Source organism: Chionomys nivalis, chromosome 2, assembly GCF_950005125.1.
Source record: "Chionomys nivalis chromosome 2, mChiNiv1.1, whole genome shotgun sequence".
Classification (NCBI taxonomy): Eukaryota; Metazoa; Chordata; class Mammalia; order Rodentia; family Cricetidae; genus Chionomys; species Chionomys nivalis.
In genome coordinates, this window is record NC_080087.1 from 69,768,049 (window position 1) to 70,052,644 (window position 284,596).

The window sequence follows — 284,596 nt, forward strand, 5'->3', positions numbered from 1 at the left end:
ATTGTTATTATAACAAGAGTAATGCTCATTGGACATTTTCTACAGAACACCAGAGGAGCCATTGAGTCTTAGATTTAAAAGGCAAAAACATGCATACTTTTAGTACAATAATCAAATTGATTATTTGAGTAAAAGTTGATGTGTCCAGGATGCAACTCAGTTGTAGTCATGGTGAATTCTGTTTCTGGAGAGCTGATGACTGAACAATTTCCAAGAATCTGCATCACTTCCAGGCTATGGTAAAAGGGGGGTTGTAAACCCGCTTATGTAGACATACACTTTTAATCCAAACATTAGTTTGGGGCACTCTCAAGTAGATCTTTGAATTCAAACCAAGCCTTCTCTATAAAATGCATTCCAAACTAGCCAGGGCTACAGAGAATTATGTCTGGAAAAAATAATAAACATGGGGTGAAGGCAATGAGCTCTGTTAATCAGTTTTGCGTGCTGTGGTCAGGTAGATAATTCAAGACTCTCACAACATCTTGTAAGTTTTATGCTGGCTCTGCCCCTTTGTCAGTTAAAGAAGCACCATGCTGTCTGTGCTCCTAAACCTTGTGTGTATTGGTGAATCCTGCTGGGAATGAAGGGTGTGGAATTACAGGGTGGGAATATTGTTCTGGAAGATTGGATCCATCGACAACAGAAACACTGGCTTCTATGGTGGATAATGATACATTAGTTCATTTTAACAAAGTGAACTCTGGGTCCTGGTCATGGTGGTGCACACCTTTAACTATGCCTGTCAGTCTCCAAACTCTCTGACCATCAGAGAAGGTGGAAATGGGCCTCTACAGTGGTGGTGGCACACACCTTTAATCCCAGCAATAGGGAGACAGAGGCAGGTGGATCTCTGTAAATTTGAGGTCAGCCTGGCCTACAGGAGCTATTTTTAGCACAACTAGGGTTATTACACAGAGAAATCCAGTCTCAAAAGAACCAAAAATTTTAAAATTAAAAAGAAAAAAAACGAAGTGACCTCTGATTCTACTGTACAGAGATTCTACAATGGGGATGGGGGATCAGATCACCAGGATATTGGAAGGGGGTAGATCTTCCATCTTGAGCTTTTCTTTCCAGGCTTCATCCTACTCCTGACTCCTTTGGCACAAGCAGGTAAGTACATCCTTAAAACCAATACGATAGTTAAGTTTCATTCTAAGAGGAAAGCCTGTATTATGGGGTTTTGGAGAGTAGTTTCTATGAGGGACTTCTTGGTAAGTCTTCTGAACTTTAAAGTTATAACCCTAGAAACCTGCATCTCACTTCTCTCTGAGATACTCCTGCACTCTGCCTTTGCTTGAGTTAGGCATAAGCATTAATCAAATAAACATTTTTTTGTTATTCAACATAGGGTTTCTCTGTGTGGCCCTGACTATCTTAGAAATCACTTTGTGTAGACCAGGCTGACCATGAACTCAGATATTTGCCTGCTTCTCTCACCCAAGTGCTATAATTGAAGGAGCAGGTCATAAAACATGGAGGATAATCAACATTTTAAATAAAAGATAATCGTCTCCTGTGCTATAATCTCCACCTGACCACCTCCACATATTTTGAGATTTTCACATTGTAATTTATGATGTTTGAATATGGTTGTCACTTGACAAATTACCAAAGATATTATTTTTGCCTTCAAACACCTATGCTAATGATAGAACTTGTGTACCACCTACACAACCTTTTATTTAGGCTTGTTTATAGTGAGCTATTTTTACATTCTCTACATGAAGATGTTTTATGTAACTCATTAGCAGCCTTTTCTTTCAATCTGAAGGACTCTACAATGTTTAGTGTGCTTATGGTGATTGACTCTTAATGCTACTATTTTTTAAAAAAAGTATTATTCATATTTCTGAATGACAGTGTTACTGAATTTTGGAGGCAGGCTTTTTCTTTGTTACACTCATTTCATTGATTCCATCATGCTGATTTCTTGTGGCTTATAGGTCTTTGTTCAGAACTTGGCCATTAGCTATATTGGAAGTCCCTTGAATATTCTTTGTTTCTTTTATCATTCTGATTTCAGGATTTCTTATAATAATAATATGTTCTGTGATCATGATTATGTGGGTTGAAATTCTTTTGTGTCAGTTGACCTTCTGGGACCTCATCATGTTTATTTTATTCCAAGTTTAATAGTGTTCTATATTTTCTTTACATTTTTTTGTTTATTTTATTACCTGTCATTTGTGTCTTTTCTTAATATTTTACTAAGTCTTTGATAATTTTATACAATGTATTTTAATTATATTCAATGTCCTGCCTAAACTCACGCTAGTTTCACTGTTTCCCCTACACACCCAAGAATAGCTCTATATTCCTTTACACTTGTTTATGTTTTTATGACTGATAACTTGGTATTTGGATGATATCAAAAACTCCTGTCATTCTTCTTCATTTTATTTTCATTCTGTTTCTGTATTTACTCATTATATTAGATTATATGCCTTATCTAAGCTCACTCCTTCTCCTACTCTATCAAGGATAATATGTAAACATTGCATTAACTTTATGAAATTTTGCATTTTTGAGATGCACCCATGTTCATATGCACCCATGTTTGGGTGTACATGTGTGTGTGTGCACACGCATGTGCATGCGTGTCCATGCACATGTAGTATACATGTACTATGGCACAAGTGTGGAGATAAAAGAACAACTTTCTGGAATCAGTCTTCTCCTTTCACCACATAAGTCCCAGCAATCGAAACCAGACAGTAAGGCAGCAAGAATCTTTACCTCCTTAGACATCAAGATGGTCCATGCATTTTTTCCAATTCAGTAGTTGTGTACTTTATGAAAGACGAATATTGCAAAAATTTTTTATATTATTCAACTATTATATTTTCAAAATTTATAAAATATTTTAGAACAAGGTTCTTTTTTAGTTAGGATATGTGTTTTTTATAAAAGATTTTTCTTCTTGGATTTAATTTCTTGGCAATTTCATGTAGGAAAACTATATTTTCATTATTTCTGCCCATTGACATATACCCAAAGAACCTGACACTCTATGCCATGAATTCTTTCTCACTCATGGTCTTTGCTATTCTACTCTCAATAATGAGAACAAGGAAACAGACTGAAAGTTTTTAAGATGATGAATGGATAACAAAAATATATCACATGTATACTCTGTAATACTCTTCAGTGGTAAGTAAAAATGAAACCATAAACTTTTCAGAAAAATACATGGAACTAGAAAGCATTATACTGAGTTGGGTAACCCAAACCTAGAAAAAATGTCAAATTTTCTCTCTCATTTTTGGTTCCTAGCTCCAAATCTTCATTCATGGTTTCTTCATTATTTTTATTGTTCTTTTGAGCTATATATTTTTCTCCACTTCCCTCTCTTCCTTCCCCCTCGCCTTCTACCTTCCCCCATGATACCTACATACCCATTTACTCAGGAAATCTTGTCTTTTTCTACTTCCAATGTAGATTAGATCCATTTATTCTCTCTTAGAATTCTTTTTGTTGTCTAGGTTCTCTGGGGTTATGAAATGTAGACTGATTTTTCTTTGCTTTATGTCTAAAAACCACTTATGAGTAATTACATATTGTATTTGTCTTTTTGGATCTGGGTTGCCTCACTCATGATGTTTTCTAGATCCATCTATTTGTTGCAAATTTCAAGATGTCATTATTTTTCTCCTCTGTGTAGTACTCCATTGTGTAAATATACCATATCTTCTTGATCCATTTTTTGGTCGAGGGGCATTTAGGTTTTTCCAAGTTCTGGCTATGACAAATAATGCTTCTATGAACACAATTGAGCTCATGACTTTGTGTTATGATTGAGTATTCTTTGGGTATTTACCTAAAAGTGGTATTTCTAGGTCTTGAGGTAGGCTTTTCCTTATTTTCTGAGAAATCACCATAGTGACATCCAAAGCACTGTACCAGTTTGCACTCCCACCAGCAATGGAGAAGTGTTCCCTTTACCACACATCCTCTCAATCATAAGCTGTCATCAGTGTTTTTTATATTGGCCGTTTTTACAGGTGTAAGATAGAATCTCACAGTTGTTTTGATATCCAGGAAATGCAGGACACCATAAAAAGACCAAACCTAAGAATAGAACAAGGAGAAGTCCAACTCAAAACACAGTAAATAAATTCAACAAAATCATAGAAGAAATCTTTTCCAACCTAAAGAAATATATATATATATATATATATATATATATATATATATATATATATATGAAGATATAAGAAGCTTACAGAATACCAAATAGGCTGGATCAAAAAAAGTCCCCTTACCATATAATAATCAAAACACTAAACATACAGAATAAAGAAAACATATTAAAAGCTAAAAAGGAATATTCACAGTTTCTTATAAATCTGTTATTTCATTAAAAATACTATCATGATATTCATGGGCTTCATAGGTCTTACTTTCCTCTGTGTTTGCTACCAGAGCCTCACTATGGTTCCCTGCCACATTTTACTGCTCTGATTTTCATACTTAAATTCTTACACACAGACACCTGCATATTAAAGAGAACCACTTTCTCTATCATATACTGAAGTTCCTGGTTGTAAATAGACTTTTACTATTTCATATAACCTGAGAATGGAGTTGAGAAAATTCATTGCAAACCTGTACCAAATGACCATGGTGTCGATTTTGTTTGTTTGACTAGCTTGCCTCCACTGTTTTGATATCAGATGCTGTTGGTAGCTTGGCTTTCTGTTTCAGTAATTTTATTAGCTGCACTCCACAATAAGGGAAAGTTTTTCACTGTGTTCCATCAATGCTTCTGCATGAACAGTATTGTAAGATATCCACACTGGCTAGAGTCTATATGGTCTTCACTGTAGTGTTTTGTTATTGCTACTTTCGTCATAAACATCCATCATGTGAATATATAACAATGACAAGATTCATGATCTGGCAATCATGAGACCAAATCAAGCAAACCAAATGCCAGAGCAATGATATAATCTCAATGTTTCATATACAAGGAGCCTTTAAATGGTGGAGAAAGTGTGTGTGTGTGTGTGTGTGTGTGTGTGTGTGTGTGTGTGTTTGCCTCTAATTTATCAGTTTTAGTGTAAAATCATGATCCTATATAACTTCTGTGAATGAAGTTCTGTACAAGAGTCATTCTTCCTGTTTTGTTGCTTGTTCCCAGTTCTGTGGTCTTATGGGCTGGCTCAACTGCACCGGTGACATCTGGAATATTTACAATGTAATTCTAATCTGAGTATTTGTAAAGTTCTAGAGACAGTGTAAGAGTGTTCCTCTTCTGATATCTTTGTGACCACATTGCCTATCTTTTATCTCACAAATGAATCTTTTCCTCTAGTCATCTGATATAATTTCTCTATATATTACAATTTTTATGACCAAATCTATTTTGTTGTTTAAGACTTACATAATTTCTCAGTTGACTTATCTTAGCATAGAAAGATATACTGTATATGTATGGTAGTTGGGGAACACCCATTAAATGAAAATGACACTATTGTGTTTGGTATTTTCCTTGGGAAGATACAACACTTAACAAATGTGCTCACCACATGAATGAAACCTAGGATAGATCACACAATGCTTGCATCAAAGTCCAAATAGTTGAATTTGACAGTTTACTGAGGTTACTAATAGCAGCATGGATGAGGAGTTATATGGAAAAGCAAGGAATGACTCAAAAGCATTACTTAAATCACACCTCAATATGGGTGATTATCATAAACACCAAAACCTGGAGCTCTCTACACAACTTTCAGGCAGTAAACATCTTGAATTTGGCAGACCCGGATAGCTCACTATTTCTATAGTAGACCCGGATAGCTCACTATTTCTATAGTAGACCTGGATAGCTCATTATTTCCATAGTAGACCTGGATAGCTCACTATTTCTATAGTAGGTAAAAAGTGCCACTGATGAATCTTGCAATTTTCTGCTTTCTGGTACATAGGGTGTTTGTTTAATTACTGAGTCCCCTGAGCCTTTCAACCTCACACATTCAAACGAGGATGTTTCAATTCAGAGAAATTTTTGTACAAAGGATCCCAATGAAGTAAAAATTGGAGGCTCAGTTCTCATAGATGAAGGGGGATCATTAATTTTTTTTTTACTTTGTGCACCTTTATACAGGAAGTCGTAATAAGCCTTCACTGTCTGCCTGGCCAAGCCAAGTTGTTCCTCAAGGACAGTATGTGGAACTTCGATGTGACTTTTATAATGAGTCTTACATATTCAGGCTACACAAAGAACATGGGGATCCTAACCAACAGGTCCATGAAAGAGTGTTCCAGAGAAAACTTGTCTTGGGTCCTGTGACAGCAGCATATGGAGGAACCTACACATGTTATGGTTTTAAAAGTCAATACCCAAATGAACTTACAGCACACAGTGACCCTCTGAAGATCATAATTTCAGGTCAGAGATGATGTTTGGAGTGTCTTTTCATAACCCCCAAATCTTCCAATCCTGAAATTTTCAGGAAGAGTGTTAGACAGAGGCTTGTATTTACAAAGGAATATTTAACAGAAGGAAATAGAAATGCTTTGGGTATAATATGAGTCATTAGGACATGCGTTTTCTAGGCCCAAAGTCTTCCTGAGTGTTAAAAGATTCAAGGAGAAATTGGGCTCGAAGATGGAACTCAGAACTTAACAAGTAGATATCAGGTTGGGAGACTATCCCGAACTATCCTGGGTCCATAGAACTACAAGGATGGATATTAAAAATGAAGTACAAATTCAATGCTGAACAAAACAAAAAAATATGGTGAAGACACAATATCACTAACTTTGACATGGAGGAAGATCCTAAGTGCCAAGGAGTACATGAGGTCTCTAGATGCTGAAGGCAAAAAGAAATAGATACTCTCTGCTGCTTTGGCCACTAACATATCCCTGAAAATACCTGGTTTATGCCGTTTTATCTTTTCGGAATTCTGATCTTCAGAACCTTTGTAATCTTTTTAAGAATCACATTTGTGGTGATTTTCTATGGTAGTAACTGGAAACTAATACAGCATCCTGTGTAAGGATGGATTAAGAAGCAGAGAGGAAATGTGCTGAGAAAAGAGTCAGGATGTTAATATATCAACATGTTGGGAGGAAGCAATGCTTGTGATTCTGGATCAGGAATGACTTACAGATGTTTGAACCATAGAGAGCACCAGAAGAATTTCCAGATTAAATACCCTGGATAATCATTCCTTTAGCCTGTCAAGGATTATGCTTTACTCACAGTAGCATCAAAAGGACACATGAAGCAGCCTAGTGTGAAGTTTGCCACATTTCCTTCACTCACCAATCATGGAAAAATACAATAGGGTCTGTGTAAGAAGGGTTCAAAATACACATTCTCACCACAAGTCAGTGGGAAAATACTGCATTGTTCCCAGAGCCAAATAAATGGAAAATGGACACAGAAAGACAGAGAAGTCTGTGTACAAAGGTGATATAAACACAGGCAAGGACACTGGGACACTGACAGGAAGGACAAGTTAAAGGGGAAAACCATAAGTTTCCTTTGATTCATAGATTTGGGTCAGGTTAAGACTCACAATCTCTTTATTTTTAGAAATCTACAGGAAGCCTTTCCTCTTGGCCCTACAAGCTCCTCAGGTAAAATTAGGAGAGAAGGTGACACTGCAGTGCCATTCAGAGATTATGTTTGACATATTCACTTTCATGTCACATAGAAAGGGAATAATCAAGGACTCTTACCAGCTGTCTGCAGAATATCATCTTGGAGGATCCCATGCCAACTTCTCAATAGGTCCTGTGACACCTGAACATGCTGGGATTTACACATGCTATGGTTCTTCCCATCAAACACCATATGAGTGGTCTGAATCCAGCGACCCTACTGACATAAAGATCACAGCTAAGAGGTTGTATCTGCTCATTATCTGTGAGACAGAACATATATTGTCTAAACTGGAAGTCTTGAGATGTCACAAGGGAGATGAGGTTGGAAACTTAGAGAAAAGAAGCCTTGGTGAGTATATTACTGACATAGACAATGAAGACAGAGACACAAGAGCAAACCATTGGTTATAACATAAAGCACAGATACAGGGAGGTCAAGGGAGTCATAAATAGAGATAAAGAGAAAGTGGCAAGTAGGCAAGCTTGATATGAATTAGATTCAATGACTTATTCCTTCTTATGTTCAAAGGCCTATATAGTTCAGAATTTTGTCTGCTCTCTACCTTGTAGAGACAAGAAGTTTACCAGAAGAGAGAAATGAATCATGTTTCTGACCTAAGTTTAAATTCTTAATGGATCTAGTGGTTAATGAGTCGTGAGGCCTAAGAACGGATGGCACCCATAGATTTTTCTTCTTAGTTGACACTTTTATACTTTTTGTATTTGTATTATACATCCCAGACTACACTTTTTGTATTTGACCCATTATATAACACAGAATAGCTTTGTAATGATATTTCATTTGTATTTTAATAAATAAATCTTGCCTGAAGATCAGAGAGTAAAACAGCAGCATTAGTCAGCCTTACAGACCAGGCAGTGGTGACACACATCTTTAATCCCAGTAGTCACATTAGTTTGCCATAGAAACAGGGCAGTAATGGTGCATGCCATTAATCCCAGCACTACAGAGGAATATAAAATGGGAGGAGACAGCTCTCACTCACAGTCTCATTCTGAGGATTGTTGGAGGCAGGATTGTCATTTTTGGACTGAGGAAGAGGTAAGAGCCAGTGACTGACTGTTCTTATCTGATCTTCAAATTGAACCCCAATATCTGTCTCTGGGTTTTTATTAAACATGCTCCAAGCTTAACCCTGGATAACTGAGTAAATCAGCAATCTCTGTCTGTTCATAACATCTCTAAACTGTTTTTAGTTCATATTGTAAAGTTATTCAACCATTCTTGGATGTCTAAAAAATACTACAGGGTGCCCGTACTGCTAACCTGATTCACATAAAGCAGAAAATATATATTTATATTTTCACAGAGTGAGTCATAAAAGGGAAACTGAGAGGAAGACTCAGAGACAGAGAGAGCTAAAGATTGCTGAGGAAATAGTAAGCATAGCATGTTTAGGAGGTGCAAACCTGCAAAAAAAAACAAAAAACAAAAAAACTTAAGCGTGCATAGAAATTTGAAAGTAGAGATGGATAAATAAAATCAGATATTAGATATTTCAAAACAAAGATAAGGAAGCAGATGAAAGATCACACGTGAACTGTACACATACTATAGACACAAGGGAGGGAAGATCATCATGGCTCCTGTTCAAAGCAAATGCATTCCTGGAATATTCTGTGGATTGTAAAGAGATTAATTAACACAGGTATGTAAAAAGAGATAAGATAGAAAATAGATAACTTAGAATGAAGTTAGAGTCTAAGTTTTTAAAATACATAGAATGGGAGAGTTAGAGGTCACTAAATTGGAAATGGACCATGAGAAGGGAAGGAGATTAAAAGAGGGATGGGGAAAGACGTAGAATACATATGCTATGAAAGAGTAAATGGGGAGGGAAAGGACCAAAAAGTTGGTATAGGGGAGGGGAGTGGAGAGAAAATGAACAAAGCAAATGTATGAAAATGTGAAAATGAAGTCCATTACTTTGTCTGCTATTTAAAACAAAATAATTAACTCTAAATATACCCATTGATTTAAAAAAATCCGGAATAAAAGAAAGCAAAATGAAGACCAACAATAAAAAGTAATAGGATTAGTGGAATTTGAAAGAAAATAAAAAATAAACATATAAATATATAGATTTATGTAAGAACAATTAAAAAGAATGTAAAATAGTGTAACTGTATTTAATTTCGGAAATTAAAAAAATTTAAAAACCTATGAAAGTACATTATATATGTATGAATATTTAATAACTAATTTAATTGAGATATGTTATTAATATATGTTAATAAAAACATACTTTCACCAATGCTACAGAGAAACCCTGTCTCGAAAAAAACAAAAAAATATAAAAACATACTTTACAAAACAAAGGGAATGAACCAATGTGGCTAGACACATAAACTGTCCAAAACAAAAATTGGTGGTAAATATTTATGTGCTGTGATGAGATCAGAGATTCATTATGATAATGTAGAAGAAAAGAGAAAGAGAGAGCAAAAGAAAGAAAGAGAAGCAGGGAGAAATGGAGACATACAGGGAAAGAGATAGAGAGATAACACAGACATGGAAGGAGAAAGAACACTGAAGAATGAATAAGCCCTAAATGCTGCTAAAAAAAAATTCCCCTCTGTCTCTTTTCTTCCAGGTTTATACAAGAAACTTTCTCTGTCAGCCTTGATGTGTCCTGTGGTGATGTCAGGAGAGAACATGACCTTGTCCTGCACTTCTGACCATCAGTTCTAAATGTTCCATTTGTCCAGGGAAGGGGTACCTCGGAGACATGGGCTTCCTGCAGTCCAGAGCCACAATGGGATATTCAAGGCCATCTTCCTTCTTGATCCTGTGATCAAGAAAGGGACCTATAGATGCTATGGCTCTTTCAGAAATTTCTCCCATGTGTGGTCATCCCCAAGTGACCCCTTGTACATTCCTGTCACGGGTAAGAGAATCTCATGTCGTGCGACTAATGAAATCCTAAAGCCATGTCTGAGAACCATCCTACTAATTGAGAAAAGGTATCTTATGCAGCTAAAAGAAAGGGTTGTTGACAGTCATTTTGTAATAAGATGCACACACACGTATAACAGACATGTGCATAATACATGTGTTGTGTGTTATACAAAGAAAAAGAGATTATCACTTAAGGGAATGTGAGGAAAAGCTTGGAGTAAGGTTACCTGGGATGGGTTGAAGACAGACAAGGAAAAAGGAAAGACAGATAATCATATCTCATTTAATAATATTTCTAAAAAGACATGGATTTTGAAAATGGATATCAGATTACAAAATAATATACAAAGAGCCACCCAAACAATCTTTTCCTGCTTGGGCAGTCATGCTGGGATATGTATATACCCAGGGAGAATAGATAAAGGTCAGGACAGAGTTATCGGGGATAAGGTTAAAATCAGTTTGGGCAGGTCAGAGATGGAGCAGCTCTGCTGAGCTCTCCCTCACATAGGTCTCTCCACAGTATTCCTATTGACTCATCACAACTTAAACCCAAGTCAACACCTTAAAGCAAATTGCATCTTATAATTCTAATGGCTCAGCCCTAAGAGATGGAGTGGGTGCTGGTTACTGTCCAAATTTAAAATACTGTCCACAAGGGAAAGACAGACAACCTCCTGATGACTTTCTCATTCTCCTGTCCCCTTCCCTAGTAAACTCATCAAGGAATTGCACTTTGTCCAGAGAACCAGACTCTAAAACTAGTGAGTAAATGATTCTGCTTCTGTATTATGGGAAGTTGGGGACCAAAAACTCTTGTGTCCATGTTTTTGCTAAGTTTCCTCCTGACTCAGTAGTCTTAACATCATCATCTTCTCTCTGATTCTTAAACTCTGCAACATCATAAGATTTTAGGAGCAGCATGGGAACTGTACCTGACATCTGCTACAAGTGGAAAGGAGAGCAGATTTCAGTCCTTGATAGGGACAATGAACTGCTCATTCTAGTTCAGTTCCTCCTAGAAAGAAGCTTAGCAAGCAGATTGATCTAATTTTGAAGAGAAGAATAATTTTAAAAAATTATTACCTGTGATGGAATAGACTTGGTTTGACTTTTGCCCTTTGGGGAAATTAGTAGTTTGATTCAAGAGTGTTATAGATGTAAAAGTTGCTAACCAGATTAAGTGAGCACTGGTATCAATTTCAGATTAAGATAATGAGCACATGACCTTTACCCAGTGTCCTGCAGTTTTCTCCCATGGGCAGAATGTCCGTGTATTCTTGCATGTGTGGACTTCTGCTGGTGCATGGACAACTTACTAGCAACAACACTGCTGTAACTGTCACTCCTTTGCCAACAGTTATCAATTACCTATAGCCACTTGACTAGGGGTGGGACTTCATGTCCACCTCCCCTTTCCATGCTGGGATTTTGTCTAGCTTCACCTTGCACTGCTCTTGGACATGTTAACTTGCCCTCTTGTGAAGTTCCCATATTAAGCTGCCCTCAGTGTACAAAAGACAGTTTTCTTATAGTTATTCAAAGCTTCTTTTTGCAATCTCTTCTTCCATCTTTTACAATGATGCTGAACATTTGGAGAATATGAGATGTAAACATCTCGTTTAGGGCCAAGTATTCTATAGTCTCTTATTCGCCACAATTTGCCCAGTTGTGGGTGTCTAAATTAATCACCATCTATCACAAATGTAGAATCCACTGCTGAGAGTTGAGAAACACGTTATGCACAACAGTAAGTCTTTAGGAGTCAGTTTAATACTATTTCCATTTAGCAGAATATTACTAGTAGGTTCTACGTTAAGACTGTCATAAAGAAACATTATAATTGATCCTCAATCAAGAAGTATTATGAAATCTATAAAAATGGGGATCCTAAGATTTACCTCTTATGGGGTTCATGTCTCCCTCCAGATAACCACGGGATCATGCATATGTTGATTGGGCTATCAGTGACCATGACCCTTGTCTTCTCTGTCATCCTCCTCTATTCTTGTTGTTCTACCAAAAGGAGTAAGTCTCAAAACAAAGCCAATGAGTGTCATCTGAGTAGTGTGAGAAAACAAAACAGGAGAAATACAGGTATGTCTTCTACATTTACAAAAGGATGCTTGGACCATTACAGGAAGTAAGAATGATATACAACATACTATGTCTCATGAAAACTTTGTGTGTGTGTGTGTGTGTGTGTGTATGTATTTAAATCGTATTCACACCAATTATCCTGACTTTCTACCACTCCAGCTGTTCTCATTCAAGAAGCCCACTCTGAACTCTGGTCTTTGTCACATACTTTTCTGTGTACACCAAATGCTGCTTGTCAAAGTCTTCTCTCACCAGAAGCCTCTATATATTTCTTTAATATTTCAGTGTGGATTTTTCCTCTATAAAGAATTATTTTCTAGATGTAATTGAGGCATAACATCTCCTCTTTCTCACACATTTCCATTAATATTCTGTTGAAATTTTAGCTTCTCTGAGTTGAAATACTTGGGAAGTAAACAAAATCACACAAGATGCAGAAAGACCCTGAGACAAACATAATTGACAAGGCCCCTCCCCCTTGTAATAGAACTAGCTGAGAAGAGACCCTCCAATGAACCAAGCTGCCAGTAGATAGCTCCAGGGATGCGGCTTTAATGAGTCATCACCCAAGCTGGCAGTCACTTTTGAGACACCTATGTTCTAATAATTATCCAGTCACACTTGTCCTGTAGTTAATCCTATTAAACTCATCAGTTCAGTAAAATAGACCTGAGTGTATTATTTACTTGATCTGTCATTAATGACCAATCTGAGAAGAATAGATGTTTGCACATCTCTTTCCAGAAAGAGGAAAATCTATGCACACATTCACATCAATGATCACAAACAAGTTTTCTGTTATTATGATAATACCTCTTATTCAAAAACTAAATGTGGTAAAGGGTCTATATGAATTATATATCTTTTTTTCCAATTTTTTTTTTGTTTTTTTGAGACAAGGGTTCTCTGTGTAACAGCCCTAGCTGTCCTGAAACTAGCTCTTGTAGACCAGGCTAGCCTCCAACTCACAGAGATCTGCCTGCTTCTGTCTCCCAAGTGCTGGGGTTAAAGTTGTGTGCAACCACTGCCCAGCTGGATTACATATTTTATAAAATCCATCAAGAGAGGCCAAGGCAGCATCCTGGAGGCAGAAACTGAAGCAGATGCAGTGAAGTTTTACCACACATTGAATTATTCCCTGTTCCTTACTCAGCCTGCTTTCTTACACAATTTAGGATGATCACAAGAGAAATGCTACCACTCACAGTGGTATAGGCCTTCCCACATCAGTCATGAATCAAGAAAATGCCCAATAGACTTGCCTATAGGATAACCATATTGATGCCTTTTCTCAAGTGAGACTCCCACTTGTTAAGTGGCTATAGTTTGCATCATGCTTGTCGAAATCTCAACTCTTACACTATCCCATATGTTATCTTTTGCATTTTCCTGCATTTACTATGAGATGCATCTTTGTTTCTATGTTTGTCTTTCTGTTTGTTTGCTGTTTTGAATCAGGACTTGATAGTTATGCTTCAGATTGTGATCTTCCTATCTCTGCCCCCCCAAGATTAAGATTACAGGGACTGTGAGCATCATGAAAATGGAATTTAATTTGAAGCCTCTTTAACACAAGTTCCCTTCCAAGAATACACAAGACAGATGCTCTTAGGTCCAAGTGACAAAAAAAAATCTTTAGCAGTAAAAAAAATCAAGTCTAACATTTTAGGGAAAATGGATGCAACTTGAAATGATCATTATATGGCACAAAATAAACCAGATTCAGAATAGAACTTAAATGCATGCATATGCTTATATGTGGAAAATAGATTTTAAATTGTGGTTTTACTTTTTAATTTTGTACTAAATTCTTAGGTTACCACACAAAGTGCTTGGTTTCATTAAGAATCTTAATATATATTTGTCATAGTGTGTGTCTATGTTTATGTGTGGGTGTGTGCATGTGTGTGGGAGAGAGAGAGACAGAGAGACAAAGAGACAGAGAGACAGAGAGAGAGAAAAAATACCACCATAAGAAAACAGGAAATCTTATTAGTATAAGATTTTTAAGTTTAAGGAACTTTCATACGAGAATGCCATGTATTTAGATCATATTCAGTGCTCACTCCTCTCCCACAAATAGCTCTCTTATGAAGTCTACATCAACATATTCCAGGGCTCAGGGAACATAATTAAATGGGATAGGGCAACAAATGTAAAAGCCACAGGTTATGAAGGAGTGATACAAAATGATGGTCTCTGAATGTGATAGAAAAATTACAAATATGAACCTACAGTAGCTGTGATTGTCTAGTGGGTCAATAATCATGAATATGCAACTGTGTCCATAGTGTGCTGATGACTAAATGTCCTTCAGGTATATTTTCAGGAATTGTGGATCTAGATAAAATGGTGAGACTTGTTTCTAAATATTTTAGGCAATGGCGTATGATTGATATTTCTGCTAGTTTAAACTTTAGTATTAAATGTCATCCTGCCACAATCTAGAATCACTTCAAAACAGAGTCTGAAGAAGATTTTGTCTAAATCAGAGAAAGTTGGCCTTTGGACATGTTTGGGGAAATTTTCCCTCTTTAGTTTAATTAATAATTAATTAACTACCCACTGTTTAGGAAATGACACCATTTCCTAAGTAGGATATTCTGAGCTGAATAAAGTAAGCTGAGAATATACACGCATATCTACATCTCTCCTTTCTAACTACGGAGTGAAGTGACCACCTGAATCAAGAGACTATTTCTGTAGCTTACCCAAAATAATGGAACTGTTAGTCAAATAAACATTTTCTTTATTTAAACAGAAATTAAAAAGTTAAAAGCAAGTGTGGTTGTGCATATCTATATTCCTGTTGTAATGGGAGCGGCAGGGCTGCGTCCCCGGCACCCGGCCGCCCACATGGCTAGCTTTATACCCGAAATAATTACACGGAAACTGTATTCTTTTAAACACTGCTTGGCCCATTAGTTCCAGCCTCTTATTGGCTAGCTCTTACATATTGATCTAACCCATTTCTAATATTCTGTGTAGCACCATGAGCTGGCTTACCAGGAAAGATCTTAACCTGCGTCTGTCTGGAATGGGAGAATCATGGCGACTCCTCACTCAGCTTCTTTCTCCCAGCATTCTCTTCTGTTTACTCCACCCACCTAAGGGTTGGCTATCAAATGGGCTAAGGCAGTTTTCTTTATTAGTTAACCAATGAAAGCAACAGATAAGATACAAGAACCACCTCCATCATATTCCTAACATTTGTCAAGATGGAGGAGAAGAAACTCAGTTTGAATCCAATCTTAGGCTCATAAGTGAGTTCTGGTTATATTGGGTTGCATAATAGAGGCTGCCAGGAAAAGATTAAAAAAAAATTCAGGTGAAAAAAAGAAATAAGAGTTTGAGCATCACTAGACATTGCATTGAAGAAAACCCTCCTTTCATGTCTGAAATATAAACCAAAGGATTCTTGGTCTTTTCTAAGAGTCCACTCAAGAGCAACTGAAAACTTTTCAAAAATGAACTGTTCCTTTTGCCTGTAGAGAAAAAAGATGTAGAAATCCTGTGGTCAGAAAATCAGAACTCAGATCTGGAGGGGGTACTTGGATCCCACAGCACAGCCTGCTTCAGGGCAGAGGAGATCTGCGAGCATGCTCCAGTGCTGATATGACCTAAGAGAGGGCAGACCAAGAAAAACTCCCAATTACATAGTTAGCCACAATAAAGACTGTACCAAGATGCCGAGACTCTGCTGACCTCATTTGAAGGAAGAGATGGGCAGGCACCAATGCAAGAATTTCTCCAACATTCTGAAAAACAACATGATAACACCAGAATCCAGTGAACATGCAACAGTAAGACTTTAATATCCTAACACAGAAGAAGTAGAAGAAATCAACATTAAATGTAACATTATAAAAATGATGGAGACCCTTAAACAGGAAGTGAAAAACTCCCTGAAAGAAATGGAAGAGAAGACAAACAAAAAGCTAGAAGAAATTAATAAATCCCTCAAAGATACCCAAGAAAACCAAGAAAAAGCAATCAAACAGGTAAAGGAAACAGTTCAAGACATGAAGACCAAAATGAGTGTAATAATGAAAAGACAAACAGAGGGATGGCTGGACATGGAAAATCTGGGTAAATGAAGAGGAACTACAGAGACAAGTATAAACAACAGAATACAAGAGATATAAAAAGAATCTCAGGCACTGAAAATACTATAGAGGAAATAAACTCATTGATCAAAGAAAACATCAAATCCAACAAATTCTTAACACAAAACATCCAGGAAATCTGGGACACCAAGAAAAGTCCAAACCTAAGAATAAAAGGGGTAGAAGAAGGAGAAAAATTACAGCTCAAAGGCCCAGAAAATATATCCAACAAAATTGTAGAAGAAAACTTTCCTAACATAAAGAAGGATATTCCTATGAAGGAACAAGAAGCATACAGAACACCAAATAGACTGGAAAAAAAAAAACATCCCCTCACCATATATTACTCAAAACACAAAACATACAGAATAAGGAAAGAATATTAAGAGCTACAAAAGAAAAACTTCAAGTAACATGTAAAGAGAAACCTATCAGAATTACACCTGACTTCTCTATGGAAACCATGAAAGCCAGAAGGTCTTGGATAGATGTGCTGCAGACACTAAGAGACCATGGATGCAAGCACAGACTACTATACCCAGCAAAGCTTTCTTTTACCATCGATGAAGAAAACAAGATATTCCATGACAAAAACAAATTTAAACAATATACATCCACAAACCCAGCCTTACAGAAAGTACTAGAAAGAAAACCTCAACCCAAGGAAGCCAACAACACCCACAATAGCAAAGACATCTGACAATCCTCCATCAACACAACGAAAGAAGGGAAACACACAAACACTACCACCAAAAAAATAAATAAATAACAGGAGTTAACAAACATTGGTCATTAAAATCTCTTAATATCAATGGACTCAAATCACCTATAAACATACACAGGTTAAGAGAATGGATATGAAAACCAGGATCCAACATTATGCTGTATACAGGAAACACACCTCAACCTCAAAAACAGACACTACCTCAGAGTAAAGGGTTCGGAAAAGGTTTTCCAATCAAATGAACCAAAGAAACAAGTGGACGTGGCTATACTAATATCTAACAAAATTGATTTCAAACTAAAATCAATCAGAAGAGATGGAGAAGGAAATTTTATACCCACATATGTAAAAGAAACATTACTAGAACTCAAAGCATAATCAAACCCGACACTCTAATAGTAGGAGATTTCAACACTCCTCTCTCACCAATGGAGAGGTCAACCAGACAGAAACTTAACAGAGAAATAAGAGTAACCACCTGTCTTATCCGATCACCATGGAGTAAAGCTAGAATTTAACAACAATTCTACCTCAGAAAGCCTACAAACTCATGGAAACTGAACAGTCAACTACTGAACCACCCCTGGGTCAAGGAAGAAATAAAGAAAAAAATTAACGTCTTCCTTGACTTCAACAAAAATGAAGACACAACATATCCAAACCTATGGGACACTATGAAAGCAGTGCTAAAAAAAAGTTCATAGCACTAAGTGTCCACATAAAGAAAATGGAGAAAGCACACATTAGAGACTTAACACCACAGCTGAAAGCTCTAGAAAAAAAAAGAAGCAGACTTATCCAGAAGGAGTAGAAGACTGGAAATAATCAAACTGAGGGCTGAAATCAACAAAATTGAAACACAGAAAACAATGCAAAGAAACAGTGAAACAAAGAGCTGGTTCTTTGAGAAAATCAACAAGATTGACAAACCCTTATCCAAACTAATCAAAAGGCGGAGAATGAACACTCAAATTAACAAGATCAGCAATGTAAAGGGAGATATAACAACAGACACTGAGGAAATTCATAGAAACATTTGGTCTTATTACAAAAGCCTGTATGGCACAAAATTGGAAATGTAAAAGAAATGGACATTTTTTAGATAAATACCATATACCAAAATTAAATCAAGACCAGGTGAACAATTTAAATAGACCTATCAGTCACAAGGAAATAGAAGCTGTCATCAAACCTCCCAACCAAAATTAGCCAAGGACAGATATTTTAGTGCAAAATTCTACCAGAACTTCCAAGAAAATCTAATACCTATACTCCTTAATGTGTTCCACATAATAGAAACAGAAGAGTCATTGCCAAACTCTTTTTATGAAGCTACAGTTACCCTGATACAAAAACCACACAAAGACTCAACCAAGAAAGAGAATTACAGACCAATCTCACTCATGAACATCAATGCAAAAATTCTCAATAAAATACTGGCAAACCGAATCCAAGAACACATCAAAAAATCATCCATTATGATCAAGTAGGCTTCATCCCAGAGATGCAGGGCTGGTTCAACATATATAAATCTATCAATGTAATCCATCATATAAATAAACTGAAAGAAAAAAACCATGTGATCATTTCATTGGGTGCTGAAAAAGCATTTGACAAAATTCAACACCCATGGAGCCGCCAGAGTCAGACATGCTGAATCTTTGCCTATAAGCCATTGCCATGTGGCAATATACAGATTACTAGAAATGGGTTAAATTAATATAATGTTAGCCAATAAGAAGCTAGGGCTAATGGGCTAACCAGTGATTTAATTGATACAATTTCCATGTGATTATTTCAGGTCTAAGCTAGCCAGGCATCCAGAAAGGACAAGCAGCCCCTACTTCAACACCCTACTAAGACCCTGGGCAATAGAGTATAGGGTGCCTGAACTGGCCTTGCCCTGTAGTAAGATTGATGAATATATTAAATATCACCATAGAACCTTCATCCAGAAACTTATGAAAATAGAGTCAGAGAATTGCATTAGAGCCCTTGACCAAGCTCTCAAAGTCCATTTGAAGAGTGGAAGAAGTGAGAATATGAGCAAAGAGGTCAAGACCATGGTGGGGACACCCACTGAAACAGTTTGCCTGAACTAATGAGAGATTATGAACTCCAGATAAACAGGAAAAGAAACAGCATAGGTTTGGACTAGTCCTCTGAACGTGGGTGACAGTTGTATGTTTGGAGCAGACTGCAGCCTGGTAGTGGCACCAGTAATTATCCCTACTACTTGTACTGACTTTGTTGAAGCCTATTCTGTTTGGATGGATAGCTTGCTCAGCCTAGACATAGTGGAGAGGACCTTGGACCTTCCACAAAGCAATGTGCCTTACCCCCTGTGAGGAGTGAATGGGGGTTTTGGTTGGGGAGTTTAGATGGAGGTAAGGGGAGGAGGAGAGGAACTCAGTACTGAGATTGGTATGTCAAATAAAAATAGATTGTTTTCTTTTTAAAATAAATAAATTAATTAATTTTAAAAACTAAAAGAAAAATAAAGATAAATAAATAAAAATACACATACACTTGGGTGAGAGAGAAAAAGGTGTATAGACAGTTATTTTTTTAAAAAGTAAAGTATTTAAAGAGGCAGTAAAAGTAATATAAAAGAGTACAGTCAGTCATAGATTAAAGGAGTAAAGAAAAATAATCCAAATAAAGATGGAAAGTACACAGTCTAAATTGCACATACTATTGTGTTTTCTTTGGACTTTATGACTTCAGAGAGACAATTGATTCTGGGGGCTGCTAAGTTAAACCTAACGTTGGGCACATTTATTGTATGAGACTGCTCGTTCATTTCTCAGCTGCCCAGACCTAAAAAAATGAGACAGAAACTATATTAATTACAACAGTTTGGTCAATAACTTATGCATATTTTTAGGTAACGCTTACATCTTAAATTAACTCATTTTTATTAATCTGTGACTCATCATGAGGCTGTGGCCTACCGGTAAGGTTCTGGTTTGTGGCTGGTATCCTTTGGCAGCTACTTGGCGGCTCTCTGACTCCACCTACTTTCTCTCTATATCTCTGTTTAGATTTCTCACCTGGCTTTACTCTGTTAAGCAATTGGATAAAAGCAGCTTCTTTATTATCTGATGGTAATAAAACATATTCACAGCATACAGAAGAAAATCCCACATTGTCCATTTTTGTGGATCAATAGGATAAAAAAAGGGAAATGGGCATTCTACCTACTGTCATCTATAGACTCAATGCAATCCCCATCAAAATTCCAACACAATTCTATACAGATCTTAAGAGGACAATTTTCAACTTTAAATGTCAACACACACACAAAATAACAGAATAGCTAAAACAATGCTGAACAATGGAAGAACTGCTGGAGGTCTAAACTTTCCTGCTTTCAAGGTACACAACGGAGCTACAGTGACAAGCACAGCATGGTACAAAGACAGACACGTTCATCAATGGACAAACATGCAGGCCCAAACATAAATGCAGGCAGCTATGTTTATTTGATCTTTCCTAAAGAAGCAAAAAACAGAACTGGAAAAAATAGCTTTATTAACAGTCTTTGTCAAAAAATATAGATATAGAAAAAGGCAAATACATCCATACTTATTACCTTCTATAAAGCTCAACTTCAAAATGGTCAAAGACCTGAATAAAAGCACAGATACACTGAACCAGACAGAAGAGGAATTGGGAAATGCATTTTGACACACTGATATAGGAGATGACTTTATAAACAGAACACAAATAATACACGTCCTAAGAACAATAACTAATAGACAGGATCCCATAAAACTGAGAACCTTCAGAAAGATGAAGGATGCCATCATTCAGACAAGGCAGCATCCTAAAGAATGGGAAATGTCATTTACCAACTTCACATCCAATAGAGGACTAAGATCCAAAATATATAAAGAACTCAATAAACTTGATAGGAAAAAACAAGTGACCCTATTTTAAGATGAGGCATAGATATAAATGAAGACTTCTCTAAAGAAATATCTCAAATAGCTGAAACCACTTAAAGAACTGTTCAAAACAGTTAACAATTAGAAATATGGAAATCAAAATTACTATAAAATTTTATCTTACAACTGTCAGAATGACTAAGATCAAGAAAAGTATCAGCTCATGCTGGTGTGGAAGTAAATCAAAGAACACACTCATTGGTTGGAGTGTAAATTCGAACAGCCACTGTGGAATTCAGAGTATTAGTTCTTCAGGAAGATGTGAATAAATATACATCAAGACACAGCTACATTACACATAGGCATATACCAAAGGACATTTCATCCTACCAAAGAGATCCTGTCTCAGATGTGTTCATTGCTGTTCTAGTCATCATACCTTGCATTAGAAAGCAGCATAGATGTTTCTCAACAGAACTAATAAAGAAAATATGATACATTTATACAATGAATTATTACTTGGCCTTTAAAATTGGGGGTATCACAAAATTCACAAGTAATTGGATAGAACTACAAAATAAATTTTCTGAATGAAATAACCCAGACACAGAAAGAAAATATGGCATGTCTTTGCTTATTGTTGATATTGGCTGTAAAAATACAATCCATGGATCAACAGGTTAATTATAGTCTAAGTGACTAGGGGTACAGACACATCTTGTTGGTAAAGGGAGAGAGAATAGATAGTTATCGATAAATGAGGGGCTAGAACAGGACTATCAAGTGGAGTGGAGATGGAATACAGAATAAGGGATGAAATTTGGGGAGAAACAGCTAAAATTAAGGGCCATATGAAGGGTAGTAAAACCCGATACAGTAAAAACTTGCTAAAATATGTACATATATGAAAATGATCTATATTGGATTATCTAAACATGGAGGAGACAGAGTTCTAACAGGAGAATTCTTGCTCTCAAAAGAAGGTTCCAGCACTGAGGATGCAGTACATCTAATTAAGATGTTGGTCAAAGGGTTCCCATGGGAACCCAAACAACTCCAAACATTGCCAACAATATAGATGCTCTTCACAAAATAATGACAAAGCCCTAGTGCTAAAGAAAATACAACTCATTGAACATGGAGGAGTCAATCTGGAGCCTACATAGAGCTTTCACTCCTATGTGCTAGCATCTTAGGCACAAAAAGGTACTCTGCACACTCCCTAAATATGCACCAGCCCAGCCTAAACACTACTAATACGTTAGTGTCATGACTACGAGTTATGCTAGGGCTTTTGCAACACAAGTTTGTGAAAGTAATCAACCAATTTGTGGTTTGACTTAAGGTCCATTACATAGGAGGGGGCACATGCCCAACACTGCTTGGGTGATGAAGAAGCAGAAACAAGATATCCCAGAAACCTAAGGATAAAAAATACTACTTTCTTTAAAAATAAAATTAGCAGTACAATGACTTTGAATGGCATCCTACTATGCTCAGATGAGTACCTGAATACCAAACCCTAAATAGAGGCCTGCACGTCCTATAGAGCTCAGTAAACACAGAGGAAGAGGAAGCAGAAAGGATGTAAGAGGCAGAGATGATGGAGGACACCAAGTTAGAAAGACCATCTTAGTCAGTGCTTTTCAACCTTCCTAATGCTGCAACATGTTCCTCATGTTGTGGTGGCCACAAACCATAAAATTATTTTTGTTGATACTTCATAACTGTAATTTGATTCTGTTATAAATTGTAATTTAAATATATTATATACAGGATACCTGACAATGCAACACAAGAAAAAAAGTCATTTGATCACAAAGGGGTACTGAGTCACAGGTTGAGAACCACTGCTTTTATTCAACATTATCAAATCTCATACGAACTCAGAGCCTGGAGAGAAGCCTGCACATGGTTTGCAAGTGTCCTGTGCATGTATGGCTTCTAACTTAGGATTTTCAGTGGGATTCCTGAGTATGCAAATAAGTGAGTCTCTGATTCTTGTGTCTTTTCTTAGGCTGTTTTCTTCCTGTTTCTTTGTCTTGTCCAAGTCTGATATGATAGTTTTTTCTATTAGTATATTTTATTTTATCATATTTTATTATTATCGCTTAGAATCCTGTTTATTTGCTAAGAATAGACAGAAAGGGAATGATCCAGATTGGTGGTGAGGTGTGGAGGAACGTGGAGGATTGGAGCAAAGAAACACCATAATCATGATATATTATATGAGAAAAATCTATTTTCAATAAAATGAAAAAGAAAAAGAAAAGAAAATATAAATGTTATTGTTACAAGGATATTCACTTACCTCCCTTTGGCATCTTAAAGCAATAATAAAGTTACTAGACTATTATCAATTGTATTCCATTTTATTTCTTTATTTATTACTAAGTGGGGGTAATTCTACAACACATGTGAAGGTCAGTGTGCCTTTATGTGGAGTCAGGACTTGTCCTACACCTGTAAGTGGATTCCTGGGATAGATCCCATATCATCTGACTTATATGGCAGGTTTTACAATCACCGAATCATCTCTCCAATAGATATGTAATTATTTTTAAAGGTAGTATGTTGATGCATTGGGCCATTTATCTTCAAGACACAATACTAGGGAGCTATTGCTGATACATCATCATTTTTGAAGATGGTTTGAAACCTTGTTTGGTGTCTTCATGACTAGCATGGCACAATAACTCTAGGGGTCCAATACTGGCGCATATACTTTAATAGTAGATAATAATTGTAAAATTTGACTTAAGGCCAACTCTAATACAAGGAAATATTGCCTGGTTCTGGAGATCTAAACAACTATCTGGGCTAGTGTGGTTATTGATCTTGAAGAAATCTATAGCTACAACTTTATTAAATAAGCATAATTTCTAATTGCAAACTAAATATTTATTCTTCTTCGTACAAATTAATATGCCCTTATACCTCAGACAAACACCATTACTTAAGCATAAACTGATAAAATACAGATAACAGGTTATTGTGTGATTCCCAGCCTTAACTGATATATCTATACCAGAATTCCTGCACCTAACGCTCAGGAAACATCTTGCAAGAGTGAGGGAAAAGATTGCAAGAAATTGAGGAACAGGAAGTTGGCTATGAGATTGACTCTCCTAGGAATGTAGTCATGTCAGTCCTAATAATATATATATATATTACATTATTAATCAGGTTAAATTTATATATTTATGAATATAAATATTTATGTGTCTGTGTTTGTACATTTTTTTTAAAAAATCATGTATGGGCAGCCTATCTACAGTGGTTCTGTTGAACTTGTCCATTCCCATATTGGATTTCATTGTCTAAGTTGATGAGAACAACTGACCAGATCTCTTCCTCAAGAGGGCACCATATCCCATTACAGATGGTTGTGAGTCACCATGTGGTTGTTGGGAATTGAACTGAGGACCTTTGGAAGAGTAGGCAGTGCTCTTAACTGCTGAACCATATATAGGTAACTTAAGATAAATATGTATTTGAGAAAATAAAATAGCTATGCATGAGTGATTGAGAAGAGTAATAGAAAAATAAATGATTTAATTATCATTTATTTGAAGAATGTATTAATAAAATTTTAACTTTAATAATATAGAAAAATATATGAGAAAAATTCCAACAATGTAATAAAACATAGTAGATAATAAATGCATTAAATGCATTCCACATTCACAGGTTTTGTGTGACCAATAGTCAGTCCCTTTTCAAATGTTCCCATTTCTTTGCAGTGTCTTGTAGCTTCTTGGCCTCTGACAGATTGTTCTATAAATACATTATAAGAATATTGATGTTTCTTATCTAGGTCTATTGTCATTTACTTAATGTGTCCTATTGAAATAAAGAACTAGTGCTGTGTAGTCAGGAAAGAGTCTTGCAAATTAGACATGACAAAAAAATGTAAAACTATTTGGGCAATTGTACATATTAAATATTCTCAGATATTTCTATGTCAAACATTCAGCAATGAAGAGAAACAACACATCATAATAAGTATATATCTGGAATAGTTGGTTAAAAAGGGTAAGTACATAGTGCTGGAGAGATCTTTCAGAAGTTGGGTGTATTCTGCACTTGCAGAGGACCCAATACCCACAGCAGGAAGTTCACAACTTCCTGTGACTCCAGCTCCAGGGGATCTGATCAGTGACCCCTTCTGGCCAAACGAGGCACAAGCAATCACATGCACCTATTTACACATAATTTAAAGTGAAATTTTTTAAAAAAAAAATATGAATGCCATTTCTTAAAACAAATTTCAGTTGAAAGAAAATTATATTTTCTTTGTTTCTTTGATTTTATAAAATAAGTGGAATATTTTTATTCTAAATAAATATACAACTAATAAGCAAAAAAATTGAATAATTGAAACCTGACAATGAAATTTTAACGGAGTAATCATTTTGATTGACACATTAGGATTGCTGTTATACCATGAATATTCATTGGACATGTTGCACAGAACACCAAACGAGGTACTAGTTTCAGATTTAAAAAGCAAAAACATGCAAACCTTTAGAAAGATAATCATAAAACATCATAAAAGGCGAAGCATGTATAAACCCTCAAACGAGGACACACACTTTTAACCAAAGCACTAGAAGGTAGACCTTTGAATTCAAAGTCAACCTGGCCCGCAAAGTGCGTTTCAAGACAGCCATGGCTACAGAGAAACCGTCTTGGGCGGATATGCTCTTGCTCAGCTTTCTGTGCTGTGGTCAGGTAGATGCATCGAGCCTCCTACAACATCCTGTAAATTTTATTCTGGCTTTGCCTCTTGTCAACTGAAGCAACACCATGCTGTCTCTGCACCTAAATCTTGTGTGTACTGGTAAGTCCTGCTGGGAATGAAGGGTGTAGAATAACAGGGTGGAAATATCGTCATGGGAGGCTGGATCTTTCCACAGAAGAAACACTGGCTTCCATGGTTGATATTGGTGCATGAGTTCATCATAATGAAGTGAACTCTGACTACTGTACAGAGATCCAACAGGGACCGGGGTATCAGATCGCTCAGCTGTTGGAAGAAGATAGATCATTCATCATGAGCTTTTCTTTCCAGGCTTCATCCTACTCCTGAGGACTTTGGCACAAGCAGGTGAGTCCAGCCTTAGCCTTGGGATACTACTACCTGTGCCAATAGAGAAGTTTCATTCTAACAGGAGAGTGGGCATCACGGTGTGTTGTCTGGTGGAATCTGTGAGTGATTCTTTGGTTAGTCTCCTGAACTGTGAAGTTAGGACCTTGAAAACACACCTCTCAGTCCTGTTCCAGATTGTATCAGACAATGCCCCTGGCTCAGTTAGGCATCAATTTTGATCAGACAAATATTTTTGGTTTTTTTTTTTAAGACAGGGTTTTTCTATGTAGCTCTTACTATCCTAAAACTCACTTTGAAGACCAGGCTGCCCACGAACTCATATATTCACCTGTCTCTGCCACCCAAGTGCTGGGATTAAAAGAGTGGATATAACTGGACAGTGGTGGCCACGTCTTTAATTCCAGCACTTGGGAGGCAAAGGCAGGCAGATCTCTGTGAGTTCGAGGCCAGCCTGGTCTACAAAAGCTAGTTCCAGGACAGGCTTGAAAGCTACAAACCCTGTCTTGAAAAATCAAAAAAAAAAAAATATATTAAAAGAGTGGGCCATAACACCTGAAGAATAATCAATACTTTTAAATAAAAAAGTCTTTTCCTTTCTACACTCTCACCTGACCATCACCACTTATTTTTGATATTATGATGCTATAATTTATTACTTTTTAAATATGTGTGTCACTTGACAAGCCATTGAAGTTATTTTTGTCTTCAAACAACTTTGCTACAGATAGAATTTGTGTATCACCAGCACACTGTTGACACATCTCATTTTTGCTTGCTTTACTGAGCTACTGTTACTTTCTCCACATGAGGGTGTCAGGTCACTCATTACCAGCCTTTCTTTCTGCTTGAAGATCTTCACAGCATTACCAGTGTTTATAATGATGAACTCTTGTATGATACTGTTTTTCTGAGAAAATCATTATCTTGATTTCTGAAGGACAGTGTTACTTATATTTATAGGTAGGGTTTTTCTTTTTCCACTGACTTCATTGAATACATGATTCTGAACTTTTGTGAATTGTAGGTCTTCCATTAGCTGTAATTTGAAGTTCCTTATATGTTCTTTGCTTCTCTTATTATTCTGATTTCAGGATCTCTTATGATAATAATATGTTCTGTGATCATGATCGTTTGGGTTGAATTTCTTTTTTACCATTTGACCTTCTTGGACCTGATCATGTTCATTTTACTCCAAGTTCAAGAGTTTTCTATTCTTTCTTCTCTACATTTTTTGTTTATTTTTATTAACTGTTTTTCTTTTCTTTTGTTAATTCTTTGATAATTTAATACAATAATTTAATTATATGCATCACCCTGTGTAAGATCATCCTAGTTTCAATCCACTAGACACCAAAGGAACCTCTGTGTTCCTTTACTCTTTCTTGAACTTCTGACTGATAATTTGGTATTGGGATTCATTCAAAAATATCCTGACATTTTTCTTTATAGAATTTTCTTTCATTTCTGCATTTGCCAATCAGATTATATAAAACCTGATCTAAGCACATTCATTCTCCTATTTTATCATATTTACTATTGAAATAATCTATTAACTTTGTAAATTTTTGCATTTATCTGAGTTTTACCCATGTGCACATAACTCACGTTTTTGTGTGTGCCTGTGTGTTTATGTTTGTGTGTGTGTGTGTCTGTGTGTGTGTGTTGGGTGTGCATTTGCTATGACACAACTGTGAAAGTGAAGGAAAACTTCTGGAATCAGTTTTCTCTTTTCACCGTGTGGGTCCCAGCAATGGAAACCAGAGAGTCAGGCATGGCAGCAACAGCTTTACCTCCTTAAACATCAAGCTAGTCTACAAGTTTGTCCAATTCAGTAGTTGTATGTTTTGCTTAAGAGAGATGTTGCCAAAATTTTTATGTTGTTCAATGATTTGCTTCCAAATTTTATAAAACATTTTAATCAGAGTTAATTTTTTATAGTTAGATATAATCTTTTTATTCTTTTTATTTTATAAAAGACTGTTCTCTTTAATTTAATCTCTTGAGACTTTCATACATGAGTAGTATATTTGCATCATTTCTACCCATTTGAATATATCCAAAGAACTTGATACCCTATGCCATGGATACCTCCCCAGTCATGTTTCTTGTTGTTCTATTCTCAAGAACTAAGACAAGGAAACTATCTAGATGTATTTCAAATGATGAACGGATAATAAAAATGTGTCACATACACACTCTGTAATACTAGTCAATGGTAAGTAATAACAAAACCATGAAATTTTTAGAAAAATAAATGATTTAGAAAATATTTTACTGAGTGAGATTACATAGACCATAAAAATGCCACATTTTCTCTCTTGTGTCATGTTCCTAGCTCCAAAACTTTATTCATGATATCTTATAATTCTGTAACTGCTTTAAAAATACTGCAGTGAATTATCTGTTGGGGGCTTTATAAATCTTCCTTTCCGCTGTATTTACTACCAGAGCCTCAGCATTGTTCTATGGCATGTTTCACTTCTCTGATTTTCATACACAAGTTTTTACACAAAGACACCTTCATATTAAAGAGAACCATTACCTCTGTCACATGCAGATGTTCTGTGGATGTTAATAGATCTTTACTATTAATTCTCACCTGAGAATAGATTTGGGTAAATTGAATGCAGCCCTGGACAGGATAGCATTGAGGTCAGTTTCCCATGTTTCACTAACTTGCTTCCTCAGTTTTCAGATCGGATGCTTTTGGTAGCTGGGCTTCCTGGTACAGTAAATTACTGGCCACTTATCACAATCAGGTACAGTTTTTCACTGGGGTACTTGAAAGCCTCTGCCTGAGCAGTGTTTCAAGATGTCCACACAGGTTGGAGTCTATATGGTCTACTGTCTCTTTTCTCAGAAACATCTCCCATGTGGATACAGAAGAATGACCAAGATTCATGGGCTGGCAATCATGAGTTCAAATAATTTTTATCAACAAGTGACTAAAGAGGCAGAAAAATGCTGTTCTCTCAATGTTCCACATGCAAGGAGCCTGAAATGGTTAAGAAACTATATGTCTGCATCTAACTTGTCACTCGGTGTAGAAACATGAGCCAATGTGACCTCTGTGAATGAAGCTCTGTACAAGAGTACTTAAGAGACAGAGTAGTACAAAGGATTCATTCCTCCTGTTTTGTTGTTAATTTCCTTAGTTCCGTGGTCCTAGGGGCTGACTTCCCTCACTGCTAAGATATTGAACATTCACAATGTATTTCTAATCCAGTATTGCTAAATTTCTAGAGTCTATGAAGGTGAGTCAAAAACATTCCTTTTTTATAACTTCTTGGCCATAATTCCAATCTGTCTTCTCACAAATGAATCTTTTCCTCAAATCCTCTGATATAATTTCCTCTTAAATTATATTTTTTCACAACCAAATCTACTTCATTATTTAATACTTACTCAAAATTCTCAATTAACATATCTTAGCATAGAAAGATATTCCATATGTACATGGTAGTTGGGTGACACACAAGACATGAAAATGACACTTTTTGTTTGAGACTTTCCTTGGGAAGATATAACACATGCAATTCTGGTAACCCCATAAAGGAAACCCAGGATAGACCAAACAATGATTGCATCAATGTCCAAATCTTTGACCTGTGCATCTATTGAGATTACTAATAGCAATATGGACATGGGTTTATTTGCTGAAACAAGGGATGACTCAAAAGCATTACTGAAAACACATCTCAGTATGGGTGATTTTCATGAAAGCCAAAACCATGGAGCTCCCTGCACAACTTGCTGGCAGCTGAATGGGTCTTGGATATCTCCTTTTAGAATTCAGCAGGAAAAGTAACTTAAAGTTTCTATCGAGCAGGAAGGGCCACTGGTGAATCTTGCAAGTTTCAGCTCTCCAATACGTTAATGTTTGTTTACCTCTTGCGTCCCCTGAGCCTTTAAAGCTCTAACATTGAAACAGAGATGTTTCAGTTCAGAGAAAAGAGTCAAACGATGGACCCTGAAGAGGTAAAATTTGGAGACACTGATCTCAGGAATGAAGGTGAATCACTAAATATTTTACTCTGTGTATCTTTCCACAGGAATTAATAACAAACCTTCACTGTCTGCCTGGCCAAGCCATGTTGTTCCTCAGGGACAGAATGTGACCCTCACTTGTGACACTCACAGTGTGTTTAACATAGTCAAGCTGTACAAAGAGCATGGGGATCCTAAACTTCAGGTTCATAATGGAATGTTCCAGAGGAGTCTTATCTTGGGGCCTGTGACCCCAGCATTTGGAGGAACCTACAGATGCTATAGTTATAAACATCAATACCATAATGAACTCTCATCACACAGTGAGCCTCTGAAGATCATAATTTCAGGTCAGAGATCATGTTTGCTGTGCCTTTTCATTCTGCCAAACCTCCCCACAGGAGAATTTTTAAAATGGGTTCTAGTCAGAATCTCAGCATTATAAAGGAATATGCTACACAGGCAATTGGAAAATATTGTGCTGTTACCAGGGTCAAATAAGTTGGAAATGGTCCATAGAAAGATGGAGGAGTCTGTGTACGAGTCAATATAAAAATTGAAAAGGACTCTGGGATACTGATTAAAAAAAATAGATTAAGGGGAAAATATCATAGGATTTCTGGGATACATAGACTGATAGCAGGTTCCTACTCACAATCTATTTATTCCTAGGAATCTACAGGAAACCTTTCCTCCTGGCCCTACCAACTCCTCTGGTAAAATTAGGAGAGAAGGCGACGTTGAAGTGCCACTCAGAGATTATGTTTGACATTTTCATTTTGACTTCACATAGAATGGGAATAAACAAGGACTCTTATCAGCTCTCTGCAGAATATCATTTTGGAGGATCCAATGCCAACTTCCCAATAGGACCTGTGACACCTGATCATGCTGGGACTTACACATGCTATGGTTCTTACAAGCATACACCATATGAGTGGTCTGAATCCAGTGACCCTGTTGACATAAAGATCATAGGTAAGAGGATGTTACCTGGTCATCACCCTCTCTGTGATAAGAACAGTTATTATATAGACAGCATGTCCTAGATGAGTATGAGAAGCTTAGAGAAAGGCAGACTTGGAGAGCATATTACTGACATAGACAATAAAAACAAAGATACAAGAACAAACCATTGGTTGTAACATAAAGCACAGATGCAGGGATGTCAAAGGAATTGTACCTAGAGATAAATAGAACAGAGCAACTTTGTGAGACTAATATGTGTCAGAGACAATGACATCCTTCTACTAATGCTCAAAGGCCTAGAAGTTTATAATTTTTTTGGTTTCTCCCTCTAAAAGACATCTGTCAGAAGACCTACACATATAAGTCTGATCTGTATTCTTGTGCAAAATGTGGTTGATTCTTCATGGGTCCTGAGGTCTTGGTACAGATGTCACCCATAGAATTTATGTCTAGTTTGACAGTTCTTCCATGCTTGTGTTTGAACAATTATTCATCAAAGAATAGCATAACCCTAGGTAATTGAGTAGACCACCAGTCGCTGTCTGTTCTCTACATTTCCAAAATGTGGTCAGCCCATGTTCCAAATTCATTCACACATTCTAAGATTGGTGAAAAAATCCTATAGTGGTTCCCCCTGAAATAGACATATGCAAATAATACAGAAACATGGAAATATGTTGTAGGGAGCAGGGTCCCTATGGTGTAGGATGTCATTTTGTATTTGTATTGCTTTCATTGGTTATTAAAGAAACTGCCTTGGCCTAGTTGATAGGGCAGAACTCAGGTAGTCGGGGAAGACAGAACAAAGTTCTGGGAAGAAGGGCAGAGTGGCAGATGCTATGAATCTCTGGCCTGAGACCGACGTAGGTTAGAATCTTGCCAGTAAGCCATAGTCATGTGGTGATACACAGATTTAATAGAAATGGGTTAATCAAGATGTGAGAGTTAGCCAATAAGAGGATAGAGCTAATGGGTCAGGCAGTAATTTAATTAATACAATTTCTGTGTGGTTATTTCGGGTGTAAACTAGCCAGGAGGGGTGAAAAGCAGGCCCTCTCTTCTTGTAACAGAAATATATACAAACAGGGAGACTGAGAGAAAGATTCACATACTGAGGAAATAGTAAGTATGGCATGTGTGGGAAGAGAAAATCTGCAAAAAGTTTTAAGCAGAAATAGGAAGCAGATGGTAGATTACACTTGAGCAGTAAACACACTATGAGAACCAAGGGAGAGAAGTTCATCATGGCCCCTGTTCAAGGAAACAAACACATTCATGGGATATTATGTCCTTTGAAAAGAGAGATCCATTAACACAGATATGGAGGGAAAGGCCAGATATAAAATTAATTACTTAGAATGAAGTCAGATTCTACATTTTAATATACATAGGATGAGGAAGTTATAAGTCATGAAATTGGGAACAAACCATGAGAAGGGGAAGGATATTAAGAAAGTGGAATGGAAAAGAGAAGAAATACATATGATATGGAAGGGGAAATGAGGGAGAAGGACCAGCAAAGGTTTATAAGGGAAGTCATTAGGAAGAAAATCTGCAAAATGAACTGTCTGAGAATGTCTTAATGAAGTTCATTGCTTTATATCTTAATTAAAGCAAAACAATAAGTATCTCTAATTAACCCAATGATTGACAAAACATTTGGAAAAACTGAAAGTATAAAGAAGAACAATGGGAAAAGGAATGGAATCAGTGGAAATTGATAGAGAAAAAAGAATGATAGCATAAATATGATCAAGATTACATATATAAACATATGTAACAATACTTAAAGAAAAAGAAGTGACAAAATGATGTAATTATACTTTAACTTCAAATTTTTAATGAAAACAAATGTAAAATGCATTATATAGTTGAATGTTTCATAATAAATCCAATTACAACATAAATTAAATATCTATTTATAAAAACAAACTTAAAAAGAAAGATGGTATGAGCTAATGAATATCAAGGCAGAAACTGTCAAAAAGTGAGAACTGAAATAAAATATATGGGTATAGGATTGAAGTCCGAGATCAGTAAGGTAATTCAAAAGAAAAGAAGGAGATGGGAAAGAAAGGGAGGTAGTGAAGGGAAAGATAAATGTGGGGTAGAGAGAGATCACAGAAATGGAAGCAGGGAGATAGAACACTGAGGAGTGACTGAACACTGGTAAGGAATTGCTCCTCTACTGTCTCTACCTCCTTCCTTCTAGGTTTATACAAGAAACCTTCCTTGTCTGCCCTGATGGGAACTGTGGTGACATCAGGAGAGAACATGACCTTGTCCTGCATCTCTGAACATCAGTTTGACATGTTCCATCTGTCCATGAAAGGGTTGCCTCTGGGATATGGGTTACCCACAGAGCAGAGGCACAGTGGGACATTTCAGGCCAACTTCCTTTCTGTTCCTTTGATCCAGGCAGAGACGTATAGATGCTATGGCTCTTTTAGGAACTCTTCCCATGTGTGGTCATCCCCAAGTGACCCATTGTACCTTTCTATCACAGGTATTATATGTGTCTCATGTCTTGTAACTAAGGAGATTCTAAAGAAGCAATGTCTGAGAACCATTTACTGATGATAGAGAGACTCAGTAACATGCACATATACATAATATGTGTGTATACAAAAAATATTAATGAAAGGCAAAAAGGCTATCAATGTAACGGGGTATATGGAAAAACCTGGAGGAAGGATACCTGAGATGTGCTGAAGAGATTAAAAGAATAAGAAAAGAGATACAATTATATTTCATTTAAGACGTTTTTTAAAAGACAGAGTTTAAGAATGAATATCAAATTACAAAATAATAGATAAGAAGCCTCTCAAACAATCCTTATCCTGATTGGTCAGCCACACTGGGATGTGTATGTATCCATAGAGAACAAGAAAAGGTCAGGACAGACTCATTATGGATAAGATTGCAATCAGTTTGGACAGATCACAGATGGAGCAGCCTCCTGATCTGTCCCTCACATAGCTCTCTCCATCACAATGTGAAATAAATACCTCAAAGCAAATCACATAATGGCATCCTATGATTCTAAAGGCTCAGCACAAGAGGTGGACAAGGTGCTGCTTACTCTCCAAATTTAAAGGACTTTGCATGTGGGGAAGTCACATAGTCTTTTGATGAACTTTTACCCTCTCCTCTCCTCTTCCCTAGTAAACTCATCAAGAAATTTCACTTCATACACTGAACCAGACTCCAAAACTAGTGAGTAATTTTTCCCCTTCTCTATTGTGGAAACTTGGGGACCAAATGCTCTTGGGCTCATATTTTGACTTGCCTTCTTCACATCTTAGTAGTCTTAACATCATGATTTCCTCTATCTTATTCTTAAACTCTACAACTCCAGAAGTTTTTAGGAGCAGCATGGGAACTGTACCTGAGATCTCCTACAAGTAAAAGGGAGAGCAGATTTAGCCCCCTTCCAGGAACAATGAAGTGCTCTTTCTAGCTCAGTTTTTCCTGGAGAGAAGATCATAGAGCCTGAAAAAGGAAGCAAGCAAGCAGAAAGGACAATTTTATAAAAACATTACCTGTGATCGACTACACTAGACTTTACTTTTGCCCTCTGGAAGAATTAGTAGTTTGGTTCAAGAGTGTTGTAGATGTAGAAGTTGCTAACCAGATTAAGTGAGCACTGGTATCAGATCTCAGCTTAAGATAATGAGCACATGACCTTTACCCAATGTCCTGCAGTTTTCTGACATGGGCAGAATGTCCGTGTATTCTTGGATGTGTGGACCTCTGCTGGTGCATGGACAACTTTCTAGCAACGACACTGTTATAACTGACGTTCCTTCTGCCAACAGTTACCAATTGCCCCTAGCCCCTTGACTAGGGGTGGGACTTCATGTCTACCTCCCTTCTCCATGTTGGGATTTTTGTCTAGCTTGATCTTGCACTGCTCTTTGGCATGTTATCTTGCCCTCTTGTGAAGTTCCCATATTAAGCTGCCCTCAGTGTATAGAAGACATTTTCCTTATAGTTATGCAGAGTATCTTTTTAAAATCTCTTCTTTCATCTCTTTCACAATGATGCTGAACATTTGGAGAAGGATATGAGACGCAAACATCTCATTTAGGATGAAGAATTCTAAGGTCTCTTATTCTCCACAGCTTGCCCAGTTGTGGGTATCTGTGTTAATCACCACCTCTCACAAATATAGAACCTGCTCCTGAGAGTTGAGAAATGCATTATGTATAACAGTAAGTCTTTAGAAGTCAGTTTAGTACTATTTCCATTGAGCAGAATATTTTTTTAATTTTTTTATTTATTTATGAAAGATTTCTGCCTCCTCCCCACCACCGCCTCCCATTTCCCTTCCCCTCCTCCAATCAAGTACCCCTCCCTCATCAGCCCGAAGAGCAGTCAGGGTTCCCTGCCCTGTGGGAAGTCCAAGGACCTCCCACCTCCTTCCAGGTCTAGTCAGGTGAGCATCCAAACTGCCTAGGCTCCCACAAAGCCTGTACGTGCAGTAGGATCAAAAACCAGTGCCATTGTTCTTGACTTCTCAGCAGTCCTCATTGTCCGCTATGTTCAGCGAGTCCAGTTTTATCCCATGCTTTTTTTTTTTTGACCCAGTCCAGCTGGCCTTGGTGAGTTCCCGAAAGATCATTCCCATTGTCTCAATATGTGGGTGCACCCCTCGCGGTCCTGAGTTCCTTGCTCGTGTTCTCTCTCCTTCTGCTCCTGATTTGGACCTTGGGATTTCAGTCCGGTGCTCCAATGTGGGTCTCTGTCTCTGTCTCCTTTCATTGCCTGATGAAGGTTAATATCCAGGAGGATGACTATATGTTTTTCTTTGGGTTCACCTTCTTATTTAACTTCTCTAGGATCACGAATTATAGGCTCAATGTCCTTTATTTATGGCTAGAAACCAATTATGAGTGAGTACATCCCATGTTCCACTTTTTGGGTCTGGCTTACCTCATTCAGGATAGTGTTTTCTATTTCTGCCTATTTCCATGCAAAATTCAAGAAGTCATTGTTTTTTACTGCTGAGTAGTACTCTAATATGTATATATTCCATACTTTCTTAATCCATTCTTCCATTGAAGGGCATCTAGGTTGTTTCCAGGTTCTGGCTATTACAAACAATGCTGCTATGAACATAGTTGAGCATATACTTTTGTTGTATGATAGGGCATCTCTTGGGTATATTCCAAAGAGTGGTATTGCTGGGTCCAGGGGTAGGCTGATCCCAAATTTCCTGAGAAACCTGAGCAGAACATTATTAGTAGGTTCTCCATCAAGATGCTTGTCCTAAAAAACTATTATATTAATTATCCTCCAATAAATGAATACTATGCAGTCTATATAAATGGGAATCCAAAGTTTTACCTCTTATTGGGTTTACATCTCCCTCTAGATAACCACAGTATCATGAATATTCTGATCGGGCTGTCAGTTATCATGATGTCTGTTTTCCTTGTCATCCTCCTGTATTCTTGTTGCTCGGCCAAAAAGAGTAAATCTCAGGAACAAGCCCGTGAGTGTCATCTGAGTAGTGTGAGAAACAAAGACTGGAGAAATACAGGTATGTGTTCCTCATTTACAAAAGGATACTTGGAATAATACAGGGAAACTGAGGCAGGGATTTCTAAACAGGAAAGAAAGTCTTGCACTTCACCTCAGTTCTCAGACACTAATTCCTCAATGCACTTTTACATCTTCACCTCCAAAGCATACACTAATATCTAGGAGAAGGTTTTACAAGAGCTAGAGGGAGGGAGAGATGGAAGGAGAGATGGAGGAAGGAAGGGAAAGAGGAACTGAAGGAGGGATGGAGGGAAGCAGGAAGGGAAGGAGAGAGAATATACTGAAAAAGAATTACTAGGGTACAGCATTGTGGGATGGGGCTATAAACATAGAGGGGCAAAACCTCTGATTCTAATTTGTGGCAGGTGAGCAACCTTATGTTTTACCCTATCTCTCACTAGTACTTTGTATTTGAAATGAGAGTGCAGAAGTACTTTATTATGTATGTTTGTTTACTTCTGTCCTCTAAAATTACAGCTGTCATGGACCAAGAGTGTGAATCGAGAACAACACTGAACAGACAGGTAGGTCCCCCTGAGACTGCCTCTTCCTACAGTCTAATATTCCTTCATTGTCTGCAAGATGATGTACATACATCACTTAATATCTACCTCTTTTTAGGACCCTGAAAGACAAGAAGTGCAGGAGGTGGCATACTTGGAATTTGATCAGTTGGTCTTCAAACAAAAATTACCCACTCCCATTTCCCAGATTCCAAAGGAATTTTCCACAGATCCCAGTGTGTACGTGAAAGTCAGGAAATGTTAAGCCGAGATGAAATATCTTCTTTACCTCATGAGTTCTCAAGGAAACATCTGATTTTAACCATTCTGATCAGTGTAAGATGGTATCTCCAAGTCGTTTTGATTTGCATTTCCCTAGTAGCTAGAGATGTTAAGCAATCTTTAAATGTCTTTCAGCCATTTCAGCTTTCTTCTGTTGACAATGTTTTAATTGGATTATTTAAGATTTTGATATCCAGTTTCTTCAGTTCTTCATATATTTTGGAGATCATTTCTCTGTCAGATGTGGGATTTATGAAGATCTTTTCCTATTCAGTAGGCTGCCATTTTGTACTGTTGTCTGTGTCCTATGCCTTACAGAAGCTTCTCAGTCTCAGAAGGTCCCATTTATCAATTGTTGTTCTCAGTGTCTATGTTACTGGTGCTATATTTAGGAAGTGGTCTCCTGTGCCAATGTGTTCAAGGCTACTTCTCACTTTCCTTTCTATGAGGTTCATTATAGCTGAATTTATGTTGCAGTCTTAGATCCATTTGTCCTTGAGTTATATGCATGGGGGTGGACATTTATCTACTTGCATTCTTCTATGCATCTACATCCAGTTATGCCAGAGGGCTTATTTCTCTTATGTGGGTGGGGAGATAATGTAAGAGGAGAAGGAGGAAGGAAGGGAAGGGGAACTGGGACTGATATGTAAAATAAGAAAAGATTGTTTCTAAAAAATTAAATAAAATAAAAAAGAAACATCTGAAGAAGTCTTCTGTGGAGACCACAGCTCTTTGACCAAACTAAATGGGGTAAAGGGTTCCTTTGGATTACATATCTTGCACAATCCTAAGCCACACTTCATTGAGGGAAGTCAAGTCAGGAACCTGGAGACAGAAACTGAAGCAGAACCGATGGAAGTTCACCAGATACTGAATTGTTCCCAATGCCTTGCTCAGCCTGCTTCTTATACGATCTGGAATGACCTCATGGGGAGAGGCACCACTCACAGCAGTCTAGGCCTCCCAACATGAATCAAGAAAATACCAAACAGACTTGCCTATAGGCTAATCATATGAATGCATTTCTCAGTTGAAAGTCCCACTTGTCTAGTGACTACAGCTTGTGTCACATTGGTCAAAACCACAACTATTACACTATCCCAAAGGTTCTCTTTTGCATTTTCCTGCATCTACTATGAGATACATCTTTGTCTGTCTGTTTCTTTGCTCTTTTGAAACAGGGACTTGCTAGATAGCCTCCAATTTTAGATCTTCCTGCCTCAACCTCACAAGAGATAATGTTACAGGGACTGTGAGCACCCTGAAGAAGGAATTTTATTTGAAGTATCTTTAATCCAAGTTCCCTTCCAAAAGTGTTCCAAGAATTCAGCAGAGAGAAGCTTTCAAGCCCAGGTGACAGAAATTTTTAATCCAGTTATGCTGTGGGACAACAGTCTTTTATCCTGTCACTTGCATTATTTTTAATAAAACACTGATTGGCCAGTAGTCAGACAGGAAGTAGAGATGGGGCAACAAGAACAGGAGAATTCTGGGAAGAGGAAAGCTCAGTCTAGAGTCATCACAGAGAGAGCCAGACACAGGGCAAACAAGATGAGAACACCTCACTGATGTAAGGTAGCAAGCCACATGGTTAACATAGACAAGAAAAATAGACCAATTTAAGATGTAAGAGCTAATAGGCTAACCAGTTTATAATTAATTTAGACCTCTTTGTGTTTCTTTGGAACTAAATAGCTGAGGGACCGGGTTGGACAGAAAGCTCTGTCAACACAGTTATAGCAAAAAATCGAATAGAACATCTGCAGGAAAATGGATGCAACTTAAAACCATTATGTGTAGCAAAATAAGCTGGATTCAGGAAGATAAATACATGTATACATTTATATGTGTAAACTAGATTTTAAATTAGGCTTTTACTTTTTAGTTTTGTAATAACTTTTAGATTGGCATACAACATATGGTATTTCAATATGACGTCTTTATACATATTTATCATACTGTGTGTATGTGTGTGAGAGAGAGAAAGAGAAAAAGAGAGAGAAACAGAGAGGGAGACAGAGAGAGAGAGAAACAGAGAGAGAGACAAAGACAGACAAAGAGAGAGAAGAGAGAAGGAGGGAGAGAGAGAAAGAACTAGAAAACGTGTCATGGGAATAAATTAAGAGTTCTTAACATAAGGTTTTTAATTTGAAGAAAGTTTCACATGTGTATGAAATGTGTTTTGATCATATTCAGTGCTCACTCCAATCCCGCAAGTGACTGTTTCATAAAGTGTAGGTCAAACTTTTCCAGGACTCAGGGAACATCACAAAATAGGGTGCAGTGAAATGAACATGAGAGTCAGAGGACAGGAAGGAACGCTGTGAAATGCAAGCCTCTGAATATAGCTATTACATACATGAACTCACAGCAGGTGTTATTACCAAGTTTATTAATAAATACAAATATACAGAAGTCTCCAATGGTGTGGTGACTAAAAGCCCTTCAGGTATATTCTCAACAGTGCTGTAGTAAGATAAAGTGTTGAGACTTCTTTCTAAATACGTAGGCAATTGTAAATGCTAGTGTTGTCTTGGTGTTAATGCTGTTGTGAGTTTTAGTTCTAAATGTCACCCTGACACAATCTAGAATCACTTCAAAATAGAATCTGAAAGAGAGTTTGTCTAAATCAGAGATAATTGGCCTATGGGCATGTCTGGGGAAATTTTTCCTGTTTAGTTTAATTGGTATGAGGAGACCTACCCACAAGTTAGGAAATGACACCATTTCCTAAGCAAGATATCCTGGACTGTTTAAGAGTGAAGTAAACTAGTTGAGCATAAGAATACATTCCTTTATCTCTGCTTTCTCACTATGTCTGTCTCAAGTGACTGTCTCTGTAACACTGTTAGTCAAATAAACCTTTTCTTCCAAAAAAAAAAAAAAGATCCGAAGAGGGACACACATGGAGGGTCCCAGGAAGGGGAAGTAGTTAAGATACTCTGAGTAAACTGGGATGGGATAGAAGAGAGGGGATGGGAGATAGGAGCATAAGGGATTGAGATGGCCAAGTTGGAGGAGGGATGGAGGGGGGGGCAGAGAAAGATATACCTTGATAGAGGGAGCCATTATGGGATTATGGAGAAATCAGATGCTATGGAAATTCCCAAGAATCCACAAGGATGAACCCAACGAAGACTCCTAGCAAAAGTGAAGAGGGTGCCTGAACTGATTCCCCTAGAAACAGATTAGTGACTACCCTAATTGTCATCATAAAACCTACATCCAGTAACTGATGGAAGCAGATACAATGGTTCACAGTTAGGCACTCGACTGAGCTCCTGGAGTTCAGTTAAAGAGAAAGGGGAAAAATCATATAAGCATGTGAGGGGAGTCAAGATCATGATGGGGAAAATCACAGAGACACCCTACTTAAGCAAATGGGAGCTCAAGGACTCTGAATTGACAGCTGGGGAACCTACAAGGGACCAAACTAGACCTTCTGCATGTGGGTGACAATTACATGATTTGATCTGTAAGGGGCCTGGCAATGGGATCAGGAATTAACCCAGGTACATGAATTGGCTTTTTGGAGCCCATTCCCTATGGTGGGATACCTTGCTCAACCTTGATACAAACCGGGGGGTGTGAGGTTGGTCCTATCTCAACTTTGTTAGATTTTGTTGACTCCCCAAGGGAGGCCTTACCCCTTTGAGGAGTGGATAGGGGTGGGAAGAGTTGGGGAACGGGAGAAGGAGAAGAAGAGGAAACTGGGGTTGGTATGTAAAATGAAAAAAAAATGGAAAGAAAAAAATTAGAAATAAAAATTATTAAAACAAGCATGGTGGTAGTTCACACCTGTTTCCAGCATTTGTCAAGCTGAAGAAGGAACTCAGTTTAAGTATAGTCTGGACCTCATAGTGAATTCTGGAATACACTGTGTTGCATAATAGAGACTGCCAGGAAAAAATAAAAAGAAATTTCCGACAAAAAAAAAAAAAGGAATTTGAACATCACTAGCCATTGCATTGAGGAAAACACTCCTTCATGTCTGAAATATAAAAAGAAGGATTGTCGGTCTCTTCTAAGAGTCCACCCAAGAGCAACTGAGAACTTTTCAAAAAGGAACTGTTCCTTTTGCCTATGGAGGAAAAGATGTAGAAATCCTGTGGTCAGGAACTCAGACGTCAAACATCCTGTGTGTCCTACTGTCTCACAAGTATCTGTTGTCTGTGAATGCACACAGACAGGACGATAATTGGGCTGAGGCCATATCAGCATCATGGCTCCACAGGACACCACCTATCTGTGTCTCGGTGAGTCCTGCACTGAAAGTGCGTTAGCAAGACAGACAGGGTTCCCACAAAAGCTAGCACCTCTCTTAACACGGAAGCTAGGTGACTTTACTGGCAGCCAAGAGTAGTCTAATCTCCCAGCATTCTGCTCAGGTGTTAGTAACTGGGTCTCTCTTAGAATCTGAGCTGTGGGACTTGCTTGCCTCTATTCAATTCATGACATACTGTCTGGATTTTATGACCATTGCTGGGTTTTGTGAGAGGAGAGGGAGAGGGACTGAAAATGTAAGGGTGACCCTCAAGACTGGTTATTTTGGGAAAAATACTCCTATGAATAAATAGACATACATTTGAAAACAAGAGCTAGATAGAAGAAATGATACACCACAGACAAAACTAGATGATCTACAGAAGAAAGGTGATAAATAAATGATTGAAACTGACTTGTAGATTGATTGATAGATTGCAGATAATAGACAAAAGATGATCAATTAATTAATATAGCAATACAGGTAGATAGAGACAGATGATTGACACATACATATATACTTACATACATAATAGACAGATAATAGATATAGAGATACCTGAAACTACTATAGATAATAAATAGGTGGTAGATAAATAAATAGACAAACAAACAATGCATACACACACACACACACTCACACACATAGATTTACTCCATAACTCATTACGCAGGGAGATCTGCACCAGAGGTTGGATACTGGAGGTTAAATTTTCACCAATGATTCTCTTCCAGCAGTCTTCCTGGGCCAGACAGTTTGGGCACAAAAAGGTAAGTGCTCCCTAAGTCTTCTCCTTCGCAACACTTGGGTACTATTCACAACTGCTGTGGAGTAGGATAATGAATGAAAAGATGGTCTTAAGATCAGGTAAATTCCCCCTCTGCTCTCATCCTAGTGTCTGCTGTTTACATCACTGTGATATCTCATTAAGGGGACCCCAGAGCCCTCTGAAGCTATAGCCTTGGAATCTGCTAGCAGCATGTCTAACAAAGACCTGTGTTTTACTGACTATTCATAAGAGGAAGTCATGAGTTGTCTTTCTGATTGTTGATTCCCTTTTTTCTCCAAGTTTATTTACTCACCTATTTAGAGGAAGTCAATCTATCCTAGCTCTACTGTACACTCATGTACTCTACCACAATGTTGAGCCCTAAGTAGTACTGAGGGAAGCATCAACATAAACTAACAGAAGCACTAATAGTGTTAAATTCTGCATACCTGTCCCTCTAGCTCCTGTTTTGACCTCCCAGTGCATGTGAACCCTCATCTATCATGTCTTCTCTCTTTAGTGTCCTTCCAAAGACTGGGTTATTTGTATGCTTATGATAATTTCTAGATATGTCCCGCTTATAGCTCCTCAGATATGTCTTAGGTGTGATGTTTATGCTCCCTCCCACCTTCCACTTCCTGGCTTGTATCTACTCCTCCGTAGTGTCTTCTCCTCTTCTCCTATGCTAACATTCATTCAGCTTATCTTTCACTTTCTGCATGTATCAAGTCTCAGTCTTTCCTGTAATGACTCCTTCCCTCTGCGGTGCTCCATCCCCCCATGCATACCTTCTTGGCAGCTCCTCCACTTCCCTTTCTGAACTTCCACACCAGTCACCTGATCTCCTTTCTGTAATAACACTGTTGATCACAGAGTCATACATGTGTACTTGGAATGTTAAACGGCACAAATTTACAGGGCACAATGTGATGTAACACACAATGGAATCAGGCCACATGTGCCAATCAAATCAGGTAAATTAATATTTCCATCTCAGTATATGGAAATACCACAACATGCATGTGAAGATCATAAGAAAACTTGGATATCTGTCCTTGCTTTTTACCCTGGTATTATATGTGTTTGGAGCCCTTCAAATTCCTCTCACCTGTTTATTCACAAAATATATGATAGATTATTGAAAATTATAGTTATCTAGTTGTGCTGTAAAGAAGAGCATTTATTGAACTATTATTAAACTTCTACCTGTCCCCACTCCCTCATACTTCCCAGCCTCTGGTGATCACTATTCTACATTCATGTCATATTTATTGTCATCATCAATTATTGTTTACTTAACCTTTTTTTTCTGCAGGACAGTGATGCCAGGTATATATCATTCTAAATGATTGATTTATTCACTGTTAGAATCAACTATAAAATCACTCAGCTGAGTAAAATTATTCAGCTGTTTTAACTATACAAAATCATGGATGTATTCATAAACCTCTTTGTGGGTCTAGGACAGTTAATGGGTTCTGGGGAAGGGATGTCATTTTCTTCAGTAGTGTAGTCTCTGCTAAATACCCACATACCATTAAATAACATCCCACGTATGTCCATGAAACTCTGGTGGCATTTGGTGGGTCAAAAGAACACATCAAAGTAAAAAGGGACTTCTGGACAAGAGTGGACTCAGCAACAGAGCAAGAACAAAAGGAAATGGTGGATGGCAAAAATGGCCAAAATTTATTGTATGCATATTTGAGAACAAAAGGGTGTTTTAAATAGCCTTTCTAAACATCCACATATGAAAGTGAACATACAGTACTTGTATTTTTGTTTTAGCTTGGCTTTGTGATACCAAAGGTCAAACCCAGAACTTTCTGTATGGTAGAACTTTCTGTATTGTGTTCACCAAATGAGCTGCTCCCACAGAACAGATGAAAGGAACCCGAGGGGTTTCAGTGCTTTTTGCCTATTCCGTATAATGAATAAAAGCTGAGAATGAAGTCTTCCAGATGCACAAATCACTTGATCAAGGCAAATCAACAGTAATTAGGAAAGCCAAGAAGATAAGTACCATATTCTGGCTCCCTCTGAGGTCCTGGATCAGCACCATGATCTGCCCATTTCCAGTTCCAGGAAACCATGAGTCTTTGTCTTCACTGCTGTTGCTTGAAGCAGTGTCTCTCACTAGCTTGGGGCTCACTGATTAGAGTAGCCTGGCTGGCCAGAAAGCCCAGAAATATGCTTGCCTCTAATCTGCTTGTCTCTGCCTCTGCACTGGGTTTGTGAGTGCACCTCACCACACCTGGCTGTTTGTGTGAGTTTTGGGGTGACAAAGTTAGATGCTCATTCTTAAAAGTCAAGGGGGCTGGAGAAATGGTTCAGTGATTAAAAGTACTGGCTGTTCTTCCAAAGTACCCAGGTTCAATTCCCAGCACCAACATGTCTGAAACTCCAAGATTTCACACCCTCACACAGACATACATGCAGGAAAAATGCCAATACACATAAAATAAAATAAATTTTTAAGAAGAAGCTTGAAAGTCAAACACTTTATCAACAGAGATTTATCTCCAGAGACCCACAATACTATTTTTAAATGAAATGGTCATAGGTCTTCTGTAGTTTAACTCATGTCCCCCAACACCAATGGAGTAAAATAACTTCTGCAAGCCATCTGAGCCTAGGCTGTTTCCTTTCAGAATTTCCCATTCCTACCATATCTGCTGCCACAAGTCCTGTGGTTCCCTGGAATGGGTCTGTGAGGATCCTCTGCCAGGGAATTCCTGAAGCTTTCCTGTACCAGTTGTCTCTGATGAAAAACTCCACACACACAGTTATAGAGAAGAAACTTGGATTTCAGAAAGAGGCCGAATTCATCATCAACCACATGAATACAACCACAGCAGGATGTTATCAGTGTCAGTACAGGAATAAGGACCACTGGTCAGAGTATAGCAAACCCCTGGAGTTGGTGGTGACAGGTAAGGAGGTACCTTGGGAGCCTGGTCTTCTGATAGTTATTTTGTCTTAATTTTAGCAGAGTTTGTTTTGTTTTTGTATTTGCTTTTTGTTAATTACATTTGTTAGTAGATAACTTCATACAATGTACACAATAATACTGACCACTCTCACCCCCACTTCTGCTCATTTCGGTTTGTGACCCACTGAGATTAGCCAGGGCCATTCCTATTACTAAGGGTTTGAAGGTATCTTATGTGGGCTCAGTAGTAGGTATACAACTAAAGACAATGATTCCACCTCTCCCAGAGTCTTTCAATAGCCAGTAATTCCATCACAAAGGGTAGGACCCCTTGATTACTCCCTCATCCCCAAATTTTCCTACTTCTTTGACTTATTATTGACAGGATTGCTCTTGTAGGTAATTACAACTGTATGTTAATAATTGTGGTGGTTCTTTCAAGTCTAGAGAGTGACATTTGGTAGGCCCTACCCTGTCTTCCAACTCTTAGATAATTCCTGTTCACCTTTGGGTAGTGTTGCCTAGGTCTTAGACAGAGATAGCACAAACATCTTGTTTATGTCTGGATCTACGACTATCTTTATTCTGTGCATCTTGGGCAGCTGTGAGTCTCTGCATTCAATGATGTTCCTCTTTTAGTTTTTATTTAAATTATTTTCACACAATGTATTTTAGCACATTCCTTTCTCTCCCCCAATTCTTCCCAGATCCTCCCCTCATCCCGTATTTTTAGAATAGCTTTAGGTTCATAGAAAAATTGAGTTGTTGAAGACTGAGAAGACCAAGAATGAATGAACAAATATTGGCTTATCTCTCTTAGTTGGTATCTAAAACATATTCAGAATTCTTTGGCTGGTATCTATGGTCCTTATCCAGGACCGCTTCCAAGATCTCACATTGCATTTGGGTCTCTATTGTTTTTGATAGTTTTGACAGTTTTGAAAAGTACAGGCAAGCATTTTCTGGGACTTCCCATTCTTAGAAATTGCCTGATACTTTTCTCATGACTACACTGGGTCATAGTTCATTACAAGAAAAACAGAGGTGACGAATGCTGTATTTTGAATGTTCTTACCAAAAAAAAAAAAAACCTGTGTGAGGTGATATATATGCTATTCGCTCTAACTAATCATTATACAATGTATACATGTGATAAATATCATGGTATACATGATAAATACACAAAACCTTTTTAGTTTAAAAACTAGGTCATGTCTGATGAGGCACACTAGTAATCCAATAATCCCAGAGGTAGAGGCAGGAGAAACAAAGGTTCTAGGTCATCCATTGCTTCATAATTAATTTGAGGTTAGTCCCAACTACATGGGAGTGTTTTGAAAGAAATGGGGTGGGGGAGGGCAAAGGGAGGAAAGGAAAGAGAAGAAGATGACAGGTGAGGAGAGAGGAGTGGACATGGGAGGGGAAGGAAAGGGAGGGGAGGGAAGGAGAAATTGGGTGTGTTGGTACACACCAGTGATCCCAGCTCTCAAGAAGTTGAGACAGGAGGGTCATGAGTTCAAGATCCTATCTCAAAACCTAAGTAAATTAAAAAACAATCTACCCACAAAACCACCTGGCCCTGCTCAGCCTTGGCAGGTGGAAGACAATTATGGGCCCTGGCCCTGCTCAGCCTGGGCAGATGGAAGACACCCATGGGCCCTGGCCCTGCTCAGCCTGAGCAGGTGGAAGACACCTACGGGCCCTGGCCCTGCTCAGCCTGGGAAGATGGAAGACCCCCACGGGCCCTGACCCTGCTCAGCCTGGGCAGGTGGAAGACACCCATGGACACTGGCCCTGCTCACCCCGTGCAGTTGGAAAACACCTACGGGCCCTGGCCCTGCTCAGCCTGGGAAGATGGAAGACCCCCACGGGCCCTGACCCTGCTCACCCCATGCAGGTGCAAGACACCCATGGGCCTTGGTCCTGCTCAGCCTGGGCAGGTGGAAGACACCCATGGGCCCTGGCCCTGGTCAGCCTGGGAAGATGGAAGACCCCCACGGGCCCTCCCAGCAGCTCAAGGCAATGTTATGGAGGAGAAATGGGAGAGAAAGAGGAGCAGACCAGTTCAAGTGCTGGGAGAGAGGCAGAGATGAAAAGCAAAGGCAGTGAGAAAGACGCTGATGTGGGTGGCCTGAACTGCCACCCAAACCCATGGTGATATTCGGCTGGGCTTCTACCAAGGGCCATGTCTGGGTCTGTGGCCCCACAGCAGCCAGGGTCTGTGTGTATATCCATGGCTCCTGTTACCACTGAAGACCATGTGGAAGCCCAGCATCTGGGTTGCTACCTGAGACCATGCTGGTGTCTGAGGACCATACTGATCTGAGTGGCCTGCACTGCCACCCAGAGTCATGGTGACACTCAAGCCCAAGATGCCGCAGAGAGCCATGGCTGGGTCTGTGACCTGCCTCTGCCAGGGTCTGTGTTGATGTCTGTGGCTCCTGTTACCATAAAAGGCTATACAGGTGCCAGGGATCTGTGCTGCCACTTTGGACCATGTTGGTGCCCAAGTGCCATGCTGTTGCCAGGGCCTTTACTGATGTGAGTGGCCTGCACTGTACCCCAGGACCAGGGTGACGACCAGGCCTGGACTCACAAAGATGATATCTGGGTTTATGGTCCTGCTGTAGTTGGGGTTTGTATTAATTTTTGTGGCCCATGTTACGACCTTGGAGAGGAGGGGGAAATGTAAACCATTCATGTGGAAATCCCAGGGCCACCATGAGCTGGCCTCACCCTTGCCTGTCTCTAGAAGATCTGACCCTGCCCCTCGCTGGCTGCTGCAGCATGAGAACAAGCCCCCACCCCACATGGGAGAGCTGGCTCTAGTAGCCCTGACCCTGGGAGATCTGGCCACATTCCTCACCATGGACACAGGAGAGCTGACCCTGATGGTGAGGATGCAGGAGAGCTAGCTCTGCTCCTCACCTGAGGGAGACTGTCCAGTGGAGGCCTGGACTGACCAGCTCAGCTACTATGCGAGTATCATATCCAGTGCTCTGTGTTGGCCCACCCCGTCTATGGAGCACATGAAGGAACTGGTCCTGTAGAACCATGGCTGCAGGATCTCCTTGACTCCAGCCAACAATAGGATGCCTGAGAGGAGTATCAGTGCAGGGCCAGTATTGTTGGTGTACTGCAAGCCAGAGGCCTTGAACCAGGCCAAGAACTGATTATAATGAACAATTGCTAGTAAAGCTATTTGGACAGAAGGGTCTGCAGCATGGCACACCACAGCTACCAGTGCCGCTAAGATGAATGAACAGGTGATGGAGAAGCAGGTAAGGCAGAGGAATGAAGTGTTTGGGGGTTTTCTTTGTTGTTTGTTCATTAATATTTTTATTTTTTGTTTTCTTTTGGGGGAGTTATAAGGGAGAAGATCAGATATGGGGGGACTGGGAAATAAGTGGGATTGAGATGCATGATGTGAATTTCCCAAAGAACCATTAAAAATTACTCTTTCTTTAAAAATTAATATGTCAATACATAACAAGTAGTATGGTGTTTGCCTCTTATATATGAGGCGCTGGATTCAAACCCCATAACAATAATAAATTTGTTTTTGTTCTTGTAGGGTTTGTGTGTGTGTGTGTGTGTGTGTGTGTGTGTGTTTAGTATTGCTTCTCTTTCCATGTCATATAGCCATACATTAATTTATGTATAGATGTAAAAGTCTATGATCCACAAATAAGAGAAAACATGTGATACTTTTTCTGAGTCTGACTTAATTTACCTAATATAATAATCCCTAGTCGTATCCATTTTCCTATCAGTGACATAATTTTATCTTCGTGGTTGGAAATAACCCCATTGTACATCACATGCCCCAGACAGACATAGAGTTGATTCCGTAACTTTTTGCTACTTGTGAGAACAAGTATCACTCCGTGTCCCATGCTACCCTTCACTTGTGATGTTCCTACCTCACTTCCCAAGTGCTGAGATTACACTCACAAACCATAATGCCTGGATGTAAATAATTTTTTTTGAGATTTGACTCTTTGCTGTTTTATTTTCTTTTTTATTATTATTATTATTTTTATTCTTTTTTAATTAAAATTTCCACCTGTCCCCGTTTCCCAATTCCCTCCCCCTCCTCCCAAATATTGCCCCACCCCCCACTTCCCTTTCTCTATCCCCACTCCTCTTCTCCTCCCCCCACTCCATTCCCCCTCCCTCTCGATACTGAAGAGCAGTACAAATTCCCTGCCCTGCAGGAAGACCAAGGTCCTCCCACTTCTATCTATGTCCAGGAAGGTGATCGTCCAAACAAGCTAAGCTCCCCCATAGCCAGTTCATGTATTAGGATCGAAACCTAGTTCTTAAACAACAAAAAGAGGACATCTTTTAGTCAACTTACTCAACTGAATATTTTCTCCTTAAAATATTTATTATTTATGTCTATGAGTGTTTTGTCTGAAAGTATGTCTGCACATCAGAAGAGGGTATCATATTCCATAGGACTACAGTTATAGATGGTTGTGAGCCACCATGTGCATTCTGGGAATTGAACTCAGGATCACTGAAGGAGCAACCAGTGCTCTTAACTACTGAGCCATCTCTCCACCACCATCAACTGATTGTTTTTTTCATTTTCTGTAAATGGATTTTTCCTTGCATGTTTGTCTGTGAACCATCTGAATACAGTACTTGTGGAGGTCAGAAGAGGGCATCAAATCCCCAAGAACTGGAGTTACAAACAGTTGTGTCTCTGGCTAGTGTTTTTAACTGCTGACCCTTGGCCCCAGCCCCCGAAAATAATTTTTTAAAGAGCAAAATTATGCTAACAGCTCACTGTCTTCTCTTTCAGGCTTATACAACAAACCTGTCCTCTCCACAGATCAAAACTGTGTGCTGATAGCAGGAGAAAGCATTTCCTTTCAGTGTAGTTCAGCACACGACCCATTCAACAGATTTTCACTGGTCAAGGAGGGAGATGCTTCTTTGTCACAGCATCAACATGAAGGGTATCAAGGCAAATTCACACTTGGTCCTGTGAACCCTAACTTCGCCGGGAACTACAGGTGCTATGGCTGGCACAACAGCAGTCCCTATGTGTGGTCAGCCCCTAGCAATGCCCTGGAGCTCATTGTCACAGGTAGAGGCATCACATCCCAGTTCTTTGTTCTCCACCAATGTGGTGTCTAGGCGGGAGTGGGAAGAGGTGCTCTGAGATCCATGAGCATGGCAGTAGACTCACTCTCCTGAGGCGCATGAAGAGAAAGGGGCTTCTCACTTACTCCACACTCATCTTTCATACATTTTCTGAAGTCTTCCAGCGTACCCTTCAGAAACCTATGATATATTTTTCAGGGTGTTTGGGGGGGTGCATGCACAGTGCTGGCAGGGGCCAGAAAGGGGGACAGATTCCCTGGAGCTGAATTTACAGATGATTCTGAGTCACCCATTGTGGATGCTAGAAGCTGAACTCAGGACCTCTGCAAGCGCAGAAAATGGTTTTAATCATCCCTTCAGCCTCCTAGTTTATCGATAAAGGAAAGGTCTGCATTCAGAATCACTTATGAGGGATTCGTGTTAAGACAGAAGATCCAAACACAGTCTAGTCTGGTGTATCTTTTTTCATTTGCAGAATTTTTCATTACAGAATTCACTTGGAGTGGTTGAATATAAAGACTGAATTGTAGGACTCATTTTTTATGTGGTTTGCATATACCATTGTGCTTGAAGGAAGGAAACCAGTTGCTGGTAGCTGAGGGGGCTGACCACAATCCGTATCTCATGCCCATCTTCTGAATAAAGTGTCATCACCCCAGTCATGCAATAAGCTCTGCAGTGTGGTAGCTATGCATCGCAGTGCTGCAAAGCTGGGTAGATCTTTCCGATTAGTGGCATGGAGACAACTGAATTTCCATGCAGAAGAATCAAAGTGCAATTAAACAAGAACACATTTCTGATGGATTAGAGGCCTAGCAGCAAAATATATCCTGTGGGAGACCACAGAAGAGAATTGTCTTGACCCTGACATAGAAGATGGTTTCTAAAACAAGATGCAGGACCTGCCTGCTCTACAGAAAAGGACTAATGAACTCAACCCAACCAAATCCTAAAATGCATGTTCATGATAATAATAAAAGGGAAAAATACATTTCATGTAATTGACTAGGTAATAGAATCATCTTGGTTTTCTGAGATAGAGTCTCACAAACTCATGCATGCTAGACAGTCTTTTAACAGAAAAATGATATTGAACATTTAATTTTTCTGAACATTGTAGGCTCACATGGTACATTACAGCTAATGGGGGAGGAAACAGGTTAACAAAGATAAAGATCGTCTAATACATAAAAGTAAAAATAAGCAATTCACTGAGCATCATTATCTATAAAATGTCACACAATAATTGGTGATGAGAAGTTGGAATGAAGTTGAGCAACAGATCACCTGCCTATCGTGCATACAGTAATTGGTTCCATCCTCATCACACAGGTCATTTTTAAGTAGAAATGAGTTTTAGCTAAATTTATCTTAAATTTTATATATATACATACATATATATATATATATATATATATATATATATATATATATCCAAGGCAGCAGTGGTTGAGTGTCTATTTTGCCACATTTGAGAGCAATATAAATTTTCATGTAGAGTGACAAAAGTATGAAGAAAAAATTTTAGAGCGCCTGACTCAGGGAGGTGTTGAAAAAACAGTTGAGTGGGCAATGAAACCACCAAGAGAGGTGAGAAAGACAAAGTACAAACTCCCCATAATTACTTCCTTTTCTAGGAACCACAGTTTCGCACCCTTGGCCTCCCTCTATCTTACATACCCTAGAAGTGTGGTGCCTGAGAATATATGAACTCATTAAAAAGGATTAGGATAGAATGGATCATGGCCAACAATTACCTATTTCTTTCCTTTATGTCTCTAGACTCCAAGAAGCAAGGTTACGTGGTGGAGAATTCAATCCGAATGAGTATGGCAGGGCTGGTGCTTGTGGTCCTCTTGGTGATACTAGCTGAAGACTGGAACAGCCACAGGATATCACACAAGGAAGACTGTCAGGAATTGACTACACCAAAATGGAGCAGACAGTGACTGTTGGTGGGGATGGGAGCTACAGGTCGGGAGGCTTCTTGCAAAAAGGAAAAGCAATTAGAGGCTCTGATCCATTTGCAGAATGCAAGGCATGGGTGTAAAGTATCCACCACCCACGTGTTTGAACACTGGCTCCCCAGCAGGTGGTACTGATTATGAGGATGTGTAAACTTTAAGATGTGCTATAAGTAGGTCACTGGGGCTACTATTTAAATGTTATACTCACTTCAGATTCCCACCTAGCTCTCTGCCACCATATACTCCTGTGGAGCTGCTCCTATTTTATGCTTTCCTGCCACAATAGAATACTCCCTCTGAAAACATGAGCCAGAATTAGCCTTGCTTTCCTTTCTTTCAAGACAAAAAAAAAAATTAACTAGTACACAGAGTTATCACACGGTGTGGTCCTAGGTGGATCTGATGCTATTTCTTCTCTCCTGGTTAGTATTCAGGTTAGTTATAAATACATTTTTCTTTTATTTGTGAGATTATAATATAACTACATCCCTTGGTTAGGTCTTTTTTTTTTTTTTGTCAGCTCAACACAACTGAGGGTCATGCGGGAAGAGGAGACCTCAACGGAGAAAATGTCTCAATCGGATTGCCCTGTAGGCAAGTCTGTGGAATATTTTCTTGATTAACATTTGTCATGAGAGGGTCCAGCTCACTGTGGGTGGTGCCATCTTGGACAGGTGGTTTCTGAGTTTTATAAAAAGCAAACTGAGAAAGACATAAACAGCAAGCCAGTGCGCTGTACTCTTCCATGACCTCCATTTCAGTTCCTGCCTCTGTGTTCCTGCCTTGAGTTCGTACATTGACTTCCCATGATGACAGACTGTAACCTGTAAGCCAAATAAATCTTTTCCTCCCAAAGTTGCTTTGGCCATGGTGCTTTACCACAGCTATAGAAAACAAACTAAGAACATTGATTATAATAATTTCCATCATTTTAAAACCTTTTTATGTTCCTCCTTTTTGTGGTACAAGGGATTTAACTGAAGTTCTCATGCATGCTAGATGAGTTTTCTACAATTGCCTTATATCCCAGCCCTCCTTTCATTTTAAGACAAGTTTTCATAGAGTTGTCCAGGCTGACTTTGAACTCACCTTGTAGCACAGACTGACCTCAAACTTGTGGTCCACTGTGAGAATGTTTTTTGAGAAATGCTATTTAAAGCTTGCCTTTACAAATTAAACTTCTATCCAACTCATAATCAAGTCAATAATGTCCTTTGAGATCCTTATAGCTATGTACTAATTCTTCTGACAAAATATAGACTCAGCCTGTTTTAAATTAGCTGAACTCTGAGATAACCTTGAAGTCAAACTTACTGTTCTTTGGACTTCTTATGTAAGTAACTTCTCCAAGCTCGGCTGAACGCACAGGCTCAATTGTACCACATTCCCCATTTCACCTCATGATACGTTCACACCCTGAATTGTGTGTGTGTGTGTGTGAGAGAGAGAGAGAGAGAGAGAGAGAGAGAGAGAGAGAGAGAGAGAGAGAGAGAGAGAGAGAGAGAGGGTGATGTGGTGAACAGATCTAAGACTATGTGCTGGCAGAGACAGCTGATCCGAGCTCACAGGAGCTCATGGATGCTAGACCAACAGTCAGGGAGCCTATATGAGACGGACCTATGTCCCCTGCATGTGTGTGACAATCATGTAGATTGGTCTCTTAGTAAGACTTCTAACAGTGAGAGAAGGACCTTTCCCTGGCACTTAGCTTGCTTTTGGTAGCTTTTGGTAACCTGTTCTCCAAGCTGGATTACCTGGCTTGATCCTGCCCCAACTTGCTTTGTGCAATCCCATGGAAGACCTGTCCCTTTCTGAATGGAGATGGAGGAGGGGTGGATGGGAGGGTGTAGATGGGAAAGGGGAAGGGACAGAACAGGAGGAGAGCAAGGAGAGAAAACTGATTAGTATGCAAAATAAATGAAAAAAAAGTTAGTTAAATAAAATAATTAAAAAGACTATGTGCTGGAATCATCGAGGGGTTGAAAGCAATGACGCACATGCAAAATACATTGGAAGCAACATTTGGGTATAGAATGATGATATATGATTATGGCTATGCATGCTGTTCTGAGTAAGTAGGGGCAGGAGCACAATTTTCTACCTCACAGACTCCTCTTTCCTTTTTGTAGCTGTATTTGCTGTGTCATTTGATACATAGAGAGCACGCCTTTATTCACACTACTTCTTAGGTTGGACCATTTGCTTTTATAGTAGACATGTTTTAGATTAGACAAATACTAGATTAGAACAGGAAAGGCCAAAACTCTTCTGAATATATCTGGTCCATGCCTGAGTAACCAAAACCAAGAGTCTTTCTTCTTCTATGCAGCATCGTCACAATCTTCCTGCCTCAGCCTCTTGAGTAGCTAGGATGACAGGTCTGCTCCAGCAGGCTCGGACCTCTTTTTCTGCTCAGATTTTCTTCTTTATCCTTTATGTTTCTTTTTTATATTCTCGTTTTTACTGTTCAAGAATTCCATGTGTGAATATATTTTGATGAAATCCACTCCCATCTCTTCCCCTTCTATTTCCTCCCTATCCACATCACCACTCCCTACCCTTACTTCATATACTCCATTTTAAAACTCACTGAGCCTAGTTAGTACTGCCAGTATGTGTATGGCTATAGGGCCGTATGCTGGAACATGGGCAGCCTCTCAATGACTGCACCCTAGGGGAAAAAAATGACCCCCTCTTCCAGCAGCTGTCAGTTACCAAAATAGTTCCTCAACTAGGGGTGGAACTTTGTGACCCCATTCCCCATCTACACTGGGATTTGGATTTTTTAAATGTGTATCCACCAATTATAAAAAAATAAAAAAAAAAGTAGGCTTGCTGTGATAGCAAGTCCCCTGCTTTGTCCTTAAGGTATTGGTTTTGTCTAAATGTAAATTAAATGAATAAACACAGGAGCAAATGAAGGTCACAATCCTATTTGGGAAATATGAAACCATATTAAATGACAACTTTATTTGGGGCACAGAGTTTACATTTACAACTTTAAAAGATGATACAATTTTGTCTTTTAACAGTACTAATATTTCTCACTATTGAACCAATAATTGTATATCTCAAAAAGTTCAAAGAAATAAACCAGACTCACAAACACTAGCAACATGCATTTTTTTTATTTATTTATTAAAGATTTCTGCCTTCTCCCTGCCACCACCTCCCATTTCCCTCCCCCTCCCCCAACAAGTTCCCCTCCCTCATCATCTCTAAGAGTAATCCGGGTTCCCTGCCCTGTGGGAAGTCCAAGGACCACCCACCTCCATCCAGGTCTAGTAAGGTGAGCATCCAAACTGCCTAGGCTCCCACAAAGCCAGTACGTGCTTATTGTATATGTAATTTGGGATGGAAGAAGGACATAAAAGTATAATGGGGATTATTAGAGATGTGGAAGGAGAAAATGGGAAAGGTGATAAAAAGTAATGGGGAGGATGGGTATCTGTAGAACCACAGAGTAGTGTGTGCATGTATGGAAATGTCAAACCAAAAGCAATTAATACATACCAATAAAACTGGAGAGCATCTCCAAGAAAGTAATTGAAAATTTATACCATTAAAGAAATCATGACACTGGAAAGATGGCTCAACTATTAAAAGCTAGACTCACAACCAAAAGCAAGAAATTCTGAGTTTGAGAAAATAGGATGTGAATTTCTGCTTGATGCTCCAGTGGTGATGAACTTTAATGTGGAACTGTTAGCCATAAATAAATAAATAAATAAATAAATAAATAAATAAATAAATAAATAAATTTCTCCCCTAGTATTCCTTTGCCAGAGTAACTTACCACAGCAATGAAAGGGACACTAGGCAGTGATTAAAAGACAAAACTCAAGAATCCACCAGATGATAAGAATATTGTCAAAAACATCAAATGTCTAGTTAATCTATAAAATCAAATTATAGCAGAAAATCTCCCAAGTCTAGAGAAAGACCTAGACATTCAAACACAAGTGTTCTCTTGAACTCAAAGTAGACATGATCAAAGTAGAACTCTGCATGATATAGTACAGTCAAGATATCAAAAATACAAAACAGGGCTGAAGAGATGGCTCAGTGGTTAAGAACACTGCTTCCTCTTCCAGAGGTCCTGAGTTCAATTCCCAGCAACCGCATGGTGGCTCACAACCATCTGTAATGGTGCCCTCTTCTGGCCTGCAGGCATACATGCAGACAGAATAATGAGAATACTGTATACATAATAAATAAATCTTAAAAAAAAATACAAAACAAAGAAAGAACATTTAAAGCCATAAGGGGAAGATATCAACTCACTTATAAAGGCACATAAATCAGAATAATGCCAGCTCTCCAAGCAACCCTAAAAGGTATAAAAATGCGGGATGATATATTTCAAGACTTGAAAGCAATTAACTCAACTAATGCTGCTATTTCCAGGAAAGTTGTGCTGTGAAGTTGGCAAGGAAGTAAGGACATTTAAAGATAAATAAAAACTAAGCCTGGTCATGACCACCAAAGAAGATAACAAAATTAATATAATGTACATAGGAGGAAGGTCTCCCGGTAAGTGCCTCCTCGATGGCAAGACTGTAAATAACCAGCTAGGTCCTCTAGGAACCTGGGGAATTTAGTACGTGGGTGGAAAGAGGTCCATCTGGCCAGCTAAAGGCTACCACATGAAGAGGGAACGACTTTGTCTGTTGTCCTCATCAACTCAAGCCATGACACGCAAGTTCAACAGAAACACCTGGGCTAATTCCCAGAATCTGACAGTGCCCTGGTACCTCCATATCCTAAGCGCAGGACAGATGATGCTTCTCTCTTAAAGCATAAAAATATAGCACAGTAGTAACAGTCATTATACATTGTATATTAAAGGAAAAGGAAGATATTCTGGAGTGACAAATATTCACTGTATGCATATCTGAAATTCTTAAAGTACTAATAAAATGTCACATCAAAAATGGATGTAGAAACATACAATAGGAGAACAGTAAATGCTTTGTAATGTGACTAATTATTTTTAGTTTGTTATAAGACAGCACAAATCAATCCCATTGTCTGTGTTATTGCTGTGTAATGCAAAATAATGCAGTTAAGTCAGAAAAAAAAGCTGAAAGCAGGGAGGGGAGCTGATAGAAATGGACAAGAAAGGCACTTCCTTATGCTGAAAAGAGTTACTACAACAGGGGCCTGGAATGTGAACACTAAACAGTGCTGGGAGAACCAGCTTGCTCAGGCTTGAGCTCGGTCACCTCAGGTGGGAAGCCACTGAACTGGCAAAACACATTGGACAGGAACACAAAAACTCATAGTAAATGGATGTAATATTAAAACTAAGATGGAGAGGAAAAACACACAGCAGGTGTAGCTTTAGTGATATCCAGTTTGACCCAAAAAAATGCATACTTGGGTACAGACCTATAAATGAACAAATTTTACCAGTCAGATTTCAGACAATGACACATACAGTCACTATCATATAGGTGTACCCGCACACAGTGGAAGCAGAAGAGGAAGACATCAACAGTTTCTACACAGATCTTCAACACAAGGTTATCAGGACATATAAGAATAAGAATGAAATACTAATCATTATGGGTGACTTCAGTGCAAGAGTGGGTTCCAGAGAAAGAACGGACTATTGCGTCATGAGAACATATAAATTGGGACAACGGAACGTTAGAGGGGACCAACTGCTTGACCTCTGCTATGCAAATGATTTGTCCATATCCAACACAAAATTCAAGCAGGTCAAACCATCAAGATTCTGGACATGGGAATCCCCTGACAAACGCACATACAGCCAAATTGACTACATTTGGTTTCCTGGTCATCAGGAAACTCATATCTAGTATCCAAAACAGCTGATCATTTCCTAGTGCTGACTTAGGGTCAGATCACCAACTTGTTATAGCCAACATTCAACTCAGGAGAGGCATGCCAGGCAAGACAGAGATAGACAGTAAGCTGTACGGAGAGAGTATAAAAGAACCACTGAGAAAAAAATGAGGGAAATCACTAAACAACCCTTTACAGATATAGAAAGCAAATGGGAGAAAATCAAAAGAGCTATATGGGAGGCTTCAAAGGAGACATTTGTTATGTGAAAAAGGCAACACCAGTAGAATGACTTTCTGCAAAGATGATCAATCTGGCAGAAGAAAGAAGGAAGCTAAAAAGCAAACAGAGAGGCAAACCACAGGCAGCAAAACACCACAACTATGCAGGAAGATCAAAAGAAGAGCAAAGAAGGATAGAGAGCTGTGTATACAAGGTCTATGCAAAGAGGTCGAAGAGGCTAGACTCTATAATAAAACACATCTTATTTACAAAGTTATCAGATGAGTAGCTGCCAGATATGCTCCTCAGACTTGGTGATTAAAGATCGGCAAGGTCATTTATTAACAGAACCAGGGAAAGTAAAGCAAAGATGGAGACAATACTTTGACATCCTATACAATGGCTCTAATGCTGCCAACATAGACTACAATGAGAAACACATCGGCAGCCACTCCAACACCAGAGATGATGAAAAATATTAAATATTGACAGGAGCAAGATAGAGGAAGCTATCAAGAGAGCGAAATTCAGGAAAGTCTCAGGAATGGATGGCATCACAGTGGAGGAGCTGGAGGCAGCTACAATAGACTCAAGAGCTAGGCTGAGGTGTTTCTCAGACTCTTCAGGGAGATATGGGAACATGAACCAATTCCTATGGAATGGAAGCACTCAGTCATAATTCCCACACACAAGAAGGACAAGCTGACTGCTCAAATTACAGAAGCATTAGTTTGTTGTGCCATAGCAGCAAGATCTTCTCCTCCATTATCCTGCAAAGGATCAAGGGCAGAACAGAGAAAATCCTAGCAGAGGCCCAGTGCGGATTTAGAACTAACAGGAGCACAATTGATCAGATCTTCACTTTGAGGCAACTGGCAGAAAAATACGAAGAACCTGGGAAAGACATATGCCTGTTACATTGACTTCAGGAAGGCATTTGATAGCATTTGGGGGAAAGGGCTTTGGGAAACAATGAGGTTCTACAGATAACCAGAGAAAAATCATAAGAACTCTAGAGAATGCCTATAAACATATTTTTGCATTGGTCAAATCTGTGGAGAACTAAGCAATCAGTTTAAGCCAATCATAGGAGTGTTGCAGAGATGTATCCTCTCACCACTCCTCTTTAATATATTCCTGGAATTAATAATAGCAACAACCCTGGAGGATGAGGAGATAGGCGTGCAGACAGTTGTGCAAATCAATAACTTGCATTCCACTGATGATACCGCACTACTTGCTGAAAGTCCAAATGAGCTACAGGCCACGGTAAATAGAGTGGTGGAAGTAAATGAAAAACCTTGGTATGAAAGTAAACATCAGGGCCGGGCAGTGGTGGCGCACGCCTTTAATCCCAGCACTCGGGAGGCAGAGGCAGGTGGATCTCTGGGAGTTCGAGGCCAGCCTGGTCTACAAGAGCTAGTTCCAGGACAGGAACCAAAAAGCTACGGAGAAACCCTGTCTCGAAAATCCAAAAAAAAAAAAAAAAGTAAACATCGAGAAGACTGAGATACAACACATGTGAAGGGCACACAGGATTTTAACATTGTAATAAAGAATCATAACCTCAGTCAACTTTGTCTATCTGGGAGGAAACCTCAATTCAAAGGAGGGACTTATTTCGGACATCAAGAGGGATGTGAGGGCTGCATTCCAGGCACTAGGAAAAGTTTAGTCAGCAACAAAAGACATAATGACAACAACAAAATTACAATTCTATGAGACACTAGTCTTGAGCTGCCTTCTTTACAACTCTGAAACCTCGATAGTGAAATGCTTCTCAAAACAGCAGTTGAATGTGTTTGAGATGGCATGTCTCAGGAGGATTCTAGGTATCACAAGAAGAGATAGGCTACACAATGATAACATTAAGACACATCTCCATCTACAGAAGGAAGTCAACTACTGGATACAGCAACGGCGCATGAGATACTTTGGCCATGTTATGAGAATAAATGATGGCAGATACCTGCTTGGAGGAGTGCACAGGATAAGGGAAAGAGGAAGCCCCCCCCAAAAAAAAAAACAACTCTGGATAGACAGCATAAAGGAAGACTGTGGAACCTTGGGTATGACAATAATACAAGCAGCTAGGACTGCCCAGGCTAGGAATAACTGTAGAACCACCGTAAATGAGCTGCCCGTGCATGCTTAAGCATTGCAAAGGCATGGATAATGATGACGACAACATAGGAGAAAGAAAGATGCTCTCAGTAACAAGGGTATGGGGAATAACAAATTTCATGAGAAGAAGAGATATACAAGAGAGGAAGGAATCCATGGTGTCCAACATAATAAACCAGAAAACCCAACAATAATGGAGGAGAAAGAAAGAGCAAAACATCTGACAACAGGCCAGTAAAATGCTTGTCTCATAAGTATGAAGACCTCAGTTCAATCCCCAAAAGCCACATAGATAATAGAGCCAGGCAGAAGCTGGGAAGATGGCTCAGCAATTAAGATCACCCACATGAGGAGGCTCACAATCACCTGTAATTCCAGCTCTAGGGAACCTTATTCCCTCTTCTGGCCTCTACCAGCACTACACTCATGTGCACATACCCACACACAAACACACAAAATTAAAAATGAAATCTTTAAAACATAAAAGCCAAGTGTAACAACACATGCTTATGATTGCTGTGCTAGGAAGGCAAGACATGTGGTACCTAGGACTTATATATCAGCTGACCTAATCTACTTTGCAAATTTCTGGCTCTGGAGGGTTGTTGTATACAAAAATATGTGGATTTGTGCACACACACACAGAAACCTAGTAAGGGTTGTAGAGATAGCTCAGTGATTAAAATGCTTACAACGCTAGAATGAAGACTTGAGTCCAGCTCCCTAACACCCACATAAAATATCAGATGGACATCAAAGCCCACTTGTAATTCCAGCCTGAGAATGCAGACAAGGGATCTCCAGAACACATTGTCTAGGGAGATTCATCATATTGGTGAGCTCTGAGTTTGATTGAGAGCCTCTGACTCAGTGAATAAAGTGGTAGAGAAATCAAAGTTGATCCAGGACATCAACTGCAGGCCTCCACATGCACACGTGCACACCGATGTGTCTATACATATGCAAACACACATACACTTACACATGCATGCCACACACATGCACCTGAAAATAAAATATAATAATAGCATTTTCCTTGAATAAAATAACAAATATTTTAATATTGCATTAGTGTTGCTTTCTGATTAAACCAATGATGAAATTCAAACACATGCATGTTACACACAGGAATACAAAGGTTAAAATCCCCATTTTAGGAAATACTCGGACTTTTTGCTCTGTAAATCTCCCCCATGACTTTCCCAGATAAATTTATAGGTTGACCCAGAAATGTATTTCAGACTGGGCAGATGACGGTCAAGGGAAACTTTTAGATTCAAAATGTGGTTAAACGTGTTGTGTGAACATCTCTGCCTTGAAGCCCAAGGTTAGTGGTGAGGGAAAAGCTGTGAATCTTTCTGTTTAAAAAATGTGTGAAAGTCCCATGATGAGTGGTGTTGGGGCTCACCCACCACATCCTGTGCATCGCCCTCAGCCACTGGACTCAGTCCACACACAGGTCAGCACTGGTCTTGCCAGTGGAATGCTGCGGATACTCACTGCCCTGCTCAGCCTGGGTGAGTCCTTCAGGAAAGGGGGATGGAACCAGAGCAGGAGTCGGGGAGACATTGTATCATTATTGTTGTTTTCTAGGGCTATGTCTGAGCCAGAGGATCAACACAGAGAAACGTAAGTGCTTCCTTGAGTGCCTCAGGATTGGTCTCATGCTTTCATTTCAAAGGTCCATCTGAGAGCATCCAGAGACAGGCGAGCATTCTGCCTCACTATGATGGCCACAATCTGGTGGCTGGGGGAAAGTGGGGAAGATAAGTAGTGGCTCATCTGGGACTCATGCCCCTGGTTCCTTTTCAGAGAGTCTCCCGAAACCTATCATCTGGGCCGAACCCAGTACCAGGGTCACAAATGGAAATGCTGTGACCATCTGGTGCAAGGGAGCTCAAGCTGCTACCCATTATCAACTGTACTTTGAAGGAAGCTTTTCAGCCTTGGAGAGACCTAAGCCAAGTACAGCAAAGAATAAAGTCAACTTCACCATTCCACAAATGACCTCACATACCGCAGGGAAATACACCTGCTGCTATCAGAGTGGGGAGCGTCAATCAAAGAGCAGCAAAGGCCTGAATCTAATAGTTACTGGTGAGTGCCTTGTTATTAGATGTAGAGTCAGCTTGATATGAATCATGGAGAGTGCCAGTGTTCATAAATACTGAAAACTCTTTTATTTCCCCTTGCCATTCTTTTTTATTAATTTTTTTATTTTTTAAAAAGAAAACAAACTATATTTTTTTCATTTTACTTGCCAATCCCAGTTCACACTCCCTCCCATCCTCCAATTCCCTCTACCTATCTGCCACCACACCCCCCCATCCACTCCTCAGAGAGGGTAAGGCACATTGTTTGGAGGAGGTCCAAGGCCCTCCCTACCATATTTAGGTTGGGCAAGGCATACATCCAAAGAAAATAGGTTCCAAAAAAACCGGTACAAGCAGTATGGATAAATAAATACTGGTGCCACTGCCAGTAGCCCCTCAGTCTGCCCCAGCCACGCAACTGTCAACCACAATCAAAGGGACTAGTTTGGTCCTATGCTGTTTCCTTCCCTGTATGGCTAGAGTTGGTGAGCTCCCATTAGCTCAGGCAAACTGTTTCAGTGGGCTCCTCCATCATGAGCTTGACCTCTTTGCTCATATTCTCACACTTCCCACTCTTCAACTGAACGTTGGAAGCTCAGTCCAATGCTCTGATGCAGGTCTCTGCCTCTGTAGCCATCAGTTGCTGGATAAAAGTTCTGTGGTGATATTTAAGATATTCATCAGTCTGACTACAGGGCAAGGCCAGTTCGGGCATCCACTCCCCTATTGCTTAGAGTCTTAGATGGGGTCATCCTTGAGGATTCCTGGTTATTTCTCTAGAGCCAGGTTTCTTGCTAGCCCCATAATGGTTCCCTCAATCAAGATACCTCTTTCCTTGCTCTTGTCTCTTTCCTTCCTCCATCTTGACTATCCCATTCCCTCAAGTTCTTCTCCTCCCTCCCCTTCTTCTGTCATCTTCCCCTTCCATCCTCCCTACTTCCCCCAACCCCATACTCCCAATTTTATCAGGTAATCTTTCCTGTTTCCCCTTCCCAGGCAAATCTATATATGTTTCTCTTAGGGTTCACTGTGTTAGTTACCTTCTCTAAGCTCAATAACCTTTACAGCTAGTATCCACTTATGAGTGAGAACATACCGTGTTCAACTTTCTGGGTCTGGGTTACCTCACGCATGATTTTTTTTTCTAGTTCCATCTATTTGCATGCAAATTTCAAGATGTCATTGTTTTATACTGCTGAGTAGTACTCTGACATGTAAATATGCCACATTTTCTTTATCCATTCTTTGGTTGAGTGGCATATAGGTTGTTTCCAGATTCTAGAGATTACAAATAATACTGCTCTGAACATATTTGAACAAGTGTCCTTGTAGTATGATTGAGCATCTTTTGGGTACATACTCACAAGTGCTATTGCTGGGTCTTGAGGTAGGCTGATTTCCAATTTTTTGAGAAACCGCCATACTGATTTCCAGAGTGATTGTACAAGTTTGCATTCCCACCAGCAATAGAGGAGTATTCCCCTTACTCCACATTCTCTCCAGCATAAGCTATCATTGATGTTTTTGATCTTAGCCATTCTCACTGGTGTAAGATTAAGGTGATATCTCAGAGTTGTTTTGATTTGCATTTCCATGATAGCTAAGGATGTTGAACATTTCCTTAAGTGTCTTTCAGCCATTTGAGATTCTTCTGCTGAGATTTCTCTGTTTAGTTCAGTACCCCACTTTTTAATTGAGTTATTTAGAATTTTGATGTCTAATTTCTTGAATTCTTTATATACTATCTAGACCAATCCTCTGTCTGATGTGGGGTTGGTGAAGATCTTTTCCCACTCAGTAGGCTGCCTTTTTGTCTTATTGACTGTGTCTTTTGTTTTACAAAAGCTTTTCAGTTTCAGGAGGTTCCATTTATTTATTGTTGCTCTCAGTGTCTGCACTACTGGGGTTATATATAGGAAGTGGTCTCCTGTGCCCATGCATTGAAGACTACTTCCCATTTCCTCTTCTATCAAGTTCAGTGTGGTCAGATTTATATTTAGGTCATTAATCCATTTGGACTTGAGTTTTGTGCATGGTGATAGATATGGATCTATTTTCATTCTTCTACAGGTTGACATCCAGTTATGCCAGCACCATTTGTTGAAGATGCTTTTAATTTTTCATTGTATAATTTTAGCTTCTTTGTCAAAAATCAGGTATTCATGGGTGTGTGGATTAATATCTGAGGTTTGATTTGATTCCACTGGTCATCCCCTCTTTTTTTATGCCAATACCAAGCTGTTTTCATTACTGTAGATCTATAATAGAATTTGATGTCAGGGATGGTGATGCCTTCAAAAGTTCCTTTATTGTACAGGATTGTTTAGGCTATCCTGGGTTTTTTGTTTTTCCATGCATTGAATCTATAGATTGCTTTTGGTAGGACTGCCATTTTTATTATGTTGACCTACCTATCCAAGAGCATAAGAGATCTTTCCCTTTTCTGGTATCTTCTTAAATTTCTCTTTTTAAAGACTTAAAGTTCTTGTCAACAGGTCTTTCACGCCTTTGGTTAGTATTACCCAAAGATATTTTATGTTATTTGTGACTATTGTGAAGGGTGATGTTCCTTTTTTTGTTTTTTCCCATTCAAAAATTTACACTTCCTCCCCTCCTCCCATTCCCCTCCCACTCTCCCACTCACCCTCCTACCTCCACTTCCCTCCTTGAGAGAGGGCAGGGAATCCTGCCCTCTGGGAAGTCCAAGCTACATCCAGGCCTAGGAAGCTTTGCATCCAAATAGACTAGGGTCCCAAAAAGCCAATACATGCAGTAGAAACAAGTCCCAGTGCCTTTATCAATGGCTTCTCTGTCAGGCCCATTGTCAGCCACATTCAGAGAGTCCGGTTTGATCACATATTTGTTCAGTACCAGTACAGCTGGATTTGGTGAGCTGCCATTAAAACAAGCACACTGTCTCAGTGGGTAGACAAACCCCTTGCAGTTCTGACTTCCTTGCTCATCTTCTCCCTCCTTCTGCCCTTCAATTGGACCTTGGGAGCTCAGTCCCTTGCACTGATGGGGGTCTCTGTCTCTATCTCCATCCAACGCCAACAAAGATTCTATGGTGATATTCAAGATAATCATCAGTGTGATAGTGGGGCAAGACCAGTTCAGGACCCTCTGCTCTGCTGCCCAAGGACCTAGGTAGGGACATCCTGGTGGATGCCTGGGATCCCCTCTAGAACCAAGTCTCTTGCCAACCCTAAGATGGCTCCCTTAATGTAGATATCTTCTTCCCTGCTCCTATAACTGCCCTACCTCCATCTCCACCCTCCCACTCCCCCAAGCTCTCTCCAATCTTTCCTTTCTCCCTTCTCTCTCCCCATCTCCCCTTTCCCCAGCCCAACCCCCACCCCTACACCCAGCCCCATGCTCCCAACATTTGCCCAGCAATCTTGTTTGCTTCAAATTTTCAGGAGGATCTATAGATGTTTTTCGTTGGGTTCATCTTGTTATTTGGCTTCTCTAGGCTTGCAAACTATAGGCTTAATGTCTTTTGTTTATGGCTAAAGTCCACTAATGAGTGAGTACCTAGCATATTCATGTTTTTGGGTCTGGGTTATCTCACTCAGGATAGTGTATTATATTACCATACATTTGCATGCAAAATTCAAGATGTCATTGTTTTTTACCGCTGAGTAGTACTCTAATGTATATATATTCCACACTTTCTTTATCCATTCTTCCACTGAGGTGCAACTAGGTTGATTCCAGGTTCTGGCTATTACAAATAATGCTGCTATTAACATAGTTAAACAAATGCTTTTGTAGTATGATTGGGCATCTCTTGGATATATTCCCAAGAGTGGTATTGCTGGATCCTGAGGTAGGTTGACTACCAATTTCCAAAGAAACCGCCACACTGATTTCCAAGGTGGTTGCACAAGTTTGTATTCCAACCAGCAATGGATGAGTGTTCCAATTACTCAACATCCTGTCTAGCATAGGCTATCATTGGTGTTTTTTATTTTAGCCATTCTTACAAGTGAGATGGTATCACAAAGTTGTATTGACCTGCATTTCCCTGATCGCTAAGGAGGTTGAACATGACCTTAAGTGTCTTTTGGCCATTTGAACTTCATCTGCTGAGAATTTTCTTTTCAGTTCAGTACCCTATTTTTTATTTTTTTTCTTTTTTCTTTTATATTTTTTATTTATTTCTTTTTTAATTAAAATTTCCACCTGCTCCCCGTTTCCCATTTCCCTCCCCTCCTCCCAAATATTGCCCCCTCCCCCCACTTCCCTCCCCCTATCCCCACTCCTTTTCTCCTCCCCCAACTCCATTCCCCCTCCCTCTCGATACTGAAGAGCAGTCCAAATTCCGTGCCCTGCGGGAAGACCAAGGTCCTTCTATCTACGTCCAGAAAGGTGAGCGTCCAAACAGGCTAAGCTCCCACAAAGCCAGTTCATGCATTAGGATCGAAACCTAGTGCCATTGTCCTTGGCTTCTCATCAGCCTTCATTGACCGCCATGCTCAGAGAGTCCGGGTTCATTAGAATTTTCATATCCAGTTTCTCAAGTTCTTTATATATTTTGGAGATCAGACTTTTGTCTGATGTGAGGTTGGTGAAGATCTTCTCCCATTCAGTAGGATGCCTTTTTGTCTTAATGACAATGTCCTTTGCTTTACAAAAGCTTCTCAGTTTCAGGAGATCCCATTTATTCACTGTTGTTCTTGTTTTCTGTGCTGCTGGGGGTATATGTAGGCGGTAGTTTCCTGTGCTCATGTGTTGCAGCCTACTTCCCACTTTCTCTTCTATCGGGTTCAGTGTGTTCAGACTGATATTGAGGTTTTTAATCCATTTGTATGTGAGTTTTGTGCATGGTGATATATATGGATATATTTTCATTCTTCTACAGGTTGACAGTCAGTTCTTCCAGCACCATTTCTTGAAGATGCTTTCTTTTTTCCATTGTGTACTTTCAGCTCCTTTGTCAAAAATCAGGTGTTCATAGGTGTTATAATATGAACGGTGGGGCTGCGTCCCACCGCTCAGCTACCGGCCACCCAACTAGCTTTACCCGAAATAATTACACGGAAACTGTATTCTTTTGAACACTGCCTGGCCCATTAGTTTCAGCCAGCCTCTTATTGGCTAGCTCTTACATATTGATCTAACCCATTTCTAATATTCTGTGTAGCACCACGAGGTGGTAGCTTACCAGGGAAATCTTAACCTGCGTCTGTGTCTGGTGGGAGAATCATGGCGACTCCCTGAATCGGCTTCTTTCTCCCAGCATTCTGTTCTGTTTACTCCACCCACCTAAGGGTTGGTCTATCAAATGGGCCTAGGCAGTTTCTTTATTAATTAACCAATGAAAGCAACAGATTAATACAAAACCCACCTCCATCACATAGGTTTGTGGGTTAATATCCAGGTCGTCAATTCGATTCCATTGGTCAACATCTCTGCTCTGCATCTCTGGGATGAAGCCACTTGATCGTAATGGATTATTTTTTTGATATGTTCTTGGATTCGGTTTGCCAGTATTTTATTGAGCATTTTCGCGTCAATGTTCATGAGTGAGATTGGACTGTATTTCTCTTTCTTGGTTGAGTCTTTGTGTGGTTTTGGTATCAGGGTAACTGTAGCTTCATAAAAAGAGTTTGGCAATGACTCTTCTGTTTCTATTATGTGAAACTCCTTAAGGAGTATAGGTATCAGCTCTTTTTGGAATTTCTGGTAAAATTCTGCATTAAAACCATCTGGTCCTGGGATTTTTTTGGTTGGGAGGTTTTTGATGAAAGCTTCTATTTCCTCACGACTTGTAGGTTTATTTAAATTGTTCACCTGGTCTTGATTTAATTTTAGTATATTGTATTTATCTAAAAACAAATCCCTTTTTTTTTACATTTTCCAACTTTGTGGAATATAGGCCTTTGTAGTAATGCCTAATGATTCTCTGAATCTCCTCAGTGTCTGTTGTTATGTCCACCTTTTCATTTCTGATCTTGTTATTTTGCATGTTCTCTCTCTGCCTTTTGATTAGTTTGGATCGGGGCTTGTCAATCTTGTTGATTTTCTCCAAGAACCAGCTCTTTGTTTCATTGATTCTTTAGACTGTTTTCTGTGTTTCTATAATGTTGATTTCAGCCCTCAGTTTGATTATTTCCAGTCTTCTACTCTTCCTGGGTGAGTCTGCTTCTTTTTTTTCTAGAGCTTTCAGGTGTGCTTTTAAGTTTCTAATGTGAGCTTCTCCGTTTTTTTAACGTGGGCACTTAGTGCTATGAACTTTCCTCTTAGCACTGTTTTCATAGTGTCCCACAGGTTTGGGTATGTAGTGTCTTTATGTTTGTTGAATTCAAGACTTTAATTTCTTTATTTTTTTTCCCTGACGCAGGGGTGGTTCGGCAGTTGACTGTTCAGTTTCCATGAGCTTGTAGGCTTTATGGGGGTAATTTTTGTTAAATTCTAACTTTATTCCATGGTGATTCAATAAGACACAGGTGGTTACTAATTTTTTTGCTTTGTTCCCGAGTATGTGATTAATTTTTAAGAAGATTCCATGAGATACTAAGAAGAAGGTATATTCTTTCCTATTTGGGTGGAATGTTCTGTAGATGTCTGTTAAGTCCATTTGATTTATTAACTCCATTAGTTCTCTTATTTCTCTGTTAGGTTTCTGTCTGATTGACCTGTCCACTGGTGAGAGAGGAGTGTTGAAGTCCCCTACTATTAGTGTATGGGGCTTGATGTGTGCTTTGAGTTCAAGCAATGTTTCTTTTACATAAGTGGGTGCTTTTATATTAGGGGCATACATATTCAGGGTTGAGACTTCATCCTTATGAATTGTTCCTGTTATAAGTATAAAGTGTCCATCTCCATCTCTTCTGATTGATTTTAGTATGAAGTCAATTTTCTTAGGTATTAGTACAGTCACACCTGCTTGTTTCCTGGGTCCGTTTGATTGAAAAACCTTTTCCCAACCCTTTACTCTGAGTAAATATCTGTCTTTATGGTTGTGGTGTGTTTCTTGTAAACATCAGAATGTTGGATCCTCCTTTCACATCCATTCTCTTAACCTGTGTCTTTTTATAGGTGAACTGAGACCATTTATATTAAGTGATATTAATGACCAGTGGTTGTTAACTCCAGTTATTATTTGGTGGTAGAGTTTGTGTGTTTCCCTTCTTTTGCTTGTGCTTGTGGAGGGTTGTTAGATGTCTAAGTTATTGTGGGTGTTGTTGGGTTCCTTGGGTTATGATTTTCTTTCTATTACTTTCTGTAAGGCTGGGTTTGTGGCTACATATTGTTTAAATTTGTTTTTATCCTGGAGTATCTTGTTTTCTCCATTGATGGTGAAAGAAAGCTTGGCTGAGTATAGTAGTCTGGGCTTACATCCATGTTCTCTTAGTTTCTGCAGCATATCTATTCAGGACCTTCTGGCTTTCATGGTTTCCATAGAGAAGTCAGGTGTCATTCTGATAGGTTTCCCTTTATATGTTACTTAACTTTTTTCCTTTGCAGCTCTTAATATTCTTTCTTTATTCTGTATGTTTTGTGTTTTGATTATTATATGGTGAGGGGATTTTTTTTTATCCAGTCTATTTGGTGTTTTGTATGCTTCTTGTACCTTCATAGGAATATCCTTCTTTAGGTTGGGAAAGTTTTCTTCTATAATTTTGTTGAATATATTTTCTGTGCCTTTGAGCTGTAATTCTTCTCCTTCTACCCCTAATATTCTTAAGTTTGGTCTTTTCATGGTATCCAAGATATCCTGGATGTTTTGTGTTAAGAATTTGTTGAATTTGCTGTTTTCTTTGATCAATGAGTTTATTTCCTCTATAGTATCTTCAGTGTCTGAGATTCTTTCTTCTATTTCTTGTATTCTGTTGGTTATACTTGTCTCTGTAGTCCCTGTTCGTTTACCCAGATTTTCCATATCCGGCCATTACTTGGTTTGTGTTTTCTTCATTACCTCCATTTCAGTTTTCAAGTCTTAAACTGTTTCCATTACCTGTTTGATTGCTTTTTGGTTGGTTTCCTACGGTATCTTTGAGGGATTTTTTTCATTTCTTCAAACTTTTTGTTATTCTTCTCATCCATTTCTTTAAGGTAGTTTTCACATCCTGTTGAAGGGACTCTATCACTTTCATAATGTTACGTTTAAGTCTATTTCTTGTACGTCTTCTGGATTAGGGTATTCAAGTCTTCCTGTTGTATGTTTGCTGAATTCTGGTGTTATCATGTTGCTTTTCAGATTGTTGGAGGAATTCTTGCATTGGCACTTGCCCATCTCTTCCTTCAAATGCCCTCCAGAAGAACGGGTCTTCTGGTACAGGATCTGGGCCACTTGCTGGCCAGGGATCTCGCAGACAAGAGTGCAGGTGCAGTGCACTTGCTGGGTGCAGCTCAGTGGGACAAAGAAACTCCTGTAGCAGTTGCCCTCACCACTTTGTCCCCATACCCTCAGCCCAGAAGCAGGCTGAGTTGGGGGATCCTATGACCCTGCAGATGGAAAGGGATGCTTGGGGGGCAAGCTGAGCTCCCTTTCTGGGGGGGTCTGGCCAGCTGCTGGTTGGGCACACTAAGGGTGATGTTTCTTTGATTTCTTTCTCGGCTTCTTTATCATTTGTATATAGGAGGATTACTGATTTTTTTTTTCAGTTGATCTTGTATCCTCCCACATTACTGAAGGTATTTATCAGCTGTAGGAATTCCCTAGGAGAGTTTTTGGGGTCTCTTATGTATACTAACATATCATCTGCAAATAACAAAAGTTTGATTTCTTCCTTTCTAAATTTAATCCCTATGACCTCCTTTTGATGTGTTATTGATCTAGTCAGAACTTCAAGAACCATGCTGAATAGATATGGAGAGAGTGCAGAGCCTTGTCTTGCTCCTGATTTTAGTGGAATAGCTTTGAGTTTCTCTCAATTTAATTTGAGGTTGATTGTTGGCTTGCTGTGTATTGCTTTCATTATGTTTAGATATGTTGATTGTTTCCCTGATCTCTCCAAGACCTTTATCATGAAGGGTGTTAGATTTTGTCAAGTGCTTTTTCAGCATCTAATGAGATGATCAAATGGTATTTATCTTTCAGTTTGTTTATATGATGGATTACACTGATAGATTTTCATATGTTGAGCCATCCCTACACCTCTGGAATGAAGCCGACTTCATCATGTTGGACAATATTTTGAGGTTTTCTTGGATTCGGTTTTCCAGTAGTTTATTGAGTATTTTTGCATCTATGTTTATGAGTGAGATTGGTCTAATTCTCTTTCTTGGTTGAGTCTTTGTGTGGTTTTAGTATCAGGGTAACTGTAGCCTCATAAAAAGAGTTTGGCATTGCTCCTTCTGTTTGTATTATGTGGAACAGTTTGAGGAGTATAGGTATTAGCTCTTCTTTGATATTCTGGTAGAATTCTGCACTGAAACCATTGGGCCTTGGGCTTTTTTTTGGGGGGGGAGTTTTTGATGATTGCTTCTATTTCCATGCAGGTTTAGGTCTATTTAAATTATCTACTTGGTCTTGATTTAATTTTGGAATGTGATACCTATCCAGAAAATTGTCCAATTTTTTTAACATTTTGCAATTTTGTGGAGTACAGGTTGATGTAGTATGACCTAATAGTTCTCTGAATTTCCTCAGTGTCTATTGGTATGTCCCCTTTTCATTTCTGATTTTGTTAATTTGGATGTTCTCTCTCTTTTGATTATTTTGATTAAGGGTTTGACTACCTTGTTGATTTTCTCAAAGATTCAACCCATTGTTTCATTGATTCTTTGTATTGTTTTCTTTGTTTCTATTTTATTGATTTCAGTCCCCAATTTGGTTATTTCCTATCTTCTACTCCTCCTGGGTGAGTTTGTTTTATTTGTTCTAGAGCGTTCAGATGTGCTGTTAAGTCACTAATGTGAGCTTTCTCCATTTTCTTTATGTGGGCACTTAGTGCTATGAACTTTCCTCTTAGCACTACTTTCATAGTGTCCCATAGGTTTGGGTATGTTGTGTCTTCATTTTTGTTAAATTCTAGGAAGTCTTTAATTTATTTCTTTATTTCTTCCTTGACCCAGAGGTGGTTCAATAGAGCACTGTTTAATTTCTGTGAGTTTGTGGGCTCTTGGAAGTTAGTGTTGCTGTTGAATTCTAATTTTAAGCCATGGTGATCCAAAAAGATACAAGGGGTTACTCCAGTTTTTTGTATCTGTGGAGGTTTACTTTGTTTCAAGTATGTGGTCAATTTTAAAGAAGGTTCTATGAGGTACTGAGAAGAATGAGTATTCTTTTGTGTTTGTGTGGAATGATTTGTAGATGTGTTAAATCCATTTAATTCATGATATCTGTTAGTTCTTTTATTTCTCTGTTAAGTTTCTGTCTGGTTGACCTGTCCATTGGGGAGAGTTGGCTTGAAAGGTGTTTAAGTCTCCTACTATTAGTATGTGTGGTTTGATGTTGATTTCAGCTTTAGTAATGTTTCTTTTACATATGTGAGTGGTCTTATCTTTGGGTCATAGATGTTCAGGATTGAGACTTCATCTTGATGGATTGTTCCTGTTATGACTATAAAGTATCCTTCTCCATCCCTTTTGGTTGATTTTAATTTGAAATCTATTTTGTTAGATGTTAGGATAGCTACATACGCTTGTTTCTTAAGTCCATTTGATTGGAAAATCTTTTCCCAACCCTTTACTCTGTCTAAGGTATTGTTTGTCTTTGAGGTTGAGGTGTGTTTCCTGTAAACAGCAGAAGGATGGATTCTGTTTTCATATCCATTCTATTAGCCTGTGTCTTTTTATAAGTGAATTGAGTCTATTGATATTAAGAGATATTAATACCAGTGATTATTAATTCCTGTTATTTTTCAGTGGTAGTAGTCATGTGTTTCCCTTCTTTGGGACTTTATGGTGGGGGATTATCTGTTGGCTGTGTTTTTGTAGGTGAAGTTAGCTTCCTTGGGTTGGGCTTTTCCTTCTAGTACTTTCTGTAGGTCTGGATTTGTGGATAGGTATTGTTTAAATCTGTTTTTGTCATGGAATATCTTGTTTTTCCCATAAATTGTGATTAAAAGCTATGCTGGGTATAGTAGTCTGGGCTTGCATCCATGGTCTATAATTTCTGCAACACGTCTGTCCAGGATCTTCTGGCTTTCATGGTTTCCATTGAGAAGCTGGGTATAATTCTGATAGGTCTACCTTTATATGTAATTGACTGTTTTTCTTTGCACATTTTAATATTCTTTCTTATTTTTCATGTTTTGCATTTTTATTTTTATATGGTGAGAAGCCTTTTTTTGATCCAGTCTATTTTGTGTTTTGTAAGTTTCTTGTACCTTCATAGGGATATCCTTCTTTAGGTTAGGAAAGTTTTCTTTTATGATTTCATTGAATATATTTTCTGTGCCTTTGAGATGGAGTTTTTCTCCTTCTACCCCTATTATTCTTAGCATAGGTCTTTTTATGGTGTCCCAGAGTTCCTGGATGTTTTGTGTTGAGAATTTACTCAATTTAATGTTTTCTTTTACTGATGAATCTATTTCCTCTATAGTATCTTCAACATCTGAGATTCTCTCTTCCATCTTTTGTATTCTGTTATTTATTTATGCTTGCCTCTATAGTTCCCATTCATTTACCCAGATTTTTTATGTCCAAAATTCCCTTGCTTTATGTTTTCTTTATTGACTCTATTTCATTCTTCAAGTCTTGAACAGTTTGCTTCACCTGTTTGAATTTTTCTTGGTTTTCTTGGGTTTCTTTGAGAGATTTATTAATTTCTTCCAATTTTTGTTTGTCTTTTCCTCCATTTCTTTAAAGGAGTTTTTTATTTCCTCTTTAAAGGTCTCAATGATCTTCATAAAGTTACGTTTAAAATCATTTTATTCTCTTTCTTGGTTAGGATGATCAAGTCTTCCTGTTGTATGATCACTGGGTTCTGGTATTACCATGCTGCTTTTTAGGTTGTTGGATGAATTCTTGCATTGGTGCCTGTCCATCTCTTCCTTCAATTGATGCTGGCAGTATCTTTGTGTCTTGGTCCAATCCTTGCAATGGCTGTCTGTGTCTTGGGAACTGCTCTTAGTCTTCTCTGTACTGTCACTCTCTGTGTCTCAGGGAGCCACTGAGGTCTCTCTCGGCCCTCTCTCTTGGCCTGCTCCCTTGATCTTCTCTCCTGGTTCACTCTCTTGGTCCACTCTATGTAGTCACAGCTTGTGCTTCAGAGCTTGTCTCTTGGTCCTCTCTCTTGATCATCTTTGTGTAGTTGCAACTTGTGTTTCAGCATTCCTCCAAGGTTGCGGGATGGGGCCGTTTTGGAAGGTATAGAGGCCAAGTGAGACTTGGAGCTTTCAGGGTCCAATGGATGGGATGGAGGAATTGGAACAGCCTACCTGAAGGAAACTCTCCTGCTGGCTGGCTAGAAAAGCAGAGGCAGGTGGGGGAGGGGCCCAGGTTTTGCCCCAGTATGGAGGGCCTTGAGAGTGAGATGTCCTTCCAGGTGGCTGGTCACTCACCTCTTGGTCCTCTGTGTGCAGTATCAGGCTGTGTTTCAGTGTTCCACTGAGCTTGCAGGGGGTGGGGGATAGGAAAGTTTGGGGACAGGGTGAGACTTATAGCTTGCAGGGTATAATAAATGGGATGGGAGTATTGGAGCAGCCTTCATGCAGGAAACTCTCCTGCTGGCTGACTAGAAAAGCTGAGGCAGGTGGGGGAGGAGCCCAGGTTTTGCCCCAGTATGGAGGGCCTACAGAGTGGGGTGTCCTGCCTAGTGGCTGGACACTCACCTCTTGGTCCTCTCTGTGTAGTAGCGGGCTGTGTTTCAGAGTCCCACTCACCGAAAACTCTTTATGCCTCACTCTGACACTGCTTATTTTGACTGGAAGTCAGGCGATGTGTCTAATCATAGCAACTTTCTGCAGGGTTAAACTTCGGGGTCAGCTTTCTCTCCTGGCATCAAAGGGATCTTAGGTCATGATATCTGAACAAGGTGTCTATAGTAGACCATTGTGTGCCAGGGTATGTATAAGAACTGATGGACAGGAGAATCAAAGCTGGGCAAGAAGAGGTTGGCACATAATGAAGTTTATCAGAAAATGTAGACATGCACATGGCTCTCAAATTTAACCTAGCTTGAAAAACACCTAGAGGCCTTTTAAAACACAGATAGCTCTCACATACATGCTCATGGGAGCATTGGTCACAACAGCCAAAAGGTGGCTAGTTAGATGGCTCATGAATAATAGAGCTTGTTGTTCAAGTATAAGAAGCTCAATTCAGTCGCCAAATCCATGTAAAATGTCAGGTATGTCTGCAACACCAGAACTAGGCAGGGAACAACACCTGATTGCTGGGGCTTGATAGCCACCAGCCTAGCTGTGGATTTAGTGAGACCCTGTCCTAAGGCAGTAAGATGAAGGATAGAGCAAGCACCCACCTCCGGCCTCCACACATGAGCTTACAGGTACACACACTTATATACACACAGGAGCATACACAACACATAGCACATACAATCACACAGAGAAAAAATAGATTAAATAAATAACTAAATATACCAATAGCTAAAAAGGAAACAATAACACCAGTGTCTCTTGGTGAATAAATGGATGAATGAAATGTGCTATATTCATACCGTAGAATATTTCTCTACCTTTCAAAGGAAGAAAATTCTGGAACACGTGGCTGAACCCCAAGGACATTACATAAATGGAGACAAGCCAGTCACAGGAGGACAAATACTGTCTGATTGCACTTAACCAAGTTACCTGGAATGATTGAATTCATAGAGACAAAAAAAATGTAGAAAGGTGATTGCCAGATCTTGGGAAGCCAGAAAGAGGGTTGTTTAAAATAGTTGAAAAGTTTCTGGTTTTGAGAAGAAAAAGTTCTTGAGGCAAAGGATACTAATAGCAGTGTCATATGCTTAATGGCTCTGAACAAGTGTGTGCAAGTTCATGGGTGCACAGGGAAGTGTGTGTGTGTGTATGTGTGTGTGTGTATACATGTGTACACCAGAGGATAGCCTCAGACATCATTTTCCAGGAACTGTTTACCTTAGATTTTAGACAGTCTCTTGTTGGAATCTGGGACTGACCAAGTACATATACTAGGCCAACTGACCAACAAATCTGCCAGTCTCTACCTGTCCATCAGTGGGATCACAGGCATGTACCACCATGCCTGGATTTCTATGTAGATACTAGAGATCAAACCCAGATCCAAGGATCAAACTCAGGTCTTTATCAGCTGAGTTACTCCCCCAGATCTCTCCCCTCAACCTCCAAAAAAGATTTCTTTAGGGCAGTATATAGCCCAGGAGGCCTCAACCCTACACACAGAACTAAAGGCAACTAAGGAATGCTGTCAGCAGGAAACGGTCTTATCCAGCAAAGAGCGCACCAATCGGTTAGCCCATACCCAATGTTCAACTCTGAAAACATACCAACAAACAAACAAGTAACCGTATACAGGCTAAACAGGTTGTACTCACATATTTAGGAAAATGTATAATCATATACACACATATATTTGTGTATACATATATGTATATGACAACAGTTAATGAAAAAGGGCTACCACAAATTTGAAGAGAGCAAGGAGGGGTATGCAGGAGGTTTTGGAGAGAGAATGGGGGAGAAGAGATGGTGTAATTATACTATAATCTTAAAAATTAACAATTTTTAAAGCATAAAAGGCTATCCTATCCCTGAGTTCTGGATAGGGGTAGAGCACCTTCAGGCTTCTGGTGTGGTAGTGGTTTGGATTCTGAGAGCCAAACTCAAAGCCATGGGGAAAGAGAGATGCAGAAACTAGGCCTTAGTCCCAAAGGATAATGGCTCTATCTGTGACGACCACAAGTTTAGGAAGCAGAATGAGCACGATTCCAAAGAGTGATACATGGTCATAGGGAAAGGAAAGCAGTGGATTGAGGAATTGGCATATGATAATATGCTGTATATACCATCCCTGCTTCCCCGCACAGGTCTGTATGACACGCCCAACCTCCGGGTTCATCCAGGACCTGAAGTAACCTTGGGAGAGAATGTGACCTTCTTCTGTCATCTGGAGACTGGGACAAGCAAATTCTTTCTGCTCAAAGAGGGAAGATCCAACCATGTCCAGCACAGACTTGGGAACATCAAAGCAGAGTTCCCCATGGGCCCTATGACCAGAGCCCACAGAGGGACATACAGATGTTTTGGCTCTTACAATGACCATGTGTGGTCTTTCCCCAGTAAACCTGTGACACTACTCATCCCAGGTAAGGACACTCCCACCTGTGTCTTAACCAGCCCTAGGGGATACCCTTGACAGAGATTAAAAAGATAACAAAGCGTTCTTTGCTTTTTGTTGTGTGGAGCTGCGGGCTTCCTGCCACCCAACTCCCAGCTAGCTTTACCTGAAATAATTACACGGAAACTGTATTCTTTTAAACACTGCTTGGCCCATTAGTTTTAACCTCTTATTGGCTAGCTCTTACATATTGATCTAACCCATTTCTAATAATCTGTGTAACACCACAAGGTGTGGCTTACCAGAAAAAATTCTTAACCTGTGTCTGTGTCGGGTGGGAGAATCATGGCGACTGCTTGAATCTGCTTCTTTCTCCCAGCATTCTGTTCTGTCTACTCCGCCTACCTAATTTCCTGTCCTATCAGGCCAAGCAGTTTTCTTTATTAATTAACCAATGAAGGCAACAGATAGATATAAGACCCACCTCCATCAGCTTTTTAGAGATACAGCTGGCCAATCGGGAACCCCAGAGAGGCAGAGAAAGGTGAAGGAATAAAGGATATAGGAGGAGACATAAAATTCTCACTTTTTAAAATTGTTTTCCATTTCTAGGAGATATTGATAACACCAGCCTTGCACCCACAGACCCTACTTCTCTTGGTGAGTCACTTCCAAATTCACCAGAAAAGAGCTGGAGAATTAGCTATTGGTAAAGTACTTAGTCTGAGAACCCAAGTTGGATTTACAGCACCCATGTAAAATCCAGGCATGGTACCCTACATCTGTAATCCTGATGTTATGGAGGGGGGAATCCCTGGGGTTCAGTGTCAAGCCAGTCTAGTTGAATCCGTGATTTCAAGGTTTATTGAAAGACCCTGTCTCAAAAACTAAGATGGAGAGGATTTGAAAAAGGTATCCAATGTTGACCTCTGGCCTACTCACTCACACACACTCACTCACACACACACACACACACACACAACATGGAAAAGATCAAACCTTTCTAATGACACTAAAATGAGGTATTTACTCATAACACCCATTTAATGTATATCCCCCAACTAGCAGCTGCTGAGAGTCAGTCAGCCAAACATCCTTACCTTTGTGAAACTTATATTGTAGCAATAAGAAGCAAACCAAGAGACAAGTCAGAAAAATAAATAAATAAATGTGTTCTCTAGCACATAAAGAGGGAAGCAGTGATATAGGAAAAGATAATGCATGAAATTGATCAGGGAGGAAGGCAACAATATGAAAGATGGTTTCCCAGAGTGGGAATCATCTGAGATAAAAGCCACAGGGAAACTACTTGGAGGTACAGAGGGAGAGAGATGCATAACCATGTGGAAGACATATAGATGATGCAGAACTCCTGTGAGGCACTGGGGTCAAAAACAGTTGTGTGGGCTAGTTTCATCTCAGTTTTTAAATTTGTATTAATTCTTTGAGAATTTCATGTGATATTTTGATCATACTCAACTCCTACCAGATTCACCCCCTCCCTACCCAACTTTTGTACCTTCACTTTTTTTCAAACTCATCAATATCTTGCGTGTGTAGCCTTCCACAAGAGTATGGTCAGTCCACCAGGGAACAAAAACCCTAAAGAAACCTACTCTTCCCTTGCTTAGCAGCTATCAAATGCTAATGGCTCCCCCTCCAGGGGTGAGACTTCACACCTATCTCCTCTTTCCATGTTGGGATTTGGTCTAACTTGAGCTTGCACAGGCTGTATAAATGCTAACATAATACCATGAGTTTGCATGTGCAGCTGCCCTATGTGATCAGAAGACACTATTTCCTTGTAATCATCCACTACCTATGGCTCTTACAGTCTTTCCACCCTCTCTTCCACAATAATCCCTAATCCGTGGGAGAAGGGATGTGATAAAGCTCATTTAGGGCTGAGAATTCCGCAGTCTCTTTTATTCCCTGCTGCTTGAGCAACTACAGGTCTCTATTTTAGTTACCTTCTTCTCTGGTGGAAAATTCATTTCTGTTGCTGTGATAAGACACCCTGGTTAAAAGCAACTCTGAAAAAGAAAAGATTTATTTGGTCATCTCTGAGAGAAAGTCACGGCAAGAACTCAGGCAGCTACCTGCATTACATCCACAACGAAGCACAGAAAGAAACTAATTCCTCCATGCTACCTGTTTCAGCTTTCAGCCAGCATTCTCCTATCCTATGTCACTCATACAACCCTGCCCAGGGAATGGTGACGTTCACAATAGACTGGGTCTTCACCATGGATTATTAATAAAAACAATACTACAGAGACATGCCCACAGGCCAACCTGATCTAAATAAATCCTCACTTCAGCTATCTTTTCAGACAGTTCTAGATTGTGGCAAATTGACATTTAAAACAGATCATCATAGGAGTGATGATGGGGATGGGGTGGAGCTCACTTCAGATGGTGAAAAAAAAATGTCATGTGTGAATTTGTCTTCATGTGAGAAGGAAATTATATTGAATGAATGATGAAAATGAGGCTTCCACAGAGTTTCTGTCTAGCATGACCATACATTAGTACTCTGTGTCAACCCATACTTAAGTACATCCATTCCTTTACTAGTCTGCTCTATTTCCAGATGAAGCTCTGAGGACTTGGATTTCTAGGTGGGAACCAACGTTGCAAAGCCATGAGATGCCATGGGGCCTATACAGAAAAAGAAATGTTTCAAAGGAAAGATCCAACACCATTGTTCATTCATCCCTTCTTCTTTTCCTTATCCTCAGATTATTGGGAGTACAACCTTTCAGCCGAAGAAGAATCAGGATTACAGAAGGGTAAGTGAACATCTAGAAGCATAGATTCTGAAGAAAGGCACAGAATCTATGTGAAATCTATGGGAAAACAGGAATGTCAAAGAAGAAGAGGGAGGATGGGGTGGGTGTAGCCTCTGCCAGCAGTGACCCTGTCTTCTGACTCCAGACTTTGCCTTCTGGGATCATACAGCCCAAAATCTCATCCGGATTGGTCTAACATGCATAATCCTGATGACTCTAGTATGGCTTTTGGTTGAAGACTGGCTCAGCAGGAAGAGGGATAAAGAGGGGACCAACAGATCACCAAGTGGGGAATACAAGAAAAGATGGAGAGTCCAACATTCCCTTGAAGAGGAACAAAGGAATGCAATTTCTTTGCGGGAACTGAAGGCAACTCCTGGACCTGGGTCCGTATGAGCTCTATGCTGCCCCCTGGGGGAAGGAAGGCATCATTGCAGGAATGAAGGGGTAGTGTCACCCAGTCTGGCAAAACATCCTAAAGGGGCATGGTGAGATGAAATGTCTAAGATTCTACTATAGACAAATTCTCTGTCTCTATTAAACTTTAAGTTTAAAGTTTATTTACTGCAAGCTATACTTTTAAACACTCTGGTCTTTCCTAGAAAAAAAAAAACATGTTGACCGTGGGAATATTTCCTTACTACTTTTGTCTTTAGCATTTTTTCTAATTTTATTTATTTATTTTATGTGTACGAGTATATTTGTGCATATATGTTTGTGCACCATGTATGTAGCTAGTGTCAGATCCCTAGGGACTGGAGTTACAGATGTCTGTGGGTGCCGGGAATGGAACACAAGTCCTCTGGAAGAGCAACAAGTGTCCTAAACAACCAAGCTGTTGCAGCGTATTTGTTTACACTGTGTAAAGATGTTTCACTGTAATTGGTTTTAAAAAGAGCTCAATAGCTAGGCAGGAGAGAGTAGGCGGGACTTCTGGACAAAGAGAAAAGTTTGAGGTGAATCTCTGTGCATAAGAAACACCAGGAAGACATGGAACAAATCAGACATACAGATTGGAAGAGAGGTAAAAGCCACCTGGCAAAGCATAGATTAGTAAAAGCAGGATAATTTAAGTTATAAGAGCTAGTTAGAAAAATGCCTAAGGTAAGGTGAAGCTTTCATAATTAATAATAAGTCTCCATGTTGTTATTTGTTAACTAGCAATCCAAAGAAGGACTGGCTACACTGAGCCTTATCTCCAGCTCCACCCTCAATTCAACTTTTGTATTGTGTGTCCATGTGTGCACACATGTCACGTCACTCATATGAGGTCAGAGGACACCTTTGTGCAGTTTTCTCCTTCCAATTATTTTAAAACATTATTTCTTTTGTTTTCTGATATAATACAATTATATCTCCCCCTTCCTCCCTTCAAACACTCACATCCCTCCTTGCTCTCTTTCAAATTCATGGCCTCTTTTTTTCATTAATTGTTGCCATACATATATGTATATACATATATGTTCCTAAATACATAAGCTTTTTGTGGGTTCCAACAATTGAACACAGATTGTTAGACATATACAGCAAGTGTTTTTAACCTACTGAACCTTCCCTTGCTAATCTATCATTATTCCTTTCTTCTTTCCTTTGTCTGCAAGAATTCCATTCAAAATAAGTACTGAACAATACCAATAAGTAGACATATACTGTCCTAGCTAGAATTATGTCAGCTTGATACAAGTTAGGGTCATTCTGAAAGAGGGAACCTCAGTTGAGAAAATGTTCCCACAATATTGGCTTGTAGGAAAGCCTACAGTGCATTTTCTTGGATGATAAGAGATGTAGAGGGCCCATCCCACTGTGGGCAGTGTCATTCCTAGACTGGCAGTCCTGGGTTCTGTTAAAAAAAAAAAAGCAGGCTGAAAAAACATGAGAAAAAAGCCAATAAGTACCACCCCTCCCTGGCCTCTGCATCAGCTCCTGCCTTCGGGTTCCTGTATTGATTTATCTCAGTGATGATATGTGGTATGGAATTGAAAAATGAAATAAACCCTTTTCTCCCCAAGTTACTTTTGGTCATGGTATTTTATCACAGCACCAGAAACCCTAACTAAACATGTATGAAATGTTTCAAAAACCATTGCAACCACAACATACAATTAGAAATGCAAACTAAGAACAAATAATTCATACGTAAAGGTGTGTCCTAGCTGGTTCTCACCCAATCCTTAGTTTTCCCCCACCTATATACAATGTGGGTCCTAGGGATTGAACTTGTGATCACCCTTGGTGTCAAGTGACTTTGCATCTGAGCCACTGCACCTTCCCTTGATATTATAGCACCAGAACCCTGTTAGTGCTCAAAATGTCCATGTTCCCATCTGTAGTATAGGTTTCATGTGAATTGAGTTGATCAATTTGGTTATTATATTATCAGTCCTCAAGAAGATATAAGGAAACACACTGAGTGAGTGGGCACATGAATACAACATGAAACTTGAGACTCCTGAGTCTTGATATGAGGTAGAAGGTCCCACAGCTCTTTCCTCCTTGAACTATTTGATTGCTCCAATAATATACTAATATGGATCATCATTTCCTACTATACAGACACATCAGGCATGTAAAACCCATCTCTAAAGCTAAGTTTACTGTTAAGGATATTCCTAAACCCAAAGAAATGCTATAAGGTGCTTTATTGTTATTCTTTGCTGATTGGTTAGCTAGTTGGTTGATTGGTTTAGGCTGTTTTGTTTTGTTTTGTTTTTTGAGACACAATCTCACTATGTGGTTCAAGATGCCCTCAAATGGGGGGAGGGCTTTGGACTTCCCACAGGGCAGAGTACCCTACCCTCACTTAAGACTGGAGGGTGAGGGAGGTGGGTGAGTGGGGGAATGGGAGGGGAATGGGAGGAGGGGAGGAAGTGGAAATTTTTAATGGAAAAATAAAAATATATTAAAAAGATGCCCTCAAATTCTTGATCCTCCATCCTCGGCCTCCTAAGAGTTGGGATTATAGACATGTGCCACTATTCCTGGTTTGATACAAAGATGTAATGAGGAGTGATATCTAGAAAGTAGCCTAAACTCTGGCATACATGTCAATCACTGCACTGTAGGCAACTGATGGTTGTTTGTATCCATTACTGGGGGGACTCCAAATTGAATTTTCTTCTCTATTTTCCCTATTGGTAGAACTTTCTTGCCGGGCAGTGGTGGCGCACGCCTTTAATCCCAGCACTTGGGAGGCAGAGGCAGGCGGATCTCTGTGAGTTCGAGACCAGCCTGGTCTACAAGAGCTAGTTCCAGGACAGGCTCCAAAACCACAGAGAAACCCTGTCTCGAAAAAACAAAAAAAAAAAAAAAAAAGAACTTTCTAACTTAGTGTCAAATTATAATCTCCCAACACCCTATTCAACCCAAGATTAAATGGATTGGTTTGGAGTGAGTTCATGACATGTTAAATTTTCCCTATTCTAGTTTATGTCAAGGAATTAGTCATCTTAAACAAAATAGTATGTAAGTTAGGAATATTTTATAGCCCTCTACCTAGAATCAGAACTTGGTTTTGGTAAAACAGCCTCCTCAAGGGAATGAAGAGGGTGGTCCTGACCAGCCCTAACACTGTGCTCTTAACTAATCCTAATAAAAGTCTCTCAAACTTATCACAAGCAATACCCAAGAGCTCTACCGTATTTATATTTTGTAATATACTGAACATGATATCTTAAACATAAAAATGAAGGATGCAGAGAAAACACCTTCAGTTGCTACGTTAAATTATATATAAAAACATTATTATAAAAATTCAAAATGAGGGGCTGGAGAGATAGCTCAGTGGTTAAGAGCATTGCCTTGCTCTTCCAAAGGTCCTGAGTTCAATTCCCAGCAACCACATGGTGGCTCACAACCATCTGCAATGAGGTCTGGTGCCCTCTTCTAGCCTTCAGGCATACACGCAGACAAAATATTGTATACATAATAAATAAACAAATAAATAAAAAATTCAAAATGAATACAACTTCCATAATGGACAAAGTATCAAAATTTTAAACAAAATTGTTCATATTGTTTGTCAGAAATGCCACAACAAAATACTACAGGACAAGTATCACATTATAAATTTATTACCTTAAGATTATGATATGCTCTAAGATATTCACTATTGATACACTCTGTGAGAGAGAGGAATCTCTTTAGGTGTCTGCCCAATATAGGCGTCAAAGCTTAGCTCCAACCCCACAATCACACAGATGAACCTCATTAGTCTCAGTGGTCACAAAACAAAATGAATGTAAGATAGTTTCAGGAATGAAGGGTGGGCAGGAGTGGAGGGAACATGGTGGATAATAGAGATCACCATGCAAGGTTTACATGTGAAAACTTTCTAGAAACAAATTTAAGGAATAATTTTTAAGATCAACATTGTGGACAGGGTTGGTTTCTCATGAGACCCTTCTCTTTCTTCACATGACTAGTGTGTGTGTGTGTGTGTGTCCAACAGAAAACAAGAAAAATTAAATATTTTTCCAAGGCCCCTTTCCTTGGTTGTCTCGTCTCTATACCTTCATGTCTTCTTCCATTATTTTCTCACTTCATCCTCCTCTCCCACCTCTGTCTCTGTGTATCTGAGTCTCTGTGTCTTTCTCTGTCTCCATCTCTCTTACCACCTCTCTCTCCCTCTTTATCTCTCTGTGTGTCTCTCTCTGCCTTTGTCCGTGTTTCTGTCTCTATCTGTGTCTCTGTCTCTCTATATCTCTTCCTCTCTCTATCTTTGGCTGTCTCTGTCTCTCTGTCTCTCTCTGTCTCTCTCTCTGTCTCTCTCTCTCTTTCTCTTTCTCTCTGCCTGCTACCTGTGGATCTGGATGTAAAGCTCTCAGATTTTGCCCTACCTCCATATTTGTCTGCTGCTTACCGTGATGATCATGGAGTAACCCTCTAAAACTGTAAACAAGTCCCCAATTAAATGTTTTTTCTGAAACCTAGACTTTTACCCTCAGAACTTTAGCTCCTTTTATCAGCTTCTTCCATTAAACTATGGTCCATAATTTTCTTTTTTAATTCTTATTAATATTTTAATATTTATTATTATTTAATTTTTATTATGTATGCGCATGTAAGTACCCATGGAGTCAAGAATAAGAATGTTAGATTCATGGTGCTGAAATTACAAGCAGTTGTGTAGTGGCCAACATTCATTCTGGAACTGAACTCTGGTCCTCTGTTAAAGCAGCAAATGCTCTTAACCCACTGAGCCATCTCTCCAGTCCCTGGATTTACCATTTTCTCATGGCAAAAATGGTTCCTCCGATTCTGAAAAACCTTAACCCTATTCACACGTACTCTTCTCACTCTCTCATATCTACACATATGCAAAAGCCCACAAATCAGTTAATACAGATCAGACCCTGACCACTGGTAAAGATATGATAAAATAAATAACTTAAGTTGTAACATTTTCATCCAAGCATATCATTGTGCTTGGCTCATATTCACCCTTTCATTGCCCTCTGTATCCCCCTTTCCCCAATAAACAATCTTCCTTATATTTTTGAGTCATTTGTGTTAAATATGCATCCCAAACATGAGAACATATATATTTACCTCTCCTTCTCCCATTACTTTTTTAACTTGTGTTCCTGCAATACATTTAAAATCTCTCTCATACAAAAGTGCTTTATTTTTCTTCAGGTAATCTATTTTACTAAGCATGTCATTTTTATTACAAAAGCAGGTTACATCAATGTTTTGTTTGAGAGTGGTCTCGTATAGCTCAGGCTGGCCTTGAATTCACTATATTGCTCAGGATGACCTTAAACTTCTGATCCTTCAGCCTCCACCTACCAAGTGGAGGATTGCATGCATGAAATCACCATGCCTGAATTCATTTTCTTTTCTTCTATATAGAAAGCCAATTATATGAACACAAGACTATACAGCATCTTGTTCTACCCTCTGCCTTATGCAACAGTCTCCTTCATCCTCAACTTCAATTTTCAGAATTTCAGTTACTCGAGAATCAAAGGAGGTGGATCTTTGTTAGTTCTAGGCCAGCTCAGAGCTACATAGTGAAGCCCTATCTGCGAAAATGATGATTTGGGACAGTTTGAGACAGAGGCACCGTATTTCATAGTTACTTTTATTTTATTGTTAATCTCTTAGCCTTGTAAGGTTTGGGGTCTAAAGAAGTGGTTCAGTATTTAAAATGTTTGCCATAATATTGTGAGGACCCCAGTACAAAACTTCAGAACCCATGCAAATGCCAGATGTACATAGAAGTCCACCTATAATTTCAGCCTCAGAAGGTGGACATAGAAAGTCCCTAGAGCAATCAGCTGGAAGACTAGCCATATCAGCAAACTCTATGGGAAAGAGATAGGGGATATGGGCCACTGAAAAAACAATGAATAAAAAGACCATAATGAAACCCATTAATTGTATGCTAACTTTAACATGTGGGGGAAGGGAGGGTACCTATAAGTTTATATGTGCACTGCATGCATGAAGTACTTGTGGAATCCAGAAGAGGGTATCGGACCTCTCCAAACTGGAGCTACAGGTAATTGCTAACTACATGATATGGTTGCTAGGGATTGAACCCAGGTCATTTGGAAGGGCAATACACACTTTTTTCCACCAATTTATCTCTCCAGATCTCCTGTGTACTAACTGAAAAACTCATACAAACACTTAAAATGATTTTATGCAGTTTTTATTTCTTTTATTAAATGTGTGTGCACACACAAACTCCACAGCACACACGTGGATGTCAGAAGACAACCTGCAGGAGTTGGTTCTCTTCTACCACCATGTGGGTCCTGGGGACCTAACTCGGGACGTCAGGCTTGTCTTCAATCACCTTTGCCCACTGAACTACATCAATAGCCCTTGTGAAAATTTTTGTAAAAATTAATTCTTAAACCTTTGCTATGCATATATGGATTGATGTGGGACCCACCAGAGAACTTACCAGTAACTACACTCCCAAAGAAAAACTACCCCTGTCACCCATTAACTGCAAATAGCTTCTCAGCTTGCAGTTGAGGCTTTCACAGACATCCGTGATGGAAAAATTTTACTAGATGTATCTTGTACAATATATTTTTAAGGTTTTTACATTTTTTTCTATTTCAAAATTCAGTTATCACATTTATAGCACATTATGCATAGATGCCACACTATACATTTATGTAGATTAAGATGGTGATCTGCTGTGGGACAACGGTCTTTTATCCTGACACTTGTATTGTTTTTAATAAAATGCTGATTGGCCAGTAGCCAGGCAGGAAGTAAAGGTGGGGCAATGAGAATGCTGGGAAGAGGGAAGCACAGTCTGCAGTAGTGACCCAGATGCAGAGGACACAAGATGTGACTGCTTCACCGAAAAAGGTACCAAGCCACGTGTCTAACAAAGACAAGAATTATGGGCTAATATAAGTTATAAGAGTTAATAAGAAGCCTGAGCTAATAGGCCAATCTGTTTATGATTAATTTAGGCCCCTGTTTATTTCTTTGGGACTGAACAACTGCAGGACCAACTCCATAAGCCTTTTCTATGCCCATCTTCCTCTTGAAGTAGCTGGTGCTGCCAGGAGCAGACTTGTCTCATTGTCATGAAAAGTCCTAAGTTATCAAAACATTTTAAATGCCATATTCTGTAGTCTTTGAAAGATATGAAGAAAATCTATATAACTGAAATATATCTCTACATATCTAGAAAATCTAACATGACTGCAAGCTTGACTATTATCAATGATTATCCATTAACAACCTATATTTTCTAATTATACATTACATTTTTTTATTTTTCCATTCAAATATTTACACTTCCTTCCCTCCTCCCAGTCCCGTCCCACTCCCCCACACCCCCTCCTCTCTCTCCCACCCTGCTTGAGAGAGGGCAGGGAACCCTGCCCTGTGGGAAGTCCAAGGCCCTCCCCCCTACATCCAGGCCTAGGGTGCAGTTCATCCATATAGACTAGGGTCCCAAAAAGTCAGAACATGCTGAAAAAACAAGTCCCAGTGCCTTTATCAATGGCTTCTCAGTCAGCCCCATTGTCAGCCACAATCAGAGAGTCTGGTTTGATCACATGCTCACTCAGACCCGGTCTAGCTGGATTTGGTGAGCTCCCATTAGATCAAGCACACTGCCTCAGTTGGTGGACCAACCCCTTTTGGTCCTGACTTCCTTGTTCATCTTCTCCCTCCTTCTGCTTTTCAACTGGACCTTGGGAGCTCAGTCCATTGCTCTGATGAGGGTCTCTGTCTCTATCCATCCATTGCCGGACAAAGATTCTATGGTGATATTCGAGATAATCATCAGTGTGATAGTGGGGCAAGGCCAGTTCAGGCACCCTCTCCTCTGATGTCCAAAGACCTAGCTGGGGACATCCCTGAGGAAACCTGGGATCCCCTACATTACATTTTTAAATGAACTACACAATCACAATACCTTAATCAAGAGCAGAAATACATATACATATAACAAACTTGACCTTAAACTTGTATCAATAAATCAAGATTTACACCAATGCAAATTATTCATATCTATATCATATCCACCTTTAAATATAAAAGAACATTTATAAACAATATTTGGGAATATGGGCACAATTATTTCTCTCCAACCTGCTTTGTGCTGAATGGGGGTGCTGTTAATCAGTTCTTCCATGGTATATCCTGTATGCTAGGTTCATCTCAGTCTGCAGTTGAATGAAGTAATTTTTGAGGGTTTTCACAGCAACCTTTCAGGAGGCCATGGTCTATCATATCATATTGGTCTAGAAGCACTCATCCTCTGTGAAAACAAAAGAAGAACCTCTTTTCCAAAGCATCATATCCTTTGACCCAAATTCTGAAGTCAAGATACCTTTATGATATACATTGCTGGATTAGCTTAGCAGACCACACAATGAAATGTCTTTCTGTACTTAGCTCCTTTAAAGTGAAAAAATTTAAAGAAAACACAATAATACACACAATCCAGACTCTCTGGGAATTTTCCATTTTTACATGGCTTATTTTTCTTTATTTTTTTAATCTATGACTATCTGTACTCTGGCTCTTTAAAGATTTTACCCTTTTTTAAATCATTAACTTTATTTTATGACTTTCTATACTCTTTATTTTCTCTTTTATGCCTACTACATACCTTTATTCAACAGTGTAACCCATTTAGATTAGATCCATATATGTCTCTCTTAGTGTCCTAATTGTTGTCTAGATACGAAGTGCGGCGCGCAACTCTGCCAGCAGAGAAGACGACCACAACAGGATTCTTCTTGGAACGTACTTTATTGGAGCGCAGAAGACTGAAGATAAGATCGAGGCGAAAAGACCCCGAGCCCGACCGCGCGGGGGAATATATACAGTGCCTGGTCCGCCTATGATGTGTCATTGCTTGATTGGCTCGGCCCACACTGATGCAATTGCGTGAGCAAGACGTGTGAGCAATTGATAGGTGGATTCAAACCACTCTTGGGCTGGTAGCGAGCGTGCTCAGAAGTTGTTTACTACTAGGGACACTAGCAAATGGCGGCAACGGGCTTAGTGCCAGACCCTGTGAACATGACAGCTGACAGCGCCAAGGTGCGCAAAGCACCTGGCGCGCAGAGCGCCGTGGCACACTACATTGGAACATGACAGCTGACAGCGCCATGGTGCGCAGAGCACCGTGGCGCGCTACAACGAAGAACTCAAGAAATTGGTCATCAAAAGAACCCATAATCCAATAAAAAATGGAGTACAGACCTAAATAGAGAACTGTCAATAGAGTAATCTAAAATGGCCAAAGGACACTTAAGGAAACATCCTTAGCCATCAGAGAAATGCCAAATCAAAACAACTCTGAGATTCCATTTTACACCCATAAGAATGGCCAAGATCAAAAACACTGATTGATGGAATATCTTAAATATCACTATAGAACCTTTGTCAACAACAGAAGGAAACAGAGGCAGAGACCCAAATCAGAGAACTGGACTGAGCTCCCAAGTTCCAGTTGAAGAGTAGGAGGAACGAGAATATGAGCAAAGAGATCAAGACCATAAAGGGTTCATCCACTGAAAGTTTACCTGAGCTGATGGGAACTCACCAACTCCAACTGGACTGGGAAGGAACAAATATAGGACCAAACTAATCCTTCTGAATGTGGTTGACAGTTGTATGGCTGGGGCAGACTGAGAGTCAGTGGCAGTGGTTCTGGAATTTATCCCTACTGCATGTACTGGCTTTGAGGGATCTTATTCTCTTTGAATGTATGCCTTGCTCAACCTAGATTTAGTAGGAAGGACCTTGGACCCTTCACAAAGCAAAGTGCCTTACCCTCTCTTAGGATTAGAGGCAGGCAGGGTGGCAGGGTGTGTGGAAAGAATGGGAGGGAGAGAGGGAGTGGTAATTTGGATTGATATTTTTAAAAAACAGAAAAGAAAGAAAGCATCTTGTAGGTGTGTTTGTATACAGACAGCTTAAAGCAAATACTAGCCCTGAGCTGGGCCTGACCTCTCCTGTTCTGTACCTGTAGCAACTATTGAAACCAAATGTTCAGGTCTTAGATACAGCCTTTGGGCATTTAGATAAAAGTAAGTTCAATATTTTTATTAATTTTAATGGTGTAACAAGGATGGTGCATCATTTTGACATAAAGAGCTCAAAGTTACGATGTAAGCACTCTTCCATTAATCTTTAAAATATATTTGCTGGAAATTGAGTCTCTGTCTCTACCTCGATCCATCGCCAGATGAAGGTTCTAAGGTGATATGTAAGACATTCATCAGTATAGGATAGGCCCAAGGTACCAGCTGGGGACATCTCCCTGGACACCTGCGAACCCCTCTAGAGTCAAGTCTCTTTCCAACCCTAAGATGGCTCCCTTAGTTAGGATATATACTTCGCTGCTCCCGTATCCACCCTTCCTATATCCCAACCATCCCAATCCCCCGAGCTCCTCCCATCCTCCCCTTCTCATGTTTCTCATCCCATTTCCCCTTTGCCCCATGCCACCCCACCCGCAAGTTCCCAGTTTTTGCCCTGCAATCTTGTCTACTTCCCCTCTCCAGGCGGATGACTATACGATTTTCTTTGGGTTCACTTTCTTATTTAGCATCTCTAGGATCACAAATTATATGCTCAATGTCCTTTATTTATGGCTAGAAACCGATTATGAGTGAGTACATCCCATGTTCCTCTTTTTGGGTCTGGGATACCTCACTCAGGATAGTGTTTTCTATTTCCATCCATTTGCACGCAAAATTCGAGAAGTCATTGTTTTTTACCGCTGAGTAGTACTCTAATATGTATATATTCCACACTTTCTTCATCCATTCCTCCATTGAAGGGCATCTAGGTTGTTTCTAGGTTCTGGCTATTACAAACAATGCTGCTATGAACATAGTTGAACAAATACTTTTGTCATTTGATGGGGCATCTCTTGGGTATATTCCCAATAGTGGTATTACTGGATCTTGGGGTAGGTTGATCCCAAATTTCCTGAGAAATCGCCACACTGATTTCCAAAGTGGTTGCACAAGTTTGCATTCCCACCAGCAATGAATGAGTGTGCCCCTTTCTCCACAACCTCTCCAGCAAAGGCTATCATTGGTGTTTTTGATTTTAGCCATTCTGACAGGTGTAAGATGGTATCTCAAAGTTGTTTTAATTTGCATTTCCCTTATCGCTAAGGAGGTTGAGCATGACCTTAAGTGTTTTTTGGCCATTTGAATTTCTTCTGTTGAGAATTCTCTGTTCAGTTCAGTCTGAGCTCTTAAGGTCCAAATGAGGAGCAGAAGGAGGGAGAACATGAGCAAGGAAATCAGGACCACGAGGGATGCACCCACCCACTGTGACAGTGGATCTGATTTATTGGGAGCCCACCAAGGCCAGCTCATCTGGGACTGAATAAGCATGGGTTGAAACTGGACTCTCTGAGCATGGCGGACAATGAAGGCTGATGAGAAGCCAAGGACAATGGCACTAGGTTTCGATCCTAATACATGAACTGGCTTTGTGGGAGCTTAGCCTGTTTAGACGCTCACCTTCCTGGACGTAGATAGAAGACCTTCGTCTTCCGCAGGGCAGAGAATTTGGACTGCTCTTCAGTATCGAGAGGGAGGGGGAATGGTGTGGGGGGTGGAGAAGAGGAGTGGGGATAGGGGGAGGGGAGTGGGGGGAGGGGCAATATTTGGGAGGAGGGGAGGGAAATGGGAAACGGGGAGCAGGTGGAAATATTAATTAAAAGGTGACACAGGCCACCGACACCCACACAGACCCCAGCTGTAGATGAATCACGAACCCAGACATGGCCTTCAGAAGCAGCTTGAGCCAGGTCAACTTCCTGACTCTAGGTGGAGGGACTGGCTACTCAGGTGGGAATGATTGAAGCCCTAACCTTGGGTATCTATGAGACACAACATTTGATTTGATTTGATTTGATTTTTTTGTGGAAAGTAGAACTTTAATAATTAAGTTCAATCTTATCTTGAGAAAGGGAGAGCAGTGACAGTGTTTATGCAACTGGAATCGTTACTTTTAATAAAGATCATATCCACTTTTCTACAAATCAGTTTTCCTTAATCAGGACTGTCCAACAAAGCATTGTTAGCCGTTCATGATCTGAATTTTGGGATATGAATTAAATTACGGTACACATTAAAAATCATCAGAGATTTGTTTTGTAATAAATAAGGCAGTGGAGTTACTCCTTTTTAAGATAAGCTATTAGGTCCACCTCTCTCCCTTCTTCTTAATTCCAGCGAAGATCATTTTTGTTCCAGGGATGTACTTTTTGGGATTCTCCAAATACTCCATCAGGGTGTCCTCTCCCCAGGTGATACCTTTGTTCTTGTTGGCATCTGTGTACGAGAATCCAGCCTCCTGACCTGTCTTCCTCCCAAACAGACCGTGGAGGTTTGGTCCAGTCTTATGCTTGCCTCCCTTTTCCACAGTGTGGCACTGGGCACACTTCTGAACAAAAATCTTGCCTTTCTCAATGTCACCCATTTTTAATTCGCTCGCGGGTGATCAACACCACCAACACTGCTGCGACCCGAAGACGGACGTCCCGCTCTCTCAACACTTGATTTTAAAACAAATTTTTTTTCAAAACCCTTTTAGAAGCTAATTTTTAATGATTTTTCTGTCCTTAATTCTCCTTACTAACAGAATAAACCCCATAAAAGATGTGTTCTCATCAATTTATCTTATTATAAATATATAGGTCAACCTATTTTAACAATTCTAGGGAAGAAAGCCATAACTCAGTGGTAGAATATGTGCCTAACATGTGGGAAGTCTTAAGTTTCAACTAAAACACCACAAAATAAATATGCAAACAAGCCCAAAAGTGTTCCATATATATATATATGTATTACCATTAATAACTAGCCAGACACCTTTTCCATTGTCCCTAAGAGACACATACTATAATCTGAAGACTGAAAATACCAACAAAATAGAAGTTTCAGTTTCAAGGAAAGGAGCAGCTATTAGCTGGATGCCAGGACTTGATGACAGCCAAGTGGTAAGCATTTCCAATATAACCCCACATATCCTAAGAGAGAGGACCCCATGGGTAACAAAGAGAAAGGTTTTTCTTTTAATATTTTTGGGTGTGTAAGTCATATATTATAAATTATTCTTTTCCTAAATCAACATTTGACAGACATAAAGAGAAAAATTGCACATTTTATGAGGTATACATATATACATTTAATAATATATTTTTTATGTTGACAACATTTAAAATCATTTTGTGTTCTTTTAATACGCAGTGCATTATGGTTGTCGGGTCACAAGACTGCATCTGTTTCAGAGACAGGGACTCATATTAGTGCAAGCTGGTCTTTAACTCAAGGGCTTCCTACCTCTCCTCCCAAGTACTGGGATTATAGACGCTCCCTACTTTGCTCAGCTGCCTTATTGGATTTTTAAGTGAACCATTTCATGGCTCTTAGCACACTGACAATGTGGGGAAACAATCATCTCTAATTTCAAAACAATTACACTAAAAATTTATTGTTCTAAACTCATCAAGTAGTAATCCCAGCATTTCCTTCCACTACCCTTCTCAGCTTCCATAAATAATTATTTCCAGTCTCTCTGGATTTGACTATTCTGGCCTTTCAGATAAGGTTAGGACTCTTTCTAATATGAAGGAAGCCACAGATGTGGTTTATTTTATTGTTGTTGTTGTTGTTGTTGTTGGAGTGTCTCCTGATGTGTGGTTTTGCTTTATATGATTTCCATCACATGTGATCGACCTTAGGTTGAAAATATTAAGTGGAGAAATTCTAAAAATAAACAAATTATACTATTTAAATTGTGTGTAGCAGGATACACTCGCATGCCATCCTACACCATCACATTCTAGGACATAAGTCAAACTACCTTGTTGGCTCTGAGGCATTCTCCACACACATTCTTTATAAAAACCTCCCCATTTTTGATTATATCCGTGTCTGAGGTTCTAATGGTGGTGCCCACGGTTATGAACATCTGATCAACCTCTGTCCTATAAGTCATGTTATTTCTATGTTGTAATACGAGCGGCAGGGCTGCGTCCCCAGCACCCGGCCGCCCGCATGGCTAGCTTATGCCCCGAAATAATTACACGGAGACTATATTCTTTTAATCACTGCCTGGCCCATTGGTTCCAGCCTCTTATTGGCTAGCTCTTACATATTGATCTAACCCATTTCTAATATTCTATGTAACACCACGAGCTGGCTTACCAGGAAAGATCTTAACCTGCGTCTGTATCTGGTGGCTGAATCATGGCGACTCCTGACTCAGCTTCTTTCTCCCAGCATTTTGTTCTGTCTACTCCGCCTACCTAATTTTCTGTCCTATTAAAGGGGCCAAGACAGTTTCTTTATTACTTAACCAATGAAACAACAGATAGAAAGATGACCCACCTCCATCATTTCTAGGCCAGTGGGAGGGGTGGGAGTGGTCTTTGCACAGCTCTGATTCTGGGTGGTGGACGTTTCTTCCGACTGTGCCAATCCTCTGCCAGAAGCCCCACCAGGAATATTATAATCATGGCACCAAGGCATATCCGGACCAGATTCCCCTTGGCATAGTGCTGGTGTGAAAACCCTAAACAAAAGAAGAAAGTTGAAAATAACGCTAAAAAGGCTCTTCTCCAGGACCAACTCCATATCCCTGATTGAGATTCTATTATCTTCCATTAGCTATGATATTCATCACATTCCCATAGGGTCCTTCCATTCCCCCATCAAGAGTCAGAACTGAAGAAGCCCAGTTCTCTATCGAGCGATGTTCTCATCGATTCCTTTCTAGAATCCCAGTATGATCCCTCCTCAGACAATCAACACCTGGCTATATTGCTGACTTATAAGAGAAGAAAACTGTAAGAGAGTAAGGGGGAGAGGGAATGTCCTTACTTGACTATTGGGAAATTTTCACCCTTCCCATTTAACCTTCTTGGTCATTTCTGAATATTCTACTTCCCTTGATGTTTTATGCACCAGGTCCCGAGATAACAGATCTACATATTCCATGTACAGGGAAAATCTCTGAATGAAGAGATGGGATACAAGTGAAGTGGGTATAGACAGGACCATTTACCAAATGGAGGACTTCACCCCTCTGGAGGGACAGTGATATTCATAGACTTCTTTAAGAATGAAGAAAGGGCCAAGTGTAAAGAAGTGGAAGCATTGCCGCTGTTGGATATAAACATGCGTTCTCATGTGCTTGTGAGGCAGAAGTCCATGACATTTAACAAGAACATAAACCATAGAGTCAGGCTGCCCAGATTTGACTTCCCTGTACAGCACTTATTATATAAGGAACCTCTAAAAAGTATCTCAACATCTGTGAGTCGATTTTATCATCTATCAAGTGGAATAGATACTATAATACAATGGGTTGACTTATACATAATAGTACAGGTTCAGCATTGCTAATCTGGAAATCCAAAATATGAAATACTACAAAATTTGACATTTCCAAGCACTGATATGATGCCACAAGTGAAGAAAATCCACACCTAATCTTCATAGGGCAGATTGCAATCAAAACCCGAGGGAATTGGGGAGACAAAAGAGCATGATCATAACATACTGTATGTACAATTTTTAAATAAAAAAAGAAGTATTATGTAAAATTGCCTTTAGGCTATATATAATGTGTATATAAAACATAAATGTGGGCCTGGTGTGGTAGTACCCATCTTTAATCCCAGCTCTTGGGAAGCAGAGGCCTATAAATCTTTGTGAATCTGGGGCCACCCTGGTCCACATAGCAACTTTGAAGCCAGTCAGGGTTACATAGTGGGACTCTGCCACAAAAAAAAAAATAAAAACACATATGGGGGTCAGAAAGATAACTCAGCTGGTTAAGTGCTTTGCCTAGCACACATTAAGCCCTGAGTTTCATAAGCACCACCACATAAACGGAGCATAATGGCACATGCCTTCACTCCCAGGACTCAAGGGGTGGAAGCAAGAGAAACAGAAGTTCAAGGTCATCTTCTGCCAGATAGTGGGCTTAAGGTCAGACTAGCTATATAAAATTCTGACTCAGAGAAAAATGTCTATAGATTCTGCTGATGGGAAACAAAAACCCATCCTCATGCCCCTTTTGCATTAAGCTTTAAATGCCTACTTACCAGCTGTAGATACCTTGGTTGAGGGTAAGATAGAAAATCTCCTGGGGGATTCTAAGAGTTATAAGCAGGAATGTTATAAGAAAATAGAATAATAACAGTTCATCCCAAGTGGCCCCACTCTCCAGACCCCTTCTGAGATAACTGACTTCTCTAAAGTTCTCTCATCTGACACGCATTGCCCAACTACTGAGATTAATCAATTCAAACACCCATGGTTAGTACCCAAAGACTTCATAGAATTGGACCATATCTCAACAGACAGGCATTTAACTTGTTTCCACTTTGGGGCTGGTATGAATGATGCTGTTAGGACCGTTCAAGCGTAAGAGTTTGTGTGAACATAAGTGAAACTGTTTGAATGATAAAGCTCCCTCCACAGATTCACATATTTGAATGTCTGTTCCCCATTTGAAGAAACTGGGAAAGTTTAACAGGTATGGATGGCCTCATGGCTGGAAGTATGTCACTTGGGGTGGGCTTTAAGGTTTCAAAAGCCCACACCAGTTTTCAGTTCTCTCTCTCTCTCTCTCTCTCTCTCTCTCTCTCTCTCTCTCTCTCTCTCTCTCTCTCTCTCTCTCCTTCTCCTCTCTCCCATATACTTGTAGATAAAAATTCAAGCTCTCAGGTACAGCTGCAGCGCCATGCCTGCCTATCTATTGTCATAGACTCACTCGCCCCTTGAAACTGTAAGGCCAAGTAAACTCTTTCTTCTATAAGTTACCTTGGCCATACTGTCTTATCATGGCAATTAAAAAAGTAACTAAAACAATAAGTTTTCAAATTTTTTAGTACCACTCTAAGAATTTCAGAATCACTGGGTCACGGGGATAATTCTGTTTAACTTCTGAGAGACTATAAGACTAATTTTCAAATTATATGCTTTATTTGATAACCCTCCAGTACTGTAGAAGTATCTAAATCTTTCCAACACGTGTCTTGATTGTTTATCTGGTTTGCTTGTTGGTTGATTGGCTAGTTGTTTGGTTGGTTGGTTGGTTGGTTGGTTGGTTGGTTGGTTGGTTGGTTGGTTGGTTGTTGACTGTTGAGCTTGTTGGTTGATTGGTTGATTGGCTAGTTAGTTTGTGTTTGTATAGTTATAATCATCTTAGTGGGCACATGGAATGTGAATTGTATCTCTGTTTTACACAGGTGTCATAAGAGAACCAGTTATTAACCTCTTGTTCAGGATGCTCCTTCTATCCTAAGTCCATTATCTGTATATGAGATTGCCTATTGTTTTAACAAAAATGTTCCTGAACCTATTAAGCCTGTGAGTATAAAACTCTTGAGGATGGGGACTACATTTGAGGGCACCTTCATTATAGAACTTCTTTCCCCAGACACCAGAAACTACTGAACTCACCTGTTGTGGGAGATGGTACCTCTGTGGGTACCTGGCTGGGAGTTGCAGAGGGTCCTGAGAAATCAGAAAAGAAGAGAAGTCAGTACCCTGTAAGTTTGTTAACTGTGAATTCTGAACAAACAATGAGACATTTCTGTGACTTGATTTTTCTCATGTAGCAAATGAGTATGAAGAAGCTCCCACTGCTGACTGATTGAAAAACATGCTTGGCCTGTTCCCCTGGTACATTGTACAGTTGCTTTCTTACCTTTGTCTCCATGGACCCTGTCACCTATCCCCTCATTTGTCATTTGTCACTTGACTGGCACTTGTCCCAGGAATTATATGTGGAGACAAGAACCGTGGGTAAAGTTTTGGAAATGCATCAGGACTCACAGGTGAGAGGGAGTATGCAATGAGAGAGGAGGTAAATACTTGAAACAGTATACAGTATTCTGATTATTAGAACAGCATAAGATAGTCCTTTTCCTTTCATTTATTCATTCATTCATACATTTTTTTGTACTTGGAAGTGAACCTGGGTGCCTTGTGCAAGCTGAATATGTGCCCTAGCAGAGATACATTCTTTTCATTATTTTAAATCATTTATAATCTATAACTATTCAGGATTTCAGTTCTTTAATGTTTTCTTGTCTTTATTCTATAGAAAAATCAAAACAGAAAAGTCAAAATGTAGACTGAAGGTGCAACTCAGTTGGAATAGCTTTCTTATGCACAAAGCCCTGTGTTCCATCCCCAGCACCACATAAACCAGACATAGTAGCTGAAGCCTGTAACTCAGTACTCAGAAGTTCAAGGTTATCCTCCACTACATAGTAAGTTCAAACCAGTCTGGGATACACAAGGTCATGAGTTTAAAACATAAAATTTTAAAAGGAGAAAAAAATAAAGTACTATAAAAAATAAAGCAAAAGTAAGAACTCAGCAATTTGTGAATGTAAAATAATCCTTGCTATGTTGTTACATGTTCACTGATTTCTTATTTAATTTTTTGAGAATTTCATACATAGGTTCTGTGTTTATATCATTTCCACCACCCCACACTTTCCCCTCTCCAGCTCACCTCACGTCTCCCCTACTCCATCACAAATTCATGACCTCTTCTTCATTATTGTGTGTATTATAACATATAACTTAATGTTGCTCATATGTACATATTACATATGTGTTTAGGACTGTCCACTTGATATTGAATAACCTATCATGTGGTTTGTTCCCAGGGAAGACAAATTTTCCCTCTCTTAGGAGCCACTGATTACCTATACCTCATCATCTAGTGGGGAGCCCTTGCCAGATTTCACTCAGTTGGCAACGTCAGCTGGTGCTGCCATTATGCTTGTTTTGTTTGGGCAACCATATTGTCGAAATTTCATTGGTGCAGCTTCCATATCATGTCTAGAAGACTCTATGTCATATGAGTCACCCTGGTAATCTGTCTCATAATCTTTGATATGTTTATATCTCTTTTTCTTGGTGAACTAATCATTTTAACTCAGGCGTATTATTTCCATAGGCAATAAAATTGCTAAAGAAGAAAATCTAATGATTAGTTGTGGTTTGGAGAACCAAAGAGGAAAAACCTTCAGATTTTACTTATACTATTATATTTTTTTTTATTATTTTTCGAGACAGGGTTTCTCCGTAGCTTTTTGGTTCCTGTCCTGGAACTAGCTCTTGTAGACCAGGCTGGCCTCGAACTCACAGAGATCCGCCTGTCTCTGCCTCCCGAGTGCTGGGATTAAAGGTGTGCGCCACCACTGCCCAGCTATACTATTATATTTTTAAAATAAGTGTATGATACCTCTTGTCTATCAACTTATTTAGATTGAGAGATACCTAAGAAACTAGGAACACACACCTCTAGGTGTGTCTATAAGAATATTTCCAGATACTATTATATCAAAAAGCATCCTATAACTGGAGGTTTCTGTCCCACCTGTCAGTTCCTGAGTAACCACTCTGAGGCTTAATATTAATTACAAACTATTTGGCCTATTAGTTCAGACTTATTATTAACTAGCTCTTACAACATAAATTAACCCATAATTTTTATCTATGTTTGGCCACATGGTTGGTGGCTTGCTACCTTATATTTTACATGTTATGCTTCCTCAGAGGCTGGTGTCTCTCAGACTCCACCCTTCTTCTCACTGCCTCTTTGCTTGGATTTTCCACCTGGCTCTATCCTGTCTTGCTATAGGCCAAATCAGCTTTATTTATCAACCAACGAGAGTAACAGATATTCACAGCATACAGTGGGGTATCCCACATCAAGATCCAACACAACCAATGGATTAACCCACCGATGGATTCAAATTCTGAATGTGCTGTTGGGTAGTGGGAGAAGTGTGAAGTCAGTCACTGAGGGTGTATGTCTTTGGAGAGTATAGCTTGACTTAGTCCCTTCCTATGATCACTCTCCTTCCTGGATGCCATGAGCTCAATGACCTTGCTCTACTACATCTTTCTGCCTTGAAGTTCTTCTGCCTTACCATGACCCCAGGAATACAGTTGAAGCCTCTGATACTATAAACAAAAATAAATCGTTCTTCCTATAAATTTTTCCCAGGCAACTTGACACAATGACAAAATGTAGAGAGCAGTATGGACCCAGGGCTTTTCAGGGGCCTTGAAGAAAGGACAAAAGTAACTTAGTTCTTTGTCCTTGCTCTGGATTGGGGGCCAGGACCTTAAAAGAGTCAAAGTTCTGGTTCCTAGAAACTTGGCCTTTCCCCACTGAGACAACTGGAGTTGTCAGTCATAAGGCCACTGTGTGCTCGCTCTGTTATGATCTTGAGACACTGTGTTCCTTTTGTGTAACACTGCTTGGTCAGCCTCGTGTTGATTTCGTCTCATTGCATGATAGCTTCTGCTCGCTCTGTCCCATTTCTCCCCTGAAAATACTATGTAAGTGGGCTTCCTAAAAGGTTTGCTTGCATAAGTCACAGCATGTGCAAGACTTCCTTCCAGTCCCAAACTTTGTCCTCTCTATCTTCAGGCCTCTCTCTCAGGATTTTGTCACCGAAGAGTGACCCACTAGTCCAAATCAATTTAAGGCTAACAGACCCAAAGTGCTCCCAAAAAATAAACAAAAGGGATTTTGCCACTAAAATTTCAACAATGCATTCCATTTTATTTGATTCTTTTATATATCACAGACTTTTGTAACTTTTTGTTGTCCTTAACTGTTTCTTTATTATAATACATTATGTAAGGCTATTTTGTGTACTTATATGAAAATGTGTATGTATGTATATGATGTACTTTGAACAGATTTTCCCTACCCTGCTTCCCTCCACTTTCTCATCCCTCCCATTAGTTCCCTTGCTTCTCCTAGATCAGTGGTTCTCAAACTTCCTAATGTTGTTACCCTTTAATACAGTTCCTCAAGTTGTGGTAACCCCCAACCATTATTTTCAGGGCTACTTCATAACTGTGATTTTGCTACTGTTCTGAATTGTACTGTAACTATCTAGGTTCTATGATGGTCTTAGCAACCCTTGTGGAAGAGTCATTCAACCTCCATAAGGAATCATGACCCACAGGTTGAGAACCACTGCCCTAGCTAGTTTTGTTTCAGCTTTCCTGTTATATGTAGAAATAAAATTTTTATGTATCTATATAAAATCTATGACCCACAAATGAGAGAAAACATGTGACATTTGTCTTAATGGCTAAAAAAATATCCCTTTGTTTAAGAACTACATTTAATATCTTTATTCATCCCTCTGTTGATGGCTGTTTAAGTTGGTTGTATAACTTCACTGTTGCAAACAGGGTTACAATTAAGCAATGGTTTACAAGTGTCTCTGTGATACATGTTTAGCAGACTTATACGTGTTTAATTTGCTAAGGGAGCTCCATATTGGTTTCCATAGTGATTAGACTATTTTCCATTCCCAGTGACCATCGATAACAGTCCACTTTTGTCCACCTTCTCGTCAGGATTTGTTGTTTGTTTGTTTTATTGATGACCACCATTCTGATTGGGGTGAGTTGGAATCTCACAAATCTTAATATGTACTTCTCCTGTGCTAGTGATGTGAAGCACTTTTTCATGTTTATTAATACTTAATCACTTGAGAGGCGGAATTTTTTTCTTTATACTTTCCTCTGGTCGGTTATATACCTTACATGTTGCAACTGGAACTGCAATAATTGACAGCTTTATTTTATAACAGTGAGACCTTTCACAGACTTGAGACCTTCACAATGCTAAGGTAATAAATTTACATTACAGTGAGCCAGCAAGAGTCTGTTGTGATTTGTTAGAGCAGCTATAGGATACTCATACACCTCCAAAGCTGACTGGAGCTGGAGGCTCTCGTTGGCCAAACCTCTGACTCCCTCGAAATTTCCACAAGGGTTTACAAATATTAGAGAAAAGAATCTTGGATCTGGACCCACTTACCTGTAACCACGAGCACCAGGGGGTCACTGGGGGCTGACCACAAATATGGAGATGAGCTGGAAAAGCTGTAACACCGGTAAGTCCCACTGTGAGCAGCACTCACTTTGATGATGGGGAAATTAGCCCGGTACCATCTCTCATGTTTCTTATAAAGCCCAGTATCCCCCTCTTTGTGTAAAGCAAATTGATCAAAACCATGTTTAGTCTGGCACTGCAGAGTCACGTCCCTGCCTGGAGGAACTGCTGAGCTCGGATGAGCTGAGAGGGAGGGTTTACCATAAACGCCTGGAAAGAGAGAAAACTGTGTTAAAGACAGGAAGCACACGGAGATGTCTTTGTAGGTGCTTAAAACTGCAAATACAAAAGCTGGACCCAGTGCTTAGCTGAAGATCTCTGCCCCTGCTTCCATTAATTACTGGATGAAGATTCTATGATGACAATTAGGTTAGTTCTCAGTCTGATTAAAGGGGAAGAGTAGTTAAGGCATCCTCTCTTGGGCAGTTTGCAGGGCCACTGGCAATGGAACCAGTATCTATCCCTAGTGCATGAACTGGCTTTTTGGAGCCCATTCCCTTTGGAGGAATGGCTTGCTCAACCTAGATTCCGGGGTGGGGCCAGCTTCATTCTGCCTCAAGTGATGTGACAGACTTTGTTGGTTCCCCATGGGATGCCTCACCCTCTCTGGGGAGAAGATGGGAAATGGGGGAAGATAAGGGGAGCAGGAGGAGTAGAGTGAGAGGGAACTGGGATTGCTATGTAAAAAAAAAAAAAAAAAAGATTATTTTTAAAAATAAAATGTAAAAAACTCTGAGAATACATGACAGTCTAGCTCAGGCCTACACAGAAGACTTAATGCACATGCCTTCTAAGACTCAAGAAACATTGAGGAAGAGGGAGCAGGAAAAAATTAAAAGCATGGAGAAGATTTATAAAATATGATCTCACAGTAGCTATGAACACCTACACAAGATCAAGCTAGTATTTTAATATTGGAAGGGAGAGGGCCTCCCTAACTGAGGAGTTGCCAGCAGCTGACAGCTGTTGGGAGAAGGAAAATCTTTCCCAGGGATGTCTCCATACCCATGCAAAGATAGGCAGCTCCAACCAGACTTAGTGAGTTTTATTTTAAAGGGAAAACACCAAGTTGGAAAGGGATGTGTTAGGAGAAATGGCATAGAGTTGGAAGTGGGGCGTAGGCGATGAGCATGATTTATAGTTCATTGTTTGCAGGCATGAAATTATCCAAGAATAATTTTTTTTTAATTTCTTGCATCACATTAAAATGTAACTTGTCTTGATTGATGACTATCCTGGAGACACCACCCCTATATTCAGTAAGCAAGGCCAAGACTCATTTCTCTCATTCTAACACTGGCACCAGGGAATTTAGGGGTTTACCATCCAGCACCCACATGCCTCACTTTCACCCTCTCCAAGTCCAGAACTGGAGCCACAAGACCAACAGCACCCCATCCCTCCCTCCAGTTACCTGTAGCTATTAGCTCAAGGTGGTCGCTTGGGGGAGACCAGTGACTCCCATTCTGATATGAGCAGCGGTAGCGTCCAGCATGGCTTATTTGCATGCTCTTAATGAAGAGAAAGTTTTGATCTTCATATTTCCCAGATTTCAGTTTCTCCAGGCGATATAAATCCACAACCGGAGGCCCCTGGCACCTCAGAGTGACTGACTGCTCCAGGGCCACCAGGGAACTGGGCTCAGCCCAGAGTGAAGGCTTAGGGAATGGGCCTTGGGAGGGAAGCACAGCCTCTAGGTTAACATCAGTGACCTCTTACTAGTTGAATCCTGGGGAGGCTTGGGGGTACTGGGGAGATGTACTCACCACTCTGTGCTTGCATCGCTTGCAGTACACACAGCCCTGAGGAAAAGAACCAGAGGCTAGAGACTCCCTTGAGTGGAGAGCTATGCACGTGCATTAGCTTGTATCATAATTATCTTATATGATGTATGCAACCCAGGCTGGCCTCAGACTTGGTCTGTAACAAAGGACGGTCTTGAATTTCTGATCTCACTGCCTCCATCCTGTGAGTGCTGGGATTGTAGGCATTCATACATCACCACACCTGGTTTTGTGTGGTACTGGGGATAGAACCCAGGGCTTCACCGATGCTAGGCAAGTCACTCAACTGACCTACATACCCAGATCATAATTGCTTTACTATTTCAGAAGACACTGCTGCATATCATTCAACTGGAAAAGGCTGGCTCTCAAAACCAAATCCCAGTCAGGAGAGGAATGGTGAGCATGAAGTCCCAACAGTGAGTTATGGGCATTTGATAGCTACTAGGAGAGAGAGTTCATTTTCTTTAAGGGTGTGCCACCGCCCCATAATTTGATTGTGATCCAGTGGAAGCCCACATACCCAAGACTATATGGGCAGCACAAATTACTTGATAGGTTTAAATTTAAAAATACACACACAAAGAAAAGTTGTGTGAATAGTGAAAAGTAGTGGATTGTGGGGGAAGTGAATGTGATCTAAACACATCACACAAAATTCTCAAGTAACTCATTCTTTGAAAGTTGAAGGAATGTTTGTGGTATCACTTATGTGAAGTGTTCAGAAAAGGGAAAGCAATAGATGCAGACCAGCGCTTATGTTGGATGATAGAAGTGGGTCCGTGTTCAATAAGTGGGACCGTTCAATAAGTGCAGAGTTTCTTCGGGAGTGGAAAGAATGTCGTGGAAGAAGACAGAAGTGCTGGCTGCACCGTATCATCAATGTACTAAATGTCACTAATAATATTTCATTAATTTTAGTCTAGCATACAAAATAATGGGTTACAGTGTGGCATCTTCATACATATACTATGTTTGCTTCACTCATTCACTCCCCTCACACAGTCCTTCCTTCAGTCTCGCCCCCTCCCAGTTTCTTAATATGTAAATTCCATTGTCCTCTCTATTTCCTATATCCCTTAAGATCTCTTTCTACTCTCTCATGATCCTCTCTCTGGTTTTAAAACCTACATAACGTGGCTGGAGAGATGGCTCAGTGGTTAAGAGCATTGCCTGCTCTTCCAAAGGTCCTGAGTTCAATTCCCAGCAACCACATGGTATCTCACAACCATCTATAATGAGGTCTGGTGCCCTCTTCTGGCCTGCAGGCATACACACAGACAGAATATTGTATACATAATAAATAAATAAATATTAAAAAAAAATAAAACCTACATAACAATCACACACTCACACACACACACACAATTTTAAATCTAAGTTCCCCATATGAGAGAAAACACTGTATTGTAGCAATACTTTTTCATCAGACCACCAGTACACAAATAATGGCACAGAGATTTATTATTAATTAGAAATGCTTGGCCATTAGTTTAGGATTGTTCTACTAGCTCTTCTAACTTAAATTAACCTGCTTTTATTAACCTATGTTCTTTCACATGGCTTGGGTACCTCTATTCTGTACCATATGTCCAAACTCTTCAGTGTCTCCCTGGCATCTTGCTGTCATAATCCATGAACCTAGATTCCTCCTTTTCTTCCTGTCTCTCCCAGGAAATTCCACCTATCTTCTCTGGCCTAGCTATTGGTCATTCAACTCTTTATTACACCAATCACAGCAATGCATCTTCACAGTGTACAAATATTCCACAACACCGTATTTGCACTCCTTTGTCTGACTTATTTCACTTAACATAATTATGTGTATTTTTTAAATAAAAAATTTTGAGCCAAGGAGCTGGAGAAAATGCTAAGTGGTTAAGAGCACTTGCTGCTCTTTCAAGGCAGCTAGGACTGGGTCTCAGCACCACTGTGTAGTGGCTCACTTAAGTCCAGGGGATCCAACATCCTCTCTTGGCCTCCATGAGCATCAGGCACACACATAGTGCACATATATACATATGGATAAATATACATACATGAAAAGTAAAAAAATAAATCTTAAAATATATTTTAAGTCAAAACAAGGATTTCTCCCCACCCTGTGTAGTCTCATCCCATCATTCCCCCAATACACATGCTCTTGGCTCCTTTAGCTTTTCTTTTTCACATTTTCATATCTGTAAAAAATTTAACTCTATACATACTGTAAACAAATGTTGACTTCCTTGATGAAGATGGAGATTTGGATGTCTAGATTCACAGCCACCATCTTCCAATTCTGTTTTGTAATCAGCCTACAGTATCTCACCCATGACCTCACATCTAGTAGTAAACAGATCCAAATACTAACAGACAAGTTTAGCGGGAAAGAAGGTGCACTTGGAAACTCATAAAAGCAAAGAAAATGGAATGGTGATTATAGGTGGTGGGGTAGGGACTGGGGAAGATTGTAATCAGAGGAGGAGAAATTTCAGTCAGACAGACAAATTCAAGAGCTATATTGAACAGGATAGTTACTACAATAACAACAATATTTCATGGACTATTATTCCACTCTAAAGAAAAATGTAATCAAAACATTTACAGGAAAATGGATGACTTAGAATGCAAGGTATGAGGCATTAAATCAATAATATATGTGTATGTGTAAACAAATATATATGTGGGTACAATATAACATGAAGAATGAGAGGGAGAAAGGCTGAATATCAGGGAAGAGGAAGAACTGGATGCAGCTGATGGACATGAGTCAGGAAAGAGGATGTAAAATCTGTTGTTTTTCCAGTTCTAATTCTGTCATGGACTTTTTTGTTGTTGTTGTTTTGGGTGATCGATAAATGGTGTGGTGTTTAAATAAAACTGGCTCCCATAAGCCCATAGGGAGAGACACTATTAAAAAGTGTGGCCTTTTTTGAAAGAAGTGTGTCACTGGGAGTGGGCTGTAAAGTTTCAGATGCTCAAGCCACACCCACTTTGGCATTCTCTTTCTGCTGCCTGAGGATCCAGATGTAGAACTCTCATGTCTGCCTGGACACCACCACGCTTCCTGCCATGATGATAATGGACTAAGTTTCTGAACTGTAAGCCTCCCCAATTAAATGCTTTCCTTTATAAGAGTAGCCGTGGTCATTGTGTCTCTTCACAGAAATAAAACCCTAACCTAACGAAGACAAGAGCATAAAAATGTATTTGATTGTGAAAGTGTAAAATCCAATGTTGAGTTCCACAGCTTCTGTTCTGAATGTCTACACTAACTATACAGAAGTTCATTGAGTTGTGTAGTCTGTGGGTCTGGTTAATTTCTGTGTGTGTGTGTGTGTGTGTGTGTGTGTGTGTGTGTTAGGGGACTGTAACTTTTTATAATAAAATAATTTTCATACAGTGTATTTTGATCATGTTTGCCCTCCACCAATTCCTCCAAAATCCTCCTCACCTCCCTGTCCTCTCAACTTTATGTTCTGTCTTGCTAAAAATAAAAAAAAAAAAGTCAAACAAACAAAAAGCAATTAGTCAAAAATAATACTAAAACAAAAGCCCACAAAAGATGGAGTTCATATTTACTCCAGAGCATGGGCCTGCCCCAGAGTATGGAGTATGATGTACCCAATAAACACTCCATTAGAGAAAACTGATTTTCCCTTTGTCAGTGGACATCAATTGTAAATAACTTCTTGATTGGGGTGGGACTCTGCCTGGCTTGACCCTGTCAGGTCTTGTGTGTGCTGTCACATGCTCTCTGTGTATGGTTTGTTTGTTATTAATAACATATTTTATGGTTGAGAGGAAGGTTTTTATTGTAGATGTGAGGGAGAAAGTACAGCCCAAACCATCTGGAAGCTTCCAGAGCAGGGAGAGGAAAGTAGTAGACTGAACATGACCACTAAAATGAACTGGGCTGTGAGAAAAGAGGCTGTGTGTTGAAAGAGGCAGACCAGAGAGAGGATGAGAGAAGAGACCAAGAAATCACCAACAGGGCACAGGGCTGAAATGGAAGGGTTATATAGGGATGAGAACCTGGGAGGGAAGTTAATAAGCTGGAGAGGGTTAGGGTAGAGAGCGGGATGGGAACAGCCAAATGCCAGTATGGACTCTGCAACAGGTATTTTCAGTGCTGAGAGATAGCAACACATAGTATTTTTTCTGGAATTTTTTACTGTTCTCATCATTTTAGAAATTAGAATATATGTTATCTTCTTGTAAGACTCCTAATAGTAGTAGCAGAGACTGCCTCTGACTCTGTAGCCTGCTTTTGGCACCCATTCCTCCGACCAGATTGCCTCATTCAGCCTGAGTAGAAGAGGAGGTGCCTAGTCTCACTGCAACTTGGTATACCATGGCTGACTGATATTCGTGGGAGGTCCACCTGTATCTGAAGAGAAACAGAGGAAGAGGAGTGGATGGGAGAGAGAAAGAGGAGATGGGGGGAGGAACTAGAAGGAGAAGAGGAAAGGGAAACTTTGGTTGGGATGTAAAAACAAAATAATAAATATCCTAAAAACAAAAAATAGCATATATGCAATGCATATCTTAATTAGCTTGAACTTGCTATTCCATGTGCAGATGTTTATCAAAACATCATCTTCTTTCATTGTAAATATATTTACCTTTTATGACAATGAAAAAAAGAACAGCCAGGTCTCTCCTTCCACCTACAAAAGGAAGAATATAAGCATTTGATTAAAGTGTTGAGATAGAGATAATCCTCAATAAAATACTGGCAAACCGAACCCAAGAACACATTAGAAAAATTATCCATTATGATCAAGTAGGCTTCATCCCAGAGATGCAGGGCTGGTTCAACATATGAAAATCTATCAATGTAATCCATCATATAAATAAACTGAAAGAAAAAAACCATATGATCATTTCATTAGATGCTGAAAAAGCATTTGACAAAATTCAACATCCCTTTATGATAAAGGTCTTAGAGAGATTAGGGATACAAGGGTCGTACCTAACTATAATAAAAGCTATTTATAGCAAGCCGACAGCTAACATCAAATTAAATGGAGAGAAACTCAAAGCTATTCCACTAAAATCAGGAACACGACAAGGCTGTCCACTCTCTCCATACCTCTTTAATATACTGCTTGAAATTCTAGCGATAGCAATAAGACAACATAAGGGGATCAAAGGGATTCAAATTGGAAAGGAAGAAGTTAAACTTTCATTATTTGCAGACGATATGATAGTGTACAAAAGCGACCCCAAAAACTCCAGCAAAGAACTCCTACAGCTGATAAACACCTTTAGTAGCATGGCAGGATACAAGATCAATTCCCAAAAATCAGTTGCCCTCCTATACACAAAGGATAAGGAAGCAGAGAGGGAAATCAGAGAAGCATCACCCTTCACGATAGCCACAAATAGCATAAAATATCTTGGGGTAACTCTAACCAAGGAAGTGAAGGATCTATTTGACAAGAACTTTAAGTCTTTGAAGAAAGAAATTGAGGAGGATACCAGAAAATGGAAGGATCTCCCTTGCTCTTGGATTGGGAGGATCAACATAGTAAAAAATGGCAATTCTACCAAGGGCAATTTATAGATTCAATGCAATCCCCATTAAAATCCCATCAAAATTCTTCACAGATCTTGAGAGGACAATAATCAACTTTATATGGAAAAACAAAAAACCCAGGATAGCCAAAACAATCTTATATAATAAAGGATCGTCTGGAGGCATTACCATCCCTGACTTCAAACTCTATTACAGAGCTTCAGTATTGAAAACAGCTTGGTATTGGCATAAAAACAGAGAAGTCGATCAATGGAACCAAGTAGAAGACCCTGATTTTAACCCACAAACATATGAACACCTGATTTTTGATAAAGGGGCTAAAAGTATTCAATGGAAAAAAGAGAGCATCTTCAACAAATGGTGCTGGCAGAACTGGTTGTCAACCTGTAGAAGAATGAAAATAGATCCATATCTATCACCATGCACAAAACTCAAGTCCAAATGGATTAAAGACCTCAATATCAATCTGAACACACTGAACCTGATAGAAGAAAAAGTGGGAAGTACTCTACAACATATGGGTACAGGAGATCACTTCCTACGTATATCCCCAGCAGCACAGACATTAAGGACAACATTGAATAAATGGGACTTCCTGAAACTGAGAAGCTTCTGTAAAGCAAAGGACACTGTCACTAAGACAAAAAGGCAACCCACTGACTGGGAGAAGATGTTCATCAACCTTTCAACAGACAAAGGTCTGATCTCCAAAATATATAAAGAACTCAAGAAACTAGACTTTAAAATGCTAATTAACCCAATTAAAAAAATGGGGCACTGAACTGAACAGAGAATTCTCAACAGAAGAAATTCAAATGGCTAAATTTTAAAATAAGAGTGTGGCATGAGTATAAGGAAAGAAAGACCCATGACTGAGCAAAGTCCAGAAACAGAGTCACATGCTTGATATTTAAATTGTTATAAAACATATAAATTATTTTCATAAGCAGAATAAATCATCAAATTGGTCTTTCATGTTGGAAAAATAAATGTAGAGATAGCAGCAAAACTCCTTGGTTTATATTTGAATCCCTGCTATGTGACAAAGTGCTTAACTTTCTGAAGTTTTAGTTTATTTACTTATGAAGTGAGGTCAATTACTGTCCCTGCTTCATTCAGTTATGGGGCATTAATTGAGTTATATTTTTTAAAAAAACAGAGAGGGAAGGAGAAGGCATCACAGAATAATGTCTAACCCATAATAAGCATTGCATAAGTGTATTAAAGAGTGAGTGACAGATTGCTTGTATTCAGAGGATTCCTCTTATTACCAAGAACTCAACAGTCCCCTGTCTACTCTACCTCTTTAGGTCATGAAGTTCTTCTAATAAAATAAGGAAGTAATGATGCAACCCAAAAGTACCAGCGTGGTAAAGAGTGGGCAAGAAAAACACATGCTCTACCGTGTGTCATTTGGCAAAGATTCTAATGTGCTCTGCTATCAAAGCACATACAGACAGATTAGAATTGTGAACTAGCCCAAATGTTATCAAACCCACATGGGAACAAATAAAGGTGAAATAAAGAGAAAAACAGAATGAGAAAGAAGAGGGGAAGAAAAGAAGCAAGTGAAAAAGAAAAGAGTTGTAAAGTTTTAAAAGGCAAGAAGAAAGAAAAGAAAGCTATGAAGAGGAAAGAAAAAAAGAGGGCCAATGAAGTGACTCAATAAGTAAGGGTACTTGCCACCAAAATGGATGACCTGAGTTTGATTCCCAAAGACATAACATGATGGAAGGAAATAAGACGCCCTCTGACCTCCATGGTACACAAGAACACACACACACACATCTGAATAAGCAAATAAATAAATGATTAATGACTTTTAAGTGGATAGAGGAGGAGGAAGGGAGGAAAGAAAACAGTCCTGTTGTTGCTGGTATAAAGGTGGTAAGTGTGGCAAGGCCTGAAACACCTGTTCAAGTGTCCTGGCCAAGCCAAAGCAAATCAAAACAATTAACCCAAATTCATCACATCTCTCTTCTTCCTCCCAACAAAAGGAACCTCATAGCCTCCCATTCTTGTTCCGAGATTCACCTCTGATAAGATGGTTTTCATTCCTTTGTACAGAGACAGTTTCACAGTACTTCCCAGGTCAACCCCCAGGACTCACCAAGATAGAAGAAAGCAGGTAAGACTGGAGACATGGTTTTACAGTCTGGTCCTGAGCCATGTGGCCCAGCAGGGAAGTTGTAGATGCCTGAAACATAGGCACAGGATGTGATGGGGGCGAAGAATTCCCTCTTTCCTGATTCTACAAGCCCCAGCTTTCCTAATTGAGAGTCATCAAGACAGGGCCATCTCCTCAGTAGAATGACTTGCACGTTAGCTCTTGAAGCCACCACTTATCTCCTCTCACCAGCTGTATGTCAGCCATCTGTCTGCCTGCGGGAACAAGATACATGTCCTAGACTCCCATAAAATTCCTAGTAGTCACTGTGGAAAGGCTGGTCCAAACTTCATTTGTCTGATTTCATACTGTCTGGTTTAAAGGACACTCCAATTCCCCAAATTCCAGAGGGCTGGGCAGTATGACTCTCATGGCCCAGCTTGAGCTATACTATAGAAGGTAGCTAGATAAAAGCCAGCATTCCTCAGGAACTTGTGAAACAGTTCCAGTCTTGCAAAAGGAGTCATCTCCCTTACCTCTGACAGAAGGGAGATAGGGCTCTCCATTGGTATACGACTATGGTTGCATATTAAAGCCCATGCTGGCCTCCAGACTCCTACAGTCAGTCCCTATTCACAAGTACCTAGTATACATTTCAAACACCCCACACTGGCATCCTGGACCCTCTCGCCTTTCCAGGCTTCCCTTCTCCTGTATAGCCATTTGTTCTCTATATAACAGTAAGATTTTTCCCCAGCCCCCACTATCTCTTGCTACCTCTGCCATCTTCTGCTATTCCCACTTCCATAACCCTTGCCATGTCCAGTCTGTTTCTTTTCCTCTCTACTCTGGATATTCTCTATATCTTGCTTATAACAAAAAACCTTCCCTCCTAATGGAGTGGCCATGTAGGTAGTTACTTTATTGTGCTCCCCAAATATATGTTCCTACTAAGATCATTATAACTCCAAAAGGTGAAAAATACCTCATTCCTGGAGGGTGGAGAGACTGCTTAACAGCTAAAAGCACAGCTCTTGCTGTTCTCCCAAAGAACCTCATCTTTCAGCATCCACAATGGGTTGCCTGTAACCCCAGCTCCAGAGAATCCAATGCCCTCTTCTGGAGTCTACCACCACTTACACTAATATGTGTAAACTCACATACAAACACATAATTAATTTTTTAAAATTATCCCATCCCTAATTGATGAGCTTTTGGCAGGTAATGGTTGCTGATGGAGGGAAAGTCATCTTTCTTCAGTGGTTTGACCACTGTAGGTTGTCCATGTTTTAGGGGATGGCCCTGCAACTGTCTGTGCATGGGCAGCACTAATTCGATTTAGGAGATTATAAAAAGAAGAGAGGAGAAGAAGTGGAAGAGGAGGAGGAGAGAAAGTGGCTGAAGACATGACCATGGTCAAGAGTACTTGCCGCTCTTCCAGCGGACCCAATTCACATCTAGACATCTACACTGGGATGTAGCTCTGTGGAATCTGACACCCTCCTATGGCCTCTGCAGGTACCCGCACACATGTGGCATGTACACACATAAATTAAAAATAAATCTTAAGAAGGGAAGAAAGAGAAAGGAGGAGCGTGAAGTTGGGAGGGCTGTGTGGTAGGGTTCTAGGAGAGGGGATAGATATGATCTAATATGTTATATTCGTGTATGAAATTACTACAGAATATGTGATAAAAAATGAAAACCAGCAAATACTGTGAGGATGTGGGGGTGTTGGAGCCTGTGTGCCTGCTGGAGAGAGTACAATGTGGTGCAAGCACTGTCGGGAAAGGTCTGCCTTGGCATCTGCTTCTTGTCAACACACGGCAGGGCCTAGAGCTGAAGCCATAACACTCTAACCATAGCACACCTTTGGTGGTGACCTTGCCATTTATACATCAAAAATGAGTCTTGTAAGATTTTTTTCTATTAATTTTTTGCAATGTTACAAACTGAACAAAGGCCTTTCATGGATTAGGTAAGTGCTCTAACCATTGAACCACAGCCTCATCCCTTACTGGTAGGTTTGAGGCAAGCTTGCTAATGTTGAGCTACATCTGAAGCATCTCTTTGTCAGATACTAAACAGGTACTCCACTCTACAACATACCCACATCATCAGACCCTCACTTGTGAATTCTAGACCAGTGTTCTACCACTGAGTTACAGCTACATCCTTCATTAGGGATTCTAGGCAAATGGTCTACCGCTGATCCATGCCCCCAGCCCCTCACGTGGGGGTTCTAGGGCAGAGGCTCTACCACTGAACCACACCCCCAGCCCTCACTGGGAGATTCTAGGGCAGGAGTTCTACCACTGAGCCATAACCCCAGCCCCTCACTGGGGGATTCTAGGCAGGAGTTCTACCACTGAACCATAACCCCAGCCCCTCACTGGGGGATTCTAGGCAGGAGTTCTACCACTGAGCCATAACCCCAGCCCCTCACTGGGGGATTCTAGGCAGGAGTTCTACCACTGAGCCATAACCCCAGCCCCTCACTGGGGGATTCTAGGCAGGTGTTCTTCCACTGACCCATGTCCCCACCCCTTACTGGGGGATTCTAGAACAGGAGCTCTATCACTGAGCCACACTCTGAGCCCTTCACTGGGAATTCTATGCAGATTGTCTACCACTGAATGACACCCTCAGCCCCTCACTGGGGGATTCTAGGCAGGTGCTCTACCACTGAATGACACCCTCAGGCCCTCACTGGGGGTTTCTAGGCAGGAACTCTACCACTGAGTCATACCTCCAGCCCCATATAAACTGCACAGTGGTGTAAAAATCATTCATCTGTCCTTTGGATGCTGGGAGTTTATCCTCTCCTTATACATCTGCAGGACATTTATTTACTTCTAACACAGTATTCGCTGCAACTTTACCAAGAAAAACCAGACAGATATCTAAATACCTATCCTGACCAGCAGGACACGAATGGGGGTTCCTGATAAACCTGGAAGAGAAGGAAATGGAGGGGACAAGAGATATGAGAAATGACAGCAAGTCTTGCTTTCTGATCAAGCTGCCCATTTTATTATTCCTCAGAAGCTGTTATATAGCAAACAGGCAAGGGGAGGCGAGGTAGGATGCTGGAATTTAGGTCTGGAGACATCCCTAGCTGATAAGGAAATACTGAGGTCTGTGACTATGAACTAACAAAGGAAATGCTAATTGCTTCTAAAGCCTGGGGCCTGCAGGTCTCACTAGGTTAATTTCCTAGGTCTGGAACTTGCTCTGCAAAGGTGAATATCTTACTTGTGAACTTAAGATGGCATAAACAAAATACAGGTCTCAAAATACAGGTCTTTGTTTCCGGCAAATACCTTTACTGTAAGCAACAATTGGCCATCACTCTATGTGCACCGTTAATGTACTTACATAAGACTGTCTTCAATATACAATCATATGAAAGTTGAAGGGAAACCATTTGGAGGAGGAATGGGGCCAGTAAGAGATGACTAGAGAAAGCAATGAAGGTAAATATGAGCAAAGTATATGATACATTTGTATATAAAGATATCAAGAAATTCATTGTGTTGTAATGTAATTTTTAAAGTAAAAAAAAAATGAGCTATATCACATCCCTTCCTCCAAAGGCTCAGAAACCATCATAGAAGAGGGACAGAAAGTTTATAAGAGCCAGAGGTGGTGGATTACCACAAAGAATTGTTCTAACTATACAAAGTAAGGGTACATGCTATACTATTGTGTGATCACCAGTGCAGTAGATCTGTCAAAATGTGAATAATACACTGAGTCACCAAATTACAATGACTAATTTCAACAGTCAATAGGGATGTCTCAGCTCTATTATAATCTTATAGGACCACCATTGCATGTACAACCCGTGGTTGAAATGGTTGAATGAAATGGCACACCAGTATGCTAAACACAGCTTATGTACCCAGGAGAGAATTACCTCCTGGTAATCCGAACTGTTAAGTCTACTTCATTTAAGAAGTTAAATGTTAAATTTCATTTAAGAACTGATACACGCTGGAGGCTGACCAGATGATTCAGTAGGTAAAAGTGTTTGCTGCCAAGCCAGGTGACCTGCATCCAATCCCTAGCTCAGTGGGTAAGGGCATTTGTCATGCAAACCCAAGGACCTGGGTTTGATCTGCAGAACCAATTTAAAGTTGGACAAAAAGAACCAATTCCATCAAGTTTCCCTTTGACCTCCACATATGTCCATACACACATATACCCTATTATTATTATTTATTGTTGTTATCATTATTGTTGAAATAAATAGTAACACACAAGCTTCTTCTCTTCCAGCAGAATGAGGGTCCCTGTACCTCCCCCATACACCCCAGGGCCATCCAGCCTTCTAAGGTCTGCCAATCTGAGGGCACATCAGTCTGTGAACTTGTCCGTAGACTGCATGATCTAAACCTAACTTTACTGGAAGTCTAAAATTGAGGGTTAGTTCCTTCAAAGAAGACTATTTTCTTCTGAGTCTATCTTCCCCTTTTCTAATACCACCAACCCCAGATACTGGAAATTCCTGGCACTTCTTTGTTTATGGATGTGTTGATCCAGTATTTGTCTTCATTGTAAAATGGTGGCATTTGTGTGTGTGTGTGTGCGTGTGCCAAATATAGTATTTGTGTTGTGTGGTATTGGTGCATATATATGTGTGTGCTTGATGTGTAGGCTAAGTATATATGTTCTTTGTGGTGTGTGTATATACTTTCTGTGTTTGCTATGTGGTATTTGTGTTTTATATGTAGAGTGTGTGTGTGTGTGTGTGCACTGTTAGGAGTGTGTGTATTTGCTGTACATGCTCTATATCCAAACTTCTTCTTTTCATGAGATAACCAGTTATTTCAGATTAGGCTTCCACAATATTCCACTAGCACTTCATTTTAACTATATTAGTTACACCTTCACAACCTATTTCTAAATAAGTTCACATTCTAAACCACCAAAGGTTAGGATTTCAACATACAAATGTGAGAATATCATGAAATCCCACATAGTTGTTATGAAATAATATCACATTGTTTCTACAACTTTAGAATTTTGCTGTTGAGCAGGACCCAAAGAGGGATACATGGATTTCCATGGGAAGGGGAAATAGAAGAGATCTTCCTGGGTAATCTGGGGACAAGGCTGGAGGGAAACAGATCTGGGAACTTGAGGAAGAGGGTTGAGTGAGCTGGGCACAGGAAATGGGTTGGGGCGGGACAGAGGGGTATTGTACCAAAGGGAACATCTTGACGGGGGCGCATTTCAGGGTTAGGAAGAAACCCGGCACCAGGGAAACCCCCAGGAATCCACAAGGATGACCCCAGCTAAGACTCTACTGTAATCAGATTGATGACTACCCTGATTGTCATCAGAGATACTCTATCCAGTAACAGATGGAAGCAGATGCAGAGATCCACAGACAAGAACTGGGCTGATCCCCAGAAATACTCCTGAAGAAATGAGTGATTGTATGAGTCAGGGAGGTCATGAAGAGGACAACCCACAGAGACAGCTGGCCTGAGCTCATGGGAGCTCAAGGACTCTAGACTAATAGTCAGCGAGCCTGCATGGGGCCAACCTAGGCCCTCTGCATGTGTGTGGCAGTTGTGCAGCTTGGTCTCTTTGTAAGGCTCCTAGCAGTGAGATCAGGACCTGTCCCTGGCACTTAGCTGCTTTGGGGAACAAAATGCTGGATTACCTCACCCAGGCTTGACACAAAAGGAGGAACTTGGTCCTGTCTCACCTTGATATGCCATGCTTTGTTCAAGCCCATGGGAGGCCTTCCCCTTTCTGGATGGAGACAGAGGAGGAGTGGAGTGGATGATGAGGGGTATATGGGAAGCAGTGGAGGGGGGAAGGAACTGCAGTCAGTATGTAAAATAAATGAAAAAAAATGTTATGTAAATAAAATTTTTAAAAGAATTTTGCTGTTGTTATTGTTGTTGCTGCTGCTGTTGATAATGGTGGTGTTATGACATGGGGTCTCATGTACCGCAGGCTGACCTAAAACATGTAGCCAACAGTGACCTCAAGTTCCTGATTCTCCTGCCTCCACCTCCCAAGTGCTGGTATTACACCTACGTGCCACCACACCCAGTTCTACAATTTTCACTTCTCCAATTCCCAACGGTGCTGAACATTACCCTAATGCGGTCATATGAGCTTGCATTTTTCTCCTCTCTTAACGGACAATTTACAAGATACATGCTCCCTGTGAGGCTAAAAGATTCAGAAGCAGAGTCTAAGATACACCTCCACGTGCCAATCATCTCTCCCTCCCCAGAAATGGCCGCACTATTTCCCCACTATCCCCAGTTTGCATCCACTGTGCTCTTGGTTTCTCCTAATTCTTCTACCCCTCCCAAAACTAGCTCACCACAGCTCACTACCCCTGCGTCCATCTTTCTTCTCAGCCTCTTTTTCATTTTTTTTCTCCTTGGTAACTCTCTAAATATTTTTTTTTATTATTCACACATGCATCTGATGTGATTGGATCAAATCTACGTCCCCGTTCCTCCCTTATAACTTCTCCCCCATTTCCCCTCCTTTCCCCTACCCCATTTCCCCTCCTTTCCCCTTTCTTCATATTTTTATAGGCAAGATCTTACTCAAGAGTCAGTCCTTTCCTACCATGTAGATCTCAGGGATCAAACCCAGGTCTTCAGGCTTAACAGCAAGCACCTCTACCCAGGGAGTCATCTGACCAGACCTGGAAGCTCACTACTGACCTGAAACTCACTGTGTGCACAGTCTGGCCTTGATCTTGAGGTAATCCTCTTAACTCAAGTGACAGCTGAGACTGCAGATGTGAGTCATTGACATGAGCCATGACAGACAATTCTTGACAACCACACTAACAAAGCCAATTCAAAGTGTGTGAGTCCTTTTGTTAACCAGCAGCCAAGATCAGGGCTCATCCCTCAGAGTCTATTGATGTCAAAGTTCAGGGGTACAGTATTTTTAAAGACAAAAATCACAATTATATCAGTGTTTGAGGAGGGTCTGCGCAACATCTATGAGGTATTTTTTTTTTTTTGGTTTTGGTTTTTTGTTTTGTTTTGTTTTTATTGTGCTATACATTTTTTTCTCTGCTCCCCTTCCTTCCTCCCCTCTCCCCTTCTATCCTCTCCGGTGACCCCCCCCCCAGGCTCCCAATTTACTGAGGGAAACATCTATGTTTTTGCAGAGAGTTTTTGGTGTTTTCCAGATACCATATGAAAATTATTTCTGATTTACACTTCCTTTTAGTTATTTTAGTTTTGTGTTTTAGCATAAACAAACACCAGTTAGCCCATCTGGCCCAGGGCCAGAGTCACGAACAGTCCCAAAATCATCACCAAAGTGGATGTGGCTTTGTTTGGGTATGAGAGTGAAGACTAATGAGTGGCTAGGCGGACACAAAATAGAATAAGGACAAGGTGGCATCAACTTAGCCATTTCATCACCATGCCTACTTCCTACCTTCTTTTGTCAACATTTATTGAAAACATTATCTTCTTACAATTTTTATTCTTTAAAAACTTCGTATATGAATATGATGAAGTCCTGATGTAAATATGTATTGTTGGCATGGAGACACCCATGTCAAGGACCCCAATGCCTCCAAATCACGAAAATGGCAAAGCCTTCACCAGGTAAGGCCCAGAGGGATAGCAAAGCCTTCCTCTGGTCCAAGTAAGACTGTTTACAAATTATTTGACCAGCAGCGTGGGCAAAAGCTAGCAGCTCAGCTTCCTCTTCCATGATGACTAGTATTTCTCCCTTATAGAGATCTCCCACTGAAACTAGTTAGCCCCTTCTTGTGCTGTACATAATAACCATAAGTAGTGAGTGCACTCTATCGTTACTGCGGTGAGAGAGTGGACCAGTTGTAGACATGGAAACACAAGAGGATAATGGTGAGGAAGTATGAACAAAGTACAATGGTATATACGTATGAAAATGTCATAATAAAGCAGATTATTTTATATGCTAACTAAAAGCTTAGTAATGAAAAATAAAATGGACAAAAATCTTGACTTTATTTGTCTTCAAGAAGATGTAAAATTCCCAGCAAATGTACAGAACGGTGTTTGGTACCACTAACCATCTTATAAATACTAACCAAAGTCACCATGAGATATCACCTCACACGTATTAGGATGTCTATCACCAAAGAGAAGAGGTGACAAATGGTTGACAAGGGTGTGAAGAATAGGAAATCTTTGTACACTGTTGAAGGGAATTTAGATTGGTGCAGCCTTTGGGGGAAGCAGTATAAGGGTTCTTAAATAAATTTGAAAAGACCTGTCTACTGTGTTACACAACTCACCTCTTCTATGTGCACAAGTAAAATAATATCACCACCTCATAAAGATTCTTGAACTCCCATGCTTGCTTCAGTATTATTCACTGTGCCAAGTGATGGCAAGAGTTCTCTTTAATCTTTCCTTCTCCCTGGTGCCTGTAGGTCTTCTTAAGTAAACCTGAGTGCTTTTACCCACCTGGAAACCAAAAGTTTCATTGAAAATGCTCTAGTGGGTGACTGCCTCCTCCTCACCTCCTCTATTAGTTACTTTTCTGGTGGCTGTGATAAAATGGAGTTGAAGAAGTGAGGGTGTCCTAGTTACTTTTTCTGTCTTGGTGATAAAAAGACATTGACAAAAAGCAACTTGGGGGTGAGTCCAAGGTTACATTTTGGTGAAGAAGTCATGTCAGCAGGAGCCTGAGGTACCTAACATATTGCATCTACAATCAAAAAGAAGAAAGTGATAAACACTTGTGTTCAAATTACTATTTCCGTTTTTTTATATAGTCCAGAATCCCAACCCAGATAATGCAGTGGGCAGGTTATCCACCCTCAGTTAACCTAATCAAAATAATCACTCACATGCATGTGAAGAGGTCTGTCTCCCAGGAAGCTCTATCTCCTCAAACTGACAATTGAGAGCAATCATTACCAAAGATTTATTTTGACTTAGTTTGAAGGTGTAATCCATCATGGGTGTGAGGATACAGTGAATGAAAATGCCTCTAGGTATAGTGGCAGGAGCATGACACAGCTGTAATTCTGCATCCATAGTCAGGGAGCAGAGAGAGATCAGTCAGTGAGTGGTGATGTTGCACTTAGGTTCTCCTTTCTATTCATTCTAAGACCTGGCCCATAAAGCAATATCGCCTATATTCATAATATGTCTTTCCACTTCAGGTAAACATCTCTGGAACAGTTCTAAAAGACACACTTACAGGTATGTCTCCCAGGTGATTCTAAAACCCATCAACTTGACAGCCAAGATTAAGGATCTCACTGTTGAGGTGTTCTGCGACACTAAACACCAGGGGTCCAGACTGTACAGCTTGCCTCTTTCATTAGATGATGGAAACCATGTCTTACTCAGTGAACAGGTACACCAGTGAGTGAGCAAATCACAAGGAATCAGAAGTTTGCTGAGCACTGTTTACAAGCTTCAGAGTTCCTTCGCAATTAAGCTTCTCCATGCTTGAGTCCATTGATACTCTGCTAACGGCTTGAGTTAAAAAACATGAGAAGCATCATTCATGGAGCCACTCTCTGCTGAAGAAACACCTGCACACCTAGCTCTGACTCTCCTGTTGGGATAACGTGAGGCTGGCATACACACAGGTCTGTGTAGATGTGTCCTGAATGGTACTGGAGGGAAGTGGTTTCATGTTCTCTGTCAAGACCTCTTGGCACAGATGGGCGTAAGTCACCTCCTGTGTGCCTTCTGCTGCAGACACCTGCCATTGTGAGATACAAACTATGAAGACAATCCCCAGGTAAGATTCTGAAGAAGGAGAGCAGGGCAGTGGGGAGGGCTCACCTGTGTGTCCACCTTCCTACAGTCCTCAGGCAGAATGCCCTCCAAGTCACCGTCTGGAAGGAAAGGTGAGAAGGTGTGCCTGTGTCACAGGAGCCCTTAAACAATACCATTTTATTTTTTATACTTCACAGATGACCAAGAAAACCTGAGGGTAAGACAGCAACATCACACAGTGAGGAGCCCTCCCACCTCTTCTGCTCTTCCCTGGAGGCCTCCTAACCCCACAAGCATCCTAAGACCACACGCAACCCTTTTCACAGCGAGGCTCCTTACATTTATGTTTTTCCTCCATGTCCATGGCTGGGCTGGCCCTGAGTAAAAAGAAGTGGAAACATTAAAGTGTGCCTGAAAAATGACACATAAATAGAACTCTTAGGAGCTGGAAGTATAGCTCAATGATAGAGTGTTTGTTGAATATGTAGTGGTCATGGCTTCAATCCCCAGTACTCAGAAAAAAAAAACATATGAAGATGCAGGGATGTATTTACTGAGAGAGTCCAAATTTACCCACCTCTTATATTTCACTTGCCTCCTGTTCTCACCATTAGTGGCCCCTACAGAAAGACAAAGATCAATCTTAGAATCCACCATGCCCCATACACCCCTCCCAGATTAACCCACCCACACACTGACTCCTGGGACATACTGTGTTTGGCACAAAGCCAGTAGAGGCAAATGAAGAGGAGGAGGAAGAGGAGGAAGCAGACAGCAGCAATTGAGGCCCAAACCACAATGTGACTGGATGGAGCTGGAATTATAAAACAGTAGTGGTCTGTTATTAAATATCAGTTACATTAATTCACTCATTCAATCAAACATTTATTGAGTGACTACCTTATACTAAACACAGAAATAGGCATTTAGGAAGCCTACACACAAAAAAATAATAATAATTAAAGTAATCAATCCATGTCTTATTGATCACATAGGTGGTGTCTCTTGTGAGTCTTTTAAACACAGGGTCTTACTTTGTAGCCCAGGATGATTTCACACTTGAGACCTTCATGCCTTCAGCTCCCAAAAGCTGGGATCATAGGCATGTACCTGCATACCCAACTGATGAGACAAATTAAATACAATACCAAAGAAAATTCATTTGGGGAGATGGTCCATACCCAGCCCTCTGAAGTTAAGAGAACCCTTCCCAGATAGTCTATGAAGAACATACATTAATCCTGACCTGAGTGAACCACATACAGAAGGGACAATCAGGAGGTGGCAGGGGAGGGTGTTTTCTAATAAAAATTGGAGATAAAAAGTGACATACAAGAGTCAGAAACTGAAAAGCATTGCAAGCTACAAAGGTGAACGTAAATGAAACTGCACCTACAAAGTGATTGGTGTAGGGTATGTCTTGTTTTGTTTTAAAGAAACAGAGCCTCTTAACAAATGCTGGAAAGATCTAAGTCAACACGGCAGAGACTTGTGCATCTGTGTGCACTATTGCACTGTTCACAGCAGCCAGGACATTGAACCAGACCAGCTTAGATGTCCATCCACAGATGAACGAATAAAGATAATGTAGTGCATAGCCAGAGTGGAACTTTATGCAACTGGAGAGAAAAATGAAATCATGGCACACATAAGAAAATGGATGAAACTGAAAACCATTATATTACAACAAGTAAGCCAAACTCAGGGAGATAATAACACAGGATTTCACTCTTATATGAAACTTCCATTTAAAATGTGTGTGTATGAGTGTGTGTGTGTGTGTTGAAATTAAGAAGGGGATCGTGAGAAAAGGAGAACTCAAGAGAGATAGGAAATTGAAAGTGTAATGAAATTATGAAATAAGGAAGCAGCAGTAGAGACTGTCTTGGGGGAGAAAAAGCAGCAGTAATAATAACGCATATGGCCTTAAACAGAGATCTGAGTGCAGGGATTAAAGGTGTGTATGCACCATCACTTGTCCTGATACTTTAATTTAAAGTTAATTGAGCCAGTCAGTGGTGGTGCATGCCTTTAATGCCAGCAATTCAGAGGCAGAGGCAGGTAGATCACTATGAGTTCGAGGCCAGGCTGGTCTGTAGAGTGAGCTCCAGGACAGTCATAGTTACACAAAGAAAACTGTTTTGAAAAACCAAAATAAATATCATTTGGTGAAAAAGAAAAAGACAAAAGGCTAGTGAGATGGCTCAGTGGATAAACATACTTGCTTTGTAAACATGAGGATCTCAGTTCAAATCTCCAACCCCCACATACACACAAGCACACATAGAAACATAGTTATACATGCTTGTAACTCAATACTGGAGAGTAGAAACAACAGAATCTCAAGAGTTGAGTGGTCCAATCAAGCACTGGGCAGAGCTCTGGGAGTCTTGCTACAGAAAGGGAGGAGGGATTCTATGAGTCAAGTGGGGGATGGGATATCATGATCATGAGGAGGGAACTCACACAGACAGCTAACCTGAATGTATGGGAGTTCATGGACTCTGGACCAGCAGTCAGCAAGCCTGCATGGGACCAACCTAGACCCTCTGCATGTGTGCGACAGTTATGTACCTTGGTTTCTTTGTAAGGCTCCTAGCATTGACATCAGGACCTTTCCTGGTACTTAGTTGGCTTTTCAGAATCTGTTCCCCATGCTGGATTACTGCCCCCAGCCTTGATACAGGGGGTCAGGAGGAGGAGCTTGGTCCTGCCTCAACTTGATATGCCATACTTTGTTCAAGTCCATGTGAGGCCTGTCCTTTTCTAAATGGAGATGCAGGAGGAGTGGATAGGGAGAGGGTTAGGTGGAGGCAGGGGCTGTGGAGACAGGAAGAGAGTAAGGAGGGGAAACTGTAGTCAGTAAGTAAAATAAATGAAAAAAAAAGATAATTAAAAAGAAAGAGTTCAGCAGTCAGCCAGCCTGACCAAAAGAGCAAGGAGCAAGTCTGGTGATGGATCCTATCTCAAAGAAATGACGTAGAGGGTAGAGGAAGACAGCTGACACCTTGCTCTGGCTTCCGTGTGTGCATACCCACAGCCTCATGTACATGCACCACACACTGCTCACAAATAAAAGAGAGAGAGAAACGCAAAAGTAGACACCAACTACAGTGAAGAAATGAAGTAGTTGGCAGCAGAGAAGGGACAACAGAGAGGGCAGAGAGGGGTAACAATGAGACAAAGTTTAGTGGTACGTGTGTAAAGATGGTGTTGGTGATGTTAATTAACAACTTGACAGGATCTACCCGGGAGACGAGCTTCTGGGCTTGTCCTTGAGGGGTAGCTTGGATTCAGCTAGTTTCTGGCCAGGCCTGTGAAAGTCCATACTGATTAGACTAACTGAGGAGGGAGCAGCCACCCTAAAACTGAGAAGCACCATTTCCAGGGCTTTGGTCACTGCATTTAAAAAGGAGAAAGGTAGCTGAGCTGAAGCAGTCATCGCTCTCTGCTCCTTGCTTCCTGTTGATGCAATGTGACCAACCGCCTCAAGTTCCTTCCACCACGCCTTCCCCACCATGATGAATGTACTTCAAGCAGCTCAAATTGCCCAGTAAGTAAACTGTGACTTCCTGAAGCTGTTTTTCTTGCATGTTTCATTGTAACAATGAAAATGGGTAGCTAGAGCAGCAGTATATACACAGAATGGGGATTTACTCAATAGAAAGATGAATTAACTGATTCAGTGTGCCAGAACATGGATGAAAACGGGGTCCTCATAGTGAGCAAAATATTTCAGATTCAAATAATATATGTTGTATCACCTATGTGGAATGTAGATAGACAGACAGACAGATAGATGTGTGTATGTATGTGTATACATCTATATAGTACACATATTCATGACATAAAAGTAGAAAAGAGACTAGGTGAGAACAGAAGACTAGTGGGAATATCAGACAAAAGAGAAATAGAGGTGAATATGGTCACAGTGTAGGAAATACCTGAAGAAAATATCATTGTGAGCTGATCACTTTGTGTAATGGATAGAAATGTATTCAAAAATGTTTAATGTGAATTTTCTGTGGAATGAATAGATAAAATATTGGGTAGAAAGAAGAAAATAAGGTGACTGGGTGAAAGGTGACTTTGGTGTGACAAAGATGACATAAAAAGAAGGAACAGGATTTGAAGAATGTTTTCAGGACACAAAAGATGGTTTAACGATGAGCCATGTGATAACTGACAGCAAAAGAAGATCCCTAAAGAATTACTCTTCAAAAGAAACAGATAGACTCTCTGCCACACAAGGACAAATGTCAGGGGGGTGAATGGATGCTTTCCAATTCGTGGCTCTGTTGAGATGTATGCTAAGTGTCTACAAAAGATAAATCTCAAATATCCCATTGGATATATATTTCTGAAGATCATAGATGATTTCGTGGTTGCAGCAGTAAAATTAAACTTCATCAGCAAATACTGAACGAAAGTAGATGTCTAAGAATGCGCAGACCCCAACAAGACCACTGTACACCACCTGCTTGAGGCTACATGGCTTTTTGCAACTCCACCTTCCTTTATCTCCGCATTCAGTTTAGTTCCCCCCTCCCCCCACCTAGTTCTACGCTGCACTATCACAGTCCAAGGCAGCTTCTTTATTCATTAACCAATAAAAGCAACAGAAGAATATACAGAAGAATTCCCCCACACCAGTCCCTCGTCAAGGTAACTTCCTTATGCAAAAGATGAAGACCAAAAAAATTACATTACATATACCATTACAAATACAACAAACCAAAATGCAGAGTTGTGGAGCACAGTCACAATAGATACATCTACAAAACAACTCATGCATTGTGAAAGAGGGGGAGGAAAGATTGTAGGAGCCAATGGATCAGGGAGTTTGTTGTGAGATTGTGTCTCCTACTAATTCCAAAAGCAATAGTATAAAGTTTCACCAACATGGCAACCTAAACATGAGCTGGACAAGACACAAAATAGACATGCCATAGTGGATGGAGAAAGCCCATGAGGCCTAACTCTACATAAATGACTATAAGGAACTAGGGATGCTGAGAGTGGGGGAATAGTCTTCCCCAGGGAAGAGAACATGAATTGGTTATTCAATACGAATGCTCAGCTCTACAAACATACATATAATCACATTATACAGACTAAGCAGGTTATATTAAAAGTATATTCTTGTACATGCATATACATGGATGTGTATATGATTAATGAAAAAATAAGCCATGGATTTGAAAAAGAACAGGGAGGGGTACATGGGAGGGTTTAAGGTAAAAGGAAAGGAGGGGGAAAATGATGTATTATAACCAAAAAGGCAAAAGAAAAAACAAGGTGATCTCTTGAAATCAAAAAACTGTCATCAATGGAGAAACAAGCAGATACTCTTTCAATTTTTCTGTCACCATCGGCTAGTAATGTACTTGTCACACATATAACTCAGAATGGAACTTTCTGAAAGATCATTCTCATTATGGATAGGTGAGGATGTCTATTCCCCAGATGAATATGTCCCCAAAATAATATAATTAACACATAATGCTCAGCGCCCATAACACAAATAGAGCAATCTTGGTCAGAAGAGCAGTGAAGTGTGCAGCATGTGACACACAGGAGACATAAAGTGGAATTGATATATCCCACATGGAATCCCTTGAGACCTCCTGTCAAAGACAAGAAACAAGAACCAGACATACTTACGTGGAATTGAAAACTCAAGTGGATCACTAGGCAGTGACCACAAGTAGGAGCTGTGTTTGTGAGAGCCAAAGCATCTGTAGGTCCTCTTGTTCCCAGGGCTCACAGGGGAGATGAGAAATGTGCTGTGGTCCTGACGTGAGCAGCTCTGAGGAAAGGAGGCACTTCCACCTCTGCAGAGGATGAAGATGCCAAAGGAAGGACGTGTGTGACAGAGGAGAGTCACATTTCTTTCTGAGATTCCCTGAGGTCCTGAATCAGCAGTAAGGAATGGCTTCTCATTGTAAACACCTGGAAGTGAAAAGATTCTATTAGCTGGTCTTTGTGACATGGGCCTTTAATCCTAGTACTCAGGAGGCAGAGTCAGGTAGATCTTTTTGAGTTTAAAAACAACCTGCTTGACTCCAGCTAAGGCTCCTAGTAATAGTGGAAAAGGGTGCCTGAACTGGCCATCTACTGTAATCAGATTGGTGACTACCCTAATTGTCATCAGAGAGCCTTCATCCAGTAAGTGATGGAAGCAGATGCAGGAGAATGGGGGGAGCTTACGGGAATGGGATGGTTGGGATAAAGGAAGGGTAGATATGGGAGCAGGGAAGTATATATTCTAATTAAGGGAGCCATCTTAGGGTTGGCAAGAGACTTGACTCTAGAGGGGCTCCCCCGTGTGCAGGGAGATGTCCCAAGTTAGTTCCTTGGGCAACTGAGGAGAGGGAACCTGAAATGGCCCGATCCTATAGCCATACTAATGAATATCTTGCATATCACCATAGAACCTTCATCTGACGATGGATGGAGATAGAGACAGAGACCCACATTGAAGCACGGGACTGAGTTCCCAAGGTCCAAATGAGGAGCAGAAGGAGGAAGAACATGAGCAAGGAAGTCAGGACCACGAGGGGTGCACCCACCCACTTTGAAGGTGGGGCTGATCTATTGGGAGCTCACCAAGGCCAGCTGGACTGTGACTGAAAAAGCATGGGATAAAACCGGACTCTCTGAACATGGCGGTCAATGAGGGCTGCGGAGAAGCCAAGGACAATATCACTGGGTTTTGATCCTACTGCAGGAACTGGCTTTGTGGGAGCTTAGCCTGTTTGGATGCTCGCCTTCCTGGACCTGGGACCTGGATGGAGGGGGGAGGACCTTGGATTTTCCACAGGGCAGGGAACCCTGACTGCTCTTCAGACTGAAGAGTGAGGAGGAAAGGAGTGGGGGGAGGGGGAGAGGAGTGGGAGGAGGGGGCGGGAAATGGGAGGCTGGGAGGAGGCAGAAATTTTTTTTCAATAAAAAATTAAAAAAAAAAGATTATGCTTGGTTACACAGTAAGTTCAAGGACAGTCTGAAATATGTGAGAACTTGTCTCAAGAAAAACTGAAAATCAAGTTTTCAGGAAAATCATGTTGTCAAGAAAAATAGAAATTAAAAAGAAAATGAGGAGAGGAGAGAAGAGGAGAGGGAAGAGATCACTATATTGGAGCAGAGACGCAAAGCAGGGCCTGGGATGGGGCATATGTGGCTAGTTAGGTTGGATCAGAGACTGAGCCTGAAGGACAGTGTTCTTGGAGAGTTACTCACCTGTCACCACCAGCTCCAGATTGTCACTACTTCGTGACCATTCACCTCTCCTAAAGTATTCACAGCAATAAACCCCAGCATTGCTGTGTGTTATATTCTTCAGACTGAATTCAAACACCTCCTGGGCTCCCTGCGGGGTAACATCATGCCCCTCAACAACGGGTGCAAGACGGGTTAGACGCACACTGGTCACTCCTGGAGGGATCCTGCAGAAGATGGTCACATCACTGCCTTTGGAAACCACAGCTCCTGGAACAGCCCAGATGGAAGGCTGGGGTGGTGGCCCTGGAGAGACACAGGAAAAAGTGCTAATAAACCGATATCAGGAGAGCCACATAGCCAAAGGAGCTACAAAGTAGCTCCCACAACTATTGTAATCAAGAAAATGCCCCACCAACAAACCCACAGGCCAGTGTTATGGGGACAATTCCTCAGTTGAAATTACTTCTTGCCAGAGGACTCTAGCTTGTGTCCTGTTGAAAGAAAACTAAACAGGGAGAAGTGTCGTCATTTTCAGAACTGAGCTTCTGGCTTAGTTCCAAAGGACTAATCATCTTTACTGTTCCCAAACAATGTCAGAATAACCCTCATACCTTAATGCTATGAGTGGCTTCTCTACTTGTGTCCTATCAGCCCAGGAATGAACCCTGTGGGCTGCCATTCTTATCACCAAATCGTTCCATTTCTAAGTTATTCAACAGCAAATTCATTCAAATTGCTGACCTGTGTCTGACTTTGTCTCTTGTGTCCATGAAAAACCCAAACACTATTCTCATGTCCAATGTCACACAAAGCCTGGGAGCCTCTGAAAATAAATGAATCCCATCTATGCAACACACACACTAGACAGTATTTTATTCACCTCTGTCTCGTGGATGACAAGCCTTAGCAAGGGAAGAATCAGTAAGAGAGCAAGGCAAAGCCCAAGTGAGAACAGACAAGAGGAAAGGAAAACAAATTCAAAATCAAATATCTATATCCTCAGGAGGACACATGTGTGCAGGTGGCCCCTCCTCTGTGCCATTTATTCAATATCCTTCTGAGACACATATCATGCAGGCTTTACTGGAGCACAGTCTAGAATCCCCACCCCAGAGATGGCTACAGTAGTAAGTTCTGATCATTAAGTAAGTGTGCCAGTGGCTGCCAGTGAAAAATCCCATCTCAGGATCTGCACAAGATGCTTCAAGCTCCTCCCATGCTACTCCCAGCCAACTTAGTTCCCCAGGGCAAAAACAGAGAACAGACTCACCATACTGTGCCCAGGTCTTCTGCACCATTAAAAACACTGAAAGTAGAGCAAAAGACTGATGAGGGAAATCTGTCCTGTTATAAACTGACCCAGATCCCAGAGCTCAGACCAAAAGACCAGGTTCCAGTGGACAGGCTGAAGTCAAAGAAGACTCCTCTGCAACCATCAGACCAGGTCTTCATAAAGGAAGAGTTCAATCAGAGGAGCCCAGGTTATAAAACTGTGCCACGAACCGGCTCAGAGGAGCCACTCAGATCGTGGGAGAAGCAGGGTCCTGCTAACAGGAAGGCACAAGTTCGGGGAATGACAGACAGACACAACACACAAGAGAGTGGTTGGAATCTGCTGCGATTTTACTGAATTCACATTTTCATTATATAGTATTCAAACAAAGAACAAATCAGAAGGTCATGTGTCATTGGTTGGCACAATATGAAAGCTTCTTTTAGTCACATCAGCGATATTTAAGAAAAGTATATTATCAGGAACAGGTGTTAGACATAAAGCATCCTTAGAAGAGGAAATCTTGTCCTTGGGAATGTAAACCTCAGGCAAGTGGTTTCATCTTATGAATAGAAAGTTTCTGTCTCATTATCACTATCATGGCCCTTCCTCTTCCTAACCCTTTACTTCATCTAGTGACCAAATATACTTTTTAGTACCTTCTTATGCAGCAGACACTATGGGGGTTGGGATCTAGCAAGCCTGTCCATAAAGTTCAAAGTATAATATAACAGTCTTTATCCATCAACATTAACCCACCTATTCCCTTGCTCATCATACACCCTGTGTATGACAAAGGTTCTGCTGTAGTCTTATACATTCCCATACTGTGCTTCCCTATCTCAAAGCTGTTTCTGAAGAGAATGATCCTTGTCTTGTATATATAAAGACTATCATTATTATGAAAGAGATTGTGCAAAGCTCATATCCCACATAGCCAGCTACTCGAGAATCCCGTCTGTGCCCCAAGGGTGGCCAATACCAGGTTATCTGCCATTGACCTCCAGGAAGCCTAGTCCCATGGGACATGTAGCTCCCATCCAGTATAATGATACTCCAGTATCATGTCACACAGACGACACTGGAGTTGGTGTGGCAAAACTGGGACTCTGTATTTACTACCACAATAGCTAAAAATGATGACCCCTGTCACATTTACCAATTCCAGGAAGAGCAGCTCCAAGGACCATGGCAGTGTCTCATGCCAGATCTCCAAAGAAACAGCACGCAGAACTGGTGATACAGTCTGCACAGCGGGACACACCTACGAGATAGAACAAACTGTAGCCCAGAATGCCTGTCAGGGTGAGGACACCCAGTACAAACAGAAAGTGAATATGCCCTTTCTCAAGACTTGACGCTGACTCTTCAATTCGACACCAAAGCTCAGGGCTAAGCAACAGTTCCTCTATATGCTTCCTGTACTCTTTTTTTTTTTTTAATCTTTGGTGCATTTTTATTTTTTGTTGGGTTTTTTTTTTTGGCTTTTTTATTTATTTTATTACTTTAAAAAATACCAATCCAAATTCCCACACCCTTCCCCCCTCCCCTTACAATCTTAAGAGAGAACAAGGCACCCTGCTCTGTGGCAAGTTCAAGGCCCTCCCTACTACATCTAGGTTGAGCAAGGTATATATCCAAAGAGAATAGGATCCCAAAAAAGCCAGTACATGTAGAAGAGACAAATCCCAGTGCCACTGTCAGTGAAACCTCAGTCTGCAAAAACAGACAACCACATTTAGAGGGACTAGTTTGATCCTATGCTCATTCACTCCCAGTCCAGTTGGAGTTTGTGAACTCCCAATTAGCTCAGGCAAACTGTCTCAGTAGGTGAACCCCTCATGGCCCTGTCCTCATTGCTCATATTTTCACTCCTTCCACTCTTCAACTGGACCTTGGGAGCTCAGTCCAGTGCTCCGATGTGTGTCTCTGCCTCTGTTTCCATCTGGTGTTGGACGAAAGTTCTATGGTGATATTTAAGAAAGTCATCAGTCTGACTAGAACACAAGGCCAGTTCAGGCACCCTCTTTTCTATTGCTTAGAGTCTTAGCTAGGGTCATCCTTGTAGATTCCTGAGCATTTTACTAGGGTCAGGTTTCTTGCTAACCCCATAATGGCTCCCTCAGTCAAGACATCTCTTTCCTTGCTCTCATATCTGTCTTTCCTGAATCTCGACTATCACATTCGCTCACGTTCTCCTCAACCCTCCTCTTCTTCCCTTCCTCCCCCGTCCCTAAGCTCCCAGTTTTGTCATGAGATCTTTTCTGTTTCCAATTCCAAGGATGGTCTCTATATGATTTTCTTTGAATTCACCTTATTACTTAGCTTCACTAGGATCATGAACTATAGGCTAAATATGCTTTGTTTATGGCTAATATCCACTTATGAGTAAGTATATACCATATTCATTTTTTAGGTCTGGGTTACCTCACTTAGGATAGGGTTTTCTATTTCCATCCATTTCCATGAAAAATTCAAGATGTACTTGTTTTTACCACTGAGTAGTACTCTAATGTGTAAATGTGCCACACTCTTTATCCATTCTTCAGTTGAGGAGCATCTAGGTTGTTTCCAGGTTCTGGCTATTACAAATAATGCTTCTATGAACATAGCTGAACAAATGCTTTTGTAGTATGATTGAGCATCTCTTGGGTATATACCCAAGAGTGGTATTGATGGATCCTGAGGTAGGTTGACTCCCAATTTTCTGAGAAATCACCATACTGGTTTCCAAAGTGGTTGCACAAGTTTGCATTCCCACCAGCAATGGATGAGTGTTCCCCTTACTTCACATCCTCTCCAGCATAAGTTATCATTGGTGTATTTGATCTTAGACATTCTGACAGGTGAAAGATGGTATCTCAGAGTTGTTTTGATTTGCATTTCCCTAATAGCTAAGGAAGTTGAACATGTCCTTAAGTATCTCTTGGCCATTTGAACTTCTTCTGTTGGGAATTCTCTGTTTAGTTCAGTACAGTTTTTTAATTGGGTTATTTAGAATTTTAATGTCTAATTTCTTGGGTTCTTTATATATTTTATAGATAAGTCCTTTGTCTGATGAGGGGTTGGTGAAGATCTTTTCCCATTCAATAGGCTTCCTTTTCGTCTTATTGAATGTGTCCTTTGCTTTACAGAAGCTTCTCAGTTTCATTGGGTCCCATTTTTTATTGTTGTTCTTAGTGTCTGTGCTATCGGGGTTATATTTAGGAAGCGGTCTCCTGTGCCCATGTATTGAAGGGCTCCTTATGGAGTTTGCTATCCATTTGGGAAAGAAACTGCTCTTTCGTGAACTGCTTAAATGGACATGCAGTACCCACAGAAAAATGACTGCTGAACTTGCTTAAAGGTGAGCTGGTCCTTCAGGGTTCCTGCTTCATTAAAAAGACTTCCAGACATTCTGCATGACACAGAAGAAAATGACTAACAAACTGCCAATATAGGTAGAACTATCTTTGAAATTTCCTGCTTCAAGGAAAAGTCTGCTGGATACTATGGACCAGTAGGCTGAAATTGGATGCCCCAACAGTACAGAAAAACTGTCCAGGCAGCAAGATGTCTCTATCAATTCTAGAGTTTTCAAAGTTGGTTACAATGTATTTCCTGTTTACTTAGGTAATATCATATCCTTCTGGAGTCTTTGTTGGAGTTGAAGAATTTAGTTATACCTATAGTTTTCCTTACTTATGATAAAAGATAAAGTAGATATAAATATTGTCATTGTAATTCTTTTTTTCTATATTTTTATTTTACTTTTATTTTTAATTTTTTTCAAAATTTCTACCTCCTCCTCTCCTCCCATTTACCTTCCCCTCCCCCCTTCCCCTCCAGTCCTAAAATAAGGCAGGGTACCCTGCCCTGTGGGAAGTCCAAGGCCCTCCCCCCTCCATCCGGGCTTAGGAAGGTGGGCATCCAAACAGACTAGGATCCCAAAAAGCCAGTACATGCAGTAGAATCAAATCCCGGTGCCGATATCATTGGCTTCTCAGTCAGCTCCCATTGTCAGCCGCATTCAGAGAGTCTGGTTTGAGCATATGCTTGTTCAGTCCCAGTCCAGCTGGCTTTGGTGAGCTCCCATTAGATCAATCACTTCATCTCAGTGGGTGGATGAACTCCTCGCAGCCCTGACTTCCTTGCTCATCTTCTCCCTCCTTCTGCTCTTCATCTGGACCTTGGGAGCTCAGTCCAGTGCTCCAATGTTGGTCTCTGTCTCTATCTTCATCCATCACTGCATGAAGATTCTATGGTGATATTCAAAATATTCATCAGTGTGGCTATGGGACAAGGCCAGCTCAGGCACTCTCTCCTTTACTGCCCAAGGACCTAGCTGGGGACATACCCTTGAACACCTGAGAACCCCCCTAGAGCCAAGTCTCTTGCCAACCCTAAAATGACTCCCTTAATTAAGATATCTTCTTCCATGCTCCCATATCCACCCTTCCTCCATCTCAACCATCCCACTCCCCCAAGCTCTCCCCAATCCTCCCCTTCTCCCTTCTCTCTCCCCTACTCCCCTTTCCTCCACCCCACTCCCATCCCCATGCTTCCAACTTTTGCCTGGCCATCTTGTCTGCTTCCAATTTTCAGGAGGATCTATATATGTTTTTCTTTGGTTCACCTTATTATTTAGCTTCTCTAGGATCACAAACTATAGGCTCAGTGTCCTTTGTTTATGGCTAGAATCCACTAATGAGTGAGTACATACCATATTCGTCTTTTTGGGTCTGGGTTATCTCACTCAGTATAGTGTTTTCTATTTCCATCCATTTGCATGCAAAATTCAAGATGTCATTGTTTTTTACCACTGAGTAGAACTCTAATGTGTATATGTGCCACACTTTCTTTATCCATTCTTCCATTGAGGGGCACCTAGGTTGTTTCCAGGTTCTTGTTATTACAAATAGTGCTGCTATCCACATTGTTGAACAAATGCTTTTGTAGTATGATTGGGCATCTCTTGGGTATATCCCCAAGAGTGGAATTTCTGGATCCTGAGAAACCACCAATGATAACCCATGATGGAGAGGATGTGGAGTAAGGGGAACACTCATCCATTGCTGGTGGGAATGCAAACTCATGCAACCACTTTGGAAATCAGTGTGGCAGTTTCTCAGAAAATTGGGAGTCAACCTACCTCAAGATTGGGAGGAAAGAGAATATGAGCAAAGAGGTCAAGACCATGATGGGTTCACCCACTGAAACAGTCTACCTGAGCTAATGGGAGCTCACAAACTCTAGCCAGACTGGGAAGTAACAAGCATAAGACCAAACTAGTCCTTCTGAATGTGTCTGACAGTTGCATGGCTGGGGAAGACTGAGGGGGCAATGGCAGTGGTACCAGGATTTATCCCTACTGCATGTACTGGCTTTTAGGAAACCTATTCTCTTTGAATGGATACCTTGCTCAGCTTAGATATAGTAGGTGGGGCCTTGAACCTTCCCCAAGGCAATGTGCCTTACCCTCTCTGAGGATTGGATTGAGGTGGAGTGGGAGGTTATGTGGAGGGAACGGGAGGACAGAGGGAGTGGGAACTTAGATTTGTATGTATAATAAAAAAGATAGTTTGTTTTCTTTTTAAAAAAATAAATAAAAGAAAGAGAAAAACAAAAATAAATCTAAATATAAATTATGTGTGCTGTGCTTGACAAGGAAACTCACACTGAAGGATGAACGTTGTTCACAGGGGCAGTGGTGGAGGAGCACAGTGAGAGAACAAGACAGAGTGGGGAACTCCCAGCATGAGCTGGGGTAGAGATGCAGCACATGGAGCTGCCTTTAAGTTTCTGACTGGGGAAACAAAGAGATAAAGAAGGAAAGACTAGATGAAACAAGCCAAGCTGGGGTCAGTCAGGTGGACAGTACTCACTCTGTTGGAAGTGCACAGACTAATTGGGAACTCATTGACTTGCTAATGTTATATATGGCAGGAATGATGGGGGTGGATTAGCTCAATTTATAGGCAATCTCTGGAGGACAACAGTCTATGGCTGCAGTCAACATAGATGAGGAAGCTGCAAATGGTACTTACTACACTCACTATCAATATCTACTCAAGGACCAGGGAAGGATTTGGCATTCCCAAGTGTCTAGGGGTTTGGCATTTATGGCATGGCTATGCTCATGTCAACAATGCAGTTCACTCACATTCCAAAGTAGCATATCCACAGGATAACGGAGAATGAAGAGGAAGATAATTATATGCAGAGAAATGAGAAATGCGGATGGACACTACACAAAGATGTCCCACAGGAGACCAAAGCAAGAAATGAGAATCTGTTGTTTGGGGAAATCTTTTCTAAAAACACCACACAAAGAATTATGAAATTTCAGTCATATCACAGGTATTGTACCACATCTCTAGACTATGGATATTTAGCAGAGAAATTACAAATCCTTTTAGACTCTTTATTGCCAGCATTTTGATGTGTTGTGGGATTCCCCTCTGTATGCTGTGAATGTCACTGGTTAATAAAGGAACTGCTCTATGTCTATAGCAAAACTATAGGGGAACAGAGGTAGGTGGGGAAAACTAAACGGAATGCTGGGAGAAAGAAGGGTTCAGTCTGAGAGATGCTGCATAACCCTGCTGGAGACAGATGCCAGAACTTTAGCCAGTAAGCCACAGCCACGTGGCCATACACAGATTAATAGAAATGGGTTAAATTAATATGTAAGAGTTAGACAATAAGAAGCTAGAGCTAATGGGCCAAACAGTGATTTAATTAATACAGTTTCTGTGTGATTATTTTGGGACTAAACGGCTGGGAACCAACAAGCAGCTCCCTCCTCCCAACATTGATGAGGTGTAGAAAGGGGTAGCTAGGCACTCAGGTTAGAACTCTCTGAAGGCATCATGGGCTCTCTCTGCTGTTGCAAGCATCCAGCAATAGAACCCCAAGACCTAACAGGATGATGATAGCCAGGATGAGCCGGACGTGATTCTCTAAACTGCAATCTGATATAGAAGATTCTGTGGAGAAAAAAGAATTTAAAGTTTTATTTCAACAATATCAATTTATTTGTGACTGTTTTTTCTCTAATAACCACTACATTTAGTCTTAGAATAAAATCTGTCTCTACATGAGTTATAGAAAGACCACTTCAGCCAAATACACAGAACTGTATGGACAACTAAGGAAGTGTTTTGGTTGGATGAAGCAGGGACAAACTAGATTACAAAATTTAGCCACTGCACTTTCTACAATGTCGGACTCAAGAAATGATCATATTTCTTTATGACAAAGAACAAAAGGAAATACATGTTGAAGCTATACCAAAATCATTACAGACTATCTAGATTTGAATCAGTGCTATGATAATGTCATTGTGGCTTTTCTAGTTCTAGTATATTCACTAGAATCTGTGTTGCAACTTAAGCCATTAACTACTTAGGATCCAGTTTGTATTTGCAAAGTTAAAGTTCATACTTGTGCTGATATGTCTCTTAGCTTCAATTTCACAATGCAAATAGCAATAATCTAGTTGATTTGATCAATACTAGATGTCTATCTATACTTCATGCTTGGACAATGTATTCTGATTACTCCAGCTTCCTAAACTTTCCTATCTCCATCCTGCCTCTACACACCCTCATTCCCTCCATTTGTCCCTTTTCTATTGTGTTTGACATTCTTTAGTTTTGATCCAATGTGTTTAACCAGAGCCATCTGTGTGATCATGAGTGCACAACTCTCCATGGACGTCTAGTAGGCTCACGAATGGTTACACAGCCATGCCAGTGATGCCTCAATTTCCAGAAGCTGTCAGTGGTGATTAGTTCATCAGGAGTGTGTCAGCAACTCTTTAGTCTTTCTCTTTAGTTGACGAGCTCAATATGAGGCAGCCTCAGTGGCAAGTGCAGTTTCACTGAATTTGTAATGGAATGGGTATATCATGTCCACAAGGGGCAGTATATACCCCTTCTTACCATCTTTCAGCTTATTTTCTTTTCCCGCCAGCCTTATCACATATGACAAGAACATAAGAGCATGGGTTAAATACAAGTCAAATTTCAGGATATGCTTAAAGAAAAACAGCACTTTGCACAATGAATGTACACTAATAAAAAGTTTTATGTGCAGACAATGAACTATAGACAACTACGTGAAACAGAGAGCAAGACAGGTGGTATTTCAGAGGGAAGAGCACATCAGCTGATTGTCCAGAGTCAGAGATCAACAGTGAAAGCATACATACAAGTAACATTATACAGGGCTAGTGCTTATGTTTAGGCATATATATACAAAATAAAAATTGGTGAAGATAGAGGCCATGAATTTGAAAAAGGGCAGATGTAGGAGGGTTTGGAGGGAAGAAAGGTAAGAAAGAATGTTGCAATTGTATTATAATCCTGAAAAAAAAAGTTTTGCCTGAACTTGTTGTGTGGTAAATGGACATGAGAGGCAAGAAGAAAGTGGAGAGATAACTAGTGACCATGATAGTTGGAGAAAGGTGATGTTGGCAGGATGGGCGAAAAGGGAAGTGGTCTGAGGGGTGTTTTAAGAAAAGAAAGGATGGGATGTGGTAAAGAACCATGTGGAAACAATGCAAAAGAGAATGAATAAATAATATATGTAAGAGGACACATGAAATCTCCTGCAATCAGAACCTGAGGTCAAGAGGATGCTTGAATATTAGCCAACTAGGAGCTCTGTTGAGATGATACCAGATGTCTAAGCTGAATGATGTCAAATACTCCATTAGTTACACAACCCAGGCTCATGCAGGTGCTTTTGACTGTAGAAGTAAAATTAATGGCCCTCAGAAAACAATTTATTGGGGCGGATGTCTAATTATGTATATCGCTGTTTCTTTTTGATGCTGTAATAAAGTGCTTGATTTATCTTGGACTTCTAGGTCACACTCTGTCATTGAGGGAGACTGCTCAGAAACACAAGCAGGAACCTGAAGCTGAAACCATGTATGGATACTGTTTGCTGCCTCCCTAACACTGGGGTCTTCCTCAGCTAGTGTTAACAGAGGTATTGGCAGTCATATAGGAGACTGCTAAACTCATTCAATGACATGAACAAAAAATGAATGACAGCCAGGAACAGTAATGCTTACACCTTTAATCCTAGCACTTGGGAAGCAGAGGCACATGCATCTCTGTAACTTTGAGGCCAATCTAGTCTACTTACAAAGTTCAAGAACAACCAATACAACACAGTGAGATCGTGTCTCTAAAAAATTGTTGAATGACAGAGAAAGACCGAAGATCAAGCCTCAGAGAAAAAGAAATTAACAGGCTTACACATTCTGGATAAGAGAAGTCTAATGCTGGAAGTCCCTTAAATGGACACTGACTTGAGTATTTTCTAGAGCCCCTGGGTCCTCTCTTTGCCCTTCTATCCTGTTTGGATACCCACACATGCCTTCCCACCTTCTTTCTCCCAAAACCTTTAGAGAATAAGAAGCCACCATGTCAGGGAGCCTTCCCTCATTTCCTTTTCTACCATTGTCCCTCTAACATTCATGGACATTCTGCAACCTCCTAATAAATGGACTGAGGTGTTTGTTCCCAACTTCCCAGACCCAAAATAATCACTCAGAAACTATAGTATTTAAATCAGTGTTTGGCCTATTAGCTCTAGCTTCTTATCAGCTAGCTCTTACATCTTAGTTTAACCCATTTCTATTAATCTGTATTTCGCCACGTGGCTGTGGTTTGCTGGCAAGTTTCCATCCGGCATCTGTCTCTGGTGGGGCTACGTGGCTTCTTCTTACTCTGCCTTCTTTCTCTCAACATTCAGTTTAGTTTTCCCCGCTCTGCTCTACACTATCACAGACCAAGTCAGCTTCTTTATTCATTAACCAATAAAAGCAACACATATACAGAAGGACTTCTCACACCACTTAGGGCATTAGGCTGGGCTCTCACACATCAGCTAATTGTTTAAAAAAACTACCACACAAACATACCTACAAGCCAATCTAATCTAGACAATTGGTTATTCGGGTATTTCCTCTCAGATGACTCAAGACTATGTCAAGTTGCACCAGCTAACTAGTGCAAACAGCAGACACTCCTCCCCCTGATGACTGTTTATACACAAGCTCACCACACACTTTCCCTTTCTTGGCTCTTCCTAGGACATTCATATTCAGTGTTCTGTTGCTGTATTTAGCTGCCTGACTTAGTGCAAGCAAAGTTAGGTACTTGAGTAAAGAAAGCATGCTATCAGTTTTAGTTTGACTTAAATATTTTATCCTTGGAAATTCCATATGTACATTTTTTAATCTGTTTTCGTTCTTTTCATATTTCATTTCCCATTCTCATCCCATGCCCAGCTTCACCAAACACCTTCTTTATCCAACAAGTCCAACTCCATCTTTCATGTGTTATTTCTTTTCTCTGCCTCCTTGGGTCCACCCTTTCATCCTTTACCCATAGTTCTTTGGAAACGTCTCTGTGCCCCTAGTCTCCATACCTACAAGATGTCAACTCCACTGAAACTCTGAAACATCCAAATAACTGGATGAGCTAAGGATACAGAACTGAATCTTATCTGTCATGGAGGCTGGATCTGCCCTCTTCCTACATAACCTTACAAAATCCTGATTCAAATTCCCTTTGTTCTCTTCTGCAAATGTCTTTATACCTTCTCCTCTAGGGTGATGGCTATTCATGTGCAGCACTGTGCTCACAAAGTATGATATAAGACAAAGATTCAAGTCTTCCTGCATAAAGAAACTAGCATAGACCCTTTCAAATTCTCTATCACTATTAACTAGCAAGGGGTATATGTGTGTCTCTGTGTGCAAGTGTATACACTACATTATATTCCAATAACTGTGTGGAATACAATGTGGGAGGGAGAACTGTGTTTGGAATGTAAAATGAAATTTTTTTTAAAAAATTAATTTTAAAAAAGGAAAAGCAAAATTAACACTCAAAAAATGTTTCCTACATTTTCCACTGGACTGATGACTGTTCAAAGGTGGCACCATGATGCCCAAAGGGTGGTGGGACAGGTAAGTGTAGTACTCGTTCCTTGTAGTGGGAGGATGCTTGTTTGCTCCCCACTGCCCAGACCATGAAATAATCACACAGAAACTGTATTATTTGCAATATAGTTTGGCCAATAGTTTAAGCGAATTTCTGGCTTACTCTTATATCTTAAATTAATCCATTTCTATTAATCTGTGTATCGCCACGAGGTCGTGGCCAACTGACAAAGTTTCAGTGTGCTCCAGCACAGGTATTTCTCCCCGACAGAGGCTACATGACTTTTGCGACTCCACCTTCTTTTCTCCCAGAATTCAGTTTAGTTCCCTCCTCCCCACACCTAGCTCTACTCTGCACTATCACAGGCCAAGGCAGCTTCTTTATTCATTAACCAATAAAAATAACACATATACAGAAGGACTTCCCATACCAGTTCCTCATCAAGGAAACTTCCTTATGTAAGAGATAAAACCATTAAAAAGTTACATTACATATAATATTACAAATACAACAAACCAAAATGCAGAGTTGTGGAGCTAAGCCACAATGGCTACATCTACAAAACAACTCGTGCATTGTGAAAGAGGGGAGGAAAGATTGTTAAAGCCAATGAATCATGGAGTTTGTTGTGAGATTGTGTCTCCTACTAATATCAGAAGCAATACCCATAAAGTTTCCCCAACATGGCAACCTAAACATGAGCCAGAAAAGGAAACAAGACAGACATGCCATAGTGGATGGAGAAAGCCTGTGAGGCCTCAGCCTACAGAAATGACTATAAGGAACCTGGAATGCTGAGAGTGGAGAAATAGACTTCCCCAGGGAAGAGAACACGAATATGGTTATTCTATATCAAATGTTCATCTCTATAAACATACATATAATAACATTATACAGACTAAGCGGGTTATGCAAAAAATATATTCATATATATGCATATACACTGATGTATATATAATTGATGTAAAAATAAGCCATGGATTTGAAAGAGAACAAGGAAGGGTCCATGGGAAAGTTTAGGGAGAAGGAAAGGAGGGGAGAAAATGATGTATTATAATCAAAAAAGCAAAAAAAAAATCCATGATCTCTTGAGATCTAAAAAAACTACCATCAGGCCGGGCGGTGGTGGCGCACGCCTTTAATCCCAGCACTCGGGAGGCAGAGGCAGGCGAATCTCTGTGAGTTCGAGGCCAGCCTGGTCTAAAAGAGCTAGTTCCAGGACAGGAACCAAAAGCTACGGAGAAACCCTGTCTCGAAAATAAAAAAAAAAAAAAAAAAAAAAAAAAAACTCAGAAAGAAACATTCTGAAAGATGATTCTCATTATGGACAGATGAAGACGTCTATTTCCCAAATGAATATGTCCCCAAAATAATATAATCAACACATAATGCTCAGAGCCCATAACACGAATAGAGCAATCATGGTCAGAAGAGCAGTGCAGTGTGCAGCATGTGGCACACAGGGGACATAAAGTGGAATTGGTATATCCCACATGGAATCCCTTGAGACCTCCTGTCTAAGAACAGAGATAAGAAACAAAAACCAGACAAACTTACTTGGAATTGAAAACTCCAGTGGATCACTAGGCAGGGACCACAAGTAGGAAGTTTGTTTGTGAGAGCCAAAGCATCTGTAGGTCCTCTTGTTCCCAGGGCTCACAGGGGAGATGAGGAATGTGCTATGGTCCTGACGTGAGCAGCTCTGGGGAAAGGAGGCATTTCCACTTCTGCAGAGGATGAAGATGTCAAAGGAAATATGCGTGTGACAGAGGAGAGTCATATTTCTTTCTGAGATTTCCTGAGGTCCTGAATCAGCAGTAAGGAATGGCTTCTCATTGTAAACACCTGGAAGTGGAAAAATTCTATTAGCTGGTCTTTGTGACATGGCCGTTTAATCCTAGTACTCAGGAGGCAGAGGCAGGTAGATCATTCTGAGTTTAAAAACAACCTGCTTGTCTCCAGCTAAGGCTCCTAGTAATAGTAGAAAGGGTGCCTGAATGGGCCATCTACTATAATCAGATTGGTGACTACCCTAATTGTCATCAGAGAGCCTTCACCCAGTAACAGATGGAGGCACAAGCAGAGATCCACAGCCAAGCTCTGAACTGAGCTCTGGGAGTCCTCCTGAAGAAAGGGAGGAGTGATTGTGTGAGCCATGGGGTCAGGGTCCTAATGGGGGTACCTATAGAGACAGTTGAACTGAGTTCATGGGATCTCATGGACTCTGGATCCTGCGTAGGACTGACCTAGGCCCTCTGCATGTGTGTAGTTTGATCTATTTGCAAGGCTCTTAGCAGTGAGATCAGGACCTGTTCCTAGCACTTAGCTGGCTTTTAGAACCTGTTCCATGCTGGATTACCTAGTCCAGCCTTAATGCAGAGGGAGGATCTTGGTCCTACCTCAACTTGATGTGCCATGCATACTTTATTCAAGAACATGGGAGGCCTGTCCCTTTCTGAATAGAGATGGGGAAGTGGATGGAGGGGAGCGTAAAGAGGAGCCTGTGGAGGGAAAAGGATGAGAGGAGGGAGGGAAAACTGTGGTTGGTATTTAAAAGAAACAAAAAAAAACCTGTTAAATAATAAAAAAAAATTTAAAAAAAAGAATGAAGGACCAGGCTCAATAAATAAACAAACAAACAAACAAACAAACAAATAAATAAATAAATAAATAAAAACAATCTGCTCAATATTGAGGTTTCAAGGAGAGTCAGAATTACACGATGAGACCCTATGTCAAAAAATTTATAAAAAGACTCTTGTCTTAGTTATGGCTTCTATTGCTGCTATGAAACAACATGACCAAAAAGTAAGTTGGGGAGGGAAGGTTTTATTTGGCTTACACTCCAGCATTGCTGTTCATCATTGAAGGAAGTGATGAGAGGAACTCAAACAGGGCGGGAGGCTAGGGGCAGGAGTTGATACAGAGGTCATGAAGGGGTGCTTCTTACTGACTTGTTTCCATGTCTTGCTCACCCTGCTTTCTTACAAAACTCAGGGCTACCAGCCCAGGGATGGCACAACCCATGATGGGCTGGGCTCTCCCCTGTTGATCACTACTTGAGAAAATACCTTAGAACTTGTTCTTACGGAGGCATTACCTCAGTGAATCTCCTTCTTCTCTGATGACTCTAGCTTCTGTAAAGTTGACACAAAACTAGCCAGTACAATGCTGTTGTTTTAAACATGATGAAATATAAGCCTACAGTTCAGAGTCTGACCAGAGAGAAGAAAAGATGAAGACAAAAGGGAACTCATCCAATGTTAATCAACAAGAATCACAAAATGTGTTTGGATTATTTTCCATAAACCAGGACCATAGAGAGGCTCTATGTATGTACAAAAGGCTGCTGTCAGTTCCCATGAACTCCATCCTTTAGGGGCTATAGTCACCATTCTGAAGGAAGCCTAGAACATGGTCAGCACAGAGGGAGGGTCACAAACCAAAACAGAGAGTCTAGGGTTGAATCTTGATTGGTTGAGTTCTTGCCTAATATATACACAGTGCCCGGTGTTCTGTGACCATCACCACATGAGTGGTGTCATTGTCAATGTCTCTAATGACAGTACTAGGAGAGTAGCAGCAAAGGGACCAGAAGACCAAGACTTGACTCATAGCAAGTTTAAGGCCAGTATATAAGAATCTGTTTCAAAAAAATTATTAGGAAAAATGGAAATTGAAAAGGAAAGGATGAAAAGAGGAGAGGAGAAAAGAGAGAAGAGGAAAGGAGAAGAGAGGAGAAGAGGAACAGTGAGGAGAAGAGAGGGGAAGGGAGAGGAAGGGAAGTGAAGGAAGAGATCATTAGATGGAGCAGAGATACAGGGCAGGGCTCATGATGGGGCATACGTGGTTCAGTGAGGTAGGCTTCCAGGACTAAGTCTGAAGAAGTGTTATTGGGCAGTTACTCACCTGTCATCACCAGTTCCAGATTGTTACTATTTAGTGACCATTGACTTCCATTAAAGTATGCACAGAAGTAAACCCCAGCATTACTCTGTGTTATATTCTTCAGACTGAATTCAAACACCTCCTGGGCTCCCTGTGGGGTACCATCATACCACACAGTACTGGGTGCAAGACGGGCTAGACGCACAGTGGTCACTCCTGGAAGGGTTCTGCAGAAGATGGTCACATCACAGCCTGTGGAAACCACAGCTCCTGGAATGACCCAGATGGAAGGCTGGGGTGGTGGCCCTGGAGAGACGCAGAAAAAAGCACCAGTCAACTGATGTCAGGAGATCCAGCTTCCCAAGGAGCTATAGAGTGACTCTCACAACTACTAATCAAGAAAATGCCCCACAGACATGCTCACACACCAGTATAGTGGAAGCAGTTCCTCAGTTAATGTTCCTTCTTTCCAGATGACTCTCGCTTACGTCATGTTGAAAGAAAACTAACCAGCACACCTCCAAAGTGAAGTCTCATTATTTTCAGAGTTGAGTATCTGGTATATTTCAAAAGGTCTAATTATCTTTTCTGTTCCCAAACAATGGAAGAGTAAATCTTATAACTTAGTGCTATCAGGGGCTTCTCTCCTTGTCTCCTACAAGCTCAGTAATGAACCCTGTGGGTTGTCATTCTAATCACCAAACCTTCCAACTTTCCTGGGTCAATCAGTGTAAAATCCCATTAAATCACTGACCTATGTCTTACTTTGTCTCTTGCCTCCATGGAAAATCCAACCTCTACACCGAACTCCAATATCACATGAAGCCTGGGAGCCTCTGAAAATACATGAATCCTTGGATCCATGTTTACCACCCCAACTCTCAGAAGCAGTTGCTGCCCACAAACCCCATTCAAGTACTCCATAATAGGACCTTCTGAAAGAGGCAGAGCTATCTGTGCCACCAGCATGAACCAGGAAGCTCTTTCTTAAAGGAACCATGCAGCTTTTCCTGCTAGTGTTGAGTCAGGAACCCTTCTCTTAAAGGCGCCACACCTCTGCTCGCCACCAACAAACAGCCTATCTAAAACATACAGCTGCCAAGAAGCTCCAATTGACTCCCACTTTTGTGTCTAGAATCCCTTTTTTATTATTCAAGCTTTCTTAGGCTCTGTGTGGATATTCTTGCCAAAAGTTTGGGTGCCATTTGTAAACTGAGACTGCATTTTCATTTTCTGGCTGCCCAGACCAAATAATCACACAAAAACTATATTAATTACAATATTGTTCGACCAATGGTTCAGGCATATTACTAGCTAGTGCTTACATCTTAAATTAACCCATTTATATTGACCTATATATCACCATGAGGCTGTGGTTTACAGGTAAGGTACCAGCATTTTCTCCTTCAGTAGCTACATCGTATCTGCCTGATTCCATTTTCTTTCCTCCTCTATCTCTGCTTGGATTTTCCAAATTTATATATTCTGCCCTGCTGTATTGGGAAATAACCAGGCTAGCTAGAAGGTAAAACAATTATATTTTCATTTATTATAAGGGGGGAAACTCACAAAAACAGGAACGAGAAGTCCAAGCTAAGCTGTGCCACAAGGGAACCACACAGAGAGTGCACCAGGGCCTGTACCATTTTTTTCTCATGGTCCCAGCAAGCCATACCCTAAGTTGGTCCCAAATCTTAAAGATAATTGGTTAACCAAGCTTTCCCAACAACCTGCCATAGGCCAAAGCAGCTTCTCAATTAACCAATGGCAATAAAACATATTCACAGCATGTAGAGGGGAATCCCACATCAGAATTCCATCTGTGCCATACACACATTAGACAGCATTCACTTCAACTATGTCTTGTGGATGAGGCATATTCCCAAGGGCAATACTCAGTATGAAAGTCAGATACAGCCTCAGAGAGAGGAGGAAAAAGAAAAAAAATTCAAAATCAAATGTCTGCAGCTTCAGGAGGAAACGTGTGTGCAGGTGCCCCCTCCTCTGTGCCATTTGTTCCAGTATCCTTCCGAGACACATATCTTTCAGGCTTTACTGGAGCACAGTTGAGAATCCCCACCCCTAAGATGGCTCCAATAGTAAGGACTGATCATTAAATAACTGTGCCTGTGGCTTATTAGAGGCCTTGAGTACCAGCCTCATACCCCCTCGGGGCTCAGAATTGGATGTCTATGGCAGAAAAGGATCTGAAGGTAAAAAATTAACTCAACTACATTACCTCTACATGTTCTTTATTTGTCATGCAAGGGGAGAAAGTGAACTGAAAGGGCATGGAGAAGAAGAAAGAGGAAAAGGATGAATAGGAAGAGGAGGAGGAGATGCAGAATAAGGGGAGAAGTAGTGAAGAAGAAAGAAGAAAGAGAAGAATAAAAGCTGTTCTCTACTAGGTTTCTAGTTTTTACAGACATAGTTGAAAAATTCTATAGGCAAGAACAATGATAATATGCGTATCAAAATCATTAAAAAGGGCAGGTAGAACCGGACAAAGCTCTACTCCAGAACAGATGACACCACCCAGGAAGAAATCAGCATTCAAATGGAAGTACCTAACATCCCAAACCATTAGATAAAGTTACTAAACAACCATGAATCCTGGCTTCACCCGTTCTCCTCATCTAATCTCTTTTGTGATAACAAGCTTTGGAGACACCCAAATTTGTTGGTTAGCAAAGGTGGGGCGTGCTGCCTTCTTGCTCAGTGCCTGTCTTCTACGGAAATTTCTACATGGTCTGTTAGCAGGTAACTTCATGGGAAGTTAAATTTGACTGCTGGAACAAAGAGTGAATGCCACCCCTCCAAGGCCTCCTGATGTGGAGGAATGGAACAAGGTCATTCCACTGCCCCTGCAGAGGTTACAGTGCTGATGTGTTCTAGGAATGAATCCCATTTCGAAGGGAAGAATAATGGGTTTACAGGGTTTACACAGATATGCCAGCAACTTTTCCAAAAGACAAGTGTTCCCACAGCTCTGCAAAATGGGCTCTTCCATGTGGACGTGTACATATACTCTTCCTGTGGATCTGCCTATTGGTCTGTCGGCTGTGCATTCACTATAGAGTCTTGTGGGCTCCAACAGTGGCTGCCAATGAAAATCCCTTCTCAGGATCTGCAAAAGATGCTTCAAGCTCCTCTCATGCTACTCTGAGCCAAACTCAGTTCCCCATGGCTAAAATAGAGAACAGACTCACCATGCTGCGCCCAGATCTTCTGAACCATTAAAAACACTGCAAATAGAGCAAAAGACCTGATAAGACAAGTCTGTCCTGGTATACAATGATCCCAACCCCAGAGCTCAGCTCAAAAGTCCAAATCCAGATGGACAGGTTGAGGCCAGGGAAGACTCCTCTGCAGCCACCAGGCCAAGTCTTCATAGAGAAAGAGTTCTATGAGAGGAGCCAAGGTTATAAATCTGGGATTCTGTACCCATTACCACTTTGGCAAATAATAATAATATTAATAATAATAATAATAATAATAATAATAATAATAATAAATTCCATCAGCAATCTCTCTGCCAAGGGCTATGAAGGCAAGTAGGCGCCATAGCTGCAGATCTATGGAAGGTCAGTGCAGGGGATGAGCAAAGCCAGGGTAGCTTAACAAGAACCTTTCAAAAATTCAATTACAGCCAGAGAAATAAATCCTTTCTGTTGGTATGGGAAAAAAAAGAATGACCCTTGTCACACTTACCAAGTCCAAGAAAAGCAGCTCCAAGGACCATGGCAATGTCTCATGCCAGATCTTCACAGAAACAGAACACAGAACTGGTGACATAGTTCACACTGTGGGACACACCCATGGGACAGAGCAGGCTAAAGGCCAGGATGATGACATCCAATGCAAAAGAGGAAGAGAATGTTCTTGCACAAGACCTGTCCCTGGCATCCTTCTACCCACAACTCTAGGCTGGGAAACTGTTCTATGCACTTATTATTCTGGCTTTAAATTCTCAAAGACAGAATTTAAAGGGCTAGGGGCAACGTTGTTCTCTGGTATCCCTATATGTGATGTAGGAGACTTATGGCCAGTGCTTCAGAGAAAACGGTGAGATGTAGCCAGAAATCATTGATCACAAATTCATAATCTACAGAACAGTTAGACTCTTCTTGATGGGACACTAAATCTGACAACCTAGATGGGAGGGGATGCCAGTGAAGATGCTGGGGACCAATGCTTCTGTAGTATGTGGATGCTCTCAGTAAATTCCCCTAATTATCAAACTGCATAACCAAGAACCTACAAATGACCAACAATAAAAAAAATTATTTAAAAGCAGGTTATAGAATAAACAGAGTTCTCAGAAGAAGAAATCCACGTGGCTAACATCATTGGTTGCTTTCTTATTCTTTTACTCTTTGGGGGCTCACCACCCAGCTTCCAAATACATCGCAAGGAGGTTTATTCTTTTTTTGAATGAATACCCAGTCTTATCTTGGCTTGTTTCTATCAAGCTTTTCTTTTTATTATTTCATTTAAATAACATTTTTATTTATTTTATATACCAACCAGTTTCCCCTCCCTCCCTTTCTCCCAGTGTCTCCCACTTCCTACCTACCTCCTCCCCTTCCAAGCCTCCCCTGTCTTCATTCAGAAAGGGGCAGCCATCCCATGGGCTTAAACAAAGCATGGAATGTCAAGTTGAGGCAGGACCAAGATCCTCCCTTTATGTCATGATGGGGCCAGACAATCCAGCATGGAAAAAGGGTTCCCAAAAGCCAGCTAAGTGCTAGGGACAAGTCCTGGTCTCACTCCTAAGAGCTTTACAAACAGACCAAACTACACAACTGTCACACACATGCAGAGAGCTTACATCAGTCCCATGCAAGCTTCCTAACTGTTGATCCAGAGTCCATGAGCTTCCATGAGCTCAGATCCACTGTCTCTGTGGGTTCCCCTGTCATGACACCCGTGGTTCATACCATCACTCCTCCCTTTCTTCGGCAAGCTTCCCTGAGCTCAATCCAATGCTTGACTGTAGATCTCTGCATCTGCTTCCATCAGTTACTGGATAGAGTATCTCTGATGACAGTATAGGGTGTTTACCAATCTAATTACAGGAAATGGCCAGTTAAGGCATTTATTTAGCTATTTAGCTAGCTTTTCTTAACTTACATTATCCTGTCTGTCCTTTGTCTCTGGGCTTTTACCTTTCTCTATTTTGGTATACCTTGTCTTTCCTTCTTCCATGTATAGCTGGATGTCTGGCCCCTTCTTTCTTACTCTTCAATTTTCCTTTCTTTCTTATTCTCCTTCTATTTATTCTCTGTCTGCCAGCCCCATGTATCCTTTCCCCTGCCTTGCTATTGGCTATTTAGCTCTTTATTAGCCCCATCAAGTGTTTTAGACAAGCAAAGTAAGACAATTTCAGTGAGTTAAACAAGTGCAGCATAAAAGAATGCAACACATCTTGCATCATTAAACAAATGTTTGTAGCATAAACAAAAGTAACACAACTTAAAATAATATTCTATTATAGGATAAAAATACGTTCAACTTTAGGTATCACAGAAATTAAAATTTACTTTGGAATTTCATCTTATTCTAGTCATAATGACTGATTGAGAAAACAAAAAAAAATTCCCTGGAAACACATTGGGAATAGCAGAACAAGGTAACAGCCCCCAACTCCAGCAGACAGTGCCAAGCTAATCCACAGGTCATACCTGCCAGAAAATCAGGTAGGCTGCTAGTGCAAATTCAATTCTCTCTCTGTTCCCCATTTCCAATCTCTCAGTCTCATCCCCAGCATTACAACAAAACACACTTGGCAGCCCCCTTCACATCTCTCATGGATCCCAGAGATCTTGGCCCCTTTAACCATCCTCCTATCATTCATTGCTTTGTCCCAGACCCCAACTTAAAAGATGCCACCTCCTTCTAACCCAAATGCATCTCCTCCAAGTGCAACAAGTAGTCTGGAGACAGACCCACACCTCTCCCACTACCGTTGAGATCCTACCCCCACCCAAGTTTTACCCAAGTCCAGTCTCCATTCCCTCTCTGACCTATGAGATCACAAAGACTTTGTCCACCATCCTTCCTTTCCCCAACTTATTCCACTATTACAGCCTTCAAGTATTCCCTGTGAAGAAACCAGCTAAGCAGACCAGGAAAAGAGGCAACACATACCATCACACTCTCCAAAACATACAGAAGTATAATAGAAACCAAGGAACAAAACACACACCCAATAAAGACAAACCCAGAAATCAACACATAGATCTAGAATCATCCCAAACCCAGATGCCTACACACCAGTGTAAAAGTACAATTAACAACAGCCAGGGCAATATATCCCCCACTAGATTCTATCTATCAGTAGGCCCTGAATATTCCAACAAGGCTGAAGCACAAGAAAAGATCTTTATGAAAACAACTTTATGAAGATGATAGAAGTCTTTAAATAGTAAATGAAAAATCAATGGAAAAGTGAGGAAGACACAAATATATAATGTATAGAGGTAACCAGGGTCATGGGTTCAAGCACCACATTGGGTGCCAGTCACACTAGTTAGCCATAGAAGCTGGTGGTGCATACTTTTCATCCAAGCACTAGAGAGGAATATAAGGTAGGATGAGATAGGAACTCACTCTCTTTCAGTCTGAAATTTTCAAAGAAATAAGAGCTCTCTAGTTGTTTGACTGATTTGGTTGTCTAATCTTCAGGTTGAGCCCCAATATCTGTCTCTGGGTTTTTATTAATAGTGCTATAAGACACCGAAAAATGTAACTTCTCAGCACCTCATTGGACATTCTCAAAAAATTGAGCACATACTCAGGCACAACACAAATCTCAACAGATAAGAAAAATAGAAATAAACACCTGAATCCATGAAATTAAAGACCACCAGAAATTAAAGTTGGATATCAAAAATAACAGAAACAACAGAAAGCTGACAAACTCATGGAAACTGGAAAAACATCTATTGAAGGGAAAATGGCTCAAGACAGAAATAATTAAAGTCTTTCCAGAATTCAATGAAAATGAATACACAGCAAACCCAAACTTATGACAAAATTAAAGCAATGCTAGTATCCGTCCAAGAAACATGAGTTTTTTGGACTACAGAAATGCTAATCTGAATATTCCATTGCTGCAATAAGTCATGACCCCATAAACATGTTGTATGGAAAAGCCACAATTTTTGAGCTGTAGGGATTTTAAGGTTAATAATAAGAGAGAACTAGAGGGGTGATCTGCCCTGTGGCTAAGCCGCCATGCCACAAGCTGCAGAGGGGAGCAAAAGTCTGGAGTTGACAACAGCTGCCTTGTGGATCTGACCAATCTTGTTAGCAGCAGTAGCAGTGGCAAGGACAGTTTGGGGAAACTCCTTCCATTTGCCTGTGCACTGACAGTAGTCAGAAAGCTCCCCTAAAAGTGGAGCTGGCAGAACATCAGCAAAGTGAAGGTAGGAGCTGAAGAAGTAGGCCATTAAGGCCTGGGGTTTTAGGGCCTCTAAACTGCATCCATCTCAGGGGGAATGGACATGGATGGCTTGCTACCTGTAGCTGAAACCATGAAAACTGCAACACCACAAGGCCTACAATGGGACATCTTCTCCTATAGGCTGGGTGTAAAGCAGTGCGAACACCGCAGGACCCATTGGAAAACATCCTCTGCCCCCGGGTGGGGTGCAACATCCTGACTGGATTTGGTCAGGGTGACTCAGAAGGCAGAGAAGCTAGAGGCCACTACAAATGGCCATACACAGCAGGGAGGGAGAAAAGAAAAAGAAAAAAGAGAAAGAAAAATCTGAGGGACCTGGGCCCCCAGTCAAATGCACTGCACAGTGTGTGCAGTGCTAGCGTGGGAGGACTGACCCTGGGTCAGTCTGGTCACGATTTTAGCTAAGGAGAGCAATCCAGAGATGAATGTCAGCAAAGGGTTCAACTGTTCATAGTTGGGGGCTGTCCCCATGTTTCTAGGAACACCAGAATATTGCTGGAAGCTCACTTGTCAATTCCTCAGGTTCGAAGAAATGGTTAAGCTGACTAGAATGGGGGAAACTCACCAATTGAAGCTGGTGGTGTGTATAGAAATCACACTGTAGAAATCATGCTCAGGCATTTGGAACACATGGCTGTTGTGGAAAAAATACCCAGTTCTGGATCCAGACTTCAGGAGTGGGGAGAGGGATGAGAAAGCCATCCAAGTCCTGGAACCAATGTACTGAATTAAATAAAATGCTACGGATCCCGAAGTGGCTGCAGCAGCAGAAACGCTGCAGGTCCCCAACCAGCGGCACTGGGCATTGGGTCCTGAAAGCAACCAGTCCCAGACATGGACAGTGCATGAGACTATGCTACAGGTCTCCAAAGGTGGCTGTTCCTGGACAGGAAACCACAAGGCAAGTGAGAGACAGATGGTGGATAGGCAAACCATGCACAGTGAGGTTGGATATTTATTTAGGAGATTGTGGAAGGGAAGGGGAGAAGAGAGAAGAGCAGAGAGAGAGAGAGAGAGAGGAGGGAGAGAAGGGAGAGATGGAAATTGCCTCTTTGAGAGGAAAATGGAAAAGGAAGGGACTCAGGCCTCAGTAGATGGGGGAGGGAGTGGGCGTGGCTTGTCTCTTAAAGAGACAGAACAGATTATTACATAACCCAAGCACAGAAAGATAAGAATGGTATGTACTCACTTATAAGTGGATATTGCAGGGTGGTGGTGGTGCATGCCTTTAATCCCAGCACTTGGGAGGCAGAGGCAGGCTTATCTCTAAGTTTGAGGCCAGCCTGGTCTAAAAAGTTAGTTCCAGGACAGGGAAGGCTACACAAAGAAATCCTGTCTCAAAAAAATGAATATTAGGTATAAGGTAAAGGATAAGTTGGCTGCAATCTACAGCCCAGGGAACCTAGGGAAAAAAGAGGGACAAATGGATTTCCCTGGGAAGGGGAAATAGAAAAGATCTTCTGGGTAAACTGGGGGGATGAGGAATGAGAGCAGTGGGTATGGGGAGGATGGGACATGAGGGATTGGGGTGATCTAGTTGGGGTGAGACAGAGGGGGAGAGCAATGAAAGAGATGTCTTGATGTGGGAGGGGCATTTCAGGGTTAGGGAGAATGATGCCAGGGGAATTCCCAGGAATCCACAAGGATAACCCCAACTAATATGCCTAGCAATAATGGAGAGGGTGCCTGGACTGGGCATCTCCTCTAGTTAGACTGGTGACTACCCTAATTGTCATCAGGAAGCTTTTATCGAATATCTGATGGAATCAGATGCAGAGATCCATTGCCAAGAATTGGGCACAGCTCCTAGTGTTTTGTTGAAGAGAGGGAAAAGGATTGTGCCAGCTAGTGGTCTCAAGGTCATGACAGAGTAACCCACACAGATGGCTGATCTAAGCTCATGGGCATACAGGAACTCTAGACCAACTAGGAAGCCAGCATGGGACCAACCTATGCCCTCTGTATATGTGTGACAGTTGTGTAGATTAGTCTATTCATGAAGCTCCTACCAGTGGGACCAGGACATGTCCCTTGAGCTTCGGCTGGTTTTTAGGATTCTTTTCCCCATGCTGAGCTGCCTTTCCCAGTCTTGATGCAGGGGGAAGAGCTTGATCCTCCCTCAAATCGTTGTGCCATGCTTTGCTGACACCCACGGGAGGCCTGCCTCTTTATGAATAGAGACTGAAGCAGAGTGTATGGGGTGTAGGGGAGGTGGAGAGGACAAGAGGAGAGTGACGTGGGATTCCCCTCTGTGTGCCGTGAATACCATTGCTTAATAAAGAAACTGCCTTGGCTTGTGAAAGGGTAGAGTAGAGTCAGTTAGGGAAAACTAAACTCAATGCTGGGAGAAAAAAGGCAGAGCCAGTGAGACACCATGTAGCCGACAGAGGGGAAAGATGCAAGGTGCCAGTTTGAACTCTGTCAGTAGGCCACAAGCCTCGTGGTAAAATATAAAATCATGAAAATGGGTTAATTCTAAAGGTAAGAGCTAGCTAACAGTACATTTAAATAATTGGCCAATCAGTGATTTAAATAATACAGTTTCTATGTGATTATTTAGGTTCTGGGCAGTTGGGAACAAACAAGCAGTCTCCATACAATAAGGAGAGAGCAAGGGGAGACTTTGGTTGGGATGTAAAATAAATTAATAAAATTAGTTAATAATTGTTTTAAAGAGTCTGCAGTTTTAGACATTTTCAACCTTCAAAGCCTGCACAAAATTCCCCAAAGGCATAAGAACTCCCTAGCACACAGTGAGGAGCACTGACAATGAAGGGAAAGATGCTGGGGAGAGGTGATCACAGTGTTGAGTCGTGGCAGTGAAAAAAGCAGCTGTGATGACCATGTGCACAAAAGCGGCAGTGATGACCATGTGCACAAAAGCAGCAGTGATGGCCATGTGCACAAAAGCGGCAGTGATGACCATGTGCACAAAAGCAGCAGTGATGGCCATGTGCACAAAAGCAGCTGTGATGGCCAGGTGCACAAAAGCAGCTGTGATGACCAGGTGCACAGAAGCAGCTGTGATGGCCATGTGCACAAATGCCAAGTCAAGGGAATGAAGCATGCAGATTTGAATAAGGATGGTCCCCATAGGCTCATAGGTTTGAAAGCTTGGTCACCAGGGAGGGGCACTATCTGAAAGTATAAGGAACTATGGGGTAAGCTTTGAGATTTCAAAAGCCTATGCCAAGTCAAGAATCTCCCTCTCTGCACATGGATGAGGATGTAGTTCTCAGCTACTGCTCCAGTGTCTCCCTGTGTACTGCCATACTTCTATGCCATGATGACAATGGACTAAACCTCTGAGACTCTAATTAAGCCCCAATTAAATATTTCCCTTCAAAAGAGTTCCTTTGGTCATGGGGAATCTTCACAGCAATAGAATAGTGACTAAGACAGATGTCTATACACAATGGGATTTTACTCAGCTGTAAAGAAAACTGCAATTTGCATGTATGCAGGAGGACGTGGAAATTATTATACTGAGTGAATTAAACCAGACATAAAAAGACAAATGTTGCATGTTCTCACTTATATGTGTATCTCAGTGTGGCATATTTACATGTGCTGCTGTGTTTAATTTGACGTACCTGCTGAAGTATCCAGAAAAGTAGAATGGGACCTTCAGTGGGATGAAGAAAGACAATCCTAAGGGAGGTGGCATAACACAACACAGATGATGGTGAAGGGAAATACAGAAAATGGGGAGGGGGAGTTAATCGGTAAGAGGATTGAGAACATAGGGCAGAAGGAAAGTACAGAATGTTTAGCTTTTAAAAAGATGTTTGAGCCAGGCAGTGGTGGCACATGCCTTTAATCCCAGCAGATCTCTGGCTTGAGGGCTGGAGAGATGGCTCAGAGGTTAAGAGCATTGCCAGCTCTTCCAAAGGTCCTGAGTTCAATTCCCAGCAACCACATGGTGGCTCACAACCATCTGTAATGGGGTCTGGTGCCCTCTTCTGGCCTGCAGGCATACATACACACAGACAGAATACTGTATACATAATAAATAAATAAATATTTAAAAAAAAAGAATCTGGCTTGAGGGGAAAGATATCAAGAAAGAAGACTCAAGTGAAAGAAGTAAGGCTGGGGTCATGTGGACAGTAAGTACTCTCTCTTATGGAGATGCACAAGCAAATTAGGAACTCATTGAGCTGCTGATGTTATATATGTCAAGAATGGGGAGATAGGTTAGCTCCCGTCATAGGGCTTCTCCATAAAAGAACGTCTAAGGCTTCAGTCAGCATGGATGAAGAAGCTGCAAATGGCACTTACTACACTCACTATCAATATCTGCACAAGGACCAGGGGAAGGATTTGGCATTCCCAAGTGTCTAGGCATAGGGAGTTGGAATCCATGACATGGCTATGTTCATAACAATGCAATTCACTCACGTTCCAAAGTAGCATGTCCACAGGATAGAAGGGAACAAAGAAGAAGAAGGTAATCATATGAAGAGAAATAAGAAATGAGGGATGGGGTCCCTGGCTCATTGAGGCTACCAGGAGTCCCTGTGTAGGTGCTGAGAAGCTCCATCTGGATGGGTGAGTGTGTGCTATCCTGGGGCGGACTGTCCCAGTAGAAAGCACAAACGCCCCTCCCCCAGCTCCTGCTGCAGCTCTGCATGCGCCCTACTACCCTTGGTCCCTGGCTCATTGGGGCTACCAGGAGTCCCTGTGTAGGTGCTGAGAAGCTCCATCTGGATGGGTGAGTGTGTGCTATCCTGGGGCGGACTGTCCCAGTAGAGAGCACAAACGCCCCTCCCCCAGATCCTGCTGCAGCTCTGCCTGCTCCCTACTTCTCTTGGTCCCTGGCTCATTGGGGCTACCAGGAGTCCCTGTGTAGGTGCTGAGAAGTTCCAGCTAGATGGGTGAGTGTGTGCTATCCTGGGGCAGACTGTCCTGGTAGAGAGCACAAACGCCCCTCCCCCAGCTCCTGCTGCAGGGCTTTCTTACTTACACACGCGCCCCCACCCCCACCCCCAAGCCAGCCTTGTCTGCAAGGTCCTTAGCTGTGGAACAGCTTCCTGCCCTTTCACTAAGGCTACCAACCCAGAGCAGTGAGTGCCTGACTAGAGGGCAAGCCTCAAGGTCCCCACCAGGGAACACGGGACCCTGCTGCTGGGGCTGCAGTGTCTGCTGCGCTCTCCTGGACCGGCTCTGCCTGCTCCCTACTTCCCTTGGTCCCTGGCTCATTGTGGCTACCAGGAGTCCCTGTGTAGGTGCTGAGAAGTTCCATCTGGACGGGTGAGTGTGTGCTATCCTGGGGCGGACTGTCCCGGTAGAGAGCACAAACCCCCCTACACTAAGGCTACCCAACCAGAGCAGTGAGTGCCTGCCTAGCGGGCAGGCCTCAGCAACCCCCCCGAAAGGGAGCGCAGGCACCTCCAGCTTGCACTGCAGTGTCGCCTGTGTTCTACTCGACCCCGACCTACCCCCTGCATTTGCCCTTCTTTCCGCGGGTCATTGGAATAACAGGCATCCTGTTTTGGTATTGAGGAGTTCATCTAGTAGTGAATGGTTCCTGCCCCTACACTGAGGAGATACACCCAGAGAGTTAGTCACAGCAAAGACTGGTCCAAGACACCAGGCCTCTCCTGGCTCCATTTGAAGTAAGAGATGGGCAGGCGCCAATGCAAGAATTCCCCCAACAACTTGAAAGGCAACGTGACATCACCAGAATCCAGGAATTCCGAAATAAGAAGTATACACCCTAATCCAGAAGTTAGAAGAATTCGACTCAAAAGTGAATTATATGAAAATAATAGAGGACCTTAAACAGGAGGTGAAAAACTGCCATAATCAATTAGAGATTACAAACAAAACGGTAGAGAAAATGAATAAATCTCTCAAAGATACTCAAGAAAACCAAGAGAAACAAGAAAAAGTAATAAAACAGGTAAGGGAAACGGTTCAAGACTTGAAGAATGAAGTGGAAGTAATAAAGAAAACACAAACCAAGGGAAGGATAGAGATGGAAAATTTGGATAAACGAACAGGAACTACAGAGACAAGTACCACCAACAGATTACAAGAGATAGAAGAAAGAATCTCAGACACTGAAGATACCATAGAGAAAATAAACACTCTGATCAAAGAAAACAGCATAACCAACAAATTCTCAACACAAAACATTCAGGAAATCTGGGACACAATAAAAAGACCAAACCTAAGAATAATAGGGATAGAAGAAGGAGAAGAAGTACAGCTCAATGGTCCAGAAAATATATTTAATAAAATTATAGAAGAAAACTTTCCCAACCTTAAGAAAGATATTCCTTTGAAGGTCCAAGAAGCATACAGAACACCGAATCGACGGGATCAAAATAAATAAATAAACATCTCCTTGTCATATAATAATCAAAACACAAAACATACAGAATAAAGAAAGAATATTAAGAGCTGCAAAGGAAAAAGGTCAAGTTACCTATAAAGGTAAACCTATCAGACTTACACCTGATTTCTCTATGGAAACCATGAAAGCCAGAAGGTCCTGGATAGCAGTACAGCAGAAACTAAGAGACCATGGAAGCAAGCCCAGACTACTATACCCAGCCAAGCTTTCGTTCACTATAAATGGAGAAAACAAAATTTTCCAGGATAAAAACAAATTTAAACAATACATAGCCACAAATTCAGCCTTACAGAAAGTAATAGAAGGAAAATCACAAACCAAGGAGTCCAACAATGCCCACAATAACTCAGACATCTAATGACCCTTCACCAGCACAACTTGAAGAAGGGAAACACACAAACTCTACTACCAAAAGAAAGAAAGAGACAAAGGAAAAATGACCGGAGTTAACAACCACTGGTCATTAATATCACTTAATATCAATGGACTCAACTCACCTATAAAGAGGCACAGGCTAAGAGGTTGGATACGAAAACAGGATCCAACATTCTGCTGCTTACAAGAAACACACCTCAACCACAAAGACAGACATCTACTCAGAGTAAAGGGCTGGGAAAAGGTTTATCAAGCAAATGGACCTAAGAAACAAGCAGGTGTGGCTATACTAATTTCTAAGAAAGTTGACTTCAAACTAAAATCAATCAAAAGAGATGGAGAGGGACATTTTTTACTCATAACAGGAACAATTGACCAGGATGAAGTCTCAATCCTGAATATATATGCCCCTAATATAAAAGCACCCACTTATGTTAAAGAAACGTTACTAAAACTCAAGGCAGTCATCAAACCACACACACACTAATAGTAGGAGATTTCAACACTCCTCTCTCACCAATGGACAGGTCAATCAGACAGAAACCTAACAGAGAAATAAGAGGATTAAGGGAGGTAATGAATCAAATGGACTTAACAGACATCTATAGAACATTCCACCCAAATAAGAAAGAATATACCTTCTTCTCTGCAGCTCATGGAACCTTCTCGAAAATAGACCACATACTCGGTAACAAAGCAAACTTACACAGCTACAAAAAAATATCGGTAACCACCTGTGTCTTATCAGATCACCATGGATTAAAGTTAGAATTCAACAACAATGCTATCCCCAGAAAGCCTATGAACTCATGGAAACTGGACAGTCAACTACTGAACCACACCTGGATCAAGGAAGAAATAAAGAAAGAAATTAAAGTCTTTCTTGAATTCAATGAAAATGAAGACTCAACATACTCAAACCTATGGGACACTATGAAAGCAGTGCTAAGAGGAAAGTTCATAGCATTAAGTGCCCACTTAAAGAAAACGGAGAAAGCACACATTGGAGACTTAATAGCCCACCTGAAAGCTTTAGAAAAAAAAGAAGCAGACTCACCTAGGAGAAGTAGAAGACTGGAAATAATCAAATTGAGGGCTGAAATCAACAAAATAGAAACACAGAAAACAATCCAAAGAATCAATGAAACAAAAAGCTGGTTCCTGGAGAAAATCAATAAGATTGATAAACCCCTATCCAAACTAATCAAACGGCGGAGAGAGAATACGCAAATTAACAAAATCAGAAATGAAAAGGGAGACATAACCACAGACACAGAGGAAATTCAGAGAATCATTAGATCTTACTACAAAAACCTGTATGCCACAAAATTGGAAAATGTAAAAGAAATGGACACTTTTTTAGATAAGTACCATATACCAAAGTTAAACCAGGACCAGGAGAACAATCTAAATAGACCTGTTAGTCGCGAAGAATTAGAAGTTAATATAAAAACCTCCCCACCAAAAAAAGCCCAGGTCCAGACGGCTTCAATGCAGAATTCTACCAGAACTTCCAAGAAGACTAATACCTATACTCCTTAATGTATTTCACAATATAGAAACAGAGAAGTTATTGCCAAATTCCTTTTATGAAGCTGCAGTTACTCTGATACCAAAACCACACAAAGACACAACCAAGAAAGAGAACTACAGGCCAATCTCACTCATGAACATCGACGCAAAAATACTCAATAAAATACTGGCAAACCGTATCCAAGAACACATTAGAAAAATTATCCATTATGATCAAGTAGGCTTCATCCCAGAGATGCAGGGCTGTTCAACATACGAAAATCTATCAATGTAATCCATCATATAAATAAACTGAAAGAAAAAAACCATATGATCATTTCATTAGATGCTGAAAAAGCATTTGACAAAATTCAACATCCCTTTATGATAAAGGTCTTAGAGAGATTAGGAATACAAGTGTCGTACCTAAGTATAATAAAAGCTATTTATAGCAAGCCGTCAGCTAACATCAAATTAAATGGAGAGAAACTCAAAGCTATTCCACTAAAATCAGGAACACGACAAGGTTGTCCACTCTCTCCATACCTATTTAATATAGTGCTTGAAATTCTAGCAATAGCAACAAGACAACTAAAGGGATCAAAGGGATTCAAATTGGAAAGGAAGAAGTTAAACTTTCATTATTTGCAGATGATATGATAGTGTACATAAGCGACACCAAAAACTCCAGCAAAAAACTCCTTCAGCTGATAAACACCTTTAGTAGCATTGCAGGATACAAGATCAATTCCAAAATATCAGTTGCCCTCCTATACACAAAGGATAAGGAAGCAGAGATGGAAATCAGAGAAGCATCACCCTTCACGATAGCCACAAATAGCATAAAATATCTTGGGGTAACTCTAACCAAGGAAGTGAAGGATCTATTTGACAAGAACTTTAAGTCTATGAAGAAAGAAATTGAGGAGGATACCAGAAAATGGAAGGATCTCCCTTGCTCTTGGATTGGGAGGATCAACATAGTAAAAATGGCAATTCTACCAAGGGCAATTTATAGATTCAATGCAATCCCCATTAAAATCCCATCAAAATTCTTCACAGATCTTGAGAGGACAATAATCAACTTTATATGGAGAAACAAAAAACCCAGGATATCCAAAACATTCTTATATAATAAAGGATCGTCTGGAGGCATTACCATCCCTGACTTCAAACTCTATTACAGAGCCTCAGTATTGAAAACAGCTTGGTATTGGCATAAAAACAGAGAAGTCGATCAATGGAACCGAGTAGAAGACCCTGATTTTAACCCACAAACATATGAACACCTAATTTTTGATAAAGGAGCTAAAAGTATTCAATGGAAAAAAGAGAGCATCTTCAACAAATGGTGCTGGCAGAACTGGTTGTAAACGTGTAGAAGAATGAAAATAGATCCATATCTATCACCATGCACAAAACTCAAGTCCAAATGGATTAAAGACCTCAATATTAGTCTGAACACACTGAACCTGATAGAAGAAAAAGTGGGAAGTACTCTACAACATATGGGTACAGGAGATCACTTCCTATGTTTATCCCCAGCAGCACAGACATTAAGGACAACATTGAATAAATGGGACCTTCTGTAAAGCAAAGGACACTGTCACTAAGACAAAAAGGCAACCCACTGACTGGGAGAAGATCTTCACCAACCCTGCAACAGACAAAGGTCTGATCTCCAAAATATATAAAGAACTCAAGAAACTAGACTTTAAAATGCTAATTAACCCAATAAAAAATGGGGCACTGAACTGAACAGAGAATTCTCAACAGAAGAAATTCAAATGGCCAAAAGACACTTAAGGTCATGCTCAACCTCCTTAGCGATAAGGGAAATGCAAATTAAAACAACTTTGAGATACCATCTTACACCTGTCAGAATGGCTAAAATCAAAAACACCAATGATAGCCTTTGCTGGAGAGGTTGTGGAGAAAGGGGCACACTCATTCATTGCTGGTGGGAATGCAAACTTGTGCAACCACTTTGGAAATCAGTGTGGCGATTTCTCAGGAAATTCGGGATCAACCTACCCCAAGATCCAGTAATACCACTATTGGGAATATACCCAAGAGATGCCCCATCAAATGACAAAAGTATTTGTTCAACTATGTTCATAGCAGCATTGTTTGTAATAGCCAAAACCTAGAAATAACCTAGATGCCCTTCAATGGAGGAATGGATGAAGAAAGTGTGGAATATATACATATTAGAGTACTACTCAGCGGTAAAAAACAATGACTTCTCGAATTTTGCGTGCAAATGGATGGAAATAGAAAACACTATCCTGAGTGAGGTATCCAGATCCAAAAAGAGGAACATGGGATGTACTCACTCATAATCGGTTTCTAGCCATAAATAAAGGACATTGAGCATATAATGTGTGATCCTAGAGAAGCTAAATAACAAAGTGAACCCAAAGAAAATCGTATAGTCATCCGCCTGGAGAGGGGAAGTAGACAAGATTGCAGGGCAAAAACTGGGAACTTGCGGGTGAGGTGGCATGGGGCAAAGGGGAAATGGGATGAGAAACATGAGAAGGGGAGGATGGGAGGAGCTCGGGGGATTGGGATGGTTGGGATATAGGAAGGGTGGATACGGGAGCAGTGAAGTATATATCCTAACTAAGGGAGCCATCTTAGGGTCGGCAAGAGACTTGACTCTAGAGGGGTTCGCAGGTGTCCAGGGAGATGTCCCCAGGTGGTACCTTGGGCAACTGAGGAGAGGGAACCTGAAATGACCCTATCCTATACTGATGAATGTCTTACATATCACCTTAGAACCTTCATCTGGTGATGGATCGAGGTAGAGACAGAGACTCAATTTGGAGCAATGGTCTGAGCTCTTAAGGTCCAAATGAGGAGCAGAAGGAGGGAGAACATGAGCAAGGAAATCAGGACCACGAGGGATGCACCCACCCACTGTGACAGTGGATCTAATTTATTGGGAGCCCACCAAGGCCAGCTGGTCTGGGACTGAATAAGCATGGGTTGAAACTGGACTCGCTGAGCATGGCGGACAATGAAGGCTGATGAGAAGCCAAGGACAATGGCACTAGGTTTCGATCCTAATACATGAACTGGCTTTGTGGGAGCTTAGCCTGTTTAGACGCTCACCTCCTGGACGTAGATAGAAGACCTTCGTCTTCCCACAGGGCAGAGAATTTGGACTGCTCTTCCGTATTGAAAGGGAGGGGGAATGGTGTGAGGGGTGGAGAAGAGGAGTGGGGATAGGGGGAGGGGAGTGGGGGGAGGGGGCAATATTTGGGAGGAGGGGAGGGAAATGGGAAACGGGGAGCAGGTGGAAATATTAATTAAAAAAGAATAAAAAAATGAAATAAAAAAATAAATAAAAAAAAAGAAATGAGGGATGGGCACTACACAGATATGCCCCACAGGAAACAGAAAAGAAAAACTGGCATCTGACACTTGGGCCAGCTCTCCTACAAACACCACACAAAGAATTCTGAAATTCCAGTCATATCACAAGATTTATGCCACATCTCCAGACATTGAATACTCAGCAGAGAGATCATAACTCCTCTTAGACTCTTTATTGCCAGCATTTTGACGAGATGTAGGAAGGTGTAGCTAGGCTTTCAGGTTAGTACTGTCTGAAGACCTCATGGGCTCTCTCCGCTGCTCCAAGCATCCAGCAATAGAACCCCGAGACATAACAGGATGATGATAGCCAGGATGAGCCGGATGTAATTCTCTAATCTGTAATTTGACTCTGTGGAGAAAAAATATTTAAAATTTTTGTGTTAATTTTATCAATTTATTTGTAGATGTTTTTTTTCTCTAATGACCACTACATTTGGTCTTAGAATACATCTCTACATGAGTTATAGAAAGCCCACTTCTGCCAAATTCATAGACAACTAAGGGGGCTTTTTGGTTGGATGATCTTGAGGCAGTTAGATTACAAAACCCAGCTACTGCAATTTCTACAATGTCAGAATTAGGCAAGGATCATATTTCTTTGGAGCAAATCACTAAAAGAGATGCATGTTGAACCTGTACCAAAATCATTACAGTCTATCTAAAGAGGATTGGTGCTGTGTAGCATTGAACGGAGCCTGCTTGTTTGTTGGGGTATTACTAGGATACTGTTACCATGGCTTTTTGGTTCTGGCATATTCATTAGAATCTGTGATTATAGCTCTTGTCATTAACTACTTAGGACACAGATTGTATTTACAAAGTGAAAATTCATACTTGCATTATAGTTCTTAGAGAACACATCTGTGCCCCTAGTCTCCATACCCAAATGTCACCCCCACTGAAACTCTGAAATATACCAACTCACTGGATGAGCTAAGTATACAGAACTGAATCTTATCCATCATGGAGGCTGGATCTGCTCTCTCCCTATATAACCCTACAAGTCCTGATTAAAATTTCTCTTGTTCTCTTCAGCAAATATCTTTATACCTTCTCCACTACTGTGATGGCTATTCATATGCAGCAATGTGCTCATAAAATGTGATATAAGACAAAGATTCAAGTCTTCCAGAATGAGTAAATTAGCATAGGCACTCTCAAATTCTCTATCACTATTAGCTAGCGAGGGGTGTGTGTTTCTGTGTTTGCAAGTGTGCACACTCTATGGTAAGTTACACAGTCAGGAACTGGGTAGAATACTACATATCATGATGTGTAATGATGTCTCTTCTACAAAAGGACAACCTGCATATGCCCTAATTTCACATAATTAATAGATAACCTTCAGATTCCAGAATACAGATGAAATGATTCCAGACAGGACAGTGGTGCGCTGTGCAACACTTAACACACAACTGAAACACAGTGGAATTGCTGCATCCCACTTGAATGACATATCTTGAGACCTCTCTGAGTGAAGATATAAAGGGCTACTGAAAGGCATGAGAATCTCAAGCGCTGAAGATACAATAGAAGAAATAGACTCTTTAGTCAAAGGAAACATTAAATCTAAAAAAAGCTTGTCCCAAATATCCAGGAAATATGGGACACCATGAAAAGACCGAACCTAAGACTAATAGGTATAGAAGAAGGAAAAGGAGTTCAACTCAAAAGCACAGAAAATATATTTAATAAAGTCATAGAAGAAAACTTTCCCAACCTAAAGAAAGATATGTCTATGAAGATACAAGTAATAAGCTGGGGTAGCGATCCTAATATCTAACAAAATAGACTTCAACCTAAAGTCAATCAAAAGAGAGAAAGAAGGACATTTCATATTAGTCACAGGAAAAATCCATCAGGAGGAAATCTCAATACTGAACATCTATGCCCCCAAATACAAGGGCACCCTCATATGTCAAAGAAACACTTGTAAAGCTTAAATTATACATTAAACCACACACACACTAATAGTGGGATACTTCAACACTCCACTCTCACCACTGGACAGGTCAGTCAGATAAAAAAATGAGTAGAGAAATAAGGGAACTAACAGGTATTATGACTCAAATGGACTTAACAGACATCTGTAGAATATTCCATCCAAACAGAAAAGAATATACCTTCTTCTCAGCACCTCATTGACTTTATCAAAAACCAACCACATACTCGGTAACAAAACAAACCTCAACAAATACAAAAAAATTGGAATAACCCCATGGCTTAAAACTAGAATTTAACAGCAACACTAATTTCAGAAAACCTAAAAACACATGGAAATTAAACAATGCTCACCTGAATCAACAATGAGTCAAGGAAGAAATAAAGGAAGAAATTAAGACTTCCTGAAATTCAATGAAAATGACCACACAACAAACCCAAATTTATGGGGCACAATGAAAGCAGTGTTAGGAGGAAACTTCACAGCACTAAACGCCTACATAAAGAAGCTGGAAAAAATCCCACACTAGTAAATTAACAGAACATTTGAAAACTTTAGAACAAAAGAAGCAAACTTGCCCAAGAGAACTAGACAGCAGGGAATAAACAAATTGAAAGCTGTAATCAACAAAATGGAAACATAGAAAACAATACAAAGGATCAATGAGACAGAGTTGGTTTTTCAAAAAATATCAAAAAGAAAATAGACAAACCTTTATTCAAACTGACCAAAAGGCAGAGACAGAATATTCAATTTAACAAAATCAGAAATGAAAGGGGGGACATAACAACAGACATGGAGAAAATTCAGAGAATTATCGAATCCAAAGAACCTTCATCCACCATGATCAAGTCAACTGTATCCCAGAGATGCAGGGATGGTTCAACATATAAAAATCTGTCAATGTAATACACCATATAAACAAACTGAAAAATACCCACAGCCTCATGTACATGCACCACATACCACTCACATTTGAAAAAAAAAAGAAGAGAAACATAAAAGGTGGTTGAATGATGAGCCATGTAAGAACTGACAGCAAAGAAGATCCCTACAAGGATAGATGTGAGGGGGATGAATAGATGCTTTCCAATTTGTGGCTCTGTTGAGATGTATGCTAAGTGTCTACAAAAGATAAATCTCAAAAATCCCATTGTATATATAATTCTAAATATCACAGAGAATTTCTTGGCTGCAGCAGTAAAATTAAACTTCATCAGCAAATACTACACAAAGTAGATGTCTAAGAATGTGCAGACCCCAACAAGACCACTGTACACCACCTGCTCACACAGAAACTCATCATGCATCATTCCCTTCTCTATCCTACATGTAATTTCTTCCTCCTGCCTCAACATGCCCATTTTTCCATCTTTAACCCATGCTCACTTGATATTTTCTATCCCAAGATTCTATCTCAAGTATGTTCCCAAGTTGAACTTCCATGGCCCTACCCACTTTATTCCCCGTACCTGAAACATGTTCAGTCTCTTAAAACCCCAAGACATCCCAAATGACCAGGAGTTCTAAGATATAAAGAAATAAGTCCGCTCTATCAATAAATGTGAGCTTTCTTCTGTTAATGGTTCCTACATTCTGCCAGACTTTGCTGATTCCCCATGGGAGCCCTTACCAGTTGGAAAGATTAGATGGGGTGGGATGGGAGGAAAATAAGGAGTAGGAGGAGGAGTGGGAAGGAGAACTGTGGTTGGAATATAAAGTGAAATTTTTTAATAATTAATTTTCAAAAAAGAAAAGCAAAATTAACATTCAAAAAAATGTTTCCTCCATTCGCCACTGGACTGATGACTGTTCAGAGGTGGCACCATGATGACCAAAGGGTGGTGGGACAGTAAGTGTAGTATTCACTCCTTGTAGTAGGAGGAGGCTTGTTTGTTTCCAGGTGCACAGACCATGAAGTAGTCCCACAGAAACTGTATTATTTGCAATACTATTTGGGCAATAGCTTAAACATTTTTCTGGCTTACTCTTATATCTTAAATTAACCCATTTCTATTAATCTGTATATTGCCACAAGGTCGTGGTCTACTGGCAAGGTTTCAGTGGGCTTCAGCGCAGGCGTTTGACCCCGGTGGAGGCTACATGGCTTTTTGCAACTCCACCTTCCTTTACGTCAGCATTCAGTTTAGTTCCCCTCTCCCACTGTAGTTCTACTCTGCACTATCATAGTCCAAGGCAGCTTCTTTATTCATTAACCAATAAAAGCAACACATTAACCAATAAAAGCAACACATATACAGAAGAATTTCCCACACCAGTTCCTCATCAAAGTAACTTCCTTATGCAAGAGATGAAAACCAAAAAAATTACATTACATATACCATAGCAAATATAACAAACCAAAATGCAGAGTTGTGGAGCACAGTCACAATAGATACATCTGCAAAACAACTCATGCATTGTGAAAGAGGGGGAGGAAAGATTGTAGGAACCAAAGGACCAGGGAGTTTGTTGTGAGATTGTTTCTCCTACTAATTCCAGAAGCAATAGCATAAAGTTTCACCAACATGGCAACCTCAACATGAGCTGGACAAGGACAACAAGATAAACATGCAATAGTGGATGGAGAAAGCCCATGAGGCCTCACTCTACAAAAACGACTATAAAGAACTAGGGATTCTGAGAGTGGGGGAATAGTCTTCCCCAGGGAAGAAAACATGAATTGGTTATTCAATACGAATGCTCAGCTCTACAAACATACATATAATCATATTATACAGACTAAGCAGGTTATGCCAAACATATATTCATGCATATACACTGATGTGTGTATGATTGATATAAAAATAAGCCACGGATTTGAAAGAGAACAAGGAAGGGTACATGGGAGGGTTTAAGGTAGAAGAAAAGGAGGGGAGAAAATGATGTATTATAACCAAAAAGGCAAAAGAAAAAACAAGATGAACTCTTGAAATCTAAAAAACTGTCATCAATCGAGAAACTAGCAGATACTCTTTCAATTTTTCTGTCACCATCGGCTAGTAATGTACTTGTCACACATATAACTCAGAAAGGAACATTCTGAAAGATCATTCTCATAATGGATAGGTGAGGACGTCTATTCCCCAGATGAATATGTCCCCAAAATAATAGAATTGACATATAATGCTCAGAGCCCATAACACGAATAGAGCAACCTTGGTCAGAAGAGCAGTGCAGTGTGCAGCATGTGGCACACAGGGGACATAAAGTGGAATTGCTATATCCCACATGGAATCCCTTGAGACCTCCTGTCCAAGATAAGAAACAAGAACCAGACATACTTACCTGGGATTGAAAACTCAAGCGGATCACTAGGCAGTGACCACAAGTAGGAACTGTGTTTGTGAGAGCCAAAGCATCTGTAGGTCCTCTTGTTCCCAGGGCTCACAGGGGAGATGAGAAATGTGCTGTGGTCCTGACGTGAGCAGCTCTGAGGAAAGGAGGCACTTCCACCTCTGCAGAGGATGAAGATGCCAAAGGAAGGATGTGTGTGACAGAGGAGAGTCACATTTCTTTCTGAGATTTCCTGAGGTCCTACATCAGCAACAAGGAATGGCTTCTCATTGTAAATGCCTGGAAGTGGAAAGATTCTATTAGCTGGTCTTTGTGACATGGTCGTTTAATCTTAACACTCAGGAAACACAGGCAGGTAGATCTTTGTGAGTTTAAAAACAACCTGCTTGTCCCCAGCTAAGGCTCCTAGCAATAGTGGAAAAGGTGCCTAAACTGGCCATCTACTGTAATCAGATTGGTGACTACCCTAATTGTCATCAGAGAGCCTTCACCCAGTAACTGATAGAAGCAGATGCAGAGATACACAGCTTAGCACTGTTCCCAGCTCTGGAAGTCTTCCTGAAGAAAGAGGGGAGGTATTGTATGAGCCAGGGGGTCAGGGTCATGATGGGGGAACCCACAGAGATAGCTGACCTGAGTTTGTGGGAGTCCATGGACTCTGGATCAGCAGTTAGGGAGCCTGCATGGGAGCAGCCTAGACACTCTGCATGTTGTGTAGTTTGGTCTGTTTGTAGGGCTCCTAGCAGTGATATCAGGACCTGTCCCTGGCACTTAGCTGGCTTTTGGGAACCTGTTCATATGCTAGATTACTTTGCCCAGGCTTGATACAGGGAAAAGAGCTCTGTCCTACCTCAACTTGATGTGCTAGGCTTTGTTCAAGTCCATGGGAGGTCTGCCACTTTCTGAATGGAAACAGGAGAAAGGTGGATGGCTAGGGGGTAGATGGGAGTTGGGGAGATTAAGGGCATGAACTATTAATTAAATAAAATAAGTTTTAAAAATAAAGGGGGCTGGGGGTCCTGGGAATCCAGTAGGGAGTGCTCCTGTCACTGGGGCTTCTTTGTATCCTCCCATCCTGCCTCCCAAGCCAGCCTTTTAATCTACAAGGTCCTTGGAACAGCCTAGGCACCCTCCAATTGCCTGGGCTTTTGTGGCCATTCAGCGGGGTGTGTTCCAGGCTGCTGGCTTTCTTTACCATATTCCACCCTGTCCCCAAGCACTCCTTTTCATCTGCAAGGTCCTTGGATCCCCCAACTCAGCCTGCTATAGGGCTGAGGGGTCCAGGAAGCCAGCAGGGAGTGCTCCTGCCACTGGGGCTTCTTTATATCTTCCCATCCTGCCTCCCAAGTCTGCCTTTTTTGTCTGCAAAGTCCTTGGAGCCCAGCAAAAGTCCCTGCACCAATGTTGAGCAGATCCATAGAGGAAGAGATGAGCAGGTGCCAATACAAGAATTCCTTTGACATCCTGAAAAGCAACATGATAACACCAGAATCCAGTGAACATGCAACAAGAAGATTTGAACATTCTAACGCAGAAGTAAAAGAAATCTTAAACGTAACCTTATGAAAATAATAGAGACCTTTAAACAGGAAGTGAAAAATTCCCTTAAAGAAATAGAAGAGGTGCCTTTGTTTCACTGGCCTGCCTGCACCAAGCAAGGTAGGCACTTTGTTTATGAACTACCCAACCAGAACGGAGATCTGAGCTCGGTACCAGGAGAGCCATCATTGGGGAGAGACATCACTGGAGCACCAGGAGAACCATCACTGGGGAGTACCATCACTGGGAAGGTACAACAGTAGGCAAGGAGACCTGATCTTGTAAAAGAAGATCCATAGGAGAGCATTCGGAGAAAGAGATGGGCAGGCACCAATGCAAGAATTCACCCAACAATCTGAAAAATAATATGAAACCACCAGAACCCAGCGACCTCACAACAGGAGGACACGAACACCTTAATCATGAAGAAGTAGAAAAAATTGACTTTATGAAAGTGATTGATGCCCTTAAACAGCATGTAAAAAATGCCCTTATAGAAATAGATGAGAAGTATAACAGAAAGTTTGAAGAATTGAGTAAATCAGTGAATGATACCCTAGGAAACCAAAGAAAAGCAATCAAACAGATAATGGAAACAGTTCAAGTCTTGAAAACTGAAATGGAAGCAAAGAAGAAAACACAAACAGAAGGCTGGCTGGACATGGAAAATCTAGGTAAACGAATAGAGGCTACAGAAACAAGCATAACCAAGAGAATACAAGAGATAGAAGAAAGAATCTCAGATTCTGAAGATACCATAGAGAAAATAAACACGCTGATCAAAGAAAACAGCAAGGCCAACAAACTCTCATCACAAAACATTCAGGAAATATGGGACACAATAAAAAGACCAAACCTAAGAATAATAGGAGTAGAAGAAGGGGAAGAAGTGCAGCTCAACAGTCTAGAAAATATATTTAATAAAATTATAGAAGAAAACTTTCCCAACCTAAAGAAAGATATACCTATGAAGGTTCAAGAAGCATACAGAACACCGAATAGGCTGGATCCAAAAAAAAACATCCCCTCGCCATATAATAATCAAAACACAAAACATACAGAATAAAGAAAGAATATTAAGAGCTGCAAAGGAAAAAGGTCAAGTTACCTATAAAGGTAAACCTATCAGACTTACACCTGATTTTTCTATGGAAACCATGAAAGCCAGAAGGTCCTGGATAGATATACTGCAGAAACTACGAGACCATGGATGCAAGCCCAGACTACTATACCCAGCCAAGCTTTCGTTCACTATAAATGGAGAAAACAAAGTTTTCCAGGATAAAAACAAATTTAAACAATACGTAGTCACAAATCCAGCCCTTCAGAAAGTAATTGAAGGAAAATCACAAACCAAGGAGTCCAACAATGCCCACAATAACTCAGACATCTAAAGACCCTTCACCAGCACAACTTGAAGAAGGGAAACACACAAACTCTACTACCAAAGAAAAGAAAGAAAGAAAGGAAAAATGACCGGAGTTAACAACCACTGGTCATTAATATCACTTAATATCAATGGACTCAACTCACCTATAAAGAGGCACAGGCTAAGAGATTGGATACGAAAACAGGATCCAACATTCTGCTGCTTACAAGAAACACACCTCAACCACAAAGACAGACATCTACTCAGAGTAAAGGGCTGGGAAAAGGTTTATCAAGCAAACGGACCTAAGAAACAAGCAGGTGTGGCCATACTAATTTCTAAGAAAGTTGACTTCAAACTAAAATCAATCAAAAGAGATGGAGATGGACATTTTTTACTCATAACAGGAACAATTCACCAGGATGAAATCTCAATCCTGAATATATATGCCCCTAATATAAAAGCACCCACTTATGTTAAAGAAACGTTACTAAAACTCAAGGCAGTCATCAAACCACACACACTAATAGTAGGAGATTTCAACACTCCTCTCTCACCAATGGACAGGTCAATCAAACAGAAACCTAACAGAGAAATAAGAGGATTAAGGGAGGTAATGAATCAAATGGACTTAACAGACATCTATAGAACATTCCACCCAAATAGGAAAGAATATACCTTCTTCTCTGCAGCTCATGGAACCTTCTCGAAAATAGACCACATACTCGGTAACAAAGCAAACTTACACAGCTACAAAAAAATATCGGTAACCACCTGTGTCTTATCAGATCACCATGGATTAAAGTTAGAATTCAACAACAATGCTATCCCCAGAAAGCCTATGAACTCATGGAAACTGGACAGTCAACTACTGAACCTCACCTGGATCAAGGAAGAAATAAAGAAAGAAATTAAAGTCTTTCTTGAATTCAATGAAAACGAAGACTCAACATACTCAAACCTATGGGACACTATGAAAGCAGTGCTAAGAGGAAAATTCATAGCATTAAGTGCCCACTTAAAGAAAACGGAGAAAGCACACATTGGAGACTTAATAGCCCACCTGAAAGCTTTAGAAAAAAAAGAAGCAGACTCACCTAGGAGAAGTAGAAGACTGGAAATAATCAAATTGAGGGCTGAAATCAACAAAATAGAAACACAGAAAACAATCCAAAGAATCAATGAAACAAAAAGCTGGTTCATGGAGAAAATCAATAAGATTGATAAACCCCTATCCAAACTAATCAAACGGCGGAGAGAGAATACGCAAATTAACAAAATCAGAAATGAAAAGGGAGACATAACCACAGACTCAGAGGAAATTCAGAGAATCATTAGATCTTACTACAAAAATCTGTATGCCACAAAATTGGAAAATGTTATAGAAATGGACACTTTTTTAGATAAGTACCATATACCAAAGTTAAACCAGGAACAGGTGAACAATCTAAATAGACCTGTTAGTCGCGAAGAATTAGAAGTTGTTATAAAAAACCTCCCCACCAAAAAAAGCCCAGGTCCAGACGGCTTCAATGCAGAATTCTACCAGAACTTCCAAGAAGACCTAATACCTATACTCCTTAATGTATTTCACAATATTGAAACAGAGAAGTCATTGCCAAATTCCTTTTATGAAGCTGAAGTTACTCTGATACCAAAACCACACAAAGACACAACCAAGAAAGAGAACTACAGGCCAATCTCACTCATGAACATCGACGCAAAAATACTCGATAAAATACTGGCAAACCGAATCCAAGAACACATCAGAAAAATTATCCATTATGATCAAGTAGGCTTCATCCCAGAGATGCAGGGCTGGTTCAACATACGAAAATCTATCAATGTAATCCATCATATAAATAAACTGAAAGAAAAAAACCATATGATCATTTCATTAGATGCTGAAAAAGCATTTGACAAAATTCAACATCCCTTTATGATAAAGGTCTTAGAGAGATTAGGAATACAAGGGTCGTTCCTAACTATAATAAAAGCTATTTATAGCAAGCCGTCAGCTAACATCAAATTAAATGGAGAGAAACTCAAAGCTATTCCACTAAAATCAGGAACACGACAAGGTTGTCCACTCTCTCCATACCTCTTTAATATAGTGCTTGAAATTCTAGCAATAGCAATAAGACAACATAAGGGGATCAAAGGGATTCAAATCGGAAAGGAAGAAGTTAAACTTTCATTATTTGCAGACGATATGATAGTGTACATAAGCGACCCCAAAAACTCCAGCAAAGAACTCCTTCAGCTGATAAACACCTTTAGTAGCATTGCAGGATACAAGATCAATTCCAAAATATCAGTTGCCCTCCTATACACAAAGGATAAGGAAGCAGAGATGGAAATCAGAGAAGCATCACCCTTCACGATAGCCACAAATAGCATAAAATATCTTGGGGTAACCCTAACCAAGGAAGTAAAGGATCTATTTGACAAGAACTTTAAGTCAATGAAGAAAGAAATTGAGGAGGATACCAGAAAATGGAAGGATCTCCCTTGCTCTTGGATAGGGAGGATCAACATAGTAAAAATGGCAATTCTACCAAGGGCAATTTATAGATTCAATGCAATCCCCATCAAAATCCCATCAAAATTCTTCACAGATCTTGAGAGGACAATAATCAACTTTATATGGAGAAACAAAAAACCCAGGATAGCCAAAACAATCTTATATAATAAAGGATCGTCTGGAGGCATTACCATCCCTGACCTCAAACTCTATTACAGAGCCTCAGTATTGAAAACAGTTTGGTATTGGCATAAAAACAGAGAAGTCGACCAATGGAACCGAGTAGAAGACCCTGATTTTAACCCACAAACTTATGAACACCTAATTTTTGATAAAGGAGCTAAAAGTATTCAATGGAAAAAAGAGAGCATCTTCAACAAATGGTGCTGGCAGAACTGGTTGTCAACGTGTAGAAGAATGAAAATAGATCCATATCTATCACCATGCACAAAACTCAAGTCCAAATGGATTAAAGACCTCAATATTAGTCTGAACACACTGAACCTGATAGAAGAAAAAGTTGGAAGTACTCTACAACATATGGGTACAGGAGATCACTTCCTACGTTTATCCCCAGCAGCACAGACATTAAGGGCAACATTGAATAAATGGGACCTCCTAAAACTGAGTAGCTTCTGTAAAGCAAAGGACACTGTCACTAAGACAAAAAGGCAACCCACTGACTGGGAGAAGATCATCACCAACCCTGCAACAGACAAAGGTCTGATCACCAAAATATATAAAGAACTCAAGAAACTAAACTTTAAAATGCTAATGAACCCAATAAAAAAATGGGGCACTGATCTGAACAGAGAATTCTCAACAGAAGAAATTCAAATGGCCAAAAGACACCTAAGGTCATGCTCAACCTCCTTAGCGATAAGGGAAATGCAAATTAAAACAACTTTGAGATACCATCTTACACCTGTCAGAATGGCTAAAATCAAGAACACCAATGATAGCCTTTGCTGGAGAGGTTGTGGAGAAAGAGGCACACTCATTCATTGCTGGTGGGAATGCAAACTTGTGCAACCACTTTGGAAATCAGTGTGGCGATTTCTCAGGAAATTTGGGATCAACCTACCCCAAGATCCAGTAATACCACTATTGGGAATATACCCAAGAGATGCCACATCAAATGACAAAAGTATCTGTTCAACTATGTTCATAGCAGCATTGTTTGTAATAGCCAAAACCTGGAAACAACCTAGATGCCCTTCAATGGAGGAATGGATGAAGAAAGTGTGGAATATATACATATTAGAGTACTACTCAGCAGTAAAAAACAATGACTTCTCGAATTTTGCGTGCAAATGGATGGAAATAGAAAACACTATCCTGAGTGAGGTATCCCAGACTCAAAAAGAGGAACATGGGATGTACTCACTCATAATCGGTTTCTAGCCATAAAATAAAAGACATTAAGCATATAATGTGTGATCCTATAGAAGCTAAATAAGAAAGTGAACCCAAAGAAAATCATATAGTCATCCGCATGGAGAGGGGGAAGTAGACAAGATTCCAGGGCAAAAACTGGGAACTTGCGGGTGAGGTGGCATGGGGCAAAGGGGAAATGGGATGAGAAATATGAGAAGGGGAGGATGGGAGGAGCTCGGAGGATTGGGATGGTTGGGATATAGGAAGGATGGATACGGGAGCAGCGAAGTATATATCCTATCTAAGGGAGCCATCTTAGGGTTGGCAAGAGACTTGACTCTTGAGGGGTTCGCAGGTGTCCAGGAATATGTCCCCAGCTGGTACCTTGGGCAACTAAGGAGAGGGAACCTGAAATGACCCTATCCTATACTGATGAATATCTTGCATATCACCTTAGAACCTTCATCTGGCGATGGATCGAGGTAGAGACAGAGTCTCAATTTGGAGCAACGGTCTGAGCTCTTAAGGTCCAAATGAGGAGCAGAAGGAGGGAGAACATGAGCAAAAAATCAGGACCACGAGGGATGCACCCACCCACTGTGACAGTGGAACTTATTTATTGGGAGCCCACCAAGGCCAGCTGGTCTGGAACTGAATAAGCATGGGTTGATTCCGGACTCTCTGAGCATGGCGGTCAATGAAGACTGATGAGAAGCCAAGGACAATGGCAATAGGTTTCGATCCTAATACATGAACTGGCTTTGTGGGAGCTTAGCCTGTTTGGACCCTCACCTTTCTGGACGTAGATAGAAGGACCTTGGTCTTCCCGCAGGACAGGGAATTTGGACTGCTCTTCAGTATCGAGAGGGAGGGGGAATGGAGTGGAGGGAGGAGAAGAGGAGTGGGGATAGGGGGAGGGAAGTGGGGGGAGGGCAATATTTGCGAGGAGGGGAGGGAAATGGGAAATGGGGAGCAGGTGGAAATTTTAATTAAAAAAGAATAAAAATAAATAAATAAGTAAAAAAATAGAAAATATATTTAATAAAATTATAGAAGAAAACTTTCCCAACCTAAAGAAAGATATACCTATGAAGGTTCAAGAAGCATACAGAACACCGAATAGGCTGGATCAAAAAAAAAAACATCCCCTTGCCATATAATAATCAAAACACAAAGCATACAGAACAAAGAAAGAATATTAAAAGCTGCAAAGGAAAAAGGCCAAGTTACTTATAAAGGTAAACCTATCAGACTTACACCTACCTGACTTCTCTATTGAAACCATGAAAGCCAGAAGGTCCTGGATAGATGTACTGCAGAAACTAAGAGACTTTGGATGCAAGCCAAGACGACTATACCCAGCAAAACTTTCGTTCACTATAAATGGAGAAAACAAAATTTTCCAGGATAAAAACAAATTTAAACAATACGTAGCCACAAATCCAGCCTTACAGAAAGTAATAGAAGGAAAATCACTAACCAAGGAGTCCAACAATGACCACAATATCTCAGAAACTAGAGACCCTTCCCCAGCACAACTCGAAGAAGGGAAACACACAAAATTTAATACTAAAAAAATGACGGGAGTTAACAACCACTGGTCATTAATATCACTTAATGTCAATGGATTCAATTCACCTATAAAAAGGCACAGACTAAGAGATTGGATACGAAAACAGGATCCAACATTCTGCTGTTTACAAGAAACACACCTCAACCACAAAGACAGACACCTACTCAGAGTAAAGGGTTGGGATAAGGCTTATCAAGTAAATGGAACTAAGAAACAAGCAGGTGTGGCCATACTAATTTCTAACAAAGTTGACTTCAAACTTAAATCAATCAGAAGAGATGGAGAGGGACATTTTCTACTCATAACAGGAACAATTCATCAGGATGAAGTCTCAATCCTGAATATATATGCCCCTAATATAAAAGCACCCACGTACGTAAAAGAAACATTGCTAAAACTCAAGGCAGCAATCAAACTGCACACATTAATAGTAGGAGACTTTAACACTCCTCTCTCACCAATGGACAGGTCAATCAGACAGAAACCTAACAGAGAAATAAGAGAATTATTGGAGATAATGAATCAAATGGACTTAACAGACATCTATAGAATATTCCACCCAAATAGGAAAGAATATACCTTCTTCTCTGCAGCTCATGGAACCTTCTCGAAAATTGACCACATACTCGGTAACAAAGCAAACATCCACAGTTACAAAAAAATATCTGTAACCACCTGTATCTTATCAGATAACCATGGATTAAAGCTAGAATTCAACAACAATGCTACCCCCAGAAAGCCTATGAACTCATGGAAACTGAACAGTCAACTACTTAACCATACCTGGATTAGGGAAGAAATAAAGAAAGAAATTAAAGTCTTCCTTGAATTCAATGAAAATAAAGAAACAACCTACTCAAACCTATGGGACACTATGAAAGCAGTCCTGAGAGGAAAGTTCATAGCACTAAGTGCCCACTTAAAGAAAACAGAGAAAGCACACATTGGAGACTTAGCAGCCCACCTGAAAGCTCTAGAACAAAAAGAAGCAAACTCACCTAGAAGGAGTAGAAGACTGGAAATAATCAAACTAAGGGCTGAAATCAACAAAATAGAAACACAGAAAACAATCCAAAGAATCAATGAAACAAAAAGCTGGTTCCTGGAGAAAATCAACAAGATTGATAAACCCCTATTGAAACTAATCAAACAGCAGAGAGAGAATTTGCAAATTAATAAAATCAGAAATGAAAAGGGGGACATAACCACAGACACAGAGGAAATTCAGAGAATCATTAGATCTTACTACAAAAGCCTGTATGCCACAAAACTGGAAAATGTGAGAGAAATGAACACTTTTTTAGATTAATACCATATACCAAAGTTAAACCAGGACCAGGTAAACAACCTAAATAGACCTGTGAGTCACGAAGAATTAGAAGCTGTTATCAAAAACCTCCCTTCTAAAAAAAGTCCAGGACCAGATGGTTTCAATGCGGAATTCTACCAGAACTTCCAAGAAGACCTAATACCTATACTCCTAAATGTATTTCACAATATAGAAACAGAAGAGTCATTGCCAAATTCCTTTTATGAAGCTACAGTAACTCTGATACCAAAACCACACAAAGACTCAACCAAGAAAGAGAATTACAGGCCAATCTCACTCATGAACATCGACGCAAAAATCCTCAACAAAATACTGGCAAACTGAATCCAAGAACACATTAGAAAAATTATCCATTATGATCAAGTAGGCTTCATCCCAAAGATGCAGGGCTGGTTTAACATATGCAAATCTATCAATGTAATCCATCATATAAATAAACTGAAAGAAAAAAAACCATATGATAGTTTCATTAGATGCTGAAAAAGCATTTGACAAAATTCAACATCCCTTTATGATAAAAGTCTTGGAGAGATTAGGGATACAAGGGTCATACCTAAATATAATTAAAGCTATTTACAGCAAGCCGACAGCTAACATCAAATTAAACGGAGAGAAACTTAAAGCCATCCCACTAAAATCAGGAACATGCCAAGGCTGTCCACTCTCCCCATACCTCTTCAATATAGTTCTTGAAGTCTTAGCAATAGCAACAAGACAACATAAGGGGATCAAGGGGATTCGAATTGGAAAGGAAGAAGTTAAACTTGCGTTATTTGCAGATGATATGATAGTGTACTTAAGCGACCCCAAAAACTCCACCAAAGAACTTCTACAGCTGATAATTTCCTTTAGTAATGTGGCAGGATACAAGATCAACTCCAAAAAATCGGTCGCCCTCTTATACACAAAGGATATGGAAGTAGAGAGGGAAATAAGAGAATCATCACCTTTCACGATAGCCACAAACAGCATAAAATATCTTGGGGTAACTCTAACCAAGGAAGTGAAAGATCTATTTGACAAGAACTTTAAGTCTTTGAAGAAAGAAATTGAAGAGGATACCAGAAAACGGAAGGATCTCCCTTGCTCTTGGATTGGGAAGATCAACATAGTAAAACTGGCAATTCTACCAAAGGCAATCTATAGATTCAATGCAATCCCCATCAAGGTCCCATCAAAATTCTTCACAGATCTTGAGAGGACAATAATCAACTTTATACGGAAAAACAAAAAACCCAGGATGGCCAAAACAATCTTATACAATAAAGGAACTTCTGGAGGCATTACCATCCCTGACTTCAAACTCTATTACAGAGCTACAGTAATGAAACCAGCGTGGTACTGGCATAAAAACAGAGAAGTCGACCAATGGAATCGTATAGAAGACCCGGATTTTAACCCACAAACCTATGAACACCTCATTTTCGATAAAGGAGCTAAAAGTGTACAATGGAAGAAAGAAAGCATCTTCAACAAATGGTGCTGGCACAATTGGATGTCAACCTGTAGAAGAATGAAAATAGACCCATATCTATCACCATGTACAAAACTCAAGTCCAAATGGATCAAAGACCTCAATATCAATCTGAACACACTGAACCTGATAGAAGAGAAAATGGGAAGTACCCTACAACATATGGGCACAGGAGATCGCTTCCTATGTATAAGCCCAGCAGCACAGACATTAAGGGCAACATTGAATAAATGGGACCTCCTGAAACTGAGAACCTTCTGTAAAGCAAAGGACACTGTCACTAAGACAAAAAGGCACCCTACTGACTGGGAGAAGATCTTCACCAACCCCGCAACAGACAAAGGTCTGATCTCCAAAATATATAAAGAACTCAAGAAACTAGACGCTAAAATGATAATTAACCCAATTAAAAAATGGGGCACTGAATTGAACAGAGAATTCTCAAAAGAAGAAGTTAAAATGGCCAAAAGATACTTAAGGTCATGCTCAACCTCCTTAGCGATCAGAGAAATGCAAATCAAAACAACTTTGAGATATCATCTCACACCTGTCAGAATGGCTAAAATCAAAAACACCAAGGATAGCCTTTGCTGGAGAGGCTGTGGAGAAAGAGGTACCCTCATCCATTGCTGGTGGGACTGCAAACTTGTGCAACCACTTTGGAAATCAGTGTGGTGGTTTCTCAGAAAAATTGGGATCAATCTACCCCTCGACCCAGCAATACCACTCTTGGAAATATACCCAAGAGATCCCTTATCATATGACAAAAGCATTTGTTCAACTATGTTCATAGCAGCATTATTTGTAATAGCCAGAACCTGGAAGCATCCTAGGTGTCCTTCAATGGAAGAATGGATGAAGAAAGTGTGGAATATATACACATTAGAGTACTACTCTGTGGTAAAAAACAATGACTTCTCGAATTTTGCATGCAAATGGATGGAAATAGAAAATACTATCCTGAGTGAGGTAACCCAGACCCAAAAAGAAGATCATGGGATGTACTCACTCATAATTGGTTTCTAGCCATGGATAGGGGGCCACTGAGTCTATAATTTGTGGTCCTAAAGAAGCTAAATAAGAGGGCAAACCCAAGGAAAAACATATAGTTATCCTCCTGGCTATGGGAAATAGACAAGATTGCCAGGCAAAAAATTGGAATCTTGGGGGTAGGGTGGGATGGGGATAAGAGGAGATGGAGAGAGAAAAGTGTGAAGGAGAGGATGAGGGGAACTTGGGGAAACAGGATGATTAGGGATATAGGAAGGTTGGATAAGGGAGCAGGGAAACTCATATCTTAGTTAAGGGAGCCACCTAAGGGTTGGCAAGAGACTTGAACTTGGAGTGGCTACCAGATGCCCAGGGCAATGTCCCCAGTTAGTTCCTTGGGCACCTGAGGATAGGGAACCTGAAATGAACCTATCCTATAGCCATACTGATGAATATCTTGCATAACACCATAGAACCTTCATCTAGAGATGGATGGAGATAGAGACAGAGACCCACACTGGAGCACCGGACTGAGCTCCTAAGGTCCTAATGAGGAGCAGAAGGAGGGAGAACATGTACAACGAAGTCAGGACCACGAGGGGTGCACCCACCCACTGAGACAGTGGGGCCGATCTATTGGGAGCTCACCAAGGCCAGCTGGACTGTGACTGAAAAACCATGGGATAAAACCGGACTCTCTGAACATGGCGGACAATGAGAGCTGACGAGAGGCCAAGGGGAATGGCACGGGGTTTTGATCCTACTTCAGGTTCTGGCTTTGTGGGAGCCTAGACAGTTTGGATGTTCACCTTCCTAGATCTGGATGGAGGGGGGAGGACCTTGTACTTTCCACAGGGCAGGGAACCCTGACTGCTCCTGTGACTGGAGAGAGAGGAGAAGAGGAGTGGGGGAAGGGGGAGAGGGACGGGAGGAGGGGGAGGGAAATGGGAGGCGGGGAGGAGGCGAAAATTTTTTTTTTCAACAAATAAAAAAAAAGAAATAGAAGAAAAGGCAAACAAAAAGCTAGAAAAAATGAATAAATCCCTCAAAGATACCCAAGAAAACTAAGAAAAACCAATCAAACAGGTGAAGGAAACAGGTCAACTTGAAGAGCAAAATGGAGGTAATAAAGAAAATACAAACCAAGGACTGGTTGGATATGGAAAATTTGAGTAAACAAACAGGAACTATGAGACAAGTATTACCAATAAAAAATTTAAAAAAAAAGATTATGCTTGGTTACACATTATGCTTGGTTCAAGGACAGTCTGAAATATGTGAGAACATGTCTCAAAAAAAACTGAAAATAAAGTTTTCAGGAAAATCAAGTAGTGAAGAAAAATGGAAATTGAAAAGGAAATGAGGAGAGGAGAGAAGAGGAGAGGGAAGAGATCACTATATTGGAGCAGAGATGCAGAGCAGGGCCTGGGATGGGGCATATGTGGCTAGTTAGGTTGGATCAGAGACTGAGCCTGAAGGACAGTGTTCTTGGACAGTTACTCACCTGTCACCACCAGCTCCAGATTGTCACTACTTCGTGACCATTCACCTCTCCTAAAGTATTCACAGAAGTAAATCCCAGCATTGTTGTGTGTTATATTCTTCAGACTGAATTCAAACACCTCCTGGGCTCCCTGCGGGGTAACATCATGCCCCTCAACAACGCGTACAAGACGGGTTAGACGCACACTGGTCACTCCTGGAGGGATCCTGCAGAAGATGGTCACATCACTGCCTTTGGGAACCACAGCTCCTGGAACAGCCCAGATGGAAGGCTGGGGTGGTGGCCCTGGAGAGACACAGGAAAAAGTGCTAATAAACCGATATCAGGAGAGCCACATAGCCAAAGGAGCTACAAAGTAGCTCCCACAACTATTGTAATCAAGAAAATGCCCCACCAACAAACCCACAGGCCAGTGTTATGGGGACAATTCCTCAGTTGAAATTACTTCTTGCCAGAGGACTCTAGCTTGTGTCCTGTTGAAAGAAAACTAAACAGGGAGAAGTGTCGTCATTTTCAGAACTGAGCTTCTGGCTTAGTTCCAAAGGACCAATCATCTTTACTGTTCCCAAACAATGTCAGAATAACCCTCATGCCTTAATGCTATGAGTGGCTTCTCTACTTGTGTCCTATCAGCCCAGGAATGAACCCTGTGGGCTGCCATTCTCATCACCAAATCGTTCCATTTCTAAGTTATTCAACAGCAAATTCATTCAAATCGCTGACCTGTGTCTGACTTTGTCTCTTGTGTCCATGAAAAACCCAAACACTATTCTCATGTCCAATGTCACACAAAGCCTGGGAGCCTCTGAAAATAAATGAATCCCATCTATGCAACACACACACTAGACAGTATTTTATTCACCTCTGTCTCATGGATGACAAGCCTTAGCAAGGGCAGAATCAGTAAGAGAGCAAGGCAAAGCCCAAGTGAGAAGAGACAGGAGGAAAAGGGAAACAAATTCAAAATCAAATATCTATATCCTCAGGAGACACATGTGTGCAGGTGGCCCCTCCTCTATGCCATTTATTCAATATCCTTCTGAGACACATATCATGCAGGCATTACTGGAGTACAGTCGAGAATCCCCACCCCAGAGATGGCTACAGTAGTAAGTTCTGATCATTAAGTAAGTGTGCCAGTGGCTGCCAGTGAAAAATCCCATCTCAGGATCTGCACAAGATGCTTCAAGCTCCTCCCATGCTACTCCCAGCCAACTTAGTTCCCCAGGGTTAAAACAGCAAACAGACTCACCAGACTGTGCCCAGGTCTTCTGTACCATTAAAAACACTGAAAATAGAGCAAAAGACTGATGAGGAAAATCTGTCCTGTTATAAACTGACCCAGATCCCAGAGCTCAGATCAAAAGACCAGGTCCCAATGGACAGGCTGAAGTCAAGGAAGACTCCTCTGCAGCCACCAGACCAGGTCTTCATTGAGGAAGAGTTCTATGAGAGGAGCCCAGGTTATAAAACTGGGACTCTATACTCCTTACCTCAATAGCTAAAAATGATGACCCCTGGCACACTTACCAAGTCCAGGAAGAGCAGCTCCAAGGACCATGGCAGTGTCTCATGCCAGATCTCCACAGAAACAGCACGTAGAACTGGTGATAGAGTCTGCACGGTGGGACACAGCTACAGGACAACAAACTGTAGCCCGGAATGCCTGTCAGGGTGAGGATACCCAGTACAAAACAGAAAGTGGATATGCTCTTTCTCAAGACTTGACGCTGACACAATTCAAAACCAAAGCTCAGGGCTAGGCAACAGTTCCTCTATATACTTCCTTTACTGTTTTTTTGTTTTGTTTTTTTTTTATCTTTGGTGCATATTTATTTTTGTTGGTGTTTTTCATTTAAGTTTTTATTAAGTTTTTATTGAATTATACTTTTTTGACTTCCCTCACTGTCTCTCCCTTCCCCTTCAACCCTCTCCCAAGGTCCCTATGCTCCCAATTTACTCAGGAGATCTTGTCCTTTTCTACTTCCCATGTAGATTAGATCCATGTATGTCTCTCTTAGGGTCCTCTTTGTTGTCTAGGTTCTCTGGGATTGTGATTTGTAGGCTGGTTTTCTTTGTTTTATGTTTAAAAACCACTTTTGAGGGATTACATATGATAATTATCGTTCTTGGTCTAGGTTACCTCACTCAATATGATGTTTTTTAGCTCCATCCATTTTCCTGCAAATTTCAAGATGTCATTTTTTCTGCTGTGCAGTACTCCATTGTGTAAATATACCACATTTTCCTTATCCATTCTTCGGTCAAGGGGCATTTAGGTTGTTTCCAGGTTCTGGCTATGACAAACAATACTGCTATGAGCATAGTTAAGCACATGTCCTTGTGACACAATTGAGCATCTGGTGTGGGAGGGCCTTCTGTCTATGTGTTGCTTTGGAGCCTGTCCTAGAACTAGCTCTTGTAGATTAGGCAGGCCTCAAACTCGCAGAAATCTACCTGCTTCTGCCTCCTGAGTTTTGGGATTAAAAAGGGTAAAATCTTTAAAGACACAGAGTACAGTTCTGGCCATCCAGTGGGGCATCTCCCCAGCTACTGGCTTTCTCTATTTACCACATCCCATCTTGCCCCCAGGCACTCCTCTCTATCAGTGCGGGCCTTGGATCCCTCAAATCTGGGGAGCCAGTAGTGAGTGCTTCTGCCTCAGGGGCTTCTTTTTTCCACATGACCCTGCCCACCCCAAGCATTCCCTTTTGTCTGTGAGGACCTTGGCCCATCAAGAGGCCCTGCTCCTGTACTGAGGAAACACATCCAGAGTGGTGAGTGTGTGGTTACCCTGCCAAACCGTCCCTGGAATGGAGTACAGGCCCCCTCCAATTACCTAAATGTTTCTGGCCATACAGTGGGGAATCTGCCCAGCTACTGGCTTTCTCTATTTACCTCATCCCATCTTGCCCCCAAGCACACCTTTTCATCTGTGTGGCCCTTAGATCCCACCAGCACAGCCTGCTTCAGGGAAGAGGGGACCTGAGAGCCAGCTCCAGTGCTGAGGAGACCTAAGAGAGGGCAGACCAAGAAAAACCCCCAAGTACACAGTCAGCCACAACAAAGATTGGACCAACATGCCAAGACGTTCCTGGCCACATTTGAAGGAAGAGATAGGAATGTATCAATGCAAGAATTCCTCCAACAACCTGAAAAACAACATGATAACACTAAAATCCAGAGATCATGCAACAGGAAGACTAGAACACCCTAACCCAAAAGAAGTAGAAGAAATCAACTTTAAACGTAACCTTATGAAAATAATGGAGCCTCTTAAACAGGATGTGAAAAGCTCCCTTTAAAAAATGGAAGAGAAGACAAACAAAAAGTTAGAAGAAATTAATAAATCCCTCAAAGATACCCAAGAAAACCAAGAAAAAGCAATCAAACAGGTAAAGGAAACAGTTTAAGACTTCAATACTGAAATGGAGGTGTAAAGAAAACACAAACCAAGGGATGGCTGGATATGGAAAATCTGGGTAAATGAACAGGAACTACAGAGACAAGTATAACCAACAGAATGTAAGAGATAGAAGAAAGAATCTCAGGTGATGAAGATACTATAGACGAAATAAACTCATTTATCAAAGAAAACAGCAAAACCAACAAATTCTTAACACAAAATATCCAGGAAATCTGGGACACGATGAAAAGACCAAACCTAAATATAATAGGGGTAGAAGAAGGAGAAGAACTCTAGCTAAAAGGTACAGAAAATACATTCAACAAAATTATATAAGAAAACTTTCCCAACAAAAAGAAGGAAATTCCTATGAAGGTACAAGAAGTTTACAGAACATCAATTAGACTGGATCAAAAAAAAATCCCCATGCCATATAATAATCAAAACACAAAACATACAGAATAAAGTAAGAATATTAAGAGCTGCAAAGGAAAAGGGTCAGGTAATATATAAAGGGAAACCTATCAGAATGATACCTGACTTCTCTAAGGAAAGCATGAAAGCCAGAAGGTCTTGGATAGATGTGCTGCAGACATTAAGAGACCATGGATGCAAGCCCAGACTACTATACCCAGCAAAGCTTTCTTTCACCATCGATGAAGAAAACAAGATATTCCAGAATAAAAACAGATTTAAACAATATGTAGCCACAAACCCAGTCTTACAGAAAGTACTAGAAGGAAAACTACAACCCAAGGAAGCCAACAACACCCATAATAACACAGACATCTGACAACCCTCCACCAGCCAACTCAAAGAAGGGAAACACATAAAAACAACCACCAAACAAAATTAACCAGATTTAACAACCACTGGACATTAATATCACTTAACATCAATGAACTCAATTCACCTATAAAAAGGCACAGGTTAAGAGAATGGATATGAAAACAGGATCCAACATTCTGTTGTTTACACGAAACACACCTCAACCTCAAAGACAGACACTACCTCAGAGTAAAGGGTTTGGAAAAGGTTTTCCAAGCAAACAGACCTAAGAAACAAGTGGGTGTGGCTATACTAATATCTAACAAAATTGATTTCAAACTAAAATCAATCAGAAGAGATGGAGAAGAACACTTTATACTCAAAACAGGAACAATTCATCAGGATGAAGTCTCAATCCTGAATATATGCCCCTAATACAAGAGCAACAACATATGTAAAAGAAATATTACTAGAACTCAAAGCACACATCAAACCCCACATACTAATAATAGGAGATTTCAACGCTCCTCTCTCACCAATGGACAGGTCAATCAGATAAAAACTTAATAGAGAAATAAGAGAACTAACAGATGTAATGAATCAAAGGGACTTAACAGACAGCTATAGAACATTCCACCCAAACAGAAAAGAATATACCTTCTTCTCAGCATCTCATGGAACCTTCTTGAAAATAGATCACATACTCGGTAACAAAGCAAACATCGACAGAAACAAAAAAATTGTAGTAACCACCTGTGTACTATTGGATCACCATGGAATAAAGTTAGAATTAAACAATTCTACCCCCAGAAAGCCTACAAACCCATGGAAACTGAACAGTCAACTACTGAACCACCCCTGGGTCAAGGAAGAAATAAAGAAAGAAATTAAAGTCTTCCTTGAATTCAATGAAAATAAAGACACAACATACCCAAACCTATGGGACACTATGAAAGCAGTGCTAAGAGGAAAGTTCATAGCATTAAGAAAATAGAGAAAGCTCACAGTAGAGACTTAACAGCACACCTGAAAGCTCTAGAAAAAAAAAAGCAGACTCACCCAGGAGGAGTAGATGTCTGGAAATAATCAAACTGAGGGCTGAAATCAACAAAATAGAAACAGAAACAATCCAAAGAATCAATGAAACAAAGAGCTGGTTCTTTGAAAAAAAAATCAACAAGATTGACAAACCCCTACCAAACAAACCAAACGGCAGAGAGAGAACACACAAATTAACAAGATCAGAAATGAAAGGGGGGACATAACCACAGACACTGAGGAAATTCAGAAAATCATATGTCTTACTACAAAAGCCTGTATGCTACAAAATTAGAAAATGTAAAAGGAATGGACTGTTTTTAGTTAAATAACATGTACCAAAATTAAATCAAGACCAGGTGAACAATTTAAATAGACCTATAAGTCATGAAGAAATAGAGGTGTCATCAAAAGCTTCCCAATCTAAATAACCCCAGGACCAGATAATTTTAATGCAGAATTCTACCAGAACTTTCAAGAAGAGCTAATACCTATACTCCTTAATGTGTTTCACGTAATAGAAACAGAAGAGTCATTGTCAAACTCTTTATGAAGCTACAATTACCCCGATACCAAAACCACACAAAGACTCAACCAAGAAAGAGAATTACAGATCAATCTCATTATGAACATCAATGCAAAAATTATCAATAAAATAGTGGCAAACCGAATCCAAGAACACATAAAAAAAAATTATCCGTTATGATCAAGTAGGCTTCATCCCAGAGATGCAGGGCTGGTTCAACATATAAAAATCTATCAGTGTAATCCATCATATAAATAAACTGAAAGAAAAACATATGCTCATTTTATTAGATGCTGAAAAAGCATTTGACAAAATTCAACACCCCTTTACGATAAAGGTCTTGGAGAGATTAGGGATAAAAGGTTCATACCTAAATATAAAAATGCAATATACAGTAAGCCGACAGCTAGCATCAAATTAAATGGAGAGAAAGTTAAAGCCATTCCACTAAATTCAGGAACAAGACAAGGCTGTCCACTCTCTCCATACCACTTCAAATAGTGCTTGAAGTTCTAGCAATAACAATAAGACAACATAAGGAGATCAAGGGGATTCGAATTGGAAAGGAAGAAGTCAAACTTTCTTTATTTGCTGATGATATGATAGTGTACATAAGCAACATCAAAAACTCTACCAAAGAACTCCTACAGCTGATAAACACCTTCAGTAATGTGGCAGGATACAAGATCAACTCAAAAAAAAAATCAGTAACCCTCTTATACTCAAAGAATAAAGAAGCAGAGAGGAAAATCAGAGAAACTTCACCTTTCGCAATAGCCACAAATAGCATAAAGTATCCTGGGGTGACACTAACCAAGGAAGTGAAAGATCTATTTGAAAAGAACTTTAAGTCTTTGAAGAAAGAAATTGAAGAGGATACCAGAAAATGGAAGGATCTCACATGCTCTTGGATTAGTAGGATCAACTTAGTAAAAATGCCAATTCTACCAAAGGCAATCTATAGGTTGAATGCAATCCCCATCAAAATCCCAACAAAGTTCTTTACAGACCTAGAGAGAACAATAATCAACTTTATATGGAAAAACAAAAAACCCAGATAGCCAAAACAATCACATACAATAAAAGTACTTCCGGGAAAAAAACGTACTTCCGGAGGCATTACCATCCCTGATTTCCATCTCTATTACAGAGCTACAGTAATGAAAACAGCTTGGTATTGGCATAAAAACAGAGACGTTGACCAATGGAATCGAATCGAAGACCCAGATATTAATCCACAAACCTATGAACACCTGATTTTCTACAAGGAGCTAGAGTATACAATGGAAGAAAGAAAGCATCTTCAACAAATTGTGCTGGCACAACTGGATGCCAACCTGTAGAAGAATGAAAATAGATCCATATCTATCACCATGCACAAAACTCAAGTCCAAATGGATTAAAGACCTCAATATCAGTCTGAACACACTGAACCTGATAGAAGAGAAAGTGGGAAGTAGTCTACAACACATGGGCACAGGAGACCACTACCTACGTATAACCCCAGTAGCACAGGCAATAAGAGCAACAATGAATAAATGGGACCTCCTGAAACTGAGAAGCTTCTGTAAAGCAAAGGACACTGTCATTAAGACAAAAAGGCATCCTACTGAATGGGAGAAGATCTTCACCAACCCCGCATCAGACAAAGGTTTGATCTCCAAAATATATAAAGAACTCAAGAAACTAGACATTAAACTTCTGAATAACCCAATTAAAAAATGGGGTACTGAACTGAACAGAGAATTCTCAAAAGAAGAACTTCAAATGGCCAAAAGGTCATGTTCAACTTCCTTAGCAATCAGGGAAATGCACATCAAAACAACTTTGAGATGCCATCTTACACCTTTCAAAAACACTAATGATAACCTATGCTGGAGAGGATGTAGAGTAAGGGGAACACTCATCCATCGCTGGTGGGAATGCAAACTTGTGCAACCACTTTGGAAATCAGTGTGGCGGTTTCTCAGAAAATTGGGAGTCAACCTACCTCAGGATCCAGCAATACCACTCTTGGAAATATACCCAAGAGATGCCCTATCATACTACAAAAGCATTTGTTCAACTATGTTCATAGCAGCATTGTTTGTTATAGCCAGAACCTGAAAACAACCTAGATACCCCTCAACTGGAGAATGGATAAAGAAAGTGTGACACATTTACACATTAGAATATTATTCAGCAGTGAAAAACAATGACATCGAACAAATTCCACAGGAGTGGCTCTGAAAGAGCCATCTAGGACAGAGAGGGCCTGAGGAGACAAGCTCCACCGGGAGCAGAAGCCAGGAGCAAATCCAGCCCTGCAAGCCAACTCAGTCCTGGGACACTAGCGGATCAGAATTGAGTCAGTAACCAGATCTAGAGTCAGCAAACTCCACCAGAATAGGTACAGGGAAGTAACCACTGAGTGAGTGAGCCAGAGCCACAGACAGCTGAGGGTCAGGATGCAGATCTTGGACCTTCAAGGAATAGACCTAAGCCAGGACCCTAATGGGTCAGGGTGTGAGTCTAGGACCTCCCAGAGACTAGGCCTGAGCCAGAACTTCTGCCAGCCTGGGCACGTGTGAACCTGGAACCTCTGAGGGAATAGGCAGGAACCAGAGATCTCGGCAGGGCCAGGCATGAGTCTGGGTCCTCAGAGGGAGTAGGCCTGATCCAGGACCTCTGTGGGGCTGGGCATTGGTCTGGGACATCAAAGGAAATAGGCAGGAACCTGGAAGTTCTGAGCGTTCAAGTGTGAGTCTGGGACCTCTGAGGGAGTAAGCAGGTCCTCTGTGGGTCTGGTGCACCCGAGCCTGGGACCTCCAAGGCAGTAAACCAGAGTCAGAAACCTTTCCAGGTCCAACTCCAAGTCAGAGACTTCTGCAGGAGGGGTTTCAGACCAGGATTTACAGAAATAAAGCAAAGCTGGCAACCTAGGCTAAAGTAAGCTTGAGACAGCAAACTCCAAGGGAGCAGAGCAAAGCACAGGAACATTGAGCTATCTCCAGGAACACGGAGTAACCCACAGGGTAACTAGACCTGTGACACTGACTGTACCATGAGGAACAATCATCTGAGCTTTGGATTCACTGACACCTAGAAGATTATTCAACAGAATCTCAAACAGCCCCAACCACACCTATTACAGGAAAAGATGAGTAGAAAAGGTAAGATCACATGCTACACCATAAAGAATGACACAACACCAGTACAATCTCAAGACCCTACAACAGCAAGACCTGAACAACCAAATATGGATGAAGCAGAAGAAAATGACCTTAAAAATAACCTGAAGAGAATGTTTGAATTCTTAAAGAGGAAATGAGAAATTCCCTTAAAGAAATGGAGGAAAAGACAAAAAAATGGAAGACATTAGCAAATCACTTAAAGAAAACCAAGAAAAAGAAATCAAACATATGAAAGAAACTATTCCGGGCCTGAAAACTGAAATAAGAACAATAGAAGCCAAGGGAATTATAGAAACAAAAATCATAAGAAAATAATCAGAAACCACAAACACAAGCATGAATAGTAGAATACAAGAGATGGAAGAGAGAATCTCAAGCACTGAAGATACAATAGAGGAAATAGACTCATTAGTTAAAGAAAACATTAAATCTAATAAGAACTTAACCCAAAATATCCAGGAAATATAGGATACCATGAAAAGGCCAAATCTAAGAATAATATAGAAAAAGGAGAAGTTCAACTCAAAGGCACAGAAAATATATTTAACAAAATCATAGAAGAAAACTTTCCCTACCTAAAGAAAGATATGCCTCTGAAGATACAAGAAGCTTACAGAACATCAAATAGACTGGATCCAAATAAAAACTCCTCTTACCACATAATAATCAAAACACTAAACATAGAGTAAAGAAAGAATATTAAGAGCTACAAAGGAAAAAGGCCAAGTAACATATAAAGGGAAACCTATCAGAATTAAACCTGGCTTCTCATTGGAGACAATGAAAGCCAGAAGGTCATGGTCAAGCATTTTGCAGACATTAAGAGACCACAGATGCCAGACCAGACTACTATACCCAGCAAAACTCAATCACCATAGAAGGACAAAAAAGATATTCCACAAAAAAAATCTAAATTTCACCAATACCTAGCCACAAACCCAGTCCTACACAAAATACTAAAAGGAAAACTCCAACCCAAGGAAGTTGGCTACACCAACAAAAACACAGACAATTGATGGTTTCATAGCAGCAAATCCAAAAGGAGAGAAAAATGCACAAATCAACATCACCAACAATGAAAACTAAATTAACAGGAGATACCAATCACTGGTTATTAATATCCCTTAATGTAAATGGACTCAACTCACCTACACAAAGGCACAGGCTAAAAGAATGGAGGTGAAAATAGAATCCATCCTTCTTCCACATGCAAGAATCACATCTCAACCTCAAAGACAGACATCGTCTCAGAGTAAAGGTTGGGAAAAAATATACCAGTCAAATGGAGCTAAGAAACAAGCAGGTGTACCTATCCTAATATCTAACAAAATAGACTTCAAACTAAAATCAGTCAAAAGAGACAAAGAAGAATATTTCATATTAGACACAGGAAAAAAATCCATCAAGAGGAAATTTCAACACTGAACATCTATGCCCCAGATACAAGGGCACCCTCATATGTCAAAGAAACACTTATGAAGCTTAAATCATACATTAAACCCCACACACTAATAGTGGGAGACTTCAACACTCCCCTCTCACCCCTAGACAGGTCAGTCAGACAGAAAATTAACAGAGAAATAAGGGAACTAACAGATGTTATGACTCAAATGAACTTAACAGACATCTATAGAATATTCCATCTATTTCCCTGCTCCCATATCCACCCTTCCTTTATCCCAACCATCCCATTTTCCCAAGCTCCCCCCATCCTCCCCATCTCACTTTTCTCTCCCCATTTCCCCTTACCCCCATCCCACCCCACCCCCAAGTTCCCAATTTTTGCCCGGCAATCTTGTCTACTTCCAATGTCCACAGGGATAACTATATGTTTTTCTTTGGGTTCACCTTCTTATTTAGCTTCTCTAGGATCACAAATTATAGGCTCAATGTCCTTTATTTATGTCTAGAAACCAATTATGAGTGAGTACATCCCATGTTCATCTTTTTGGGTCTGGGATACCTCACTCAGGATAGTGTTTTCTATTTCCATCCGTTTGCATGCAAAATTCAAGATGTCATTGTTTTTTACCGCTGAGTAGTACTCTAATATGTATATATTCCACACTTTCTTCATCCATTCCTCCATTGAAGGGCATCTAGGTTGTTTCCAGGTTTTGGCTATTACAAACAATGCTGCTATGAACATAGTTGAACAGATACTTTTGTCATTTGATGGGGCATCTCTTGGGTATATTCTCAATAGTGGTATTTCTGGATCTTGGGGTAGGTTGATCCCAAATTTCCTGAGAAATCGCCACACTGATTTCCAAAGTGGTTGCACAAGTTTGCATTCCCACCAGCAATGAATGAGTGTGCCCCTTTCTCCACAACCTCTCCAGCAAAGAAAGAAAGAAAGAAAAAGAAAGAAAGAAACACACCTCAACCACAAAGACAGACATCTACTCAGAGTAAAGGGCTGGGAAAAGGTTTATCAAGCAAACGGACCTAAGAAACAAGCAGGTGTGGCCATACTAATTTCTAAGAAAGTTGACTTCAAACTAAAATCAATCAAAAGAGATGGAGAGGGACATTTTTTACTCATAACAGGAACAATTCACCAGGATGAAGTCTCAATCCTGAATATATATGCCCCTAATATAAAAGCACCCACTTATGTAAAAGAAACGTTACTAAAACTCAAGGCAGTCATCAAACCACACACACTAATAATAGGAGATTTCAACACTCCTCTCTCACCAATGGACAGGTCAATAAGACAGAAACCTAACAGAGAAATAAGAGGATTAAGGGAGGTAATGAATCAAATGGTCTTAACAGACATCTATAGAACATTCCACTCAAATAAGAAAGAATATACCTTCTTCTCTGCAGCTCATGGAACCTTCTCGAAAATAGACCACATACTCGGTAACAAAGCAAACTTACACAGTTACAAGAATATTTCAACTAAATATAAAAGAATATATCTTCTCAGCACCTCATGGGACCTCCTCAAAAGTTGACCACATATTCGGTAACAAAACAAACTTCAACAAATACAAAAATATTGGAATAACCCAGTGTACCTTATCAGATCACCATGGTTTAAAACTAGAAGTCAACAGCAATACTAATTCCAGAAAACCCACAAACACATGGAAATTAAACAGTGCTCAGATGAATCAACAATAGGTCAAGGAAGAAATAAAGGGGGAAATTAAAGACTTCCTAAAATTCAATGAAAATGAACACACAATATAACCAAATTTATGGGACACAATGAAAGCAGTGTTAAGAGGAAAGTTCATAGCACTAAACGCCTACATAAAGAAACTGGGAAAATCCCACACTAGTGAATTAACAAAACATTTGAAAACTTTAGAACAAAAAGAAGCAAACTCACCTAAGAGAACTAGACAGCAGGAAATAATCAAATTAAGAGTTGAAATCAACAAAATAGAAACAAAAAAAAACAATACAAAAATCAATGAGACAAAGAGTTGGTTCTTCGAGAAAATCAACAAAATAGACAAACCTTTATCCAAACTAACCAAAAGGCAGAGAGAGAATATCCAAATTAACAAAATCAGAAATGAAAGGGGACACAACAACAGACATGGAGGAAATACAGAGGATCAACAGGTCATATTTTGAAAACCTGTACTCCACAAAATTGGAAAACTTAAAGGAAATGGACAACTTTTGGATAAATATCACTTACCAAAATTAAATCAAGACCAGATAAGCAAATTAAACAGACATATAACTGCTGAAGAAATAGAAACAGTCATCAAAAGTCTCCCAACCAAAAGAAGCCCAGGACCACATAGTTTCTCAGAATTCTACAAGACTTTCAAAGAAGAACTAATACCAATACTCCTCAAATTATTCCACACAATAGATACAGAAGGAACATTGACAAACTCTTTTTATAAGGCTACAATTAACCTAATACCCAAACCACAGAAAGACATTCCTAAGAAAGAGAATTATAGAGCAATCTTACTCATGAACACTGATGCAAAAATACTAAATGAAATACCGGCAAATCAAATCCAAGAACACATCAAAACCATCATCCACCATGATCAAGTCAGCTTTATCCCAGAGATGCAGGGATGGTTCAATATATGAAAATCTGTCAACATAATTCACCATATAAACAACCTGAAAAATAAAAACCACATCTCATTAGATGCCAAAAAAGCTTTTGACAAAATACATCCCTTCATGATAAAGGTCTTGAAGAGAACAGGGATATGAGGAACATATCTAAACATAATAAAGGCAATATACAGCAAGCCAACAGCCAACATCAAACTAAATGAAGAGAAACTCCCAGTGATTCCACTAAAATCAGGAACAAGACAAGGGTGACCACTCTCTCCATATCTATTCAATATAGCTCTTGAGGTCCTTGGTAGATCAATAAGACACCAAAGGGAGATCAAGGGGATACAAATTGGAAAAGAAGAAGTCAAACTCTCACTGTTTGCTGATGATATGATAGTTTACATAAGTGATCCCAAAATTTCTACCAAGGAACTTCTACAAATCATAAACAATTTCAGCTATGTAGCAGGGTACAAGATTAATTCAAAAAAATCAGTAGCCCTCCTGTACACAGATGATAAAAGGGCTGGGGAAGAAATCAGAGAATCAACATCCTTCACAATAGCCACAAATAGCATAAAATATCTCAGAGTATCTCTAACCAAACAAGTGAAAGACTTGTATGACAAGAATTTTAAATCTCTGAAGAAAGAAATTGAAGAAGACACCAAAAAGTGGAAAGATATCCCATGTTCTTGGGTAGGCAGAATTAACATAGTAAAAATGGCAATCTTACCAAAAAGCAATCTACAGATTCAATGCAATGCCCATCAAAATCCCAGAAAAATTCTTCAAAGACCTTGAAAGAATGGTACTCAACTTCATATGGAAAAGCAAAAACCCAGGATAGCCAAAACAATCCCATACAATAAAAGAACTTCTGGAGGCATCACAATTCCTGACTTCAAATTCTACTACAGAGCTACAGTACTGAAAACAGCCTGGTATTGGCATAAGAACAGACAGAAGGACCAGTGGAACCAAATAGAAGACCCAGATATCAATTCACACATCTTTGAACACCTAGTTGTTGATAAAGAATCAAGAAATATCAAATGGAAAAGAGAAAGCATATTTAACAAGTGGTGCTGGCATAACTGGATATTGACATGTAGAAGAATGAAAATAGACCCATATCTATCACCATGCACAAAACTTAAGTCCAAGTGGATCAAAGACCTCAACATAAAGCCAGCCACATTGAACCTTATGGAAGAGAAAGTGAGAAGTACACTTGAACACACTGGCACAGGAAACCACTTCCTAAATAGAACCCCAGCAGCACAGACACTAAGAGAAACAATTAATAAATGGGATCTCCTGAAACTGAAAAGCTTCTGTAAAGCAAAGGACACAGTCAACAAGACAAAACGACAGCCTACAGAATGGGAAAAGATCTTCACTAACCCCACATCAGACAGAGTTCTGATCTCCAAAATATACAAAGAACTCAAGAAATTGGACACCAAAAGATCACATAATCCAATAAAAAAAATGGAGTACAGACCTAAACAGAGAACTCTCAACAGAGGAATCTAAAATGGCTGAGAGACACTTAAGGAAATGTTCAACATGCTTAGTCATCAGAGAAATGCAAATCAAAACATCTCTGAGATTCCATCTTACAACTGTAAGAATGGCCAAGATCAAACACACTGATAACAACTTATGCTGGAGAGGTTGTGGGGAAAAGGGAACACTCTGCATTGCTGGTGGGAATGCAAGCTGATACAACCCCCTTGGATGTCAGTGTGGTGATTTCTCAAAACATTCAGAAACAACCTTCTTCAAGACCCAACACTACTTTGGGGTATATATCCAAAGGATGCTCAATCGTGCCACAAGGACATGTGCTCAACTATGTTCATAGCAACCTCGTTTGTCACAGTCAGAACCTAGAAACAACCTAAATGCCCCTCGATCGAAGAATGGATAAGAAAAATGTGGTACATTTACACAATGGAGTATTACACAGCAGAAAAAATAAAGACAGCTTAAATTTTGCAGGAAAATGAATGGAGCTAAAAAAAACATTATTTTGAGTGAGGTAACCCAGACACAGAAAGACAATTATCACATGTACTCACTCATAGGTGGTTTTTGAACATAAAGCAAAGAAAACCAGCCTACAAACCACAATCCCAGAGAACATAGACAACAATGCAGACACTAAGAGAGACTTACATAGATATAATCTACATGGGAAGTAGAAAGTAGAAAAAGACAAGATCTCCTGAGTAAATTGGGAGCATGGGGACCTTGGGGGAGGTTTGAAGGGGGGAGGGGAGAGGCAGGGAGTGAAGCAGATAAAAATGTAGAGCTCAATAAATATCAATTAGGGGCTGGAGAGATGCCTCAGAAGTTAAGAGCACTGACTGCTCTTCCAGAGGTCCTCAGTTCAATTCCCAGCAACCACATGGTGGCTCACAACCATCTATAATGAGACCTGGTGCCCTCTTCTGGCCTGTAGTCATACACACAGACAGAATATTGTATACATAATAAATAAATAAATATTTTTTAAAAATAAATAAATATCAATTAAAAAAGAGTGAAGTAAACATTCACATTGAAGCAAATTTTCTAGTTAACTGTAGATTATTCACTAATGTAAAATAAAAACATGTTGATTCTCACATATGCAATAGAAAAAAAAAGAAAAGGTAAGAAGTCACTGGTGGATATTCTACTGCTTCTTTGACCTTTTAGGTTCTTACCCCAATATCTGACTTCCAATTTTTAATTGATTAAAAAATAATTAGTTAAGGCTTCATCTGAGCATTGTGGATCACATCCGTAAACACAGCACTCAGATGTCTGAGACATAATAATTGCAAGTCCAATGCCAGCCTAGACTATATAGCCGAATCCTATCTTGAAAACAAGGCTTTGGGGTAGGATAGTAGATTAAATGATTCTGCTTGTAAGCCAGTGAGCAAGATAGTCAGAACTAGAGGAAAATAGACTGATCCAAAAGAAAAAAAGAGAGAAAGGACTTTGATAGTCCACAAAGTAAATGAAATATATGAAAAATGTAGAACAAAGATGAGCTACACAGATTAAGTGGTCAAATACTGCTTCCGTTGGGCAGGACAGCTCCCTAGTAGCAGAATAGTAAGCAAATGCCCCTTCCAAATGATAAAACAGATAAAAGATAAGGAGTCCTATTTTCAAGATAGACCCACAGCTAACACAAACCCCAAATCCAGTTTCAGAGTTTGGACAGTCCTGCAGCCACTCAGGTGACCCAGAGACCCAGAGTCCTGTCAGCTGCCTGATTGGGACCCTCCAGTTGTTTGGTCTAATCTTAAAATATGGGACTTAACCATATAACCAAAGGAAACTTGTTCCAAGCTCTTTAACCAAACCTCTGAGTGTACCATCCATCAGCAGAAAAAGAGAAGTTGTGGATAAAATCTGTGTCCTCAAATACCAGAAAAACAGAAGAAATCAAGATCACAACCCCACTATGGATTAACCACATTCTGAACATGTAAACACCTCTACAGAAAGAAGACTTGAACCACGAAGGGAGGGACAGAGGGAGGGAGGGAGGGAGGGAGGGAGGGAGGGAGGGAGGGAGGGAGGGAGGGAGGGAGGGAGGGAGGGAGGGAGGAAAGGAGGGAAGAAAGGAGGGAGGACATTCAACCAATGAATTAATTTCAGGTGTACAAATCCCAATGAAGAAATTTAAACAACCAGAAAAATCAAAATAACATTTCACCTCCAAAAAATATAAGTCCCTCCCATAATAATCCCACCTAGCTAGAATGACCTGGGAGAATTCTCAGACAAAGAATTCAAAAGAAGGTTATAAATATTCCCAAACAACTCAAAAAGGATGAAGAAATAAATGAAATAAGAAAGTCAATCTAAAACATGAAAATAAGAGTTGAGCTTTCGAGAAAATCTAAATTACAACTATACTAGGAAAGAAAAACTCAATGAACTCTTAAAAACCTCAATGGAGGGGTTGGAGAGATGACTCAGTTGTTAATGTTATGGAGTCTCTGACCATAGACTCAACTCAATTATAATTAAAGGATTTATTGATTAGCTGCTAGCAAGATGACAGCCTTAAAGCCAAATTCAGGCATGTTGTGAAGGAGGGGTATGATGAAGGGTTTTTAAAGAAGAAAACCACAAGAAGACCTTCAATATCTATGCAAGGAAGTAAAAATTTACCTTTCTGCCAAGTTAAGGGGTAAAAAAAAAAAAACTCAAAAGAATCTTTGGGTATCTATGTAATCAAGTTACAGAAGCCAAAGAAAAGCAGTTAGACATATCATAACAAGTAGATGGTCACAGATGAACATTTCTGGGTGGGGGGTCATTGAGTCAGGGTTACTGAGAACTTATCTTCCAGGGACTGGAGTCAGAGACCGATGGCTAGTGAGTACCAAGATGGATGCCTGTCATAAAATGGAGTTTCTTTAGCCATCACAGTTACGAGCACTGACAGCAGAATGGATCAGATCAAAATCAGAGGATCAGAAACTGAAGAAAAATAGAAACTGGATCATCCAGTACAGAGCAATGCAATTTTCTTAATTTTTCAGATTTATTTATTTATTTATTTGTTTGTTTGTTTGTTTGTTTGTTTGTTTTGCCTGCATGTGTAGATGTGCACCAGATGAATGCCTAATGCCCATGGAAGACCGAAGAGGGTGTCAGATCCTCTGGAACTGGAATTTACAGATAGTTGTGAGCTACCATGTGGGTGCTGGGTATCAAATCTGGGTCCTTTGCAATAGCAGTCAGTGCCCTAAACCACTGAACCATCTTTCCAGCTCAGTGAGACAATTCTTTAAAATATGAACAGAACATGGGAGAGTTTGGGGACATCATGAAAACACCTAACCTATGAGTTCAGATCAAACGCATACAGAATATTTTTCATAAAACATAAAGAAAATTTCCCAAACCTGGAGAAACAGATCCCCATGAAGATACAAGAGGCCCACAAAACACCAAGTACACAAGCCCAGAATAGAAACTCCTTATGACATAGTACACTTAAAACACTAAGGGGCTGAAGAAATGGTTCAGCAGTTAAGAACACTGCCTGCTCTTCTAAAGGTCCTGAGTTCAGTACCAAATGACCACATGGTGGCTCACAGCCATCTGTAATGAGATCTGGTGCCCTCTTCTGACCTGCAGGCATACACACAGGCAAAACACTGTATACATAATAAATAAATAAATCTTTTTTAAAAAAATTAAAAACACAAGAATACAATGAAAATAAAGAAATATCATTATATTATTGAAACTGGAAGGGAGAAAGGCTAAGTCGCTTATAAAGGCAGTCCCATTAGAATAACATCTGATTTTTGACAGAAAAGTTTAAAACCCAAGAGGTGTGGTAGTGCACACCTTCGTCCTCAGCTCTTAGGAGGCAAAGGCAGACCCATCTATGAATTTGAGGTCAATTTGGTCTACATAGAGAGTTCCAGGACAGCTAGGACTACATAGTGAAACCATGTCTCACAAAAACAGAATTAATAATAGGAATAATAATAATAATAATGATAAACTAAAAAAGAAATAAAATATTTCCAGGAGATCAACATTAAATATGATCACTGCAGAATATTACTTTAAATGTGTAAAGGTGTAAAGATGTGTATTTAATTATGTAACAATATGTTACATCTGTTTCACCTTGTTTGCCTAAGGCACATGCCCTCTCAGTTCTCCAATACATATCTGCAGATGACCAGAAGTCCTCTCCACACTTCCTCTTCTGACTTTCAGTCACAAAGACAAATGTACGAGCCTATGCAGGACCTTGATAGCTCAAAGTTGTATCAAGCTGATAGTTAGAACCAACTAAGACTGTCCATGTTGTGGTTTGGATGTAAAACATCCTTCATAGGCTCAAACATTTGAACACTTGGTTCTGAGCTGGTGTGCTTGTTTGAAAGGCTGTAGAACTCTTAAGATGTAGGTCCCACATCTTGAAATTTGCATGCGAATGGATGGAACTAGAAAAAAACATCCCAAGTGAGGTACTCCATACCCAAAAAGATGAACCTGGTATGTACTCACTCATAAGTGAATATTACATGTAAAGCAAAGGATATTGAACCTTATAGTTCATGATCCTAGAGAAGCTAAATAACATGGTGAACCCTAAGAAAAACATACATAGATCCACCTGGGAAATGGAAATAGAAAATATCACCAGACAAAATTGGGAGCATGGGGGTGGGGGAGTAGGAAGGGCAGAAAGGGAAGACAAGAGGAGAAGGGGAGGGAGGAGGAGAACTTGTGGGAATGGGATAGTCAAGATGGAGGAAGGACAGAGATTAGAGCAAGGAAAGAGATATTTTGATTGAGGGAGCCATTATGGGGCTAGCAAGAAACCTGGCTCTAGATAAATTCCTAGGAATGCACAAGGATGACCCCAGCTAAGTCCCTAAGCAATAGAGGAGAGGGGGCCCAAGCTGGCCTTGCCCTGTAGTCAGACTGGTGAATATCTTAAATATCACCACAGAACCTTCATCCAGCAACTGATGGAAACAAAGGCAGAGACCTGCATCGGAGCACTGGACTGAGCTTCCAACGTTCAGTTGAAGAGTGGAAGGAATGAGAATGTGAACAAAGAAGTCCAGACCATGATAGAGACATCCACTGTAACAGTTTACCTGAGCTAATGGGAGCTCCCCAACACCAGTCGGACAGGGAAAGATCCAGCATAGGACCAAACTAGTCTCTCTGAATGTGGGTGGCAGTTGTGTGGCTGGGGCAGACTGCAGGGCCACTGGCAGTGGCACCAGTATTTATCCCTGCTGCTTACACTGATTTTTAGGAACCTTTTCTCTTTGGATGTATACCTTGCTCAGCCTAGATATAGTAGGGAGGGCCTTGGACTTTCCCCAAAGCAATGTGCCTTACCCTCTCTGAGGAGTAGATGGGTGTGTAGGTGAAGAGAATGGGAGGGGGAGTGGGAACTGGAATTGGTATGAAATAAAAGAAAAAAAGATAGTTTGTTATCTTTTTTTAAATAATAATAATAATAAAGTAGAAAAAAAGCTGTAGGTCCTAACTGGCAGACAGGCCCTAGAGTAGAGCTTGAAGGTTTTATCTTGACCCATGAACGAGTCACAGTAATTCTCTCCCCACCATGAAGGACTTATATTCCCTGATATTCTCTCATTTTGTACTTCTTTCTCTGTCCCCAGAGAAGCTGGGTCACCCCGTCATCACCAGAGACACTGATGGACATAGACAATGGGTAGGGGTCTAAGATCCTACAGAGGATGTCTTCACTTCTCGCCTTTTCCTTGTACTGTCAGGGATTCTCTGGGGTCTGACCGTGGAAAGGAAAGCTTAGGGACCACAGCATGTGTAGATGTTCCTGCAGGCCTTTCCACCAGAGTCCTGGGAAGGGTGGCCTGAACGAGCCTGTGTCTTTTCTGAGATTTCCGACAACAGGTAAAGTTCATGTTGCCCTCCTGGGACAGAGAAACACATCACACCCTATCTCTGACGGACACTGCAGGAGGGTCTTCCTCTGAACGTCACAGAGCTGCTGATCAGAGCCGAAAGCTGTGACTTTTTGCATGCTCCTCGAGAGGGAGAAAGCCAAGGGAAGTGAAAAGGATACAACCTCTCACTACACTTAACCCCTACGCACTCTCTGGAAAGTTCTCCAGGTGGCCACCGTGAGACTGCCATCCCTCTGCTGTGATATCTACAATCTACCACATGCACACTCTGCTCCACCCACACTGCCATCCGTGTTCTTCCCACATCGTGGTGTGCTTCCCCCCAGCTCGGTGACTATGCCCTCAGTAGAGGGTTTCCTTCCCTTTTCATCAGTGATGGATCACCATGCCTCTCTACTTCAGAACCTTGCCCTGTTTTCCTTCAGCAACACTGGCCATGTGACACAAACCCTCTATTCTATATTTGGTTCAGTTTGTTCTCTCCTTCCCCAGTAGAATAAGCATTTATTAAAATCTCTATGTTGATGTGTATGACAGCTGTGTAGCTTGGTCCTTGGTGGGGTCCCTAGCAGTGGAACCAGGACCTGTCCCTGATGCATGAGCTGGCTCTTTGGAACCTGTTCCCTATAGTGGAATGCCTTGCCCAGCCTTAATGCAAGGAGGAGGAGCTTGGCCTTGCCTCAACCTGATATGACTCCCTCAGGAGGCCTTACCCCTTCTGAATAGAGATGGAGGAAGAGTGGATGGGGGGTGGGGGGACAGAAGGGACAGAAGGGGAGAGACCAGGAGGAGAGGAGGAAGGGGAAACTGTGGTTGGTATGTAAAATAGATATTTTTTTTAGATCTCTATGTTGAAAAAGAAGAGATGGCTCAGTTCATATGCATATCCACATACATCATATGTGTATACATGAAAACATACATATACACATACAATGAAAGTTAATCATTCGGTCAGGACAAATCTTGCCAATATAATATGACATGAATCATTAAACTCTCTGTGTTGAGAATAAGAAGATGACTCAGTTCTTATGCATATCAATATATTATATGCATATATGTGCAAACATATATATATACATACAATGAAAATTAACTAATCATTCAGTCAAGACATATCTTGCCAATATAATATGATATAAAACCAGTAAGATACACATGGCAATGACCCACAAGATAACCTGCTTATGACACCATGGGCACCCAAAACTATGTGTTGAGAGCTAAGACAATCCAAGGTTTCTCAGTAACCCTGATGAAAGAACAAAAGGAACCTAGTTCTGTGTCCTTGCCCAGGGATGGATTTGGAAAGTCCAGTCTGGGCTGGTAACAGGGCTTCAAAGGAATTAAGGTTTTGGTTCCTGGGAACTTGGCTTTTCCTCCTGAAGAGAAGTTATCAGGCATGGAGTTATTCGTCACGAGGCCATGTGACTAATAATATGTGCTCAGTCTATAATGTGCAATATGTAATATGTGCTCAGTCTGTAATGCTCTTGAGATATTCTGTCTTCCTTTAGTAAAAAATTGCTTGATTAACCTCCTGCTGACTTCATCCCATTGTTTAATAGTTTCTTCTGACTCTGTCCAATTTCTCCCCTGAAATATAAGGTGCTGTATAATAATATTAGAATCTTAATAAGCTTGCTTGGCATAAGACCTAGCTTGTGCAAGACCTTCTGATCCCAAACTTTCTTGTCTGCTCTTACTTCTACCCTCTTTATCTCCTGATCTCCTGGTCCCCACTCTCAGGACCTTGTCACTGAAGAATGACCCACTGGTCTGGGTCAACTATGTGCAACAGAGTCCCTGTAGATGTTATAAAATGACATAAAGGGGGAAACATGTGAGTGGAGAACATAGCTTGCAGCATGGGCTCCCTCTTGGGCTCCAAGGAAAAGCGATCCCCTACTCTACTACGCTCGTGGATGCTCATCCCAATGGTAAAGATGTGTGCAAGGAAAGCTCATTGTGAAGCATGCTTTAAAATCCTATTTGATGTCTATTAAAAATATCAAACAAGACTGTGAGGACCAGACCATTATCCTGTGCCTTTTACAATGCTGGCAGTGCCCTGGGACTTCACCCACTGTGTGAGCAGTTACACCACTCCCTAGTCATGACAACCAACATGTCCCTAGATAGTGGCATCTGACCTCTCTGCAGCAAACCACCACCCCCCACACGGAGCTGAAAAACTACAAACATACTCTACCTAAGAGGAAGTTCCAAGCTGCAGACTTTAATGCCGGTCCAACGGCAGACACCTGACAACTTCCTGATGCTGTTATCTTTGACCCCAGGAGCCACACTCCCGCCTGACAGCTGCCTAAACTGATGACCAGCTGCTTCCGGACCCAGCTAAACTCAGTCCACAATGCCCTCCCACTTCCCATTTCTTCCCTAAGCCCAGCAATGTGGTTGCTCAGCTACTGTTAACATTCCTCCCGGCCTTCTCTTTGTTTGCTGTTTCTGTAGTGTGGATCCTGAAGATGCCCCATTCTCCCCGCTGGCCACATACTTCTACCCATCCTTCAAACCTCACCCTACCTAGGAAACCAGCTAGGATGGTCCCGAGCTGCACATTCTGTGAGAGTATAAACTCAAGAGCCTGTTCTCCCTCTCAAGCTCTCTGGGACCTCTGGGTGTCCCTTCTGTGGCCCCAGGAATTGACTGTTTTCTTGTTTTTTTATGTCCCTGATACTCAGAAATCTTGAAGCCTCACTGGCCCTCTGAGAATTCCCCTCTGGGAGCTAGCTGACTCAGATAGAGCAACCAACCCAGAGCCCACACTCTCACACTTGCCTGACACTCCATTCCAGGTCTCACTGTTTCTCTGTCCTGATGACCTCAGGATCAAGCTACAAAGAACTAAGACGGCCCATGAATGCCAGAGATGCTAAAACTATTCAGATGAATCTATCTGATCCCTGTTTATCCTGCCTTGCCCATGAAACCATTATAAAGAGTGCTAACCTGCCTCCCTCTCCTCTCCTCTCTCTCCTCTTTTTCTCCTTTCCCCCTCTCCTTTTCCTCCCTTCCTTCTCTCCTCTCTCCCTTTCTCCCACCCCTGCAGCACTGCAGTCAGCCCAACTTCTCCAAGTAACTCTGCATGGTGTGGCATGGCTCCCTCCCTAATAACTGTCTCTCCTTGTCAATCATCCCCAATCCTTTGGCCTCAACACAGCAAAACACTACAAAGCCTGCACCCAACACAGCTCAGCATTGCCCAGCAAATAGTCACGTGGAGTCCTCAAGTTGAAAAGGACCACAGCTTCCTCACCTGTAACAATCCCATCCAGGAGGTCATCGGGATCTGACCACTTGTAGAGGGAGAGCTTGGCAGAACCAAAGCATCTGTAGGTCCCCACATGGGCCTGGGAGACAAAGGGTATACTGAAGCCTTTCTGGCCTTCTTGGATAAAGTTTGGAAACAAGTTTTATGTTTTCTTTTTTAGACAGAAGAAATGTGCCATAGGTGTTTGGCAATTGACAATGAAAGGTTACATTTTCTCCTAAAAGGAACATAAGACTTGGTTGGGCAGAGAAAATGGTTTTGTCCTTGTAGACACCTGGAAAAACAAAGAAACATACTATCACAACAAGGCCTTGGGCCGTACAGGTAAGGAGTAATGTGACTAGAAGGGCATTCTTGTCCCCCACATGAAAGAGAGCAGAGACTTCCCTCCCCAGTCCAGGCTGACAAGCTCTGAAGGGGTCCTGCTGAACTACAAATATCTGGGGATGCTCCCAGAGTCTACTCTAGTCTGGAGGGATAAGATCATTGTATTTTTCTTTTGTTTCTAAAGAGCTATTACTAATTCTCTCTCTCTTTCTCTCTCTCTCTCTCTCTCTCTCTCTCTCTCTCTGTGTGTGTGTGTGTGTGTGTGTGTGTGTGTGTGTGTGTATGTGTTATTGTGTGGGATTGTGGTCATGAGTGCAGTGCCTGTGAAGGACAAAAGGTGTTGGATACCCTGGACCTAGAGTTATAGGCAGCTATGAACTGTCTTTTGTGGATATTGGGAACTAAACTTGGCTTTCTAGAAAAGTACCAATCACTCTTAGCTCACTACTCTTTTCTTTTTCTAGGTGAAATTCCAAGAGCATAAGATTAACCATTTAGCAGAAGTGGTCACAAGGCCTCACCCCTCCCTAAGAAACTATTGTCATAGTTTGTATGACAACTAGTATATAACCACTGGCAAGTTGCCCGTGTGCCAATAAATAATGCCTCCAGCTATATCCATTCAAGCAGTCCTGTTTAACTCAATGGGATGGACACACACACATCACCATCATCATTATTATCATCATCAATTTGAAAATAAAAGTTTAGCCTGGTGTGGTGAATACCTTTAATCCCAGCACTCAGGAGGCAGAGGCAGGTGGATCTCTGTGAGTGTAAGACCATCCTGGTCTACGGAGGGAGTTCCAGGACAGCCAAGGCTACACAGAGAAACCCTGCCTCGAAAAATAAAATAAAATTATAGAAATTTTAGTTGTTGTTGTTGAAGTTTTAAATCCCCAGAACTACCACAGCAAAATACTAATAGTCATTTTAACATCAGGCACTGTTGGCACACATCTCCAGACTCAGCACTTACAGGGCTGAGTCAAAAATTCCATTTGTTTAAGGCCAGATTGAGCTCTAGAGACTCTGTCTCTGAAATAAAGAGAAAAGGATTAGAGAGGGAGGGGATAAAAAAATTAAAGGAGAGAAGAAGCAAAGGGGGAAGTAAAAATGTGAAGGAAACAGTCCATAGTGTTTACTACGGCCACGACAGTCGGCAAGCACCACCCTCTGCGGTCTAAATATTCCCATCAACCAAAAAGGAAACCCTGAGCCTGAAAAGTGGTCACTGCTGGTCACTAACCCACTCTCTGTCTCTGCAATGTGTCTGCTCTGGGTGTCCTGTGAATGGACTCACATGTGTCATCTTGAGTCTGCTTTCCTTCACTTCAAGGGTCAGTCACATCTGGGTACGTGTCAATACTTCATTCCTCTTATGGCCATAAAGCGGATCATCATCCAGACATGTTTGTCCATTTATTCAATGATGGTCATGGAAACTGTTTCTACCTCTTAGAATCTTGCTTTGATGCCCACATGTGTATGTGCATTTGAGTGACTGAGTGAGAGTCTGCTTCCAATTCTTTGGGGCTTATAAAAAGCATTCTCATACATTACAATGATGAATGTGATGTTGTTGGTATGGATGTTGGCGGGAGTCATACTGATTATGGTAGAAACGGTGTGATGGCTGTGGTGATGGTGATGGCAATGATGGTGATGATGATGATCATGGTACTAATGATGATGGTGGTGATGATGGTCATGATGATAGTGACGGTGATGATGATATGGTGATCGTACTCCAGGAACCACTGTCCAAAAGGGCTAAAGTGGTACAGGAAACTCCCCTGCTTGTCTTCATTTACTCAAGACCCAGATTCTAGTCCCATCTCCAAGAAGCTGAAACTCAAGTGATCGTGGAGACCCAGAGGAAGTACACACAGTTCCTCAGAGTCTTCATGGCCAGGTATCAAAGACTATGTCACAGTAGACATCAATAAAAAGAGCAATGGAGAAGAGTTAGAGGGTACAGCTCAGTCGGTGTTTGTCTAGCATCCACAAAGCCCTGGGTTCAAACCTCAACACTGCCTTAATCTAACATAGTGATGCACATCTGTATTTCTAGCACTCAGGAGGTAGAGGTAGATCAGAAATTCAAGGGCAAGCCTCAGTTACATAGGAAGCTCAAGTCCAGCCTGGGCTACCTGAGAGCCTGTCTCAATAGTGTAAAGCAAGTGAATCAGTGACAGAGGACAGAGAGGTGATATTCCCTGTCCGAAACAGAGTCCCAGAGACAAGAACAGGATTGTGGGCACTTTAGCTATGACTCTTGGCTCCAGAGTGTCACTCCTCTCTGACAAGTTGGAATGCCTCTTGTAATTATTCAGCCACAGATAAGGCTGCACTTCAGGGTTCTAAAGGCAGGCACATGCAGACAGGCCCTCCGGCACAAAGTGCCCCTGTGACCCACGTGCACGCATGCGTGGTTATTCACGTATGACTCAGCTAAACCCTTGTGCGCATGCATGAGTTGCCCGTCATCTGCATCATCAGGGTGACATAGTCACGTCAACCCCCTGTGCTCATGCACTAGGCAGCTTTTAAAAGCTAGGCACGCCATCTCCCTCTCTCTCTCTCTCTGCACATCCCCAGGCCTGTACGCACCCCCTTTAATAAACTCCTACGCGGGTTTGTTGTGTGTTTTGTGTTTCTTCCTCACTCGCGCCAGGCAATTTCACCTCTCATACCAACAGATGTAAGATCCTGTGTGGCTAGAGGTAACATTTCTGAAGAAGAATTCAGCCTCATCCTGGAAGCCCCGTGAGGTTTTATTCTGCCATAACTAAGAACTGAGTTGTCCATGGAGGTCCTCCACAGAAAATGAACAGGGAACTTCCCGAGGCAACCAAGGTATCCAGCACTGCCCAGATGCAGGGCCGAGGTTGAGTCCCTAGAAGAGTGACAGATGACAGTCACAGAAGTGATAGACAGGCTAGGACCGGGGCTCAGCCGGTAATGTGCTTGCTTGGCATGCATGAGCCCTTTGTCCCCAGAGCCGCATAAGGCATGGCGTCCTTCTAGAGGAAAGATGATCAGAAGTTTAAGGTTATCTTAGGCCTTTTGGTGCCACGTGTGCCATAGCATACACATATAAATAAATGTAATTTTTTTAATTTTTAAGATGTTCAAGACCACCTCTGGCTACACAGTGAGTTTGAAACCAACCTGAGACGCATGAAATCCTGTCTCAGTGAAGACAGTGATTAAAAATAAACGAAAATATGGGCCTGGAGATATGGCTCAGTAATTCAGAACACTTTCTGTTCTTCAAGAGGGTCCAAGTAGATAGACCATGATGGCATATACCTTTAATCCCAGCACTCAGGAGGCAGAAGTAGGTAGATCTCTATGAGGCCAAGTGCTTGTTGCTATTTGTAATCAGAGCAGCGAGGTGCTGATAAAAGGAACTTAGGACAGCATAGGTGAAATTGATCTCTTGAAGGACAACCACAGAACAAGGACAGACACTATGATACTGCCCTAGTTTGTCATGTATCTTTGAAGGACATAGATCTAGCAAGGTCAGCTACCTGCAGTTCACGTATCTTTGAAGGACATAGATCTAGCAAGGTCAGCTACCTGCAGTTCACGTATCTTTGAAGGACATAGATCTAGCAAGGTCAGCTACCTGCAGTTCCACTCTGTGAAAGTTCCCCTTGTGATCACTCCCCAAGGACTTCTGTCTAGCCAAATCATACTATCAGGGAGTTAATTATAGAGGCCAGGTTTCTAAGCTTTTTATTGTAGTATGGGGCAAAAGTTTTGACTATTTTATTTGGCAGAATTACACACTTTTGGGAAAAAGTCATCCTGCTAACAGAACACAAGAAAACTGTGCCCAACATATACACTGCTCAAGAGTGCCAAATCTAAGTGAGAAGGAGAGCATATTATCACACAGGAGAGTTTGCAGTTAGAAACAGCCAACTATTCAGAAGACAGTGTTTATTATGGGCTGTGCCTTTGTAAATTCAATCTCCATCAGCTGTATAAATCTCTGCTGGATTGGTCTTCTAAATGTCAGCTAATCTACTGCATAACCTTGTAGATGAACATATTATCTAATCATTATGTACATGTATAAAATTCTCAAAAATAAGTTCAATTGCATATATATATAATTTGAATAGAGCTACTCTGTGCTTGGGATAGTGTTCCTTCCAGCTTGTGAACAAACAGCCTGTTGCTAGATGTGAAATATATTCCATTCAGTTGTTATTCAGAAGATACCAATGATTTCTAAGGCAATACAGATTTCTGCAACATCTTTTGAATTGTCACAAGAATGCAATAGTAAGATGTGTTAGAAACTTTTCTATTGCTGCAATAAAACACCATGACCAAGGTAATTCATAAAATAAAGCATTTAATTAGGAGTTTGCAGTTCCAGAATTAGAGTCCATGACCATCGTGGCAGGTAGCAAAGTAGTCATATGGTTTACAGTAGTGATCGAGCTGGTGGGATATGCACATTGATTCAATAGTGATGTGAATCTAACTAACTGATTTCTGATTGGATTAAGGCCAGCTCCACAGGAGGCAACTCATGTCTAGTACTATAAATGTGGACAAGAATTCATAACTTTTGGGCTTATTGGCTTTGTGGAAGGAATCTATTACTGTTACCTTAGTAAATGGACATGCCATCAAACTTACTTCTGAATATTCCTCTCTGTCTTCATATGTCAGTACAGATCCTAGGCCTTCATTTTCAACTGGGTAACAGTTTTAGAGAATCACAACTTGTCAATGTTCAGAGAGTATGTGACTGTGGAGTACTCACCTAATAAATGGGACATCTGTGTCTTGTTATTAATTTTTTTGAGACAGGGACTCATGAAGCCCAATTAGTTGTTTGATCTTCTTTATCATTATTATGTGCTCTTGGATTATAGCAATCTGTATTTAGGTGTATACTAAGAACTTATGATGTTTAAAGATGATCTTACAAGTATTCACTGTTCAGCTGCAACATTGAAGATGTACAAAGATGGTTTGAGAAGCAAAAGTACTAGTTTTGTGGAATATTTGCCCAGGATGTATCTGCTTGGGTCTGGTGCTCTGTGAGCTAAGAAGCCAGGTTCATGGTACTCCAGAGGTGTTCTTAATGGGTTTTGAATTCCATAGGTATTAAAACTTCATCTTAAAATATTCGAGTCACTGGATAATTTGACTGAATTCTCCCTGGGAAGATGCGGTGATCTAACAAATATATTACATCATATTGGACCAGGTCTGCCAGGACCTGAGAAGGGAACAATGAGAGAGATGAGTATGATAATCAACCAGGAATGGAGATGCATTGGATATATGTGTTTGACCACTGTGGAGGGGGTGTGAGCTATAAGACCTAATTTCCCATCCATCCTTTCTTTGGGTTTTTTTTTTTTCAATAGAAGATGTATTGAATAGAAAATGGATAGATGGTCTTTGGAAAGGGTACTAAAATATTTTCCCCCAATATCAGAGTAAAGCAAGGATATAACTCAAATTTTTGTCTGCCCTTTTCACTGAATCCAATGAATTTCTCTCTATATCCCTCAGACACTACTGTTTCTCACAGACTAATGTAACTTTCTCTCTTGTTGGCAATCTACTTCAGTAATATTGTAATCTCTTTGCAACTAAAGCACAGATTTGGGTGGTTGATCACTTAAAGGAAAAGGCATAGTTCTCAGAGTCTATCATGCTTACTAGAAGCCCGAAATTGATGTAAGGAATTGTATTCTGTACAATAGACTAATGATAGTAACTGAGTCTCATGGAACTGAGTCTTAATTTTATTTTATTATTATCTATGTGTGTTTCTGTGTGCATGTGCTTGTTACATATGTTCAGGTATTAAATAGCCATGAGATTTTAGAGCTCATAGAATGATATCAGATCTCCTGGATCTCAAGTTGCAGGAGGTTGTGATCTTAACATGGGTGTTAGGAAAATAAGTTTGTTCCCATGGGAAAGAAGGATCCGACCAGAGGAAATGAGTTGGCAAGGGATTAGCACACTGTCTTCACTTGCAACCACTTTGCGGGTGACAGGTCTTTTGCCAGGGTAAGCCCAGTTAGAGTGTACAGTGGGCACGACATGTATAATACATATTTGAGTAAGTTGACTACTCATTTTTAGTGAACACAGCAAATAGACGCATAAATGGACCCAGACAGCTAACTTTAAAATATTTTTTTCTAAGCACTGTTTCTACTTATTTACCAAGATGAACATGGGCTGAGCATGACTTCTAGCAGTTATTACAGTATTTATGGGTGCTCTGTGGGATAAACTTGGGTAGATAGTATAAACATGTCAGATCAATGATGGTATAGTTAGAGGACCTGTATGCTGTTGCAAAATCAGCTTTAGGTTTAAAGAAGGCTACCAAATATTTGACTAGTGCCAAGTGAAGACATGATCAAAAAAATAGATTCATGCCAGGCGGTAATGGCGCACGCCTTTAATCCCAGCACTCGGGAGGCAGAGGCAGGCGGATCTCTGTGAGTTTGAGACCAGCCTAGTCTACAAGAGCTAGTTCCAGGACAGGCTCCAAAACCACAGAGAAACCTTGTCTCGAAAAACCAAAAAAAAAAAAAAGAAAGAAAAGAAAAAGAAAGAAAAGAAAAGAAAAGAAAAGAAAATAGATTCATATTTCTTCTAAGAACTAAGGCTGACAGAAAAGGTTCCTGAGAGGAACGTATTTCTTCTGTTTGCAGCACCGTACACAAAAGCTGATCACTGTTGATAAGTGAGCAGAATGTGGTCACCATGGCCCCAGTGCACAATTTTGAAATTTCAATGCTTGCTGACCACACAGCTTCTGCTCATCACAATGTGGTAATCACAGGTTTCATGGAAACTCTGAAGTGACACCCAGAGAGGGTTTTTTTGTTGTTTGAGATGGGGTTTCTCTGCATAGCTCTGGCTGCCCTGGAACTCATTATGTATATCAGTCTGACCTCAAACTGACAGAGATGCCCTTGCTTAACTCCCTGAATGCTAGGATTAAAGGCATGTGCTACCACCACCTGACTGAGACCCAGAATTTAACAGAGCCCCAAAAACGGTCCCAAGTGAATCCCACAACTCATCGTTTCAAAAATTCTATGAACTAAAATCACCATGGTGCCTATATCTATCATAGCTGCACTATGTGGTCCCTGGACGTCATCTCTCCATTTTCCCACCCACTTTGGCATTGCTGCAGATAACAATTCTTCACTGTGCAATTGAAACCTGATGGGAAGGTTGTATTAGTTACATTTATATTGCTGCTATTAATACCATGGCCAAGGTAACTTAGAAAAGAAAGTGATAACTGAACTTAGAATTTCAGATGGTTATAGTTCATGATGGCATTATGAAAAAATGGTCACAGGGATAGCAGAGTTCTCATTTCAACAAGCAGGAAGCAGGGAAAACACTGGTGATGGTGGATGTCTTTTGAAACTTCACTTGTCTTCAGGGATAAACCTCCTTCAAATTAGGCCATACTTCCTAATCATTCTCAAAGAGTTCTACCAACAGGGGACTAAGCATGTAAACTTATAAACTATTATTATCCAAATCACACCAGATTTTATTTATTAATATTTAAAATTTTAGACTTTATGTTATGCAAAAAAGTGAAACATTTCCTGACAACTCTGACTTCAAATTTCTGGAAGTTTTGAGCCTGGGTTTTATTTTGTTTATTTTTGTTGCTGTTTGCTTGTTTCATTGTTGTTACTGTCTTGGGACCTTTTCTTTCTTCCTATGGTTTGAAGTATGGTTCTTTTTAAATGCCTAGAAACTATGAGAAAGTGTAAATTATTCCCAGTTTTTAAAGGGGCAGGCATTTTCTCCTGTCAAATAAAAGAGAATAATCATACATTTAGGATATCTCATGAAATAGAAGAGGACTATAAGCAGAAAAGGACATTTTCCTTATTTAAATCATCATTCACTCAAAAGTGTTCCAAACCGTTAAAGAAATGTATTTTAATTGTAGGTCTAGGATAACTCAAGGGGGAAGAAGAACTTTTAAGAACAATTGTTTTACTGAGTGATTGTGTGTCATAAAAAATCCTTATCTTTTTAACTGAGAATTAGTGTGGAAGCCTTAAAGGAAGAAAGAAAACATTGTATTCTAGTAACAAATTCATTTGTTAATAAAACTACTCTACTCTGCCTCTTTGGTAGAGGGACAATAACCTAAAACATTATTCTAAAAAAAAAAAAAAAAAAGTTAAATTACACCAGATGGTGGTGACACATGCCTTTAATTCCAGCACTCAGGAGGCAACGTCAGGAGGATCTCTGAGTTTGAAGCCAGCCTGGTCTACAGAGCTAGTTCCAGGAAAGTTTCTAAAGCTACAGAGAGACCCTGTCTCAGAAAAACATAAAAAGGCCTGTACTGAGTGAGGAGATCCATCCGGAAGGGTAAGTGTGTGCCCGTCCGGCTGGCTGGACGCCCCAGGAACAGACTACAGGCACCCTCCAATTCCCTAAACTTTCTGGACATTCAGCGGGGCTTCTCCCTGGCTACTCGCTTTCTCTATTTATCCCATCCCTGCTTGCCCCCAAGCACCCCTTTCCATCTGCACGGTCCTAGGATCCCCCAACACAGCCTGCTTTGGGGCTGAGGGTCTGGGGACACAGTGGTGAGAGCTACTGCTGCAGGGGTTTCTTTGTTCCACACAACCCTGCACCTACCAAGCCTGCCCTTTTGTCTGCAAGGTCCTTGGCCCACAAGAGGCTCTGCTCCTGTACCAGGATATCCATCTGAAGGGGTAAGTGTGTTCCCACCAGCCAGCCAGGGGCACAGGGAATGGAGTACAGGCCCCCTCCAATTCCCTGAACATTCCCTGCCCTTCAGTGGGGAGTCTTCCCAGCTACTGGCTTTCTCTATTTACCCCATCCCATCTTGCCACCAAGCACTCCTGTTCATCTGTGGGGTCCTTAGATCCACCACCACAGCCTACTTCAGGGTGGAGGGGATCTGAGAGCCAAATCCAGTGCTGAGGGGACCTAAGAGAGGGCAGAACAAGAAAAACCCCAAGTATACAGTTAGCCACAGCAAAGATTGGACCAAGACGCCAAGACTCTCCTTACTGCATTTGAAGGAAGAGATGGGCAGGCACCAGTGCAAAAATTCCTCCAACAACCTGAAAAGCAACATGACAACACCAGAATCCAGTGAAAATGCAACAGGAAGACTTAAACACCTTAATCCAGAAGAAGTAGAAGAAATCGACTTTAAACGTTACATTATAAAAGTCATAGAGACCCTTAAATAGGATGTGAAAAACTCCCTTAAAAATGTAAGAGAAGACTAACAAAAAGTTAGAAGAAATGAATAAATGCCTCAAAGATACCCAAGAAAACCATGAAAAAGGAAAACAGTTCAAGACTTGGAAAATGAAATGGAGGTAATGAAGAAAACACAAACTGAGGGATGGCTGGATATAGAAAATCTGGGTAAACGAACTGGAACTACACAGAAAAGTATAACCAACAGAATACAAGAGATAGAAGAAAGAATCTCAGATGCTGAAGATAATATAGAGGAAATAAACTCGTTGATAAAAGAAAACAGCAAAACCAACAAATTCTTAACACAAAATATCCAGGAAATCTGGGTCACCATGAAAAGACCTATCCTAAGAATAATAGGGATAGAAGAAGGAGAATTCCAACTCTAAGGCCCAGAAAATATATTCAACAAAATTATAGAAGAAAACTTTCCCAACCTAAAGAAGGATATTCCTATGAAGGTACAAGAAGCATACAGCACATTGAATAGACTGGATCAAAAAAAAAATCTCCTCTCCATAAATAATCAAATCACAAAACATACAAAATAAAGAATATTAAGAGCTACATAGGAAAAAGGTCAAGTAACTTATAAAGGTAAACCTATCAGAACTACACTTGATTTCTCTATGGAAACCATGAAAGCCAGAAGGTCTTGGATAGATGTGCTGCACACACTAAGAGACCATGGATGCAAGCCCAGACTACTATACCCAGCAAAGCTTTCTTTCACCATCGATGGAGAAAAAAGACATTACAGGACAAAAACAAAATTAAACAATACATAGCCACAAACCCAGCCTTACAGAAAATACTAGAAGGAAAACCACAACCCAAGGAAGTCAACAACACCCATAATAACACAGACATCTAATAACCCTCCACAAACACAACTCAAAGAAAGGAAACACACAAACACTACCACCACAGGGCAGGAAACTCTGACTTCTCTTGGGACTAGAGAGAGAGGGGAAGGGGGAGTGGGGTGAGTGGGAGGGAAATGGGAGAAGGGGAGGAAGTGGAAATTTTTAATAAATAAAAAAATATCTATTATGATCAAGTAGATTCCGTCTCAGAGATGCATGGCTGGTGCAACATATGAAAATCTATCAATGTAATCCTTCATATAAATAAACTGAAAAAAAAAACATATGATCATTTCATTAGATGCTAAAAAGGCAGTTGACAAAATTCATCACCCCTTTATGATAAAAATCTTAGAGAGATTAGGGATACAAGGATCATACCTAAATATAATAAAAGCAATATACAGAAAGCCAACAGCTAACATCAAATTAAATGGAGAGAAACTCAAAGCCATCCCACTAAAATCAGGAACAATGCTTGGGCAATGGTGGCGCACGCCTTTAATCCCAGCACTCGGGAGGCAGAGGCAGGCGGATCTCTGGGAGTTCAAGGCCAGCCTGGTCTACAAGAGCTAGTTCCGGGACAGGCACCAAAGCTACAGAGAAACCCTGTCTCGAAAAACAAAAAAAATAAATAAATAAATAAAAAATAAATAAAATCAGAAACAAGACAAGGCTGTCCACTCTCTCCATATCTCTTCAACACAGTGCTTGCAGTTCTAGCAATAGCAATAAGACAATATAAGGAGATCAAGAGGACTCGAATTGGAAAGGAAGAAGTCAAACTTTTGTTGTTTGCAGATGATATGATAGTGTACATAAGTGACCCCAAAAATCTACCAAAGAACTCCTACAGCTGATAATTCCCAGAAGCTCAGACATGGTAAACTCCTTGGCTCAGGGCACCTTTGTGGCTGTGTAGGGGATGGCAGGAGGGGACAGTGGATCCAGTAGCAGGTTCATTCCCCTTGTCCTGCGTCTCTGCTAAGATCGATGTTTATTTGTGTTACTAGGGCATCCCAGGCTGGGTCCATGAGTCCACGGGAACTTGAGACAATGAGATCACAAGGAGATTAAGAACTGGGACAAGCCAGGAGGCACTGGTGCATGCCTTTAATCCCAGCACATGGGACACAGAGGCAGGTGGTTCTCTTTGAGTTCGGGACCAGCCTGGTCTACAAGAGCTAGTTCTAGGACAGGCTCCAAAGCTACAGAGAAACCCTGTCTTGAAAAACCAAAAAAAATGGGGGGAGGGAAGCAGTTGTCACTGCTGTTGGCCAGCTATTGGAGAGTCCTATAGCCACCTCAATTCACCTCACTTCATTCCTTGCTCCTGTCATATAACTGGGCTGACACTGTGTGGACTTCTGGGAGCTCCTGTAGGAGTGGCCAGTTCATCAGGGCTCTGACCTCTCACCTCTCCCTAATTATCATTCTAAAAGATAACTTTGTCCAAAAATGATCATTTAGAAAAAGTGAAAACCTAATTCCTTCTGTTGTCAAGTTTTTCTCAGTCTGAGTTGGGGACAGTTGAGCTCTGAGTCCTCCTGTGTGGCTTAGGTCAGTTCATGGAGGAAGCAAAAGGTGATGAAGACCAATGACTAATGGAAGCAGGTGGGGAGTGGGTGCAACCTTTAAGCCTTCAACTTTTTTTTAACCTATGCTGGCTACATAGTGATTGGAAATGGATAGAAATTACCTTACACACACACACGGGAAGAGGAACTGGAGAATTGGCCCAGTGGTTAAGAGTTTGTAATGGGTTGGGTCCCCAACACCCATCACGGGGCTTCCAATTGCCTCTGACCCCAGCTCCAGGAGACCAGACATCCCCTTAAGTCCTCCACAGGCACTGCGCTTTCATGCAGGAGACACAAGTCGAGACAGACACACTTATACATAATTGCAAAGGAAAATCAAAGAATTAAGACAAAAGTGTATGGAGCTAATTGTCCTCTAACAGGGACTCAGTCAAGGCTACTTCCAGTCCTGCAAAAGTTCTAAGCATCACTTCTCCGATGAAATTTGGTCAAATACAATAGTGATACTGACAGACTGCTGTCTCTTTTGGGAGTGGGGTGGTATAAATTACTGGTTCAGTTTCTTTACTACAAGCCTGTTCAGGTGACACCACTTTCAAAGTGTGAATTTTGTTAGTTTCTCTTTTTAAATATATTTGGTCATTTTTGTTGCTGCTGTCAGCCAGTCATCTCTGCTGCCCTTTCAATGTCTGAGGAATTCATAGCTTGTGTTTGTTTTTTCCTTGTTAACCTGACTAGAGATATAATTTAAAAAGGTAAAGATAACTTTATCGATCTTTTCAAAGGAGTAGTTTCTTGGTGTGATATATAATCACACCACTTTGGTGTAAAGATAATGCTAACTTATTTTAATTTTATGGACTTCTACATGAATTTTTATTTCATCTTTTGTTTTCATTTGGGATGATATTGCTTTTCTTATTTTTCCTGATTCTTCGGAAAATTTTCATATGGACCTCTCTTAGCTTTTGATACATACATTTAACACTATACATTTCCCTTGAACCACTGTCTTTGGTGCATCTCAGCTTTAATTTATATTTAACTCCAGAGCAGGAGAAATGTAGGAACAGCAGCCCCAAGTTATGATATCCCTGCCCCCATTTGAGGTGCTTAACTGCAAAGAAAAACATGGTTGACATAAAAAAATACCTTCTGCTCCTGGAATGGGGGAAGGAATCTTTATTTATTTATTTATTTATTTATTTATTTATTTATTTAAAGAATTCTGCCTCCTCCCCACCCCCACCTCCTATTTCCCTCCCCCAATCAAGTCCCCCTCCCTCATCAGCCCTAAGAGCAATCAGGTTTCCCTGCCCTGTGGGAAGTCCAAAGACCATCCACCTCCATCCCGGTCTAGTAGGAGGAGTATCCAAACTGCCTAGGCTCCCACAAAGCCAGTACGTGCAGTAGGATCAAAAACCCATTGCCATTGTTCTTGAGTTCTCAGTAGTCCTCATTGTCCGCTATGTTCAGCAAGTCCGGTTTTATCCCATGCTTTTTCTGACCCAGGCCTGCTGGCCTTGGTGAGTTTGGGGGAAGGAATCTTAAGTGCACGGTGACTGTTCCTTGAACCCTGTCAGGGCCGGGTTACGGTCCCTTTGCAGTCCCCTTCTCATTTGGCACCATGGTATAAAAGCCAGCCCCAGCAGAAGAATAAAGAAGCTGTGCACCCACACACTGAGGCAATGGGGATGATCTATCGGGAACTCACCAAGGCCAGCTGGCCGGGGACTGAAAAAGCATGGGACAAAACCGGTCTCGCTGAACATAATGGACAATGAGGACTACTGAGAACTGAAGAACAATGGCAATGGGTTCTTGATCCTATTGCATGTAGTGGCTTTGTGGGAGCCCAGGTAGTTTGGATGCTCACCTTAATAGACCTGGACGGAGGTGGGTGGTCCTTGGACCTCCCACAGGGCAGAGAAACCTGCTTGCTCTTTGGGCTGAGGAGGAAGGAAGACTTGATTGGGGGAGGGGGAGGGAATGGGAGGTGGTGGCGGGGAAGAGGCAGAAATCTTTAATAATTAAATTAATTAATTAATAAAAAAAATCAGCAAGAAAAAAAAAAAAAAAAGAAGCTGTTCCACCTCAACCTTGTGCTCTGTGCATTCATTCAACCTGGACACGCTTCGCCGATTTTCTTTATTTCCAGCCTGTGCAGGTGCAGCATCTGGAGGTCCCTGCCGAGATATCAGAAAGTGAGGTACGGTGGACCTGGTTGTCCCTTTATCCAGCAGGGACATATTGAGGAAGATAAAAAAAAAATAAGAAGTATGGGAAACACGCCAGGTAAGTCAGAGTTAAAGTTTCAATTAAAGAGATTGTTGAAAGAGCAGGGAACAGCTGTAAAAACTAAGACTTTAGATTTTCTTAAAATTATCAAGACATGGAGTACCTGGTTCATCACCAGTGGAGCCCTCGATATTTCTGAATGGGAACATGTCCGAGGGGATCTTCCAAAAGCATTGAGAAAGGAGGGACTGGAGGTCACTCTATTCTATAGCTTTGGCCGTCCTGAAACCCACTATGTAGACCAGACTGGCCTTGAACTCACAGGGATACATCTACCTCTACCTCCCTAGTCCTGGGACTGAAGGTGTGTGCACCACCATGCCTATCTTTGTTATGTGCTTTTTAAAAGCATGAAAGAAAAAAATCTAAATATATCAATAATCACAATGTCAATGAATTAGATCCCCATTTCTAAAGACAGTGTTTTAACTACCACAGCTTCTAAAACTGAAGTTTTTCCTTTGATTGAAATGAGTGTGGAATCCTAAACAAAGCATCAGATCCTCAAAAGAAACACAGCACACCAAGGGTCAGCTGTGGAACCTGTGCATGCTCAAGAACACCATGAGAAAGAACACATGTGGAACCTGGGTCGAGTGAAAGTGCTGCTCTGAGCTCAGTTCTCCCGAGCAGCAACAGAAAAGGCGAAGGTCCTGGAACATCAGAACTCACAGAGTGGACCCTGAGGTTCAGACATGGAGACAGAGGGTGAGGAGGGAATGGACCCCGAAGGCACAACACATGAGGGAACATGAGCACGGGTGACTGGATGCCAGGATGCCCCATGAGAAAACTAGGGGCAACAGCTGCTAGTCCCTCAGATCACCTACACCTGCACCTCCCTGGCCTTTGTCACAGGCTCCATCCCTGTAGACTGGAAGCTCCTGTTTACAGCTGCACTAGACAGAGAGACCCAGAAGCCTGTGGCTCTCTACCCACGAGACTCCGCCGATGGATAAGGATGGCGATTTTTAAAAGGTGTTAAGTGAAAGCTTGGGCTGCATGTAACTGACTTCCAAGTTGAGATTTGTTTGAGTTCAGCTGGTAATGTGAAAGTCGGGTGCGAGTCAAGCCCTTGCCTAATCCCATAGTTGTGAAAGGCCATGACCAATGAACACACTTAAAAAGGTAGGGAACAAACACTGAGTCCCACTTAACATGACATTGGAACACTCCACATTTTTCTATAGAATACTTAGCCCTATGCACTCTATGAGAGACACACCCTACACACAGGGAAGCTGGAGGGAGGGGGTGAAGAGAAAGAGGATAAAACATGTACTCGGTTATCAAACAAAAGAATCCTGGATGGCTTTATGTATATTATATCAAACAGATTTCAGGGCAAGAAGTGTGATTAGAGATGAAAAAGATCAAAGAGGTAATCCTAGGGAGACTGGCAGCCCCCGGCCCACGCACATCTTAAAAACGGAGGCAGCTGTAAGAAGACAGCCAGTCTATAGGCCGAGCAAGGGGTTTGGTTACACTCTCCTTGCTAACAGATGGATTAAGCTTTCAAAGTACCAATAAGAACAGAAAATATTGAAACCCCAAAATGTGTGTTATTATGCCTCTCACAAATAGACGTTCTTTCAAGCACACATATAATACTTTTTTAAAATTGGCCACATACATAGTGGATCAGAGAGGAAGTCTTGGAAAAAAATCCAAAGATTTGAAAATATGCAGTCAACAATGAATTTAGAAATAAAATTTCAACACCAGCTAAAATGTATCCGTACATTTGGAAACCAAATAACACCGTTAAATAATTCATGGGTCTGGAAGAAATTGTAATGGAGATTATGAACATTGAGAACTAAGTCACAATGAAAGAACTATGCAAAACAACTGTGGAGTGCAGACCAGGGGCATCTTAAAGGGAACTTAACAGGAAATACACATGAGCATCAGGAAACAAAACTTTTTAAATCAATGAGGGAAGAATTCAGGAAACTAGAGGGATAAGTAAGTATAAAACAAAAAATAATAGAAGATAGCATTATTGAAAAAGTAAATAAATATTAGAATATAGAAACAAAAGTGTATTCCTTGCAAAGGTCTAACTTTAAAAACAAACTTCTTTTTCTTGATTGAGCATATTAGAAATTAGTTATCAATAAGCAAACATAAATGAATGACCCAGGACCAATATACTTGAAATAGTATATACGTTTGACAATTTTCTTTAAAAACTCAAATCCTGAAGCCTCTATGTCAACCTCTCTGTTCCAGGGACAGAAAAAGATTTAAAAAAAAATCCCTACCACAAGCTAAGTCCCCTCTAGCAGCAAAGCCTATGATGGCAGGAGGGGGGAAGAAAGGAAGAGCGGGCTCCACAATCCCAAACAAGGGCAAGTGAGAGAGAGCTCAGCCAGCAAACGTGCTTCCGGCCAAGTCTGATGATCTAAGTTCAGTCCACGGGACCCACAGGGAGAAAGGCAAGAACCCAGTCCCTCACGCTGTCCTCTGACCTCCACACGCGCACCATGGAGTGTCTACATACCCGCTAGTAGCAAGAATCAACCCAAGAGAATTTGAAACAAAATCCCAAACGCAATACTAGCTAGTCTATTCCTAAGATTCGCTGGACACTATAAATCCTGGTGGAGATGTACCAAGGAATCCAACAATGGCTCCACATTAAAGAATCCGGTGCGATGATGCAACTAGGAATGAAAACAGATCAAGAAAAACCGCTTGACGATCTAAGCGGATACAAAGCAAATGCCTGACAGAAGCAAGCATCCATTACTGATGAGGAGGATGCTTTTAAAAAGTGGAAATAGACAAGGCAGGGAACCCTGACTGCTCTTGGGACTGGAGAGGGAGGAGTAGAGGAGTGGGGGAAGGGGGAGAGGGGCGGGAGGAGGGGGAGGGAAATGGGAGGCGGGGAGGAGGCGGAAATTTTTTTTTCAATAAATAAATAAAAAAAAATTAACCTATAAAAAAAATAAAATAAAATAAAAAGTGGAAATAAAGAGCGGTTTCTCCCTCCACTACGAGACAGCAAACACAAACCTCTGAGAGATATTCTGGTGGAGTGGTTACATGTTCTCCTAAAATTCCATTTGCCCCCAGGGAAAAAACAGATCTCAATGCTTTAAAAAGTTCTCAAAAGATAAAAGGAAAGGGGCAATGAGGAGCTGTTCCCAATTAGACGGGGCCTGAAGAGTGACAGCCAAATGCAACGTGTGACTTTTTATCTTTCTTGTGGGGCAAGAGATGGAACCCAGGGTTTCGCACATGTTCAACAAATGTTCTATTCCTGAGCCAACTCCCCAGTTCCACTGTGTGGTTTTTTTATTGGTTCCTGAATCAAGAAAAAAAAACCCACAGCACAGGATCTTATGGAAGAACAGTTGGCAAAATCTGAATATATGTCACATAATTGATGGCAGTATCACCAATGCTAATTTTCCTAGGTTTTGTTGTATCCTAAATGACCTCATTCTTAAGCTGCAGTAACTGAAATGCACAGGATGAAATAGCATGAGGTCTGTAAATTATTTGTAGCATGATTAGTAAAAACCCAGAGATAGATATCAGGGTTTAACGTTCAACCTGAAGGTCAGAAAAAGCAAAGCAGCCAGTCACTGGCTCTTACTTCTACCTCAGACCGAAATGGCGATCCTGTCTCGAGGGATCCTCAGAATAAGACTGTGTCTGAGAGCTGTCCCCTCCTGTCTTATATTCCTCTCTAGGGCTGGGATTAAAGGTGTGCACCACTACTGCCCATCCTCTATGTCTAGCTAGTGTGGCTGCCGGGATTAAAGGTGTGTTTCACCACTGCCTGGTCTGTATGGCCCAGTGTGGCTACTTTGCACTGACCTTCAGGAAAGCTTTATTTATTAAAACACAAATAACATACCACTATAACTGTTCTTCAGTGGCTTAGAAATAGTGATAAAGAATAAAGTGACCAAACGTTAACAACTGTTGACAAAAGGCAAACGGCTTATAGGTGTTCATTCATTCTGTATCTTTTCTGAGCTTTAGATCATAATAAAAAGCTGCGAGATAGATGCCTTTCTAGCTTTATTTTGTACATATCTGGTGCTGGGAATTGAACTCAGGGCCTTGTGCATGCTAGGCAAATACTTGTGCATGCTAGGCAAGTACTGTGCCACTGAGCCCTAGCCTCCCATCTTCTGTTTACTTATCTGAAAGCAGGGTCTGCCTATGCCTTGAAGTCACTCTGTATCTTAGGAAGTCTTTGGAATTAAGATCCTCCTGCCTCAGCCTCCCAGATAGCTGGGACTACAGACTTTCACCATCAGATCCCAGGCCCTGCTGTCTCTTAAACTATAAAGTAGGAAAGCAGAGAAATTCTTGTTGGCCCTGGATTCACACAGTTCTAAAATTACAGCCAATGCAATGAGACAAGAAAAATGCATAAGGTACATGCAAGCTATAAAAGAAATTATTTTTTGTATACATCATGACAATATACACAAGAAAAAAATCTTAAGAATACAAAATAACGAGAAACCCTGTCTCGAAAAAACAAAAAAAAAAAAAGAAGAATACAAAATAACTTACTAGCTTCTTCTACAGGAGCAGTTACCAGGCCAGCGCTATGAAACTCACAACTCACTGTTCAAGCAGGATAGAAGCCAGAAGGGACCAGTCTAAACGTGGGTTAGAGATCTGCATTAAGAAGAGCAGCGTGGGGCTGGAGAGATGGCTTAGTGGTTAAGAGCACCACCTGCTCTTCCAAAGGTCCTGAGTTCAATTCCCAGCAACCATATGGTGGCTCACAACCATCTGTAATGAGATCTGGTGCCCTCTTCTGGCCTACAGGCAGAGTACTGAAAATACTGTATACATAATAAATAAATAAATCTAAAAAGAAAAAGAAAAAAATCACAAAAAAAAAAAAAAAAAAAAAAGAAGAGCACTGTGCTTTCCCGCAGGATACAGGGCAGACTTACAACAGTGAACAGCGTGCTGGCAAACAGGAAGGCACCCAACCAACGAAGACATCGTTTCTCCACAAGATCATCATCTGCCCTTCCCATTAGAAGTCCAGCACTTTCCTGGGCTTGTGAAAGTTGCTCTTGACATTAACAAGCATACAGATGAACTGAAGTGCAGGAAAAACCAGGACCGTGTAAACCGATGGCAGGGCCTGCATGTTAGCCAGGTTTCTCTAAACCGGACCCTCTGGAGTATAGAGCAGTGCTTCTCAATCTTCCTAGCGCTGTAACCCTTTGATGCAGTTCCGTAGGCTGTGGTGACCCCCGCAACCATAAAATTATTTTTGGTGCTACTCCATAACTGTAGTTTTGCTACTGTGATGCATTGTAATGTAAATATCTGATATGCAAATATCTGATATGTGACCCCTGTGAAATGGTCTTTCAACCCCACTCCCAAGGGCTGAAACCACTGGTCTAAAGGAGCAAAACTGATAGAATAAATACATAGAGAAAGGGAACTCATTAGCATGGCTTACAAATTATGATCCAGCTAATGTAACAATGACTCCCTGCCAACAGAAAGTCAAAGCATCCAGTAGCTGGTTGTTCAGCACAGGAGACCTGCTGTATCGGCAGAATCCCAAAGAAGAAGGCTCTAATGCCAACGGAAGACTGAACTTGCCAAGGATGGAGGGCAGATAGGGAAAGAGAGCAAGCTTCCTTCTTCCATGTCCTTTCTATAGGCTGCCACCAGAAGGCGTGGCCCAGAGTGAAGGTGGATCTTCCCATCCCAAAAGATCCACATTGAAGGTGGGTCTTCCCATCTCAAATAACTCAGTCAAGGAAAGGACACACTTCCAGGTGTGTCCAGTTGCTTGGGTTTTCGTTAATTCCAGATGTAGTTAAGTTGACAACCAAGAACAGCCATCAAACAGGCAAAGTGGCCCAGTGGGTAAAGGGGCTTGCTGGACAAGCAGAGCAGTCCAAGTTCAAATCCCAAAAGCAACGTAAAGATGAAAGGAGAGACTGACCCCACAGAGCTATCCTCTGACCTCCACACCTGCACACACACGCAGATACACTACACACACACACACACACACACACACATACTAACAAAACAAAAACATGTTTTTAAGAGGGGCCAGAGAGTTGGCATGGCAGTTAAGAGTGCTTGCTGCTCTTGCAGAGGACCGGAGTTCAGTTTCCAGCACCCACACAAGTTGATTCACTATTTCCCATAAACTCCACTACCAAGGGATTGATGCCCTCTTCTGGCCTCCATGGGTATGCACACATGTATGGTATATCTCACTCAGACACACATGTACACTTAAACAAAAATAAAATTATAATCTTTTCCACAGAGAAACCCTGTCTCGAAAAACCAAAAAAAAAAAATATATAATCTTTTAAATTTTTATTTTTTTTTCTTTTTTTTATTAATTAATTTATTTAATTATTAAAGATTTCTGCCTCTTCCCCGCCACCACCTCCCATTCCCTCCCCCTCCCCCAATCAAGTCTTCCTTCCTCCTCAGCCCAAAGAGCAAGCAGGTTTCTCTGCCCTGTGGGAGGTCCAAGGACCACCCACCTCCATCCAGGTCTATTAAGGTGAGCATCCAAACTACCTGGGCTCCCACAAAGCCATTACGTGCAATAGGATCAAGAACCCATTGCCATTGTTCTTCAGTTCTCAGTAGTCCTCATTGTCCATTATGTTCAGCGAGACCGGTTTTGTCCCATGCTTTTTCAGTCCCCGGCCAGCTGGCCTTGGTGAGTTCCCGATAGAACATCCCCATTGCCTCAGGGTGTGGGTGCACCCCTCGCAGTCCTGAGTTCCTTGCTCGTGCTCACTCTCCTTCTGTTTCTCCTTTGGATCGTGAGACTTCAGTCCAGTGCTCCAATGTTGGTCTCTGTCTCTCTCTTCTTTCATCGCCTGATGAAGGTTAATATTCAGGGGGATGCTTATATGTTTTTCTTTGGGTTCACCTTCTTATTTAGCTTCTCTAGAATCACGAATTATAGTCTCAATGTCCTTTATTTATGGTTAGAAACCAAATATGAGTGAGTACATCCCATGTTCCTCTTTTTGGGACTGGCTTACCTCACTCAGGATAGTGTTTTCAATTTCCGTCCATTTGTATGCAAAATTCAAGAAGTCATTGTTTTTTACTGCTGAGTAGTACTCTAATATGTATATATTCCATACTTTCTTCATCCATTCTTCCATTGAAGGACATCTAGGTTGTTTCCAGGTTCTGGCTATTACAAACAATGCTGCTATGAACATAGTTGAGCATATACTTTTGTTGTATGTTTGGGCATCTCTTGGGTATATTCCCAATAGTGGTATTGCTGGGTCGAGAGGTAGGTTGAACCCGACTTTCCTGAGAAACCGCCACACTGCTTTCCAAAGTGGTTGCACAAGTTTGCATTCCCACCAGCAATGGATGAGAGTGCCCCTTTCTCCACAACCTCTCCAGCAGAGGCTATCATTGGTGTTTTTGATTTTAGCCATTCTGACCGGTGTAAGATGGTATCTTAATGTTGTCTTGATTTGCATTTCCCTGATTGCTAAGGAAGTTGAGCACGATCTTAAGTGTCTTTTGGCCATTTGAACTTCTTCTGTTGAAAAGTCTCTGTTCAGCTCAGTGCCCCATTTTATAATTGGATTGATTAACCTTTTACGGTCTAATTTCTTGAGTTCTTTGTATATTTTGGATATCAGACCTTTGTCAGTTGCGGGGTTGGTGAAGATCTTCTCCCAGTCAGTGGGTTGCCTTTCTGTCTTAGTGACAGTGTCCTTTGCTTTACAGAAGCTTCTCAGTCTCAGGAGGTCCCATTTATTCAATGATGTCCTTAGTGTTTGTGCTGCTGGGGTTATACGTAGGAAGTGTTCTCCTGTGCCCATGTGTTGTAGAGTACTTCCCACTTTCTCTTCTATCAGGTTCAGTGTGTTTGGACTGATATTGAGGACTTTAATCCATTTGGACTTGAGTTTTGTGCATGGTGATAGATATGGATCTATTTTCATTCTTCTACAGATTGACTTCCAGTTTTGCCAGCACAATTTGTTGAAGATGCTCTCTTTTCTCCATTGTATACTTTTAGCTCCTTTATCGAAAATCAGGTGTTCATAGGTTTGTGGGCTAAAGTCAGGGTCTTCTATTCTATTCCATTGGTCGACTTCTCTGTTTTTATGCCAGTACCAAGCCGTTTTCAGTACTGTAGCTCTGTAATAGAGTTTGAAGTCAGGGATGGTAATGCCTCCAGACGATCCTTTATTGTATAAGATTGTTTTGGCTATCCTGGGTTTTTTGTTTTTCCATATAAAGTTGATTATTGTCTTCTCCAGATCTGTGAAGAATTTTGATGGGATTTTGATGGGGATTGCGTTGAATCTATAGATTGCTTTTGGTAGAATTGCCATTTTTACTATGTTGATCCTCCCAATCCAAGAGCAAGGGAGGTCCTTCCATTTTCTGGTGTCCTCTTCAATTTCTTTCTTCAAAGACTTAAAGTTCTTGCCAAATAGATCTTTCACTTCCTTGGTCAGAGTTACCCCAAGGTATTTTATGCTATTTGTGGCTATCGTGAAAGGTGATGCTTCTCTGATTTCCCTCTCTGCTTCCTTATCCTTAGTGTATAGGAAGGCAACTGATTTTTTGGAGTTGATTTTGTATCCTGCCACATTACCAAAGGTGTTTATCAGCTGTAGGAGTTCTTTGGTAGAGTTTTTGGGGTCGCTTATGTATACTATCATATCATCTGCAAATAATGAAAGCTTAACTTCTTCCTTTCTAATATGGATCCCCTTGATCCCCTTATGTTGTCTTATTGCTATTGCTAGAACTTCAAGCACTATATTGAAGAGGTATGGAGAGAGTGGACATCCTTGTCGTGTTCCTGATTTTAGTGGGATGGCTTTGAGTTTTTCTCCATTTAATTTAATGTTAGCTGTCGGCTTGCTGTAAATAGCTTTTATTATATTTAGGTATGCCCCTTGTATCCCTAATCTCTCCAAGACCTTTATCATAAAGGAGTGTTGAATTTTGTCGAATGCTTTTTCAGCATCTAATGAAATGATCATATGGTTTTTTTCTTTCAGTTTATTTATATGGTTGATTACATTGATAGATTTTCGTATGTTGAACCAGCCCTGCATCTCTGGAATGAAGCCTACTTGATCATAATGGATAACTTTTCTAATGTGTTCTTGGATTCGGTTTGCCAGTATTTTATTGAGAATTTTTGCGTCGATGTTCATGAGTGAGATAGGCCTGTAATTTTCTTTCTTGGTTGGGTCTTTGTGTGGTTTTGGTATCAGGGTAACTGTAGCTTCATAAAAGGAATTTGGCAATGACTCTTCTGTTTCTATATTGTGAAATACATTAAGAAGTATAGGTATTAGCTCTTCTTGGAAGTTCTGGTAGAATTCTGCATTGAAACCATCTGGCCCTGGGCTTTTTTTGGAAGGGAGATTTTTGATAACTGTTTCTAATTCTTCGCGACTAACAGGTCTATTTAGATCGTTCACCTGGTCTTGGTTTAGGTTTGGTATATGGTACTTATCTAAAAAAGTGTCCATTTCTTTTGCATTTTCCAGTTTTGTGGCATACAGGCTTTTGTAGTAAGATCTAATGATTCTCTGAATTTCCTCTGTGTCTGTGGTTATGTCCCCCTTTTCATTTCTGATCTTATTTATTTGCGTGTTCTCTCTCTGTCGTTTAATTAGTTTGGATAGGGGTTTGTCAATCTTGTTGATTTTCTCCAAGAACCAACTTTTTGTTTCATTGATTCTTTGGACTGTTTTCTGTGTTTCTATTTTGTTGATTTCTGCCCTCAGTTTGATTATTTCCAGTCTTCTACTCCTCCTGGGCGCGTCTGCTTCTTTTTTTTCTAGAGCTTTCAGGTGTGCTGTTAAGTCCCCAATGTATGCTTTCTCCGTTTTCTTTAAGTGGGCACTTAGTGCTATGAACTTTCCTCTTAGCACTGCTTTCATCGTGTCCCATAGGTTTGAGTATGTTGTCTCTTTGTTTTCATTAAATTCAAGGAAGACTTTAATTTCTTTCTTAATTTCTTCCTTGACCCAGGTGTGGTTCAGTAGTTGACTGTTCAGTTTCCATGAGTTTGTCAGCTTTTGGGGGGTAGCTTTGTTGGTGGCTTCTAACTATAATCCGTGGTGATCTGATAAGACACAGGTGGACACTGATATTTTTTTGTATATGTGGAGGTTTCCTTTGTTTCCAAGTATGTGGTCAATTTTCGAGAAGGTTCCATGAGCTGCAGAGAAGAAGGTGTATTCTTTCCTATTTGGGTGGAGTGTTCTATAGATGTCTGTTAAGTCCATTTGATTCATTACCTCCAACAATTCTCTTAATTCTCTATTAGTTTTCTGTCTGATTGACCTGTCCATTGGTGAGAGAGGTGTGTTGAAGTCTCCTACTACTAGTGTGTGTGATTTGATGTCTGCCTTGAGTTTTAGCAGTATTTCTTTTACATAAGTGGGTGCTTTTATATTAGGGGCATAGATATTCAGGATTGAGACTTCATCCTGCTGAATCGTTCCTGTTATGAGTATAAAGTGTCCCTGTCGATCTCTTCTGATTGATTTTAGTTTGAAGTCAGTTTTGTTAGAAATTAGTATGGCCACACCTGCTTTTTTCTTAGGACCATTTGCTTGAAAAACCTTTTCCCAACCCTTTACTCTGAGTAGATGCCTGTCTTTGTGGTTGAGATGAGTTTCTTGCAAACAGCAGACTGTTGGATCCTGTTTTCGTATCCAATCTCTTAGCCTGTGCCTTTTTATTGGTGAATTGAGACCATTAATATTAAGTGATATTAATGACCAGTGGTTGTTAACTCCGGTTATTCTTACTGCTTTTGGTAGAAGAGTTTGTGTGTCTCCCTTCTTTGAGTTGTGCTGTTGAAGGGTCACTAGATGCCTGGGTTATTGTAGGCAGTGTTGGCAATGTTGGATTCCTTGGGTTGTGATTTTCCTTCTATTACTTTCTGTAGGGCTGGATTTGTGGCAACGTATTGTTTAAATTTGTTCTTATCCTGGAATGTCTTGTTTTCTCCATTGATAGTGAACGATAGCTTGGCTGGGTATAGTAGTTTGGGTTTGCATCCATGGTCTCTTAGTTTCTGTAGTACCTCTATCCAGGACCTTCTGGCTTTCATGGTTTCCATAGAGAAGTCAGGTGTAAGTCTGATAGGTTTACCTTTATAAGTTACTTGGCCTTTTTCCTTTGCAGCTCTTAATATTCTTTCTTTAATCTGTATATTTTGTGTTTTGATTATTATATGGCGAGGGGACGTTTTTTTTTGATCCAGTCTGTTTGGTGTTCTGTATGCTTCTTGAATATTCAAAGGAATATCTTTCTTTATGTTGGGGAAGTTTTCTTCCATAATTTTGTTAAAAATGTTTTCTGGACCTTTGAGCTGTGCCTCTTCTCCTTCTTCTATCCCTATTATTCTTAGGTTTGGCCTTTTTATTGTGTCCCATATTTCCTGAATGTTTTGTGATGAGAATTTGTTGGTTTTGGTGTTTTCTTTGATCAGTCCGTTTATTTTCTCTATGTTGTTTTCAGAATCTGAGATTCTTTCTTCTATCTCCTGTATTCTATTGATTATGCTTGTTTCTGTAGTCTCTGCTCGTTGACCTATATTTGCCATATCCAGCTGGTCCTCAGTTTGTGTTTTCTTCCTTGCTTCCATTTCAGTTTTCAATTCTTGGACTGTTTCCATTACCTGTTTGATCGTTTTTTCTTGGCTTCCCAGGGTATCATTTACGTATTTACTCATTTCTTCAAACTTTTTGTTATACTTCTCATCCATTTCTATGAGGGCGTTTTTTACATGTTGTTTAAGGGACTCTATTGCTTTCAAAAAGTCAGTTTTTTCCTCTTCTCCTGTGTTAGGGTGTTCAAGTCCTTGTGTTGTAAGATCATTGGGTTCTGGTGTTTTCATGTTGTTTTTCAGATTGTTGGGTGAATTCTTGCCTTGGTGTCTGCCCATCTCCTCTTACCGATGCTATCTATTGGGTTTGATTTAATTGTAGCGGGGTAATCTGCTCTCAGTGCAGGCTTCACTGTTTCTTGCCCGCACTATCCTGCATCCAGTGCCTCCGCCGCCCGGGCCTGCCTGCCGGTGCCTCCACCGCCTGGAACTGTCTGTGCGCCGGTGCTTCCGCCGCCTAGGCCTGCCTGCTGGTGCCTCCGCCACCTGGGCCTGCCTGCGCGCCGGAGCTTCTGCCGCCTAGGCCTGCCTGCCGGGCCTGACTGCCGGTGCCTCCGCCACCCAGGCCCGCCTGCACGCCGGTGCCTCCGCCGCCCGGACTTGCCTGCGTGCTGGTGCCTCCGCCGCCCGGGCCTGCCTGCACGCCGGTGCTTCCGCCGCCTAGGCCTGCCTGCCGGTGCCTCCACCACCCGGGCCTGCCTGGCGGTGCCTCCGCCTCCCGGGCCTGCCTGTGCGCCAGTGCTTCCGCCGCCTAGGCCTGCCTGCCGGTGCCTCCGCCACCTGGGCCTGCCTGCGCGCAGGAGCTTCCGCCGCCTAGGCCTGCCTGCCGGGCCTGACTGCCAGTGCCTCCGCCACCCGGGCCCGCCTGCACGCCGGTGCCTCCGCCGCCCGGACTTGCCTGCGTGCTGGTGCCTCCGCCGCCCGGGCCTGCCTGCGCGCCGGTGTTTCCGCCGCCTAGGCCTGCCTGCCGATGCCTCCACCGCCCGGGCCTGCCTGCGCGCCGGTGCTTCCGCCGCCTAGGCGTGCCTGCTGGTGCCTCCGCCACCAGGGCCTGCCTGCCGCTAAATTTTTATTTTTGAGACACAGTCTCACTATTTAGCCCTGGATGACCTGGAACTTGTTATATAGATCAGGCTAGCCTCGAACGCATAGAAATCATCTGCCTCTGCTTTCCAAGTGATGGGATTAAAGGCAGGTGCCATCACACACACATACATACAAAGAAAGGGTTGCATCCTCCTGCCAAATGCCAGGACTGTGCTTACAAATAAGGGATGCAGGAAAGTTGTCCCCACAACCACAGTCAAACACCCAGGACCTCAGGGCAGACCTGAAACCAGAGAAAGTGATCTCTACCTAGGTAATTCCCACACTAAAGTGTCTGTGATAGTTTACTCCATAAGCTAGGCGTAGTAAGAGATCTATAAGCAGAGCCCAGGACAATGAAAACAATGTATTCTTTTTAATGTGCATTGTTGTTTTGTCCGTGTGAGGTTGTCGGGTCCCCTGAAATTGGAGTTACAGAGAGTTGTGAGCTGCCATGTGGGTGCTGGGAATTGAACCTAGGTCATCTGGAAGAGAAGACAGGGCTCTTAACCACAGGGCCATCTCCTCAGTCCCAAAACTGTATTCTTACAAAGTTGTAAATGTCACTGCTCTTGGGTCATTAAATCAAAAAGGGTCCCGTGAACACGAGTGCTTCAGAAGCTGAAGGGCTGCTGATAATACACACTGTGAGGAAAGGCGGGACGCACACATGACTTACATCCCGGGTGAGACAGGGCAGGGGCACCTGTGTCATCCCGCTACCCAGAACAACACAGAAGGGAAAATGTGTCAGTTGCTTACTTTGGGGATTTTCCACTTAGCATTTTCAGACTGGAGTTGGCCACAGGTCACTGAAATCAAAGAGCAAACCCATGCCTGACAGAAGAGCACTGTGTTGGTACAGGGATGATCAAGCTGGTAGTAGAATTGGTACAGTAGTCAGGGGAAAACGCCTTTCTAGATGTGCAAAGGTCATGTGCCCAGCCAACATGCTGCTGCACAGAGAAGGCGATGAAGAAGGCCCACACAGAGCAGCCTCCATGAGGAGAAGCATGGAATTACAAATGAACAGGGGTTCTGGGAAGCAGGCATTGGGTCCTACCTGCCAAGACCCACTGTTTTTTGCCCCAAGCCCAGCTCTCTAAGTATACCCACAAAGGAAGTGGCCAGGGTCCCCTGAGTTTTAAATTTATACCCAATATCTGGCGGGAGCTGTGATGCAGGAACCAGGCAGCTGGTGAGAAAGTACAGGGGTGAAGTAAGAGGAAGGGAAGTTCCCAGGGAAGCCATGGCAGGGACTTCCTGGATGATGGCTGTTGGGGTATGGTGGCCATGGGATGGGGAGACCCATGTGCTTAAGGGGGGCAGTGTTGCTGAGGCTGAAAGAAGAAGGTAAGCTCAGCAGGCCATGGGTTTCCTAGGCAACCCCAGAGCTCACCTGGAAGCCAAGAGGAAAAGTAGCAATGAGGATGTCTGTCATACTGGAGAGCCAGTCTGGGGGACCACAGTCTGATGCACTATGGTCCAATCTGGGCCATAGGAAGATTAGACCATATCTTCACTAGGTTATTCTCTGTTGTACCAACAGAGGCTTTCAGGTCATGACTTTTTCTAGGGTGAATACTTTTATAAAGCAGCAGCTGGCACTACTTTGGTGATGTTACATGTTGTTTGTGCATGTAGGTATCACCACTTGCCCAGCTTCAACCATGACAGTAAATGACATATTCACAAAAGTACAAAGTATAACCTGAAAACTTACTGAAGTAGACTCGGAACATGTGGGCTCATAGGTATATTAAAACCGTGTCAAGAATACAAAGACACAGCCTGCCAGGTTGCTCAGAGGGTAAGGGTGTTTGCTGCCCAACCCGAGGACCTGAGTTCAGTCCCTGGACCCCACATGGTGGAAGAGAGAAGCGATTCCTGCAAGCTGTCCTCCGGCCTCCACAGACACGCATGCCAGGGCACACGTGAGCCAACACACATGCACAGAGAGACGCACACAAAATAAATGTGGAAAAAGTATTTAATCAAGCACACAAGACCAACAGAGCATGTAACACCTTTCCTGAACCCTGTAAAAAGGACGCTAACCCTGTGGTGGCAATGGTCTCACTGGCATGCCATCTGATAAGCTGGCATGTGACAAGGAACCAGCAGTCAGAGGACTCCCTGCTGTCCCCAGGGCTTCAGCCAGTGGAATCCCTTGACCTGGCTCACTCCAACTGCCTCCAGCCCATCCACCCATCTATCCATCTTTCTACCTATCCCTCACTTCTAATGAGTGCCCATGCCTCTGTCATCTGGGGCTGGCTCTTGGTGCCTCCAGAACCGAGCCCTTAACATCCTTCCTGCCCATCTGAATTGATGCCTATACATTATTAACTCTCAGCCTCTTGATCTAATTGAGGTCTCATAAACTCTGAAGTCTATAAGGTCACTCTGCAACCCATATATACGTACAGATGTGTGTGTGTGTGTGTGTGTGCATCTGTGAACTATAAAGTGTGAACTGAGGACTAATACTAGTATAAAGACTGGAATAGAACCTGTGGTTGCCAATCAACAGGATGGAGCCAGGGTAAAGGCGCCAGCTGCCAGGCTGAGCACCTAACTCCATGAACCACGTGGTGAAAAGAGAGCACAAATTCCCACTAGCTGTCCTCTGACTTTAAGGGTTTGTGGGCTCCCTCCCCACAATAGCTACTGAAAAATATCTCACCCCCAAGAGCCTAAGGTGACAGAAAGAGACCACTGAAGACAAATTCTGCCCTGCAGATAGCCCAGGCCCTCCTGCTGGGTCCCCTTCGGGAAGGCCCATGTGATGGGTGTCTGGTCATAGCAGGGAAAAGTTTTCCAAACTGAAATTCTGAAAACAGATTTCTGAGGGCCAGAGACGGGCAAGTCTCTGGAGACGGCAGCTGGGCCGGCTGGAGGTCGGAAAGCAGAAGGACACATCTCTCCCTTTCAGATCATTGCCACCAAAGAGCCATGCCCTCAGTCAAGGCTTTGCAGGGAAAGCCCCATCCCCAGCTCCCCTGGGGTTCCCGTCAGCATTCATAATTATTTTCCGCAGCTATCTGCCTAGATGGCTCCCGTTAAACCTTAATCTCTTCCATGAGGCCTCCTTCTGGGCCAAGGCTTCAGCTAAAAATAAAATGTACTCATCAACAAATACTTCAAGATTGACTTGCTTCCTGGGCATGCTGGGAAGCAGCTTGCACAGCCATGCACAGCAACATGCCATTGGTAATGAAGTATTAAATCCAATGACACTTGGGAACATGCGCTCCTCAGGGCTGCTCTTCGTGTGTGAGACCTAAAGGCCTATGATCATGAAGCATCTGCTCCCTGACAGCAAACACACAGACGCCCAGGCTGCTCGGGTTGTCCCTCCCGGCCTAACCTCCACAGACCAGAGGTCTCAGTTTGGAGTCCACTGCTCTGATCAAACACTGTGACTGATAAGAACTTGGGGAGGACAGGGTTTCTTTGGCTTCTGCATCCCAATCACAGCGCATGATGAAGGGAAGCCACTGCAAAGAATCCAGGCGAGAACCTAGAAGCAGGAACTGAAGCAGAGGCCATGGAGAGATGCTGCTTATTGGCTTGTTCCCCATGGCTTTGCTCCTTTCTTATACAGCCCAGAACCACCCACCTATGGGTGGCACCACCCTTCCCGGACTGAACCCCCCACACACACGACTTGCCTACAGGTTGGTCTAATGGAGGCAATCTCTTTTCAGTTGCGGTTCCCTCTCCCAGATGATCCTACTGTATTTCCAATTAACAAAGCAACCCTACCCAGCATGCCACAATTCCGTCCACACACCACCTGCTTCCTGCGGGGCCAGCTGCATTGATTCCACCTGCCAAAGTGTGCACCCCTTGTCGGGTAATTCCATTTTCACAGAGCTTCCCTCTGATGTTAGGTGATGAGAAGCCCAGCCTCACCTATTTAATGGTAAAGTAACATCAAGGAGAGCAAGGCCATGGCTCTTTCCTCCCCCCTGCACAAAGCCAAATGGCAGTTCCTCTTCTGTGAGTTTTCTAAAACAGTGATCCCCATTGGCTTTCGTGGATCTTTGGACTCAGGCTTGTGGGCTCCAGCACAGCCTGGGTCTGGCCTTCCGGGTGCTCTAGCGACCGATGTTTTCAAAGCCAGTCTGCTCACACCTGTGCTGCACCAACGACAAGGCTGGCCTATGCTGAGGGTGGCTGAGGAGTCCCCAGCCTGCAAGTCTGGGCCTTTCCTTTACATTCTATTTGCAGATCAATGATCCTTCTAGCTTTGTGTGTGGTTGTGTTCTCTCCTAGGTGGGGAAAGGCTTTGTTCCCCAGATGTGACCCTTAGAGTTCCACTCTGCTCCAGTGGGGAAGTTCAGTCAAGGAGGGTTTTAGACCAGAAAATGTAACTGACACTTTGAAGGGGGATTTTAGAGATTTTACCAAAGTTCTCACCTGAGAAATCGACTTGATTTGGTCCTGGCTTGCAGGATCCAAAGCAAACTGCCATGTTTATGATCAATTGAATCTCAACAAAATGCTGCAAAATCATTTTTAAGAACAATATTTTTAGCTGTGGTGGTGCACGCCTTGAATCCCAGCACTCAGAGGCAGGCAGAACTCAGTGAGTTCGAGGCTAGCCTGGTCTATAAGAGCTAGTTCCAGAACAATTTTTTTCCAACAAGAAATAATTCTGGGGCAATTTGATATCCACACATGAAAAAAACAAGTGCTAGTGACTATGAAACACCACCAATAAAATTCACTCAGAATGCAACATTAAAAGTATGAAATGAGATGTGCCCTACGGCCCTACGCTGGCCCTATGTGATATTTCTCTGGTATCTTTCCCAGCCTATTAATGGCCCTGTCTGTGTGTATGTCTGCACTTGACCTCATCGAACTCAGGACCTTGGGCTTTTAACCACTGAGCCATCTCTCCTGCCTCTTCCTTCTGTTGCCAGTAGAGGGCACCAGACCTCATTACAGATGATTGTCAGCCATTATGTGGTTGCCAGGAATCGAACTTCTGACCTTTGGAAGAGCAGGCAATGCTCTAAACCACTGAGCTATCTCTCCAGCTCTTCTTTCTGTTGCCAAAAGAGGGCACCAGACCTCATTACAGATGGTTGTGAGCTGTTATAGGGCCATAGAGCCGTAGGGCCATAGGCCTTAAGCTCAGGAAGTAACCAACTCAAAACCTGCAGGAAGTACTGAAACAGATCAGATTTACCAGACTTCTTCCCTCCCCAAGTGTATATAAGCAGTAAGGACTGAGAGACATTCTCAGACCTGTCAAGTAGAGGCTCAGTCCAATTGAGCTACTTAGAAGAGACACTCTCCAAACTGTCCAGCTGCCTGCACTCCCGGGTCCAGCTTTCTCGTGATGGGGCGGGCTTTTGATGACGCAGCTGCCTTTGAGTCATTTCTGTTCCTGTACTGCAGGAACCCATTTGCATAGTAGATGCTGACCTTAAACTTCTCATCCTTATGCCTGCGCCTTCTAAGTGCTGATTGCAGATGAGCCACATCCGACTCCCTGTAGTGGTTTGAAGGAGAAAATGTCCCCTGTGGTCTTGGACATTTGAATGGTTGGTCCCTAGTTGATGATGCTGTGTGGAGTGGGTTAGAGGGTATGGCCTTGTGTGAGGAAGTGAGTCAATGAGTAGGGCTTTGAAGTTTAAAAGCTTTGTGCCAGTCCCCCTTAGCTCTCTCTGTCTTGTGCTTCAAGATTTGAACTCTCAGCCTGATGCTCCAGCTGTCCCACCTGCCACCATAGTTGCCACTTCCCCATGAGGGACTTCCTAACTCTCTGGAACCATAGCCCAAATAAACTCTTTCTTCTCTAATTTGTTTTGGTCAGGTCGTGGTGCTTCATCACAGCACCAGAAAGGTAAGCAGTACAACTCCCAATCTTGGCTTTGAAAAGCATCCCCTCCAGAGTTCTAAGGGAGGAGGCTCATCCATTGAGTCACCTCCTGTCTGTGTCTGAGAGATTTGGTGGACTTCATTATTTCTGCAATTTGCAGAAGGTTTGAGAATGTTCTCAGGGGTTGGTGTGGGAAGCTTGGTCTTCAGCGTGCTAAGATCAAGGTGATGGAACCAGTAAAAAGTAGAGCCTTGGTGGAGATGGTTAGACCACTGGCAGCAGTGTTGCTGCTCTCTGAAGGAGCAATAAAACTCACCGGTTCACCACACAGGTCAGTGGTATCCTTACCTTGGTCTGTCACCGCTGCCTATCTAGGATGACTACAGATTTGTTCACATCTCCCCAGGAACAGTGTCACACACCATTCCTGGACTGAGGTTTACAGGAAAATGCATCATGCCTCAGATGCCTGGGAGGAATACTATACTGAACCGGGACACACAGGTCTAAGTGCACACTTGGGTACTGTATTCTCTGTAATACCCAGATCCATTGAGTACCCCAAAAACCAACATGGAGACCAAGTCCCATATGTAAAAGCAAACTTCTTACACAAGTTTGAGAATTCAGACTCTCCATGTGCCCAAACTATTGGCATGATCAAAGAGCCCTGAGCACAGCTGGGGTGAGGTTTTTATAATAGCAGAGGATTTTTTAAGGTTCAAGGCCCATGATTGACTGACATTTTTCTAGGGGTGACCTTTGGAGCATGGGTGGTCTTGGTTTGTGGTCTTTCTTGGAACCAGGTATTGTATTAGGGTAAACTGAGACTCAGACCTATCTTCCTGTTGGTCTATAGGGCCTGTCTTGACAGGTGTATATGAAGCTGCCCTGGGTCCTACATTCTCTGAAACATGGCTGCCTTCATGTGAAGGCAGAAGACCAGTGACATCATCTGATATGAATGAGACAGAGAACAATCTAAGTGGCTGCATCAGTCCATTTTCCATTGCTGTAATGAAACATGTGAGGCTGGATGATTTATAAAGAAGGGGGTCGGTCTATTTAGTTCATAGTCTTGGAAACTGAAAGTTCAAACTCAGACGGCTTCAGCCTCTTGTGTAGACCCAGGATGACGACATCATGGTGGGAGTGTACACAAGAGGACTATGTCATATGATGGGATAAATAGCCTGACCTAGAATGTGTGAGGTCCTACGTACTAGCCAAAATTTAAAAAGGCAGTGTGGTGGCTCACACCTGTACACCTGTAATCCCACACTCATAAGGCTAAGGCAGAAGGATTTTACCACAAGTTTGAGGCAAACCTAGGCTATATCCTGAGTCCCGGGCTAGCATGTGCTACGGAGCAAGATCATCTTAAGGGGAAAAAAGCAGGAAGCCTGAGAGAAGGAAATTACTGGAGACCCAGAACGCCAAAGTTCCTTCAGGGGGCAGCTGTAGGGAGAACCACACAGCTGCAGGGAGAACCACACAGCTGCAGCTGGTGGGCAGCCTTAACCTGCCCTTTGTCTTCAGCACATTTGGTTTATGTGAATCACGTCCGAGAGTTTCCCAAGGGTACAAAGGCTATGTAAAACTTGGTTGGGAAAAATTCGGCACTGTGATATTCCTTAATCAAAAATCTACATTTGGCATTGTCCCTTTGGAAACTTAGGATGTTTGGGAGATGTGGAAATCAACTTGCTAATGGTATAAACTGGAGAACAATAAAAAAAAAAATGCCCTTAGTTTGGTGTCTCAGTCCCAAGAGGCTGAGGTCCCCCGCAGCTGGAAAGGCTAAAATCACCCTTAAACTGCCCTGTGTGTTCTTCCACAGACCATGTGAACACACACCCGTTCTGTAATAGGCAGATCTACTAACCACCTCCACTCCCATCATCTTGACCTTAGCACATTGATGACTAAGTTCTCCCAGGTTAACCTGGAGACATGTTCAAGCCATATGTGTAAGTGTGTCATGGATGAGTCTCCTGGAGTTCCGAGATGTTTTTGAAAAGCTAAGGTGGGAAGCCAGCATGTTATGGCTCATCTATAATCCCTGAACAAAACCAGAGAGAGATTGAGATTCCTGCCTCTGCTCATGGGCAGAAGCCCCAGTAGTACATGCACCTCCACTGTACAACATGATTCTGTAAGAGTCTAGTTGTGTAATTTAGGTGGCCTTGAACTCACTCTAATCCTGCCTCAGCCTCCCAAGTGCTAGAATTACAGGTGTTTATGTGTCTTGATGCTCAGATAACCCAGAGACTGATAGCAACATCCTTTCCTAGTAGATTGCTAATGGGGGGAAGCTTTGTTAACCAATTATCTTTAAGAAGTGGAACCTAGTTAAGGCATGGCTTCCTGGAGCCCAGGAGAAAAACTGGGATGGACCAGGTACTCGCTCTCTCTGGGTGATTCCCGTAGGACACAGTGGAACTTGGACTTCCCATTCTTGTGGCATGAGTTTCCCCTTATAAGTAAAAATATAATTGTTTATCTTTAAGCTAGCCTGGTTATTTCCCGAATCAAGCTAACTTCTACAGTTGACACCCAACGTGGGGCTCAAACCCATGACCCTGAGATTAAGAGTCTCATGCTCTACCAACTGAGCCAGCCAGGTTATTTCCTGAATTGAGCTAACTTCTACAAATTGCATTGTCCACAGTCCCCAGAATTATAGCCATACTCTTCAGGAGCCACCATCCAACTGACCACAGAGATCTATCTAGGATGAAGTTGACCTTGACAACGGACAAACAGGGAGTCTTGAATACATCGCAGAACCAGTGTCGGCCTTACAGCTGAGCTTCAACTGTCTTAATTTATGTTCCTTGCCTCTTAAGCCTAGGGTAAATTTCAACATTCTACTGTCCACATGAGATGGGCCCTGACCTGTCAAAGGTGATGATGACCCAAGGACTAGATCAGCTTACCTGGCGCTGCTGGGAGTTAACCCTTCCGTTGCTGGATCCTGCAGTGCCCGGGTCTCTGAGAGGGGGTGCAATGGAGGAAGACACTGGGTGCATCTGGAAAAACAGCTCCAGATAAGTTTAGACTTTTACCTCCTTCAGATAAATGCCATCTCCCAAGAAAGACACCCTGTGGTGGTAAATACTGTCAACCTGATAGTATGTAGTGTTACATAGGACAATGCTCTGAACAGGTCTGTAAGGAAGTTTCTAGTTGAAGTAACTGCGATGTGAAGAGCCGCAGCAAGTGTGAGCAGCACTCCACTAAGGGCTTGAGCCGAAGACAGAATAAAAGGAACACAGAATTTGGTGAGACAGCTCAGCAGGGAAAGGCACTTGCTACAAATGCCTGGCAACCTGACCTCAACCCCGAGAACCCATGTAACGGTGGCAGGAAGGAACTGACTCCCTGAAAGTTGTTCTCTGGCCGCCACACACGTGGTGTGGCATTCGCCCTCACCACCACCACCCACTAGTAATAACGAGGGGAGCAGGCAAGGGGGCTTATTGAGGAAGAAGGGCACTTGTCACCAAACCCCCCACAAGTTATCATCTGGCTTGCACAAGCACACCGTGATGCATGCACAACACACACATAAATAGTGTACAAAAAAATCGAAGCCAAAGGGGAGCTAAGCAACAGCATTCCTTCCTCTGCCTCCTGTCTGAAAATGCAGGGTGGACAAGCTGCCCCAAGTCGTCACGCCTTCCACGTCATAATGGATCATACCCTGGAGCTGCCACTCAGACTGAAGCCTTCTTCCCTTCAGTGGCTTTTGTCAGGAAGTTTGTCCCAACAAGAGGACACATGCCAAATAAAAGAGAAGGACAAGCCAGAGTGTGGTGGTGCACGCCTTTAATCCAGCACTTGGGGAGGCAGAGACAGTGAGTTCGAGGCCAGCCTGGTCTACAAGGAAATTTTAGGATAGCCTGGACTGTTACACAGAGAAACCCTTTTTTCTTTTGTGTCTTTAAAAACAAAAATCAAACAAAAAAAATACAATGACGAATTAATAAAAGAAATGTATATTTCCGTTTATTTGGTTGTAAACATTGCAAGTTGGCACCATGTGGTGGACCTGTAATCTCTGAGCTCCAGAGGCTAAGATGAGATGATCTAGAGTTCAAGTTTAGTCCGAACTACACAGTGAAACTGTCTCAAAAGAAAAAAAAAGTGGAGTTGAGCCAGCCGAATTTAAGCAGACCAGAATGGGTGAGAAATAAGTGGGAGTCATTGGAAAACCTCAAGAGCCAGGCTTTATGAAGGGGAGTATACAGTCAACAGAGCAACAGCCTTCCCCAGGGTAGCTAGATCCCATCACCAGAACCTGGGACACAGGAACAAAGGACTGTGTTACTTTACCTGGCGAACAGGACCAGATAAGATAGCATTAAGTCTGCTCTGGTGATTTAAAAAACAGTAAAGCATTGTCTCAGATTATCCTGATGGGCTTATATGACCAAGGGGATCATTAAACAGGGAAGACGGAGGCAGGAGAATCTAACAGTGTAATGGCTCAGTGGTTAAGAGCACTGGCTTGCTCTTCCAGAGGACCTGGGTTCAATTCCCAGGACCCACATGGAGACTTACAACTGTAACTCCAGTTCCAGATTTGGAGTCCTCTTCTATCCTTCTCAGGCACTGCATGCACATGACAAACAGATATACATGATAGATAGATAGATAGATAGATAGATAGATAGATAGATAGATAGATAGATAGATAGATAGATAGATAGATAGATAGATATCTAGATAGATATCTAGATAGATAGATAGATAGATAGATAGATAGATAGATAGATAGATAGATAGATAGATAGAAGCTATCAATATTGTACATCCAAGGGTACCTTTCTATATATGATTTGGTTGCAACTTCTCAGGCACTGCATGTACAGGATAAACAGATATACATGAAATATAAATAAATAGATATATAAATATATTGCACATCCAAGGGCATCTTTCTACATATGATTTGGTTGCCAAATACACCCTACCAGGAACACTGCTACAAAGACTGAACTTGGGCAGCTTTGGAGTGGAAGCCAAAGAGCTTTCAATTCTGACCTTTAGTGGCTTCGAAATATTCTGTAGCCCTTGAGGTGCTTCTTGGTGTCACTGTGCCAGCAGAGCAGGTGCTACGTGGTTGGCTGGGCTCTGCAGTCACCTGGCAAGTGACAATTCTAGGCCAGTCGTGCTCTAAGTACCCAGGGGTCTACTGAGCTTTGGAGGTGGGAGGGGGTTGGTTTATCAAGACAGGGTTTCCTTGGGTAGCCTTGGCTGTTCTGCAACTCGCTCTGTAGACCAGGCTGACCTCAAACTCAGTGATCTGCCTGCCTCAGTCTCCCAAGTGCTGGGATCAAAGGTGTGTACTTCCCAGCTCTCTACTGACCTTTTTGATGCTCCGGAAGTTCTACATCCCAGCTGAGTGTCCCGTTTCTGAAGCAGAAGTTCCTAAGACAGCCCAGCCTCAGTGATCACTGCCATATGGTGAGCTGCACTTTCCACCACAGAGTCTGCAGCGGCTTGCTTCATTGCCTCAGTAACTTAAAAGTCGCTTTCTTAAAAGGAATAAATATACAAGTTGTATGTGGAATAAATTCCATATACGATGGATAAAATAAAACCTATGACTCAGGTTCAGGGTCGTGTGGCAATATGTTCAGAGGTCAAAGTCTCTGTCACAAAGCTGGACAAACTGAGTTGGATCCCAAGACTCACAAGAACGATTCCCACAAGTTGTCCTCTGAATGAACTCGGCATGGAAGGCAGGCACTCAAGGGCATATCTGTGCACATGCACACACACATACACACTAAGCAAATGTTTGTTTTTATTTTAAATCTATGACTCAGCCACATTTGGAGATTTCACTGTTTTGACTTGTTTTGACAGGATCTTGTATAGCCCAGGCTGGCAGAGGATGACCTTAAACGCTCAATCCTCCTGCCTCTACCTCTCAAGTGCTGGTGTTACTACACCCAGCAAGTTATTATAATCATACAGCAAGCTTGAGAATCTAAGGTTAAAATTATCATAGGAATTGGAGGTCATGCTCTCAGATCATGCTGGTCCTCAGAAGCAGCGGCTAGCAGCTTTTCACCCCATTCCGTCTGGACCGGGTCTCCACCAAATCCCAGCACCTCAGCCAGGACACAAGAGGTCCATAGCTGTCCTTTACTGAGCCAGACAAGAGCTTAATGCCCACACCATCCCATGAGGTAGCAGTTACCCACGGCTGCTTGCAATCAAGAGCCATCCTGGTTACTTTGGTTATCAGCTTGACACACCCAGAAGAGGAAGGGATCCTCAAGCAGAGAACTGCTTGAACCAGAATGCCCTGGGTGAATGTCCGTGGACATTTCTTGCTTGCTCACTGGTGCAGAAGGGACAAGCCCACTGTGGGTGGTCCCATTCCTGGGCAGGTAGGCCTGGGCTGGTACCTGACTCAGGCATGGCAACACGTCTTTAATCCCAGCAGGCAGATCTCTGTGAGCTCAAGGCCATCCTGGAGCAAGTTCCAGGAAAGCCAGAGTTACAGAGTAAGACTCACTGTTAAGAAAATAATAATAGGGCTGGAGAGATGGCTCAGTGGTTAAGAGCATTGCCTGCTCTTCCAAAGGTCCTGAGTTCAATTCCCAGCAACCACATGGTGGCTCACAACCATCTGTAATGGGATCTGGTCCCCTCTTCTGGCCTGCAGGTGTACACACAGACGGAATATTGTATGCATAATAAATAAATATTTAAAAAAAAAAAAAGAAAAGAATAATAATGATGATGATGAAAATAAAAGACAGTTATCTGAGTGTAAGCCTGGTATCTGCGTCAAGCTCTTGCCTTGAGCTCCTGCCGTGGCTTCCCTCCTCCATGATTCACTATAACCTGTAAGCTAAAGTAAGCCCTTTTCCTCCCCAGTTGCTTTAGAAACAACAGCCAACTCTCAGAGAGGAGGCAGAAGTGTGCGAAGGCCCACAAAGAACTATGACTGACTGGCCACATTTGTCTGATTACCCGCTCTTTAACAGTAGATCAGTCAGTCACCACCACAGCTACCTTTAAACATTGCCTAAAACCATTCCCAAGAGAGACACCACCTGCCACCACCACACATACACCCCCCCACACCCCCCCACACACACCCCCACACCCCCGTCAATGCTCAGCTGTGGTCCAACTGAATGTGGTCAGCTAACAAAAAGGACCAACATTGCCATCTAAAGGAAAATGGGAGCATGGCAGCCAGCATCGATAGTCTTGCGAGTCTAACAGTCCAACACTGCCCCTAGAGGATGATGAGGGCATGGCAGCCAACAGCTACAGTCTTAAGATTCTGATAGTGCCAACACTGCCTCTAGAGGAAGATGATTGCATGGCAGTCAGTAGCCATGCTTTTTAACAGTGTCAACGCTGCCTCTAGAGGATGATGAGTACATGTCAGCCAGCAACCATGGTCTTGAGCGTAACAATGCCAACAGTGCCCCCAGAGGATGAGGGCATGGCAGCCAGAGGCCTTGGTAATACAGTTCCATCTGGATCTTTGAAGGTTATCTGGGAAGGGAATGCCCCCTTCCAGGGGACCCATGAGCCATGTCCAAGCCCACCAAGTTAGCACTTTCAGCCCAAAGTCTCCGGGCTACTTCTTCATCTTCAGCCTCAGGAGATGGAGCCTTCTCTCTGAGTCCATCAAAGTACTTCCCAGAAACACTCTCCAGTTCCTCTGCCACTGCCAGGTATGTGCTGGGCTGGGCCGCCAGCTGGGGACTCTTGAACAGCAGCCAGAAGAAGGGCCCTACAATCAACCACAGAACATTCAGTCAAAAAAAAAGAAGGAAAGAGAGAGAAGAAAAGAAAATTCCCTGTTCTACCCCCCCAAAACCCTTAGGGATGGAACCTTCCCTGAAGCCCCATGGACCCACCTCCATGCCTTTGTCCTTGCAGTTCCCTCTACCTAAAGGTCCCTTCCCTGGCAACATCAAAAAAAAAAAAAAACAAAAAACAAAAAACAAAAACAAAACACCTCCAAACAGAAGGATGAGCACAAATCTGCCTCCTACAAGAAACCTCCCCAGGGTTTCCAGAAAAAAATGAAAACATATTTTTCCCTATTCTATCCTTGAAAATAATCTTTCTTCTCAGACAGGGAAACATGTAGCCCAGGCTGGCCCTGAACTCACTATATAGCCAAAGATGATCTTAAACTTCTTATCCTCCTGCCTTCACCTCCCAAGTACTGGACAGCATATACCAACATGTTTGATTTTATGTGGTGCTGCAGATCAAACCCAGGGTTTTGTGACATGCTAGCCAAGCTCTCTGTCCACTGAGCTACATCTCCAGCCCTCAATTTACTAAATATACTTCAAGGTACTCTTGGGTTAAAATTCTTGATACATGCCCACTATATGACTCTCAAGGATTATAAATACCAGTTACAATGTTCTATTGACTCGGACTACATTCTTCTTCTATTTCTTCTCTCATACAATACATCCTAACCACAGTCTCCACTCCCTCCACTCCTCCCAGTACCCCCTCATTTCCTCCCCCAGATCCACTCCTCCTCCATTTCCTATCAGAAAGGAGCAGATGTTCTAGAGTTATCAACTGGACACCAAATAACAAGATGCAACAAGACTAGACACAAACCCTCACATCAAGGCTGAAGAAGCCAACTTAGTAGGAGGAAAAGGGTCCCAAGAGCAGGCAAAAGAGTCAGAGACACTCCCACTCCTACTGTTAGGAGTCCCACCAAAAAAAAAAAAAAAAAAAAAAAACCAGCTAACAACTATAACACTATAACATATATACAGAGGACCCAGCACAAACCCACGCAGGCTCTGTGATTGCCAATCCAGTCTCTATGAGCCCTGCTTAGTTGATTCTATGAGCCGTGTTCTCACAGAGTCCTCAACCCCTTTGGTTCCTACAATTCTTCCTCCCCCTCTTCTATGGGGTTTCCTGAACTCCAAGGGGAGAGATGTGATGGAGACCTCCAATTTCAGCTCTCTCCACCTAATGCTTGGCTATGGGTCAAACTACATTCTTGGTCAGGCACTGTGCAGTCAATCTATGGGCAATCTCTCCTCTTCTTCACACTGACTGTGAGGACAGTCCTATCATGGACCTTGCTATGGCAGATAAGGAAACAGACTCAAAGCAACAAGCATGGTGATCTTAGAGTATCTGTGATCCCAGTACTCAGGAAATAGAGGCATGAGGAATGGTTAAACTAGTCTACATATTAAGATGTTATAAAAACTGGTAGGTGTGTTTCCTGGGTGACTTAATTTTGAGTGAAGCTGAGGCTACCCTATGTACAGCCTGACCCTAGAAATCAGCTCAAGGCTTATCCTGAAGGACAATTTTCTTATTCATCAGTGGGGCTGTAGCCTGCTTTCTGTTGATCTGAGGTCAGAACCACATAGAATTATGACTCATCTTCTACCCCAGGAAGACATGGGAAGGAGCAGAAAGAGGCACACACAGCACTCAGAAGGTGAAAGGGTCAGAAGTTTAAGACCAGTCTCACTCATATAATGAGTTCAAGTCCAGCCTACTCATTAAGGCCATGTTGACGGGAAAAAAAGTCAGATGTGATGGCACATTTATTTAATCCCAGCACTCCAAAGGCAGAGGCAAGCAGATCTCTGTGAGTTCGAGGCCAGCCTGGTCTACATAGCAAGTTCCAAGTCAGTCAGAGATACATAGTGAAACCCAGTCAGAGAGAGAATCAAAAAAAAGTAAAGTGACCATCTCTGAGGGAGTCCTGGATCCCCGGCTAACAGGGCTCTGTGAGGGGATACCACGCTGGAAGGGAACTCACCAAGTGTGAAGCTGGAGAAGGCAGAATTGTGCATGTCTGTATGTCTGCCCAATTCCGTCCTGGCCACACCGGGGTGCAGAGCATTGACCGTCACACCTGTGCCTGGGAACAATAGAGACTGTCAAGTGGTAGGAAGATAGCTCAGCTGTTAAAGAGATTGCCACAAAGGAGGTCCTAAGTTTGATGCCCAGAACCCAGGTCAAAACACATGCCTGTGATGGTAATCCAGGCTTCTAATCCCTAGTGAGTGCTGGGAGGCAGAGACAGGTAGATCCCCAGGGCTCACTGAAGCTAGCCTAGCCCAGGCGGTGAGCTCCAGGCCAAGGAGAGACACTGTCTCAAATAAAAAGCAACATAGATGGCAGCCAACACTGTCCACTGACTTACAGACACACATACAGACCACATGCACGCACACGTGCTTGTGCATGCATACAAACAGGCACACATAAAGACCAGGCTGGCCCCAAACAGGCACACTTAAAGACTAGTGAAAAAAGACCAGGTTGGCCCCTTGCCTAGAAGGCTGCTGTAGCCACCACTACACTCTGGGTCTTCGCTATCCTAGGCTGTTTCCCACACTTGAACCCACATTATCCTCTGTGCTCTGAAGCCTCCATCTCAAGTGGTCTCCCCAGCACAGCAGCCCTGGAGGCATGAGAGACCCACATTCCTGGGTTCCACCACCCCCACCAGGGTCTGAAGCAGGGGACTAGAATGGAATCTAAGATGCTGCAGTTATGACTATCTCCCAAGGGTGGCTGGCACTGCTGGTCACAGACAACTTTTGAGAAGTAAGAAGTCAGGGGAAGCTTCTTTATCCCTAACACTACGTTCCTTCTATTGGAGGGGAAGGAACTGGGGAACCATCCAGGAGGATCCCTGAATTCAACCCACTAGATGCCAGGAGCAACCTCTCACGAACCCAGTTGTGACAGGCATGTCTGCAAACATTGATGTGTCCCCTAGGGCCAAAACCACTTGCAGTGGACAACCACTGGCTTAGAACACCAGAGGCTTAGAAAGCAGGCTGGTTGAGACCAAACAGCAATCATTAGAACCACGATTTATTAGTGATGTCTACCTCCAGCACTGGAAGGGGCCACAGCATGGTGGTATAGGTGCTTTTGTCTAAAGCTACTACGTGCCCTTCCACCAACAGCTCAGGGTTACAGAACTATTCCAGACACGAAGAGGAAGGAAGGAGAAGAGAAAAGATTGCCATGTGCACACCTTGCAGCCGGCGGCTCAGCTCCTTGGTGAAGAGGACAACAGCCAACTTGCTCTGGCAGTAGGCCGCCTTGGTGTCATACTTTTTCGTCTTCCAGTTCAAGTCATCAAAGTCTATGTGCCCAGCAACATGAGCCAGGGAGGACAAGTTGATGATGCGCGAAGGGGCCGAGGCCTTCAGCTTGTCCAGCAGCAAGTTTGTCAACAGAAAGTGACCTAGATGAAGGATGACAAGAAAACACTATTTTCCCACAATGGCTATTTTATTTTTTTATGTGTATGAGTGTTTTTTGTCTTCATGTGTCTGTGCAAAACATGCATGCAGTGCCCACGGAGGCCACAAGAGGGCAGTGGATTCCCTGGAACTGGAGTTAGAGATGGGGGTCAAACCCAGGTTCTCTGCAAGAGCAGCCAGTTCTCTTAACCACTGAGACACAATTTTAATTTTTCATTCCCAGCAGTAGCATAATCCTCCTCTTCCTCTATATTCTCCCTTACCCACTTTATTATTCTGCATGGAGTTGTTTTATTTTTCTGAGGAGAAAAAAAAAAGTTAGATTTACATTCAGTTAATTTTTCTTTTTTTCTTTTTTTTTTTTTTTTTAAAAAAAAAAAGACAGGATTTCTCTGTGTAGCCCTGGCTGTCCTAGAACTCACTCTGTAGAGCAGGCTGGCCTTGGACTCAGATTTTTGTTTTCAATTGCACATGTACCACAGCACGTAGAGGGAAGAGCATCCTTCGGGAGCTCGTATTGTCCTTCCACCATCACCCAGGTCAGGGATCAAACGCAGATCAGGCTTAGCAGCACGTGTTCTGTTTCGAGACAAGTATCACTACGTAGCTCTGCCTGATAAGCTTAGGGACTGACTCGGTTGGTTAGACTAACCTTGAACTCCAGGCAATCCTCCTGCCTCTGCAAGGATTAAAAGTGGCAGCACTGGAAATGAGGACAGGCTGACTGTGACACCTGTTGTTGATTTCAGCGGACCCATCAGGCTGGGCAGATACCCCATCCTCCCTCATTCCATGGACATCAGGAGCTGGGCACTTGGTTGAAAAGACCTTCTCCCTTCCATCAAAGGTGTATTAGTGGCTGTGCTCTCCCACGAGAGCCATGGTGGATGACACCAAGCCCAGTGTCTCAGTTACTATTCTATTGTTATGAAGAGATACCATGTCATCCCTCACAAAAGAAAGCACTTGCCTAGTTTTAGAGGGCTGGTCCACAGTTAATCATGGTGGCGGGCAGGCATGGTGCCAGAGAAGTAGCCGAGAGCATTATATCCTGGTCCACAGGCAGAGGAGGAAAGAGACAAAGACCAATGACACCCCGCCTCCACCAAGGCCACAACTCTTAACTCTTCCCAAACAGTTCCACTACCTAGGAACCGACCACGCAAATATATGAGGCTATGGGGGCCGTTCTCATTAAAGCCCCATACCAAGTTAATTTCCTTTTAATCATAGCAATTCTGGTGGTGAAATGGCAGCCTCCTCTTGCAGCCTCTCTTCCTTTTTTCTCCCTTTCATTAGCAAAAATAAGAATTTTGGAAGAATGCAAAAGTTAAAGAACAAAAGCATCATCCAATCAATAAAGAGGCTAACGAATTGAACAGACAGTTCTCAACTGAAGAAATGCAAATGGTCAAAGAATATTTGAGAAGGCATTCTGTATCTTTAGCAGAGAAACTGTTCTGAGACATCATCTCCACCCAGTAAGGATGTCCATCACCCAGAGAACAGATGACGACAAATGCTGTGAGGACACGTGGAAGGGGTCTACTCACTGCCACAGACCTAAGATGGTGTCGCCACTATGGACATTAGTGCACACCTCTACTGGACAGAGACAGAGGCGCTCTGAGTCAGCACACCACAGAGACAACTGCTCATCCAGGTTTAATCTGCACTGCACTGCTTCCTATGGCCAGAAATGGAACAGCCTAGAAGATCATCAAAAGATGGACAGACAGAAGAAAATATAATACCGAGACCTTGTATCCAAAAAAGAAAAAAGGTCAGGCACAGTGGCGTGTGCCTACAGTCCCAGCACCGGGGAAGGAGAGGAAGGAGGATCAGATGTTCACCGTCGTCTTTGGATACAAGTTCAAGGCTAGCCTGGGTCTCAACAGACAAGAAGTTGGGACGGGAGCATGCTGCAGAGGACAGGGGTGGAGTCTGGAGAGGAGAAATACTGGGCACAGATGATCATATTTCACTGTAAGCATATAGGAAATTCTCCAAGTTAAATTCTTTTTTTAAGTTTTTGAGACTATACATAACCTTGACTGGTCTGGACTTCTTATATAAACTAGGCTAACCTAGGAATTCACAGAGATTCCACCTGCCTCTGTTTCCCCAGTACTAGGATTAAAGAAAGGTGTGTACCACCACCTGGCAAGGGAAAAAAATTAAAGAACATGTGATAGATAAATGCAATGGAGAAATAGGAGGCCATAAAGAAAACTGAGATCAGAGCTGGAGAGACAGCTCAGCAGAGAGAGCACTGGCTGCTCTTCCAGAGGACTCAGACTAAATTCCTAGCATCCATATGGCTGCTCACAACTCCTATCCTAGGGGATCTGATACCCTCTTCTGGCCTCAGAGGTCACCAGGCATGCATGTGGTGCACAGACACACATGCGGGCAACACAGACGCATACACGCGTGCGCACGCGCACACACACACACAACACTAAAAACAAATCTTTTTTAAAAGAAAGAGGAAAAAAACAGAAGGGAAGAGACAGTCATTCTCACTGTCCATCTGGCACAACCTAGCCTGAAAACAGAACCTCAGAGAGGAGCTGCCGAGGTCATGTTTGCTGCGGCCACATTCGCAGGCAGGGATCTTCGTTATGATGACTGCCCTGAAAGTGGCTGGTACGCATGCATCTCCCCACTCTTGACTGTGGATGTGATGTGATCAGCCACTTCAAGTCCCAGCTGCCTTGACTTCCTGAAGCGATGGGACTGGAGCTGCAAGTCAGATAAACCTTTTCTCCCCTAAACTGCTTCTTTGCCAGGGCGTTTTATCACAGTCCCAGAAATAAAACGACGAAAGAGTGCTGTGGGAAAGCCTTCAGCCAATTGCCTTTAAGATACCAACCCATGCGGTCTCATGTATGAAAGCGTGTGTGGGCCTCTTGGGGGCTGGATTCAGTTCCAGTTCCCAGAGCACGCTGAGGACTGCAGATGGCTACTCTGTCTGTGAGTTTATCCCCTAACAGATAAACCTTTGTTATACTCCAGTCCAGGCTATTGTGGAACTCTTCTGTATGCCAACAAAAGAGGACTATGGGAAGAAAGAGAAGGCCTGAGAGAACAGCAGTTGGGGAGAGTAACAAGCGAGACCAAAGTATAAGGACATATACATTCGAAAACACTACTACTTACATGATGACCTAAAAATTAATTTTTAAAAGCAATAGAGGAAAAAAAAAATCAAGACTCACCCAGACTATAAGACACTTACATTAATAAATTTTAAAAGAATGGAGCAGGACCCCACTCCCCAGATTGGTGACTCCCCATGGAGAACCCACTCTCAGCCCAGATCTCACCCAGGTGGTTGACACCAAACTGCATCTCAAAGCCATCCTCAGTGGTCCAGTGCGGGCACCGCATCACGGCTGCATTGTTGACCAGAACGTCTACCCGTTCCTCCTCTAGAAGACATGGGTGAGGACAGAAACATCAGGGCTGAGGATGGGCTCCACCCTGGCCTAGGGTAGGACAATGTCCCACACACATTCCTGTCTACCTGGCACCTGGGAAGGTGGCTACTTGGGAACAGCATCTTTGTAGAGATATTCCATGCCACTCAGGTAAGATCATGGAATGGGCCTCGATGCAACAGGGCTAGTGTCCTCCTAAGGGAGTCCAGCCAGGCTGAAGCACAAAGGGAGGAAATCCAGTGACAACAGACACAAAGACCAGAGTGCTGGGCACTGACTGGTAGAAGTTGGTTGCTGGAAAAGGGTCTTGGAAGTCACCAAAGTGTCCTGGGTTATAGCTTACTGGTCAGCCACGACGTGAGCAGCCTTTACCTCGTAGTCCCACAGCCACATCCTGAGCCTGAGCTTTGTAGCTCACATGGGGCGGGGAGAGGTGTAAGACTGTCACAGATGCAATCTAGTGAAGTCCTCGGGGCTGCAGATATGGCTCAGGTGGTAGAGTGTTTGTCCAGCATGCACCAGCCCTGGCTTCCATCTCTAGTACCACATAAAACAGGTGTTGTGGCAACATCTGTAATCCAAGCACTCAGGAAGATAAGAGGATCAGAAGGTTGGGGTAGTCCTCAGACTAAAAGAGAGTTTAAGGACAACCTGGGATAGCCTCCTTGTCTCAAAAAACAAATAAACAGGAACTGGGGAGATGGCTCTGCAGTTAAGAGCACATAATATTCTTAAAGAGGACCCCAGAAATTTTTCTGGCTGACATCACAAAATGCTACAAACCAAGCAAGTTAAACAACAGAAACTGGGGCTGGAGAAATGGCTCAGTGGTTAAAACCACCTGCTGAGTTTGAAGAGGACCTGGGTTCAGTTCCCAGAACCCATATGATAGCTGCCCGGATAGTTTCATGGCAACTTGACTCAAGCCAGAGACATCTGAAAAGAGGAAACTTCAGTTGGGAAAACGGATCCAGGAGATTGGGCTGTAGGCAAACCTGAAGGGCATTTTCTTCATCAGTGATCAGTGGGGGAGGTCCAATCCATTGTGGGCGGGGTCGCCCCTAGGCTAGGGGTTCTATAAGAAAGCAGACTGACCAAGCCAAGGGAAGCAAGCCAGTTAACAGTTTCTCCGTGGCCTCTGCATCAGCTCCTTCATCCATGTTCCAGAACTGCTGGAGTTCCTGTCCTGACTTCTTTTAATGATGAACTATGATGTGAAAGTATAAACCAAATAACCCCTTTCCTCCCCAACTTGCTTTTGATCATAATGTTTCATCACAGCAATAGAAACCCTAACTAAGACAGGCCCACCCATGTCTCCAGTTCTAAGGAATCCAGTGCCTTCTTCTAGCCTCCTTGGGCACCAGGCATGAACATGGTACTACATACATGCCAGCAAAATACTCATACTCATAAAATAAAAATAAATAAATCTTTAAAACATCAGAAATAAATGGACAAGATGCTGGATCAGAACCTAAGCAAGAGCTGATCCAGCTGGGGCTGAGGAAGGGAATCTGCCCCAAGCCTTGGCTAATAGATGGCCAGTTCCTCCTTATATTTCTTACAGCATCTTCTCTCTGCACAGCCCTCTGTGCCCCGGTTTCCCGTGATGATGACACCAGGGATACTGACCTAGGACCTATTCTAATGACCTCACTTCAACTTGATAATCTCCACAGAGAGCCTACCTCCAAACAAGGTCACCTTCTGAGATCCTAGGTAGGAGTCAGGGCCTCCCCCACAGAGACATAACTGAATCCATAACACTTCCAAGACATTTTCAGTGGAGATAACGAATTGGGTGTCTAGCACCTAAGAGATGTGGACCAGGCCCTCATTCTTCACTTCATGGGGGAGAGATATAGGACACCAATGAAGTACACAAGCTCCAAGCCACAGGTGGTAATATTAGCAGGCTATTGCGGAAGCTGAGGCAGGAAAATGACAAGTTCAAGGCCAGCCAGGGTAAAAGGCAAAACCTTGTCTCAGGGCTGGAGAAATGGCTCAGAGGTTAAGAGCACACATTGCTCTTGCAAAGGACTGGGTTTCAATCCCAGCCCCTACACCAGTCACAACCACCTGTCACTCCAGCTCAAGAACACCCATTGCCCTCTCGTGGTCTCTGCAGGCACCTGTGCCCACATGCACAAACAGACACACACCCAAAAATAGGCAACCAAAAATAAGTAAGCTAGTAAAATAAGATACATCATTGCTGATAAAGGCCACACGCCTTTAATCCCAATACAAAATAAATGCTCAGGTCACTTCTCCTTTTTATTCAGTCCGGGAGCCCAGTCCATGGGCAATGCTGCCCACAGGTAAAGTGAGTCTTCCCAATTAACCTCGTCTAGAATCTCCTCACAGACAATGCATACCAGTTTATCTCCTGGATAATTCTAGGACCTGACACATCGACAACCAACACCACACGTCTGTAAAGTCCCAGTGTTGGGGTGGGAGAGGGGGAGATCAGATCTGAAAGCTGGCAGACAGGAGTTCATGTCTTAGATCTAAAGCCTGACACGGCGGCTCATGCCTATAATCCTGATCAGCCTGGGTTACAGAGTGAGACTCTGTCTCAAAAATAAAAAACCTGACTGGATTTTTGACACTGACCAGTTCACATAGCTTCCCTGTGACTTGGTTTCTGCCTTTATTAAAAAGCACAACAGTGCCCGCCTAGTAGAAACACATAATTACTATCCAATCAACAGGCATTTGTTAAGCACCTATCATTGTGCACTGGAAATACAGGGTGGAGAGGAAAGTCAAGGTCACTGCCTTCCTGAAATGGACATTCAAGCAAGACTGAGAACCAAAATCCGCTCAAAAGGGGACTCTCCCCTTCATCAATAAGTTCTAACCACAGGAGGTTTCTTGGGCTAATAAGAGGTTTTATTAAAAGAAAAAAGAAACTAAAAAACTAAAAGAAACTCTCTCAGGCTGGAGACGGCTTGGAAACCCTGTCTCCAAAACAAAAACAAACTACCAGGAAAAAAAATTAACAAGGGGCTGGTGAGATGGCTCAGAGATTAAGAGCACTGGCTGCTCTTCCAGAGGACCTGGGTTTGATTCTCAGCACCCACATGGCAACTCGCAACCATCTGTAACTCCAGTTCCAGAGGAGTCACTCCCTCTTTTGGCCTCTGTAAGCACTGCATGCATGTGATACACATATATGCAAGTAAGAAAAACACTCATGCACAGAAATAATTTTTTTTGCAGAAATAATTTTTTTTTACAGAAATAATTTTTAAAAAATAAACTAAGAGCTGGAGAGATGGCTCAGAGATTAAGAGCACTGACTGCTCTTCCAGAGGTCCTGAGTTCAATTCCCAGGAACCACATGGTGGCTCACAATCATGTATAATAAGATCTGGTGCCCCTTTCTGGCACACAGAAAGACATATATAAAGACAGATAGATGATAGATAGATAGATAGATAGATAGATAGATAGATAGATAGATAGATAGATAATAAAATAAAAATAAATAGCATGTTGAAGACATTTTACACTCCTTGATAGTTGCTTCAAGCTATGCTCCTATTCAAAACACTGACACGTGACAGTTTTAACATCACCTAGAAGGAAACAAAGGGGTGAGTCAGTCCTCAGCGTGACAGAAATATAGAATTTGTCAGCTGAGCCCTGGGTTATCAAAGGGCACTCAACAAACAAGAGCCCCAGGCACTGCCCTCCAGCAGCGCAGGGATCATCCATGACCTGACACACAGGGCCCTTGTGACTCATCTGTGTCCTAGAAAACGGGGAGCAATGATGAGTCAGCACCCTCCTCTTCTCAGCTCACCCTCCAACTTCAGATGTGATTCTGGAGTAAGCACAACCTCATTCAGCTGCTAATATCTCCCTGACTCCGCCTTCTTTTCTCCTCTATCTCTGTTTGGAATTCCCACCTTACTCTATTCTGTGTTGCAATAGGCCCAAAGTAGCTTCTTTATTAACCAATGGTAACAAAACATATTCACAGCATACAGAAGGGAATCCCACATCATCCATGTTTATGGATCAATAGGATAAACATGGGGAAATGGACATTCTACCAACTGTCGTTTATATACTCATGCAATCCCCATGAAAATTCCAACACAATACACAGATCTTAAGAGGACAATTTTACAGCTTCAAATATGAACACACACGCACACAATAACAGAATAGCTAACACAATGCTGAACAATGGAAGAAATGCTGGAGGTCTAAACATTCCTGCTTTCAAGTTGCACAACAGAGCTACAGTGACAAGCACAGCATGGTACAAGGCAGACACGTTCATCAAAGGACAAACATGCAGGCCCAAACATAAGTGCAGGCAGCTATGTATACTTGATCTTTGCTAAAGAAACAAGAAACACACACTGGAAAAAAATAGCACTGTTACAGTTTTTGTCAAAAAAAAATAGTTGAATATAGAAGAATGCAAATAGATCCATACTTATCACCTTGTATAAAACTCAACTTAAAAAGGGTCAAAGATCTTAATATAAGAACAGATACACTGAACCAGACAGAAGAGGAATTGGGAAATACATCTGGACACACTGGTATAGGAGATGACTTTATGAACAGAACACCAATAATACACACCCTAAGAACAACTAATAGACAGGATCGCATGAGACTGAGAGCCTTCAGCAAGACAAAGAATGCCATCATTCAGACAAGGCAGCATCCTAGAGAATGGGAAATGACATTTACCGTCTCTACATCCAATAGAGGACTAATATCCAAAATATACAAAGAACTCAAAAAACTTGATAGGAAGAAAATAAATAGCCCTGTTTTAAGATGAGGCACATACACAAACCAAGAATTCTCAAAAGAAATATCTCTAATAGCTTTAACCACTTAAAGAACTGTTCAAAATACTTAACCATTACAAATATGAAAATCAAAATTTACATTGGTATATTTTTTTGCATAGTGATACAAGTTCAAATTATATTTGTTATTTCTGTTTACAATATTTGTACACCTATGCAAAGTTACTCTGTCAGATTGCATACATGCATGTTTCTACCTCTGTTTAGGACATTTTGTATATTGATACTTTTAGGATATATTTTCATATTGTATTATATACTATTCTTACCTCTGAACAAGATACTTATACATTGTTTACACTTTGAGGTCACTGTCCCCATTTGCTGTATATTTGTTTACAGATTATTTAATATTCTGATATGAAATCTTAGTCCTTGAATTACACAAGTATTAAATATTATAGGTCAATAGTTATCCATGTTTGTTATACATATAGTCAGATTAATTAGGTTCTTTAGATACATAGAGATTGTATTCTGTCTAGATAGGTAATCTTCAACCACTGCAAGGATCTGTAGAACATGGCATTTAAATAATTTAGGGTTATACTGATATGAGACACAATTACTCCTGACAGCACCAGTCTATTCCCGAGAGAATGTTGAGCACTGAAGACACTCCACTCAGAGTTTGTTTTCTTCTTGGCACAATTGGCCTTTGGGCAAGGAACTGCCCATGCCTCAACCACTGACAAAGTACATGGTATCCGGAGACTGGATAAGCAGGGCACAAGGAAAAGGACTGCCAAACCTTGTCAAGACAAGGTAAGATGGTACTGAAAATTTTCCTGCCTCAAAAAGTGGTCTGTAAGTTACGCTAGGCCTTAGCTAAAGTTGGTTGCTTCAACATTGCAAATGAGATTTTGGGTGATTGCTCAGGTAGCCAGCTGCCTCCGTCGTATATGGCTGGCTTTGGAAAATGCTTGATTGCACTTCCTGCCTACTCAAGTAATATTTCTTCCTTCTCAGGCCTTCGATGGAGTTGAAGATTAGATAGTCTTAGTTACCTTCCTCTTATGATTTAGCCAAATCAATTTCTGATGTAAGACTTAGACTCTTTAACATAGAATGTTTATTAAAACATTTATCATGTGTTCCTTGCTTAATATTGTTTATGTTGGTTGTAATTTTATTCTTGATATCTGTTCCTATTGTATATAGTTTTGTATTGGCTTGGATCGCTCTTATTTAGACAAAAGGGTAGGCGATGGGAAATCTTTGTCAACCAATTATCTTTAAGAGGTGGAACCAAGTTAGGCTGTGGTTTTCTGGAACCTGGAGAAAAACAGCGCAGGCTAGGTGCCTTCTCTGTGTGGTTCCCTTTTAGCACAGCTGAGCTTGGACTTCTCGTTTCTGTTTCGTGAGTTTGCCCCTTATAATAAATATAAAAATGTAATTGTTTTATCTTTTAGCTAGCCTGGTTATTTTTCGAATCGAGATAATTCAACAATTCTGGTTTTCTGTAGGTATTGGAGCATAAGGATAGACCCTCAGGATTAGATTTACACTCACAAAAGAGGCTGCCTGCCTTCCCATTCCCTTCCAACACTGACACAGTCAGGGTGCTACTTAAGAATCACGAAGTGAGGCCTCACCAGAAACAGAATCTGCACTGTGTTGCACTTCCAGCCTCCAGAAGAGCAAATGGGAAATGTCTGCTGTTACTCATCACCCAGACTACGGCTCTTTACTCCAGTCACCCAAACAGACTAGCTGCCCAGGTTCCAGACTACCCAGCAGGGAAATAAGAATTCAGCATAAACCTGTGACTGGAACAACCAGTTTAGGCCCAGGGAGCCCCTCTTATTAGCTCTGGAAACTGTGACAGCCTCCACTACAAAAGGGTGAACTAGGAGGCCTAGCTAACTCAGAGGCCTGAGCTGCAAGGTCCACAGAGGTGCTGGAGAGATGGCTCAGCGGTTACACGTTCTTGATACTCTTCCAAAGGACCCAAGTTCAGTTCCCAGCACCCACAAAGACAGGCTCACTACCATCTGTAATTTCAGCTGGAGAGGATCCAACACTCTCTTCTGGTATCTGAGGGCACTCACACATACACATAAGTAAAAATCTTTAAAATGAAAGAATATTATTATTAAGGTCCCAATGGCAAACCAAAATTCCATTCCATGAAGTTCACCCTGGGAAACCCACAAGTTTATTGGCCTTACTTACAGATCATAGATAAGGGGTTATAGGCAAGAGCATAGCTGACCCCAAAGCTGCATGGAAGGTCTGTACCCATGGCCACACAGATGGTGCCCCTCTCAGTTAACCATCACCAGCCAGGTGTAATTAAATGGTAACTATATACAAATCTGAGCATAGTCCAGACACTCAGATGAGGGTCCAATGACTACCCCAACCTCTCTGTCTTAGTTGCTTTTCTATTGCTGTGATAAGACACCATGACCAAGGCAGTTTATAGAGGAAAATGTTTATCTGAGGCTTACAGTTTCAGAGAGTTAGAGTACATGACCATCACGGTGGGACTGTGACAGCAGACAGGCAGATGCTGTGGGAGAATGCTCTTGTACCCTGTAAAGATTTGTCACTTGTATTGGTTTAATAAAATGCTGATTGGCCAGTAGTCAGGCAGGAAGTATAGGCAGGGTAAACAGACTAAGAGAATTCTGGGAAGAGAAAAGGCAAAGACAAAGTCATGTGGAGGCCGAAATATGCAGGCCTATATTCCACATTGTCTGGTGCCAGAGAATCTGAGCCACTTAAAAGGCACCTGCCACACAGGAAGGGATCGCCTGGCTCTTTTGAAGCAAACACTGCGCCACCTCAACAGGTGCCAGGATATTCTAATGCCGTTCTGCTCCTTCTATTATAAATTATGAGGTCACCTGGGAAAGAGGTATTTTCAGTCTACATGACAAAAATAGGCATAGACAAGATGTGACTTAAGTCATTCCCCACTACCTAGGAAACAGAATGCTAATGAAGTTTTGTTAACTTGCCTCTATGATATAAAAGCTGTTTGGAAAATAAATGTGGGTGATTTCAGGATTTGAATGACCACTGAAAGTCCCTCCCGATACTGTCGTGTGAATAGTGTCTTCATTCCCACGCCTCTACGCTGGTGAGAAATGTTTTATGTTGGGGGTTGGACCCTGAAAAACACAGAAGAGTAACCAGATGTACAGAGGAGAACATGAGGAACCCATGAAAAAAATGCACCACAGATGGAAAAGTGAAAAAGGAGCGTTCAGAAATAAGTAATAGAATTTTAAAAAGCAAAAAAGTAGGAAATAAAAATCAGGAGTAAAAATTTGTAAATAATAAATATAGATATGGGACAAGGAAGTAGCATTCAGTTATGTATGTTGATAGCTAAAGGAGCTAAAAGTGGAGCAGAAGCAAAGGCAGAGATATTTACAGTTTGTAAATAGCATATTCCCACCCCTGCACTGGCTGAGTACCCGCAGTCTCTGACTCGGGGAAGCCAAGGTGAGGTCGCACCTTCTCCTACAAGTGGCACTGCATTAGTCGTGGAGATGCAGCTCCTATCGCTGCTGAACGGGAAGGAAGAGTGAAAGAAGTGCAGTGTTTTGCTAGCTATCACCTAGGTTACTGCTGAGATGGTAGGAGTCCATGCACAGGCGCTGTAGCCAGCTGAGTCTAACCTGCCTGTGTGGTGGAGCCAGAAAGGCAAGCAGGTCAATAGAAATGCATAGAGGCTAAATTTCCCAGGCCTCTACGCTGGTGAGAAATGTTTTATGTTGGGGCTGGACTCTGACCTAAGTCACCAGCCAGACATAGAGGAAGCAAGATGAGAATGCCTCACTGAGAAAAGGTACCAAGTCACGTGGCTAAACATAGCCAAGAATTATGGGTTAATTTAAGTTGTAAGAGCTAATTAATAATAAGCCTGAGCTAATAGGTCAGACAATTTATAATTAATATAAGCCTCTGTGTGTTTCTTTAGGACTGAACAGCTGCAGGACCAGGTGGAACAGAAACTTCTATCTATAGGCAGGCATGGTGCTAGGGGAGCAGCTGAGAGTTCACATCTGATCCATAACCATGAGGCAGAGAGAGCTAACTGGGAACAGTGTGGGCTTTTGAAACCTCAAAGCCCATCCTCAGTGACACACCTTCTTCAACAAGGCCACATCTCCTAATCCTTCCCAAACAGTTCTACTACCTTGGGACCAAGTATTCAAACATAAGAGCCTATGGAGGCCATTCTAATCCAAACCACACCCCCTCCTACTCAGAGGGAATGCCAACAGTCCACAACCGGATCACAATGGACTCTCATGAGTAGGCACAGCTGATCTTATGGAACAACAGAAAAACAGGTAGTAGCTGAATTCAGTCAGCAGATCACATTGACCAACCTCTTCTTCAGAACTTACTAGCTTCAGGTTCCTAAAGAATTGGCTGGAAGCTCTAAACCTTGGCTGGAAAAGTCAATGTCTTCCTGCCTACCTTTGATGATCTTCCTAGCAAACTCTCGGATGGACTTGAGGGAAGCCAAGTCTAGGTGTTGGGCTCGTACATGGGGATTCAAGGTCTCTCCACGAATGTCCTTCGCAGCTGCCTCACACTTCTCCATGTCACGACAGGCCAGAATGACGTTGCCTCCTGGACGCCCAGAAGAAAACATGAAAAGGAAAAGAAAATAAATGCACCCCTACATATCTATCCAACAGACATAAAAGTGTACACCTGCTAAAATCTGTATGTAAGCAGTCTTAGTAATATATTCAATGACCAAAAGATAGAAACGCAAATATCACCAGGCTTGGTGGTATAGGCCTGAAATAGCAGTGACTCTGAAGTCTGAGGCAGGAGGATTGTAAGTTCAAGGCCTGCCTGTGGTACAGAGTGAGTTCAAGACCTACCTAGGCATTTTAGTAAGAACCTGTCTCAAAAAGTAAAAAAACAGGGCTGAGGATGTAATTCAGCAGTAGAGCACCTGCCTAAAATCTACCAGTACAGGGCTGGGGTCATGGCTCAGTGGTAGAGACCCTGCCTAGAATCCCCCAGTGAGGGGCTGGGGATGTGGCTCAGTGGTAGAGCCCCTGCCTAGAATCCCCCAGTGAGGGGCTGAGGTGTGGCTCAGTGGTAGATACCTGACTAGCAAACGAGAGGCTCTGAGTCCAATCTCCAACAAAAACAAACAATAGGAAACATCCATACACTAACCAATAGATAAACCAACTGCAGCCTATCTGTGCAATGGATATTCAGTCATAAAAGGGAATGACACACTGACATATGACACAGTGAACGGACCTTGAAATTACTGTACTCGGTTAGTCAGACACAAAATTCATACATGACACACTCCTTTAATCCCAGCACTTGGGAGGCAGAGTTCAAGTCCAACCCAATCTACAAATGAATTCCAGGACAGGCTCCAAAGCTACAGAGAAGGCTGTCTTGAAAAACCAATAATAATAATAATAATAATAATAATTCATATATACATGCTTCCATCTATATAAAATGTCCCAAAGAAGCAAATGCAGAAAGAGAGACCCATGTTTCCTGGAGCTGTGGTGGCAGGGGAAGATCAGGGAGCCATGGATGATGAATAAAGAGATGATGGGTAATCTTAAGGGTCATGAAATATTCTAAGACCATGTTAGAAGATGGAAACATTTTGGGGGCATATGGGAATGTTCAGTGATCTTAGTGCTACTGTTACTCTGAGAAATGCCACCAGACGCTGTCTTCTGTCCTCCACAAGCATGTGCATGCATGTGCACACACACAAATACAAACTTATCAAGATATACAAATACAGGGGCTGGAAATTGGCTCAACAGGTAAAGGTACTTGCAGTTAAGTCTGAGAACCAGAGTTCAATTCCCAGGAACAACATAATGGAAGAAAACCAGCTTCCATAGTTGTCCTCTGAACTACACACACAGGGGCAAAGCTCAAACCCTATCCCACCCCAACATACACATACTACATAATAAAAACAGATTTAGTCTTTTCGGAGTCTGGCTTTTTTCACTTAGCGCATATCCTCTAGAATCACCGCACAGGAGCATGTCCAAATTCCTTTCCCTTTGAAAGCCTGGTAATATTCCACTGTATGAATGGACCACATTCTGTCTGCAATGAGCACCTGGAATGCTTCCACCTTTGAGCTATTTTAAACAACACTGCCATACACACCAGTGTGCACGAATCTCTTCAAATCCCGAAGCAGGTGTTCCTCTTACCTCTTTTAGCCAGTTCCAAAGCAGTTTGTTTCCCAATTCCTGTGTTGGCTCCTGTCACAATGACAGTCTTCCCAGGTATGGTGGCCTTGCTGGGACAAGCCCCACCAGCGACATAGTCCCTGAGGGTGAGAAACAGCTGAATGAATTCTCTCTGCCTCATGCCTGGACTTATGATCTGGGGCCAACCACCCTTCTAAGTTCACATCTCCCACCAAAGCACCAAAACACATGGTATTCTTATCATGGTCTCAGCAAAGACTACACTTGAGAAGTCTCTGTGAGGTGGCATTACTATTTTTTATAAAAACAAAAGATTAGGGTCAGAGGTGGTGGCATACACCTTTAATCCCAGCACTTGGGAGGCAGAGGCAGGTGGTTCTCTGAGTTCAAGGTCTACAGAGTGAGTTCCAGGGCAGTGAGTTCTCAGTACACAGAGAACAAAATAAAACAAAAAGATTGTAAACAGAAGCACAAGCCCAGCTTTGAGAGGCAGTGGAAGAAGGACCAAGAATTCAAGGTCATCCTCAACAACGCAGCAAGTTCAAGACCAACATAGGCTACATGACTCCTTGTCTCAAAATAAGTAAATAAAATAAAGGACATGAAGTTGGAAGGAGGGTGCATCCGAAGGGGTCCAGGGAGTTGGAGAACACGAGTGGGAAGTATAAAAGTACATTATACACAGCGTGGGAATGGAGAGAAGCCTCAGCAGCACGAGCTCTGCTGCTTTTACAAAGCCTCCAGGTTCCGTTCCCAGCACCCACGTGGTGTCTCGCAACCATCCACAACTCCAGTTCCAGCTCTGACATACTCTCCCTCTTATAATCTCAGAAAACGCGACATAAACATACACGCAAGGGAAAAAAAAGCAGGCCATGCATGGTGACACGCACCTTTGATCCCAGCACTCCGGGAGGCAGAGGCAGGTGAGTTCAGTCAGCCTGGTCTACATGAGTTCTAGGACAGCCAGGGCTGCAAAGTAAGACCCTGTCTCAAAAACGCAAGGAAGGAAAAAAGGGAGGAGAGGAAGAGGGAAGAAAAGTCAGACAGGAAGTGCGGAGAGGAGGAAAAGTAAAGAGGAGTCCAGAGACAAAATAGTGTGCAAGGTCCGGGCCCCACCCCTTCTCCTTAGGTGACCTTGGGAAGGTGACCCACCCCCCAGCTCAATCTGGAAAAGCAGTGCTGGTGGGTAAACTGGGAGAATCCAAGAATGAGGACTGAGGATAAAGGATCCTTCTCTGGCCTTAATCGGCAGTCCCCTGGCGCAGGTCTACCACCGTGCGCGCACAGAGACGCGCACAGACTCACTTGAGGAGCACGGTGCCACCGATCACCGTGCCCACTACGGACACCGGCAACAGAAAGCGGTTCATTCCAGGCTGGGGAACAACAGAGGACCGGTAGATCTGCCCTCCGGGCAACTACAAAGAGGGCCGGGGAACACACGTGCGAAAGAGCGTGGAAGTGGAAGTACGCGGCCTCCAGAACACGCCCTGAGGTGGGGCCAAGAGCGGGACCGGGCTTCTTTGGGAGGTAGGCCACGGCGCACTTAATGCTGGGAGTCGTAGTTTTAGGAAATGGGGCGGGGCCGAGGTTGACGGGCGTGACAGCAGCCGGATCAAACGTCGTCACACTCAACCAATCCAGGCGTCCTGAGGTGGGGTTTGTTTTGTTTTGTGTTGTGTTGTGTTGTTTTGTTTTAATCAGCTGGGAGCTACTCCCAGCACTCCGGAGACAGAGGCAGGCAGATCTCTGAGTTCGATGTCAGCCTGGTCTACAGAAGGAGTTCCAGGATTACACAGAAAAGCACTGTCGGGTGGGGAGGGGGGGCACGGGGTGGGGAGAGTTTGGTAGAAACCATTACCATTTATTTCCAGACAGCGAGCCCCACAGAATGAACCATGAGCTTCCCCCACTACATGGTATTTAACAATAGTACTTTCTGCATAGGTCTTGTGGGGGAAGGAGGAGGGCTGGGGCCCAGACCCCTACGTCTGAGGGAGGACGGTGGGGTCTGTACCCCTGGGTCTGAAGGAAAAGAAGGCTATTGACTTTAAAATGTCATACTGAGCCCAGTGGGATGGCTCATGGGGTAAAAGAGCTCGTTATACAAGCTTTGCAACTTCTGTTTCATCCCTAGAACTCACAGGGCGGAAAGATAAAGCCAACTCCCAAAAGCTGTCCTCTGACCTCCCACCGTGGCACGTATGTGCTCACACACAAACACACCCAAACAAAACAAAAGTAAACAGAGAAACGTTTTAATATAGTGAAGCTTTGGTGTCTAGAAAGGAGTGGTGGGGGGCAAGAAAAGAAAGACAGACAGAGGGAGGAAAGGAAGTTAGGGGGAGCTATAGATTGTGGAGGAATGCATCCTGAGGTGGAAAATTGCCCAGTACACTTGGCATCTCATTTGTCCTCCTGAAGATGACAATGAGATATTTTTCAATTATCAGATTGGCAACATTGAAAATTATGTTAAACATTCGGTGCTGGCAAGGATGGGTGGGGAACTGTTGGCAGGACTGTCACTTTTCCCGTGTTCCTGAAAGCCTTGTCACAGGGTCATCCAGACACTCCCCTATGTAAGAAGTCACGCTTAGGGGAGGCTTGGTTGTTCCAAAAAAGAACAGCCATGCACTTTTGTGAGTACTCCCTCACCACTTCTTGTAACAATTATTTAGTACCTCTTGTGTTCCCAACACAGTTACACCTGAATTCAGTCCTTGCCCTCACAGTTACCCAGACTGTAACAGTAAAAGGTCATTCTCCTGGGCCTGAAGAATAACCCAATGGTTAAGAGCACTTGCTGCTCTTGCAGAGGACCCAGGTTCAGTGCCCAGAACCCAACATGGCAGCTCACAACCATCTGTCACTGCAGCTCCAAAGGACCAGGCACCCTCTTCTGACCTTTATGGGCACCGCACAAAAATGGTGTGCAGACAAACAGGCACAACATTCACTGACATAAAATAAATTAATTAATCTTTGCTTTAAAAGGTGTGTTTTTAAAAGTGTCTGAGTCCCTTCATTTACCACCAATGTGAGGGAGAAGTCCTAATTAGGGTTATTATTGCTATGATGAAACATTGTGACCAAAAACAAGTTGGGGAAGAAAGGGTTTATTAGAATGGCTTACAGCCTGTGGGCCAGCTAGTCCAACAATGGCTGCCTACCAATGGTCAAAGAATCTAATAGCCATTCAGTCTGTGAGGCTGGCCTTCAGGATACACCAGGATCCTGAAGAAATAGGCTCCAATGCCAGTGAAGCAATGGATTTGGAAAGAGCATGATTGAAAATTGCATCTGGAGTAGGAAATCGCTGACCATGTGTTTTGGAGAGGATTGCAAAAGTACCTTGGCAGTCTGGACTAGAAAAGCCTTTGAGTGCTGAGACATTAGTGGTCTGTTCTGTAAGAGCTTGGAAGATAAAAATGTTGAGGTCAAGCCAGTAAGCAACCCTTCTCCATGGCCTCTGCATCAGTTCCTGCCTTCAGGTTCCTGCCCCTGTTTGTGTCCCTGTCCTGACTTCCTTCAATGATGATATGGAAGAGTAAGGCAAATAAACCCTTTCCTCCCCAAGTAGATTTGATCATGGTGTTGATCACAGCAATAGTAACCCTAACTAAGACAGTGGGGGGAGGGGAGGCAAGCTGTGGAATAAGCCACAATGGTGGCTACTGTTGTGAAATATTTAACTGTGTAAAGATGTGTAACATTTGTTTATGCTATGGAATATTATGTTAACTGTGTAAACAAGTGTTACATTTGTTTATGCTGCATTTGTTTGGGAATGTAAGGATGCATGTTTAATTATGTAAAAAGGTGTTGCATTTGTTTCACCTTGCCTGCCCAAGGCATCTGATTGGTCTAATAAAGAGTTGAATGGCCAATACTTAGGCGGAGAAAGGATAGGCAGGGCTGGCAGGCAAAGAGAATGAATAGGAGGAGGAATCTAGGCTCCGGAGAAGAATGAGGAGAGAGAAAAAAGAGGAGACAACAAGGGAGAAAAAGAAGGACACGCCCAGGGCAAGAAGCCGGGCAGCCACCAGACAGACAGACAGACACAAGAAGCAGTGAAAGTAAGATATACAGAAGCAAAGAAAAGTCAAAGGTCCCAGGGCAAAATGTAGATGAAGAGAAACAGGTTAATTTAAGTTTTAAAAGATAGCCAGAAACAATCATAAGCTAAGGTCAAGCATCCAAAACTAATAGTGTCTCCATGTCATGAATTGGGAGCTGGTTAGTGCTTTCTTGGGTTTTGTTTGTTTGTTTGTTTTGAAGCAGGGCCTCCTGTAGCTCAGGCAGGTCTCTAACTCACCCAGTAGGTGAAGATAACCTTGAGTGCAAGCGTCCTAATTTCCTCTCTACTGCTAGGTCAAATTCTTACTGAGAAGGCCAGTTGGTCCTCTCAACTGCCCTAGGAGTACAGCCAGTCAGCCCAGTAGCAGGAAAAAGCCACAGACAATACACAGACAAACCAGCATGGCAGTGTCGCAATAAGCTTAGTGCAGAAAACAAGCATTAGGCCACAGCTTGCCAGCCCCTACCATGCAATTTTAGAAAGATGTCATTTGTGCTTACAAGAACCTGGTCCACAGTGAGTCCCGGAACGTGGCTGGCTAGAAAAGTGGTTATTACAAAGAAAAAAATGCAAGCAAACTCCCGCTTTTGAAGGCCTCCTACCCGATTCCCAGACACACCCATGGTGGATGGAATGTCTTTGTAAACTTCGGGTTGGCTGTGCTCCCTTCACCAAGGTTTCTGTTGTCACCAAGAAACAGACTTGCACTGGGTGCTGTCCCAGGTGCTGAGAGGATTCGCCCACAGGGTCTCCTGACCTTCCCAGGGCAGATGCTTCAAAGCACCCAGCAAAGGTCTCTCTCAGCACCTCCTGCCCTCCCTGGATTCCTCTCTACCTCTCTCTCCAACTCTTTCTCCCTCAATCTCTTTCTCCCTCCCTCAACTTCCAACATGTTTTTGAAACAGAGTCTCTTGTAGCCCAGCCTGGCTCAGACTACCCTCCCCAGCTGAGGGATGACCTTGAATTCCTGATTCTCCTAACTCCACCCCATCCAAGGTCTGGAATTACAGCTTCACAGCACCTTGCTTGGGCTCCTGACTGGACATCCTAAGCGCTAGGAAAGCTGATGTATTTTACAGAGCACTGGGAATCAGACCCAAGGCTTTGTTCATGCATGGTGGACAAGCACTCTACCAACTGAGCTATAGCCCCTTGCTTGAAGTTACTGAATAGTGGGGTCATTTGTTACATGGCCACAGTAAGTAAAGCAACCATTCTGTTTATCAGTACACCTTGTTGGAAAAAAACCTTGAACAAACTCTTCAGATCCTGACCAGGGTCCAATGTTGAAACTCCAGTTCCTCCCCCCCTCATTGCTGTCGCAAAACTCAAACTCCCTCTATGACCTGCATCCTGATGGCTGGGGCAAGGCAGCTTCTAAAGATAAAACAGCCTTGTCTGGACAAGCAATCCAGGAGGGAGAAACTGAGGACTGGCACGTAGCTCCCATTTTCCGACTCCCCTAGAAAAACTCTGTTTATTCCCTCCCCCTTATGGTAGAGACCCCTTTTCCTGCTATGTCAGCCCCTCGATGTTTGAAACAAACATTCAGTCCATTGAGGTCAGTGTCCATTCTCTTTTCTGTGTCCTGTCCCTTTAAGTTGCCTCAGAAATCTAACCTACCTCACAGTAATGGTTCAGTAACTCGGAGAAAAGAAGGGCAAAAGAGATGGAGGAACAGAGGGTGGGTGAGAAGGGACTGAAGGGGTAGAAGAAGAAAGACACAATAGGAGAATTGGTGATGTTCCCTGCCAGGACTCTGGGCAAACAAAGCCAGGCTGGCCGGGCGATGGTGGTGCACACCTTTAATCCCAGCACTCGGGAGGCAGAGGAAGGCGGATCTCTGTGAGTTCGAGACCAGCCTGGTCTACAGAGCTAGTTCCAGGACAGGCTCCAAAGCCACAGAGAAACCCTGTCTTGAAAAAAAAAAAAAAGGCAGGCTGGGGGCATCCTGGAGAGGAAAGAGGAGGCTTCTGTGGGAAGACCAGGAAGGGAGCTCCCAACTGTGAGACAAGTTAGGCAAAAAATAAATAAATAAAAATAAAAGTAGGAGACAAGAATGCCTCTGGGGTGGAGAGAGGGGAGCAGCCTGATTTTGAGGTGAGGCTGCAGGAGAGATAGAAGAGAGGATGCAATCCTACAAAAAACCTAGACTGTGGCATAAAAGCCAGGCTGCCAAACTTGTCTGCAGCTCAGAGGGTACTAGGAAGCCACAGAGGAGTTTAAAGCAATGACGGTTATGAGTAAGACGGCTGTTTTCATGAAGGGGGGTGCTGTGTAACAATGGTTTGTACCCTGTCACTTGTACTTTAAATAAACACTGATTGGCCAATAGCCAGGCAGGAAGTATAGGTGGGGATACCAGGAAGGAATTAGAGGCTGGGCAACAAGAAAAAGCAAAGAGGATTCTGCAGACACAGAGGAAGCCAAACACAGAGCAAGCAAGATGTGACTGCCTTCACTGAAAAAGGTACCAAGCCATGTGGCTAATATATACAAGAATTATGGGCTAAAATATAAGTTATAAGAGTTAATAAGAATCCTAAGCTAAGCCGGGTGGCGCACGCCTTTAATCCCAGCACTCAGGAGGCAGAAGCAGGTGGATCTCTGTGAGTTTGAGGCCACCCTGGTCTACAAGAGCTAGCTCTGGGACAGGCACCAAAGCTACAGAGAAACCCTGCCTCGAAAAACCAAAAAATAAAAATAAAAAAAATAAAAGAATCCTGAGCTAATAGGTCAATCAGTTTATAATTAATGTAGGACTCTGTGAGTTTCAGGCAGGACAGAAACCTCAGTTAACAGAATGGTGCCCAACGTGTGGACAAGTGCATCCACAGAAAACCTGAGAGCGCTTGGGAAGTAATTCTAGACACAAAATTACAGCATTAAGCATGGCTTCTTGGTAGCAGCAATTTCTCAGGTTTGCTCTCTTTGCTAGAGGCAAAAGCATCTCATTTAAGAGAGGCTTCCTGACTCAGTTTTAGCTGCAAAAACTTTGCAGCCCTTTTAAGAGGCTCTGCCACAAAACACTTAAATAGTATTTATGAATAGCCTACATGCTTCTTGGTGGTGGCACAGACCTTGAAATGCCATAAAGTTGTGGCAATAAACATGGCTCTGGCCCGTACCTCCACCATGAAGCTAGATTCTCAGAAAGCTAAGGAATGGGGTTTATTTAGCTGTCAAAGCCACAGCTTTAATTCTAGCCATATCACTTTGCAAATTAAAGACTCATGTGCTCAGGAAAAGAGAGATATACAGTAAAGACAGATTCAGATGAAGAAACCCTCTAAATTATTTACAGTGTGTTTAAAAATATGTGTAGGCTTGGAAGAGAAAAGAAAAAAGGATAAAGTTTTTAAAATAAAAAAGAAAGAAAGAGAGTAGTTGGGTGTGGTAGCACACACCTTTAGTCCCAACACTTGGGAGGCAGAGGCAAGCATTTTATCTCTGTGAGTTCAAGGACAACCTGGTCTACAGAGTAAATTCCAGGACAGCCAAAGATAAGCAGAGAAACCCTGTCTGAAAAAGTCAAAAATTAAAATTAAAAATAAAAAATGGAGGTTAAAATAAAGCCACATAAAGATGAAAATACACAGAGAGTCTGGATACTGTGGTTTTTTTTTTGATACTGTGTTATTATGTTGTCTTTAAATTGTTTGATGACTGAGGAAGGAGCAAAAGCTGCTAAAAGACATTTGATTATAAATGCTGCTGGATTAATCCTATATATATATATATATTGAAAATGCTTTGACTTTAAAATTTAAGTCAAAAGATATGTTACTTTGGAGAAGAGGTTTTGCTTTTGTTTCCACAGGAAATGAGGGACTGTGGATTCATTCTGCATCAAGGAAAATCAGGCTTGACCAAGGAAGGCACCCCCTGAGAAATCTCTGATTGGAGGAATGGCCCAGATGTCTGAGTTCTACATCCAGAACAGCCTCAAGACTACTGGCTAAAATGATCAAGTCTCACAGGATACTCCACTCAGGAATTGATCATAATTCTAAATTTTCTTTAGGTCCCCAAAAGATTATTAGTTCCCCCAGTCAGCAGGAAGTAGCCTGGAAAACTATGCCCACATTCCCAAAAAATGGATTATGGATATTTTCCTTTGTTGAGAATGTTGGTTACAAGTTGTTATGGATAATGATCAGGAGAAAAGCTAAATAAAGGAGAGTCAATTCAGAGTACTTGGTTTTACAAAAAGGGGGGGAAGTGCTGTGGGACCATGGTCTGTACCCTGTCACTTGTATTTTAAATAAAGACTGATTGGCCAGTAGCCAGGCAGAAAGTATAGGCGGGGTAACCAGACAGGAAGTAGAGGCAGAGCAAAGAGAAAAGGGAAAAGGATTCTGCAGTCTGCAGTTGTCACCCAGACACAGAGGAAACAAGATGTGACTGCCTTCACTGAAAAAGGTACCAGTTCACATGGCTAACACAGACAAGAATTATGGGCTAAAATATAAGTTATAAGAGTTAATAAGAATCCTGGCCAGGCGGTGGTGGCGCACGCCTTTAATCCCAGCACTCGGGAGGCAGAGGCAGGCGGATCTCTGTGAGTTCGAGACCAGCCTGGTCTACAAGAGCTAGTTCCAGGACAGGCTCCAAAACCACAGAGAAACCCTGTCTCGAAACCCCCCCCCCAAAAAAAAAGAATCCTGAGCTAATAGGTCAATCAGTTTATACTTAATGTAGAGCTCTGTGTATTTCTTTGGGACTGAATGACTATAGGACCAGGCGGGACAGAAACCTCAGTCAACAGGGAGGTGTGTTTGCTTGCTCTGTGTGTGTGTGTGTGTGTGTGTGTGTGTGGTGTATGTGGTGCGTGTATGTGTGTGTATGTGATGTGTGTGTGGTATGTGTGTGCGTGTGTGATGTGTGTGTGTGGTGTGTGTATGGTGTGTGTGCGTGATGTGTGTGTGTGTAGTGTGGTATGTGTGTGTGGTGTATGTGGTGTGTGTGTGTGGTTTTGCTGTTGCTGTTGTTCTCTGTCTCAGATGCAGACTATGGACTGAGGAGAGACAGGGGGCAGTGCCAGCGTCAGGTCCCTCCCACGTGTCTAGCTGTCTTCCAGCACCCATTCTTCACCCCTTGCTCATGGTCCCAGAGCTGGCATTGTAGCAGTCCCCACCCACTTCTTCCTTCCTCCTGGCTGGGAGACAGCAGTGATGACAGCGGTTGAAACAGCCATCTTGAGTCCCAAGGGGGAAATTCCACAGTAGTCTATTCCTTACCCATGGACTTGCTGTCCACGGTTTCAGATACACAAGGTCAACCACGGTTCAAAATGTTGAATGGAAACTTCTAGAAATGAACACTTTGTAAGTCTCGGATTGTGTCATTCTGAGTAGCAAGATAAAATCTGGAGCCTTCAAAATGTGCGGGTGCTGTGCCTCCTACCAGCATGGAACTCCAGGAGAGCCACTCTGGGCTATTTTGTTCGTATCTCTATCCGTGGAACATATTATAATACCTGGCAAAGAATAAATGCTTAATAAACAATTAGTGAGGGAACAATCTTGAAGGAACTTACGAAAAGTCCAGAGCAAATATGGAGACGCAGAACACACCTCTCAGCTTTCATCAGAGAAGCTCCTGTTTGCAGGAGGGGGAATTAATGCAGACTCACAGTTGGTCAAGGTATGAAGGGCATGAGACTACAAAGTGGTCAGGCAGTGGTGACGCACACCTTTAATCCCTGCACTTGGGAGGCAGAGGTAAGTGGATCTCTATGAGTTCAAGGCCAGCCTGGTCTACAGAGTGAGTTCCAGGACTGGTTCCATAGCTACTGGGAAACACAGTCTCAGGAGGAGAGAGAGAGAGATTACAAAGTGCTCAAGCCTCACCTGGACATCTACATCACGCTACCACCTCCTAAGACTCAGACATCATTGTGGGAAAGCAGTGGAAAGAGTATAAGGCTCAGAATCTGTGGGTGATCACAGGAAACAGTGTCTTCTGGACACAGCAGGTTATAACGCACAGTGGTTATAACCGAGTGCACAAAACCTGAGCAAATTCAAGACAGACCAGATCCCAGAGAGGGGAGATGGGTGTGCAGTCCCAGGCCCAGAAGAGAAACCATTGGCAAATGATAGACGGTGAGAGGAAGAGTCAGTCCCATGCCCTAGTGGAAGACGACACACCCACACGACTTGATAGGTGGGGGGAAGGGAAGGCACAAAGGTGGGCAGGTAGGGAAGAATGGGTGGATCTAGAGTGGGGGTAAATATGATCAAAGTATGTATAATATTATCAAAGAATTAATTTTAAAAGTTTTTAGGAGGGATCTGGAGAGAAGCGTGAATGGTTAAGGTCACTGACTGCTCTTCTAGAGGACCCAGGTTCAACTCCCAGCATCCTCATGGCAGCTCACAACTGTCTGTAATTCCAGTTCCATGGGGGCTCAACACCCATGGCAAATCATCAATGTACATAAAATAAAATAAATAAATAAAATTTTTAAAAAGTTTTTAAGAGAAGTTCAGATCAAGAGGCCAGCATTGTAAAGTACCTGCCCAGCACGGAAAGGTCTTAGGTGTGATTCCCGGTATTACAAAAGCCAGGCAGGCAGCACACCCACAACCCAAGGACTCTAGAAGTAGAGGCAGGAGGATCAGAAGTTCCATATCATTCTCAGCTACACAGCAAATTTGAGGTCAATCTGGGCTAGAGACTCTGTCTCCCAAAAATGAAAGAAAAGAAGGGGGAAGGGAAGGGAGGGGAGGATCTTAGAGCAGGAAGGGAAACTGAGGCTGGAGCCATTAAGGCAGGTACTGGAATGCGGAACTGCCTGTCCACAGAGCCTTCTTGCTCAAGTCCCTTCACGTCACCTTGGTTACTGAACTGTTTGTTCATTCCTCTGTCCAGCTTTTCCGTCATCAACTGGCTGGCACTTACTTAACCATGACCCAAGCGGTTCACCTGTCTGATCAATCACACAGGAAGGCCCTCCTAGCCTGTGGAGACAGGTACTAGAAATCACACCCATTTTAGAGAGGAAGAAACTGAAAGTCAGGATCTCATAAAGAAAACCTTACACTTGCGCCAACCCACACCTACACTGGGGTCTGGCCACCCCCACTGCCACTGGCCTCCTGGGATGGCCAATTCTTCCAGTTTCAGTCAGGGACTGCTGAGGCGGCCTCACCCTCTGTCCCTCCCAAATAACAAACAGTCCCTGCCACCAACCTGCTCCTCCACCTCCCTCTGCCAGCCAGGCCGGTTCTGGAGAGCCATCAAGCACCAGTCAAGCATCCAGGGTGTCGCTCCTCCCCCATCTCAGGCTGCTCCTAGCAGGAACTAACTCTGGGGGAATCCTACTTGTCTCCAAGCTTCATGAGGGACCCAGCCACCACCCCAGCTCACTTTGTGGCCCAGACTGGCCTGGAACGCACTGTGCTGTCAGGGTAGCCGGGCCTTGAGTTTGCACTGAAACACCTGCCTCTGTCTCCCTGTGCCATCTTAGGCCTGCCCGGCTTCAACAAGAGGCTCCACAACATGTGCACCGGATGAGCACTTCCGGACTTAAGGAGCTACAGTAATACTAAAATAAGAAGACTTGACATCAAGAACGAGACAGATTGGTGAGTCCTGGGCAGAGTTGGAGGAGGGATCAGGGATAGATAAGATCAAAATACAGCCAAGAATGGTGGTGGTGACCCATGTGTGAGTGCCAGGACAGCCAGAACAACATAGTAAGAATTTATCTAAAAAAATAAAAGTATGGGCTGGAGAGATGGCTCAGTGGTTAAGAGCATTGCCTGCTCTTCCAAATGTTCTGAGTTCAATTCCCAGCAACCACATGGTGGCTTACAACCATCTGTAATGAGGTCTGGTGCCCTCTTCTGGCCTACAGACATACATACAGATAGACTATTGTATACATAATAAATAAATAAATATTTTTTTAAAAAAATAAATAAATAAAAGTGAAATAAAAATATGCTGGGCAGTGGTGGCACACGCCTCTAATCCCAGCACTCGGGAGGCAGAGGCAGGCGGATCTCTGTGAGTTCGAGGCCAGCCTGGTCTACAAGAGCTAGTGCCAGGACAGGAACCAAAAGCTACGGAGAAACCCTGTCTCAAAATATAAAAAAATAAATAAATAAAAATATGTTGTATGCAAACATGAATTTTTTTTCTGGTCATCTTTTTTTTTCTTCCAACACAATATGTTTACTGATTATTTGGGAATTTCACATAATGTACCCCAATCACACTCACTTCCCAGTCCTCCCAGGTCCTCCCTCCTACCCTTGTAACCTTCCCCTGAAAAAGGAAGAAGGAGAAAAAAGTAAAAACAAAAACAAAACAAAACAACAAAAGCCCACAAGTCCAAATTGTGTTGCCCATATATTCACTGGATCATAGTCAAACTCCCAGTGGCGCATCCCTTAGAGAAAACTGAGTCTTTCCCCACCCCCGCCAGAAACCAACCACTGTGAAGAGCTACACTTCAGTGTCCATATCATGATGTTTAAAAGTTCTCTTTTCAGGCCGTGGTGGTGCACGCCTTTAATCCCAACACAGCTGGGGCTGTTACACAGAGAAAAAACCTGTCTCGGAAAAAAAACAAACAAACAAAAACAAAATAAGAGTTCTCTTCAATGGTTCTTTGCTGTCTAGACTGTTTCTTTTGGAGTGTTAGGTCAGGTCAGGGGAGGGGTTGTCATAAAAGCCTTCAATGTTTATTTTGTTGTTGTTGTTGGTGGTGGTTTTTTTGTTGTTGTTGTTTTTCGAGACAGGGTTTCTCTGTGGTTTTGGAGCCTGTCCTGGAACTAGCTCTGTACACCAGGCTGGTCTCGAACTCACAGAGATCCGCCTGCCTCTGCCTCCCAAGCGCTGGGATTAAAGGCGTGCGCCACCACCACCCGGCTGTGCCCCCACCGCCCGGGCACCTTCTATGTTTTTCATTGTCAACTTTGAGTCTGTAGTCATCGATACCACTGCAAAAGAAGCTTCCTTGCTCTTGATAGTCAGTGGCAGCGTGGACCATGAACTTCCACATAATTTCTGGTGAAAGCACAGACCACAGACCTCCATATGGTCTCCCATGGCAATACAGACCACAGGCACCATCATGGCCATCGGTGCAGCATGGACCACAGACTTCCATATGGTCTCCCGGGGCAGTACAGACCACAGACACCATCATGGCCATCGGTGCAGCATGGACCACAGACTTCCATATGGACTCCCATGGCAGAACAGACCACAGACACCGTCTTGGCCATCGGTGCACCACAGATATCAGCATGACCTCCAGTGCAACATGGACCATGGACATCAACATGGCCTCCTTGCCAGCATGGCCCAAGAACATCAACATGACTTCAGGTGGCAGCACAGACCACAGATATCCATGTGGCCTTTAGTGGTAACATGGACCACAGACATAAGTCGTTCCTTTTTTAGTACTAGCAATAGAACTCAGAGCCTTCCATGCGTTAAACAGGCTCCCTACAGCTGAGCCATGGCCTCATCCCCTCACTGGTGGATTCTAAGCAGATGTTCAAACCCCAGCAACACGTCCCCAGCCCCTCACTGTTAGATTCCAGGCAAGTGTTTTATCTCTGAACCATATCCCCATCCCCCAGCTGGTGGATTCCAAGCAATCGCTCTATCATTGAGCTATATCCCCAGACACAGGGACCAAATCCGCTTGAGCCCCTCAGTTACAGCTGTCCAGAGACTGACCACCTTCACAGCAGCAGCACCCCGCTCATCTCTCACAGCCGTGGCCAAAGCTCTGCCGATTTCATCCACCAGCCTCCTTAGGGCCTTCCTTCCCCAACTCGAAATCCTCTGCACATTCCTCAAAATCCAGGTCAATACTCGGGCACCACCCTGGGAAGCCTTCCCTCTCCACCCTAGAGCAACAGCTGGCCCTGGAGCCTCTGCTCACACCATTGCTTCACCTCTGCCCTGAAAGCTTGTTTCCCTCAATGTGAAGGGAGGTGCATTGTTTCTTTGGTTTGGGTCTTAGTTTTTTAGTTGACTATAGCCATAATTGTTTCTTAGCAGGTTGTTGTTGTTTTAGAGAGAGAAAGAGAGCGCGCATTGTGTGTGCATGTGGACCAGGTTGTTGTTGTTTTAGAGTGTGTGTGTGCATTGTGTGTGCATGTGGGTGTGGCATGCTGCTCGTGCGAAGGTCAGAGCACCACTCTTGAAATCGGTTCTCATCTTCTGCCATGGATTCTGGAGGTCTAATTCAGATTGTCAGGCTTGTCGCAAGTGCCTTGATCCACTGAGACATCTCACCAGTTCAATTAATTAATTAATTAATTAATTATGTGTACTGCTGCATCTGTGTGGAGGTCAAAGGACAGTTTTCAGGAGTCAGTTCTTCCCTTCCACTGTGAGAGTTCTGGGGACTAGACTCATGTCAACAGGCTTGGCAGCAAGTACCTTTACTGACCCCATGTAGTCCAGGCTGGCTTCGGCTTTGGATGTGAAGCTAAGGATGACCTTATATTTTTGATCCTTTTGTCCCCACCTCCTGAGTCCTGTGGTTATAGGTGTGCCCACAATGCCTCGTTTAAACAGTGCGGGGGATTGAACCTGGGTCTTCATGCATGCTAGGCAAGCAATCTGCCATCCTAGCTACATCCTAGTCCCTGTCTTGTTGTTGCTGTTGTTTTCTGTTTTGAGACAGGGGCTCTCTGAGTATCTCAGACTAGCCTTTAATGTGTGGCAGTCTACCTGCCTCAGCCTTCCTGGTGCTGGGATATCAGGCAGGGGCCACCAAGTTCTGTTCCCATAAGATCCTCTGGAGGGCTGTGAGATGCCTCAGCATGTAAAGGAGTCTCCATCAAGCCTGATTGACTGCCAGAGTTCAATCCCAGGAACCCACATGATGCAAGGATAGAACTCACTTCCACAAGCTGCCGTCTGACCGCCATGTGCATGCTGCGTGGTGTTTGTGCAAGAACACACACACACACACTTAGTAATTAAAAATATTTTAAAATGTTTGGGTTTTGTCTTTTTCTCCAAGATTTTTTTTTTTAAATTATGTCTGTCTGTCTGTTTGTGGGTTTGTACCACTGAGCCACACTTTCAGGCACTCACTGGGGGATTCCATGCCCACAGCAGGCCTGACTTCAAGTTCCCGTCATGACTTCCCTCATAGAAGGACAAACGAGAGTAACTTGTAAGCTAAAATAAATCCTTCCTCCCCTAAACTGCTTTAGGGGGTTGTCATAGCAACAGAAGGAAACCAGAACAGAAAGTCATTCAGTTGACCCGAAAAGACTTCTGGTTTCACCGGGCGATGGTGGCGCACGCCTTTAATCCCAGCACTCGGGAGGCAGAGGCAAGCGGATCTCTGTGAGATCAAGACCAGCCTGGTCTACAAAGCTAGTTCCAGGACAGGCTCCAAAGCCACAGAGAAACCCTGTTTCGAAAAAAAAAAGACTTCTGGTTTCCTCATACTCACAGCCCCTCAGGGATACATTAAGTACTTTCTCCACGGACAGGACACAATGCCTCTGTCACCTACACTCATGCACACACCACAAACTAAGACTATGTATTATGTAGATGGGGTGCATTTCCTCAATAAGGGTTTTCTATTGAGGGAAAGGGTAAGGCAAACATTAGAAATCAGGGCCCTTACGTTTATGTGGTACTTAGAATAGAACCCAGGAGCTGGAAAGATGGCTCAGAGGTTAAGAGCACGTAAAAGCTCTTCCCAAGGACCAGAGTTCAATTCCTACATCCACGTTGGGTGACTCACAATCACCTGTAACTCCAGATCCTGGGAACTCTGATGCCTCTTGCCTTCTTGGGTGACTGTACACACTCACATAGAGACACAAATACTTACGCATGATTAAAGTAATTAAAACTAAATCTTTAAAAAGAGAGAAAATATAGCCCAGCGGCTCCCCCCCACACACAGCAGACTCTACCACTTAACCACTTCCCAGCTCATCAATGGGGGATTCTAGGAAGGGGCTCTACCACTGAGCCACAATCCACCCCCTCACTGGGGAATTCTAGGTAGGGGCTCTACCACTGAGCCACACCCCCAACCCCTCGCTAGGGGACTCTAGGCAAGTGCTCTACCAATGAGCTATACCCCCACGCCCTCACTGGGAGATTCTAGGCAGGCACTCTTCTGCTAAGTCATGTTCCTTAGAACCCATTTACTTTTATCTTTTTTATTTTATTAAATTTATTCTATGTGTTTTTCACATCATGAATTTGATTCCATTCTTTCCCCGTCCCTTTGCATCATGCTCTGCCCTTTGACCTTTTATCTTTTTTCTTTTTTTTTTTTTTTCCGAGACAGGGTTTCTCCGTAGCTTTTGGTTCCTGTCCTGGAACTCGCTCTTGTAGACCAGGCTGGCCTCGAACTCACAGAGATCTGCCTGCCTCTGCCTCCCGAGTGCTGGGGTTAAAGGCGTGCGCCACCACCGCCCGGCTGACCTTTTATCTTAAGACAAGCTTTACTAAGTTGTTCAGGCCCTTAGCAGACCTTGAATTTTCAATTCTCCTGCCTCAGCCTCAGAATTACAGGCCAATGGTTAGCCGGTTGCTGTGTACTGAATGAACAAGTTCTCTTATATTCAGGCAGACATAGTCCTCTGATAACCAGCTCCTGTTTCATGACTCTACCGTCCCTGGTAACCAGCCCTAGCTCCCCTTACCTAGAAACTTGATTTTTCTCCTATGGCAGGAACTCATGTGAGAGGTCTGAGGTGGGAGTGGAGAGGTTAGAGATGATGAAAGTGTCAAGAGTCACTGAAGAATGGATAAGGAAAATGTGGTACATTTACACAATGGAGTACTACACAGCAGAAAAAAATGACATCTTGAAATTTATAGGCAAATGGATGGAGCTAGAAAACATCGTTTTGAGTGATGTAACCCAGACCCAGAACGACAAGTATCACATATAGTCACTCATAAGTGGTTTTTAAACATAAAGCAAAGAAAATCAGCCTACAAATCACAACCCCAGAGAACTTAGACAATAATTAGGACTCTAAGAGAGGCATGCATGGATCTAATCACATGGGAAGTAGAAAAAGACAAGATCTCCTGAGTAAATTGGGAGCATGGGGACCTTGGGAGAGGATTGAAGGGGAGGGGAGAGGCAAGGAGGGGAGCAGAGAAAAATGTAGAGTTCAATTTAAAAAAAATAATATATATATATATGTATATATATAGTGTGTGTATACATATATATGATATATATTATATATATAAAAGAAAGTGTCAAGGGTCAGCAGCACACCAAGGCGCTATGTGAATGAGGAAAATTCCACCTCCTGGACTACAGTGAACCAAGGTGTTCACTGAGCCAAGACTAAGGGGGTGATGATCAGTCCCGCTGGAGGCCATCCATGGCTGGATGAGCAGGCACAGGATGGAAAGGCTTCTTCAGGGAGGGATTCCTCAGGTGAGCTGTCCAGGGAGACATTCGCAGCCTCCACCCGGGGCTGTCTGAGTCAGGTTTGCTAGGAGTGGGAGCCTCACTTGACTTTGGGAGCCAAAGCTACAGTTTAGAGAGAGGAAGAGGAAAGGAGGAAGAGCTCTTTGCGCTGGAACGAGGGTGGAGGGTCAGGTTTCAGTGTTGTCTGGACTAGGCACAACCAGGAGTAGTGGTGGGCAGGAGGACTGGAGGGTGGGACAGTGGGTGGATTCCTCTGCAGCTCTTCAAAGAGAAGCAAGGCTCAGCCTTCCTCCCTCAGACCCAAGAATTCAGGCCCTAGACCCCTCCCTGAGATCCTGGGTCTGAGGGAGGAGGACCCAGGAGTCCAACCCCAGCCTCCTCCCTCAGACCCAGGAGTCAGCCCCAGCCCTCCTCCCTCACCAACCCCAGCAAAGACCCTGTGGTAAGTTGGAATTTGGAGTTCAAGGAACAGGGAAAGAAATTCCCTGCTCAAACTCAGAGGAGGAGGAAGTAAGGTCAGATGTGAAAGATGCCAGCTTTTATCGAAGAAGAATCCAGGAACCAAATGTGGATCTAGGATCCTTCAGGGTCCCTGAATTGAGGCGACACTGTGGGGGCCAAGTACACAGCAGGGAGAGCCTTGTCAGGCTCCTCCATAATCCGTAGTGGGTGAATAAGACCAGATGGGAACCACGGAGTGAAGGAGGGGAGAGGCGAGGAGTTGCCCCCTCATCTGCTTTCTGGGTTTTGCAGGCTTCAAA

The 284,596-nt window shown here is 41.6% G+C and overlaps 7 protein-coding genes across 9 annotated transcripts; 3 read left to right on the plus strand and 4 right to left on the minus strand.

Annotated features, from left to right (window-relative positions):
• Positions 1–5,623: 5,623 nt before the first annotated feature.
• Positions 5,624–37,747, plus strand: LOC130868140 (killer cell immunoglobulin-like receptor 3DL1). The gene is given in 11 exon segments (XM_057760390.1): positions 5,624–5,744; positions 6,113–6,397; positions 7,553–7,855; positions 10,236–10,532; positions 30,529–30,813; positions 31,136–31,441; positions 33,645–33,931; positions 34,603–34,648; positions 36,810–36,977; positions 37,457–37,503; positions 37,601–37,747. Coding segments are annotated over 11 exon segments (2,292 nt in total).
• A 4,210-nt stretch (positions 37,748–41,957) lies between these two features.
• Positions 41,958–53,656, plus strand: Fcar (Fc alpha receptor). 2 transcript variants are annotated; one of them, XM_057762207.1, is made up of 5 exons: positions 41,958–42,023; positions 42,766–42,801; positions 45,452–45,733; positions 50,543–50,830; positions 52,630–53,656. In XM_057762207.1, the coding sequence occupies exons 1-5, from the start codon at positions 41,990–41,992 to the stop codon at positions 52,794–52,796; spliced, it is 807 nt and encodes a 268-aa protein (XP_057618190.1). In that variant the 5' UTR covers positions 41,958–41,989; the 3' UTR covers positions 52,797–53,656. The 2 variants fall into 2 exon arrangements, with proteins under 2 accessions (XP_057618190.1, XP_057618191.1); XM_057762208.1 differs by having other exon boundaries at positions 42,769–42,801.
• Positions 53,657–62,358: 8,702 nt separating this feature from the next.
• Ncr1 (natural cytotoxicity triggering receptor 1) lies at positions 62,359–81,512 on the plus strand. The gene is made up of 7 exons (XM_057760401.1): positions 62,359–62,488; positions 62,565–62,600; positions 62,784–63,068; positions 77,991–78,269; positions 78,854–78,901; positions 80,983–81,033; positions 81,179–81,512. Exons 1-7 carry the CDS (start codon positions 62,359–62,361, stop codon positions 81,427–81,429), a joined length of 1,080 nt encoding a protein of 359 aa, XP_057616384.1. The 3' UTR covers positions 81,430–81,512.
• Positions 81,513–93,690: 12,178 nt separating this feature from the next.
• On the minus strand, positions 93,691–93,972 carry LOC130869771 (cytochrome c, somatic-like). Its single transcript, XM_057762192.1, has one exon. The coding sequence runs from the start codon at positions 93,970–93,972 to the stop codon at positions 93,691–93,693; it is 282 nt and encodes a 93-aa protein (XP_057618175.1).
• A 1,924-nt stretch (positions 93,973–95,896) lies between these two features.
• Gp6 (glycoprotein VI platelet) lies at positions 95,897–112,907 on the minus strand. Its single transcript, XM_057762935.1, is given in 9 exon segments — positions 95,897–96,069; positions 96,562–96,610; positions 96,790–96,791; positions 97,607–97,657; positions 98,970–99,023; positions 103,381–103,665; positions 104,870–105,127; positions 105,222–105,257; positions 112,874–112,907. Coding segments are annotated over 9 exon segments (942 nt in total).
• Positions 112,908–122,419: 9,512 nt separating this feature from the next.
• On the minus strand, positions 122,420–185,628 carry LOC130868156 (leukocyte immunoglobulin-like receptor subfamily B member 1). The gene is made up of 19 exons (XM_057760411.1): positions 185,479–185,628; positions 185,201–185,236; positions 183,949–184,233; positions 170,260–170,547; positions 165,277–165,378; positions 149,641–149,679; positions 149,139–149,174; positions 145,951–146,235; positions 143,599–143,886; positions 137,953–138,063; positions 132,255–132,293; positions 131,093–131,128; positions 129,841–130,125; positions 128,266–128,553; positions 123,314–123,415; positions 123,179–123,221; positions 122,941–122,978; positions 122,668–122,720; positions 122,420–122,584 (listed from the first exon to the last, which is right to left on the minus strand). The coding sequence occupies exons 1-19, from the start codon at positions 185,507–185,509 to the stop codon at positions 122,420–122,422; spliced, it is 2,550 nt and encodes an 849-aa protein (XP_057616394.1). The 5' UTR covers positions 185,510–185,628.
• Positions 185,629–247,731: 62,103 nt separating this feature from the next.
• Positions 247,732–267,847, minus strand: Rdh13 (retinol dehydrogenase 13). 2 transcript variants are annotated; one of them, XM_057762213.1, is made up of 7 exons: positions 267,649–267,847; positions 266,341–266,459; positions 264,590–264,745; positions 255,186–255,290; positions 251,625–251,837; positions 250,392–250,493; positions 247,732–248,357 (listed from the first exon to the last, which is right to left on the minus strand). In XM_057762213.1, exons 1-7 carry the CDS (start codon positions 267,711–267,713, stop codon positions 248,113–248,115), a joined length of 1,005 nt encoding a protein of 334 aa, XP_057618196.1. In that variant the 5' UTR covers positions 267,714–267,847; the 3' UTR covers positions 247,732–248,112. The 2 variants fall into 2 exon arrangements, with proteins under 2 accessions (XP_057618196.1, XP_057618197.1); XM_057762214.1 differs by lacking the exon at positions 255,186–255,290.
• Positions 267,848–284,596: the final 16,749 nt, after the last annotated feature.

Excerpts from the sequence above, each read along its gene's own strand:
- LOC130869771 (XM_057762192.1), bottom strand. The coding sequence starts at position 93,972 with ATGGGTGACATTGAGAAAGGCAAGATTTTTGTTCAGAAGTGTGCCCAG.
- Ncr1 (XM_057760401.1), top strand. The coding sequence starts at position 62,359 with ATGAGTGGTGTTGGGGCTCACCCACCACATCCTGTGCATCGCCCTCAG. Across the intron at positions 62,601-62,783 it reads GAGGATCAACACAGAGAAAC|AGAGTCTCCCGAAACCTATC; the intron begins GTAAGTGCTTCC and ends GTTCCTTTTCAG. Across the intron at positions 81,034-81,178 it reads AGAATCAGGATTACAGAAGG|ACTTTGCCTTCTGGGATCAT; the intron begins GTAAGTGAACAT and ends TTCTGACTCCAG.
- Fcar (XM_057762207.1), top strand. The coding sequence starts at position 41,990 with ATGGCTCCACAGGACACCACCTATCTGTGTCTCG. Across the intron at positions 42,802-45,451 it reads GACAGTTTGGGCACAAAAAG|AATTTCCCATTCCTACCATA; the intron begins GTAAGTGCTCCC and ends GTTTCCTTTCAG. Across the intron at positions 45,734-50,542 it reads CCTGGAGTTGGTGGTGACAG|GCTTATACAACAAACCTGTC; the intron begins GTAAGGAGGTAC and ends CTTCTCTTTCAG.
- Rdh13 (XM_057762213.1), bottom strand. The coding sequence starts at position 267,713 with ATGAACCGCTTTCTGTTGCCGGTGTCCGTAGTGGGCACGGTGATCGGT. Across the intron at positions 264,746-266,340 it reads TTTGGAACTGGCTAAAAGAG|GAGGCAACGTCATTCTGGCC; the intron begins GTAAGAGGAACA and ends CTGGGCGTCCAG. Across the intron at positions 250,494-251,624 it reads GCTGAGCCGCCGGCTGCAAG|GCACAGGTGTGACGGTCAAT; the intron begins GTGTGCACATGG and ends TATTGTTCCCAG.
- LOC130868156 (XM_057760411.1), bottom strand. The coding sequence starts at position 185,509 with ATGGTCCTTGGAGCTGCTCTTCCTGGACTTG. Across the intron at positions 131,129-132,254 it reads AGCTGCTCTTCCTGGAATTG|TGTTTTTAATGGTGCAGAAG; the intron begins GTAAATGTGACA and ends CTCTACTTTCAG. Across the intron at positions 122,585-122,667 it reads GTAGGAAGGTGGACACACAG|GTGTCTGCAGCAGAAGGCAC; the intron begins GTGAGCCCTCCC and ends TCACAATGGCAG.